The sequence below is a fragment of the Xyrauchen texanus genome, chromosome 23, assembly GCF_025860055.1.
Source record: "Xyrauchen texanus isolate HMW12.3.18 chromosome 23, RBS_HiC_50CHRs, whole genome shotgun sequence".
In the NCBI taxonomy this organism is placed as follows: Eukaryota; Metazoa; Chordata; class Actinopteri; order Cypriniformes; family Catostomidae; genus Xyrauchen; species Xyrauchen texanus.
In genome coordinates this window covers 5,929,210-6,209,268 of record NC_068298.1, presented here as the reverse complement: position 1 = coordinate 6,209,268, position 280,059 = coordinate 5,929,210, and the positions used below count along the sequence as shown (strand labels likewise).

The window sequence follows — 280,059 nt, the reverse complement described above, 5'->3', positions numbered from 1 at the left end:
TGACAACACACTATAGTGAAAACATAACCTGTATTTAATGTATCCTGGGTCGCATTTCCTTTTATCTTGCATAGTTTTGATCATGGTTTTCAAGTATAAGGACATTATTTTTGTTGTTGACGTAAACAACAAAAGCTACAGGAAGTTCTCTCCCCCTTTTTAAAAATTGAAGAGCATATTTATTTATAGGCTATGAGCCCATTAGTATCCCGTTTGTTTCCTAATTTCAAACAACATTCAAACAGAACATACATATTACACAGGAGGAAAGGCTCCTCATTACCAGGTTAGGTCAGTGTAGCTAGTCCTAAATAATAGTAATAATAATAAATTATAGTACTGATGAAAAACAATATATAAGCCGAAACACATTTTGAAACTTTAACTACAACTGCCACTGTTGATATAAAAATGAGGTCTAATAGATTCAACCTATAGATTATTTCACATGAAATTATAAAATGTTTTCAAAATAGAACAGTTAATATCACTTGGGCGGCAGTCGAAAAATCTTCAATGGGAGAACCATGGCCCTGCATGAACCAGTCCGAATAGACCTGCGACCCACTTTTGGGTCGCGACCCACCAGTTGAGAAACAATAGTCTAGAAGTTTGTATGGATAATGTGTGCATGCTTTTTTCCTTGGATTTGAGTTTTTGAGCCTACGCACCAATGCAATGTGGAAAGAAGCTATTCAGTGTTTGGCACGCATGTTCCTGCAGTTTTTTTGCATACTACTTTGTTCAGATTTTTGGCATGAAATGTGACCTAGACATGTTTTTATGAGATCAAATGTCAGGCCTAAAAACAGAAATGATTCACTTTGTTCATCAAAGCTGCAGTGATATTCCACCATGAATTCTTCTGTGACAAGCTTTAAACCAGCCTTAACGATTGCGAAATGCTAAATGTCAGCTGAAGTCTTGAGAGTAACATATACTGTAGCTCAACAGCATTCATTATGAGTGCATAATATCGTCATCCATAGATATTGAGCGTGACATGTTTATAGTCTGATTACACCTTATCTTCTCTCTTTAAACAAAAGTATGATGGTTTGAATGTGATTGTGCTTGTGTTGGAAACTAATGGGTAGATTGAAATATTTTTGGTAATGATTGTCATTTGGCAGTCTTCAGCTGTCAGTGAGGATGTTCTGATGTCAGATGTTTCCTTGGGTTAAGAGCAAGGCATCTCTCTTCACATCGGTAGAGTTCTCATTGGCCTCGCCTCTGGCTCTCCTCGCAGCGATGTTCTATATGTGCTGCCACAGCAGCGACGTGTCTGACACATTATGCCTGATGAGAGATTCCAAACCTTTTGCCTGATCCAGACCCTGCCAGTAATTCTGCAGCCACATCTGAAGCCAGCAGACAACAAACAAACACAAATATATCATGCTAGTGATTTGATCCTACTGATGCAAAGATATTACCAACTACACACACGATAATATATGAAAACTGCTGCGCTTACCTATCATTGGGTTCAATGCTTTCCATAGGTCCGTATCCAGGGCTGGGCAGCGGGCATCCCATGTGTGAGTTGTCGGCTATCTTTGGTTGGGGGAGCGGATTCTGTTTAGGGTTCCTCTTATATGATTTCACTGCTGCGAGACGCTCGTTCTCTTGATCGAAACACTCAAACCCATTCAGATAGTTGGGTTTACTCATATCATTAACACCCCACTCTCTACTCTCCAACCCCTACAAAAGACGCAGGTTGGTGATCTTGTTGGGTGTTTTGTACTCTAGATATTGCAAGTAATTTGTGTCGTCCTCATCAGAGTCTTTATGAACTTGACCAGCTCTCATGGGGAGGGGAAACTGTCTATGAGAATGGCAGAGTGGTTGTTTGGCAACCAGTCGGCCACTGAAGGCGAGCCCCTGTATATGGGCACACAGCCCTGGTGCATGGGCCTCCAGAGCTTCTCAGTCATGTAGTCCGGGCACAGGCTGTTCTCCAGGGCAAGATGGAACTTGTAGCTAGCGACAAAGCTCATGAAGTGTCTGTCCTCACCTGTGGCTGTGTTTGTGTCCTCCAGTTGCTCCGGCAGGGGTTTGTTGTTAAGACACTTCCCATACGAGTCAGTCTGAAGAGGGGGAAAAATAGGACTCAAAGTAAGATGCAAAGTAGACTGTGGTGCGAGTCAGTGCAATATTCGCCACCACAATGTTTGAATTGTTGCTAAGTCATTGCTACAGTGTTGAAGGTGTTTGCTAGGCAGTAGTTAAGGTGCTCTGGTGGAGGCTAGTCGGTAACTAGGAAGTTCTGGGTGGTTTCTAAATGGTAACAAGGGTGTTCTGGGAGGTTGCCAAATAGTTGTTTGGGTGAACTGAGTGGTTGCTAGGCAGTTGCTAGTGTGTTCTGGTGAGTGAGTTGTTGCTAGGTGTTTACTAGGGTGTTCTGGGTGGTTGCCAAATAGTTGTTTGGGTGAACTGAGTGGTTGCTAGGCAGTTGCTAGTGTGTTCTGGTGAGTGAGTTGTTGCTAGGTGTTTACTAGGGTGTTCTGGGTGGTTTTAGGCCATTGCTAGAGGGATTTGCGTGGTTGCTAGGGAGTTAAGATCGATGCTAGGCAGTTGCTATTCTGTTCAGGTGGTTGCTAAGCGCAGACTAGGGTGCTGTGGGTGGATGCTAGGCAGTTGTTAGGGTCAAGTCAAGTCAAAATGTATTTCTATAGCACATTTAAAAGTAACAGAGTTGAACCAAAGTACTGTACAATAAAACGTTGAACTGTTTTATAAAACATTATTTGTGCAACTTGCCTTGCCAATTCCAAAATCTCTAACAGTTTTACCTCTATATATTTCATCAGCTTTTGAACATAACGGTCCCGGTCTGATGGCACATCGCAGTGGGACTGCATGTAAAGCCAGACTGGCCCTTCTCCAACGATTTTTATCCTGCAGAGAGACTGGGGTCGGCTTTATAAGATAATACAGCGTGGGCAGCCGCTGACTATATAGTATGACGGATAGTCTGACTCTTTCCTGAATATTGCCATGTAGTTAAATAGCCTGATGCCAACACTATGAGAAAGGAGATAGTTATTCATGAGCGACACTTCGTGGAAAAGTGCCAAAGCTTGATGCAGCATACGTGGCAGGGGAGCTTCATATGCCCTGAAGTCCGTGCCTTAGAAGATGATGGAGGCCATTCTGCGATACAGCTGGACTTTACCGTTGCTAGTGACCATGCAGGAGGAGTGGGCACAGTCCACATGCTCTGTGTCTCCCGGGAAGTGTGGGAACAGATTGGCACCCCACCATAGAAGGATGGGCAGCTCTTTGTTGGGGCGAGGGTAATTCTTTCCAGGACCGTGGCAGGTGCTCACATTGGCAAACTGCATTTCAGTGAAGGCATTCTGAGGCTGGTAAACACCACCGTCCCTTGTGCCCACTGGCCCCTGGCACCGACAGGATGCTGTGACCACAACAACAAGCCACAGACAGAGCACCATAGTAGACCTGAGAACAATCTGAGTAAAAAAGGGCACTGAAATCAAATTACTTTAAATCTGCAAAATACTTTATTCTGTAAACTATTGTGATATAGCTGAAGAATATTGAAGTATTCATAGTGGGCCTTGACATTTAACAAGGCCAAGAACAAGAGTAGAAGGGTCAAATCTAAACTCTCTTTAGGACATTTTAGGTATTTGGTGCAATACAAAAAGACTTAACCTTAAAACTTAGCAAGTAGTCTTCCTATACAGTATTTTTGGCATCATAGACAAGGCATCAGAGTCTCAAACCCTAGTAAGTAGTCTACATACATTTTTGGGGATCACAGTCTCAAAACCTGGCTACCTACCTACCATGACAGCATTTTGGTAATCAAAGAGAGCATTAACAGCGTCATAGTCTGCAAACAAAGTGTGTTGCCTGCCTAGACTGCATTTTTGCAAAGTCTCAAAACCTACTTAGTACTGTAGTCTACATAGACCACATTTTTGGGGATCATAGTCTTGAAACCGGGCATGCTACCTAACTAGACAGCATTTTGGGCATCATAGACAGCATTTTTGGGAACCATTGTCTTATAATCTATTGAGCAGCCTACCTAGTGTCAGCATTTTTGGCATCATAGACAAGCATCAGAGACTCAACCCTAGTAAGTAGTCTACCTAGACAGTATGTTGGGAGGATAATATTTTCAAAACGTGGCTTGCTACCTACCTAGATAGCATTATGGGCATCAAAGCCACATTTTTTTGGACATTATTGTTCCCAAACATAGTGTGCTGAATTCCTAGACTGCATTTCTGCACATCATAGACTGAATTCTAGCAAGCTGCCTACATAGACAGTATTTTGGGGCATCATAGTCTCAAAACAAAGGGAGCTCGCTACATGAACAGTATATTTTGGGCATCATGGCTTTAGTGAAAGACACTATCAGCTGTTACATGAATCTCTGAATTTCGTTCCATTTCAATTCTACTTCACAGCACATTTGGAATACAATTCAAAATAATTTTTGCTACCTCAATTCGAATTCAGTTTAAATGCAGGACGACATTCAGTTCATTTCTGACGGCATCACAGTCGCGCATCACAGTTTTGAAACCTATGAATCTATAATATAATGACAAACTGCTTGTATAGGTAGGCTGCTCAATAGGGTTTTGAGATGGAGCAAAAGGAAAGTCTAGAAACACATAATTCCTGCAACATGATAAAAGACGTGATCAGCGTGATCTGACCGCATAATTTCTTCAACGCTTGTCAGAAAAGACGCATTTCGTTCGTTCGTTTTCCCTCAGGTTTTCCTCACTTTTAGAATTTTAGTGATTAAGTAGTAAGTCCATCTATCCTCTAAAATTACTGTACTTATATAATTTATCATATTGTAATAATATCACCTGTTGTCTGTCTGTCCTCTGGGAAGAACATCCTGAATGTGAAAATGTATTATTATTATTTTTAATTATTTTTTTTATGTATAACTTGTACGTGAATTGAATGAATGAGTGGACATCTCCTATGTTTTAGCGTAGTGAGTGGAGTTTTCAGACAGTCCCTTACACCTGCGAAACAGAATGTCCAACGTCAAACTTTCCCGCGCTAAATCAGCAAGGCCAACGACATACAGCTGGGTAGTGACAGAGCCATATAGAGAGGCTCTATATGGCTCTGGGTAGTGAGTATTTGGCGATAAGAGCAGGAGAGACGGAAGATGAAACAGGCAGCAGCGTCATTGTCGCAGAATATTGAACATATGTTCATAAAGACTGCCAAACAGGGTACGGTTGTTATACTTGGTAAGCAATTTGACAACATTGTAGTAAATATTTTCAGTGCATCAAAAAGCATTCTCATTAAGATACCAGCTGACAAACTAATCCAGCACAAATTAGTGCATAAAAAGTCAGCAAAATGAAGTATTTGAACCTCACACCTAAATACAAATTGAGGGGGAAATCTGCAAAAGGGTCCACTTTTTGAAAAAATAAGAACCCCCCTTCCACTAGGCTGGCTACGGGCCTGAATAACGAAATGACTTTACTGAGGGCTATTTCGTGGACAATATTAAATGTTTCCTACCTTAAATGTATTCTACACAAAGGTATTATTTACATTAAAAGTTGAAGTTAAAAAAAGTCTCTCCTCTCTCTCTCTCTCATGGGCTTTTTTGGCATGAAAGTTTCAAAAACAATGTTGCAAAAGTATCATGTAAAATAAAAGCAAAATACATTTTGTCCAATAACTTGGACAGTATCTAATATATTATTAGTAATATATAAATAACAATAATATATAAATGACTATTATTTTTTTATTTTACCATATCACGTCACATTGTGTGTGTGTGTGTGTCTCCAGATCTTTCACTGTCCTTCAGGTTGTGGCATGCTGATACATATTGGGCAGCAAGATGTGCTCTGTCTCCTTCTAGGAGTATTTGTAATTTTGAGAGGTCATTTAGGTCTTTAACGTCTGAGGTTTCAGAGTTAAACTTGTTTAGGTAAACATTCCTTATTTCACTGAATGTTTCACATTTTAGGAGGAAGTGCATTTCTGTTTCGACCTCACCTGTCGAACAGTGACCACATATTCTGTTTTCTTTTGGTTGCCATGATTTTTTGTGTCTTCCTTTTTCAATTGCCAATGTGTGGTCACTGAGCCTGTACTTGGTTAGGGTCTGTCTCTGTTTCCTATCGCTGACAGTAAAGAGATATTTAGCCAACTCATACTCTCTGTTTAGGGCCAGATAACATTCTAATCTATTTTGGATTTTAGTTTCTTCTTTCCAATGTCCCTAATAGGATTCTTTGCATTGCATTATAATTGTGTTTACTCTGATTGGGGTTTGGAGAACAGTGTTGATGGTAGACTGGTCAAAGTGTGTTTGAGGGGGGACGATTAGTCTCAGCAGCAACTGATGTAGGGGACTCTTTTCTGGGCTCAACTCTTGGATTTTGAAGGGTGTCTCGGGGGCTGGATATAAGGTGAATAAAAAATGTAAGTGCTCTCTTTTGAATGCTAATTATCAGAGGGTATCTATAATTCTGCTCTACATGCATTTGTTGGTGTATTTCTGTGTCTGCAGAATTCTGCATGTAAAGATTCTGTTGGGTGTTTGTCCCAACATGTATAGCTATGATGACTGAGTGGACACCACACTTAACTACCATCCGGCGCAATAGGCTGGATGACACTATCAAATATTTTCAGCCAGATTTTAATTGTAATTTGGAGATAATAAAACTTTCTCTTAATTGTGTTTAGAGCTCTTTGAGCTTTTTCTTTTAGTGCATTCACTGCCATGTTTAAACTCCCTGATGCTGTTATTGTTATACCAAGGTAGGTATAACTCATGCTGTGTTTAATTATATGATTATTTATAGTAAACTGGTATTTGTTTTCATGACACTTGGGCAGTTTTTGAAAAATCATGACATTTGTTTTCTTCATGTTTACTGCTAGGGCCCAGATTTTACAGAATTTTTGTACTATGTCCAGCTGCAGCTTTAGTCCTTGTTCAGTAGGAGAAAGTAGAAAAAGGTCATCAGCATAAAGCAGATACTTCACCTCTCTCTATCTCTCTCTCTTTCTCAGATTCAATGAGCTTTATTGATACAGTATAAAAATGCATAATTAAAAATGACTAGGTGTGTATAGAATAAAATTGAAAATGTTCATGTTAATTATTGACATTGTTGTACAATAGAATGTTGTTTTCAGGAGGTTGGTATTCCTTAAATGTTTATTTTTTTTTATTTAAGTGATCGAACAAAATTATCTTTATTAAAAACATGTCAATCTACAGCAATATAATCACGAGGCACACAGCAACATATATTATTTGACATCTTTGTTTTGACACATTTGATACAAAATCATGCATGAAAATCAAAAATCATATCCAAAAATTCCAAATATTTATGTGTTAACAAAAATATTATTCAACAATTTCTGGATCAGTAATAAATAAATACAAATAGTCAAAAACACAATTATCAAGACAAAGCAACACATCAATAACTAACAAATTCTGCTCAAGGAAGAAAAATAATAATAATAATAATAATAATAATAATAATATAAATATATATATATGTATACCGGATATATTCCTGTGCCACCGGATGCCCTGTCGTCATCTCTCCTTCGGGCATTGAAGCGCGCACAAGGACGCACGCGCGTGAAATCTCAGCAGTAGCAGAACTGCGCGCGGCACAGTATGAGGTAATTCACAGACAATTTTTGCACGATTGATTTCATTTCAGACCAAAGTTATTTTAAAGCATTTAGCAGTATCTCATGTCAACGTTGTCTAGTTGCAACCATGTATACCAGTGCTGTAGATTATTTAATAAAACCTACGCTAGTCTTGGAGCTAACGCAGATTTGGAATATTTCAATTAATTATGATGCCAAATGTATATTTAAAATGACAGTAATATGTATTCCTCCTAGTATGAGCTATGTTTAAGCATTGACTATTGAATAATAAAGATAGACGTTAGCTTGAGCACTAGTACGCAAAAAAAAAACCATAGTTGTCATGCACGTGTGCGCATGCGCAGAGCGCAATCATCTGTTTCCTGTTCGCTGTAATATTGATTAAACATTACAGTAAAACTATTCTGATGCATGATGTATTTACTGTTTCTTATCGTATGCTACGCTGTAAAGCTATGCACCTTTAAAAATGAGCAATTTTTAATATTAACATGGCTTATAAAAGCTACTCGTGAGAATCTGTTCAGTATTTTACTATAGTTCTAGTACAATATTCCAGTCTGTACAGTAAAATAGTTACTGTAGTTGTTTGTCATATTGTCATCAAATAGAGATATATTTTGTAAGCTCACTACACTATTCGACGGAAGTCCCATATTATATTATATTATGATTTCACATATATGGTATAGTTTTACAGTAGCTATAATTATTTTACCATTTTAATTTATATATAATGTAATTTACATAAGGGTTTTGTTAAATTATCATTGGGTTTTGGGAGAAGTAGAGTAACAGACAAGCACATTTGCTTACATGGTCAAATTAATGAGGAAATCAGATGACAATTCTGTGTTTAACCAGTCCATGTGCTCTCTGAGAGGGTGTTGTCCTGGCCAAAGTCTACAGGTCAGACACTAGAGCAGCTGACCCAAACCAGATAAACCACTATCTGCTTCACACTGTTTTTTTGAAAGGTTTAGACTCAAGTATTTCTGCATAGATCATCAATTATATCACACATTACCTGCAGTTGTTTTATGTGTTTATCTAACTTGACAAATCATTCTTGTATTCTTTATTCTGTGTGCACTTCTCATTCAAATAGAGTGCATACTTGTATCTGTGTGTGTTTTGTCAGGTTACACTGAGGACTAGTGATATCGGAGGCCGTTATGAGTGGGAAGAGCCTCTTACTAAAGGTCATTCTCTTGGGAGACGGCGGCGTGGGGAAAAGCTCCCTCATGAACCGCTACGTGACCGACCGCTTCGACTTGCAGTCATTCCACACCATCGGCGTGGAATTCCTCAACCGCGACCTCGAAATTGACGGTCGACTTGTCACCCTCCAGATCTGGGACACTGCAGGCCAGGAACGCTTCAAGAGCCTGCGTACACCCTTCTACCGTGGCGCAGACTGCTGCCTGCTCACGTTTGCCGTGGATGACCTGCAGAGCTTCCAAAACCTAGGCTGCTGGAAGAAGGAGTTCATGTATTACTCAGACATACGAGACCCGGAGCGTTTTCCCTTCGTGGTGCTCGGAAACAAGGTGGACAAGGAAGATCGCGAAGTTGGCGAGGACGAAGCCAGGGCTTGGTGTGAGGAAAACGGCTGCTGCCCGTACTTTGAGACCAGCGCAAAGGACGACACCAATGTGGGGGCCGCTTTTGAGGCGGCAGTTCAGGAAGTTCTAGCCGGGGAGGACCCAATTGATCACACCCTGCTGAGTAGCACCATTGATCTCCATGGAAACCGCAAAGTGGCTCGATCTTCTTGCTGTTGAGGTGCCTCCAAATTGGTCCTGGCCTTGTGGCGTCATAGCTAAGTACTTGCGCTCTCTTGCTGGTATGCTTGAGGGCTTTCTGTGTGGTACAGGCACAATTGTAATCAGATGTGTCTCTTTGACAAACTGGCTACATGTGTAACAGAATAATGGTCTTATGTAACAGTAAAGATATTTTATAAATATTTATCTCTCCACAGTCTGGCACAAACAGCATATTCCATGCTGATTTCCCTGCCAAAGTCTGCTTGTGTAGTGGTGCTTTTATAATATTATTTAATGATGGCTTCATGTCCTGGAGATCTCCACCGGCTCTGATCTCCAAGAGCGCACACAGCGCTGATCTAGCCTCTCTCGCAGCATTTTACTTTTTTAAATAATTTGATGTTATCGTGGTACACCTTTTTGTCTGATATTCCAATATACTGTACATAACCCAAGATTGGCATATTACAGAGCCCCTTACAGGACAGGAAGGATATTTATGTTCTGAAATTGTTTTGCGTTACTTTGCAGTTATTTTGGGTTCCCTTGCAATAGTTTTATCAATCCTTTGCAAAAATGTACTATAGTTTACTACATTAACCATTTTGTACCATTTATATTTCTAGTAAAACCATAGAAAACAAAAACTATGGTAATTAACGTCGTAATCATTCTGCCAAAAAACATGGTTACTATGGTATGGTATGTGTACCACTGATTAACCTTGGTGTTACTATAGTAAAACTGTAGTACAAATTCTTTATTTATTTTGGCAGAATGATTATAATTTCAATTTGTATTATTACTATGGTTTTACAGCAAATATCTTGGTTAAAATGTGGTTACTGAAGTAAAACCATGGTAAATTTGGTAAGGTATTAAATACCTTTATAAGGTTGAAAGCTATTGGGAGGAAACCCAAACTATTAAAAGGGAACGTTAAACTATTTCACAAAATAAATTCCTTCCCTGTCCTCTAAGGGGCTTCAAAGAGCAAACTCAAAATTATTTCAAGATTTAAGCATTTTAAAGGTGCACTCAGTCATTTTTTTACTAATTTTAAAAGGTTTACTTCTAAAGAAATTAATAGTATTTTTTATACAATTGTACAAAATCATGACCACTCATGTGAGATGAAGAGTTATAGTCATATCAGTAACCTTATTAAAGCTCTGTTATTCTACATGGGGCAAGGGTGCCCTCATGGTGGCTGCCATGTTAGCGTCACATGACCAGCTGACTACTACTGGCTTTATCTCAGTAACTGCCCTGTTATTGGACACCTTCATTCATGGATTAAATAAATCCTGGTTTACTGTGCATAGTCAATTTCTACAATGGTATTGGTAACTAAAAACTACTGTGTTGGAATGACGCAGCATTCAGGCCACTAGGTGTCAGTGTAAGACATACTTCGACAGTTCAAAAAATGAGAGTGCACCTTTAAATTTTTTTAACAAAAGTCCATCAAGTTGAATTGAGTAATCTTTAATAAAACAAATTAAAAAAAAATATTTATATTTTGTTTTATGAATAATTTTTTAAAAATATTAAACAATTTAATTTGATGGAATTCTATGAAATTGAAATGCATAAATCGTAAAAATAAGCTAAAATATTTTTGAGTGCAAATTGTTAGTCAGTGCTATATTATACAATTGTTGTTTGAAAGGTTATTTCTTCTATTGTGGTACTGAAATAATTTGAAAGATGCATTAAAAAAAAGTATTCTTTGGACGAATCTCACGAAACCTGTCAAGCAAATATCCAGGTCAAATATCACTCCAAAATCACAAGAAATAAAAAATGATTATTTTGCATAAAGAAAAATAATTCATTTTAGGATCTTTTAGGACACATGACAAATAAACACAATTCCTTCCAAATTTGCATTTCTGTAACTTGAAACAAAATAGTATTTTATTGTTTAAACTGTGAAGTATTTATACATCATTGTAGTATTCTTTGTACTGAATTTAAATTATTATGATTTTATTTTATTTATTTTTTCCGTTAAAATAACACACAATTAAAAAAATTATTTATGGTCCTAAAAATAGGCTTCATTCTCTTCATGCAAAATATAATTTCTTATTTTCTCCTTTTAATTTTTTTGGGGTGAAATATAAACTGGTCATCTCTTCATGAGATTCACCCTGTTACGGTACACCTTTTTGTCTGTTATTTTAAAATACATCCAACTACATTAGCATATTGCTAACAAATAATTTGATGTACATCAGTAGAGCATTATTTTTACAGAAAAAGGAACATTTTCCTGTTGTGGTATCGAAAAATAATTGTTTGTTATTTTAAAGTTATTCTTATTTTGTGACACAAGAAAGGAGAGTTTGTTAGATCTCATTGATGTAGTTTTTGTTTCAGATATATTTGTTTCAGTTTTCGGGTATGTTATGTCTTTATTTCAGCAGTTTTACATGCATCAAAATGCTTGTTGAATTTTGGTGGCCGTGCTCTGTGTCAAATGATGTGAGTGTGTGTGTGTGTGTGTGTGTGTGTGTGTTTGTGTTTGTGATTGTGAGTGGGCTAGTTACATTCTCTAGCACATCTTTCTCACTGAATGCTCTCAAAAACATGACTTGCACAAATGCACAGTTCCTCTCCTGAAAGCATGCAAGACCATTTAAATGTTCATTACTGAGTTTGGAAATGTCTATATTTAATGTTGGAGCCTTTTGGAAGTCTTCAAAATACATAATGAGATTTGTGTCTGCCAACAACTTGTCTGTTTGAGCATTCTAGCCTAAAATGTATGCTAATTTACATTCATTCTTCTTTTTATATTTGGCCCATTGTATGATACCAAAGCACATGGTACTACTGAGGACCTTGAACTGACCTTTAACCTTTCTTAGAGTAAAAGGTATTAGTGAATAGCTTTTTCTTGAGTGCCTAAGTCAAGGTTGTGTTTAAAGGTACTCGACTTACTTGTCACTTATTGTTCTTAAAGGAATAGTTCACTCAAAAATGACAACACTGTCATCATTTACTCACCCTCCTCAATAATGTTCCAAACCAACATATCTTTCTTCTGTGGAACGAGCTGTCTAAGCTGCTCTTTTCCATGCAATGAAATGGACACCTTTGAGCAAAAGTTTGGCAAATCTTAATATGTGTTCTGCAGAAGCAAGAAAGCCATACACATCTAGGATGAACTGAGTCATGAGTAAATGATGAGAGAATTAACATTTTAGGGTGAACAGTATGTCATTGCTCAGCTGTTTTGAACTGCTTTTTGGCTCTCAGCGAAGAACGAAGAAGCACTTCGTTGTGAGTGTGCTACATTATAGCACTTACTAGCGCTGCCTGCATTTAAATGTAACGTGTATCTGATGTTTCATTCAAGTTGGATTTCTTACTACCTGCCTTCTTAAAATTATTTGTTTTCATGCTGTATGTACACATGTAAAACATAGCTTGGTTGTTACTTTGTGTTTGTTGATTGATATGCTTGCATACTGTACTTGCTGCATACACGTAAGGTGTCACATGTTTATTGGTACACTGTGAAATGGCTACAGATGAAACACTGTGTGTCTTGTTCTCAAATTGTAGAACCATACAGGTAAATATTCATTCCTAATATTGGAAAATCAAGTGAATTAAATTAAGAGAAATGTTACATGATCAGATTTTTGTTACATTGTTGAAAAGATTCTCTTTATCAAATCAGACATTCATGCAGCAGTTATGATGTGTGACAGTGTTACAGAAGTCTTTTGAGAAGTCTGATTAGCAACAAGTTGATACATTTAAAAAAACATTTATACATCATGATATTGTTTCTTGTAATTACTTTAATTCAAGCTAATTTTTATTTAAAAAGCACATTGCTAATAATCATAATTGCAAAAATGCTCAAAAGATACAATAATGAGAATTTGAGTGCGATGTCATGAAAATGTTACAATGGTCTTTATTTATTTATTTATTTATATATATATATATATATATATATATATATATATATATATATATATATATATATATATATTAGTACTGTGCAATAGTTTTAGGTACTTGTGAAAAATGTTGCATAATGAGGCTGTCTTCAAAAATAATGCCATAAACGGTTTTCATTTACCACTTAATGCCACACAAAGTCCAGTACACATAAAAAAATCTAAATCAATATTTGGTGTGATAATATTTGTCTTCAAAACGGCACCAATTCTCCTAGGTACACCTGGACACAGGTGTTCTTGGTTGTTGGCAGATAGGATGTTCCAAGCTTCTTGGAGAATTTGCCACAGTTCTTCTCTCTATTTAGGGGAGGTCTTTATTGCTTCATGTAATCCCAGACTGACTCGATGTCGAGATACGGGCTCTGTGTGGGCCATAACATCTGGTGTAGGGCTCCGTGTTCTTCTATTTGCAAAGGGAATGTTGAAATCTAAAATTGACATTTCCTACTCGTACACTAAAAGCAGAATATATCAAATTACTGTTTGAAGACAAATGTTTGTGAAAACTATAAAGCGCCTAAGACTTTTGCACAGTACATATATATATATATATATATATATATATATATATATATATATATATATATAGATTTATTTCTCTATTTATTTTGGGGTGAAAGATAACTCACACGTTCTTGACAGTGTTTGTGAGATTCATCCATTTGAGCTGGTGTTGTAGCATTCCTGTCACAGTGTTTCTAATGTTACTTGCACATGATTATTGCTTTCCATCCATTATACCATATTTTTTATGTTATGTTTGTCAGTGTAACTAGTCCCGACCACAGTAATAATGCTGGGGATTAATTTTTAAGGGCATTGCTGCAATGAATGTACTGACTATGTTCTTGTTTTAACCTTTTGATTTGTACAAGGTTTGTCACGCCAGTGTTACATGCTGTATGCGGCACATTTCTTTTTAAATACTGTATTAACTGACATGAAAATGACCATGTACATTCACAAATTGTTTTCTTTGGTGTGTTGTGAAAGCAGAGGTTGTGTTATGATCTGAAAACGGCTGGGCAGCTCCACAAACGTATACTCTACTGTCTCATGTCATCTCCAATGCAATAAGGAGGTCAAGACTGCTTTTGGTTACAATTTAATTTAGTTTGCATTAATCAGATATGATGAATTAAAAAAACTGCAACCATATAACGTGTGGTTTATGCTTGGAAAACTTTTGTTTTGACTAGTCTTTCTGATCGGTTTAAGCTTAAACCGTTTATGACATTACCCTGATGAAGGAAAGATGTTCAAGGTGTAATCGGTGTGAGATCGTGCATGTAAACATGGTCAATCTTAGGTTCTGGACAGCTCTGCAGACTGCCTCAAATGGTCTAATATGCTACATGTAAACATGGTCAATCTTAGGTTCTGGACAGCTCTGCAGACAGCCTCAAATGGTCTCATATGCTACATGTAAACAAAAACATCTAATAGTGGCCACAAAAATAAGAGTCCTAAATAAAAAAAAATTATTTAAATGCAGCCATGGCCTAAAGATTCAGGAAAAAAGAGACAGAATGTTTATTGGTGTCTTTAAATTAAAGAATCGTTACAGCCTTAAAAGTCATGTCTGAATGGCCATTTATTTATATACATTTTACTTTAAAGGAATTTTCCGGGTTCAGTACAAGTTAAGCTCAATCGTCAGCATTTTTAGCATAATGTTGATTACCACAAAAAATTGCTTGCCTCTCTTTTTCTTTAAAAAAGCTCAAATCTGGGTTACAGCGAGGCACTTACAATGGAAGTCAATGGACTCCCAGTCTCTAAACGCACCGTTTCAAAAGTATAACCACAACATGCAATCAATATGCACATAAAATCACTTCCAAGCCTTTTCTGTATAAAAGTTAAATTCAATTTGACCTTTTTTTTTTGCCATGAAATCACACAAAAACTTTACATTTCAAATAATACACAACTTTCAACAAAAGAATCAGTGCAAGCGCTTTTATAAATTTCTAAGCATCACATTTATGCTTTTAAACCCTCCAAAAATTGGCCACATTCACTTCCATTGTAAGTGCCTCACTGTGACCTGTAAAAAGAAAATCATGGAAGTTGAATTTGTATTTATTTTTTCCTGTGGTAATCAACATCATGCCACAAATGCTGTGGATTGAGCTTAACTTGTATTTAACCCAAAATATTCATTTAACTCGTACATGTCATTTTTCGTTAAACAAAAATCCCCCTTTAACAGAATGACAATCTTTGTAACAGAAACATGGTGTTTCGTCTATAATGCCACATCAGTGTTTTCATTTGACTGTTTATGTTTAGGGGCAATAAAATAATCGGAATAATTAGGCCACATCCACACTAATCCGTTTCTATTTGAAAACTTCAGTTTACTTTCCCAACATCACGGTTTAAGGAAAAAGTCATTCTAGTGTGGAGAGGCATAAACATAGCAAAATAAATGCGTTTTCAAATGAGACGTAGAAGAAACCCTGGGTGTCAAGTCACACATCAGCCGTGTGAAGCGCATAGGGAGAACACAGACTTCCTCTGTCCTCATTTAACACTCGCCCAGAGAGTGTGTGCCGTCTCATCTCGTCCTTCTCCCTGCGGTGTTGTTCTTTTAAAACAAGCTGCAATGCTGTGAGGTGCAGTAGACAGTGAATCTACAAATAACAAAGCAAGCTGCAGTACATCCAGTGTGGTGCTATAAAAAGATAGATATTAAAGTCTCTATACAACATCAAAATCAAACTGAACCATTGGTGAAAGTAATTGACTTTTTATTTACCCCTGATCCCCCCACCTGTCAGTTTTTACAGTACCAATTACACCAACAAACACTGCAGCCAAACTTAAAATAAGACCCAAGCACTGACTGTACATACGATAGCTGAGACATAGTGTTAGTGCTATTTAGGAAATTTGATTAAACAAAATAAAACTTGATTAGTAGAAAATGTTGCGAAAAACAAAGCGTTATACAATAACTACAATACTCTCCTGATAATTAGAGTTATAAAACAACAGAGTCTGGTTTTTAAAGGTAAAGTTCACCCAAAAATTTAAATTCTGTAATTTACTCACCCTTAAGTCATTCCTAACCTATATGATTTTCTTTAATGTAAAACAAAAGGGATGTTTTGAAAAATGTTTTTTAGGCTCTTTTCCATGCAATTAAATAAATGGGGAGAAATGCGGTCAACCTCAAAAAAGTACAAATAGCACCTGTGAGGCTGCACGGCCGGCACTGAATCAGCTGATCAGTGGGAGAGCGAGATAAAGGGGAGCCGGAGACGCCAGTTAGAGAGAGAGAGACTCACACGACTGTATTGCATGTGTGTCTGTGTTTGTTTGTTTTAAGTATTACATTAAAACTTTGTTTACTTTTCAGCTGGTTCCCGCCTCCTCCTTGTCCATCCTTGAACTGTTACAGCACCATACAAGTAGCTTAAATGTAGTCCTAAATCAACTTGTGCGGTATATTCCAAGTCTTCTGAAGACATATGAAAGCTTTATGTGAGGAACAGGCTGAACTTGAAGTCTTTATAATTTACAAAAAAAATCTTCCCCTACGCCAGAGCTCTCAAATCCCATTTGCATTTGCATACGTTCAAATGGTGACAGAATTTTAATTTTTGCGTGACCTATTTCTTCAACTCTATGCTAAACACTTGCTTTCACCAAACACTAGGGGGCGAACAAATATCCATTGTATGGGGCTCCAAGTCTGTCATTATCAAAATCACAACAGCATGCCTTACTGAACACACCTGCTCAACCCTTGAAAATGGTACGAAGGATTTATTTCTACAGCAAACAAGTAACAAAATTAGGCTGTTGTCTGTTAATAGTATTTTACTTTTTGCCTTCTACGTCTACTGGGGTGTCTTTTAGTCTCTTGTTTGAGTGCTGAGAAAATATTCCAGCCACAAAAACTGATATTAGCAACAACATTGATGCAAAACATGCACAAATATTATTAACCACATCTGTACACCAGTCACAGAAGGGCTTTTATATAAGCAGCTGAGAAGTCTTAGAACCCTCTCTGTCGGTAGGCGATATCTTCTGATGTGTAAACTGACCCCTAGCATGTGTTTGTGGTGGGGCTTTCCTCGAATTGGCTCCTGAACAAAGCCGGCTGCTCCATTGTTTATTCCCTTTTTAGACCTTATAAGAGGCTGTGGGAAAAGAAGTGCTGAGGTCACAACTTAAAACACACATTGCTGTGTCTGACTCCATGGCAACCAGATGTGAGGGATGATCACCATGGAAACCAGTCATCGCCAATGTTAGAGTTTTCTTTTTTGTGCATCTCACTTAAATCTTAGTAGAGGCCTATGATAATCGCAAAGCCACCAAATACTTTTTTCTTTTTTTTTAACTTTTCTTTTTAAATGACATATTTTGTTCTATCCAGTGATTTAGGTTCTGAATAGCTCTGAAATGAACACATTTGATAGTAGGCACATACAAAGGTAAAAATCTAAATCACAATTTAAAAAAGTAATAATGCAGCAATGGCTTGAAAAGGGGAGAGAGCGAGAACTCCAACATTTATCGTCCCCTATAATAAAAGATTCATTGCTGCTTTCAAGTCATGTCGGAATTACTGTTTGTTTAAGAGGATTGCACATAAATGCCACCCAGTGTTGTAAATGGTTTGTACAGTTTGTCAAGACAAACATTAATGTTGGCTTGACAAAGCCAAAATAGTTTGAAAAAGTTAGAATTTTAAAGGTTATACAGGTCTAACAGTCCGAGACAAAGACAGAAAGTCAGACAGACAGTACAATAAATAAATGGTTGCTAAGGTGTTCTGGGTGGTTGCTAGGCATTGCTAGGCTGTTCTAGCTGATTGCTAGTGGATTCTGGCCAGGTGTTTGGCATTGCTATAATGTTCTAGCTAGTTGTTAGAATGTAGCTAGATAGATAAATAGATAGATAGATAAATAGCTACGTGAATAGATTGCTAGCAAGAAGTTGCATCCCAAACCGTATACTTCTGCACTATTTTACGTCATTTTGAAAAGAAGTGCGAGTCGTATGTTTACACCGAAAATGCAACAAAAAGAAGTGTGCTACGAGTATCTGGATGATGCACTTTTTCAACCATCAAAACAGTGTGTGAAATGTTGGACACTTCGTGCGCACGCAGCTTGACATACATAGTTGATGGGGATCTGGCAAAACAATAGTTAATAACGGAGAATATGACAACTAGCGAAACTTCTGTGAAGACAGCACCTTACAAAGGTGAGTTACCATCATACCATATGGTGTGAATATGTATATTGAGATATAAGTGTTGAACTAATGAGGGTGGATAGCATGATAAAACTAGCGGTAACACAATGCTTGGATTTGAAACGTCACTTCCATCAGCTGTTAAATGACGTCCTCCATTTAGGACGATACTGCACTTAATTAACAAATGAATACACTACATGGCTGAGTGCATAGTATATTTTAAAAGTGCATAGTGTGTTGTTTGGGACACAGCTAGATTGTTAGCTAGCTAGCTAGATAGACACACAGAAGCTGTCCCAAATGACTATGCACTTACTGTATAAACCATGCAATCAGCCATGCTGTGTATGAATTTAAAAAATGTATTATCGTTTCAAATGGAACACTAAATTTCACAGAAGCATTTGCAGTTTAACAGTTGATGAAGTTAAGTTTTAAAGACTAGCATGTTGTTAGCATATTAGCCATCCTCAGTTCAACTTGTGTCTCAAACAATGTATATGTCCACACAGCGTGGTGTGATGGAAAAACATTTACATACATTAGTTGCTGTCTTCACTGCAGTTTTGCTAGTTACTATATTCATTATTATTTACAATTGTTTTGTCAGACCAGCAACGTAGCCAGGTTACTCTACCCCTTCTGCTAGGCATGGTAAACTGCTACTGCTGAGTGCACGAAGTGTAGAACATTCCACATTCCATTTTGATGGTTGATACCAAATGATGTAGGCTAGTGCAGAAGTGTGTGGTTTGGGATGCACCTAGAGTCTTGGGCCATTTGAACATTCAATCAGTGGGAGTTTTTAGGATTATTTGGTTGTCCATTAATGGAAAACCGTACGTTCGATAAACAAGACATAACAATCCACGTCAGAACAGTCTGAAGGTCTGTTATGTGTTTGGTGGATGTAGAAAGCTCTTGGATGAGTTACAATTTATAATTTCAGTCTTGGTTTAGGGATTTTGGAAAAACCCTAAATCAAGTGTGCAGAATAATAGTATGTTGGCTTATTCAAACCAACATAATTACATATGGGAATCTCAGGATTTCTTCAGAGTTTTGAATGCTGACTGTACATTTAGTTTGAATGCATTGTGTTATGTTGATGAAAAATAGTGATAAAGCTTGCCAGAATACTACCTATTATTACCCAATATTACCAACAATATTACTGGTTTAACAAGCTAACATTACTGCATTTCCCATTATTTTCTGTAACAGCATGAGAACGATAAACATTCTCATGCTATGACAGAACATTTGCACAGATCAATTATTAAGTACACACAATACATGCATCTTTTTGCGCTTCATTTTTCTTTCTTTTTTCCCGCATTAGAGCTGGAAAACTGTTTGTTGGCAAGTAAAAAAAGACTGAAATAAATATGAATTTTTTTCTTGATTAAAATAACTTAAACACACTTTAATTCAATCATGACTACCAAATGTGAAACTTTATATGAAGCCATATAAACCCTTCCCAGGGTTGACTGGAAGGCAGCATATTTCTCTAAAAATGGGTATGATGCCGCAGGAGTAAAACAAATAGGCAAAAACAATTGTTATTTTGGAGCTTTGAAACAAAAGAAATCTAAAAGAGAGTCAAGAAAATGCGTTGTGTGGAAAAGGTGTAGATAAGGAACTCTAAAGTGCTCCAATATGGTGCTGTTATAGGCAGTAGAGGACGTGTGGTGGACACCAGGACAGAGCAGATGCTAACAACGTGGACTGATGCCTTTCCTCCCCAGATACCGTAGAACAGCAAAGTTATAGGTGGTGGACACTGTGTATGTGAGCTGAAGAAAGAGAGTGAAAGAGAGATATGACCCAGTGATAAAAAAAACAAACATATAACTAGAAGAAAAAAAATGAGGGAGGTGATTGCCCACGCCAAACTTTGCCACCGCTATACAAAGGGTTTGCTAAGTCTATGATATTCTGCCATAACTCGGGTCCATCCATTAATGTACGTCTATGGGAAATTTTTTAACCTGTTTTATCAAGCACAAGGTTTAATCCCAAGTCCGATTGCTTAGAAAAGTAAAAGCACACCTCTTCTCAAAAAGCTACATTAGAAGTATAATTTACGTTGTGTTATGTGCCAAAGTTTAATACTTGGAGTTTAAGGTGTGTTCAAATCCCTAGCCAAAAGTGTAAGCAATAGTAATGCATGACTTAATAGTAAAGCAAACACCACAAATAGACCTGAAAAGGAGCTAAAAATGTTTTCTGTCACAATGTATTAGTGCTTATTTTAATAAAAATCATCATGCCCTTTGAGAAAGTATCACAGTATTGGTCTGGGCACCAGTTCTCAAAATCTGACTGGTCATGACATTCTCACAGTGCTTAAAACTCCCTCCAAAGCAAGAAAATTAACTGTAAACAGGCTTCACAATTACTCCTAACCATGACTGAAACAATACATTACAGCAAACCCCTTAATAAATGCAGGATCAGAATTCTTTGACACCTACACTAATGGCGTCATGTGAACAAACTGTGATTGTGTTCTGTTCCGGTCACTCACCAGAGCCAAGACTGTCATCCCCGCTCCAGCGAAGGCAGCAATGTAGAGATCATAGGTCAGGAAAAACTGAAAAACAAGTGACGAATGCAATGAAGTCAAACTGTGATATCCTCGTTGTTGATTTCCAGCAGCATGAGCAACAGTGACCGCCATGTCCAGCGAATTGACAAAGTTGAGAAAAGCTTAACTTTGATAAAAATGGGAGGGAAAATGTTGAAGCTCATGTGGTCCATTTACTGTAAGCAAGTGTCAGCAAGACAGAAGAGAATTTCGTTACTTTGATTTGACTGTTCTATATTATGTACTAGGTGGTTTAATAAAAGTATAAAAAACTATATAATAAAGCAATGATGCATTGTTAACCATGCCAGAATTAGTTGGCATTCAAAGTGTGTTTGATTCATGTATTAATTGTTTAACTTTGTTCATCACGATAAGATGCATTATTCACTGTGTTGATTTAGATTTTTAAAAACTATGGCCAGTTGCACTGTCCACTAATAATGTTACAGCAATCAGCATCCAACAGTACATCGATATGGGACCCGATCTGTGAAAACCTTCTTAAAAGGAATATTCTGGGTTCAATTAACCTGAATTGACAGCATTAGTGCCATAATTACAAATAAATGTATGAAAAAAATAATCGAGGTTACAGTGAGGCATTTACAATGGAAGTGAATGGGGTCCATTTTTGGAGGGTTAAAAAGACAGAATTGTGAAGCTTAAAATTTTATAAATGCCCTAACATGAATTCTTTGGTTTACATTTTTGGATTCGTTTTTGGAAAGTTGTTTAAATCCTTGGTTTTATGGCCGTTTTAGTATTTTAGTGTTTACAGTGTTATATCATCATGGCAACGAAGTTGTAAAATTGGATACAACTTTACACAGATAAGGTTAGTAAGAGATTTTATCACACTATAACGTCTAAGTCGTGTGCTTATACCTTCGAAACAGTGATTATTTTATTTACAGATTGGCCACACTGACTTCCATTGGAAGTACCTCACTGTAACCCAGATTTTTGCATATTTAAGAAAAGGAGGTACGAGTCGAAATACATTTACGCCACAAATGCTGTCGATTGAGATTAACTTTAAACTCTGAATATTCCTATAAAAAAAAAATAATAAAAGATAGTTCTTAGGATAAATTATAGGAAGTATCTAGCTATTAACAATGAAGGTTTCATGAAAAAAATAAAATAATTCAGGAATACAGAATTTTCCCAACTTTTCTCTTAAGAAAGTAAGAAAAAAACTATTGTAGTAATGAATAATTTTATCCTTACGAATGTTTTGATAATTGGCCCTGGCAACTTCCAGCGATATTGCTGCCAATGTGAATGGAGGCTTAATTCTGTGCGCGCTGTGTGAACGTTTAAACTTAATTTGGCTAGCCTTTTTTCCTGAGGAATTACACTGAATCACCCAGAGGCATGTCTTACCTCTCTTGTTTTGCATACATTAGAGAGGGCCATTCCACAAGCCTTCCCTGGCACTGCATTCCATGGAAGTAAACCTTAAAGAGACAGTGACATAAAAACAACATGTTTAAGACCAAGACACAGTGATGTTTTACTGTGATGTGTCTGTAATAACACTACGTAGTTTAACAGGTATGAAAATTCCTTGTTTAGTTATTATTACCCTCATGTTGTGCCAAACCTATATAACATGTTTTCCAAAGGGTTTTTAGAACAACATTAGGATGAGTATTTGATGACAGCATTTTCATTTGATGGGTTAACTATCCCTTTAACATTCTAAGAGTGATTTCTGGAGAACATCTGAACACCAAGAATCTTATTGATCTGTAATACACTCATCTCATATTGTTCTAACAAAAGCCAGGAGCATCAAAATTACTTAAATCATTTTTACTATCAGCTAAATCAAACTCCCAAGTTGTCGCGAGACAGAATAGATGTGATAAATGCATCATGAGGTCATTACCATACTGTCTGGCATCGATGCACAGCTGGTTGATGCTAGAGGCCGTCTCAGACAGGAAGTTAATGGTCTGACAGGTGTTTGCCATGTTGTAGAAAAAGTAGACCGGAAGTGAAGACAGGGAGAACACCAATAACCAGACCACAACCAGGAAGTATGTAATCACAATGAACTGTGGGAGAAATATGTATATATGTCAGCTTGATGCATTCTGTTTAAAGGCTAAATAAGTGGAAAATGAACATTAGGTCATCATTTATTTACCCGTATATTGTTCCAAACCTGCATAACTCTTTGGTATAACATAACGGTGTCAAGCTACAAATGATCAATGACCATAAATAATGACAGAATCTTCCATTTTTGGATGAGCTATTCCTTTAAAAGAATAGAAGCCTTTATTTTGGTCACACATTATACAATTGTTTTTTGCATATATACAGTGAAATTCTTTTTTTCACATATCCAGGCTTAGCTGGGGTCAGAGTGCAGGGTCAGCCATGATACGGTGCCCCTGGAGCAGATACGGTCAAGGACCTTGTTCAAGGGCCCAACAGTGGCATCTTGGCAGTGCTGGGGCTTGAACCCCCGACCTTCTTGCCAGAGCCTTAACCACTGACCCACCACAGCCCCCTTTAAAGGGATAGTTCACCCAAAAATTAACATTCTCTCATCATTTACCCACCCTCATGCCATCCCAAATGTGTATGACTTTCTTCTGCAGAAATCAAATTACGATTTTTTTTAAGAAGAATATCGAAGCACTATTGGTCCTCACAATGCAAATGTGTGGTGGACAGAACTTTGAAGGTCCAAAAAGCACATTAAGTCAGCATAAAAGTAATCCATATGACTCCAGTGGTTAAATCCATGTATTCTGAAGCGATCTTCTGAAGCGATTATTTTACTGTAAATCTGCACTTTCACTTTCACATTCAGCCACTTACTGGTCGGGGCATACATATTGATTTGTTTCTCACTCACACCTACAATAGTAGTTTCTGAAGACATAGATTTAACCACTGGAGTGGTGAATTCCTTTTATGCTGCCTTTATGTCCTTTTTGGAACTTCTGAGTTCTGGTCATCATTCACTTGCATTGTATGGACCTACAGATTGGCGATATTCTTCCAAATATCTTCATTTGTGTTCAGCAGAAGAAAGAAAGTCATACACATCTGCGATTGCATGAGGGTGAGAAAATGATAATGCAATTTTCCTTTTTGGGTGAACTATCCCTTTAAGTATTTAATGTGTCCTTTACCAAAACTAAATGAACCCTACATCAACTAGAAATCACACATACTCGTTACATATATCACTCACCGTTGTGCTGAGACAGCGGCCACAAACGGTACTACGGAATTCTCCAAACGTTTGCCGCACTACACTGGTGGTGTAAAAACCTTCAGCCAACAGGACTATACAGTACAGAACAAAGAAGGAGGCCAGTCCATAGATGATGTACTGGAAATACTCAATACTACAGGAAAGAGAGAAACAATTAGAAAAACTGTTTGCACAAGAGTTTTGAATCAATGCATTTTTCCAACCAGTCGATTAAAACCTAATTGGCTACTTCCTCTGATCCATTCTAGTTTAGGGCTGCAATTAACAATTAAGGCACTCAGACAATTAAGTCTGTGCCTTGAGTTAGGAGGTCCAATGATATATATAAAAAAATAAATAATAATAATTTAAAGATTTATGCATTTCAGTTGAATTGCACACAAAATGCTCTTTTGGAACATTCTCAAATCATGCTGTATAACATGGATCATCAGGTTTTGCACAAACTTGAGTCCATGTCAGCTGGAGTGCATGCTGTCATTAAAGCAAAATGACAGCATTGAGTTTCAGTTAAACTTTTCTCTCAAATTGTTATGCTGATAAATACAATGCTGTAATAAATCTAAAGCATTTTCACTAGTGCTTTCAGACTTTTGGACCCCACAGTTGCTCAGTGAACTGCTAATGGCACACACAGGTACGCTAGGGTGATGTAGTCCTGATGGTCTCGGGTGAAGTAGGTTTCGATGAGTCTCTCGCTCTCTGTAAGGGCCTGATGTCCACAGCCGCAGAACAGAGCGATGCCAGAGAAACAAAGTAGAGTGGCCACCAGAGAGACGTATGGCACCCCTCCCAGACAGCGCATACAGCATTCATAACAACCTGCAATTCATCACACAGGCATACGGGGACTCATCAGTTATGATAGATTTACCATATCAGACATTTCATATAAAAGTTGGATTAAATTGGTACCAGCCAGATGATATGGGCTCCCCAGTGCGGTCAGGTGGCTACCTGTAATAAGTAGTGTTTGCATTGCTCAAATTTATGGTTGGGGATATGTACAGACCCCAACCCTGGGAATTAAACTGAGCTGTGTAACTTTTCCAGAACTGAGCTAGTATTTTCTAAATGATCAGATTTGCATTGTTTGCCTTGTTTTGACTTGGACCAGTACATGATCATCTAGCAACCACCCAGATCAACCTAGCTATGACCTAGCAACCATCCAGAACACCCTAGCAACCACAGAGCAACCCTAGTAAAAACTCAGAAGGGTTCCCAGACTTTTTGACAATGAATGACTATATATAATATAGTATTTTAATAGTTTGTGATTACTGGAAAAGGATTTCCAAAGATAATTGAAATTCAAACGATATGGCTAAACAACTAGCTTTACACAAGAACAATATTTAGTCAATTAAATAATTTAGAGCAGAAAATAAGTAGAAACATTTATATTAATTCTAAAAATGCAACCAGACCTTTAAGACACAATAATAATTCCTTGATATTTCCTGGATTTCCATGACCAGGTAGCCCGAAACTAAAGAACCGCATGGCAACGCCCTGGCAACCACCCTAGCATCATAATGGCAAGTTTTGCACAGGCAATATATCAAAATACCACTCATTTTTTCCATCAGAAAATGTAAATCTGTAGTTCATTTAATTTTAGCTTCCTTGTTTGTGCCACTGTTTAGATGCTAACACCCTAACTCTTTTTTCCCCCCTCCTCAGTATACATTTACAAAATGCTCATTCTCATCTAAAACAATATAACAACCTCATACTGTAATGGACCCTTATTCCAAATCCATTCACACATGCCAAAACTAAAGTGCATTCCAGATCATGCAAAGAACAGCGCACAAAGACGCAGCTGCAGCTTTAAATCGGGAGTCTGGGAGGATTGGTGTAAGCGGCCATTCTTCCTCCCTCCGTACCATGTGCTGGTGTGGGGGCGGGTGACGGAGCTGGTCTGTACCACGGTATAAAAAGTGTGAGAAAATAAGGAGGACCAAGAGCGAGAGTGTCTCTTTTTGTGGTTGCACTGACAATAGCCTTTGTCCTGAAGCAACACAAGGGCCTGCGATGACAAGCGCACAATGAGCCAGTGCCAACTCAGCCCCCTACAGACTGACTGAAAATGAGTCTAGGGGAGTGAATAAAGAGGGGGGGAGGATTTGGGTTGGAGTTGGGAGTAATGGTACACACAAGCATCAACAGGATGCTTATAACTGTACTTGGAATCAAACAGTTTGGTTCAAACATTTTTTGTAGTACAGTACTATTAAATGGGTCACTGACAAATAAGGTGATCAAATTTTGTAGTCTTTAAGAAAAATCAGTTCAAAATATCACAGATATGCAATCTTTGTGTCAATGATGGTGTCACCATTTTTTTTAAATAGCATATTCTAAAAAAACATAATTAAATGACTTTAAAATGTCATGTGGTGTAACTATCTAACTATCTAGTAAAAGGTATTAAAATTATATCGTTGCACCTTGAATACACACAGCATTAGTTAAAAAAGTAAAAAACAAAAGAAAACATATTTTGAATCCATTAAAAGCATTCATTCATTTAAGGTAGAAAAATATGTTTCAGTCAAGACTATCATGACGTTTTCAAAGGGTTACACCATATGACCTGCCTATAAATGTGCCTTTTTATAAAAATGACCAAATATGTTTTTTTTCTTGGGTAGTCCACATCTGGTTGACAAAAGTTTTTCAAATATTAAAAATATTTTAAAATAAAATAGTTTTACTGCATATTTTGTTTAAGACATTTTTATCAAATATGATTTGCACTACTTGCGCCAACATTTATTTTATTTTATTTTTTAAATGTCTGCTTTTAATGAGAATCAATGACATTTTATCTATTTATTTATTTTCTGTCTCTGGAGGGTTTCACCACATAACATTTGTCACTTAAAGCCTCTGAAAAAAAATATCAAATAAAATGACTATTGAGCTGAGAATTAAAAACAATTACTTGTATAACTTGTATTGAAGTTGTTTTGTGTGAATTGATTATTTACGTGTATTTTTGAATCACGTCATTGAAGATAATTTGTTTGTTATTAAACATATTACAATGTATGGGTCAGAGGTACCCTATGCCAAATAGTGAAAGATTTTTAATAATTATAATAAGAAACACCTGCACATCAAAACATCAGAATTAAATAACCCTGAATGAACCTTTGTGACATCACACTAAAAGGTTTACGTCAATATGTGTAAATCTAAATCGAGTCTCAAAACTTGGTTAAACCTAAAATGTTTAAGTCTAACATCTAAATGAACTAATAAGAGTAATAAGAAACTGCTCTTGACAGTCAAATATATATAAATATCAACTCATATATATAGAAATACAGCACAAAAACACTTCTTACGCAAAACATTTTACAAAAAGTAGTTTGTTTGGTTTTAAATGATAAAACAATAGAAATTTTACTCAAAATGTCAATGCAAAAGTCAAGTTAGTTCTGAGAAAAACTCTAACATCAAAAGTATCTTGTTGTCTCTACATAAGCTTTATTCAGCTTTGCACTAGTTTCTAAATCTAGTCAATCATATCTTGATGAAAGAGTAAAAATGGTGTACTTACCCATGTCTGTTGGCAGCAGTGCAGTGCTATACTGTGGGGTTGGTTGGTGTTGCTCCTTTAGTATAATCTCACAGACCGCTCCTCTCAGTCTCCCACACAATGAACACAACTGAAGACAGCCTCAAACACCAACCTTAAGAAACAAAGTGTCTTTTCAATGGCCTGCATGAACTGCCCAGGGTTGAAGGTAAATAATGACAGGGGTCATGCTGCAAAAAATGCTCTAAAATCCTTAAAAACATTTATTTTGATTTGTGTTGTATCAGCATGTACCTTTAATATATGCTAAGAAGAGTTGAAGAGTTACATGTGGGTGGCATTTAGCTCATTTCTGAGAGTAGATTGTGAATTTAGATCATTCTATGATCAAGTCTAGATGTGATATAGTGTTGAAAACTGCTGTCTGATCACTTTGAGGGCTGTCGAATCAAAGAGATTGACTATTAAAGGTGTGCTCAGTCATTTTGTAGTCTTGGACATACACTGACACCTAGGGGCAGGGATGTAGCATCATTCAAACAGTTTTCAGTTGATTATGCCAATGTAGAAATTCACTATTCACAGTCAGTCATGATTAATTAATTTCCAAGAATGAAAGGGTCTAATAACTGAGTGTACTGAGTTTAAGCAAGTAGTATTTGGCTGGTCATGTGATCCTAAAACATGGCAGCCCCCATGAGGGGGACCTTCTCCATAACAGCTTTAATTTAGATAGGTAACTGATATAAATGAAGTCTTCATATTATTTTAGTGGTCATGATTTTATATATAGATTTTAAAATTACTATTCATTACTTTAGAAAAATGAATGAGTGTGCCTTTAAGGAACGTTTTAATGCTTCAAACTAGGCCTCCTTGAAACCAACTAATCAAACAATGTTTAAGGGTTGTGAATTCACTGGTTCAATTTGAGCTCATTTGTAATTCATTTTAGTTAAACATAATTGGATTGTACAATATAACACTGTTGTCGTGCGCTGCAAAATAGCGTCTTGCCATATTTACTTATTTTCCCCCAGTGACATTAGACTTACTGGGGACCTCTAGTGTTCACACATCAAATTGCATTTGTGCTCCTGCCACTAGCTTGTACATTCGCTTTGGACAAGGTAAACATGAACTAAACCATCCACCTAGCAATATTTAAGCAATATGACACGAGCAAGAGTGCGATACGGCCCTACATCAGCACTGCTGTGATTACATACGGCACTCGGCCTGCGGCCGAATAACAGCAGTGCTGATTTAGGGCCATATCGCATGATTGCGAGTGTGATATTGCTTATATACAACAGTTCAATGAACAAGTACATTTTAAAAAATTGGGGAAATTTTTGTATGTCATAAAAACGTATTTGTGTATGGAACTATTTTCTTACGCGGCAGATTCTGAAACCCAAATGATGCGTCCAAGCCTTCGTTAATGTCAAATTCAAAATGTCAATTAAAAAATGCCACTTCAGAAATAGTATCACGGCTTGTACTTTTTAGAATCAATTTATTTGATAAACAAGATGGATGTGTGTGAGTGTGTGTGTGTGTGAGAGAGATAGAGAGAGAGAGAGAGAGAGAGAGAGAGAGACTGAGCATGTGCAATCACCTGTTGCCACACCCAAGCAGAGATGCTGTCAGCTTACTGAAGGTCAGCTTTCTCAGTGGAAAAATAGCAGTCCAAGTGGGGTATTTCTCTCTGTTTCGCGGTAGCCGGTGCGCATGAAATCATCACTGTACCATGGTACCGCTGCAGTACCATTAATGTATTTTTTGTGCATTAAAATATATAAGGTGACCAGATTTCTGAAATAAAAACAGGGACTCTTCCCCTTCAGGTCATTGAAATTTCATGTTACTTATTAAAAAGGGGAGAAATCGGATTTTATGTATTTCGACCATAGTGAATGTGGTAATGTGCTGAACTTGCACTGTAAGAAATTATTTTGGTTCAACTGCAAAAAGTTAGTAACCTGGTTGCCTTTTGAGTTTTGAGTAAAATGTGATAATAAAATAAAATATAAAAAAATAATGCTTGAATAAAAAGGTCTAGTAAACTAACAATTGGCGGAATTGTCTTTTTTCCTCCATTATAATAATTCCTTACATTTATATAGCACCTTTCTAGGCACTCAAAGAATCTCCTCAACCACCACCAGTGTGCAGCATCCACCTGGATGATCCACCAGAACACCCACCACACACCAGCTATTGGTGGAGAGGAGATAATAGAGTGATGTAGCCAATTCAGGGATGGAGATTAATACAAGGCCATGATAGATAGGGGCCAATTTGGACAGGACACCTGGGTTACACCCCTACTCTTTATAAGATGTGTGCTGGCATTTTTAAGGACCTCAGTTTAACGTCTCATCCAAAAGACTTTACAGTATAGTGTCCCTGTCACTATACTGGGGCCTTAGGACCTGCACAGACCATAGGGTGAGCACCCCCTGCTGGCCTCCCTAATACCACTTCCAGCAGCAACCTTGGTTTTCCCAAGGAGGTCCCCCATCTAGGTACTGGCTAGGCTCAACCCTGCTTAGTTTTAGTGGGCAACCAGACAAAAGCTGCAGGGTGATATGGCTGCTGATTATATCAGAGCATTGCCATTGTGCCTTTAGTTTACTAAATTAAAACACAGATTATTATGATATCTGAACAAATGAGTAAATCTAAGTTGATCTGGCTAAAATATAAAGTTAACAAATAATGGAAATATTTTTTTACATTGTTGTATATCATGTTCTGTTGAATAGCCTATCTCTCAATGAAATTCAAAGTTTATAATTTTTAGTGCTCTTCTGTTTCATCTTTAATGAGTTAATTCTTTTCTATGCTGTACAGATGTCACTGTGGCATAAAAGTGAACTAAACAAACATGCATAAAATGAGGTACTATTACAGCTGACTCTACAGCGCAGGGCATCTTCATCATTTCATGTAACACAGTGAAGAATGTAAACATTTAGCATCTAAAACCTATTTCATCATAAGACACAAAGATATTCAATATTGTATAATAATGATTATAATTATCAAAATACTATATTACTTAGCTGTTTGCGTATCCCATATAGACCTGTTTTTTTAACACCTTTTATTTTGATCAAGTCTTATGTATAATGGTGCTCTTTTTCACTCACATGTTTCCCTGCAAGGTGCATATTTATGCTGTAATGTACGGACTTACTGTACATTTCTTTGCAGGTATTTTATTATACATTTGTATTTTTCCATGTTATTAATGTCATATTCTTATTTTACATTTATTTCAGGTATATGTTAATACAACAAATGAGCAAGTATGTGAGAAGGTGCTTTCTTTAGTGTGTGAATATTACTAGTGCAGTAAGGAGGGGGAGGGGATGGTGGGCCAACAGCGCTGATATACACAACACACACTGATTCAAAATAAAATTGTTGACTTTATTTTTTTCATCTGTGGGGATTAATTTGACTACTTTTCTCTAGCATGTTTTATTAGGGTATTTCTGCATTATGAAGGCCAAACTTTCAGGAATGTTTTCCAATGTGCAATACAATCGTGCCAAGTTTTAAAATACATATCAATATAACTTTATAACATAAATAGCTAGTATGTGCCTTACTTTGAACCTTATAACAATGCTGATAATTCTCTACAATTGCCTAGTCCAGTTCTTAATGTCAAAACATGGCCAACCAAGTAATCATTGAAGGAAGACGAAGGAATTGAAGCTGCTATGGCGAGCAGCCCCCTCTGTTGGTCAAAATAAATAGCACACGGTAGGCTTAGCAGTTCAGGCTTTCTTGCCATGTAATATTTCACTATGAATGCTGTCTTGAACACTCTGGAAAAACGGGGACATTTCCGGGGACAGCTCCAGTCAGGGACATTCCACCAAAAACCGGGACTGTCCCCTGAAAACAGGGACGTCTGGTCACCCTACAATCAAGAAATAGTATGAGAGTTTTGATAGACAACAGCTGGTATTTAATTTATTCATAAAAATGCAGAGCAAAGTAAACTAACTTCCGTAACACTAAAATATTTAGGATAAAACGTGTATCATCATCCTGGGGGCGTCATCTTTTCTTACCTGTATATGGACACTTGCCAGGTAACTTCACAACCAGTGTTTAAGGTGAGCAGACCTGCCTAAACATGCACTTTATTTTGTCATTTACAGAACTGAAAAAAAAAGAAAAGAGAAATCCCATCTTGTCGGATGCCAGGATGATGCACTTCTTGTGAAGATCGAGACAATCACAGTCGGATTACAGTCACATCTGTCAGCCACAATACAAAGATAAAACTCTGAGTTGTGGATGGATGGATGGATGGATAGCTCCTCAAAACTATCAACCTTCACATCAACAGCTAAGCTGTGTGTCCATTTATTTGAATGAGTGTTTTGGCTCTGTCTGAGATCTGTCGACTGAAGGAGAATGTGATATGGGCATTTTGGCCCAGGTCATTGTCTGTGGCTTTAAGTTGTGCCACCGCACTGCCTTTGGTTCCTAAACCTTGTACATTAGCAGTGTGAGGACTATCAGAGTCAAACTCTGGGCAGTTGTCGTTAACATCAGTTACACTGAGATTAGCTGAAGTGCTATGTGGCAACAAATCTCCATCTACCGCAACAAGAACCAAAAAGTAGTTTTCAACAGTTTCCCGGTCTAGTTTCTTTTGTACAACCAACTCAAGTCCATCCCCAACTTGTCTAATGGCTAAAAGGTCATCGGAACCTTCTAAATTATCATTATTGCCAATGTCCTGATCTTGAGTTTGGTAGTCCAATGGGAAACCTGTACCAATTGGTGCATCTTCAGGTATGCTTACTGGAATCTCACTCCTTTCAAAATAAGGATTATTGTCATTAATATCCTCCACAATTACACTTATCTGCACCAGTTCAGAATTAGGACCCACAAGTACATTGTCTGAAATAGTACATTCCCCATCCTGCTGTGATGAACACAAGGTCTCTCTGTCGATGCGCTCTGTTGTATACAAATCTCCTGTGTTCCAATCCACCCTGATGTACTTCTCGACAAGGAGCTGGTATGGAGGTGAGTAGAGCGTTCTTAGAGTTCCAATTTTAACACCTTTTCTTTGCTCCTCTTGGACGGTGAAATGCAGCTCTTGGCTTTGCCCAGCAGATGCCAACAGAAGCACTCACTACAAAACAAGAGAAGAGAATTAGTCCTTGGAAGAAAGCAACACCCTTCTTTCCACATGAATGTTTAACCACTGCGACACTGCAGAGTTAATCCCTAACCACTTGTTGTAACACAGTCTGTTGACTGAAGACTTTCATTTTACTGTAGATACAAAGATTGAGATTTAACATTAGAATACTGTAACAAAGTTTTTAGTTTTCATGGACAAGAGGAAGATGGCGAGATCCAACTTAAAGGGGGCTTTATTTTCCAGACTTTTCAGGGTCACACAAACTCAGATAATGCTTTTCAGCACAACATAATAATTGCACGTGAATACTCTGCTCTGTGCAGCTTTCTCTCTCCCTCCACTGGTATCTGGCTCGCTCTTTAAACCATCTCCATTCTCACTGCAATGACAAACAGCTGTTAGAGACAATCAATGACCCGTAATGATCTTTCTATCAGGAAGACTAGGAGACTTGAGTGAAATTTAGGATTACATTTATTTGATGACTATAAAACAGAAAAGTAATGTCTCTCTTTGAAGTAGGCCGCGTCTGGCGGTCCAAAGAAGTTGTACTCGGAACCGTCATATCCTGGCCGGAGATAGGAGGCAGGGGTGAGGAGCCTACCCCCGTGCAGGATGGGACTCAACTGGTGGTGGTGGGGTGGTTTTTGGGTGCTGTGTTAGCACACTGAAACAGCAATGTGATAGATTGTGAGCAGACTTATAAAGCAATGGCTTACATGTGATTGGCTGGGAATTACCCCGCTAATGGTGGGATGATGTACAGCTGCTAGTCTTCCCGCTAGAACTACGCTGCACTTACATTTACCGTTTCCATCTACTGATAATGCTCTCCATTCACACATCAGAGTTCAACTTCGCCTCCATAACCACAAATACATGATGTTAATTTTTTTTGCTTTTAGTTATTGTTATTAATTAAGGTACTTACTAGGCAGCACTTTCTGCAAACAGGTTTCAAAATAGGGGTTGAAACTCTCAAAATAAAGTAACATTTTAGTTATTTTTGGTAGACAGCAAATGCTGGTTTGTGCATTTTTAAGCATGTTTCCCTATAAACAGAGGAAATATATTTATTTGGTAACAGGGTTGAATGTTTGAGCTTGATAAATGCATTTAATGTTTTTGAAACTAGCAACTTTGCATGCCATGTTCAACACTTTACAATAAGTTTGCATTTAGTTAAATAGTTAATATGAGCTAACAATGAACAATACTTGATTGTCGGTTAATGTTAATTTAAAACTGCTAATAATTTTTTAGATACAAAGTTGTGAATGTTAACATTAGTTAATGCAATTTTTTATAAATTAGCATTAACCAAGAATAAAATAAATGCTGTTATAAAATGTTGATAATTTTTTGGTTCATAATACATTTGTGCCTTTATTTGTTGGTGAAAAAAGGAGTATGAAACATTTTTGTACTCTATTTGTGAAAAAGGGAATTAGACTTCAAACTTTAAATATTATATATATATATATACGTAATATAGGCTATTCTTAATAGAAATCTGTTTATAACCACCTAATGTTAAAGGTGTAAAAACAAATGAATACTGGATAACTGATAGACTGTAGACTTTCATGTGATGCATTTAATACAAATACGTACGTTTAAAATGTAATAATTCTATTCTCGTATTAATTCGAGACTAATAAATAAAACACTGAACTGTGGTGTAACGGTCAAGTTCACCGTCGTCATATAGATCGGTCTTGGAGAACATGTTGCTCTCTGTGAGCACGACGGAAGAGCTCAAATGGTTGTTTCGGAGGCGGATCTCGCGCCTAAATGTTCTACAGGTGAAAGGCTCGAGATTAACAGAGGATTATTTAACCACTGGCTAAAAGCATACAATTCTGGTCTAACGGGATGTTTTTATCTGGGAAAAGAGCTCTTATGGATGGATGGATCGCGCTAAGCAATTTGTTTCAGACGACACAATTTTGCTACTGGCCTGGGTATTCCACATGGCTTTTATTTTCTTCTTCAACAATATATTCTCTATAGGCTAATAATAATAATAATAATAGGCTAATAATAATAATTATTATTATTATTATAGAGGTTATTGTTGTTATATCTTTTGTTTTCAGTTGTTGTAGTAGTTACATATTGTAAAACATAATGATTTGGATCTATGAAGTGATTTAAATATAAAAATGACAGTTCTTGTTTTATATTGATCTACTGTTGACAGTCGTTTGGCTCATGTCTCAGTGTCTCCATCTTGAGGGGGGCCTGTGGTACTACACCACACTTTCCTGAACGTGTCGCTTAGTCAAAGCCATACTGTTTTACTCCGTCATCATTCTGTAAGTAGACAGTCAATTGTTTTTATTTATTTTTTATTTAACACATACAGTAAAAAAACACTTTGACACCACACTTAAAAATGTTTTTGTAACCATATATATATATATTGGACTATTTGTTCCATCAAATTAAATTATGTATTGTTTAATAAAATGTAATTAATAAAACTTTAACTATTTAATGTTTTAGATTTACTTAATTAAAGATAAGTCTGATGGAGTTTTGTTATGAAATTGAAATGCGTAAATTTGATATTTTTCTAGACTCAGTCTATACACATAACATATTTTTATATACCTTTGAGTACCATGTATACATACAGTACTTCAAAATATAAATAGCCTATAGTAATTAATCTATATCACAATAAATACAAACTATACCTACTTTAAAAACTAATACAATAAACATCCTACTGACAATAAATGCAGATAAATACAGGTATGTGTTATACTGTAGATAGGTTAAAAGCATAAAAAACTGAAAGACATACACTCAAAAAACAAACAAAAAAAAAAGTTTAATCCTGTTTTGTAAGATTTATGCATTTAAATGTATAACTTATTAATTTTTTTTATTTGATTTGAGATTAGTCAATTTAATTTGATGGAATTATGATTAAAATATTTTTTTTGTGTGTACAAATATAAAGTTTTTAGTAGTGTAATGAATAGTGTTTCCCTTACAAAACAATTACCATGGTAACCACAATTTGGGCCAAAACACTGCAGTTTAACTACAACGGTGCAACTTGCCATTAGCCACAAATGCAATTAAAACAGAAATTAAACAAAATGACGGAAATATTCTAAAAGCTTGTTTGTTTAAATGAGATCCCATATTAATACATTATGGTTTTACAGTATAAACAATAACTGCAGTAACTTAGCCTATATAATATTTTGTCCGAAACATGGTTTCCATGGTAATTTTTGTAAGTCAAGCCTATTAAATGATATTGGGATGTAATTATTCAACCGTTATGTTCAGTAAGTTATTGCCGTGCTTTGACTTTGGCTGTGTCTCGTTTGGAAGGATGCGTCCTCCGGAGGTCGCATTTGTCGGCCGTATATCATCGAGGATGTCTCGTTTCGTTTTTTTTTTTTTTTTTGTCTTTCGTTTTCTTATTTTTATAATCTTTTGTAAAAGCCTTTTACGTATATGTACTTACATTTATACAATTGTTAACCTTTTTTGCATTCCCAATAAAAAAATAAAAAATAAATGACACGAGACAGCCTCGATGACGCATCCTTCCAAACGAGACCAGGCGTTTACCTAAATCACTAAGAATGATCTGGTTCAATACCTAAAAAAAAAGCTGGGATTTTGATAGATACAACTGAAGAATATAATTTGTTATAAAATATGTATTTATTTTTTTAAGTACCCTGGTGACTTCATATAAGGTTGTAATTTTATTTATTGTATTATTATTATTTATATATTTTTTTATTTTTGTCTTATATTATATTATAGCCTACTATACCTTTTGTGTGTCAGCCCATGTTAAAATTAAGTTGATTGTAATTTGTTGCCATTTTTGATGCTCGCTTAATACATTTTTTATTTATTTATTTTTTAAATAAACGAGACTGCAGTGTTCGGAAAATATCTTGCCGTTGTTTCGCATGTGACGTCATGTGTGCAGGCGTCAGGGGAAGTTGCTTCTGGCCCACTCCAGACTTTACTGTAATCAAGGGCAACAGACTGTGTCCCGATTGGCCGACGCACGATGTTGTGGGTGGAGTCAACATAAATATGCACGAGAACACATCACGTTCATTTCACTATTTTCAGAGAACCTCTCAAGATGTCCACACCAAATTGTCCAGGTAGTTTTCTTTTTAAAATCTCACGTCATTTGCTTGATAAAAGAAGATGATTTAGGTTTAAAAATTGGGATTAGTTAAAAACAATATGTCTTGGGCTGTGTAATTCTAATGGAAGATATGAATTGTATTAGAGTTGGATTTAGAGCTGGGAGACTTACTTCAGGAGTTTGATGATGTTGTGAAGGAGTTGAGCACACCTCACCCCTATGAACATGTGCTGAGAGATGTGAAGAGACGCACGGGACAGAGTGATGGAGACGACTCCGATTACTGTAAGTACACATCCACAACAATCCAACTATCCCATGATAACCACTAGGTGAATTAAATTGTTATGAAATAGTGCCTCAATGCTAAAATATTATGAATACTCATTATTAAAAGCCCTATTAATTTCAGGTCTTGCTCTTCATGTGGGGACATTTGTGACCATCTGCAAATCATTTTGAGTCACTTCTTGACCTAGAAATGCATTTTGAGTTGTTAAAGCAATTTAAATCGAGAAACAATCATTGCATTTAAATGATTATATCAGCCAGCATTTCAATAATTATCTCATTTTGCTGTGGAATCATTAATTATATCAATAGTAGGCTGACACTTTCTTTTCAAATTTAGTGCATAAAACTCAAAATGTGCATCTGGGTCAATGTGACTCAAAATAATGAGGTCACATTGCTCCCCACAAAGACCACATAGAAGGACAACCCTGCCTCCCTGCCATTGTGCGATTGACATCTCTCTCGTTTTTAATCTGCCAAATCTTAAATAGATTATGTGAAAGAATAAAGGCATTAGGTAGACTTTGAATTTGGTGTCCTTAATAAAGCTTTGATGTTAATACCCTTGTGCATTCACATGTATGAGACACACTAATGCTTTGTATCTTTTACAGGCAGTGAGGCGTCACTGGTAAACAGTTTAAATGCCAGTGAAGAGGAGCTCAACTTCGCAGGCATGACCACGGCACCAAAAGGTACTAGCACAACGGCTCCCACCAGATAGCCATCACATTTACAGGACTAAACAGGTGTAAATAGGTTGCATTCGCTCCAGATCGGTCTAACCCTGTGTGCAATCTCTATCCATCTTTTTGAAGTCTTTGTTTGTTGACTGCACTGCTGTGATGCTGTTTATTTGGCTATAGCATGCATGATAAGCATGGACATTGGCAGGTGAAATTGAATGTGATTTTATATCAGTGTTATCAGTAAAATACTGTTTCTGTACAGCTGACAAGGAATGGAATAACCAATGCATTTCAGGCAAACTGAGATGACCTGCTGGTTTTACTGTCATGGGAAAATATGCTTGTGATATATGCCTTTTAGGGATTTGTGTGAAGGGACTTCGATTTCCCCCTCAATTGTTTTGCCTTACGTAAACCTGATCAGAGTGTCACATTTCTTTCAGTTAGAAATGTTCCATAGGAAATGCCATTGAACTTAACTGCATTTCCACTGAGTCTGAAGCACTCCAGTGTGCTCACGTCATCTTCTCTCTCTCTCTCTCTGCTCCTTTTAGCTAAGCCCGGGGACAACAGTGACCTACAGAGCTTCATTGAAAACCTGGATCGAGAGCTTGCAGGTATGAAAACAGTTTGATGGTTGGTCATATTTAAAGCATTTAACTGCAAAGTAGCTGTTGTTTCAAGGTGCAAACTGCACAACATGGTCGCATAAAATCATGTTACTAAACCTACTTTTTTGCGAACTGATTTTTACGTAGCGTGTTGTACGTAAACTGGTGAAATAAACACTCGAGGCATTATGACAACAGTGACTTTTATTCACTTTCACACAAATCACGAGTAAATGGCTGATTAAAAGTCTATAAATACTTACTTTTCGCCTTGTTCCTTATACAAAGCTATCCTATGACATCTAAACACTTTTACTATAGTACATAACCTGAAAGGCGATGTTTTCATTTTTGCCTCACATAACTATATTGACGATCTTGTTCGAGTGTGAACAAATTGAGCAGTAACTCAACTGACAGAACGTTATACTTGCGATGCAAAGGACCAGGGTACGAGTCTCGAAGAGCATGCAAGTCGACATGTGAGATGAATGTGTCATAGACGCACCACACATTGACGTGGTTGCTTCAGCAATTGCATTTTTGATGTCACATTTGCTTTTTATGACACTATCGATTAGGATTAGGTTTAAGGTTTAGGGTAGGGTGGTAGGTTTTCTTGCTTTAAAACTCGATAAAGCATTAACCTTAGAAGCCTCATGTGTTTGAGAGAACATTTAAGTCGCTTTTAAAGCCACACAATGGACAGTTCACCTCTGAACTGCCGCAAAACGTGTAATGAATCACGTAGTATAATTTTGAAAAATTGTCTACACAGTCACGTCATTTTCTTGAGACCAGGCTGTTTTGATAGCGTATTGTAGCATAGGATAATTGGTTCATCTGGATCTAAATATTCAATTGTGTACAGTAGGGCCAGAATCATTCTCTAAGCGAGTATGCAAATGCAGACGCAAACACTTGGCTAATGCATTGCAAGCATGCATTGTACATATTTAAAGGTTAGGTGTGTAATTTCTTCGACATTATCATGTCCAAACACAAACACAATTGCAAATATAATAACTGTTTTCTAACAGGTTTAAAACGGATAGTCCCGCCCCAAACTCACACCACTGGTTGAGCGAATGTTTCTATATTGGGCTAGTCAGGATGCTCAAACAAACATCAGTGTTTTCATAGTGGCACGATATTTACTTTTTGGGGGGAAATCAACCTACGAATGGCTACGAGTTGTCTCTCCATATTAAGTTGAGATAGGAGAAAGTAATTTAACTTAAAAAAAAAAATACATTACCTTTAACATGTGTTTTTGCATTTGTTGTAGCAGTAACAAACCGTAGTACTCAAGGGGGGATATAATTACTGAGCCATTTAAGCTGGATGTGTTATTGTTCATATAGCTACAGTAGATTTAAACATGTCAATTGTTTATCATGCTTTAAATAACCTGCGCAGCAAGATCTCTTCAAACGGTTGTCTCCCCATGACAGTTGTTGTCCTAAAAGAGAAAACTAACCATAGAAGAAGACAGTTTATGCTAATGTCCGCTATAACGTCCCTTGTGGCATTGCAATGAAAATGAAACACCTACTTTCCATTATGAATTGCATTCAGACACATTGTTTCTGGCCTTAAAAGCAAAGCTGTTTTGCTGTCTCATTATAGTAGCGGATGTAATATTTGTTGTGGAGCTTGCTCAATATACAAATGGCAAAACAATTGAAATAAGTAACTCTAACAAGTCAAACCTGTCCATCACCAGTGCAAACTAAAAACCATTTATCAAAATGAAGACATGTTGTTTTAGACACAACATCGTGCTCAAAGATAGAAAAACAAAACCATGTACTTTAAACTTTGTGAATTACAATCTATTGTGAAATCATTATAGACCTCATGAAATATATATATCATTGTGATAATGTGAATATCCCTGATGCTAAAGTACCAGCAAGAGGCAAGTGGTTTTACACCGCTCACGCCCAGCTTTCACTGCTCTCAGTGGAGTGACACTCATGAATTATAACTCCCCAGAGAGCAGCTCACGCTTTAAGCATGTATATTTATGATATCTCACTCCTCTGACCTGAGCTGTCACAATCTTATCTGCCTGACAGAGATGTGACATGACATGATGTGATCGGAGAGGAGAAAGTACGTGCAGCTGAACACCTGGTGAGATGGGATTTAACAAATCATAATCTTGGCTTCCACTGAACGACAAAATGGATCACAAAAGGACATTAGGCTGAAGAAAAACAGCTTGAGACTTCAATAAGAAAATGTACAAATAAATTCCACCTAATGACAGGTCCAAGTTTACAGTGTCTTTGTAATATGTTAGTTAATATGGAGAGCACATTCTAAGTTTTTATGAAGAATTATTGTAAAAATGGCTATTTTCCACTCTGTTATATAGAAATTGTAAAAACATATATGGTTTTATGTCTGGCATATTTTGTAATATCAATTGTACCTTCTGAAGGATTTTTCTTGTTCCTTTATTATTTTTATTAAAAGATTATTTTAATAAAATATTTTACATTAAATGTCTTTCAATTGTTGTCTTATATTAAGAATAAGCAAGTGGCCTGTGTAGCTCAGTGAGTAAAGAGTCCTGTGTTCAAATCCAGAGCATGAAGAGTGACTCCAGCCAGGTCTCATAAGCAACCAAATTGGCCCGGTTGCTAGGGAGGGTATAGTCACATGGGGTAACCTCCTTGTGGTCACTATAATGTGGTTCTCTCTCTCGGAGGGGCGCGGGGTGAATTGTGGGTGGATGCCGCGGAGAACAGCGTGATAACTCCACACACGCTACGTCTCCGCGGTAACGTGCTCAACAAGCCACGTGATAAGATTCTCAGATTGATGGTCTCAGACGTGGAGGCATCTGAGATTCGTCCTCCGACACCTGGATTGAGGCGAGTCACTACGCCACCATTGGACATAGGTCATTCCAAATTGGGAAGAAAAAGGGGATACCATGTGTAATTATTTAGGTTAATTGGTTGACTCATGATAATGTGCATATTGTCATGAAAGTAGTCACAATACGAAAAAAAAATATCTGTTAACACTTAATAATATTATTGTATTTGGTAACATTAGTTAAAATAAAGATTTACAGCACTTTTGGTGCATTTTTATGTTGTTGAGCATTATTTTAACATACTGACACATTCTTAAAATTAAATTAATAATGTAATAATTACATGTAATAATTGGTTAATATAATCTAAATTAATATTAAAATGAAAAGATATACATTATCAACATTAGTTACAATGTAAGTAAATACAATGCAAACTAACATGAACAAACAATGAACAATTGTATTTTCATAAAGTATCATTAATCAAGATTAAAAAATGCTGTAAATAAATATATTGTTCATAGTCAGTTCATGATACCTAATGCATTAACAAATACAACCTTATTGTAAAGTGTTACTCAAATTTGCTGTTGTTTCTTTTAGCAAAATGTAATTTCTTGTTTCATTCTTTTGAGTTGGGGTCAAATATGACCCAGGAATGTTCTTGATGGGTTTTGTGAGATTTAAATTCTAGCCTGAGTTTGTGCCATCTTAAATGCATTAACTAATATATCTCAACTACTGCAGCTCACTTGTATGAGGATCAAGCACCATAGTTCATGATTTCAGATCCCTGGTAAAACCGTTCAAAAAGGAAATGAACAGACATGCACCTAGACGCTCTGCAGCAGATGAAAGAGGAAGCTGGGTGATGCATTGCAAGCGAAACCAGCGTGTTTTTCTTTTTTTTTTTTTTGTCTGTTTGTGGTATTGAAACTCCCCCAGCTCCAACTCCACTTTTTTGATTTTGCATTATATGCTGTAAAAACTGTACTATGTACAGTGGCCCCACAAATATTTATGGGTAAACTTAATGTATGAATATTGATATTTGATAACAAAATGTCAATGCCAATTTTTTCTAGCATTGTTTGTGTGCAGATGCCACATGATTTGATGTTTTGTTTTTCTAGTGCAAAGAAATTGAAAATACAAAATATGAAGTTTGTAATTTCAGTGCCTCTAGTGACACAAAACGCTAGTGATACATTGAACAGTTTCCCTCTGCCTTCCATTGGTCATACAAACAGTCCTGCTGCAAACTCAATAAAATAAGATGCAATTAAAGGTGTGTATTGTATATGTCATTGAATTGGGTAACATATCAAACCAGATAGTTCTGAGAAAAGTACCATAAAGTAAACAAAACGTTTAGTAGATTTTATAAAAACATTTGTTGCAGAATATATCCTTGCCTCACGCATTACATAACGGAGCAGCTGTTTGACATATTTCTTCAGTGAAAGCATTATTTCATTTGGTCACAGTGGAAACTGGGCAGCAGTATTCATGGAAAGAGGAAGTCTGGAGTCTCTGGTTCTCTGACCCAAAAGCCCCTCATGGTTTGGGGGAAGAATACTGACATCATCACTGCTCAAGAAAACGAGAAACACTCTTGAGCATGTGATTATAAAGTCACCAGTGCTCATGAATATATTTAAATGTATTTAAAACTTTAGTTACTGCAGTAGGTATTGAACTATCAATGAACAGAGATATTTCACAGCATTTATTTATCTTGCTTAATAATATTTATATATTTTTCATGTTCAGTCATATTGCATGAACTGTGGTCAGCATATAGAACTTGTTTTAATGCAAAAATAAATAATTAGAAATTAACTTTAAAGGAATAGTTCACCAAAAAAATTAAACTGTATATATATATATATATATATATATATATATATATATATATATATATATATATATATATATATATATATATATATTCAATCATCATTTTCTTTTTAGAAGATTTAGACCATATTTTTAGAAGAATATCTCAGCTCTGCAAGTGAATTGTGGCCAGAAATTTGAAGCTCAAATATGGACATATAGGCAGCATAAAAGTAATCCATAAGACTCCAGTGATTTATCCTTGTCTTCTGAAGCGATATGATAGGTGTGTGAGAAACAGATCAATATTTCAGTCCTTTTTAAAATAGTAATTCTCCTCCTCCCTGTAGGTGTTGATATGCAAATGGATGTGAATCGCCAAAAACAAAAGAAAAAGAATGTAAAAGTGAAAGTGGAGATTTACATTACAAAAGGGACTTAAATATTGATCGGTTTCTCACCCACACTTATATCACTTCTGACATCTTATGGATGTTATGACTTGTGTGGGACAGGAGGAGGCAGACGAGTGGTTAGGATCCAAGTGCGGTTTTATTGGATAAGAACAAAAAATAAACAAACTCAGGAACAAAGTAAAAGGTCCACGATGGGAAAAGGAAACTAAAGTACAGGCTGGAACACAGGAGGGGTGCAGAAGTGACTGGGCAACGCACATCCGCGGAGGGTAGGGTAAACCTGAAACGACAGAAGGGTAACCTCGGACGAACAGACAAACTGGCAGGGAACACAAACAGAGAGAGAGTCATAAACGACATAAGCGAAAACATGAAACGTCAACGCACGACAAAGGGAAGGGAAAACAGCGGGGTTTAAATAAAGAGACACGGTAATGACAAAATGACAGACAGGTGCGGACAATAACACGCAGACAGGGCCGGAAACGACGGGAAGAAGGGAAGTGTAGTTTTCACAGAGACAGTGAAACACGGGCGGAACAACAAGGAAGACATGACAGGGAGCGTGAACGGTAAAACAGAAAACACGGGGCGGACGACAAGGGAGCGTGACATGGAAAGTGACTAGTGACGGGTGAAACAGAAAACACAGGGCAGACGACACGAAACACGGTGCAGGTGAGCGAGACCGTGACAATGGATTACATTTATGCTCTCTTTATGTGCTTTTTGGACTTGAAAGTTCTGGCCACCATTCACTTGCATTGTATGGACTTATAGAGCTGAGATATTCTTCTGAAAATCTTAATTTGTGTTCAGCTGGAGAAAGAAAGTCATACACATCTGGGATGGCATAAGGGTGAGTAAATGATGAGAGAATTTTCATTTTTGTGTGAACTATCCCTTTAAGAAATATGAATAATTACTGTAAAATGATTGTTCACTGATAATATTAGTTAACTACATCAGTTAACATGAATTAATGAATACTATCTTATTATAAAGCTTTACCATGTTTTGCATAAAGACAATTTCATTTTAGTAACCAGTGCTCATAAATGTAATTAAAGAGGAAGCAATATATGTTCTTATATTGCTTATTTATAACTTTGTATTCATAGAGAATCAGGAAGTGCACATTTTATGCTGTTTTAGGTTCATAGTCTTGACACATTTATGGTCACAGTACAATATGAAATTCCAGATGTTTCCAAGTGTCATGGAATGCATTGTTTTCCGAGGGAAGACGGTATTCGTAGCAGCTAAATCTTTGTGTTCAGTTTGTTTCCTCCTTGAGGCACCCACAATGCTCGTCAATTGACTCTGAACTGAACTTTTTTGTCGAAAAGCAGTGTTGGTGAATGAATAAGGGCTGTGAAACAACACAACAGTTTTGACATCTCTGTTTCTTGCTGACAGCGTTTATGGCCTCTGCCCTCTTGAGCAGGATATGTGATCACAGCACGATTAAAGGCTCTTTGTCCAGCGAAAAAGAAACATGACACATGAGTTTGAAACAACACAGACAAGAAAACTCAGAATTAATGAAATAATGTGAAGTGACATTTGTGTTAGATTTGTACCATTGTAAAGGGTATTACAGTCTTGTTATTAACAGTGGCAAACAAACAAGCAAGATTATTGTGATTTATAAAGAATATTTAAGTGGTTCTTGCCTTTGCAAAACTTACTGCTGCAATGCTAGGGTGTGGTAAGTCCCTACAACAGTGTTAATATGCATTTGCTAATGTGTTCTTAGTAGTTATAGGCCTTTAACACAGTCCACGTGTCGTCACATCTGGCTGTGAATGTAGTGTAACCAAACATACGCCCATCGATCCATATATGGACGATCGCAGTTTTAAAAAAATATATTTTAGCCAACTTGGATGCGCGAGTGGACGCTTCCCAAATCCACACTGTAAAAAATAAAATAAAAATAAAACTGGCAGCTGTTGTTGCAAGAATAATTATGTGAAAAATACAGTAAAAATGTAAACAACTTAACAGAACATCCTGGATATTTTACGGTTGTAATATACATGACCACGAATGCACTAATAAAATATTCTGCTAAATTTACAGTAAAAAACAAACCATCATAAACTTGATATTAACCTTCTGAAACTGTAAAATTCTGCTTTTTACATCATAAGGTATATATTAATCACTGTATAAATACAGAAGAGCACATGATGATATGAAGTTCACCAATTGTGGCTCTTTCAGGAGCAATGACTAATAAACATTTAGAGACAGTGCTCAGTGTCACTCACACAAACACTAAACACCATCGGGGTAACACATGTGAAATTAAATTAATGCAGTAAACATTAAATAAACTACATTAAATGTAAAACAGAACACCCCAATGAACGTAACTGATATTAAAAATAAGAAGAAACATAAGTATTCCCATAAAATATAATTAAATATGATAGGTCATGCAGGGAATTGTGGGAACGATTGTTGTTTTTTACTGTAATTTTAACAATAATTTACTGTAAAAAGTACATGTACTCTCTTGTTAAACATAACGTACATTTTTACCATTAGTTATACAGGAAAATAACTTTTTACCTTAAAAAATATATAAAAAAATTGTTTTGTTGCAAAAACTACTGTACTGGACTTTTTACTGTATATATTACAGTTAATATACCTAAATTAATTAACATTTTATTTCCAGAGCATTTTTACAGTCTTTTATTATAAAAAATTACAGACGTTTTTTACAGTGCACTTTTATAACGATTAAACCAGTTAAATGGTAAAAGGTCTGCACTTATATAGCGCCTTTTTAACCTTAGCAGTATTCAAAGTGCTTTACACTGTGACTCATTCACCCATTCACACACACATTCATACACCAATGGTGGCAGAGCTGCTATGCAAGGTGCTACCCTGCCATTGGGAGCAACTTGGGGTTCAGTGTCTTGCCCAAGGACTCTTTGGCATGTTGAGTCGTATGGGCCAGGAATTGAACCACCAACCCTGTGAATAGTGGCCGACCCGCTCTACCACCTGAGCCACAGCCGTTACTTTCTGTAATCGGACTCTGGGATTGAAAGGTTTCTTTATTTGAACATTTTTAAATGGATCATCTTATGTAATACATGGAGATTATTTAAGCACATGAAAGCAATGTGATCGTTATCAATACTCTGTATAATCTTTACTAAGAATATATGTTTTTAGTGTGTGACTTATCGTGTACCTCTGTCTTGTTCTAATGCTCTTTCATGTGTTAAGGTACACTTGTTTGTACATATTCTTGCATTCTTATAATAAAAAACGTACTTATACTCTGTGAAGTGGTCCCTGCACACATACGTCCTGTTTAAAATAATAAAACAGCTTGACACATTTTTGTTTACTTCATCACCCCTTAGTATTTATTGTAAGGAGAGGTAGATCTGTTTAGATTAAGTATTTGAGATTAGTTGTACATAAAATAGTCTATAATAATTGTCCTGTCATTGAAACAGACTGCAGTGGAAGTTGTTTTACGCTACCAAGCGAAGCTTCCGCTCTGCGAATGCGAAAGTGTGATAAAAGTCTACTGCATTGCTAGTGGTTGCTGGGGCAGTAGCTGTTTCAGGTGGTTGCTATGTGTGTACTAGTTCAAGTTAACAGATCTCACCCCAAAGTCTGGTTAATTGTCACATACTGTACATTTAGCACACTGAGGTACTATAATAAATAGGCTACACCATAATAAGGTCACTACAACAAAACACAAATGAGAAAAACATTCCAATAATTATAATCCAATTCTAGTTAAAGGGATAGTTCACCCTAAATTGAAAATTCTCTCATCATTTACTAACACTCATGTCATCCCAGGTGTGCATGACTTTCTTTCACCTGTTGAACACAAACAAAGATTTTAGAAGAATAGTTCAGCTCTGTAGGTCCATACAATGCATGTGAATGGCTGCCAAAATTCTGAAGCTCCAAAATCCACATAAGGGCAACATAATAGTCTTCAGACAACTCTGGTGGTTGGTGATGTTCTGAAGTGATGTGATATGTGTGGGTGAGAAACAGATAGTCATTTTTCATTCACTTTCTCCATTTCTGTTTTCAGTGATTCACATTCTTTGTGCATATCACCCCCTACAGGGCAGGGAGAATGAACAAATGAAACAAAATGACTTAAATATCAATCTGTTTCTCAACCACACCTATCATAACATGTCTGAACACATGGATTTAACCACTGGAGTCATATGGATTACTTTTATGATGCTTTTATTTGTAGTTTGAAGCTTCAAAATGTTGGCACCCATTCACTTGCATTGTGTGGACCCACAGAGTTGAAATATTCTTCTAAAAATCTTTGTTTGTGTTCTGCAGAATAATGACAGTCATATATATCTGGGATGCCTGGAGGGTGGGTAAATGATTAGAGAATTTCTATTTTTGGGTGAATTAACCCTTTAAAAAAAGTCAACAGATGACAGTCACAGATGAGCCATTGGGTCTCTGCGACATCCAATATAGGAATATAAACAGAGATTTGGCTGAAATGGACAGTTGACAATTTCAACATGAATAGGCCCTCAACTGTTATTACAATGTACATCTGATATGAAATCAGACAAATTGCTCTTGTCCTCCTTTGCATTTCAAATAGACACTGAGTGGAAACGTTATGCAGAACAAAAGAAACTAAGTGCTTTAAACATAGACTATTTAGCCTAAAACAGAGCACTTGTATTAAAATGAATGGGAGAAATTAGAATGCCCAAGTCCTGCCTGCTTGTTTTGTGTTTGATACAATGTTTTGCTGAAGTCTACCCAAGAGAGTTGCTCTGTGCACAGAGCAATGATTGCACTAAGACTAGGCAACAGTATACTAAACATGCAAGGTTATATAACAAAAATAAACTCAAGTACCCCAAGTGACAAGTCTCCACACAGTTTTTAATCAAACCCATCTAACCATGTGACTATCACATTTTGATCTGTTTATCACCCACACCTATTATATTGCTTCTGAAGACATGGTTTTAACCACTAGAGTCTTATGGATTACTTCATGTAAGGGGGTTAAGATGGGCAAGGAGGAGGCGAGAACCGGCTTGTCAATATAAATAATATTTAATTAAACTCAAAACCAAAACACACAAACATAAACACACATGTGACGGACATGCCCGTAATTCTCTCTCTCTCGAACCATCGTCACCGGCCGCCTTTATCCCTCACGCGCCTCATCAGGCAGATTGGAGACCGGACGCGCGATATTCCGACCCGGCCCTGCCCCCTCCGCTCCACACTCCTCCCGGCGTTATCTCAGGCCGAGGTGCCACCGGCATGACGTACATCCCCCCCTATCCCTGGGGCGGGGTGTATCTTGCGTACCGTGTGGTCATCCCCGCCTTCCTCGCCCTGGGAGGAGACAGGAGGGGAAGACAACAACATCAACATAATTTCCAAGGTACAAATGATTAGGCCAAAAACCTCTAAAAATAAGCAGCTAAAATATAATTTGACTCTCGATGGATGTACTGTTGCGACATCTTCTACAGCAAAGAACTTAGGTGTTATATTTGATACCAATCTGTCCTTTGAAAATAAAATGTCCAATGTTTGTAGAACAGCATTCTTCCACCTCAGAAATACTGATAAATTACAACACATGCTCTCTATTGCTGAAGCAGAAAAACTAAGTCAAGCGTTCATGACCTCAAGACTAGATTATAGTAATGCATTACTTGGAGGATGTCCAGCAAGTTCAATAAATCTTGTTGCACTTAAATCTGTTTTGTATACTATTCAGATGATAGTGAAACTTTGTAGTATGGCACTTTTTGTACCACTGTCTCCTTAAGATGATTTGCTTGATGTTTTCCTCTTTTGTAAGTCGCTTTGGATAAAAGTGTCTGCCAAATGAATAAATGTAAATGTAAATAAATAAACTTAAATTGGTTAAAAATGCAGCTGCCAGAATGCTGACTAGAACCAGGGAATATTATCATATTAGCCCAATTTTATCGTTGTTACATTGGCTACCTGTTAAATTTAGTATTAATAATTAGCAATTCTGTTAACTACATAAAAAGCTTTGAATGGTCTAGCTCCACAGTACTTAAGGTACATTATGACATGCTATATTCCGTCATGTTCATTAAGATCACACAATTCTGTCTTGTTAATAATTCCAAGAATATCAAAATCCACAAAAGGATGTAGATCCTTTTCATACTTGGCTTCTTAACTATGGAATAGTCTCCCTAACACTGTTCGGGACACACTCACTCTAGTCTAGACTAAAGACACATCTATTTATCCTGCCATACACCTAATTTATCTTAACTCACAAGTAGGCTGCTTTATTTAGGTCTGCCGGAGCAAGAAACATCCATCATGATCTATAAATCTGCATAAAATGTAATGACATCTGTGCTAATATTATTCTATTTGTTTCCATGTCTCAACCTCAGGATTCATATTCAGAGGGTACCTGAGCCGGCCAGATCAAGCTCTGTTCCTGCTTGGTGTCAGAATCCACTGCTACATATAGCTGAGAGATCACTTCAGCTGGGAGCTATAATGCATATAATAGGGGAACAATGTGTAGTACTTTCTTTCCACACTGGATAGAAAATTTAGTTGAGAATGCTCAACAAAAATATTTTTATATGTTATTCACGTGATACATGTGGGAGGGGGGTGGTCCAAACATCGTGTGTAGATCCAACAGCTGTCTGACAAGAGCGACAGCCATCAAAAAATTTTGCAGAGATAGCAGGGCTATCCCTTCTCTCGCAAGAATGGCTACGTGATCCACAAAATGGGTGAAAGAAAGAAAACGAGTTAAAATACTTCACATCTCCTGGTAGAATCCTGAGAGAAAAATGGCACCGACGAAGAACTCTGCACGTTGGTTCGCCATCACTCAGATGGGGAATATTTTCTTCCAGCCCCATTGTTCTGTGGCCAGGCTCACCTGCCCATGCATGATCCACGAGCAGTGCTTCGAACGGGGAAGGGAGGGAGAGAGAGAGAGAGAAAAGAGAGGCTGAGGCCACTCCTCCATTGCCTTATTCATGTGCATGCTCGCAGAATGACACAGAAAAAGACAATAGGGAAAAAGGGGCCCATTTTGTTTCCTTATCTTTCAATCACGAATTCTCTCATACAGAGTTTTTTAATGCCAATGGCTCATAACACGCATGGTCTTTCGCATTCGTTGTTCATCAGAAAATAGCTAGGCCTCAGAGCATGTCAGATGAGACTCACGCTTTCGCTCAAAGGGGAGGGCAACAAACACGACGATTCTGGTGTCCGTTTGCATTCCTATCTTCTCAGTCACTAGAAACAAACACAGGCTCAGACAGTGCGTGCACTGATGTACAGAAAATGTCGCAAAGGCAAGCGCCTTTAAGGGAGCCTATGATGTAGCTCCCTAGTGGGCATCGCTTAAGTGCCATCAGCCAATAAATTGGCGTGATTTTATAAGGGCTTCAAACCACGTGACACTCGGACAGTGTCCCATAGCAATCATACACAGCTCGAGTTCTCCTAAAGGGAGCAAAGTTGTTATACTGGATATCATTTTACACAGATAAGATTAGTAAGTGATTTTATCACAATAAAATCATCTTAACATGAACAATGTTTACTTCTTATGGCTATAATTTTAAACCGTGTATATTAAAATATTTATGGACTGGCCCCATTCACTTCAGTTCTAAGTGCCTTACTGTTAACACAGTTTTTGCTTTGGCTTTATAAATGAGTGAGGTATTTTGAAAAAGGTTTAGGTAACAGAAACATTATACCACAAATTCTCTTGATTGAACTTAACTTGTATTGAACCTGGAAAATTCCTATACCTTGTGTTTAAAACATTTCATACATATGCACAATTTATTTTTGTCTACAAAACTAAATTCAGACTTTTAAGCGTAAGCCTTAAGATAAATAAAATAATGAAAAACATACATTTAGTCAAGTAGTCAAACCTTTGACTGGCAGTGTAAATGTTAAAGCTTATTCATGTTTTTATAGGGATAAAGGACACATTTTCCTTCAAGAATATAATAAATAGGCTATTTGGAAAAGAAAATAAGAGCAAATTTTCTAGGTCTTTAATTTCTTTACTTTTCTTTCAAAAATTGAGCTAGTTTGTTCTTTGATGTTCTTAAAACATTTGTGGGCTGCCATCTGATGGTGGAGTCTTGCTTATGCAGTTCTTCAAAACTGAATATCTCTATTAAACCAGTTCAATTAACATATTTTTTGCATTTAACTTGAATGATTGCCAACAGTAACACATTACCACATCCGGACCCCGGTGGGCCTCGCTAGCCCACCGGGGTCCGGAGATAGGCCACGAAAACCACCCACACGCAACCAAAATAATAGGGCACAAAACTCCTTATATTAGCAGTTCTTTAAAATCCCCTGGGATTCAGTCTGTTTTTGGGTTTCAGATTTAATCTACATCACTCATCAGCACTCAACAACACTCAACATTAGCTCTATATGACTACATCCTCATCTTGACTTCATGTGTAATACTCAAACATGCACTTATTTCCCTTTCTTTGCATGCAATTATCTGCAAGAATATTGTATTGTTTGTGTGCGGTCTCTGCAATTTGGTTGTTACAGTACATAGGGTTAACAGGATTCAAATTAGTTGTTAGCTTGTCATGGTTGAGATCACTTTATAATACCTTACTGCATGTGCTATTAGTTCTAGTTAATGTGAATTACCTTGTGTGTGCAATTAAGTTATATGTCCTGCTCTTCCTTAATAGTCTTTTTGATGGATGCAGAAGGCCTCAATGCAATAATGCATCTAATCATCTTTAAAACCATCTTATGCGGAACAATTTTATGAGAAAAAGGGAGAGAAAAAGGGGGATGAATGCATTTGCTGAAACGTTCTCACTTCTCTGGCAATTCATTACCCTAGCAACCACGTATCAAGGCACTAGCTACCAACAGAACAACCTAGCAACCGCCTAGCCACATTCAAGCAACCATTAGATCATTCAAACAACTGCCTGTCAAATCCTTAACAACCACCTAGCAACATCCTATCAACCACCTAGCAATCCCTCAGCAACATCCTAGAAAATCAAGAAAACCAACGAATAGCAACACCCTAGCAATGCCTTTGAAACACCCAGAACACCTTATCAGCTGCCTATCCATGCCCTAGCAACCACCCAGAGCTCCACAGCAACTGCCTAGCAACATCATAACAACTATTAAGCACATCCTAGGCTCTGTCAGGCGACATCCTAGCAACGCCTAGCAACCAACCAGCACACCTTAACAACCACCTAACAACATCCTATTAACCACTCAGCACATCCTAACAACATCCTATCAACCACTCAGCACACCCTAGCAACTTCTTAGCAACCACCAACCCTTAGAATCACCCTAGCAATGTCCTTGCAGCCAAACAGAACACCTTATCAACTGCATATTAACGCCATAGCAACCACTCAGCAAACCCTAGCAACTGTCTCTTTAAAATTCTATTTTTGCACACACATTGGTTTTTATTTATTTATTTTTTAAAAAAAGTAATTTAATGCCAACACTAATTGATGGACTACCTAGGGGACATGGAACCTTGTTGAAGACCCATGCAGTAAAACATGTAAATGTTTAAAACATATTGATTCATATGATCTGAAACAGTCCATCTACAGTAATTAATGGAAAATTCAAGCTTATATTTAATGTACATTAGACCCTTTCAGAGCTTTGCAAGACCAGAGACAGTAAGATTAAGGTTGAGAGACAGAGCAGGCAAGGATAGTGAGAAAAATCTTTTGATTTATGACTGTAAGAACAGCACTTAAAACACAGCGGAGAAGATGTGATGCACCACGGCTTCCAGCCTAGCAGCTAAAGTAATTTCCTCACTGGCAGGTACGCACAGAAGCAAACAAAGCTACAATAAAATTGCTTCACTGCACAGCCTAAAAACTTGTTTAATGGCATACTTATGGTTATTTTACGGGTTTAGTGTGACATCCGACTACTTTAGTCAAAAGATATTGAAGCGGGTGTCTGTCACATGGCCTCCAGAGTCTTCTGTGTTGTCCTAAATATTACCCCTATGTGTTCCACGTTCATCCGATAAAACCCTGCTGCCATAGACCTCTCAAGACTTCTCAAGTCAATTAGGAATCAAAAGCTGAAAACAACGAGTGATGAGTCAGCTGTCATCAAAACATCCCGAGACACCCACATGAGCAATAAATACTCTCATCTGTTGTTGATTCTGGGAGTTCTGTAGGAGTCTAAAAGCTTTTCGGTCACATTCCCAGTTCTTTCACTGTATTTACTCTTCATTAAAGATGCTTGATCGATGCATTGCAAGAGATACATACTTAACATACATTCATGTGTTATTGATGCAGTCGCAAAACTTAGTTCACATATGTCTGTGTAACTTTTGGATGAAAACTCTGTCAACTCATCATTTTCTAAATTATACAGTAGAGAGCATTTTCGAGAGCCCCAAACCTGGACCACAATTATACAATTTCTGGTTAAAACCCGAAGTAGTACTACAGAGCAGGGACTAAAAACAGAAGGTTTTTAATTTCGATTCGTTCTGAGCAAAAACAATATTTGTTCATTCTGGTTCAGAAGTTCTGCAGCCTCATTTCCAAAAGGTTACTGGTTAGAAATAAATAAAATAATGGTTAATAACTTTCTTTTTAAAATGACAGATCTCTGGGCTAATGGGTGGATGAAATACCAACTGCAGAGTTGCCTGATCTCGCAAGAGAAACAAACATGTGGTCTGGAAAAACAAGCCCAAATAATAGTCACTTGCCTCACCAGCATACAGTTAATTAACAGCATGAATTAAGATATCATTTTACAGATCTGCTTCTCAGTCAAAACCCCAAAAGCATAAAATCTGTATTATTGCATCATATCAATCAACAATTTAGTGAAGACTTGGAAACAACTGAGAAATGAACTTTTTACCTCTTATAAAGTTTTACTTTTATTTGGATTAGACGTGCATGTATATGTAGTATTTATAGATAGTTATTAAGGTCTTCATTCAGAGAATGCTTTGATCCTGATTTCCTTCAGTGTCAAAGCACATGTTTTATTTTTTTAATTCATCAAGTGGTGTAGTTTAAAAAATGTACTGTGATAAAACCTTTATTCTTTAGTGTCATGAAAACATTTATCATTTACATTTATGCATTTGGCAGACGCTTTTATCCAAAGCGACTTACAGTGCAATTATTACAGGGACAATCCCTCCCTGGAGCAACCTGGATTAAGTGTCTTGCTCAAGGACACAATGGTGGTGACTGTGGGGAACGAACCAGCAACCTTCTGATTACCAGTTATGTGCTTTAGTCCACTATGCCACCACCACTCCATTTATCAGAACGTAATTTACTGGTTATACCCAGTTACCAGCGTTTAAACATAACGTTTTCATTCTGAAATGATCGAAAATCACTTTGTTCCGGTTTTCGGTTACGTTCTGCTAAACATTTGGTTCGTTATCGGTTTTCGTTTCTTGAACCGTTTTTAGTCCCTCCTGGAGAGCACTTTCGAGCGTCTCAAGCATCGTCCATACTCATACATTTTCGGCAAAAAACAATTCTGTTTCCTAACGTCATAGTTTTCCAAAATATGTGCTACTAGAGCATTTACGAAAGTCTTACACATCTATACTAATACGTTTTCGGTTGAAAAAAACTTTGCCGTGTCCTAAGGTCATTGCTTTCCGATGTATGAGGTACTAGAGAGTGTTTTCAGAAGTCTCAGGCCCGGTTCACACTAATATGTTTCGTTTGAAAACTAATTGATTTTACTAAGTTTATCATTCAAACTGGAAGGGTGTCTTCCTCCACCAAAAAAGTATAGATGTGGCTTTAGTCATGCATAGCTAGACTTATGACTATTGGTATAAAGTCTAGCACACTTTGCATCTTATTCTGGGGAAAAAAATGTGACCTGAAAGAAAACAGAGCATTGATAAAGACAGTTTACATTAATGCCCACTCATAGCACCCTTTGCGGCAATTCTGAGAATACAATGCATACTTGCCTTGTGTTATAAATTGTGCTCTGACACATTTCTGAATGCAACGATGCATGAAATCGAGCTTGTGTTGCTATAAGTGTAAGCATTTACATCTTATGTACAGCATACTGTATTTTGAGCTTTATACAAGTGTTGAATAACAGTGGACTGGTTTCACCTCCAGATGTCTATGAAGAAGCTGCCAAGCGAGGTTGACACATTGATTTGAGAAGACTCTCGAGGATTTCAACAGCTCCACGTCATTCGATATTTGAGGCCAAAACCGTAAAAGTCCAGGTGCTTGAGATGGAGGAGGTTTGAATTATTGTAGGAAGAGCAGGAGGAGGTTGATTAGGGTCAAACAGGACAAGAGTCTGGCTGACATCAGTGGCCACTTTCTCTCAGAACCAAGCCTGTTGTTGGAGGTGAAAGTGTTGTATCCCTGCTGAAAATAACAACTTAAACCAGCATATGGTGCTTTGCTGGTCTTTTGTTGGTCTAGTTTAAGCTGATTTAGCTGGTCTCCCAGCCTGACTAGCTGATAAGTGCCCCAAACCCCTATAACAACCATCAAAATAGACCACCCTAATAAGATTAACCAGGCTTGGAGACCAGCTACGTTTGCAAAAAAACACAAGCACACCAAAACAATGTTTGTAAGGTGCCAAGTCTCAAATAAAGCCTCAAATATAAGAAAAAAGGCTTGCACACATTGTTTCTGCTTCACAAAATGTATATATATTTTTTAGAACAGAAAGTATATCTGTGAGATTTGTTATTATATTGGAGACCAGCTAACCTCTTTAGGCTGGTTTGAACTTTTTCATTAGGGACACTCTAGTCTTGCTTTACCCAATCAATGACTAAAGATGCATACAAGGTAAGTTTAATAAGTGCAAACTCCCTCAGAAACCCATCTTTAAAGACCGATTGAAGCATCCATTCCCCTGAAGCAGAAGATGCCCTATAAGTAAAAACATGCAAATGTTATCGTTTACTTCACAGGTTTTTGATTGTCAACAAAGAAATATCCTAGCAACCAAATTGTGGAGGATAATTGACATAAATTGAGGATAAATGCTAGCACTTGTTTAATAGGTGCACTGTGGTCAGCAGATCATTTACTGTGTTTTGCACCCCTTTCTCTGCAAAAGTTTGATAAAAACAAACTTTGATTAATTGATACATTTTCTATTTCACTTTTCCAAGTAGGATGTTGGAAATTCCGACTTTCCAAGTTGAATCAAACGTAGCTTAAGACTATGTCTGTTAGCTTTGAAGCCATCCATATCGTCGCTATCTGATGAAAAACACACATCTCCAAAAAAATTTTTAAGAGCAAGAATGAACTCTTTTCTCATAAACAATCTTACAAAATGACAATCGAAAATAACATAATTAGTCACCTTTAGCACCAGAAATAGATTTCTGTCATTGCACATCTGTTAGTGAACTGTTCAATATTTTAACTGGACTTAAATGGACTTACATTAGGACTTACATGGACTTTTGTTAGCGAATGTGGAAATACACGATTTTCTTAACATGGGTTCCAATGGCGCATGCACGGTTACAGACATGAGTCTAATCGTTTGTGTTCCTAGAATCTAGTTAGTAGGTTATCGATTGCTAGATAATTTATTTTTGGATATAATCTGAGCTTTCACTTACTATTTTAGATTGAAATCAGTTTTATGTCTAGGGTTTCTTGTCCAGTTGTTGAGTGAACAGTTCAGTTTCGAGATGGGTTTTCTGGGTCCAACGCATAAATTGTTATGCTTTCAATTGCAGTTTCGAGTAGATGGAAATCTGGCAACCATATATGGCTGGTATAGTCTACTTTTTAAAGACACATGGCATTGTGCATAATTGAATGGCATTGGTTGTCAGGGAAATCACAGAGCTAGTACGCTGTAGGCAATCTCGTCATTACACTTCAGCTGGACAGCTGACACTCTGCAAAACATAAGGGAGGTACATATGCGGTTTTGATTAACACTTCTCAAGGCCAATGGAGCTACTTGTTAAACAGATGGCCTGGTTAAACATCTTTTCATTGGACATGTCGATGCACAGGTCAAACTGTATGAAGAGGTCATAAGGCGCATTCCGTCTATGGTTAAAAATGCAAAATTGCCAAAAGTGTTGGCAAATGTTTTTTAACAGACAATGATGACATGCTAGTGTACTCCTAAAAGTTGACAAAATCAACAATTAGCAGACAGACATGTTGAAAATATACTGTACAGTCTTTCTGTATTACGAAAATGGATCAGGGGGGGGGGGGGGTGGGGTGGCAGAATAAATCTTAACACTTTCATTTAAAACAACATGTCAGGTAGGAAATATTACACAAAAATAAAAGTATAACAATAAAAATTACAGTTTTATGGTTTTCTTCTCCAGTTTTATGGTTTAATTTAGCACATGGCACAATCAGCATGTATACATCTGGTATACATAAATAAATATTAAATATATTTATACATAAATATACATATAGAGCTGTTAAAAAGACACTTGCTGTGGCCTCTGATTGGAGTGCTTAGGGTAAAACTACTACAGGCAGTAACTTACTCTGCCTTCTGGGTATTGGTGTTTATAGCCAAATAACTGAAATCGATCTTCTAATAGTAATTTACATTTTCAGGTCAATGGGAGCAAATTCTTCATAAAAGCCCTATACATATATGTATGTATGCCCATATTTATATATATATTTAAAAAAAAAACACAGGTCTGCACTGAAGTCGGGGTTTTCAGTGTAAAGAGGCCACTGTCCAATCAGAGAGGATCTCTTACAAAGTCAATGGAATCATGTCAGTTAGTTCAGTTCAGTCTTAAGCTATTGTTTTTTCTTGCGTGTAAAATAAGAGATTTATTTTGTAATTCTTAAGCAAAATTAGACATATGTAACTTCTTTTTAAAATAACAAAAATGTATATTTTGCAAAGACAGTAGACAACCATAGACGCAGCTGAAACACTACTCGTGGTGAACAAAATCAAGGCGATGGTAAAGAAGCCCCCAACCCCCCCACCCACATCACAAATATACAACAAAAAAACATGACAAATGCAATCAAACACACACACACAATTATTCTCACACACACTCACCTCAAACACTCCCATTCATACTCAAAATCACACTCACACACAGCAGTCAAACAGTGCTCTGAGCGTTGCATGTAAGTGTGCATTTCATGGAGATCCGACACTAATAGATAATTTTGTTGTAAAAGATGCACTTTTCTTTAAACAAAAACAAGTACAGTAACTTTAAAAGTCTCCAGTCTTCTTCCATGGCAAAGTTTCAAACAAATGATTTTCTGTGGAACCAAGAAAAACGTTAAAACACCACGCGTGAGGTTATGCAACTGGAAAATGCGTTGCTGTTAGCCGTTTAATCAACCGTGTTTCGAGTTTGTCGAATATTTCCTGCACTTCCAACCACTCAAGTCAGATCGCAATGTTCCACACAAACTCATCTCAGGGAAAGTTTGTCAAATTAAGAGAGAAAAAGAAACAAGCTCTTTATAAGGCATTGAAAATAAAATAAAAAAAGCAAAGCCAATAATATTACGCAGAAATCACCTTAGAGGCCACTGTTTTGAAACGTGTTTCCCACAAAAGACTGTGATGGGAAATAAAATGTACTTTCCTTTGAACCACGTTGTTTATTCAAGAAAAAAGTGATCGCCCCATGTGCACGATTTAAAATTTGCTTAAAAAGGTGTGTTTCTCTTTTAAAATGATGATTAGAAAAAAATACTGCTTGAAACACTTGTCCCTTTTCAAAGGAAATAGAGCAGTTCTGTTTTGGCAGGTTCACACAATTTGACATCTGGAAAGAACTCCATGTTGCAAAAGTCTATTCAAATTATTTTGTTTCCGTTATCATTCCGATTCCCCTCTTCTCGCTGTGACATTTCCATAAAACCGAAACCTCTCCCTCCCATTTTCCAGATCTTCGTAAAGCTATACACGTGTAGTGGAGTGCGAATGTGGCAGGTCGGTGGAGTTGAAGCCGGCTGTGAAGGTGTTGTACGGATGTAGATTGGGCATGCCCACCAGCGAATTGGGGATCATGGTTATGGTATTTGGCGTCATGAGTGGGATATCGTCGGGTGAGCGGCGTAGCGTCAATGTGTAGTCAGGAAGTGAAGCAAGCCGTAAGGGGTCACCAGGCGGCCCTGCGTCGCACTCGTGGTGCATCTGGTTGACCTGCAAGGACATGATCTCCTCCTCCTGTGCATGGCGGTTCACGTTATTGGTCGTGGTGGCTCGCAGCGGACTAGGTTGCGGGTGCTGCTCCTGGCGACGTTTATCCTTGCGGTAATACAAAGCGGCAAATGCCAGAACGTTGAGGAAGAGTAGTGAAGCCCCGACCGCGATAGTCACGCTTAGCTCTGTAGAGTAATCCCGTGGGTTCTCCACCACTAGAGGGCCTGGTTCCTCTTCTCCATTCCATTGTTCCTTGCCACTCTCACTGTTGTAGGCCGGAGACATTGGGGGCCGCTTGGTGTTGAATGGCCAGGCTTTGCCATTGGGCCGTTTGGTGGAAAGGGAATTTTGAGTCGTCTCAGGTGGTGGCACTTTGGTGGTGGTGGACGTGTAGTGGAACATATCATGTAGGTTGTACAGATGAGGAACCAAGTGCTTCCAGAACGCCACTTTAGTGGCGCGGTAGTGATCACGGACGCGTGGCTTTAGGCCGATATGCAGGTACAGCTGGTCTGTTGGATTGTATTTGGACCAGGCCACCTCTTCGAAACGATTGGCCTTAGTGTGGATGAACTTGGTATCCTGAGGCACTGGCTTGTTGGGATCTCTGCAAAACAAAAAGAAGATATATTAATACATGATATTACAAAATGTAAGTTCGTGGTGTGGTTGCTAGAGAACAACCCTTATGTGGTTCCAAACCTGTATGACTTTCTTTTTTTCTGGGGAGAAGGAGATGTTTAGAAGAATGTTCACGCTGCCTTTTTCTATACGATGAAAGCATATAGGGAGCAGGGGTGGTCAATCTTCAAAAAGGACAAAAAAGCACTATAAAAGTAGTACATACATGTGTTTTGAAGTTATCTTAAATCTCATTTTTGTTCACATACATTGAAATATGGCATGTAAAGATGTGTCACAGATTTGACTTTTGGGTCACATAAAATAAGGTTGTCCAAATTAGAAATCTTTTCAAAATCTCGTTTGAAACATGTGTGTCAAGTTTATAGAAATGTAATATTTGTATGCATGTTGGTTTCACACATTTTTGAAACAAAAAAAATAATAAATCCATAGCATTTTCTACAAAATAAATAATTCATAAAAAAGATTTAATGACTTTAAAAACTTCAATTGGTATTAACATACTTTCCTTGACTTGTGAGTATGCACTTATTCTTTTAACTTAATTAATTAAAAAAATTCTTACACATTTTAAAGGGTATTTTTATTAATTACTTTGATATACTGCATATATAAATATATTTTAGGTAAAAATATTTTTTAAGATCATTTTTTTAACATGAAGATCCAAAGGTGTCATGAAGGTCCAAAGGGGTTCTCTCTGTTTTATTTTGTATTATATATATATATATATATAGGTTTCAGGTAAATCACATGCTGTTTCTGTTTTCAGTAAAACACAACCTTCATTCTTAATCGAACCTTAGACACAAAGAGCTTGCACCTTTCCCCTGGAATTTGTGCCATTTAACCCATCATGTCCACAGACATTGTTCATCATCACTATACACCCATGTTCATGTATATAAAACTAGGTGAGTTTTATATACTCACCTAGTTTTATATATTTTCCTTAAAAATCCTAATTTTCCATTTCTTTCCTGTCTGACATTACGTTACACAGCTCATATCTCTAAGCACCTCAGCCTGCTGGGCTTTACGCATCCCTGGCTTGTTCTGTGTAAAAAAAAAAGAGATGGACCAGAGGCTTTTCAAGTGTAATACAAATAAATAAATCAACAGCTTAGATGTGCTTCAGGATGCAACTTGTTTTTGATAAAACAACAGTAGTGCATCCATTCCGTTAATTGCTTTGGAAAAGCGGTGCAGATTGCATGAACAGCGAGTGTGCTGATAGAAAGTGGACCATATTAATCTAAATGCTAAGGGGGTGGGGGGGTCTCCCTTTTTTGTGTTGTAATACCCTTTTGCCTCCAGGGGTCACTGTTTCTCCAGTCCTCCAAGCATTGCGAGACAGCACAGGAGAGAAACAAGGAGGCCTCCAGTCCCCATTTAATTGGACTATTGATTTATCGTCTGTATTAACATATGGCACATGAATAATTATACATCTACTTTTTGTCTTGTATTGGGTCAGTCAGCAGAGATTCAGATGAGAACTTGAACAGAATCTATGAGCAAGGCTTGATAATCATCCAATCAGTGTGAGGGATGGATCATCAGATCTGAAATACAACATGATGCCATGACATGGATAGCTTTGTTTGGAATATGCCATACTACTTTCTCTGTGTGTAGTATGAATACTTTGCATGGTGTGTGAATTTTCTGTATGTATACAAATGAAGTGCACTAAGTGGCATGATCTACTACATTTGCCTAAATCTGCAATATACGTGGAGTATACAACACAGCATACTGCATAGGATACTGTGCCCCACAATTCAATGTGCTTGACTTGACCTACTATTTCCAGTGTTCCCAACAATTAAGACACTTTACCAAAAAATTGCATAAAAATGCAAAATGACCATTTTTATTTCTGAGATGATAATTAGACGCCACTTGCTGCATTTAAGTAGGCAGTTATACGATTTTTATTTTTTCTGTTGCATACTGCTACATTTATTACTTCGTATAAAGTAATAATAGGCAGTGTACAGTATGTACTGCACAGTGACAACAATGAAGCATACAAAATGTTGAAACTTGTATTATTGCATACCGCATGCTATATCATATACTACTTCAAAAGTAGTAGCAATACACGTTTTAAACTGCACAATTGCAATAATATAAAATACTACTGTTTACATATTTATTGTTGCATACTGTTTCACATACTACTTTTATAATAATATAATAAAATAATATGTCATTTACAGTATACACTACACATTGACAACAATATAGCATACTACTGTAAGAAACATTTATTGTTTCATACTGCATACTGTTTCACATACTACTTTTTTTTTTAAATAGTAGGCAATATACAGTATACCATTGGGCCAGATGTAGGCATGGGCAGGGCTGGGCTGAGCCAAACGTGAGTCTTGCCCACCCAATCAGACATTTTGGAAACATGGTTTTAAAGTTTTCAATTTGTGCATTGGCTAAAAGCAATACGGGAGCGGGCTGTGTGTTGCACACATTAAGGGTGGGCTGTAGACTGCCCAAGCAATCACAAAACAGCACAGGGATTATGTAGTGTTTTTCTTTTTTTTTTGTCAATGGCTGAAAGCAACGACACACTCAAGAAGCGGCTGCTGCAAACCAGAGAGTCTGAGAACAGTAATAAGAGGTATTTTTGTGCAATGCATATTTTAATGCCCATATAGAAGCCTGGTGCTGTCTCAGTGTGCAGTGACCATGTGGTTGCTGTTACCACAGGCTCCCTCTTATCAAATATCTACCTGACTCCCTCTTCCTCCACATCAGCTCCCCAAAATTGCACTGCGGGTGTTCGTGAAATACTGGACCTGAATTATAAAGTAGAGATCTGCGCGGGATGGATTTTCAGACATGCTCTCGTGAGATTTTGTTATATTTATGTAATATTTTGTCCCGCACCCACCTGCAAGCCCGCAGGTAGTGGTCTGCACACATTTTTCAGTCCCGGGTCCCCTAAGATTCTGTTTTTTTTTTTTACAATTCCCACTCAAAAAAAAAAAACTGTAGAGAGAGAGAGAGAGAGAGAGAGAGAGAGAGAGAGAGAGAGAGAGAGAGAGAACATGTATTGTTATCATTCTAATATTGCCAAATATGTGGTTGATCTTTGGTAGGTTTCAACGTTTTTTTGTAGCACTTTCCACCACATGGAGCACAAGGAATTATAAGTATGAATTAACCCTGTGCCAGTAAATAGTTAATTTTTTGTTGGTTTCGCTCAATAGACAAATAACATAAATAACACTCTGTACCTTAAATACGTTAAATCAATTTGAGGAACATCTATTTTGTTATTTAGATTCCCGCAAGTCATTTCTTTGTCCCGCTCCCGTGCACACATCATCCTGCATTGCACTTTGTTGCACCGGGTCCCATTGATTCTGCTGCCAATATTAGCGGATAGTACTGTACATGATCATGATTCATAGCTGGAAACAGTGTTTTACAGGACGTGTGCTTCTGTTTCCCCTGTTTCGATGAGAGATGCTGTCTGTCTGCTCGTGTCTTACATCTCTTTTATATAGAAATTGTGCTGTGATAGTTTGTTGTTTATTGTTTGTCATTGTGCTTTAAACTACTCTGTTTGCCATGAAAATAACTTTTAATGCTTATTTGACATTAGTTTCCATCCATCCATCCACCCACCCATCCATCCATCCATCCATCCATCCATCCATCCATCCAACCACCCATCCATCCATCCACATTCCTGTATTCCCTAAATTACTTTACACATATAGTTTCACTGGTAAAAATATCAATACCCTTTACTACCCAACAAAGGTCATACTCACTCACTAACATTGGAGCTGAAAATATTGGCTTGAATTATTTTGATGTGGATTTTGTTGTTACTGCATTTTCACACAATGGTTATTCTGAATTTAAGCAAACGAGATCATAAGAGACCTGTTTCATTCATAACTCTATTTTTCGTTTGCCTTTGTGGGGCAGGATCATTACTGTCAAACAGAAAAGTCATTCATCATTTAATATTATATAATTACTTCTTTTAGAAGTTCCCATCTGTGTCAAATTTTAGGTTCTTAATCTTGATCTCGTCATTTAATATATTTCCTTTCACTCCATCCTTATTTCCTCCTTGACATTATTTCTCATCACTCCATCCTTGCATTCTCGGGGACTCTGATTTGTCTTTGTAATTCGAATTACTCTGAAAGTGTAAAGTTGTCAGGGCCCACTACAATCTTATGATTATATACAATGTTTATCCAGTTAATTTATTTCAATATATTTTTTCATATGGGGAATATGTGTAAAATATTTTTATATTGGGCCTTATGATCTTGACAATTATGCAATGTCATGGCAATTAAAGACAATAAATTAGCAGTCTGAGTAATGCCCCGAAACCTTGCATCATGCAACTGGGCTGTTGTGCGAGCGGCTGCACAGAGTTTATTGAGCGCTCACAGAGATGCACGATCCAGAACGTCCTCTGTAGCACTGGGAAGTATAATTAATTTGTTCGTTCTGATATTTAGTTGAAACAAGAAAAATTATTCACGGGCATCCCAGTGGCATTTGAGTGAGGACACACTGTAAGGGAACACTTAAAACACTTGCACATCTGTGCCTGATGCACGCGCTCAGCTTGCACATGCACGTCTACAAAATAAAATAAAGGGCAATCATTTAGGTATAATTGTATAGCTATAAAGAGTAATTCCTTGCATCACTTCATAAAGTGATCAAATGTAATCTGATTCTGATTATTGTGATGGGTCACACACAACACTAATTCGCAGATCTATATGTTCTTTGCAGCGCCACTGAATGGACTAAATTATGAAATCTAAAAGATACAAATGTGAATAAGGGAGTATAATATTTTGTATAAAACACATCATTAACTATTCCATTATGAGAGTTCTTTGTGAGTGAAATACCTATCATTTAGTAACATGTAGGGCCTACACAAGCATCCCATAGAGCACAAATTATGATTAAAACTCGCATAACATTAAGTGTACAATATAAAGATTATGTGTCATAGTGGCAATCTAGTAGCTTCTAGCCTTTTTAAACTATTACAGCGAGGCCGCCCCCGGCAACTTATTGGTTTCTGCATTTGGCCCCCTGACTGAAAAAGTTTGGACACCCCTGCACTATACAGTATACACAGTGCACAGTGACATACATGTAGCATACCGCTATTTGAAACATTTATCATTGCATACTGCATACTATTACTCATTTAATAAAAAAGTATGCAGTAAGCATTATACACTGCACAGGGACAACAATGTAGCATGACACATTTTGAAACATTTATTGTTGCAAACTGCTTCACATAATTCTTTAAAAAACAATAATAGGCGTTATCCAGTATACACGGTGCAGTATTTATTAAGCAGTACACTAGCATTCCATTCCAAACGTAGCTTATGATATCTGGGATGGTAACAGAGATGTTGCAGGTTTGAAATACTAAACGACTACTGACTACTAAATGACTACTAGTCAAGTCAAGAGCGATCCCGTCTTACAGGAAACAGATTCTGTGCTAGGCCACCTGAGCAAACTGGCAGCCACATCTTAGAAAGCAGAAAAAACAAGACAAGAAAATGGCATGCTTTCATGTTTTTCTTGGGGTTTATTTATTTATTTATATAGCAAGTCTTTGCTTCTGCAAGTAGAAAGGCCAAATTGAGATAGGATGAATGTCAGCTCTGTAGCCGATAAATAAACATTTTTATTAGGCTGGTAATGATCCCGATGAATATTGGCAGCCGGACCATGATGACTTTGTAGCTGAATATCAGTAATTAAGTTTCAAAGCAGCAGACGGCAGAGGTAAGGTCATATTGATCTGCCACGCTGCAACATGCCAGTGAACAGGACATCAATGAGCCTGCAGTGGCGCAGCGTATATGAATTCTTGCTGCGTGGCGTGCGAGTCACAGTCAGTGTACCTGGGGCATTCTCGGTTAATAAGAAAGGCTGGAATTTCAATATTGCCACACATTCTCATAACGGTCAATCAAGCGGCTCGCAAAACACAGCATGTTGGTGCTTTGCAAAATGTGGTGAGTGGGTTTGCAATGCCACTGACTGCCGATTTGAGGTCAGTTCTGTGATGTTTTATAAGCGTTTACAGATAAGACTGCTGATCTGTTACAAGGACATATTTTGTGTAGGTGTTTCACATGAGAGGGTTTAGCTCGAGATGTTGCTTTCGTGTCGCTGTGAGTGAAGATGAATAATTTAGAATGACCTCCTTGAATTAAAATAGCTCATTTGGTTTATTTAATTTGCAATATTACACATAGGAAAGAAAAATCACAAATATGTTGTCTTTAATTTCTAAACTGTTTCTCCTAGACATCACAGCTTAATGTGAAAAGTCAATCAGATTTGCCAGTTTACCAAAGTATGCAATCAAAATACAATTTCAAATCTAAAGAGCTCAAGCATCTCTCATCAAATTCTTCCAAGCTATGCTATCCACTTTTATTAAACAATTGTCAAATTTTTATCTCTTTTTATTTGTCCTGTTTAGGAGAAACCTTTGAGAAAAAGTTGATACTGAGATGAACCACAACTGAAAACTGTTTAACATCTCCTGAGATTTGAAAACAATATAATTTTCCAGAAACAAACTTAAATTAATTACATGCTAGGTAAACATTGCAATGCCAATAATCAATATAAAATACTTTCTCCTTCGCCAACGACTGAACTGGTGTCCCATTCATACAACTTATCCACATTTTGGCAGTAGGTGAGTGTGAGCAAATGGAGTCAGTGAATTAGCTGATAGCATTCTGATAGCATTCCGGCTTCTCCACTTAAGCTGGCCACTAAACCGATTGGATGTTTTTCGACAGTTCAGGCCACTTGGGTTTGTCCAGTGAAGCGGTACTTCAGCCCCTATCAGTCCTGCTCATTCAGATATTGGGTCCTGAGAGGAAACTATTCTACAGCCTACGAGTTTCTGAAATTAGAGTGGACTTAACACCTTCCAAACACCAAGGGGAAATTTTCATCAGAGAATCCAACTTCAGCTGTGAAAAAGACAATGTGTCTTGGTTGCAAATTAAGACTGGATACAAATTACCTCCATGGACCTTTATCCAAAGGGGTCTGTTCCAAACCCCTAACTCTAAAGCCCAAAATAGTTTTCGGTCAGACGTGAACACTGAGCGTTCATGTACAGGATGCCTAACACAAATCTCGTCATCAGTAAAGTGCTCAAGGACTGAATGCATGCAGCCCGATTTTTCTAACAGCATGTCTTTGAATGCGCAGAATGTGCATATGCCTGGAATTATTTGCACTAATTAATGGGTCCACAAGGTGGCAACACTCACATCTGATCTGTTGCTGTCATGAAGAAACTCTAGAAGAAGATATAATCACCGCTAAACAACAACAGTGGATGTGCAAGTCAAAAGTGCGTGTGTGTCGAGTCTGAAGGAATCTAAAGACATCTTTATGTGTTTAAACTGCTGAAGAGAAAAGGTCCAGTGTCTCATGGCAGTCGTAGAGCGCATGCGCCAACCCCGTGTGTATGCGCGCGCAGTTATATAGAGCATACTTTAACAGGATCATGTTCGGCTTTACGCAGACTCTGAGCATTTGCGTGAAAATGGAAGTATACCTAGGGCTTAAGTATCGACTATACTACAAATATTAATAATATCTCAAATTGTGTGGTTTGTTGAGGTGTGCTAGTATTTTGCCTTGACTCGAGCCATATCTGTAGACCAGAATCTCATAAAGACTTGTGGGTGGGTTCTTTTGAATTGCTGTACTAAGCAAGCAACCACATAGAAACCACCTAGAATACCCTAGCAACCATGTAGCAACACACATACAACTCCATAGCAACATGGTAAAATAAAACCCCAAAACCTCAGCAACCACATAGCAACTTCCAGGCACCCACCCAAAGCCCATAGCCTCAAGGTGGTAAATTCTGCGAGATTTGTGAAAAAAAAATTCTTTTTTTACATGCAGAGTACTTTCTTATCCAACATGATGAGGAAATTGAACATGTTGCTTCTGAAATTCACATACCCTGAAATCAACCCCATACTGCTGAATTACTGATGAACGCTTTCCCCCATCAGACGTTTTTGAGTCATTTCAATTGTGGTCACCATTTCCCCTGGTGCAACTTATTTTGTCTCGGAGGTTACACAGGTTCTAGTCCCATGGGAATCAGAAAGTAATCATTTACAAAAATTAGCAAAATTCTGTGGTGGCATTCTCACTCTAAAATTACATATTTACTCCACTGGTGGTTAGGTTTAGGGTTGGGGTTTGGTTTAGGGCGTATGGTTAATACAATATGTAATCCTGTTGATTGTATTGCATCATTTACATAACATTGAAAAATATCTTTCCAAGAACATTCAGTAGACTAAATACTTTAGACAACACGAGTTGTGGAAAATCAGATAGGATCAGGTAGCTTCATACAGCTTTATATCATGTGTGTCATTGAAGAGATGGTAAGTTTATCCCTCACAGCCTCATAGATGGCGCTACTGTAAATAGGGTTTATACATCATTGAAAATACTGGTTGTATCCAGGAATCTACCCTGACATACTGTACTTCTGAACAGTTTTGGGTAAGTTACTCTAAAAAGTAATTAATTACTAACAAATGACATCTTCTACAGTGTAATTGGATTACTGTACTAATTACACTGTCTGAAAAGAAACTGCATTACATATTATTAATTACTATAAATTACTATATAGACTCTATAAATAGTTTATAAAATGAGTCAATTAAATGACTTTTTTATTGGGAAAAAAGTAAAGCATGGGATTACTCTAAAATAATCCCTTACTTTACTTTTTTTACCAATAAAAAAGTCATTTAATTACAGTAATTAATTACCTAGTAATGCATTACACCCAACACTGTTTGGAGTGGTGGTGGCGTAGTGGGCTAAAGCACATATCTGTTAATCAGAAGGTTGCTGGTTCGATCCCCACAGCCACCATCATTGTGTCCTTGAGCAAGGCACTTAAGTCCAGTTTGCTCTGGGGGGATTGTCCCTGAAATAAGTGCACTGTAAGTCGCTTTGGATAAAGCATCTGCCAAATACGTAAATGTAAATGTAAATGAATGCCATTTTACAGAACGGAGAGGTTTAGTTCTCAGACTAAAACACTACTAAACTTATTTCACACACATTCAAAAAAGTATTTTAAAAGTATTTCAAATAGCAGTTACAGAGCACTGACTACAGAATACATCTAATGAATATGACAAGGTGCAAAAGAGTCAAGAGTTATTTGATAGAGCAGCATTGCTAATTCATTACTCTAATATGAAGCTCTTGGATGATCATGGACACCGAGACACATAATCCGATGGGGCATCATAAAAGCCTCTGTTTCCACTTCAATATGGCCGAGTGCTTGGCCAGGGTCACTTATTTAACTGAAAACTCCATCTTCAACTGAAAGTCACTGATTCAATCTCAAGGTAGTGCATGCACTTTTAATTTTAAAGTTTTATACCTGGTATTATTTATAAATATAGTAGATAGTTTGCACAGCACGCTTCAAGGTCCACATTGGCTTTGGTTTGGAAGATGCAGTGTTACACTTTGACTGTTTCTTATCTTTCTATGCTGTTCTCGAGATCAGCAGATGAAATGTATAACATGAAACATTGTGACACTGAGAGCATTCTATCAAAGATCTTTTCTGTGTATGATTGAAAATATTGAACTGCGGACTAAAAGTCTTTTGAAGTTAAAGTGATTTTGAAGTGCAGCTATGATTAATCCCACAGTGATTTCTCATAACAAAATATGTCTATTGGAGAAGACAGAACCGTTCTTTATACAGTAATTAGTGGTGTTTACTCAGAAAATGTGTAGGTCTTTTAGATCTGTGTATAGTCTCATGTAGTTCAGTGTTTGTTTTATGTTGTATATGTTGTTTTTATGTAGACACTTGACTTGGAAAGGATCACTACTTCTATTCATTCTTGGAGTAAGGGATTTAAAGAAATCATTCAAAAAAGTCCTAAGTACTAAAGCTTGGCATGCAACATAATTTGGGCTACAGATATGAATGCTATCTCAAATCGTGAAGTTTGTTGAGGAGAGATGTGCTGGTACTTTTTAAGCATTCAGAATTAGGATTTAACCAGGCAGACATTAAAAAGACTGGAATCCCCTAGAATTACACTGAAAGAGGGACCCAGAGTCATATCTAAAGACCAGACTTATAGGTGGACTCTTTTGATCTGGACCAGTAAGCAAACACCCAAAACATCTTAGCAACAACCTAGCAATGCCACCAAAGGTGACCACCAAGAACACCTTAGCAATCACATAGCAACTCCCTCGAATTTCATTCCCCTAACACCAGTCAAACAGAAAATGTAAAACTAGTTCTTTTTTACATTAGAGAAACTAGGCTCAAATGCTCAGCATTAAAACATATAGTATAATCTTGAAATTAATTAGAACATCTCAGTATCACGGTCAGTGACATTTATCTGCACCAAGCCAAAAACTGGCAATGATTTTAAAGTGATAGAGGCAGTTGGAGCACACTGACACCTCTGCTCTCTTCATTATGAGTTATATTGATCTGTTGGGTTAGGTGACTAAGGGTCAACATGTGTCCTGACTCCTGCCCAAATCAAAATCAAATCCCTTTATTGTCACTCAACCATATACACAAGTACAACAGTGGCTGAAAGTCTTGGATGCGGTTCTAAGCAACATAGCAGTATGACAATTACAATAAACACAGTTTACTCATCTTGTTACACAACACAATATACACCTAATAATATACAATATAAAGTGTACACAAAATGAGAAGACTGCATACCATAAAAATACACTGTAACCCCATCCCATGTAATCAGTGGGAATAAATAAGTAGTGTTGTGTTCACATTCAGCTGTATGTTGATAGACAGTTGCCAGCATGGTATTAAGTGAAGTAAAAAATGTGGGTCCAGTCTGAGGCTAATAAAATGCAGTGCTGATATACAGTATGTTGATTGTGCGAGATCAAGAGTTCAAAAGTCTGATTGCTTGGGGGAAGAAGCTGTCATGAAGTGGGCTGGTGCAGGTCCTGATGCTGCGATACCGCCTGCCTGGTGGTAGCAGTGAGAGCAGCCCATGGTTCGGGTGGCTGGAGTCTCTGATGATCCTCCAAGCTTTTTTCACACACTGCCTGGTATAGATGTCCTGGAGGGGGGAAGCTCACCTCCGATGTGTCTGGCAGTTCGCACCGCCCTTTGCGGTTGTCATACCAGGCAGTGATGCAGCCAGTCAGGATGCTCGTAAAGAGTGCTGGTGTAGAACCATGTGAGGATGTGGTGGTTCATTCCAAACTTCCTCAGCCGTCTCAGGAAGAAGAGGCGCATTGAGCCTTTTTCACAATGGTCTCAGTGTGGACGGACCATGCGAGTTCCTCAGTAATGTGGAAACCGAGGAACTTGAAGCTGCTGACTCTCTCTACTGGTGCTCCATTGATGGTGATGGGGCTGTGTTCTCCGTCTTTCTTCCTGAAGTCCACCACAAGCTCCTTGCTCTTACTGACATTGAGGGAGAGGTTGTGCTCCTGACACCAGCATGCCAGAGTGTGCACCTACTCTCTGTAGGCTTTTTCGTCATTGTCAATGATCAGACCTTCCATCGACGTATCAAACTTAATGATGGCATTGGAGCTGTGTGTTTCCACACAGTCATGTGTGTACAGGGAGTACAGGAGTGGCCTGAGAACACAGCCCCGTGGGGCTCCAGTATTGATGGTCAGTGTTGAGGAGATGTTGCTGCCCATTCTAACCACCTGGCATATGCCTGACTGGAAGTCCAGGATCCAGCTGCACAGCGAGCTGTTTAAGCCCAGAGCCCGTAGTTTCACATTAAGCTTAGAGGGTACTATGGCATTGAATGCTGAGCTGTAGTCTACAAACAGCATTCTCACATATGTGTTCCTTTTCTCCAGGTGGGAGAGCAGAGAGATGCAATGGCATCATCAGTGGAGCTGTTGTTGCAGTATGCAAACTGCAGTGAGTCCAGTGAGGCAGGCAGCACAGATCAGATGTAATCTCTGATGTGGTGGTGGTGGCGTAGTGGGCTAAAGCACTTAACTGTTGATCAGAAGTTTGCTGGTTTGATCCCCACAGCCACCACCATTGTGTCCTTGAGCAAGGTAATTAAATCCAGGTTGCTCCGGGGGGGATTGTCCCTGTAATAAGGGTTCTATAAGTCGCTTTGGATAAAAGCGTCTGCCAAATGCATAAAATGTAAATGTAAATGATTAGTCCCTCAAAGCATTTGCTGATGATGGAGGTCAGAGCTACAGGACGCAATTTAAGCAAGTTTTTTTGGATTGCTTTGGTACAGGCACAATGGTGGATGTTCTAAAGCATGTGGGGACCACAGACAAAGAGAGGGAAAGGTTGAATATGTCTTTATAAACACGAGTCAGCTAGTTCACGCACGCTTTGGTGACGCAGCCCGGAATGCCGCCTGGACCCGTGGCTTTACGGATACACACCCATCGGAAGGATCGTGTTACATCCGCTACAGAGACGGAGAGTGAACTAACCTCTGTAGTTCGGCCGCGAGAGCTCTCTCTGCTAGTGCGGTGTTATTTCCCTCGAAATGAGCATAAAAAGTATTAAGCTCATCCGGGAGAGAGGCAGCAGTGTTCAAGGCTGAGTTGTTATTCCCTTTGAAGTCTGTGATGATATTAATTCCTTGCCATATGCTTCTGGAGTCAGTGGTGTTGAACTGTCCTTCAATCTTGTCTCTGCACTGGCGTTTGGCTGCTCTGATAGTTTTGCTTGTTTATGCTCCTCCTCCTCACTTCCTCCCGGAAGTGCCGCATGAACATCGCTATTAAATCAATGATTTCTGGTTAAGATAGATCCGTATTGTTTTGGTCAGCACTACATCATCTATGCACGTTCTGATGAAACACATTACAGTATCAGTGTAGACCTCGATGTCGTCATCAGAGGCGGACCGGAACATCTCCCAGTCTGTGTGATCAAAACAGTCCTCTAGTATAGAATATAATTGGTCCAACCAGCACTGGATCGTTCTGAGGGTGGGTGCTTCTTTGCATCTTTTGGTTTTTCACTGATGGCACTTCAACTTCTACATTCTACATGCAGCGTGGGCTCTTCATCATGGGCATTCAGGGCCCCTCAATATGCTTGTAGCTTCCTTACTTCTCTAATGCACATCCGTATATTGGCAGCACGTTTCATATCAAGTGCTGGGCTTAATTGAGTGGGCCTTGAGACTGTTACACAAACCAAACACAATCCTTTTTAATTCCCAATTGAACTTGCAGTATTCTTAGGGAAGACAAAGCAAGCGGATACGAGAAGCAATTTAGCTCAAAGCTATAGAAAGAAAATCACGCAGCCTTGGGCAGCAGGTTCAACTGATGTTCAAAAGACTTGGGGAAAACTGCTCATTAAGATGCAGCGTTGAAATTATTGTTTTTGTTTTCACAATCACACAGCGGATATGATTGGAGACATGTTGGCTCCATTCCAAAACCTATTGAGCTGTTTCGCTGCCTACTGCCTACATAGGCAGCTGCCTACTGCCTACATAGGCAGCTGCCTACTAGGCCAGCATCCTAACTGAAATGGACTCTCATAAGTGATAGATACAGAACGCTTCCCAGCAGAAAAAACAGCTTAAACCAGCCTAAGCTGATTTGTTGGTCTCCCACAGTAGTCGTAGTGTGGTTTTTGTTGTCAGGTATTGAAGCCAGATGGCTCTGCATAAAAACAAAAAACATTTTCTAATTGAGTATTTTTGTCTTATTTTCCTGTAAAAATATCAAGACATTCTTGATACAAGATCCATTTACTTAACATCAGATTTTTTGGCTTTTTATCAATGAATTCTAAAATTTTTTTTTTAAATGTTGTCTATGCTTATAACAAGAAAAATAATATGCCAATGGGTAAGGAGAAAAAATTAATTTAAAAGTTAAAAACTTTTTTTGCAGTTCTGACCATTTAAATCAGCTGAAGACCAACTTGGCCAGGCTGGGAGATCAGCTAGACCACTTAAAACCAGATAAGACCAACAAACCAACTTAGTTTTTCAACATAGACAGCAACTTATAGTGCTCCTTGAGGATAGCGCACAAGATACCCTTACAAGTGATCCCAATAGAGTATCATGCTGCTAAGCTAATAATAGTAATAATAGGACTTTATTAAGCAAACATAGCACAATCACAAATATTAGGTACAAATGCAGCCTACAAAGGCAGCTCACTAGATTTTGTAACAGAGAATTGATTATTGATTAGTCATGTTTTATTCTCAGTGTGGAGGAGTTGCACAATCTCCCATGAAGTCATGAAAAATTGTTTCAAACAGAAATATCTGAATTCATCTCAGCAGGGCTCAGCATTCTGAGTGGCTTGTGTTCTTGTTACAAGAAAGTATGAGGTGAGACTAAGAGAAAATGGGCAGACAAAAGCAAAAGCACAACAGTATTGTGCTCAGCACTCCCTCTAGCTCAGCACAGCATGGTCTGTTTGACTGGAGGCTGAATGACACAGAAGAAGAATCGAAAGGAAACAGCCCCTTGCCCATCAATTGTTAACAGGACGGTCTCTATAGAAATGCAGACAGCGGTATTTGAGGCCCATTTGTAGCCTGAACAAAGGTGATATGCACCAACAATTCAGTTATCAAGTGTGTAAAAGGTTCTTGGATGCTTTTGTGTCACAGAAGACCACTAGCCATTGGGTCCCACTTGAGAAATTAATTTGGATGCTAAGGCATGCCACTGTGAAATAAATGGGTTTACTTTAATACAACATTTATTTTATTTAATTTATTGAATGTAGAACTGCTCAGACGTGGTTTTCAACACTAACTTAGAGTGACCCAAATAGGCTCCACATATTTACTCTCTATTTACTATATTTATCTATTGGCCTGTATCTGTGGGGTTCATTTTCAGGCCTGGCACTAAGGGAACATTTGTTACTTTGTCACTTCACTTACCCTAGTCTTTTGTCAAACATGGCTTTCCACCCAGATTTCACAGTAAATGGTTGTTTTCATGCTCTATTCCTACTGCAGGGACTTGTAAGCAGAAAAACACGACTGCTTGTAAGCACCATGAAGCGGAAAGAAGAATTTCATTGTGGGGAATGATACATGCTGTTGACATTAAGCGGCAAAAGCTCAACATAATGTATACGTATATCCAGCTCTAGGCTCCATATTTACATGTATCTGACTCTGGTACAAATGTAGAATTTAGAAAGATGCCAAGAAGTGCAATCTAGAACACGTTGTGAAGCTGAGTGCATATTTGTGGCTGTTCTTCAGAATGCACTAAGACAAAACCGGAGAGTTTGCTAGCTTAATGGATAGTTCTCCTACAAATGAAAGTTCTGTTCCAAACCCAGACACAAAAGGACAATTTTAAAGGATCGCTCATCTCTCTTTGCCATGCAATTGCAATGAATGGGAACTAGAGCTTTGAAGCTTCAAAAAGGATGCATTGCAATATTTCTATATTGCAATTCTTTTGAAGACATATGGTAGCTTTGTGTGAGGAATAGACCCTATAGCTATAGATAACACATTAGAGAAGTTGCAAATCATGAATAAATCATTATTTTGAGTCAGATAGGTTCACTGAATTATTTAAAACATAATAACACATTCATTTTTATAAAAAAACAAAATTAGTTTTGTTCACTAATAAGGCATTGCTACTTCTGTAATTAACTCATAAATGCACAAAGGAGAGTTAGAGTGGATTTTTCAAAATTGTAAGTGAACAACTTAAATTTGGCCTGTTCCTTATACAAATTAATCGTACTGTACAACTTGGCTTAGTAGAGGTTGACCGATAGTGGATTTTGCAGATACGATAACCGATTAATTGGCTGATTGGTTTTAAAATTGATTTATATGAATGTAACCAAATTCCCATTAAAACCCAGAAAAACTACGACTTTGTGCATAACGCTGGACATGATATATGTGCTGACAGGGCAGGTTTCCATATAGAGTCAATTTTCCTTGCATGTTTTTGCTTAAATTTAAGACGCTTGATTATCTAATCAAAATAACAAACTATGCATTGAAGTGAGGATAAAAATATGGATGAATATTTTCAATGATTTAAGTGATTATCAGTGTTTGTTTTATTTCACCTAAAGAAGACGCTGTTATACTGTAGAACCAAGCCATTCTAACTGTAGAATCTTCCAGAGCAGAAATAGGGTAATAATAATAATAACTAGATAGGTACATTTCCTGAAGAAAATGTGAGTGGTGCTTGCCGTGGCAAAACTCGTCAAACAGCATGTTATAACTTGAAAAGAGCAAAAATTATGGTCATAAATAAATCAACACAGAAGTCTGTACGATTTTCTGGTGCAGAAATATGTGATTTGTTACTTGGTTGCTAGGGTAAGCCCATGTGGTTGCTATGCAGTTACCAAGGTAATACAATACATGGCTCCTTTCCATCCTGAGTGAAATAAGTCAACCCGGAAGTCTGTAGTGTTTTCTGGTGCAGAGATATGTGATTTGTTGCTCGGTTGCTAGGGTAACCCCATCTGGTTGCTAGGCAGTTACCATAGTGATACTAATGAAGTCTCCTTGCCATCCTGGTTGAAATAAATCAACCCAGAAGTCTGTACGATTTTCTGGTTCAGAAATAAGTGATTTGTTACTCAGTTGCTAGGGCACTCTGTTTAGTTGCTAGGGAGTGGCTTGGCAGCTGCCAATCATGAAACTGCAAAGGCTGCTTGTCAGTATGAATGATATAAACCAACTCCCATGCCTCTGTGACATTCAGAATGGAAGATATCCCTCTATGGATTTTGGTTGCTAAGGTGCTCGACAATGGTTGCTAGGGAGGGGCTAGGAAGTGTTGAGGTGATTCGTGATTGGCTGTTTGCTGTCCCGAGTCGAACGAGACCACCCTTGTGTTTCTATGACACTTCTATCCGGAGATATCCCTTTGATCTGTTTCAATAGAAGTCTATGGGACTTGTTGCTAAGGTGCTCTAAATGGTTGCTAGGGCGTGGCTTGATAGCTTCACAATGATCCTGAGAGACTGATTGGTCATCTGAGTAAAATGAGCCCACCCCCTCGTCTCTATGACACTGTGATCCAGAGCTATGTTCAATACAAAATCCCTATGCCATTTCATTTCATGGGCCGTCCTACACCATTATAAGTCATTTGGGGCATTTTTGGGCAGCTCCTGCCCCCCAGGGGTGCAACTTTTACCCCATATTGAGGTATGCTCTTACAGAGCCTGCCAGCCTCTTCAAATGTGGCAAATCACACGTTTCTGTAAAATCCTCGATCGGAGCTGTGACGCGTCAAAGTTTGTCGCAATGTTAAGTCTATGGGATTTTTCGGCCGCTTTTTTGCCCCTGGGGCAAATACCATACCCCCGATCGCTTATAAAAGTCATAGCACACGTGTCATCAATAGGCCGTTCGATTTGACACCTCATTCGTGGGTCTACGCCAAACGGTGCGGGACGAGTTAGGTGCCGAAGTTTTGTACGGAGATATAAAAATAAAAATAATAAGTATGTGAGATTACAATAGTGATGCTTTGAAAGCACCACTAATAAGTATGGTGAATAACAATAGTGATGCCTTGCCTTTGGCAAGCACCACTAATAAGTATGGTGAATAACAATAGTGATGCCTTGCCTTTGGCAAGCACCACTAATAATAATAACAATTATCGGCAACTATTGGCATACATTTTTTGCAGATAACCGATAATTCCAAAAAGCAACTATCGTCACCGATTAATAAGTAAAACCGATATAACAATCTACCTACTCAGAAGACTTACTTGAATATACTGTATAGCATGAGTCATGTAGAACACCTTAATTCAACTTTTATGGAGCTTTTGCATCTTTTTTTAAAGCTTAAATAGCTCTAATTCCCATTCATTGTAAATGCATGGAAAAGAGTACCCAGTACGTTGCTTTAAAATGTATCCTTTCGTGATACTTGGAGAAAAAAAGTCATACAGGTGTGGAACGGCATGACAGAATTGACATTTTTCAGTGAGATACTCCTCTAAGATGCAAGTCATGATTTGTGCATTTGTGAGATTGTGAAGTTCATTTTCTTGACAGCTAATCCGTTGCACTTTACTAGCCGACTGCTAAGCAGTATCAAGTATAATCCACGTCTTACAATAGAGTCAAACAACTGAAGCAACTATACAGGCCTGTAATATCAAAAACTCACAATCACGTCACTACTGTCTCAATCTGATTCCATAATGTCAGTCAAATGGAAAAGCATTAGCGGAGTGACTGCAAGACTATATAGTATTTTTCATATGATAAATACTTTTACATAATAGTATTTCTGAGGGGAAGCTTTTCAAATGGCAGAGAGGATGCAGAGGTCACAACGTTCCTCTGTAGGAGATTATTTTATGGACAAATGACTAAGGCTATATCTTTGAATATTGGTTGCAAAGGAAGTTTATTCATTTGAGAGTGTCTTCATTGCTTACGTTTCGTACATGTTAAGCTGTCATGTGAGGTTTTGCCGGGATGTAAAATGTAAATTAAAAGACATTGGATTTTTTAAATATAATCCAACCCAGCTTTCTGTTTCAATAGGAAATACGTCAACACAGGAATAACTACATTCGTCAAACCACTTCATGGGGTCTTTTAGAGTTTAACTGAGAAAGTCTGTCTCGAGTTATTACCTTACCATAAGAGGCAAAATCAAAGTTCAATGCACAATATGCCCTCAAGATAATCTGATATTTTCTGGACAGATGTTGTTCTGAAGAATTCTGCAGAATGTTGACTTGAGCATTCAGTCTTAAAAAATAGCCTGCAGTACTCGTCCATTAGCATTTCCACTCTGTGCATCTCATTTTTGGCAACCCCTTGTGTGCACTTAACAGTTAAGGAATGATTTATAAATGTCAGGGGGTGTCATTTTTAATGTGACTGGTAAAAATGGAGAAGCAGCAGCAGTAGGGCCAATCAATTCTTCTCAGTAACAGCGCTTGTCAAATTAGATTTGTGTTGTTAGAGCTGATTACAAGCACTCCTCATACAGATCTATACTGCTTTGCGCTCTGGGCAGAATTGAGCAGGAAAGGGAGGTGGATGAAGGTCGGAGGTGTTGCTGGGGATGCGGTCACCTGCGGCGGCACTGATCAACTGAAGAGAGGGGTTTTGATTGATATTGCTTAGGGCTAGAAATACAATAAGTTCCACTGATAATCCTCTCTGAACACGCTCCCATTCATAAAGTAGGCACTAAACAATAGACAATACCGCAGGCAATCATAAATAGCCATGCTAAGTGGTATATGAGGTACTGTGTTATGCATGTTCAACAGGTGGTACACAGATATTTTCATATTCATTAAGCAGATGCTTTTATCCAAATCAATGTACGGTGCCTTAAGGTAGGCTATACATTTTAACAGCATACAAGTTCCCTGGGAATCGAATCCATGACATTGTGTCACGATTCACTGTTGTCTGGCCTGTGTTTGAGTGACCCAAAGAAAACGTTTTGGTATTTCTGACAAAAATCAAAAACAAAAATTTTTGTACATTCACATGTACTGAAGGTGCAAGGAAAACATTCTAATACATTTTAATTAATTGATGGTTACACCTCTGAACATTTTTAATGCTATTAAATATGTTTTTTTTTTTAGAAAACTTTAAACTATAAATGTTTTTCAGAAATTCATGAATGAACATGGACACAAAGATTTAATAACTGTTAGTATCCCAAGAATGGCCTTGTCAATGAATAATGTGGATATTCTATTTCTATTAATTTTGATAAAAACATTCTTATTATACTATATATTGGCCATAGTGAGCAGGGGGATACAAGTCATCCTGCAGCCAATTCATTGGTCATTGCTGACAACTATTTACCCCATTCAATGCTCCAACTGCACAGGCCCCATACATACTGTATTATTGGTAAAGGTAAGCACTTACCCAGTTTTGGCAAAGTTCGTCCAATATGTCATGACGACTGCACTGAGCATGACATCATTTTTGGAGAAGTTGCAGGGGAAGAGGTCAGTCGGGCCAACCATGGGGATACCAAAGACGTAGGGCACCTCGTCTCCGTGGGCTGCATCAGACCAGGCTGGCTTCATCAGGCTCTGGCAGTGGTGATAGAAGGCGTAGAAGTAAGTGGGGGAACCATACCGAGCGTGAAGATCTGCCGTTACCACAGAGGGCTCCACCCACTGATGATCGGTAAAGAGTGCCACCAGAGTCTTACGCCGTGTCTCTGGGTTATCTCTATCCGCCCAGTCCGTGTACATGAACTTAATGGTCTCACGGAGTGTATCCTTCCCCTCTGGGTACCCATATAAACTATCCACGAAGTCTGAGACTGAGAAGTCAAAATCATTGCCCGAGACCCCATCTTCAGAGTCCACAACGTTCTCCACGAAGCGCAGACCCTCGCCCTGGTTGACACCCAGCATAATGTCGTAGTTGAGAAACTCGCCCTGCTCCATGAGGATCTCAGGGTCATCAGGAATGACATCGCCATCAATGACTGGCCCAAAGGCAACGTGGTATCTCGCCGGCTGGATGTCTTGTTCCACTAATTCTCGTGCACTTTTCTTTCTCAGGCAATCCACCATGTCTAGCGTGTCCAGCACATTACAGCCAACTTTTTCTGCCAGCAGCCTTGTGTACTTCACCGGCTGGTAGTTGACGGCCCAGCTGGACAAAGCCGATCCACTCTGGATTATGGCACGATGAAACAGTCCTGCAGCAATAGGAAAAAAAAATAGTTTTAAGGCTCAACACCAAGATGCAATGATTACAGAAGTCACATTTAAAACATGGACAGGACTGTTTTTATTCAACACGCCATTTACATTTATGTGTTTGGCAAATAAGATACTTTAATGACCAGCATAATCCATTCAGGTCTAAATATTTTACAGAGAGTTTGTTTGCATTGATCTCGGATAATAATTTCTGCCAATGCAAATGTAGAATCCAGACTATGATTAAACCAATTCATTACACAAACATGGGCACAGATTGCCATGGGGCTGAAAAATGCACCATAATTTCATCCCCTTCACTGCTACGTTCATGTTCACGGCTATGATCTACACCCACATTTGTGTCAAGACCAGATGCATATCTGAATGTGCAGAGATGGAAGTTTTAATATTTGTATGTGAGCAGTCAAACCCTCTGACAGACATTCTGCTGTCTAAACCGCAGATCTCTGATAAGAAGTTGCAAAAGCAATCTAATTCTTGTACTACACTTACACGCCTACTCCATCTCCACCAAAAACCAAGGGTGCACGGCAATGAGAAGGAAGCATACGAACCACTCACTTCCTTGAAGCGAGAACCGTTTTGGCTGCACTCCTACACTAATGGCCGCTCAATATTACTATTACTATACCACCACTCTGTAGTGAAAGCAATCACAGCTAGTGGCTCTGTATGCAATATTTCACACAATACTGGAGGGACTCTAGAAATACCCAGGTGAGCCTAGATGTACATGCTCCTGTTAAATTATTATAAATGCATTGGAAATTATGTAAGAAACTAGGGTGCTGCACATCTGAGGGACCAGTATCACATATAGGAATGGGAATTAACAATTCTTTTAGTACTTTTGAGGAAGAATGTTTTTCACAATGTGTATTTTTAACTACACACTGTCATATCAACAACCATCAGGTACAGTAACTACTCAGATTTATGCTTCCCAAGCCTTAAGAACACAAAACCCAGTAACATTTCTTGATTCAGTTCTTGGGGTTCAAGTTTCTGATTCACTGAAAAGAACCAGCTCATGAGTGATGTTTGTTCCAGAGGTAACGATGCATATTTTGAAGTGTAGATAAAAACAAAAAGACGGATAAGAGCTATTAGTTCGGGAGGTGGTGCTAAATATTTGTGGTGTAGATTCAAAAGGTCCGACTCAAAAGGGTAATTCACTCGGGAATTGGGCTACACTGATTGCACCATATACATAAAAGTACTGACTCGTAAGATTAATTTGTTTGGAAACCGGGCTACTTTGCTTGCGCTATGTTTTGTGCTTCTGACTGAAATAGTAGTCTTGCGAGTGCTGCTAATCAGTAGGGCAGGAAACACAGTCACAGTATTTTAGTATGGTGTTACCTATGCTATAATTGATAAACAATTCACGTTAGAAAACCGAAAGTCATGAAAATCATTTGGTTTCATAATCATTAAAAAGAAAACAACTCAGAACAGGTTTCCAGTTTCCCAACCCTAATTGCCTAACCCAAAAAAGTTATTTTTTACTTTTGTGCTTGTACTAGAGCTGTGTTCTGCTTCCTGCCTCAACATCCTCCAGGCACTTTCTTACCTAACTACACAATTGATCCATAGCCCGCCTTTTCTTTGTAGGCTCAGTGCACACTCAGGAAATTTACCCACTACTTAGCTCTACTCATTTCCCCAAAGATAACTTTCCAGAGGCCAGGCGATGAAGAGAAATCGAGGCAGTTCAAATATCCAGAGCTCTCACCTTGCAGATGGGCAGAGTGTGATATTTCCAATCTAACTAACCTGCGTAACCTTTCATTTTCGCAATTGCTCCTCTGTTGAGAAGGTTCGGGAAAATGGCTGGTAGTGTGCTGTCAGACGCAGTGCTGGTATACAGTTAACACGTCTGACAAATGTGTATACTGTATATGTGTTTGTCACAGAGAAAGGGTAAAAATAGCACAACTCTTTTTGCTTTTTGGGACACTCCACCGCAAGAGCTTGGGACAGGCCTGTGGCCAGACTCCCAGGGAGAGAGAGAGCAGATGTCAAGGATATCGACTCTCTCTCCGAAGCATTCACAGGGTGTCTCAAGGATGAAAGATGCCCACCTGGGGATCGGAAGGCAAGACTCTATCTTATTCCTTCCTCTAGCTCTAATGGTCAAGCTTTCAGCTCTCAGTGCACTGCGGATAACACACAGTATTAGGCCAGAAAAATACTCTACCCAAGTACAAGAATGCTTGGCCAATACATTGCAAGTGCTAAAATTCTGGCAAACCTCTATTTTTGTGTTCCACAGAGGAAGAAATTTGTGCAGATTTGGAACAACCTTTAACACACATTTGCATGTTACTGTGGTGGTAACAAGCTTCAGTCCTCGAGGGGACAATAGAGTTACCTTCAAATATCTGTGACATTAAAGTGGAACTAACTTTAACCAAGAGCTCAACAAGATTCTTCAAACTGTTGCTCCACCATGGCAGTGGTTGACATAACTGACAGTAATACCCACTATAGCACCTCGCTAATGCAATGTGTACTTACTAGGGTTGTAGTGGTTCAAAGATCTATATCTGCTTGAATGGGGAAGAACAAAATCTCCAAAATGGTTGGTCAGGATTACAATCAATTTACATACTTAAAATTATGATATGACAATATGATAACTATGGTATAATAATTTTTGCTTTAGCTCAGATGAAGGAAAAACAAAATGCTATTTTTCCAGCTAATGCACTTGCATGTTCTTGAAGTAACTGACAACTGGCAATATTTGTATGATTGGCTCTTTTACTTGTAAGGCAGGACTCTGCATCGGCCAAATTGGGTGTTCTCCTGTTCATTTTAATACACATGTTCTGACAAAATAGTCCAAATAATCTCTGCTGATTCAGAGGATTAACGCAATTATGTTTTTCCAATATCCCTAACCCAAGATCAAAATGATCAACTGCTACCCCTCCTAGAGCTTTCAATCTAGATCCTCCAAACTTGGTACAGACTTTCAAACTGTTCTGACTTGGGATGCTATGACTTTCTAACTGATCTGCATTACAAATTTAATAAAGCGGACAATCAGAAATGAGAAAAATACCATAGACTTACATTGATCGAACATTCAATCGGGCCAAGACTTTTCAAAGTCTGTCTGTGTAGTAAATAATTACTCTTCAAAATAGACAGCTTACAAATTGTACACTTTTAAAGGGGTCATGACATGGGTTTTTTTATTGTATTATTATGTTCCCTTAGGTGCAATTATAGTATTAATATATTTTTTTTAAGAAAAACTTTTAAAATCTAGTGATTTATGACCTTTTCCCACCCTGTTTCTCATCCTCTGATTCAAACAGTCTGTTTTGGGGCGTTTTCCATTTAAGACTTCAGTGTTAACGCCCACTGTTATGATTGGCTAACGTCAGTGCCTATGTATCAATTATTGACGCCCCCAGCCAGAACAATATGCAAGTAAACTAAGTAAAAACACTGTGATTATTCATAATGAATGAAATTGCGCTTTAAAAAGTAGTTTAAAGTTTAAAATAGATTACTTACAGTTTGCGTCGTCGTTGTTCCCAGAATAGTCGGCACGGACTTATCTTTGAGCAACAGTTTTCTGGCAAAGCCAGCATCATATTGAGATTTGTTCTCAAAACAGTCATCCTTAAAATGTACAGAACAAAGCGCTTAAGTTAACACTGCCGTGACTGGGACGTCCGCAAAAAATAAACTGCATCCATTTTTCCCTGACGTCTGGATCTTTCGGCAGCTTATTCAGAGGTTTTGTTTGACCACAGCCAGGAACAGCACATCTGTGTGGCATCGTAATTTTCCTGTGCACAAGTAGTCTCTGTCAGAGCTCGCTGTCCATCGACTGAACACTTGTGAGGCGCACGGCGATACTGAAATGAGCGTAGTTGTCTTGCGCTTAAAGCGTAGTTATCTTGTGCTGGAGGCGGTCATATGCAAACGCTGGTACGTCACTTCTAACCGACACGTCACTTCTAACCATGAATCCAGAACGAGCTGTATTTTGAGATTGATTAAATAAATGATTCGTTTAGAATGGGGAGGACGTCTTAAAATATTAAACTTGCAGGATGTTTTAATGATACAAAGACCTCTTATATACCAAAAGATCAAGGCAAATTTGGTTTCTCATGTCATGACCCCTTTAATATTCATAGTTTCAGAGACTTCCTTAGACATGACAAGAACTACACAAACATTTACTGAACCATGGGTGGCAAACACTGAATATTCTTTTTACACAAACTGTTTCATCGCTAGTACTTCCATTGCATTATTGTGCTCTGATCTATTTCAGAAGGCAATGATGAATTAAATCACCTTGAATAACTACAAGTGTCTGCAACATACAAGTGTGAGTATTTTTTCTGGCCTTACCCTACCAGTCCTTACATAACAGCTTTGCAAACTAGTTCATTTGATGACTGCATTGCACAAATGTTGCAATTTTGTGCAATTGCTGAACTTGATATTGTCCAGGATTTTTGCCTATTGTTGCTTTTCACGAGCACAACACTTGACAGAAGTGTCCGGGGTAAAGATCAAGTAAGATCAATGAGAATCAGTTCAAACCTTCTGATATTTTTTCCATTTAAAGCTAGAGAACTTGATAAAAAATACAGCATAAAATATGATAAATGTGTGTTGTATAATATGATAAATTATTGGCTCCTGAGGGCATGATATCATTGAAAATTCAAGAATTGTCACTTTTCCTACTCTGTGTTCCCCTTCTGTCACTTACTCGATGTTTTGTGGATGAAGTGACACTAGGGGTCACTCTTGGGAGCCCCAAAACACAAATTGGCGAGTTGAATTTGCATGCCACTAACGTGGACATACGGGTATAAAAGGAGCTCGAATGCAACAACTCACTCTTCCTCTAAAAACTATATTTCCTTCTAAAAGTGTGGCACCTATGAAAGCATATTTTTCAAGTTGCCTTTTCGTTTGTGTATTATTCCTGGTTGCGGTCACGACCTCTCCACTTCTGATGGCCACGATCGCTGTCTCACATGTCTGGGCGCTACCAACGCGGGGACATCGTTCGTGGATGGTTCATTTTTTTTTATTTCATTTGCGGACCTCAATGTGAGCTTCTCCACCGAAAACCCCACAGACCTCCCATTCCCCCAGCACGCTCATATGCTCATCTCAGGGTGGGTTCGCGATCTCATTCGGGACTTGTGAGCAGTCAATAGCAGCATCGGAGAGTGGGCTCATCCTGTCTGATGCGGAGGACTTGGCTGGGATGGCTGCCAACCATGCTTGAGCGTCGGGCTGGAGTGGAATCCTCCGCCCCCCCCGACCCCTAGTGTCACTTCATCGACACAACATCCCGTTCCCTCCATCAGGGAATGGAGGTTACAACAGTAACCGAGACGTTTTGTCAATGTTAATAATTTTGCATTTGTTTGGGTTTATGCATTATATGGTAATATTAACAATTTTCAAAATGTAATTTTAAGTACATTTTTGTTGATGTTGGTACTGTGTTAGGTTACCATTTGATGTCAAATGTAAAATCTGGATCATGAAGCAAAACTGCCATTTAACTCCAGAAAGTAGAAAGTTTGTTGTAGATCTACTGCTAAACACATTTGCAAACAGATTTCAATGCATCTAATTAGATTTCCCTGGTGTTTTCAATGACCAAGCACAGGGGTCTGCAAACTACAGCACTCGTGCCAGCATTGGCATGCAGAGGGGAAATCACTAGTATGCCAGCAAGGGCAAGAGACGAGTAGACAATTTTATTTATATAAATTTTGCACCAGAACTCCAATCTACATCTTGATGTAATCATTCCTCATGATCATACAGCATATTTTCATGAACTGAATGGGAGGATAAACAAAAAGTTATCACCAGCCTCAGTGCTTCACTTTCAGATAATCGCGTGAGTAAACGTGCCCGCTTTGCTTCGGTAAGGCTCCACGGATGACAGACTATATTTCGTGTTTCATTTGTTTATTGCTTTCAGAAAATGTCATGCAATAAGGAAAACACCACTACTAATCCTAGAGATTTCCAACTCAGCATACAGGTACACCCTCCATAAACCATGGTCACTCTCAAAATTACATTAAACGATTAAAAGAGAAAATATAAACCCATTTAGTGGGGTTCAAAAATATGCATCTATTCAAAATATAAATTTAACCTGGTAATAAATTTTTAGGATTTATCAGATGCGATTCACCAAAAAGGGCTAAATAGTTGATCGGCTTGTGATGTGATTGGCTTGTTGATCGGCTTGTGATTGTCTTGTCACACTCCCATTCAGCTGATGAAAACAGGCTGCGTGATCAAGAGGAAAGATTACACAATGATGTAGATTGGAATGCAGGTCAGATGAGAAAAACCTCATATAAATAAATAAAATGGCCTGCTCCTCTCTTGCTGTTGCTTGCGTGCTAGTGATTACCCCTCTGCGTGATTTTTGAAAAATGGATGACATAATACTCCATGTGAAAAAGGTAGCCAACCCCTGATCTAGCATGTTAGCATTATCTGTCAAATGTGTGAGCTCTGTACAGGCGGCTGATAAAGGCAGTTCTTTCTAACTACGCTTAACATCAGTGCAGACCACCTGAACTACAATCAGTCAGCGAGAGGCATCGGTGGCATATTGAGGTCATGGTGAATTATGACAGGAGTTGGGCAGTAATCACTCATTTGGCCTCGCTAAAACACAGCTGATTTGCTGTTCTTTTCGACCTCAGCTGCCACCGCTCTCAAGATGCTGGTGAAATAGCTGCACTGAACATGATTATGTTGGTACGAACTGGGGATAATTTACTCCAGGTACAATCCAGTGGCCAGTGACCTTGTGATGTGACAAATGCCTGGTCAATTCGAAGCTATTTTAGAGGCTATGATAACAACCAACCCTTTAAAAATCATGACTGTACTTATGAGACAGGTCATTCAGAATTCAATATCTTTTGAGCATGAACAAAATGAAGGTGAGGGAATTATAAAGGTATTCTCTAAGCTAAAAGTTTCATAGTATGCATGTCATAATGATTTTTTGTTAAATACGGATATGAATAAACCCCTAAGTTTTAAACTTGGGCACATAATTTATCCTGCATTTTTTTGTGCTGAATACATTAATGACACCTCAATTTTAGTGACTTGTTCAGGAGACGTGTGCTATTTATTTTCTAAGGGATCAGAAGATTTTCGCCTGGCCTGACAATAAAATGGGCAAAAAAATCCTATAGATATACACCCTAAATCACCCTAGCAACCACATAACATTGCACTCAGAAACCTTTAACAAACACTGAGCAATGCCCTGGCAACCCCTCACACTTTCCTCAAAATGATGTAAATTTGTTTTTGAAGCTTAACATTTCTGCATATGTACAGATTTTGCGAGGCAGACTTTTGCTTGTAAAAATATTGGTGTCAATGTTAAATATGTGCCAAAATACATATTTGCGATATCATTTTAAGGTACTATTACATCAAACATCTGTTTGTACACACAACTTAGTTTATAGTGAATGTATATTGTGAATCTTTATATCCATTCATATAACCATCCATTTATATCTATCCAAATATCATCCATACATCTGTATATCCATTTATCATCAATCAATCTTACTTTCAATCCATCCATATATCATTTATGAATCCATCAATCCATATATATATTCATCCATCATCCATCCATATACCCATTGATCGATCATCCATGTACCTACCATCCATCCATCCATCCATCCATCCATCCATCCATCCATCCATCCATCCATCTATCTATCTATCTATCTATCTATCTATCTATCTATCTATCTATCTATCTATCTATCTATCTATCTATCTATCTATCCATCCATATACCCATTGATCGATCATCCATTCATCCATCCATCCATATACCATCCATTCATCCATGCACCATCCATGTACAATCCATGTACCATCCATATACCATCTATCTATCTATCTATCTATCTATCTATCTATCTATCTATCTATCTATCTATCTATCTATCTATCTATCTATCTATCTATCTATCTATCTATCTATCTATCTATCCATATACCCATTGATCGATCATCCATGTACCATCCATCCATCCATCCATCCATCCATCCATCCATCCATCCATCCATCCATCCATCCATCCATCTATCTATCTATCTATCTATCTATCTATCTATCTATCTATCTATCTATCTATCTATCTATCTATCTATCTATCTTCCATCCATCCTAATACCCATTGATCGATCATCCATCCATCCATCCATCCATCCATCCATCCATCCATCCATCCATCCAAAAGTGGGCTGGACTATTGCTCTATCAAAACTGCAGGGGCTCTCGCCATTAGCCCAAGTCTTATCTCCAGTGGTCGTCATACACACACACTGATTAAGTCTTTTAGTCCTTTGTTGCTCTGTGCTCATTCTCTTGTGCACATCTCTCTGGAGCTGCCATAAAACGGGGGATCCCTCCCCGGGACAGTCTTTGGTTCTGCCCATCATGTCATTAGCACCCCCTTCACTTTTTTCGTTGTCCCACTCCAACTCTTCAACGGAATTTACATAACATCAGCCTACATAACAGAGCCATACTCATCAACACTACAGTCTATTGTCACCACCGCACACCAGAAAGACGTGGGCAATCCTACAAGTGCTAATTCCTCTTTAAATCGCACTCATTTCTATGACTCAGATATGTCTGTCTCCATAGCTAAACCACAGGCTAACAACGCGAGCAAGGTAGCAGCTGACGTTCTGCAGAGTTCATTTTCTGAGCCAGTCAACTGATGCCTAAAATGCAACAAATTGCCTCCAGGGTTCAGGCGATTTCTGAAATACCATAATGTCCTTGTTTTCCTCATGATAGCAAGACACTATAGATTAGGCTGGCTGGCTGCAAATCAATTCCATTGCAATCATAAGGGCCAAATAGCATTTTACTCTTTTTTCAGCATTGGCAGTGCTATTGAATATTACAATCTCATTGGGGATCTGGGCGACAGGGAGCATGTGAAATGAGTTGGGAGATTATGCAGCTTCTGATGCAACGTGTTTTCAGCAGACTGCATCATAAACAATTGAAGAGGACATCAGATGCTTCAAACGGGTCACTAAACACTTGCTACTGCCATATCAACTACACGAATGTGCCAGTGATATCTGCTCAGAGTGCACTACCTGTTACACGTCTCACATCAGAGAGAGAAAACAATACAAACACAGATTGGCCCATGTGTTTTCCACCAAATGTAATTAGAGACAACATCCAGAGGAACCCAAAGGAGGTTGCTCTTACATATCTTCAGATACTTAATAGAGTTCTCAGTTACGCATCAACTTTGTCTCTGCTTTTTCTCCTAAAATAGAATAAAAATAGGCACAAATGAGACAATTGTTGACATACAGTAAGTTTATGTGGATAGCATAGCTAATTTAGTCTTGGAAAAATATCATTATAAACGTTTAAGTTCATAATATTGAAATATCTGACTATTGATTGTAGAAATTTGGTGTTTTGGCAAATATAAGCACAGACTGAGATGTTGAGATCTCTTCTGAAAAGTTAGATTACACATACAAGACTACTGGAGTCTTTTTCTCAGGAGAATAATCTTAATTGTGGTGAGTTGTGTGTGGATGCTGCAGAGAAGAGTGTGATGCCTCCACATCTCTGCGGTAATGTGCTCAACAAGCCACGGGATAAGATGCGTGGATTGACGGTCTCAGACGCGGAGGCAGCTGAGATTAGTCCTCCCCCCACCCGGATTGAGGCGAGTCACTACGCCACCACGAGGGCTTAGAGCACATTGGCAATTGGGCATTCCAAATTGGGGAGAAAATAAAATAAATAAATAAAAAATTATATTATGGAAACAGGTCAAATAAATAACTACAAAATCCGAAACTGGCATTTTTGTGTGTGGTCAGCGCCTCTTCTTTGAGTTGAGCGAATGTCCCGATCTAAGGGGGAGAGATTGAAACTGCACCCGCCTGATGCACACTCTGTCACGGGGATGCTTGTCCCTTGAGTGCGCACGCTTAATGCAGCTATATTACAATGTTATGGCTCGCAATTTATTGAATTAGAATTAGGGCTGTCGATTTAACGCGTTCATTCGGTGCGATTAATTTTACAAAAAATTATGCGTAAAAAAATGTATGCAATTAATCGCAATGCACCCCGGACCAAAATAAGGAAGATTCCTGAGAAATGCAAACTTGTAGTACCACCTGTTTACTCCAGAGGGCAGTATGTGAGACTTCAGCTGTGTGGCAACGCACAGTTTATACAGTGAACAAAACACTTCAGTAGACAGAACAACACAAACATGCGTTACGTTCTTGCATTCAAAACACCTGAAGGAGCGCAAATGCGAACTAAGGGATCTCAAGATGTGTTTAAAGATTGAGTATTAAACTATATTTAACTTAACACGGTGACCTAAATTTATGTTTATGACGCAACGCACCCGAGATGCTACACAAGCATCCGTCTGACGCAGGGTGTGGCTGGATTGAGATGGTGCAAAATTTGGAAATTACCCCATAAATATTTAATCACTGAATAAAATCAAAGAAATTTCCTTCAAACTTATTTATAAGTACTACCCCACTAATTACTTTCTTGTAGATAGATTTAATTGTGATGTTGATATATTCTGTACATTTTGTGGTCTGCAGGCGGAAACATTTTTTCATTTATTTTGGAGTTGTCCCTACTCGACTTGTTTTTGGTCTGATTTCTGCAAGATTGTTAGAGATCATATTATTCCCAGCTTTCAACTTTGTTTTGAAAATGTTTTATTCAGTTTTTTAGCTATGACATGTCTCTTCATAAGGAATATTATTTGATTAATGTTCTGCTTTTGTTGGCAAAGTTTAGTATTCATAAATGTAAGTATGGTGGTTATAAACCATTCGTTTTCATTCAGAGGTTCAGCAATACCTAAGAACAATTTCCAATTTGAGTAACAAGAAAGCTGTAAAGTGTATTGAAATATGTAAACTATTTGATATGTTTATTTAAACTGTTTATTTATTTATTTTCCTTTTTGTTGTTGTTTGTTTTAATATAACTCTTGGCTCTAGATGTAAAAGTTTTGTAAGTATTAATAAAAAAAATAATGTCTGACACAGGTGTACATTGACAAGTCCTGAAACAAGCCCTCATAATAAATCTCAACTGATTGACAAATTCACTTGTGTAATGTATTGCTGTGAACTGTGTGTCAATGACTGACTTATGATCAATAATATGGTAGTAATCAATACATTATATTCTAAAGCCGCTTTCTGTATTGTCTTATCAATGATGAACTCTTCTGCAACAAGCTGCTACAAGAATGTAATGCATTTTAATTATCTGAATATTTTTTTATTATATACTTTTTTAAATATTTAAAGATAACTATGTATAATTATATATTGATATAAATATGTATAATTATTATATACTGAATTATTGTTATATATGGGGCTTTCTCAGCAAATATTTGTATATGCGATTAAATGCGATTAATCACGATTAATTAATCGGAACACTGTGTAATTAATTAGATTAAAAAATGTAAGCGATTGACAGCCCTAATTATAATATATGTGTCACTGGGCATTTTTTTATCATGATAAATATTGTCAATATGCAGCTCTATTAATTGGAGAGAGTTTTTAGTGAGTTAAAGATGGATTGAAGTGAAGAGAAAGGTGAGAGTGTTGACGTCTTCACCCCATTATACACGGCAACAAAATACGTTTTTGATTTGTTTTTGTTTGGGCTTGTTTTCCAATATACATTTTCTTTAGCAACTTTACAGCAGTAGAAAAAAATGGTTTTCTGAGAATGTTGAATATAATATTAAAAATGCAAATATTTTTAAATATCTAAAAATCCTTTAAAAAAGATGCATTCACCTGAGAAGCAGCATAAGATATTTAGACTTGCTTTTAGAGAACATATCTTGAATATAAGTCTTTAGTCTTTACTGCACAAAAATACACTTATATACAAAATACACTTATATTTAAGATCCATTCTCTTAAAGCAAGACTAAATATCTTATACATTGATTCTCAAGTAAATGTATCTTGTTTTAAGGATTTTTAGACAATTTTATATGGAAAACAAGACAAAAACACTTGATAACAATAGGATTTTTTGCACTAAATTAAACATAATTTTTTTTTCCACCTTTAATTCAGTGAATGACATTTAGAGGTATTTTTATAAGATGATTTTGATTTTAAAAGATGATTTTTGTCCTGAAAGCACTTTTAATACAACCTTTAAGTTGGGGCACAAGCTGAATAATCGGATAAGAGCTAATGATTAATCGTTGCAATAACCGCAGAATAGTCGAACAATTGTTCTAATAATCATTAGATTAATTGATTATCAAAATAACCATTAGTTGCAGCCATGCTAAGAATTATTCTATATCCTAAGAAAAACTTTCTATATCCATTGATTTGGGTGGCTGTGGCTCAGGTGGTAGAGCGGGTTGGCCACTAATCGCAGGGTTGGTGGTTCAATTCCCAGCCCACATGAATCCACATGCCGAAGTATCCTTGGGCAAGACACTGAACCCTAAGTTGCTCCCAATGGCAGCTCTGCCGCCATTGGTGTATGAATGTGTGCGAGAATGGGTGAATGAGTCACAGTGTAAAGCGCTTTGAATCCCGCTAAGGTTAAAAAGGAGCTATATAAGTGCAGACCATTGATTAATCATTTACAGTGAGACTAGAAACATATATTGAAAAGTTAAACAGTCCATTTTGATTTAATGTTGACTTTAAGCAAAAGTCTCCATTTGCTCTCAATTTAATCCTATTGTTGCCTTTGAGAAATAATTAAGACATACTGTAAAAAATATCTTATTTGTGATTTTTTTTTTCTTTTGAGATAGCATGTATGAATATTAGTCAATACAAATCTTGAAACTGCTATGTTTCCACCTTTATAACATCATTACGGCATAGGTTTTAATGCTACATGGTCTATGTTGTCACTGATTTGGCCACAGGCTTTGCGTACAAAAATTACACAGCATAAAGGGCATAAGCAAAGATGTTTTCTTCAAATTCTTGCAAATGAGCAAAGAAATGCCTCAAATGCCTTGTGTAAAAACCACAAAAATGCACGTCTTTGTTAATTCGTTAGTCACGTCGCATATTCCTTAACACCGTAAACTGTAAATTTTTTCTTTTAAAATTCAAATAAGATTTGCAGATTATGAGTGCAGCGCACTACCCACAATTCCTCTGTGGTTCATCTTAAAATAGACCTTGATTTTAATTGCTTTCAGGGTAGTGCATGCAGAGGCCATTTGAAGTAACGGCACGTTTGTTAGTGCTTTCCCGCCGCAGCTGTGAGGGTCGTTGAGAGCTCTTCTGTATGCACAGAGAGAGACAGAGATAGAAAAAAGTGGAGCAACCACCCTGGGGCTGAGGAAAGAGAGAGACAGAAAGAGAGTGCGGTGTCCAGATAAGAAGTGATTCATGAAAGTGCGCGAGGTCTGGCTAAGAATAACCTGATCTACAGGGTTCAGCTTGTGGAATCGATAAGTATTGCCAATCGTGTGTGATACCTGCCGCTAATCACACCATGACATCGGCGGTCAATAGCGTGGCCTCCTCGGCCACCTGGTGAGACCCCTTCACATTCATATGCAGCAGTGTTTTAATCACCTGTCCATTTAATCTTATTTCTTCCCCCTCACTTATTCTCCATCTGTTGTTCTCGAACGGGTCGGTCTGCTTCCTCTCTATCTCTTGTTTTCACACCCTTATCTGAAGCATTTCCCTTTCAAATCACCTGTTTTCAGCCACTTTAAAACTTCCAGCCAGGTATCATATATTACTATACCTACATTTGTACAAAATAATTTTTATGTGGCTCATTGCACCCATCACAACAGTTTCCTAGTGAAAGGAACACTAGAGGCACTACAACAACAATGACGAGTGTAATGGCAGATTATCAGTTAAGAAATACTTTTCACTCTGTTTGCTGACACAATGCTATCTTATGGTGTCTAAACACATTTACTATGGTTATAGCTACTAAAAAAATTTTTACTCTGACTTATAAAGTGCAAAAAGAGCATTTGTTGAAACCAAGTTGCCAAAACAACTCATTCTCTACTTCCTCCACATTGTGACATCACACTGTGGTAGACATTTGCATCTGACCGCTTCCACAACAACGCCAACTTTACCTTATCACTTCTGTAGCCCCGCCCAGTAGCGGTGAGCATTGAGATGGCAAGGAGAGGGAGCAGGTCAGTCAAGAGCAGAGAGCCAATCAGAACAGTGAACATTTACTGTCAAGTCTTAAAGGAGAAGCAGCACCAAAACCAGAGTTTCTGACAGAGGGTCAATTTGAGGGTGGGAAATTATCATGTTTTACAAATATATGACTGTTTATTGTGCAAAAAACTGTACTAATGTTACAATTGAAACTCAAGGAACATATTAGAATAATAAAAAAAAGTTGTGATGTCGTGTTGTCATGACCCCTTTAATGCTAGAGATTTCAAGCATCACTAGCATCACCAGATGGAACTGTAAAAATAATGATCAAATAATAAATATTAAATCAAATAAAGAATTATCAAATTAAAAATCAATTAACAGATTTTCCAAACATTCCCCCAGTCTAGCAAATAGTTCTGTCGCAAACAAACAAAACTTATAGTTACTTACAGTATAGATGTCTCAAAATAGACTATGCACTTAGCCATGTAGTGTAAGCATTTTCAAAGTGTAGGCTAGTATCTCCCCAAATAGAACTCCACGGTTACTACACGGAAGTGTTTGCCATTTAATAGCTGATGAAAGATTGACGTTTCAAGCACATGTGATGTGTTGCCGCTAGCTTTAGCGTGTTAGCAACCTCAGTTCAGCACTTATATCTTAAACAACGTACATATTCACACAGATTTGGGTGAAAGCATTCAACTCACATTTGCGAGGTGCTGTATCAACTGAAGTTTTAATAGCTGCTACATTCTTTATTATTTGTCGGACCAGCAGTGCAGGCAGGTAACTCCGCCCCTTCCGCTAAGTACGGCAAGCCATGTGCTCTGTATTGACGGTTGAAAAAGTCCATCATCTGTGTACTTAAAGTACACTTTTTTTGTTGCATTTCCATTGTTAACATACTACACGCACTACGTACACTACAAAATGGTGTAGAATAGTGCAGAAGTGTGTGGTTTGGGAGGCACCTTTACTCTAAATTGACTAAATAGAACTAGTAACATTTTCAATTAAGTTTTTCAATTAAGCTGTTCAGGGACTTAATGACATTTATTGGATAAGAAACATTACAATATGATTTTCTGGTAATGCTATACAAATAAACATGACTAAAAACCAGTAAACACTGAATGAAATCTTAAAGCGCTTTTCCATCATTAGGCCGAACGGTTCTGAGCCCGGTGACTTAAAATTTTAGTGTGGCATTTCCACTTGAAAACAGTTCGGCTATTCCGCTACTTGTTGGAGAAATATTTGTTACTGAAAAAGCTATTTTATTTTGAAAAACGCTACTGTCACACGTAAATGTAGGTAAGTTAGTACACTACTAACGTCTCTACTTATAGTTAGTTACTGTCCAACACTGTAACTCATGTGGTGTCTCTGCGTATCTCACTCTGGTTTGACAGGCTTACATAAGGCAATAATAGACAGACTCCAGTGTGTGATACTGCTCAGTGTTTCAGTCCAGTCCAGACCACAGCGTCTGTGCTGCAATAATAACAGCAGAACTGCACTGCCACCAGACGCTACACTATTGACACGCTCACACGGGTTCTGGAAAGATGGTGGTAATTAATTTTCATTGGGTTATCACTGCTTATCTCAGAGTTATATCTGTGTAAGCCTCTCCTCTAATCTCATTGCATCACTTCTTAGGGTTGTATGTAGTTGGTGTGTTTTTAAATGCCTCCACTTTTGAGGAGTGTTAAATTCATTCCATTATTAAAGAGATAGTTCACCCAAAAAGGAATATTCTCACATTATTTGTTCACCCTCATGCCATCCCAGATATGTATGACTTACTTTCTTCTGCAAAGTACAAAGATTTTTAGAAGAATATTTCATCTCTGTAGGCCGATTCAATGCAAGTGAATGGTGGCGAGAACTTTGAAGCTCCAAAAAGGACACAAAGGCAGCATAAATGTAATCCACTCCAGTGGTAAAATCCACGTCTTCTGAAGAAATATTTACATTTACACTTATGCATTTGGCAGAGGCTTTTATCCAAAGCGACTTATAGTGCATTTATTACAGGGACAATCGCCCTGGAGCAACCTGGAGTTAAGTGCCTTGCTCAAGGACACAATGGTGGTGGCTGTGGGGATCAAACCAGCGACCTTCTGATTAACAGTTATGTGCTTTAGCCCACTACGCCACCACCATATATGATAGGTATGGGAGTAAAAAAGATCAATATTCAAGTCCTTTTTTTTATATATATATATATATTTATAAATTCTCCTCTCTGCATCGTGTGTGTCGATATGAAGAATGTGAATCGGCAAAAAGAAAAAAAGCCTCTACGTCCTTTTTTGGACCTTCAAAGATCTGGTCACCATTCACTTGCATTGTATGGACCTATAGAGCTGTGATATTCTTCTTAAAACCTTTGTTTGTGTTCTGCAGAAGAAAGAAAGTCATACACATCTGGGATGGCAGGAGGGTGAGAAAAATGAAGAGAACATTTTTGGATCAACTAAACATTTAAGAAGAAATATTTTTTGTTTACTTTTGCTGATGGAGGGAATTATTTTAATGTTATAAATTTGTATTCAGTTTATTTTCTTTTTATGCATTTACAAGTTGTTACATTTACTTAAATAAGGAATATTACATTATTTAAATTATTTATTAAAATGTATTACAATTTGAAATACAAATATTTTCGAGTATGCATACTAACTTCTAAATATGAGCTGAATTAATTGCATTAAATTGTGGATCAGAAGAATAAAACTTGAAAGATTGAGAAATATCAATATAACTGACACAACTAGACTCTACACAACAAAACCAATGAGGACTCCTTTCTATTTTTGGCCAACATCTCAAAATAGATGAACAAGTCTTGCAGATGAGGCTGTGAGAGGAGGAACACATCAGTGGAAATGTAGTACACAAAGCATGAATCATATTTTTCATGTAATAGTGGAAGAGGGAGTTTACATTTGCAAACAAACACAGGCATTCAGCGATGAAGCAGTAAAGGATAGAATAGCTCAAGATTGGACAGAAGCCTGAGTCTGACAGACGGATGATTGACAGACTCACAGTTTAAACTATGGACAGCTTGACGGATGGAGTAGTTCAGTCTGTGACAGACAAATGATTGGAGATAAACAAACACATTGCTTTTGAAATAAGAGTTTGATATAAATGAACTCTTCGCCCATTGTACAAAGGGGCCTCAGTTTGTTCCTGGAAGGCAGCAGATGCCCTAACACCACCCCCATCCTAATCCTAACCAAATGGAGCCTGTAAAGCTGAGTACCCTCCCATGAACAAACTGAGGCACTTTTCTCCCATCACGACTCAGAAATCTTCATTTTGTCTTTATCAACACTCCAGTATCATGATTTAAGGCATTATTTTTTTTTATATAAAGTATTACCTTATAATACTATAAGTATTATAGGCTTTCAAATGTGTCCCACACAATGCAGGCATCTGAAAAATAGCTCAAATTCAAGCTCACACACACACTCACATCATATGTCAAACACTTCTTCAGGCTGATCTGTGCCCACTTATGCGCTGTGCAAATGCAGTGAAATACCTTTGGGCAATTACTGTGATATGTGCCCCCTTTCTCTCCTCCTCTTCCTCTCTCTACTCTCCCTCCCTCTCTCTCTCTCTCTCTCTCTCTCTCTTCACACCAATCCCCCTCTTTCCCTGACTGTTCTTCCTCATTAGGCACCTCATGCAGAGTATTCAGCATTCACAACAATCTCCACCATCACAACACAAAATAGCAACATGTTTCTTTCTAGAAAGAGAGATACAGAAGATAGCAAATAACAAACATTCAAACAGCTCCCTGAACATCATGCAAAACAGCTGTCAAACACCCATTTTCTTGAACACACTAAAAATAGAAAAAATATGCACTTACTGTAAATAATCTGTCAATGTGAAGTCTATTCTGACTTTGCAGTATGCCTGAGCGACATATTGAACATTTGCTAAATATTTGCGATGATTTAAAAGCTGTTATTTCATTATGTCATTAGACTAGTTTTGCAATACTTCCTTGTTTTGTAATTCATTAGTATGAGTGTTAAATTGTGTTTTAATAGCAACTCCAATTGACACAGTGTAATCAATAAAACACGGTGTTAGAGTTGGTAAGTTCATTCATTTGAGTGAATCAGTTCACACTGGGAAGAAACTCTGATTTAATTATTGTTTGTTTAATCAAACAAAAATATTGGTGGAAGTCTCAGTGTGGCATTTTCATAGGCTTTATTAAAGTGTTTTGGTAAAAATACATGATGGTACTTTGAAAATGTTGCTGTTTATTTTATTGCATTTTTAAATTGATAAAAACGAATGATTACATATTCTTCCTTGTGTTCATTTAGTGAAAAACAGTGTGGATTTTAATTTAAAAGTGTTTTAGTTCTTGCATAAAACTTTTTGCATCTCTGATTGAAAAACTAAATCACCATTGCAAATACTAAAATTCCTTTTATCTTCAAAAGGATGAACCATATTGATATTTTAAATTTGCTGACAATTTAAAATGATTGTTTCCTACATACAAATCTGGCCTTGTTTTGCAACTTGTTAATATGAGAGTATTAAATCATGTTTCAATAGCGTCTCTTATTGCAGCAACAGTAAGTAGGAAAAATGCTGTTAGAGTTTGTAAGTTTGATTCATTTCAGTGAATCAGTTCATATTGTCTGTTTAAATGAATTGATTCAACGATCTGTTTGCGTCATCGTGTGTTTTAGTAAAAAATATACGTAGGTACTTTGCAAATATTGCTGTTTATCTCAATGTATTTTATGTTGATGCATATAAATTAAAATATTAAATAATACCATTCTTGTGTTAATTTTGTGAACAGGATTTTTCCTGTATTTTTAGTTGTTACATTAAACAACTATATTAAACATTTTGAATCGCTGATTGAACAACAACATCACCCTTTCAAGCCATTTCAGACCAAATATATATATATATTCTTTTTTTAAATTTTTTAATTTTTATTAATTTGGTATGCCCAATTCCCAATGTGCTCCAAGTCCTCGTGGTGGCATAGTGTCTCGCCTCAATCTGGGTGGTGGAGAACGAATCTCAGTTGCCTCCGCGTCTGAGACCGTCAGTCCACGTATCTTATCACGTGTCTCGTTGAGCGCGTTACCGCGGAGACATAGCCCGTGTGGAGGCTTCACACTTTTCTCTGCGGCATCCACGCACAACTCACCACATGCCCCACCGAGAGCGAGAACCACATTATAGCGACCACAAGGAGGGTACCCCTTGTGACTCTACCCTCCTTAGCAACCGGGCCAATTTGGTTGCTTAGAAGACCTGGCTCGAGTCACTCAGCACGTCCTGGATTCAGACTCGTGACTCCTGGGGTGGTAGTCAGCATCAATGCTCGCTGAGCTACCCAGGCCACCCTCAGACCAAATATTTAAATATTGTTTTACATATCGAATATCGTCAAAAGGATGAGAAGTATTTATATGAATTTTAGGTGTTTTAAAACGAATTAGAGACCAATCTTGCCTTGTTTCACTCGTGAATATGAGAGAATTAAATCATATTTTAAAAGTCTTGTATTTCAATATTAGTAATCAGCAAAACTTTGTTAGAGTTGGAATTTTTTTTTTAGTTCTTATATTATGAATTTTGAATCTCCGATTGAAAAACAAAATACCCCTTTCAACCCATTTCAGAGCAAATATTAAAATATTGTTTTATATATTGAAACATCTTCAAAATGGATGAAAAATAGCAATATATACATATATTTTTTGGCTATATCAACTTTACGGTGATGTCTGGTCAGATTGTGCCAGGTAAATGTTTGACTTGAGGGCACAAACATCATTCGCCTTATGAGACACGGTTACCATGGTGTCCATCTGGAGCACAAACGGATCCATCCCAGCCCACTTACCGAACCCCGGCTATTGATAACAAGCCCTGCAGGCAGCGAGCACACATGCTCGGTCTAATGTGAGCAGACACTCGTGGTAAACACGGAACTAAAATAGCCCCCCTGTCTTCACTCATTCATACACATTAAAGATTGAAAGTGAACTGCAGAGATGAGACTGCAGTAGCTCCATCTCTTTGAGAGATTACCTGCTGTAAAAAGAGCTGAGGTGTGTGTGTGTGTGTGTGTGTGTGTGTGTGTGTGTGTGTGTGTGTGTGTGTGTGCATCTGTCAGATGTCTCATGTCAGCAGTCATGCTCTCTCATGTATAGGGGAGACCAGGGCTATTTGTCACACTTTTTACTCCTGGATAATATTTCTCAGGTTAAGTTTATTTTTGAAAGTCAGTTTCTCTGTAGAAATGCCCCATGAAATCAAAATCAAATTTTTGTGGCTTTTAGTCCATGTCTATTAGCTTTGAAGCCATCTATATGCTAGTACACTACTAAACATTGATACAATTTACTTACAGCAGATCAGTAGTGTAGTCTAGGGCATTCACAGGCATACAGTGTATGCCCACCTTTCTTTCCTAGGATTTTGCATATGCCCATCTGCAATAACTGATAATGCGTATGCCCGCCAGAACAATGAGTAGTCTTTTGACAAGGAACTTTTTTAATGAATATATCATGATGCCGCAGCACCGTTGAGTAAATTGTGTTTTTTATTTTATTTAGAAAAGTGTACAGAGATTCTCTCTAAACACGCACAGAGCTGCAGGAGCGCAACTGATAGCACAGGCAAGACAGACAGTTGGACTAAGCTGATCCACCAATCAGAACATTCATTTCAGACGTGATTGGATATTTGCTAACCAATCATATTTCCCATTTCAGAAAGGGGCAGGACATCCCTGTAGTAACCACAATTTGCACGGCTAAATTTATGTATGTATGTATATATATATATATATATATATATATATATATATATATATATATATATATATATATATATATATATATATATATATATACACACATTTGTAATTTATGCAATAACATTTTGTGAAAATACTGCATGTTATTACACCCCTGCTAGTTTTTGATGCTCTTTTACTGCTGTCGGTTGTGCCTTTTTCTTGTGACATAAAATCATTTCAGTTTATATTTCTAAATAGGAAAACAATTTTGCTATACACAGGAAAGCACATAATAGTACACAAATAGTAAGTAAGCTGTATATGGTCAGGGTTGGGAGGGTTACTTTTGAAATTTATTCCACTACAGATTACAGAATACATGCTGTAAAATGTAATTTTTTACGTATTCCATTAGATTACTCAAGTTCAGTAAAGTAATCTAAATACTTTGGATTACTTCTTCAGCACTGGTAGATTTTTCACTTGTTTTGACTATAAAAACTCTGCCAGTTCAGTAAGACAAAATACATATGTTTAAAATTCTTATGCAGTGTTGTTTATGCTTATGCAAATTGCTTATGCAAATTGATTTGTTTTAAAGATTTTTTGATATTTTTAGAGGAAAACAATAAATGGTAAATAGTCTGCACTTATATAGAACCTTTTTATCCTTAACGGTATTCAAAGCGCTTTACACTGTGACTCATTCACCCATTCATACACCAATGGCGGCAGAGTTGCCATGCAAGGCCATTGGGAGGCTAGTGCCGGGATTCGAACCACCAAACCTGCGATTAATAGACAACCTGCTCTACCACCTGAGCCACAGCCAGTGCATAAATACAAAAAATACTATCAGGAATATGATTTTTCGCATTTAATCACATATACAAATATTTTGTTTGTTTGTACGTACCTCTATTTTAACTAGTTTTTCTTTGCTTTATAAAGACGTTTTATTTGGTTTTCACAGTTTTGGTAACTTAAGTTAATATTTTCGGATTAATTTGTTTATTTTTCTTGCCAAGTTTTTTATACATAAGTGTAAATTGATGTTTATAAAGCCCCTATTTGCACTTTTTTGTAAAGACTATAGAAATATTATTTAAATACTCTTTGTATCTCCAACAACTCCAAAGCATTGAAAACCATTGCACTATGTAATGAATATAATGTCTTGGCATTATTGTAAAATATATCTTTAGTATTGTGCACTATGTATACCCCTGGCTTGTTTCTAAAAAATAAATAAAAAAAATGTCTGACGCTGGTGTAAATTGACGGATCCTTAAACAAGCCCTCATAATAAATCTCCAACTGATTGACAAATTCACTTGTGAAATGGATTGCTGTGAACTGTGTGCCAATGATTGACTTATGATCAATAATATGGTAGTAAACAATACATTGTATTCTAAAACCGCTTTTTGTATTGTCTTATCAATGATTAAATCTTCTGCCACAAGATTGTAATGCGTTATACAGCTATCAGAAATGTCTGAATACTTGTACCTTTCAAAAACAGGACACAACTGCAACATTTTAGCTAACCAATTGTTGCCATTTAATGCATTACAACGAACAAACACCATCTTATATTCTTTTACATTCTTTTCATACCAGTGGTCTGGCTTTGTTCTCCTACTCTTCCTTTTTTACACTCCCGTCTTGTGCGCTTCATGATGACATAAAACCCTTTGAGTGTACATCTAGCTACAACTCTCTCCTTGCATTTACATTCTCCCTTCCCTCTCTGGCCACAAGGGGGTCCCATAAAACTGTCAAATTGAGCCATAACAGCTGCCCGAGTCTTACTCGCAGCTTTTAGTATTTTTAAAGGAGTCATGAAATGCAATTTTAAGAAAATTTTAATAACGTTTTCTGCACCAAAACTGTCAACATTTCCCCCTGTCTCTAGCCCTCTGTATGAAACGTTCGGTTTTGGCCTCAGTGTCTCATTTAAACTTCAATGTAATCACCCTCTGTTCTGATTGGCTAAAAAAATCAATCGGAAGACAATAAAAAAGCTCTCTACAACATTATAAAACTACATTTCAGGGTTTATACAATACACATCCAACACATTGCATCCAAATATATTAAACTGTTCACTCAAGCACATCAGCACCATAACTATCAAACAGTCAAGACATATGAAATATTAATGGATTAAACGGTTTTCTCATGGTTTTGCTGTCAAGTCCAAGTGTTTTTAACTGCCCCTTTCTTCAATAACAGTTCCTTTGCAAAGCTTGAATCATATCATGACTGGTTCACAAGCAGTCCATGCTGACATTAGCCACACATTAGCGCACTGAGGCGCAGATTGCCAGAAACACATCCAAATGGTCAAAGATGTCCAGCTAGTGCTTGTTTACATACACCAAGAATTAAAAATAGCTTAGATGGGCACATCAACAGCAAGGCACAGAGCAGATGAATGAAGCTGAACGTAGTATCCTTTTCCGACTTGTAATTGACGCTGTGTCTTTTAAAAGTTGTGCGATAAACATGAAAACGGTCAAAGACGTCCGTGTAATGCATGTTATATGCACAAAAAACGTAGAACTAGTCCAGATGGTTCCCCTTTTGGTGTTCAAAAATAGTTGGTCACATTACGCCTGTCTCTCTCCCTCTCTGTTAACGATTCAAACTGTGCGCCAGTGGGCGGGGCCAAGGGTGAGATGACACATGTTGTGGGGCGTGTAAATAAAACTGAGCAATGTCTTGTGATGTCACGAACACAGTTTTCAAAATGAGACATTTAAAAAAGGTGGGAACTAGAAATGCTCTTTTTAGACTGGGGAGAAAGTGTTGAGTTCTAAAATGTACAATGTATTTTAGTATAGTTCCCTCTTATATGTCTAAATATCAAGTCACATTTGATTTTCCATTTCATGACCCCTTTAAAAAAAAAAAAGATTTTTATATATATATATATATATATATATATATATATATATATATATATATATATATATACACTCACCTAAAGGATTATTAGGAACACCATACTAATACTGTGTTTGACCCCTTTTGCCTTCAGAACTGCCTTAATTCTACGTGGCATTGATTCAACAAGGTGCTGAAAGCATTCTTTAGAAATGTTGGCCCATATTGATAGGATAGCATCTTGCAGTTGATGGAGATTTGTGGGATGCACATCCAGGGCACGAAGCTCCTGTTCCACCACATCCCAAAGATGCTCTATTGGGTTGAGATCTGATGACTGTGGGGGCCATTTTAGTACAGTGAACTCATTGTCATGTTCAAGAAACCAATTTGAAATGATTCGAGCTTTGTGACATGGTGCATTATCCTGCTGGAAGTAGCCATCAGAGGATGGGTACATGGTGGCCATAAAGGGATGGACATGGTCAGAAACAATGCTCAGGTAGGCCGTGGCATTTAAACGATGCCCAATTGGCACTAAGGGGCCTGAAGTGTGCCAAGAAAACATCCCCACACCATTACACCACCACCACCAGCCTGCACAGTGGTAACAAGGCATGATGGATCCATGTTCTCATTCTGTTTATGCCAAATTCTGACTCTACCATCTGAATGTCTCAACAGAAATCGAGACTCATCAGACCAGGCAACATTTTTCCAGTCTTCAACTGTCCAATTTTGGTGAGCTCTTGCAAATTGTAGCCTCTTTTTCCTATTTGTAGTGGAGATGAGTGGTACCCGGTGGGGTCTTCTGCTGTTGTAGCCCATCCGCCTCAAGGTTGTGCGTGTTGTGGCTTCACAAATGCTTTGCTGCATACCTCGGTTGTAACAAGTGGTTATTTCAGTCAAAGTTGCTCTTCTATCAGCTTGAATCAGTCGGCCCATTCTCCTCTGACCTCTAGCATCAACAAGGCATTTTCGCCCACAGGACTGCCGCATACTGGATGTTTTTCCCTTTTCACACCATTCTTTGTAAACCCTAGAAATGGTTGTGCGTGAAAATCCTAGTAACTGAGCAGATTGTGAAATACTCAGACCGGCCCGTCTGGCACCAACAACCATGCCACGCTCAAAATTGCTTAAATCACCTTTCTTTCCCATTCTGACATTCAGTTTGGAGTTCAGGAGATTGTCTTGACCAGGACCACACCCCTAAATGCATTGAATCAACTGCCATGTGATTGGTTGATTAGATAATTGCATTAATGAGAAATTGAACAGTTGTTCCTAATAATCCTTTAGGTGAGTGTATATAGCAGCCCTAAGTGGATGCTTATACAACTTATAGCCCTACTTATGAGTGCCTTTGCATATGAGCTTTAGTAATAGTGATGCTTGCCTAATAAAACACCACAGATTATATTTCTCTTGCAGATAAATGAGGGAAAAACTATTAGTATTCCATACAGAAAGTTGTGGTTCAGACCACATGAATATAGTTCTGTATCCACCCATTTTACTCTTCTAGCACGCAGTGTGTTCGAAATATAAAATGGAGCGCAATACAATTAGTTTTCTTTGTCGGCGACTGTGGCAGTTCAGTGAAGGAAAAACTATTTGAATTATTTCCGTCGAGTCTCTGTTCTGTGAGCTGGCTCTTGACAGGCCAAGGCTGCTTGTGGGCTTGAAAAAAATGCCCCAAATGCCAAAATTGATTTTGCATTCCTTTCAGCATACACTCACACGGGTATCTGAATGAGTCATGGTATTTCATTACAGGAAACTCTAAGCCATAACCAAGTTGGTTTGCACTCATTACAGTTTGTGCTCCAGCTCGTCTGCCTTTGATCAAATGCATCATTGGCATCGCTCTTGAAAAATGGCACAGATATTGTGTGTGGCTGCAGTCAAACAATTGGACTGGATTAGCAACTGCTGCCACCATTTTACTAATTATTATCAATATTACCCATTATCTCTTGTGTAAAGAGTGAGCAGGGTATTTTAGAGTGCCCGCCGCTTTAGGCCCCAGACAAACAGAGCCATATGTAGTTTTTCCACAGGGCATATGGCAGAGACACTCGAATCTGAAGGGCCTCAGAGGAACTCTGACCCTGACTTGTAGCATGCGGGTAGGGCAGCGAGTGGAAACTTGGCCCCGTCGCCTAGGAGCCAAACCCCCATGCATCACAAAGACAACACAATCTGGTCACAATCAGAGTCAAAAGAGGGGGTAAATCTGGGGAGGAAAAAACAAATGTGTGTACAAAGTGTGATTCTATCATAACTGCTGGCCTTTGAACAGATAGATAATACTCTAAAATCCAGTTTCAGTAGCCTGAAGTGTTCATATGTCAAGCTCTTACATTTTGCAGCAGTTTTAGCAGTCGAGCTGGCACCAGAAATAGCTTCTCCAGATCTCAGAGCTACAGAGAGGGCAGTATAATGCCTGGACTTCTGCGTGCAATACATTGACTGCCAGAATAAATAAAGCAATAAATCAAACATGTAACAGGGACCAAATGGCCTCGGGAAGAAATGCTTTTACACAAAATGTACATGAAGTTCATGGGCTAATAAAGCATGGAAAGGTCTCTTAGACCATTAGCGCTTCTGATTTCCACACTCAGTGTGATACAGAGAATTCCTTCTGGCTAAATGGTTCAGCCCGAAATAGCAAAATCAGTTTTTTCCAAATTAAAAGCTTAATGTTTTTAATGTTTTTTTTTTCTCCCCAATTTGGCATGCCCAGTTCCCAATGCGCTCTTGGTCTTCGTGGTGGCATAGTGACTCGCCCCAGTCCGGGTGGCGGAGGACAAATCTCAGTTGCAATCCGCGCATCTTATCACGTGGCTTGTACCATGGAGATGTTGCGCGTGGAGGCTCAGGCTATTCTCCGCGGCATCCAAGCACAACTCACCACGCACCCCACTGAGAGCAAAAACCACATTACAGCAACCATGAGGAGGTTAACCCAACGTGACTCTACCCACTCTAGCAACCGGGCTAATTGGTTGCATAGGAGACCTGACTAGACTCACTCAGCACGCCCTGGATTCGAACTTGCGATCCCAGGTGTGGTAGTCAGCGTCTTTACTTGCTAAGCTACCCTAGCCCCATGAATTAATGTTCTAAACTAACAGTCGAGCTATATTGTAAACTAGGGGTGGGGGGAATTAATTCACTGGTCCATCGCGATTCTGGATTGATCCCATAAAATTTCATAATCAGAATTTGAAATTGATTACTAATAATTGTGTTTATTTTATTTTAAAGCAGAGGTTTTTAACCTGGGGACGCAAAAAGAAGTTGAAAGGGAACATGAAATTATTTATTATCATGGATTGACATTTATTGTCCTGGAATTGGAATATATTATCACAGGTGACTCTAAAAATACATTATAGACAGTATAGTAGCAATTGGGTTAAAATGACAGATGTCATACTTACAGAATGACTGACTGACTATAATTCTAGTAGAATCAGAGGACCTGAGAGTGCAGAGTACCAGTTGCTTCAGTCGAATTTATATGATTTTATTTATTTATTTATTTTTGCGTCAAGAAGCAAATGCTCTGTGACAGCTTTGATACCTCTGGATATTGTGTCACATTTGATGCATTATGTAGTAATGTGTGTTACTGATGGTTGTTGACTTTAGGAGAGCACAAGGTGAACACACTCCACTGAACATCGATGGATCCTCTGTGGAGATCGTCAAAAGCACCAAATTCCTTGGTGTTCACTTGGCGGAGAACCTCACCTGGTCCCTCAACACCAGCTCTATCACCAAGAAAGCCCAGCAGCGTCTCTACTTTCTTCGAAGGCTGAGGAAAGCACATCTCCCACCCCCCATCCTCACTACATTCTATAGTGGGACTATTCAGAGCATCCTGAGCAGCTGCATCACTGCCTGGTTTGGGACTTGCACCGTTTCGGACCGCAAAGCCCTGCAGAAGATAGTGAGGACAGCTGAGAAGATCATTGGGGTCTCTCTTCCCTCCATCAAAGACATTTACAAAAAACACTGTATCCGCAAAGCAACCAGCATTGTGGACGACCCCACACACCCCTCACACAAACTCTTTACCCTCCTCCCGTCTGGCAAGAGGTACCGAAGCATTCGGGCCCTCACGGCCAGACTGTGTAACAGCTTCTTCCCCCAAGCCATCAGACTCCTCAATACTCAGAGACTGGACTGACACACACACGTGTCCTGAGTTGCACTTTAATTACTGTCACTTTATAACTGTCTGCTACCTCAATAACTGCTATGTGCATAGAACATTATCTCATAGTATGTTATGTTTACATTTTTAGAAACTGTCATCTTTTTGCACTACTGAGTACTGGTCGGCGCTGCACTGTCTATTGTCCTGTTCATTGTCAGTAATTTGTTGTACTGTCCTGTACTTTTTGCACATGTTTGCACGTGCACTTTATATAGGTATATATAGGTAGTTTATATAGGTATTTTATTTTGTTGTGTTGTCTCATGTGGTCCTGTGTTGGTCCTTTGTTGTTTTTATGTAGCACCATGGTCCTGGAGGAACGTTGTCTCATTTTGCTGTGTACTGTACTAACTGTATATGGTTGAAACGACAATAAAAACCACTTGACTTGACTTGACTTGACTTGTTAGGGCTGCAGCTGTGGCAACTGGCCAAAAAAAAAAAAAAGATTCTGAATGTTACTCTCTGGTTCTGAGAATTCAAATGTTTTGCTTCTGTGCGTCAGATCTCTGAAGGGAAATCGCAATGAAACTTAAAGTAGTCAGGATGACTTCAGGATCATATTGTCAGACTGATGCAAACAATAGCAGCGTTATCAAAGCAGCCACAGAGGGAAAGAGAGTGATAATACATGATTTGAATATGCTTGAAGAGCACAGTTTGTATCCATATTAAAGTATGGCAGAACATAACTTAATTTGCATTCCAGTAGGAATACCAGTGTATGCAAGGCAGCAAAATAATAGCCTTAAAGTTTTTGGTAAGCTTTAGTTCTGTGTAAATTAAATGCAGCATCACAGCAGTCTCAAACTTCACCACTGTCATGACACTGAACATGTGTTGTTTTTCTTTCGGCTGTGCATGTGTAGTGTAAGGGGCCATTCATGCAGGATGTGCTAGAGCATTAAAAAAAAAATACGGAGTGCAACGCACTTGAACAGAAGGCCAGTTAATAGGTGCATCAACTCTCATACACTTTTACTAATATAAACACTCAACACACTTATCCAAATGCAAATGTATTTATCTTGCTCCAAAATTCAACTGATTTGTCCATTGATTAAAAAAACACAAAAAATACAAAAAAACATTGATATGTGGCGTAATGGCAATTCTATCTATCCATCCATCCATCCATCCATCCATCCATCCATCTATCTATCTATCCATCTATCCATCTATCTATCGTTCCTTCATTCTACCTATCCATCTGTCTTACCTTTGATAGGTTGTTTTACCCATCCATCCATCCATCCATCCATCATACGTACGTTCCGTCGGTCATTTTACCTATCCGTCTGTCCATCCATCCATCCATCCATCCATCCATCCATCCATCCATCCATCCATCCATCATTCTACCTATTTGTTCCACCTATCTGTCCATCCATCCATCCATCATACGTTTGTTCGGTCGGTCATTTTACCTATTCTGTCCATCTGTCCGTCAGTCCATCCACCCATCCATCCATCCATCCATCCATCCAATAATCCATCCATCCATCGTTCATTCTACCTATTTGTTCCACCTATCTGTCCATCCATCCATCCATCCATCCATCGTTCATTCTACCTATTTGTTCCACCTATCTGTCCATCCATCCATCCTTCATTCTACCTATTTGTTCCACCTATCTGTCCATCCATCCATCCTTCATTCTACCTATTTGTTCCACCTATCTGTCCATCCGTCCATCCATCCATTGTTCATTCTACCTATTTGTTCCACCTATCTGTCCATCCATCTGTCCATCCATCCATCCGTCCGTCCATCCATCTATCTATCTAACCATCCATCCATAATTCATTCTACCTATTTGTTCCACCAATATGTCCATCAGTCCATCCATCAGTCCATCCATCCATCCATCCATCCATCCATCCATCCATCCCTCCATCATTTGTTCTTCTACCTATCTGCTCCACCTATCTGTCTGTCTGTTAAATTTTTAATATTAATTTCAGTTTCTGAATTATTTTGCATTCTCTCCTTCAGCTTTAATGAAAGGATGCACTCAAGCTAAAATGACATGACAAGTTTGATCCATGCTATCAGAGCAAGATTTGTTAATGTTCCACACAGCATATTGTGTGATTCAAAAGAAGCAAGGAAATCGGATCTTTTGTACATAAGCAGTTGCGTAACGTGATTATGACAAATTGCTTATTTGATTGTAATGGCCTAGCAATTGTGTGGAATGCTAAATATTTCTTATAATTTTTTGTAATAATGTTTAATTGTTTAAAAGTATCAAAATCCTAAAACTTCATTTACAGGTGAGAACAGAATTTGGAAAACAGGACTTTGCTTTGCTCCCTCATCTTGGAATACACTTAAGCAAACTTTGAGAAAGCAGTGTTTGGTGCCTTTTAGTGATTTTAGGGGACACGTTGAAGATTTTTTATTCCAGAACTTTGGTCACTGTCAGTGTGTTAATGCATAGTTAGACTTACTACATCTGTGCCAGTATTGATTGCCCTTTGTTTTAAGTTGTATGTGTATTGTTGAATTGTTTTATGCAGCCATTTTGGCCAGCTATCTCTTGGAAAAGAGATTTATAATCTCAAGGGATTAACCTGGAAAACAAAAGGTTATAATAATAATGAATAATTTAGGTTTTGAATCAAACTCAGTCCTTTGAATCCCACATGTGTGTTTGTGTATTTGCTCTTTTCCCTTACTCATGAAGTTTTGAAAATAATCGTCACTGTGGATAAGCAGCGTGTGTGCTGGGTTGAAAATCTCAAACATCGAAAGTTGCATCTTCCTATTTAAATCAAGTGTTGTTCTAAAAGCATAATGCAACATAAAAAATAAAAAAATGCATGTCTCATTGGAAGCGAAGTCTTACCTGTATTGATGCGGCATTATATCAGCGGTCATAATGCGCTAATGGTTTTCACGCCCTGCACTAGTTGGTTGACTAGTATTAAGCTTGCCATTCAGCTCATAACTAAATAAAACACGCTGCTTGATCATGAGGATGGATAACATCAAGAAATAGGTTGCATGCAGGTGTGAGGGACTTCATATCTGTATAAATAATACATACTCCTCTCTATTGCTGTTCCTTGTTTGCCAGTGATTAACCCTCTGCATGACATTCGTGACACGTGTGCCATAGGTTTCCGACCCCTGATCTACACAGAAGAGATCTCTGGCTGAGCTACATGAAGGTGTGTGCAGGTGTTCTTTATCTGAAAATGCAAACATCTATAGTTCCCCTGACGCTGATGGATAAAAGAGCCCCGCCACAATCATTCTCTTGCAGGTCCAACCTAACCATGCACAGAGAAGCATTAAAACAGTTAAGAGTTACTGTTGATCAGCTTCATTATGTATGAAGCCTAATTGCCTTTCAGGGGTCTGTTTGACTTCTCGACATTTCTGTCCAAACCGTTATTTCCACAGTCACCAACTAAACAGCTTCATATGCTGCTGATAAAGCACTACGACGATCGTGCATTCTGCACGGGGCCCTTTGCACGCCATCTTTGCTCGGTTTACATCAAGACTTTATCAGTTTTGTCACCAAGAAATGGACTTTCAGCAGTGTGTTCTTAACGCTCCGGCGAATCCGCACTGCGAACTGAAGGGAAAAGCTTTGACCTTCTCACCGAGCCCGAGCAAGTGTTGTTGCTGTTCAGAGCCTATTATCTTTTGGTCTGAGCAAGTGTGTGACCTAATACATAAAAGGAGGGAATCAATACTAGGGCATGAAGGGCAGGATGACAAAATACTCAGACGTGGGGTCAATACGATGCACCCTCTGCATTCCAACAAGGTCATGGTGACATTATATTTGTGATCTTGGGAGAGGATTGTGAGTTTACAAGCCTGTTTAATAAACACCAATGGGAGAGATCAGAATTAGTGCATAGCTGCGATGGTTCCCCATCAAGAACTCGCCGACTAATGAGGATTCTATTGGCAGACGAGGAAGGATGTTGGCAGTACGGCAAACAAACACAACTGGGTAACAATGCCGCCAGTTAATAAACAGATGTTCTATCTGCACCAGAGCTGGCTGCAGCTAATGAAGCCTTCACCCATTTGTGAGGGTCCTGGGACAAGAGAAGAACAATGTCTGTCTGGCTGTGACGACGGCATCATGTGCAAGCATCCATCTGATAAAGTTGCATCACCTCTTTCTGAAAATAAAGTGGCAGCCTCCGATGGCATTCCCACGATGTAACATTTTTTCAATTCTGTCAACATTTAGCCACCCTCATGTAGTTCAAAACCAATATGACACCATTAACTTTCACTGTATGGAAAAAAGATGCTATAAAGTGAAGAGCGACCGAGACTATCAATTTCTCAAATTATGCCTAGAATCTCCTTTTTTGTTCCACTGAAGCAAGAAAGCATTTTGAACAACATAAGAGTAAGTAAATAATGACAGAGTACATTTTTTTATGTAAACAATCCCTTTAAATGGCATTCCCATTCCTTTTAACCAATGCATTTCCATGACTTTTCCAGTCATTTGTGACTACAACACAGTCTCAAGAAAATTCATAAATATTTTGAAAGTTGGCAATTTCGTATGATTTTGTACGAGTTCATTCATATAAATTTGTACGTTTTCATCACGCGCAAATGCCAGGATGTTTAAACCAGAAGCAAAATTTTCGCCCACGAGGTGTTAAGGACATGCTTATTAAAATTGTGCCATTACCCAAACCCCTTATCTAAACTTAACCGATCAGTAGAGCGTGTAAACATGATAGGAAGCTGTTGTGTGTGACAAAAGCAAATAATTGTCACGTATTAGATGGAAACAATGTCAAGCAACATCATCAGCTGTAGTGAAAGAGTGCAGTCGTACGATATCATACAAATGTTTTTTCGTTTTCAGGCCCTAAAGTTGTTGAGCCGAAGGGGTTACGCTTTCATTGTTGATGGGTTTGAGCGGGGGGATCGCCAAACTAAATCGCACAACCTTAAAGCCCAGGGCCCCCCCGTGCAGTCAAGGGCCCCTGGGTACTGTCTCCATTAAACCAAACTGAACCATTTCTGTGGCTGTACTGAATTATGATACACATGAAAATTAATTTGTAGTCCCAATGTCATTGCATGTTATTTCCAAATGCATCCTGATACAGTCTGAGATCCTGCACAGCTTCTCATAGACAACTGTATTCTTACAAACAGCTCCAAGAAGACTGACAGAGAGAACGCACAATTTGCTCGTGTTCCGCGAGACAAGATTGAGCTGTGCGCGGTGGCACCAAAGCACAAATGCAGGCATGTCTTTCATCAGTTCTTCAAAATATAATCAGGTGTGTTTCCTCAAACACGCGTCTTTGAGCCTAGAGGATTTCTTGTCACAGTGGCGGGTAAATGTGCGAAATTACCCACTACTGCGCACAAACATCCTGGCTGTTAAGATTATAAATACAGTGGGGGCGGGAAAACATGTAATATACAACATCCAACAGTGTGATAAGAATGACTTCTGACAACTACTCTCCACAACACCTCTCAAATTAACTTTATGATTATGCATAATAACAGGAATATTGATCACAGCAGAGGATGTTTACGTCTGACAGTGAACAAGTGGCGCTTGATGGCTGTATAACAGCGGTGCATTAAAGGACTAAATGTAAAGAATTAAAGAGACATAAGTTCTCAGAAAACCTGTTAATGTGGAATATAGCTTTTCTATATTTATCTATTATTCATTGTAGCATTAAAATAAAGATATATATATATATATATATAATAACTAGGTCTGTCGATTTAACGTGTTAATTAAGTGCGATTAATTTTATTAAAAATAAACGCAATGCCCCCGGACCGTAATAAGGAAGATTCCTGAGAAATGCAAGCTTGTAGTACCACCTGTTTACTCCAGAGGGCAGTAAGCGAAACTTCAGCTGTGTGGCAACGCGCAGTTTATACAGTGAAGAAAACAACCCCTCAGCTGACAACACAAACATGCTTTACGTCCTTGCGTTCAAAAACACTTGATGGAGCGCAAGTTCGAACTAAGAGATCTCAAGATGTGTTCTAAGTATTAAACTATATTTAACTTGACACAGTGTCCTAAAAATGTTATATTTATGATGCAATGCACCCGAGACGCTACACAAGCACGTCTGACGCAGGTGTACATTGACGGGTCCTTAAACAAGCCCTCATAATAAATCTCCAACTGATTGACAAATTCACTTGTGAAATGGATTGCTGTGTCTGAATATAAATATATATCACATTTTTTAATATTTATAGATAACTATGTATAATTATTTCATCATTATATACTTAATTATTGTTATATGAGGGGCTTTCTCAGCAAATATTTGCATATGCGATAAAATGCGATTAATCATGAATAATTAATCGGTACACCATGTAATAAATTCGATAAAAAATTTAAATCGATTGACAGCTCTAATAATCACATTTTTTAAACCGTAACAGAATCTATTTTTTCCCCAGCCCTAGTATAAATTAAGCTATGAAATGCCAAGAAATAACTGCATTGTGTCTTAAGAAAATCAAAACCATTTACATTATATTTTGTAGGATTCATCTAGTAAAATAGTGTTCCCTTATTTTGTAGGGGGGTCCAGGGGAGCTCCCCTGGGAGATATATTTAAAAATATTTTATATTTTTAAATGTAGCCTGAATATAAATATGGGATACAATGCATCTTCTCAAACATGAGAGAAATTATTTTGACAAGTTAAACAAAGACTATTTTATAACATGTTAACCCTCATGTTTACAAGGTACCAGGCAGCTACAATAAGCACTTTTATGGAAGAATTCATTTCTGGTTTGCCACGTCAGTGACATTAAATCTTTGAAAGGAACTTAATAGCTTTGTTTGAAGCACTTAGTTAGTGCAAAGTAATCTTGACCTCTGTATGCAGAACTGTGTTCTACTCTGTTTTCTGAGAATTGTCTGTAAAAGAGTCAGTACTTTAGACAGATAAAAGTTCTGATGACAACGTCTACACATTTCCACTAATTTCTTTGTTGTATTCTGTAAAAGTAATCACCGAGATTGTCACACCATTGTTTGAACAAGATTCTTCTAAGCCAATCTTTTATTGTGTAAATCATCTATTCTATAATCACCCATCCATAAACACCCAGGGTTGGGCTGTTACAGAATGCATGTAACGGAATTACGTATTCAACATCATTAGCCTAATATATTATATTGTTGTCACATGACCAGTTCTATCCCGTTCTCATCTTGAAAATATATATGGTTTATTTGCATTTGCACTCTTAACTAATTTTATGTCAAAATATATTATTATTTGTCAGTCTAATCAAAGAATGATTTAAGAAGAAGATTTTACATTTCACTCTGTGTAAAGGCCAAAGTGTACTTCGGGTGTCCGTGTAGCGAATCGCTCTGTGTACAATACGCATGACACATATTTCATCATCAGCACAGTCCGCGCGGTCCTGCCATGGACTGTACTAAGTACTTATTTTTATTTAATGTTGGAACTGTACTTGTGAAGAGTATCACAAGACAGCTGTAGTGCGCATGCTTCGAATGCGTTCATATTCGCTTTTGAATAGTATACTTTGAAAAGCAATGCGCTAGACTGAACGCGAGCCGATTCGGAATGCACAAAACCAAAATATTCCCGGGCCTTAAGTAGGCGGTTCTTGGGCTGAAAGTGGACCAGACTTTATGACCATAGTTGAAAACCTGACACTACCAAACAAGCAGGGGAAGAGTACAGTCTAGGGAAGATTGCACATTTATCGCAGAAGGTTTTGACAAACTGTGATGAGCAATAACGCCCCCCTGCATTTGACATTAAGTTTGTCACACACACAAACACACACACACACACACACACAAACACAAATGAATGGAAAGGAAAGAACAAATCTACTTTCCTCAACTGTCATCCACTTTTGTTCCAGTCACATTAAGTAGTCTGAAAGGTTTGACTAAGCCTACCGCACTAAAACAATCCATATATTTAAATGAAATTGTTTGTGTTCTCTGAAGCCCCCAAAATCCACCGCAACACTGCAGGCAGGAGTGAAGGCTAAAGATTTCCGTTTCTGTCAGTTCCGTTTTTGTGTGTGTGTTTTTTTTAGATCTTATTTAGCATGAATTTAGGATATAAAGGTATAGTTTACCCAAAAAGAACAATTCTGTCATCATTTACACCCTCATGTTGTTCCAAACCCCTTAAACCATGTATTGCACACAGTACATCCTGTACCAATAAGGCACTTGAGTCGGAATGAGTGTTGCGGAATGAGTGTTGCTCACATGCTATGAAAGCAACTGCCTGTCGCTGTGCGCTCTAGTGGCAATGTTCCACGGCGCCTAATGCACCAGATGGTCTATGCTCCTCATGTCACCACATATCAGAGCTTCTCTTCACACCACAATTTAGTGTACCATGTGCACCACACACACCCACAGCTCAATAAATTGGATTGGTTTTGATTTGGCTAGAGTGGAAGGGAAAACTCTCTTCTGTCCCTCATTTTTCTGTTTTCCTTCCTAATTATTTCTGTCCAAGATGTTCAAAGGAAACAAGCGAATATTTGAAAATCAAAGGCAATGGCAGTAACAGCAGAGAATGGTCTTTTCTTGTGTAGGTGAGAAGCACGAAGAGCTCTCGAGTGATATCCGGATGACAGAAACATGGATGGGTAATTTTAAAAGCACTGGTTGGAGAGCTGGACAAACAACAGAGTGTCCGAATATTTATTTAATTTGTAGACCTCAATATGACTGAAGCTACTTTGAAGTCTGCACTGGTGGTACATAAGATATTGGCAATGTTCTGAATGGAATAATAGCATCCTGAGGATATTGAAAAATAGTATGTAAAGGAATAGTAATAGCTAAACATTTCAAACAGCTGCATTGTTGTCACATTACTTTAATGCGATTAATGACATGACATATAAAGCGTAAAAAGACATTACAAAAAGAATAATTCCTCCAGACTTGTACAAGATTCTGTAATAGAAAGATATGCACAATAATGTCATACTCCCTCTGAAATAAGTGTCGAGGGATATCTCACCACCAGTCTCTATAACAGCTCTAGACTCAAAAGCAAACAAAAATGTGTCCGTGGGCTACGGTCTCTGATTTTGCATGTTCTCATTGTGTCGTAGTTGCAACGAATTATTGAGGCTTAATGCAATTTTCATGCTATGTTTTTCATAACTGTTGCCAGTTGGGGGTGCTATTTTGCTACTGTTGTATTCAATAACCACGGAATTATGCGTTTTTGCTCGTTGTTGGTGACAACGTTGTCTTTGATGTGAGGGGTTTTGGAAAGAGGGGGCGTGGCTAATTTAAAGGCCCAGCTCGTGAAAATTCTAGAATGGCAAAAAACGCTCCCAGAGCCTTTAAATGGTGTGCATGTAATGGATTGATGTGCGGAACCATTTTTCTTTTTTGTTGGGCAATTTTTTGTGTCAGTGAGTATTTTCATGGACTATCTGCTTGTATGTGTGTCTGTTATTATTCAGTGTCTGGATGTGTGTTGGATGGGGTGGGGGGGCATATTTTGATGAAAGTTGACTCTGTGTTTTCATGTGCTGATTGTGTTGATTTGAGTTTGTAATCAATAAAAATGGTTAACGACAAAAAAAAAAGAAAGAAATCTTTCTGCTCTCAGCAGCCATCTTGCAAGTTTGGAATTTCATCTGATTTTTATTGTTTAAAAAGGGACAGCAGAGTTTGATTCTTGAGACTTTACACTTTCAAACGATATAAAATGTATGAGGATTGGTTCAGTATTTGAGAAAATATTTATAAGAAAGTAGAAAAAGTAACAAAAGTTGTCATAAAGGACAATTCATTTGTAAATTAAAAAAAATAATGAGGTCTAAATTCCCCAAAACCCACCCAAAATGTACAACTTTAGTGCTTTTACTTGATTTAATTTAGAGTTGTTACATTTCTTTCATAACAATTTAAAAAAATACACGTTTGTTGTTTCTGGTCACTTTTGACCAGGAACAACTAAAACATGATTTAATGAAAAAAAAAAAAAATACAAAAAAATAATCGCTGTTATTGTAAAGCACTTACAATGGAAGTCAGTGCGGCCAATCTATAAAAATCTAAAATACAAATGAATAGCCACAAGACGTAAACATTATACATGTGAACATGGTTTTAGCATGATACAATTTCTTGATAACCTTATCTGTGAAAAGTTATATTGTATATAACAACTTTGTTGTCATGGCGACAAAACAACGTAATTGCTGTATTGCTTTTAAGATATAAGATTAGATAAGATTCAACTTTATTGTCATTGTGCAGAGTACAGGTACAGAGCCAATGAAATGCATTTGTTTTTGCATATCCCAACTAAGCTGGGGTCAGAGTGCAGGGTCAGCCATGAAACAGCACCCCTGGAGCAGATAGGGTCAAGGGTCTTCCTCAAGGGCCCAACAGTGGTATCTTGTCAGTGCTGGGGCTGGAACCCAGAGCCTTAACCACTGATCCACCACTGGCCTTTTAACAAGTAATTGGAGGGGAGGATTTTCAATAAACAATGACTTAAATTACAGTCTGTTTATTACACAAAGCTATCGAATGTCTTCATAAGACTTGGAACATTGCGCATGAGTCGTATAGACTACTGTTATTGAGATTTTTTTATGTTTTGTCACTTTTGGAGCTATGAACTCTCATAGCATGGAAAAGACCTGTGATTCCTGAACATATGTACATTTGTATTCCACAGAAGAAAGAAATTCATTTTTTTGGACCCACATTAGAGTAAATAACGACTGAGTTGTAACCGAAATGTGACTTCTTTAAGAAACTACAGTATTCTGTATTTATTTTAACACATCGACTGAAAGATTGTGAGAGAAGTGTCTATTTCAGCTCAGGAAGTTTAAAATCCCTACCCAAATCAAAAACAGCCCAGTGCGGAAACAGTAGAGTGTGAAGTATTCTCAGTTGTTGCAATAGATCAGACCCCTAACCATTGACCGAATGCTGAATAACTCAAAATGATCGATAGGTCTTGACGCGGCTGCCTATGGCCACATGTAGATGCTACTTACATCCACCACAGAGAAAGCCAGACAGAAAGTGGTAATGGATGGATGGGTGGAGTAGAAAGAATAAAAAATAGCCATTTTTCCCAGAGGGAGAGCATATCCACCTCTGCATCAAGAGAAATGGAGAAGTGACAAATTGCCGCCTATAGGAGTGCAGTTCATTTTGGGTCTGAAAGAATCAGTCGCTACCTGAAGCAGTCGGACAGGTCTATAAAGCATAATATCTGGTGATTTGAGCACTGAAAGAGGCTGAGATCAAGAAAGAAAAAATTAAAAACACAAAGAAGTGTGAAAGAGAAAATTAAAAAGTGAATAATGCATAATGCATAGCCACCAGACTATAAAATTCTCGCTCCTTCTGTCATTTCTCAGAATTGTGTAAATGGGTATTTCTTCAAGTATGGGTACTTTTGACACTGTGGATTTTTTTTAGAAATTAAACTCGCTTAGAATACATTTTTTACAGTTGCAATTGTTTATTTAATTTGTCTACTAACAATGTCCAACAGTTGATATACTGTACATGCATCAAAGGAGAAATGTGGCTTTTTTTTCATTACCAACAAATGTAATTTCCACCTCATCACAAATCGCAATTCATTCAGGTGGAAATTATTATTATTATTTTTTTAAATAAAATTCATAGACACTTTTTGCCTTGCCAAAGCTAATTTCATAGCTAGCATTAGGGGTGTGTGATATGACCAAAATGTTAAATCAAGATCTGACTAATTTTATATCACGATAACAATTATATCACAATATAGTAAAAAAATAAAAAAATAAAAGGTATTGTAAAATCAATACAAATTGTATTTATTTATTAAATAACCATATTGTAATGCCCATTTTTAAAAATAGTTTTCTCTTTATTTGGAACTTGACAAAAATAGTCAATGTAAAAATATTTTACTTTAAATTTTAGATTTAACATTACGCCACATTTGAGTTGGATACATTGTTGAACATTTGTATTATTATTAAAAACTTTCGTCAAGAAAATAAATCACAAGTAAAATAAATACAGTATCTAACGAGAACTTGGCTCTTGATGTCATCCTCAAACGATCATTCGAACTGATTTTTAGTAATTATGATCATGTCTTGTTTAAGATGTTTGACTTCCTCAATAGCACTTTTAGGTAAAAAAGAATAATAATTATAATTTAAATGGGTCACATTAATTTTGTGGTCTGCGGCGCGATATCGAGAGAAGCCAGATTGAGCCCTCTCTGTTCTCTCCTGTCTCCGGAAAACAAATATCAGGAAACATGCCTGTGTGAATCATTTTCACACAATAAACATTGAAATGGTTTGTGCTTAATTCATTCATTGTTTATAAATAGATCATATTTTTATCACTTTATCACTTATTATTGAACAAGTGTAAAACAACTTAAAAAGCAGACATACAAATTTATATAAAAAGTAGCAAATGTTTTCATGTGATGTTTTTATAAATCATAAATCTATCAAATCAGTGCCTAGTTGAAAGAAAAAACACCCCTATGTAGATGAAACCGAATTATTTTGGTAATTAATTATTTTTTTTAATTGAGCGTATGTAACTCAAACTAAATGTCACGTTCAGTTTACAGGTTTCAGGTGCATTAAAGCTACGTCTACAATCCAGATACATTCGAAAACGGCGTTTTTGTTTCAAAACGCTCTCCGTCCATTTCCAAAACTTGCTCGTCCACACTGAAACGTATGAAAAGGCTTAAATCATGTCACTGCGCATGCGGAAAATCTCCGTTGCATGTACGGCCTGAAACGCAATTGTCCTCGTGTTCCGTCGCCGGGCACTAATTCCGAGTAATCTTCCCTTCGTATTTGAAGGAACGCAATGTGATGGTTCTACAAAGTAACATACATTTTTTAACAACGCTACCAAAGTGAGTATCAAGTACAACATCGCCGCTATTACACAGGCCGCCATCTTGATTGTTTTGGTTGGATAGATCACATGACTTAAAGATGCGTATTCAAACTAAAACGAATTAGTGTGGACAAGGCCTTAGTCAGTATACATTTTTCCCAAGGTGCAGAATTGTTTTCAGTGACTTTACGCATGAAGCGGCTATAAAAAGAGTACTTGTTAAAGAGATACTTCACCCAAAAATAAAAACGAATTTACTCACACTCATGTTGTTCCAAATTAATGTCTTTCTTTCTTCCGTGAGATGCAAAAGGAGGTGTTCAGAAGATTTTTTTAGCCTCAGTTTTTTACTGTATGAAAAAAAAGATGCAATGAAAGTGAATGGTGACTGAGTCCAACATTCTGCCAAACATCTCCTTTTGTGTTCCATGGAAGAAAGAAAGACATGCCTTTTAGCATGCTGACAAATCTAGCCTCAAATACAATAGGAAGAAAATCCTGCCACGGTAATGTCAAAAATGACATTGTAGTATACTACAATGTCATTTTTGCTGGACAATTATTTATAGTCCATTGCAGGAGAAAGTCAAGTCAAGGCTTGTCAATTTAGAAGAATTATTAGGGGTTATTTCTTTACTAAATGGTTATTCTATGACCATTCCTGGATGTTTTGAAGGACAGTCTAATCATAAATATTATATTACAACTACATGCAGTTGAAAATGCAAAAGCATTCGAAGCAGCTGGCGGTCAATTAAGATTTGACTAATGAACTTGCACCTCTGCCAGACTTGTTTATTAAAATGACATTGCGTCAATTGTAATTAAGACTTTCTGTTGTTATCTAAGTCACACACTTTGATATTTACAGTTTTTAGCATCCGTCGCTATGGATGTATGCATTATTTACAGTTATTATGAGAATAAAAACATTTTATTCACTTATACAGACACTATTCGAGTTGCTCATGCACAGTAAGCTATTATATGAACAGGACAATTCAAGAGTATCACTGATTGTAAAAACATTGTCAATCGCAAACCCTGAATGTGTCAATGCAGCTGTAGTAGTTTCTCCCCATTTACTCATACTGCAAGTCCACTGTTCTCACAGCTCAAAATCTGCTCTGTGCTTGGAGTCGATACCTTTCCTTTCCTCCCTCATTTCACAGCCTCCTCCCTCGCACTCGGCACTCCTGCACTCTTTTTCTCGGTCCTCTGAGAGCGCACATCTCTCTGGCCTGTGAAAAGCAGCCATTATAGTTGGATGCCTGGCCGTCTGAGTTGGCACTCCTTTGCGCCCACCTGCACAGGAAGCCTAACACAAAGAGCGTGACAGCTGAGCGCTTGATCCCCCCCCACCAGCCTCCTCTGCATCAGCCCTCCGTGTCAACCAGCTCTTTGTCTCCACATCTGATAACTTCAAACATGATCGAAATAAAACTCCTGCATCCACATTTCAGTTCGAAATGACCCGCCTCTCTTTTACGCATCTTTTGCACCTTGTAAAAGCTGCTCATATAATGCTCTGCTTAGTTAAGACTTCATTAACAGCAGGTACATGCAGTGAGCAATGTCAACTCTCGGCAGATTTGGCCAGTTATTCAAATCACACCACTCAATGTCTGTGCTTCTCTTCTCTGGTTGGAGGATTTTTTTCAAGCCCTGTTTGTTTCATGGTTGCCTCTCTTATACTGAAGCTTCACTAGTATGTTCAGAATTGTGGTCTTTGCTGTATGTATCATGTATGTAAAGTATGTAAAATGTATACATGGATAATCCACAATGGAGAGCACTGCGTGAAATACAGTTTTCCAGTATGCAATGCACTCAATTGTTGTCAAATTGACATAATATTTGGTCAGATTGCCAAATTGTCCTGTATTTATTTCTAAATGGACTTCAAATAGCTTCCATGCCTAAGCATTGTGATGCAGTCATGTGAGAGCAGTATAGAATATTATGGTTTGAAAAGTTTATCATTGGTAGAATGCATATTGTTTCACATACAATGATGAAATAATAGTAGGCAGTTTACATTCAGTACGTTTAAAAAACTTTTCTCCCCAATTTTGGCATTTCCCATTACTTACTATGTCCTCATGGTGGCGTGGTTTCTCACGTCAATCCAGGTGGTGGAGGACAAGTCTCAGTTTACTCCACTTCTGAGATTCAATCCGCGTATCTTATCACGTGGCTCGCTATGCATAACACCGCGGATACTCACAAGAAATGGAGGCTCATGCTACTCTCCGCGATCCATCCACAACTTACCACGTGCCCCATTGAGAGCGAGAACCACTAATCGCGACCACGAGGAGGTTACACCATGTGACTCTACCCTCCCTAGCAACCGGGCCAATTTGGTTGCTTAGGAGACCTGGCTGGAGTCACTCAGCACACCCTGGATTCAAACTCATGACTCCAGGGGTGGAAGTCAGCGTCAGTACTCGCTGAGATACCCAGGCCCCTACAGTCAATATGTTTACATGTGCAGTTATAATCATGCAGGTTTTTGGATAGTCGAGCTAGAGTCTTCACCTCTCTGTCCGTGTATACATGACACAAAGCATAAATCGAATATTTAAAGGAAAGGTGTCAGCTGAGCAAAGGTTAAATACTAGGGCTGTTTTTTATCAAATTAATTATATGACGATTCATTAATCAAATCAAAAGAAATCAATATATGCTGAGAAAGCCCACTAAATAAAGATAATTCTATATAAATAATACATAATAATTCAAATAATTATAAATCACTGATTTTTGAGATAAGGGATAAAACATGTCTGACATCATTACATGTTACAAATCAAGAAACTCATAATAATGCAAATACTGGAAAAAAAATAAATCTAAAGGAAATATGTGTATACTCAGGGCATTTAATAAAAAATGTCATTAGATTAAAAAAAAAAAGCATGATATATAATAACTGTCCTCAGCAAGAGGTCACAATGTTGAACTGCCAAACAAAGTGTTTAAAAATGCCACAAATTCATAAATATACATTTGAAATGAAAGTTTACATAAAGTAAACTTTAAATAATATTTTCCATAAAAAAAAACTGTCTATCAAAGTTGTGTCCTCACTTTGCGTCAACTTATTTATAATCCTGAATAAATTAGAGAATGTCATATTATATAAATATAACAATATAGATTTAAATATTGCATGATTGTGGCATGCGTAAAGCACTGATTAGACAATATAAAATGTGGCTTCAAAATATTGTTTGTCAATCTGCCCTATAGTCATAGAACATGTTTGAACTGTCCCCCTCCACTGTTCCTCCCTGTCAACCCTCTAAGAAGGCCAAATAAGTGCCCCACTTCTTGTCAAAGGCACCCAAGCTGCCCAGCCGTCTATGCGTAATTTTTTCAAAGGCTGCAACTCTTCCTAATTCGGTGCACCACTCATGAAATGAGGGCGCACCAGCCGACTTCCATCCCCCAAGGATCACTTTCCTGCCGATCATCACACTGGAAAGGACACAGTTTTTAATGTGTTTATTCCCTACATTAACACCTGCCCCATCACCCAAAATACAAAGTCTTGGGCAGAGTGAAATCTTAGTGCTCAGGATCTCAAAGACATAACTCCTCGAATAAAACTCTTGAATCTTAATATAATACCAAAAAACGTGGGCTATGTCCCCATCCTCTGATCGGCATCGCCAGCAGGTGGGTGTGTCTTTAAGACCAAGCCTTTGCAATCTAGAGGTTGTCCAATAAAAACGATGCAGAATCTTAAACTGAATGAGGCGCACCCTTGCATCCCTAGACGTAGACTTGACATTTTTAAATCCTACCCCATTCTTCATCCTCCAGTACTAAATTCAAGTCTCTCTCCCATAACTTTTTAAGAGATGTCAAAACCCCGTCCCCTAGACTCTGAATTAGCCAGAAATAGTACGCTTTCCACAGATCCTTTCCAAAAGCCTCTAGTACCGTCTCAAGAGTGTCTGCAGCTTTAGGGGGCTGCATACTACTCCCAAAGGTGGCACAAAGTAGATGGCGCAACGGTAAGTACCTGAAGAATTGAGATCTGGGAATCCCAAACTGCTGTATTATATTTTCAAAGGATAACAATGCTCCATTTACATACATGTCACCCAGTGTAGCAACTCCCTTCTCAATCCATTCTGTCCAGCAAAAGGGGGATGTGTTAATACACAATTTAGGGTTTAACCAAACACTCGCGGCAACATTCAGGTGAATGTCCGAACTGAGCATGCAGGAAACTTTTGTCCACACTAAAAATAACGGTGTGAAATAACGGGATGTGTCTTTACTTCTCCAGGCAGCTTGGTAGAAATACATTGCAATGGCAAGATAGGGGCAGGACCTCCTGTTCAATAAAGAGCCACGGAGGAGCTCTTTCAAGCGGAAGTGACCAATGTGCCAAATGTCTGAGACCAAAAGCATAATAGTAAAACAAAATCTTGGGGAAACCCAACTCACCGTTGTCAATTGGCCTGTGTAACTTGATAAAATGCATTCGAGGAAGTTTACCATTCCAGATAAAGGATTTAGCTATACTATCAAATTGTTTAAAATAAAAGAGGGGAACTTCAATTGGGAGAGACTATAATAGGTAGTTACATTTTGGAATATAATTAATTTTTATAACATTAACCTTCCCAATCATAGATAAATGTAATGAGGCCCACATGCCCACATCACTTGAAAACATTAAAGGGTCAAAATGAACTCACATAAAAACTAAACTATGAAAATAAAATCACATAACTGGGAATAAAATATGCAAACACTTAATGCCCTGTTTGAGCCATTAAAAGGCGACCGGCTGAAAAGCTGTTACTGGGCCGTATGTTGTCAGAGACAAAGCTTCAGATTTAGACCAATTTATTAAATTTTGAAAAGGAATTGATAATTCTGTGGAGGCAAGGCATAGATCTAGTAGGTTCGGAGATGAATAATAAAATATTATCTGCGTAAAGCAAAAGCTTATGTGCCATACCTCCCCACACCACCCCTGGAAAATCATCTTCCTTTCTTATCGTGGCTGCTAATGGTTCCAGGGCGAAACAGAACAATAATGGGAAAAGAGGGCAACTATCCAGAGTAAAATAATCTGAAATTAATCCATTTGTTTGTACCGCCGCTATTGTGTGTATATAAAGTAGCTTAATCCATCCAATAAAGGTATTTCCGAACCCATATATTTCCAAAATTTTAAAAAAGATAATCCCATTCCACCATAACAAATGCCTTTTTGGCGTCAAGTGAGATGATAGCGACCGGAGGCTGATCATTCGCCAATTACCACATGATATTGCTGAGAAGCCTAATGTTATCAGAAGAGCTGCTGCCCCGAATAAACATCACCTGATCTATATGTATAAGAGGTGTCATAACTTTACTTAATCGGTTAGCCAGAATTTTTGACAACATTTTTACATCAAACTGGATCAGGGAAATTGGATGGTAACTTTTACACTCACTAACTTTTACACTCACTTGGATCTTTGTCCTTTTTGAGAATCAGACTGATCCGGGCTTGTGTCATGGTTGGGGGAAGCTTTCCATTATTTAATGATTTCGTATAGACTTCTAATATAAGTGGAGCCAGTTCTGTAGCATAAGATCTAAAAAATCTAAATCATCTTGTCCCGGAGCCTTGCCTGTAGTTAAGGCCTTAATTACCTCTTCAAGCTCCTCCAAGTTTATCTCAGAATCAAGAATATGTTTTGCTCAGTCGTCAATTTAGTGAGATCTAATCGTTCCACAATTTTTTTAATATCTTCATCAATAGACAAAGACGTGGAACTATAGAGATCAAGATAGAACTCTTTAAAGGCATTATTAATATCAGTGGCCAAGGTAAATATTTCACCACCAGCAGATTTCACTGAGGGAATGGAAGAAAAAGACTCTCTCTGTTTTATATATCTAGCCAAAGGTTTTCCTGCTTTGTCCCCCGACTCAAAGTATGACTGTCTTGCCCTGAATAACCAAAACTCAACCTTCTGTGACAAAATATTATTATATCTGTATTTCAATCAGGCCAATTCTCTGAGGCCATTGGACAACATTGGGTGCTTCAGCTCTGCCTCGGCACTTTTAATATATCCTTCCAACTCCACAAGTTCTTGTGCTTTGGATTTTTTTATGAATGAGGTATACTGTATGATCCGGCCCCTAAGAACTGCCTTAAGTGCCTCCCAAGCCACACCTACAGAGGATACTGAGGACCAGTTGGTCTCCATATAAACAGCCTTTAACATTTGTTGAAAATCAGGATTTTGCAAAAGGGATACGTTAAAGCATCAACTATATGATTTATTTTTCTCCATATTTGGCAACAACTCGCCAGGGCGTGATCTGAGACTAAAATGTTTCCAATTGAGCAATCAACATCAGATGAAATGAGAGATTTAGATATAAAAAAAAATCTATTCTAGAATAAATCTTATGGACTGATGAAAAAAATTTATAGTCCCTCCCAGATGGGTTCAAAAGTCTCCAAATATCTGTAAAACCAAGATTTTGAAGTGTCAATTATGCTCTAAGGGGTTTACACACTTTTGCTTCACTATGATCAAGGACTGAATCCATAAAAATTTTAAAGTCTCCTCCCAATATTATATCATGAGAATTGTCTTTTCTATAAAAGAAAAAGCTTGTTTTAGGCATGATGATATTTTCTGGTCATCCTTATCACTGGGATGGTTGCATACTTCATTTCTTGAAGGAGAAGTTTTATTCCACAAAACAAACTCCAGCCGCTAGGCGGAATCAACTCAGCTTTCCCAGACAGCCAGAGTAAGACAGCGAGTCAATACATTAATTTGAGAAACAACAAATGGCTTACTCACTCCAATGATTTTATGAAGGACAGTGCTTGCTTGGGGCATACAAATAATTTGCGGTCAATCTTAGACTCTATGCTCATTTTGGCCAGAAACATCAGTGCAAAAGTGATCTTCCGTTGATGTAAAAGTTTCTTGCATTCCTTGAATCGATCACGTTTCTCTCTTGTTGAACTCGCAAAGTCTGGGAACAAGAAAGCTTTCCTTTGCTCCTCGCCTTGCGTAACACAAGATCTTTATCGGAGGATCTCACGACATTTTAATATTGATGAAGAATGGATGAAGAAAACATGGTGGTTTGTTTATAAATTTAAATAGAATTATTTAAAAAATGGTTGGCTAAAATTGGTATAATGATTGTAACAATAATCACTGTGGAAGGAATTATATTCTGTTGTGTGTTGCCATTGGCAAAATCATTCTTGATCTTCAACAGTGAAGCAGATTACATTGATCAATGTGAATGGTTCAATGTAATGACAACTACCCAGGATGGACAGAAAGACCAAATTGGGAGGAAATTGATTACTCCAATGTATATGTGATGAAATGAATGATGAGCCATGCCCCGGGATGAAAGTGCTAGCCTAACCTCTCCCCGGAGGTGACCCTCTATGATGCGCAAAGTATCTGGGCTGAAGATATCTACACTACATAAAATAACTCTTAATATTATGATAAATATTTTGTTTATATTTGATATACTCTACATTACTGTGACAACCACAGGCAAGGCTGAACCAATTGCATTCTCATGCTTCTATTATTCATTTATTGAATTTATAAGGAGACATAATCTTTTTACTCCGTTCTTAATCAAACTTGAATGGAGACGTTTGGTTCTGCAATCTCCACCGGAGTGCAGTTGCATAATCTGGTTATTGGTAATGAAGCTGTGTGACTTAATTTAGTCACTAGAGAGCATAACTGAGGAGACTGAATAATGAAACTGCACTCTGAATAAGGACAGTGAAGGTGGGACTTATGTAAGTCCCAGAGGAGGGATAATGTAGAATATTTTTATAAGGTTGAGTAAAAATGTATCAAGTATAATCAATGTTAATATAGCCATGTTATTCTAAAATTGTTTCTGGTGGTCAAGCATGTGTCTTGCTGTGTCTGTGGAATGTGGGGCCCCTCATATATATGGTAAACTGAGTCTCCTGTGTTGACACTAAAGAAAATATGGTGAGGCCTCTTCACAGAGATGTCCAGTGACACATATAAAAATGTATTAACTATGCCTTGGTAGATCATATAAAAAGGGGTACAAACCCATTTGCTGGAGCTTTTTTTTTTTATCTCTGATAATAAAGTCTATCTTCTGGAATCAAAACCCCAAGACTTTGAGAGTGATGTTTCACAGAGGTGGCAGAAGCCACAACAATCTCTGCCCTCCTCATGCTCAGGAATTCCAACAATTCAGATGTTATTCCTGCGGCTCCTATTCTCAAGATCTTCAAGCTTTTCAAGAACATATTCCAAATCCACTTTGGTCACTGGCAGATTATAAGATAACACCCTCTCCGATGACTCCAGATAATCAATCCGCTTCTAAACAACTGCCACTCTTGTAACCAACTCAGAGAATGTTGTTTCCATCGCCGCAATCAATCAACGTATTACAACGAGTCAGTAACAACTTTCGTCAGTATTACAAACATGTTGGACAGTTGATGCTGAATTTCCCCGACCGCACCATTCAAATCGAGTCCCTGGACTACAGGCCCTTCAGAGGTTTCAGCTTGAGCATGTAAGTGTCTTTTAATATCTCCAGAGCCCGCGTAATTTGAATTTTTTGACATATTGTCTTCAAAGAGCAAATACGTAGCAGGGTCTATCAAATCTCACTGGGTTATAACAAAAAATAATTAAAAACCAGCAAAGTGCGCAGAGCTCGTTGCTCACACGTCCGATCCTTGCATGGCATCACGTTGATGATTAAGAGAAGATGATTTCTAGATTTTGTCACAAGTTCTGCATTTAGATATATATTTATACATTATCAAAGACTACTTTTGTCAAAGTTTAACATTTAGTTTGTGGAGTTTTTTAGATTTTACATAATAAAAAATCTCTGATTTCGGTCAAAAATGACCGAAAAGTGCATGAGAGTTAAATAAACAAAGGATACGTTAAAATATTTTTTTGTGGTAATCGACTTTATGGGCCAAATGCTGTCAATTGTTGCACTATCCCTTTAAAAAGCAAGTCTTGCTCTCTTTTTTCGAGGTTAATTCGTAGAATATCCCCCTGTTTTAGTAACTGTTGTCTATTGGAGCAGGAAGATGCAACACCTGACAGAGCGGTGAGTTATGAGTCTCTTGCGCCTGTGATCAGAATCAAAATGATGAACTGCTTAGAATGAAGACAGGAGAAAAAAAAAAACCATGGCTGAATACTTTGAAAAGAGACAAAAAGATCCCAGCTATAAAGCCTGATAGCTTATGAAAGAGCACTATTCAGCCATCAGAGCATCTTTGAATACTACGTCCACAATAGCCGGTGGCTCTTTCCTTACAAAAATCAATGTCTGCGTGAAAGAGTCACATTTTCCATTCTCTCGTCTCAGATCTGACATTTACCTGCAGGTGCACCGCGGCAACACTGGGCAGCGATTGGAGGCTGTTATGATGTTGCACATTCAACTGTATCACAAATATTTGCCATCTGTAAAATTGGCCCGGCTGCTGCTCTGTAGGCTTGAGTTGAGAAGGATAGAGCGCAACAGAATGGATACTGCCATATTTTCGCAATTTCTAAAGGTCAAATGTGATGGGTGAATTTACAGAGAGGGTCTTGATGTACATGTTTTTGCCTGTTTTTCTGACATTTGCAGAATGTTGTGCTCACCAGCTACTTGTAATGCGGTCACACAAACAGCATGTGTCTTTGCACATGGGGAAAGGGAAACAGTGCCTTTGTCAAAGATAGACTGATCACTGTGTAAGGAATATCACTCCAATGTGTAGGGTTGGTAAGACCAAAACTTATATCACAATATAAGTATATAAGTATATACATAAATCACTCGAATACAGTATGCAACCAAATTTTGCTCTGTATAACTAAAAATGTCTGTGATTAGCCACTGGCTGGAAAAGTTCAGGTTTCACTCACCAGTAATTGAATAGTTTAGTGGTGAAGAAGTTCAGCACCAAGATACTTTCGCTGTGTGTTTAGAGTAAAAGTTTGCCCACGCAATCCATTTGTCATTGAATAATGTCTCTTTAATACCTTATCTGTTATTTACATTGAATTGCTGATAGAAAAACAAAAAAAATAAAAAGATTTAACTCTAATCATACCTAGAATGGATCCGAAAATGAAGCAGTGCAACTCCACATTAATTTGCGCTCAAACAAAACACTTCAGTGAGCTGCTATTCTTAAAGAGACTTGTTCTAAACATGAATTTGAATAATTGCAAATAGTAAAGATTATGCATGTAAATAATAAACTTGATTATTATTATTGAGTAATTTTAGGACATCATATTTATTAATGGAATACATGGTATTTGTAAAGACATTTTTTTAAAATTGGACCAAAATAATGAAAAACAATTGAATGATACATTTGTAACATTTATATTTTGGCAATGTACCAAGTTAAAAAGTCCTCTGTGTAATTAAAAGCATTGGTTTAAGTAAATGTAGATACTAATTGCACCCTGGTGCAAATAGTGTCAGATTCTATTTGCATCCATATTTAACTACTAACATACAGTTTGGGCATCACTGCAGTATATTTATTGTGTTCACACAGACACACTACATTAACCCCTACCCCTAAACCTAACCTTAACATTAGCTTGGTTGAAGCGATGCTGAGCTGTGGGAGTAAAAGGAAGGGAACGAATGTGATCGACAGAGTATTGCTGACATATGCACACCTCTGACTGCACATCAGATATTTCTTATTCAAACTCCCATTATATTCTATGAGACTGTCTATTTTGCAAGCACTCGTCTGCGACACAGTATAGTGTTGTCGTTTTTGCTTTAATCGTGCCATGGATATATGGTGGTACAAATGGTATAGCAGAATCTATCTAGTTTCTACCACAGCACAGTATTTACTGTCATACCACCGAGCCTTAACAGTGTGCATGTGTGTTGATATTTGTTCAAATTAATTTTAAGCCTTAAGACATGACTCACTTTCAACAGCCAAAGCCTAATGCGCTAGTGCACACTGGTCGTGATCCACACGAGCGCTTTTCATCTGAGTGAAGAATTACACAATGCATTTGGGATTATATTTGTCTAAATACAGTAACATTCATTCATTCAGTTCGTTCACCACTCAATGTGAATCAAATGCACAAGGTATAAACAGCCGAATGTCAACATAAAGCTAAGCTAGCGCATGATTGTTTGCTTCAGTACATCTTTTCGTAATCTTCTCCCGAACGCACTTTAGTACAATTAAAGGCAAACTCTGATGCATCTAAATGCCTTGAGCATCAGTTATGAGATTATGAAATATTAATGATCAAAACCAAAGGAACTAATGTAATTATTTATTACTTATTTTGTTTAAAATGGGTCATATTTCCATGAAAGAATCCTTAAGCTTTCTCAATGCTAACCTAAAACAATGAACATCAATTAGTAAAATCAACACATCTGTCTGAAAGATAAGCATAATTATTTAAGAAGCTGGTAAAGCTTAGGCGTGAAAAACTGTTGCAATAAAAAGAGCATTGTGTAAAAACATCAGTTGTGTCGTGTGATTGAGGACAACCAGAGAATGATGCTCAGTTAAACTAAGTGCTTTCAGTACACTAAAAGCAAATGGACGTGCTTAACTTCAATGCATATGATATTAAAGTCATAAAGTAGATTGATTCTTTTTCAGAGCCCCATTCACTATAAGATACACTGTCACTTTATGAGTAGCCACATTATGGATTCAATTAAAACCAGACCATCTTCAGTCATAAAGAAAAGCTACATCTCGACACGCCGACTGGCTAGCCATTTCCACTATTTAATTTTAATGTCATAGTGGATATCTCTTTGGCTTGGTTTGAACTACAAATACATCCAAATGTCAAATCCAATCTTTAGTCCTAACTGTCTGTACTGTAAGTGATGATTCAGCTGAATACGCTTACGTTAAGACGTAGTCAATTTATATTCTGTATATCTTCTTACTTGAGTTGCTATAGTAATATTTTAAAGGGTTTTGAACGATACGAGAAGGCATAAATGACAACAGAATTCTCATTTTATAGGGAGCTATCTATTTAAGCATCAGCATACTGCCAAGAGACATACAAGAGTAGCTGCCATTGTGGAAAAAAGGGGTGGATATTGTGCCTCTGCTCAAGTCTATCGACATTTCACCCTAATGCTGAACTAACATATGTCCCAGAGGCATTACAGTACTATTTACATTAATGGATATGCTGTCTGAATGTATGTATATGTGTCTGAATCCGCTCACTCGTTCAATACATAGTGAATGCCACATGCTAGCGTAAATGAGTGAATTCAAACATAGCTGCAGATACAACAACTGTGTGTTTTGTGCAATGTTACAGTCACGTAGCATCCCAAAAGATGAAAAAAAAGATTGAAATCCATTCTGAATCCAACCTGGTCTGACAGAATCATGTTACTATACCACCATTTTTGAAAGGATACGTGACTTACAGTACGCAAGTCGACATGTGAGCTACCCAAAAGTGTCATGGAAGCACAACAAAATGAAGTGGTTGCCCAAGCAATTTGTTCTTCATCTCACATTTGCTTTTATAGCAGTATTGGTAAGGTTTAGGTTTAGGGTAGGAAGGTAGGATTTGTTGATTTAACACTTGATTGAACATTAACCTTAAAAATCCCATCTACCTGGGAGAAAATGTAACTCCCTTTTAGCTCCACACATTATACATTTCACCTCAAAACTGGCACGATACGTGTCATGAACCACGTAGTATCATTTAGCAACTTGTTGCTGCAGTTCTGTTGTTTTCTTGAGATCAGGCTGTTTTTTTATAAATATTTTTGCTATTGAAAGCTCACTGGTTTTGATTAAAATACACCAAAACATCAGTTTTTTCCAATTTCTCTGAACAAAGCCTTTGTATCTTAGCGATGTTGTATTGCTAATAATGTGGTAAATCTGTTCTTTGCAGCCGTTGTTTAAACCATTTCATTTAGCTCATCAGCTTCGAGTGCCTCTCATTCAGCACAGATTGGTTAAGCTGCTTTGAAACGGTGTGTTGTGAAAGGAGCTATACAAATAAAAATGACTTGAATTAAGTGCGTTAACGCTTTAGAGTTCATAACGCATCATGCCGCGAGGCTACCAAAGCACATAGCAACACACTAATAAAACCAGTACAATTTAAGCACACATATTTATGGTCCTCAACATTCCAAAAATTCTTAATAAAAAATGAGAGCTGACAACGGTGGAGGAATCCTCGACATAGCCTCATGCAAGCCCCCTTTAATGTATGAGACATTCCATTAAAAAGGGAGTGTTCTCGCGAGCGGGGCTTTTAGTTTGATTAGTTACAGGAATAGAAGAAAAGATGCCCGATGACCTTCAGAACACTGCTGGTAGCCCTCCAACATCCCCCCAATACACGCACACACACACACACACACACACACACACACACACACACACACACACACACACACACACACACACACACACATAGCTGAAGTTTCAGTTGCTTAATATTCCAGCAGCAGCCTGTTAGCCAACTCTCATTTTACATCATAATTATTATTAGGACAGAGAAAGAAAAAGGCAAATCTCCATTTTCAATTAGAGCCAGCACTGATGCCAAATAGATAATAACACATGCTATTGGGTAATGTCTTTGATTTAGAAGTCCTTATTCTCTACATCACACTCTCTCCCTCACTCCTGGAGCAATGATTCTGGAAAGACAGGCGATGAGGAGGCTGCTGAACCGCATTTGAAGAAGATGCAGTGACAGTCCTTCAGCCAGGACTTAAGAAAAAGCTGCTAGACTAGTCACTGGATGGTTCCCCAGGGTGAGGACACAGGTGGCCTGTTTTTTATAACTCTATGTATGGGGTCTGAGTTGGAGGGGCTTGGATATGATTACATGACCTTCCATCCTTGTCTCTGCAAGCATCTTCTTAATGTGGTTTGCCCAAATAGGATGTGTTCCTGGATGAACATTGTTTGTTTGTGCTGGTACAACATTTCAATCAACTTAGTCCTGATGTAGCCCCAAACCTCACCCAACCCCATGAAATAATACTCCTGAAGTAACAGGAAAGACTGGACGATAAGAGGGTTGTTGCAGAACCCAACCATAACCCGAAAATCAAAAGGCAATGCTCATTGTTGGGTTACACAAAAAAGTAATCCACAAAAGATTACTAATTACTTCACTAAAATAGTTAACTTACATTTACATTATGAGAAACATGACAATCTATTTTGTCATTCAAAAGTGAAGTTGCATTCCCAAGTTTTCTTTACTGTTTACTTCATGGAAAAAGTAATCACATTACTAATTCGTCAGGTATATTTTCTAAATGTGTATGTAAATGTGCCATTTTCGGAAGAAAATGTAGGTGGTATTTGCTGTGGTAAAACTCGTCACCACAATGTCCCACCAAGGGCTTCAGTACACTGCCTCAAGTCAAAAGAGCCAAACCCAACGTCTCTACTATGTTCTGGTGCTGAGATATGCATGTTGCTATACAGATGTTCCATCTGGTTGCTAGGCAGGTGCCATGGTGATACTGATGCTGCGTTCCATTCCATTGCATTCCAAAGTCAGATGTGGGAAATTTCGTCTTGATATCTCCGATCTGCGACAATAAATGTATCCCATTGCCAAATGCTAGGAAGATGACGTGTAAGCAAACAAAACTGATCTCGTTAGCTTAGCAGGTGTTTGAGTGTCATATGGCCTCTCCTAGCAATTAAATTGATAAATGATGCAACAATACTAGCATTTGTTGTACAGATTTACACTAATGAAAAGAACTTTGACTCAATGAAGTGTATTATTTAATAAAAAACGTGAATGTTTATCTTTAACTTGTTGGCAAAATCTCCCTGTGTGCCATGTGCATCTAAGCAAAATTGGAGTTGAAGATTTCTCTTCAAGTTGCAAGTATGACTTCAAGGGTCATACCCATATACTATTCTTCATAGGAAGTTGGAAATTCTGACTTTCTGAGTTTAGCCTTAGGGCGTGTTCACACTTGTTGTTCAGATCTCTTGGTTCACTTGGTCTGGACCAAAAAAGAAAATGATAAACTTAGACCTGGTTTGCTTAGCAATAAAACTGGCATTTTTAACACAGACCCTAAGGATACAAAACAGAAGGCATAAGGATAAGGTCACAACCTGATTGGACAGCTTTTATGATGTATATTATTTGCGATGGAACTTGTTAAACATCCAGAACAATGCTGACTTCTGGGCTAAATGTGCTCGTTGGATTTATGTATATATGGTGGTATTTTGTACCAGCTGAGAACAAACGAAGAGCTAATAAAATGTGTAAAGGAGTCAAAACTGTGCCAGGAATTCCTCCGTTGCACACACAAACGAAGATTTGCTGTAAGGAGACGGCAGTTCTGACGCCTGTACTGAACTGTAATGGGCAACATATCTCCTATGATGAGAAGAACCAGGTATGCTTGAGCATTCTGTCCTATGAAATCAAAGAATCAAGTACAGTAGGGTCACATCTTGTGACATCACATCCTATTATTGGTTCGTTTAGACGTCTTTGGTCCATGCTGCATTCATATATCAGTCAAACCACACCAGAGTTCATTTGGAAGCGGACCAAGACCCACTATTCAGGGGGTCTTGGTCCGCTTGTTTGGTGCGGACCAAGGTTCGGATGGCAGCGTTCACACTTGTTCAAAATGAACTGCACTAAATGAGCAATCGCACCAGAATTCATTTTAATCGAACCAAACCCTAAAACACATACCTTGGGTCCTTACTGACCCGGGACCTCATTCCACCCCCATCTGGATTTGTGCCCACAGTTCTTTAGTATTCCTCAAGTTTTCTCTTATGAATAGTATAACACAAACACCAAAAACAATTGGTGAAATTTGTGTCTCTACGATGTTCTGCTGCCAAGATGTTAGGGTGTGTCTAGGTAGTTGCCAGGGTGATTCTTAATGGCTGTTTGCTAGCCCAAGCGAAAAAATCAAACCGCCATGTTTCTATGAAGCCATTTTCAACAGAAGCCTATGGGGTTCATTGCTTGGGTGCTCTAGATGGTTGCTAGGGAGTCACTAGGCAGTTTCCAGAGAGATATTTAAAGGCTGCTTGCTATCCCGAGTCAACAGAGCCCTTCCACAAGTCTCCATGACATTCTGATCTGGAGATGTGATCCCTCTGATCCCTTGCCAACGTTAAGGTTATCTTAGGAATGTTTCGGCAGAAGAAGGGAGGTGCACAGACCTGGCCATGTTGCAGACACAAGGCAGCTAGATCATGTGATCATGTCCAAGCCCCTCTCAAACAAACCCCATATGTACAGATGAGAACCGGGACAACTGTGTCCTCTACCTGTACATAAGGTCTCCATTTCCATCAAGAAGCAAGAGAGGTAAGCATCCTGAAACATGATGATAGAGTAGGACAGTCAGATACACCTGCAATCCATCCCGCAGCAGGGGCCTGGCAGGCAGGATGACTCCTGTGGTGGAGCGGGCTGATAGATTAAGCCCTCTTTCTTGGCTGCCATGTGCCCAGACAGGGCGAGCTCCATGTGGGAGCAGCATGACCCATAAGATGACGAGCCAGACTTTGAGGAGGAGACAGGTCACTGTGGCCTCATTAACAGCACCACAAATACACACAATTGCTGAACAAGCATCACACTCAATCTCACACACTGCACTGTGCTGCAAAAATGGAGCTGAAGTGTTTTTGATCCAGGCCTTTGGTATTTCAGATGATGGGATTCAGGTAATTGTGTTTTCCTGGGGATCAGGGTCAGGGTAAATGTGAATGTCTCCTGCACCATGGGTGGGACTCACCCACGATGGGATTTCATTCTCAGATTTGTGATGTCCAATAGTTGGACAGTGTATGAAATATGTTTGATTAGAATCTAATCTGAGCTTTGCCCTACTTAAAGAGCAATTGTACCTTTTGTAGATCAATAATTTCCCTTTAGATGTCTATTTATAGGGACAGTTCACCTAAAAGTTCTGTCATAATTTATTCACCCTCATGTTGTTCCAAACATATATGGCTTTGGATTAATAATGTAATGATTTTATTTTTTTGTCACAATATATTAGTTTATTCAAAAATACATCAGAAATGCAGTTCACACAAGAGATCGGGACACGAGTTAGATTTGAATAGACTTCAGACTCGACTCCAGACTCAACCAAAAATTACTTCAGACTTGACTTCGACACAGAGCACTCGTAAAAATTTCCAAAATAACTCCAGTCTTTTAACCTTAACTATTGATATCTTAAAGGAAGAATTTGTGTTTTATTTGTATGGTTTTATTACTGCGTCACATTTCCCCATGTGTCATTATCCCTATCAAAGAATTTGATAATGTATTTCCATGTTGACCCCGAAATGTCCAATGTCCGCCGTGCCATTTGTGCACACATTTGGTGGTGCCCTCAGAAGCAGAAACTTCAGGAAGAACCTAAACTTAAGGTTAGTCACATTAATTAACACACAATGCCAGCTAATATTGTACTGTCACAAAATGTTATTAATGTTTTCGAAGTATATATGCACCCCCATTATGGGATAGAACATATAATTAGCCTGCTATAAATTCAATGGTCTAAGAGATGTCCTGAAACAAACATTGTGTGTGTGTGTGTGTGTGTGTGTGTGTGTGTGTGTGTGAGAGAGAGAGAGAGAGAGAGAGAGAGAGAGAGAGAGAGAGAGAGAGAGAGAGAGATTTGTCCCATATTTTAGCATCTTGCAATCAGCACATGTACAGTTTTTGTGGACTTAAAACAGCTGGCAAGGTTTTGTCTAAATTATACCAAATGATAGGTCTGGGCGATAAAACGATATCAGAAAAAAATGTATATCGATGTTCTTTTGAGTCATTTTCTATATTTAGTCTATGATATACATCTAAAGTAGACAAGAAAACAGAATGCTAACACTCTGCCTAACATCTCCTTTTATGTTAAATGGGTTTGAAACAACATGAGGGTGTAATGACAGCATTTTCATTTTTATGTAAACTATCCCTTTAATCTGAAAATGTTGGAATATTGCCAAACGTTAACTTCATATATTCTTTGGTACTGCATTCCTCTAAGCTTGCCATGACCATTCGGCAGTGCTTTTCTCATCTTGTCCTGATGGCTAAAATCACAGCTTAGAGAACTATTGCAGAGCTTGACTGATATTGGTAGCACTTGCAACAAGTACCCCTTTTCACAATAGCAGGCTTCCTGTTTCAATTTTCAAGGATCCTGATAGTTTATAGAGCCTGCCAGAACTCCTCAGTTCCCTCCTAGCTTTTTTTTTTATCTCATCAAACCATGTAAGGCATACACTTCTATTCAGAGGAAATAACAGCATCAGTAATATCCAATTTACAGAGAAAGGAACGAGATGGTTGATGTGACCTTATAATAACACGGTGCTGAAACGTCAATTATCACTTTCTAGAGAAACCTAGCCACAACCTTTCTAACAAAGATTTCAAACAGAACTGTTTATCTTTTTAAACTATTTGTCTTGCAAGAATTCATCGTTAAAGTTAACATTTGTCGTTAACTTTTATGTTTCAAAATATTCAAGTTCAACACAGTCAATTGGGTGTCATAGAAACCCACAAGGCTAACTGACTTTCTCATAATTGTGTCCTACATCTCCGAAAAACCCCCTTGAGAACGTGATCTAGATTTACGTCTCTGGTTAGCTCCGTTGATGTGCTACAGCTGCTGAGATGATAAATGTTACGCAAGTAGGTCCAGTGAAAAATGGCCGCCTCATTACAGCTGCATAAATACATAACTATGCGTGTTAATTTGTTTGCACTTTGTTTGCAATTCACTGTAAGAGAACGTCCATCTTCACTGGCATCAATTAAAAGCACTTTGACATTTTATGCAAACCCTCAAACAGGCTGTCAACTGCAAAACGGCACATCTGAACAACATACATATCATTTATATTGTCCGTTATGAATATAGCATACATATAGTCAATAACAGCTTAGTCAATAACAAATGAAGTCAAATGTAATGTCCATAATTTGCTGTGTATAACCATTGATTAGTGTCAATTAAAGTAGTTCCCTTTAGCTTTGAATAGACATTTAAGGAATATTATGGGTTAAATTCAATTTAGGTTTAGCATCTGTGGCATTCTGTTGATTAACACAGAAATTTAGACTCGTCCCGCAGTTTGTAAAAAATAAAACGAAATACTTTTACAGTAATGGACTTACGTTAAAAGCGTATGGGGTGCAAAAGCAAGTGTTTTTGAGCATGTAAAAGCAGATATTTGAAGCTTGTATTTTTGTTAAAGCACTAATGTACATTAATTTGTCTGTGAAAGAAAAAGTTTATTATTTGAGCTGTAAAGTCCTTTGCACACCAAAGGCGAATTTTTACGTTTTGATTCAAAACAATGGATTTCTATGAAGCCATTCATACCTAGAGTGAACATTTGCACGGCGATAATGCTTTTTTTTTCTACGTTGGGCAAGGAAAAGCCCTGATCAATAAAATATCAGCTTTAGGTCACGTATCAGAAGCTGTTGCAGTTAAAGCACAGACAGCTGTTTTGACCACCAACGTTAAACGCTGAAGTAACTTGAGGAAGAATTCCTGAACCAGCAGTAAGGATGTGCATGGATGTGTAACTGCATTACCACCTTACATCCCCTTTAAAAACAACTCTCTGATCTTACGTGGATTGACATCATAATGCATTCCATATTATTGCATTTAGGCGCATTCTCTTATATCTTTACTATAATATACTGTATAATGTGGCATCGTTGGCTTTGTATCTCCTTTTTAAATAAACATCTTTGACCTTAAGTGTTTTTCTACGCCAAATATCAAAGTGCCTTTCTATACCGAAAACGTTGTGGTGTCTCCACAAAATTATGTAATCGGTATTCCTGTGCTATCATTTAACAGCTGTGCTGTCATTAAGTTTTAAAGTATCTAATAATGGGTCAGACTGAAGACAGGTTTTTTTGGTTGGGAATTTTGCTTTGTGTGCATTATTTAGACTATTGGAGTGTTTCCATTTTTATATATTTATGAATTGGTATAGGGACAGTACAAAAACATGACTTCAGCACAAAAACTAAAAAAGATGCATTGTATAGTACCGGTACATAGAGATTATAGGGTTGGGGAGTAACGGAAAGGATTATATTATTTAAAGTACAAAATATAAGTAACTTTATTCCACTACAGTTACAATTTAAATAATTGGTAATTAGAATACAGTTACATTCAAAAAGTATTTTGATTACTGAAGAGATTACTTTGCATTTTATTGTCATTTGTTTCATTTAATATTTAGTTTCAGATGGAAAACATTTATACACATAAATGATGCGATCCAAAGTGCATTTGAACAGCGGTGAAACACTTTCTTATGCATGTGTTACATTCATACGAGCAGACAGATAAGTATGTTTGAATTAAGTTTGGAGCAGAAGAAATAGAAATAAACCTTGTGTAAACTGTCAGCTTTATGCTAAGCTAAAATGCTATTTCTAGCCATTTTACATGCACATGTTACCAGTCACCATTATATTTTTTTCACGTTAAAAATTCACGTTATATCATAATTTCTTTTTTTCTAGTAAGACCTTTAATATTAGGGCAAAAATCATATACCTGATAAAAATATAAAAAAATCCTTAAAACAAGATCAGTTTGATTTATCTTGCTTTAGAAACAACACTGCGTAAGATATGTATTTATAGTCAAAACAAGTAAAAAAATCTACCAGTGCTGAAGAAGTAATCCAAAGTATTTATAATACGTTACTGACCTTGAGTAATCTAACAGAATACATTACAAATTACATTTTACAGCATGTATTCTGTAATCTGTAGTGGAATACATTTCAAAAGTAACCCTCCTAACCCTAATTATAGCACATGCTAATTAGCATCTCAGGTCCCAAGATAGGCTTTTCCCTTAAAAACAAACAAAAGGAAATAAACTAAACAAAAGCAAACTAAACTCACTGTTGTTCCAAATCATAACAAGATTTAACTGTTAATAGTTTTTACACTCAAGTCTTTCTAGTCATTCCTCAGACTGTGTTTACATGATAAAACTACCAGCATCCCTTACGAAAATCGCGAGTTTGTGACAAATTTGATGCAAATTTGCCACTGATAATTTTCCCATGCAAATGAGTTTTGCAGCAAACTTTTGGCAAATTGTCCATTGGTTGCCAAAGGTTTGCCAGAGGTTAACCAGTATCGATGAAGAGCATCAAACATCTGGCAAAAATCTGCGGCGAATCAAAAGCTCATTCACATGTGAAAATAAGAAATGGCAAATTTGCGTCAAGTTTGTGGATAGATACGATTTTTGGTAAGGGATTACTTGTCCAGCAGGTGAAATTAAATAGTTTGTAAAAGTGTTTCAAATGTTTTCTCTCTCTTTGAGCAAATCCAAAACAAGTCATCAAGCTGCTGCAGCTGGTTGATAAATCAATTTCCAATCTGCTTGTAAACTTAATGTTCTTCTCATCAGTGATGGCCGAAGGGCAGACCAGCTAAACAGGTGCATTTCACCATTTGCGCCACCTATTGCAAAGCTGTGAATGTGTTAACTGTGATCATTTGCATCGCTTTTTTATGTGAAAGGGCCATTCATTGGAGATTCACCTCTCATAATCACATCACATTTGTTGTGCAAAGGCCTAAATATCTCTTAACTTACTTTTTTAAGGTGGAGGTACATCTGGGGCTTGATTCAACAAAAATTCTTAAGAATAAAATAATTTTTATTTTCTAAAATCTTATATTTTTACTACTTATTTCTTACGTATTACAATGTATCCTATTAACTTTCTTAATTTTTTCTTAAGAACATTTTCATGAATCCGGCACCAGGTCCTTCCATGTCCCTTTGTGGTTTGACCAAATATACTGCGCATGCTGGTTTTAGCTGGCCATGACATGAGTTGAAAGATTGGATATAACTTTGCACGAATAGGGTTGGTATGTGATTCTATCACAATGATCTCAAGCTAACTCACGTTAGCATATTTAACAATGTTAGCATATTTAACAAGTGTATACTTTCAAAACAGTGTGAAGGTTCCATTGTAAACACATTACGATAAACACATTATTCATTCATTTTAGAGTTGGCATTAGTTGACTGGGATGAGCAGACGTTTATTTCTGTACCACAGATGCTTTTGACAGAACCCAAAATACCCAAAAAATTCAATTTCGATCTTACGGTTTGATATTTTATCGTATAAAGTAGAGATCGTAAGGAAAGTTGACTAATAAGAGGTCTTTTAATTTGCTGAGTACTGTGGCTAATCTTCTAAGGACTTAAATGTTCTTACCTTCAGAATGGTGTGACAGGGTCAGCAGACTCACACAAGATGCGCCAATGCCTGATCCGAAAACAGTGATGCGATTGGAATCGCCGCCGAAATAACCAATGTTCTCGCTAATCCAACGCAGAGCCTGAATCTGATCCAGAATCCCATAATTCCCTTTAGCAGCCTGGTCTCCTGTGCTGAGGAACCCTAAAACAGAGAATGGTTACATGGTATTAAAATAACTTGTAGAGAACTGAGGGACTTTTTTAATGTTCTTGACAAGCAAATGCATGGATTTGAGTCCATGTGGTATTTCTTGTTGCTACCTGCAAACAAAATATTTCGAGACTCACAAAACTCTTTATGAACAGTAAATGCCAAATGCCAAATACGTTAAATACTAAATGTTCCTGTTATATTTATAGATGTAGGAAATCCATGGTACATTTCTCCAAACAAAATCGCTTTATTTGATTTCACTTCATGATTTCACCAAAATTGAGATGGTTTAGAACTTCTGAGACCGATGCACTTCACAAATTTACACATCAGCTCTATGAAGACACAGATTTACTATCTGGGAATGCAACGACATGACTGAAACAATGTTAATCAACACATAACATCCCAAAAGAGTTATTATTAGCGCTAGTGACTAGGAAATTTATAGTGTGATACGCAAAGGCTAAATGTTTTATCTGGATTGCCTCCAGTCTTCACTTTGACACTAAATGTTTAGCTCTGACAACCTGATGTCTCCAGAGGGGACGCCTCAAATTGCAGGGCTGGTGTTAACATGAATGCCACTGTGTGTTTGTGCGTATGCCAGAAAAAATGAGAGAGAGAAATAGAGAAGGGGAGAGATGGGCTTTTTTGAAAAACATAATACCATACTACTCTGCTGTATACAGTGTAGTGTGCACAGTATGCAAATTTAATGCATGGAATACTCTAATGACATACTGTCCTTAAATTGCTAAAAATGTGCAGTATCCAACTAGCACACACTGTGCAAAATACTGTATCCCACAATGCAATGCACTGGACAATATCAGTGTGAGGAATGAACTGATGAAAAAAAATATTACTCATTATATATACTGTATATTGTGTAGCATACTAGTTTTCCATTATGAACATAGAAGTATTCAGTGTATACTAGGGGTGTAACAATCCATCGATCTGGATCGATGCATCAATCACTTAACCAACAATGTGATGTCATCGATACGACACGTAAAAAACAATGTAAAGATTTTTTTAAGATGCATGCTCTAAAGCAGCCATGACCACACGTATTTCCATCATGTGATGCAGCTTTATAAGCACTAAATATGCTTCTCATGTGGGCAGGGACTCATGAGGGATTGGGGGGGGGGGGTGACGACTAATAATCAAAACAAGCAAGTACAACCCCCTCAATATTTATACTATGATGAATTGAAACATGTAAATTCAACACGCTGCAATAAATCTACGCCCTTGCATGTGGGACATGTGTGCAGAGTTATTGAAGTTGCGCTGTGCTCTATCTGTGTGCGCATGACTCAACAAGGCTGCCATATTACATACTGTACAGTATGCATATATGCGCTATATATGCTATTCCAAGCCAGTGTTGTCTCCACAATCAAGGGGCCATGAATAATGGTAAATATTCATGTCACGGATCAGTTGCATATTACGCCAACTCGATGTCTAGCATGTTGACGTTAGCATGTTAGCTTGTAAACAGTACTGTAACTCCTGTTGATTATGTAATAGGATTGGGACATTCTAAAGTAAGGGTAAGTGCTGTTTATCCACTGTCGGAGAGGAAAGCTAACCATCTTGTTCTCCTGATCCATTTTTATTGTGCTTTCATCAGGAACAAATCAATTAAACAGCATGCAATATATTAGCATTTCAAATAAAGCATGTTTTTTAAATGTTTCTTCCTGCACTGAGGAGCGTGTAAAGATAAGGAAAATAGGGTTTAAACAGAACAGCCATCATGCAAATCTCGAGGGCATTGTCAGACATTTTGCACTTCATTATGTCACTTTAAACTGATGTGGAGTCGCATGATGAATCATATGCAGACTTAAATCAATTACATTTGTGCAAAAACATTGACGCATTTTTCTTCTCAAATACTTGTTAATATGCACAACCAAAGATATGCTTGACATGAGATTACTCACTGGGAGCCAGAGATCACCCAATTACTGTATGTTGCAGAATTGTATATATGTGTTGAAATTAGAAATGTGCAATAGATTGGTATCCATATCAGAATTGAACGATATTACATTGCTTATTTTTCTATACCATCTATACATCCATTAATCCATACATTTCTATCTATCTATCTATCTATCTATCTATCTATCTATCTATCTATCTATCTATCTATCTATCTATCTATCTATCCGTCCGTCCGTCCAGTCCAGTCCAGCCAGCCAGCCAGCCAGCCAGCCAGCCATTTATCGATAGGACAAAAACACACAGCAGATGTTGTTGTATACAGACAGCAATTCTTTACAGAGGCTTTTATGTACAGAAACACGTTTCCTTTCAAATTGAGGATATTCATGATAATTAAAAAAAATAGACCCTGAATTATTACAGAAGACAAAACAAGCCACAGGCTACATTTAAAAATATACAGTATTCTTCATGGTATGATGATGTATTTTAATTGGAAATGTAGCAGCAAATGTTTTCTTTGCAAAGCAATTAAGATTTTTTAAAAGTTGTTTTTACGCATCATGGTTTAATGCAAGGATGTTGTAGAAGGCTTGTGTGTGTGTATATGTGTGATTGTGTGTGTCAAACAAAACATTTAATTCATGCTTCAAAACCTAGTTATTGTGTCAGTAAATTGGCCAATGCCACCAAAATGAAACGTTTATTTTGTCATCGTGTGAGCCGTTTTGGCCAAAGTGTTGAGACGTCTTTTCACCATGGCAGTCAATGTTTGTTATATACAAATTACATGTTTGTTCTATATTTTTGATGACACTGACTGCTTACTGTACTATACGGGAACGTCAGTTTTGTCTAGATGAATGCTATTGTCTATCACACTGAGCTTTTAAGATACTGATTTCAATAGTAAGTCAAAGTTTACTGGGAAAAGTTAGTAATGTACAATACTGTAGTACATAGAAAAAGGATACGCACATTTGTATGTATACAGTAAATGTATTTGTAGCAAGGTGTTGCATGTAAACAGAAAATTTGCATGTCCATTTTTACACATTTCTTACATTTAAAGTCATATATAGTCAACAGAAAATGACAGCCATGCAAAAAATTAAAAAATTATGCAACAATGATAAAACCTGCAGTAGTAAAAATCTATAAATTGTACCTCCTCACAGTAAGCACGTAACACTACAAGTTACCATCTTCTTGGTGCACATCCTGTTGCTCTTGTTGCTCTGGCCAGAGATTTAGCAGACATCACAAACATTCCATGTCATAGATATTTATGGAGATACATGTATGTCTGACAGATTTTGGTAACTGAATGGATCATTTCGCATGTAATGGCTCACACGATGAAAGAATGCTTTGAAGTTGTGAAGCGTATGACAATTTCACTGAGAATCAACTTATCGGTTTTAATCAGCAAGCCACATGCATTTAGTTATTATGCAAATTGTAGACAATTGTACTTACTCTTTTGCACATGTGCAAATTGCTTAAATAAATATGAAATACAAATCTGGTGCGAACAAGAACTTAGTTATGAAGATATGATATCAACTTAATGTTTTGAAAAAATCAATCTCATTTGAGAATTGAGCCAAAGTGATTGAGGTCAAAGAAGCATGTCACACGGTTTCAATTTAATCATAACCTGGTTGGTTGAATTGTGAATTTTTCATCGAACAGGACTCAGTGTAAACGTTGATGGTGTACAATAATCTAAGTTATATTCTTCCATAGGCTCCCCTCAGGGGTGTATTCTCTCTCCTTTACTTTTTATTTTATACACTAATGACTGTAGACGCGGGTAAGATAATAGACATACAGTCTCCTGAAGTCTGATGATACAGTCATTGTGAGTCTTTTGGAGGATGACGAGATGCCCCAAGGATAAGGTTGCCAGGCGTCCCATTTTTCCAAGGATGGTTCCATATTTAAGCAATTTTTCTAGTGTCTTGACTTATTCTGAAAATAATGGTGTTTTGTCCCATATTTCCCCTCTCCTAAAATTTCACTATCGCCTATGCAGCTTTCTTAGTCACGAGTAATCAAAGGTAGCCAAGGATGCGGCTTGTTAAACCAATAAAATCACACCGTGCTATTTGAAATACATGATTAGATTAAACTATCCAATCACAATCCACTTATTGAAGAACACAATTGAAGGCCGTACTGAGAGACATCCCAGAGTGGAAAGACATTCAGAGCAGCCTCGAACACTTCTACTCCAGAATCCCCGCTCTCAGTTTGATTGATGAAACCATGCTCTTTGATGAGTGAATGAAGTGCATTAAGTGAAAAACATTGTCACTCGTCGCATCACTGAGTGGAACAAGTTGGCCACGTCTGAGAGATGGACAGGTGTTTTTAGTGAGCTGGAGAGCAAGACCATCGACTTTGGAGTCTTGGCCAAGGTCGTGGAGTTTGTTTTATGCCTGCCTGGGACATCTGCATCTATGGAGCGTGCAAACAGGAATCTGGTTACCCTACTCATGGACCAGTGGTGGAGGACTTTGCTTCTAGATGCAGTTGGCAGATTATATTCTTTCTAGTTTTTGACTTAATTATTCTAAATATGTTTTAATCTTGAGAGATGTTTGTACCTTTTTAAGTATATTTTGATGGATCCCCATTGCTCCTGACCTGAATACTGATTCCTCTCATTTTAGTATTGACTAGTGTGTTCTGATGTTTCACTGTGACACTAATAATGTGAAAAATTTCCCATGGGGATAAATAATAAAACTGAACTGAATTTACAAACCACTGGGGTCATACCGAGGTTGCACTGACATTTTTGTTTTCTTTTCTGACTGTTATTGCTCATGTTGATGTTTTGGTAATGTTTTTGGAATGTAGGACATTTACAGTCCTGTACAAGATTTCATACTCATGTAGAGAAAATTCATTAGCGACTATAGAAAATGGATGGATGGATGCTGCATGAGAACACTGTATATGTCTATTCTCTGTAATCTCCAGTCTATGCATTTTCAGCATCGTATAGGCACTTGTGATGATGGTACTTCTCAGTTCGATGATAATGCAATATACAATTATTCTTGAGTGGAATAGAACATGTTAAATTAGAAAAAAGCTTGAGAGGTGACTTCCAATATCATTAGCACTTGACATCAGGCGTTGAAACTCAGATTTAGCTGTAAGAGCTTTTGGAATTATTCATATAGTGATAAAAATCCCTCTTGTTCAGAAAGCAGACTGAAAGAAAGCAAATTCTGAAGTTTTTCAGTAAAATTATCCATACATCCTAAAAAATATTAATTCACTTGAGATACATAACTGCAAATATGTTACAGTAAGACGTGTTTTCAGACATTATATCTTAAATTGAGTCTTGCACCATTTGAAAATTACCAAGATTTTTTTTTCATTATATAAGCATATAATCAAGGTCTTCAGAAGCGATCATCAGTCAATTTCCAATGTAAACATTCACTTCCCCATTCTTCAACTTCTGTTTTGGTGATTCACATTCTTCATGCATATGCCCCCTACTGGGCAGGGAGGAAACTGTATGGTAAAAACGGACTTAAATATTGATCTGTTTCTCACTCACAACTATCATATAACTTCTGAAGATATTGATTAAAACACTTGAGTTGTATGGATTACTTTACTGCTGCCTTTATGTGCTTTTTAGAGAGCCAACATTTTTGCACTCATTCACTTGCATTGTATGGACCAACAGAGCTGAGATATTCTTTTAAAAATCTTCATTTGAGTTCAGCAGATGAAAGAAAGTCATACAAATCTGGGATGGCATGAGGGTGAGTAAATGATGAGAGAATTGTAATTGTAGTGAACTATCTCTTTAAAGTTGTATCTGCATTTCAAGCTGGGAATAGCAAGTATTTTTAACATAACAAATGAAACACTATATTACTGGACAACAAGACTAAGTAATGACTAAGATTATATATTTCAGACTAATCCTGCATGTTCAGATTCCACCACTGTCAAGCACTTTTTGGCCAGATCACACACACGCACAGATATCGATTGATACAGCAACAATGACATGACATTGAGGTGCCGGGAGCTGAAGCTGGAGTATGACCACATTAAATATAGAGCAACCCCTACCAGAGATTTCCTCACCTTCTTTCATCATTAAAGCCATCGGGCGGTTTGTGCACTGCTGTCCGTCCTTTGCTTTGCCCTCAGTTCATCTACTCTGTCACCTGGACAGCTCGTCAGACAGCCTCGTTCTCTGCATGCTTTGAATATGCAAATTTTCCACTCATTTGCACATTTCGTGCATTCCCAAGTGTCTAAAACATGCTTACAGTTTTACGACTACTTTCGGCTCAGGTATCGTCATGTGGATTCGTACCCTGGTTCTTTGCATCGCAAAGGCAAAATTCTGAAGCCAACTATTGCATAGCTTCAGAAGGTTTGCAGTATAGCATTTAAGTTGTCATACTAGTTTGGATTAAGTGAGTAAACAACAATTTTCATTTGTAAGTGAACTTTTCCTTTAAAAACAGCGGAAAGCAGGAATCAGACTGAATTGGGAGTTTCTGCACTGTTTCTTCAAACTTCTGAGCAAAAGACTTTCCCCCCAAAGCCTCTAATTATTAAGAGGTGAACTTGAAGCTACCACCTTCGATCAGGGTTGAGCAGCACTTTGAAGATGCTCTAAAATATGACCATGTACGCATGCTCCCTTAAACTGATTTGCTTTGATACAAACCCCCCACACCCCCCGTCTGATGTATGCAACAGTATCATACTATTATAGCTCTCTTGCACAAGCTTACACTTAGCGTAAAAGCCTTTTGTTGTATTTTGAGACGTCTTAAGAGAGTGACCCCCACCCCGACGGGCACACCTTCATTCAGTGCCAATGAAATTGGATGTGATTGATTGGGAAATACACCACTAAAGTGGGGCCATTCAATGCACACCACTCGTTTGTCATTCACAGGGTTCCCGGCTGCCCGGAGAGAGCATGTCATGCAATTAGATTAAGAGAAGCACTGTCACAGGACAGAATGGCAAACAGCTGGCCCATAAGCACCCTGATTACTTTGTGCCACTTGCTGCATACTGCTGAAGGGTTGGGACTTTAGTGGAAGCAATCTGTTTTATCAGTCCCAAATATCCTGGGTTGTTTATCCTCGCATATCAACGTTTTGGGTTTTGCATCGCCACGATCCACCACGGCACATACATATGACAGGTTTTTATGTCTTTAGGGTGAATAAACTTAATGCGTTATAAATTGCATGTCCATTGCAATCTCATCAACGGCTCATATTGGCTGAATTGAAAATCAAAATTGCAAGAATATATTTTGTGGTGCGCACACACTGCGCTTTGTGTGATTTAATAATAAAGAGTTTGGACTGAGAAGCCATGCGTCAAGAGCTCTTACAGTTATTAAGATGAAAAGGCACTCATCTAATCTCAATTCAAGTATGACATACATCTAATACTGTTCTATCATATATCTGCAATCATAAACACCATGCCAATGACTCAATCACTAGTGTACTTCTATAATTGTAAACAAATCATACAAATCACAAAATGTGGAGGTAAAGAATGCCCCTTGTAATGAATTCTTCTGTTTTGTTTTGTAACATCTGATATAGTTCTTAAAATTCAATTGTAGTACTCGCTAACATACTCCTATTATATTATTATATTATAATATATATAACATATTATGGCATAAAATTAGTAGTCGACCGATATATCGCAGAGGCCGATAAAACTTCCCGTTTGGCCAATTTAGAGTCATGTAAATGACCAGTCACGGTTCATTTTGTTGTTATGTGCATTAGTGTTACTACAATATAATAGACCAGTGTGCAACACAGAGTCATTTAAACAGTCCGCACATCAGAGCCGCAGCAGACGCGTTTGAGCACATAATGTTAAAGTGCTCGTCTGTTTCATTCTCCACTCTCAACAGTTCCCTGTAACTTTTAATTGTATTGTCTAATGATAAAAAGGCAAATATTAATAAAACTAATATCATATATACCGTCTGCAAATATGTAGTTATCTCATTTAAACAGATGTAATAAACCAACCTCACACAAATTGAGCAGACGGTATATCATTTATCTTCCTCTGAAGCACGTATTCTAACAGTCTCTCCTCAGCAGTTCCCTGTTACTTTTAACTTTCTTTTCTAATGATAAAAGGCAAATATCAATCAATCTTGTATTATATACCATTTGCGAATATGCAGATATCTAATTTAAATAGATGTAATTCACGAACCTCACGAAAATCCAGCGTTTTCTTCCCGTCGAGCGCTCATCTAATATTATCCTCTGAAGCGTGTATTCAATCAGCAGAATCAAAAACTTCAGGATCAGGATAAAAAGTTCCTCTGATTCACAAATCATGACGGTCAGTCCGTGTCAATCCAAGTAGGCGATCCAGGCCATTTAAACTGTCAGGAGAGTGTTGCTCAAGCTGGATGTGCACGAGCACGAGTGTGCAACTTCAAGGCTGCGTCCAAAACCAAGAAAATGCTGCCTCCAGAGGCTGTATATTGTATACGGAGGTAGGATGAAAATAAGGTGCTTTTCAAACTGTTCAGTGACCAGTTTCCTTAAGAGTTTCATTCATTCAAAACCTTTTTCGGATGCAGCCCAAGGTAAAAGCGCTTCATGTTTGCTACAAGTAAACGTCTTATTCACTATGCACTGTATATACAATTGGTTTGATTTGGTAGTTTTTGAGTAAATACGACTGTTAATGCGCACATGCCATCCATGGTTGCTGGACTACTGAGTGTACTGTTATTTCCTTCTTCCTAATATATGAACAATTTCTTCATGTGCAAATAAATTACAAAAATGTGATGACTAAACAGAAATCTCAAGGGGGCATTCACAGTAAAGGTATAATTGTGTTAGTCTGCATTGGTTTTAATTGTTTTTGCTATGCAAACATGTCCTAGACAGACGTCTTTCACCATTGTGCCACATCTCGCTGGCAACAAAAGCGGCATGTTTTTAAGATGCATTCAAAAATCTTCAACTTTTAAAAATGCAACACTTACATTCATATTGATTTGTTGTTCTGCATCTTGCTTTTTTATTGCAAGAATGCATCAGTCTGAATGGTCCCTTGTATACTAAGCCCCCAAAATCAGATTTACTTAGCGCTATATGCGCTGAAATAGCCCTGCGCTGTGTTCAAATCAAGGCATTCTTTTCACCGCATTAATTTTTTCAGGTCAATCTTTTCAGCACATTCTTTTCTTCAGGTCATACTTTTCTTTTCGCCTTTCTGCAAAAATTAGGCTTAGTATAAATTGCACTGTATTCACAAAACTTGGAAAGCAGATGGCAAAAATCATCGCAGTGGTAATTAATCAAACAATTGATCAAATGCTAGAGAAGAGCATTAAACTGGGCATTTATCCAGATGCGGATGTCCGATGACCCGCAAAATGGGGGATTGTGCAATGCAAATTCAGTTCAGCACAATATTTCTGGCCTTGTTTGTGCTGTTACCTTCTATGCATAATTAAATTAGTGAATCAGGTGCTAAAATAAAGCAGACAGTGTGTGCATATTAACCACACAATTAGTGGCACCAATTCATTTGTAGTGAACTCCCCCCAACAGCTTGAGAGATTTATGGAGTTTCTTACAGTAATGAAAGTCTGACCAACCAGTCTACAATGATGTGTATGCAGACCATCCCAGCAATTTGTGGGAAAAATACCCAGGCCTCATCCCATATTTTCTCACATGCCATTCACTGCATGCTGGACACACATCTATCTCACTTGCCACCCCTCCATCAGAGAGCAAGCAGCAATGAGATGTGAATGGGCCTCAGTGTTCAGAGAGTCTTAAAAACAGCGCTCTTGTTCTAGCCTCCCCCCCGTCTTCCCAGACACTTCATTGAGGCGGCCAGCGACTGTCTTTGAAGAGAGGACTGTACAGTGATACAAATGGCAGAGCCGCTCTTTCAGGAATTCACTCTCCACACCTGCCCAGCCCCTTTTCCTTTCAAATGCCATATTTTTCTGAATTCAATGGCCTGATGGGAACCGGGATGTGTGGGAGGATAAGGCCAGGAAAGAGCAACTTGCTTCCCTAGAGCAAGGGGGTGTGAAGTTAGGGAATTAAGATCAGTGATATTATTGTGAAGGAAATCTAAATGAAGACATTTTCATTAATTGAAATAAAAGTGAAAATGAACATGACTGGAAAAACTAAAATACAGTACTGTGCAAAAGTTTTAGGCAGCTGTGAATAATGTTTTCAAAATAATGTTTTCAAAAAGAAAGAAATTAGTAAATCAATAAGTTCACGCAAAATTTGAATTACAGGGTTTATACAAGTGTGCCGCACAAGCCCTCAAAAGTGAAGCCAAAACGTTTCTGTCATTTACTGTAGTTTCTATCACGTTGATGTAATTTCAAGTGTTTGTTTTCAAAATAAGTTTGTTTTTAGTTATTTGATGCTATAAAAACAGTGCTGTGACATCATGATTGACAGCTGTGATTGACAGGTTCTCTGAGCGAAGTAGTCACTGAAGCACCAACTTACTTTTGGTGACAAGGACTGAGGAGATTGGAGCTTTAAATGTAATATCTAAATTTCTATAATTAATTATTTCACACCGTCATAAGTCAAAAGTCAAAAGTGCAGGGGCGTGTGCTTGCGATTGATTCAGCGAGAGTGAGGGCGGGGCCTTGATTTCGCGGCTTTACTTCCTGCTCACTACTGCGCAGGTCTGGTCCCGAAATCACAATTGCGCAGACTGAAGTCCCAAGATGTCAGCGCCATATCGGGACACTGGCGGCTTCAGTTCTCACCAATGGAAAAGAGCGAAGGGGCGTCGTCCATCTTTTTTTTACAGTCTATGGGTTTATAGTATATTTTAAAATTGCTAACACTTTACAATAAGGTTATACGAGTTAAAATGAGTTAACTTGAAATAACAAAGAACATTACTTTTTCAGCATTTATAAATCTTGGCTGATATTAATTTCTACATACTAATATTTTTGACATTAAAAGTTGTACAGAGTATGTTAAAATTAATGCATTATTAACTAGCATAAACAAACAATGAATAATAGCATGATACATTTTGATAAATTAACATAACCAAGGTTAATAAATACTGTAAAAAGTCATTGTTCAAAATGAGCCATTGTTATTGTATAGCATGGCAGCACCCATCCTTATTCTCTTTCAATACATGGAACAGAGAGGAAAAGAATTCCCCTTTTGTGTTCAGGAGAAATAAGTCATACGGTTTGGAATAACATGAGGATGAATAAATAACAGAATTATATTTTTCGATTGAAGTATTCTTTTAAGATAAAGTCTCCTTTTAATCTCATTGCTATCTATGAGAAACAATCGAAATATTAACGAGATCTCATTTGTGATTCTTTTTTCCTACGAGTGAGCTTAACATCATTAGTAACGGAGGAAGACAATAAGGCAGGTAGGAAACCACAGATGATGATGATGCAATGCAGTAGTAGCATTTGACATCAGCCAGTCTGTCTTCCTCTATTTCCTTCCCTGTGGATGCCAGCTAACAAGGCATCCACAGTCTCTGCCAGTCTCCCAACCCAACCTCTGCTACACAATCACTGGCCTTTACAGTCCCATAACCCACCATCCACCTCTTGATTCTCTCCTCAGAGCTGAACAGAGGGGCTCTGGCATGTGGATGCCAAGGTAATGATAAGACAACTCTCATAAAACATAAAGAGTCAATGTGTTCCTGCCTGTCTTATGGATTCTCAATCAGGGATGCGTTTCACAAATGCATCGTTAGCCAACTATGGTTGCAAGCTCAATCGTTATTAACATAGTTCAAAGATTTGGTGTTTCCAAAAACCGTAGTTCTAATGAACATTCGCAAGCAACATCTCACAGCAGTGTGGTTAGAACTACAGCTCTTTATCTGTGGTTAGAAGCATAGTTTCTTGTTAGTTATCTGTGTGGACACCATTTGACATCGCTGAGGCTTCTATATCTTTCATTCTGTCAAGACTTTGACCACGTTTGCATGCATTTAAGAAACTGATTTATTCTAGGGTTTTGTAGAAAGTGGCATTCTGAAACATCAAGTAATCAACGCAAAAGTGGCTTTTTCTTTGCAATTTTTCCCATAAGGCCTGCACCCCTGAGTCTTCTCTTTACTGTTGTACATGAAACTGGTGTTGAGCGGGTAGAATTCAATGAAGCTGTCAGCGGAGGACATGTGAGGCGTCTATTTCTCAAACTAGAGACTCTGATGTATCCTCTTGTTTAGTTGTACATCTGGTCTTCCACATCTCTTCTGTCCTTGTTAGAGCCAGTTGTCCTTTGTCTTTGAAGACTGTAGTGTACACCTTTGTATGAAATCTTCCGTCTTTGGCAAACATTATATAGCCTTCATTCCTCAAAACAATGACTGACTGACGAGTTTCTGGAGAAAGCTGCCATTTTTGACCTAATATTGACCTTAAGACAAGCCAGTCCATTGCATACAGTAGCAACTCAAAAACAAAGACAAAGACAATGTTAAGCTTCATTTAACAATCCAAGTAGCTTTCAACTGTGTTTGCGATAATGGCAAGTGATTTTATAGAACCAAATTAGCAATTTAGCATGATTACTCAAGGATAAGGCGTTGGAGTGATGGCTGCTGGAAATAGGTCCTGTCTACATGTGATCAAAATGACTTTCTTCAAATAGTGATAGTTCTGTTTTTTACATCAGTAATGTCCTGACTATATTTTTTGATCAGTTGAATGCCACTTTGGTGAATTAAAGTATCAATTTCCTTCTGAAACAGCAAAATCTGTACATTATTCCAAACTATTGGCTGCCAGTATATAAGTGCCGTTAATATGTTTTTGAAGAGTGCACATGTGCATATATGCTCAAGTGCGTCGGGGGAACAGCGAAGTCCAGTGTAGAGGAAAACCCATCTATTGCAGATTAATGCATCCGTCACATTCCAAAGTGCATGCCGCTTTTGTGTCTTCAGCAGCTTTCTTCCATTAAACAGCTTTCTGGTGTACATGTATAAACTTTATATTTACGGAAGTTATTACTCCAACCCTGAGTAATGTCTTTAATGACAACTCAACCAACATGGTCCGTATGATTAGTAGGATTAGGGAACAGTTGTGACTAGCTAGTTAATTTCTACAACAATGCATCATACTATGGCGGTTACGCAGTGAGTTTTGTCATTGTATGTGAAATGCACCCCAAATAAATTTTATTTTCAATTTGTCCATTTCAGTTTTGTTTTATTTTTGTGGGTTTTAACTCTATGATTGCTAGTTTAAATGTCGTATTATCAGTGTTGTCTTGTTTCAGTTTATTTTGTTTTTATTTTAGTTTTAGTATTTTTGTTCTGCCAAAGTTAATGTATTAACTAATCTAATTTTAATATATTTATTGTTGTTATATTTCTCGCAGTTGTCTAGTTTCAATGATATCACACAAATTGCTTGTCATTGGAATCTTATCGCATCACGATTTATTAGGGAATGGTTTAAGGTGGCAGGAAGCTAACCATTTTCTATTTGCAATATGACTTCTAAGATGTAAAATGGAATTAACTACAATCAATAACAGCTTTGTAGAAAAAGTTCAGCTATTACCGCTGAACAGAAACATGACTGATTGGGGATGCTAGATGATCAAGCGTAGCAACCTACTTAAATAGAATGTGTTGCCACTTAATAGCAGATGTTTATGCCTGTGGATTTGACTGTGCGCTGAAATTGCCATGATCCAGATGTAAACAGAAACATGAAATCCATTACAAATCTTGCTCTTTGATTAAGCATATCAATGCATTTAATTGCCATGGACTTGAGAGTTTATTTAATCTGGTTTTAACTTAATGTCTTCTTCTAGTCTGGTTTGAGATGGTCTAGCTGGTCTCTCAGCCTGGCTATACTATTAAGTGCCCCAAATCACTCTAAAAGCAGCGAAACAGCTAAGCAAAGAAGCTAGTTTACTGGTCATATCTGGTTTAAGATGGTCTAGCTGGTCTCCAAGCCTAGCCAAGTTGATCTTCATCTGGTCTTGCTGACAACCCAGGGTGGCCCAGCAAACAAGTGCCCCAAAACCCCTCTAAAACCGGTGAAACATAAAACTAAGCTGGTTTACTGGTCTTGGCAGTTTTCCCAGCCTGGCCAAACAGACAATTGCCCCAAACCCCTCTAAATCCAGAAAATCAGACCAGCCTGATCATACTGCAAGACCAGCTAAACCAGCAAACCAGTCTGAACAAACAAACATTTAGGCTGGTTTAGTGTCCTCAGTTGGTTTTAGCTGGTCTAGCTGGTCTCACAGGCTTGGCCAAGATGATCTTCATCTGGTCTGGTTGGCATCCCAGTGTGGCCAAGGAGTGCCTAAAATCCCTCTAAAATCAGTGAAAACATGAAAACTTTCAAACCAGCCTAAGCTGGTTACTGGTTTTAGCTGTTTTCCCAGCCTGGCCAAGCAGATAAGTGCCCAAAAAACATCTAAAACAAGCTAATCAGACCAGCCTGATCATGCAGCAAGAGCAACTTATACCAGCAAACCAGTTTGAAAATAAAACTTTTTAAGCCACTCTAAATTAGTTTGCTGGTTTAAGCTGGTCTAGCTTGTATCCTAGCCTGGCCAAGCAAACATGTGCCCAAACTCCCTACAAAACCAGCAAACTAGACAAGCCCGACCAAGCTGTGAGACCAGCTAAGACCACCAAACCACCTTAGTCTGGTTTAAACTGTATTTGTCAGAAGGAATACTTTCATTGTATGAAAAAAATTGATCTCTAAGACACTGAAAAACATATTTTTTGGTCCACAGAAGAGAGTCATACGGGTTAGAAACAACATGAGGGTAAGCAAATGACGACAGGATGTTTATTCCTATGTGTTTTTACATAAACAAAGAATGTAGTTGTGGATGGAACTCATGTCAAGTGGTTGCTGCGGGCATGGCTTGTGGTTGTCCTCATTCTGCATCTTGTGTTTTGCTAACAATTTTTTCATGATTTGAAGGTGAAAACATCTTCCAACTCTAAGGGGGCTTGCTGAGAGAAGCTGTAAAGGAGTTCTGGCTGCTATACTTCCATGTCAACTACTTTTCTAACATCAGTGGTGTACATGTACGGAAAAGGAGACTACTCCAAAGCTGTCCGGCTCTAGAGAAAATTACGGGGAAGCTGCCCGCTGCCTCCCAGTGTGCTTGTGCGTTTGAATGGGCTGGAAGTGACGGTGTGCGGCGGGGAGGTATGGATATTAATCACGGCGAGCTGTGCAAGCCTGAGTCTGCTCGAGAAGATGGATGCGGTGTGAGTCCAGTGATGTCACCCTGACGAATGGCTCACCGATGTTGAAGGAGACTTGCACATCGCCTCTCATTTCAATTAGTTCCCAAGCAGTGTTACCTGCTCCGTCCTCTCGCACAGGTTACACACACACACACACACACACACACACACACACACACACACACACACACACACACACACACCGTAGACCAAACTCAACTTTGTCAAGCTGAAGTGACAGTAATTTTTTTCTAAACAGGCTGCACTGATAAGGAATCATTGCTCGGGAAATAGACAGTCCACATTAATGTCCCAGTAATTTGCAGTCTCTGTAGTTGCATTCATTACAACATGCACAAGCATGGCCACTTATTTTCAACACTCAGTTCAAACCCCAATAGAGCTTGACAACAGGGATTCAGAAGTAAAAATGCCATGTGAATATCCTTAGTGAAATTGACAATAATACATAAACCTTTCAAGACAGGCCTAACCTGAGTGAATAGGTAGTTAATGGTACTGTATATGCCTCTGTAGCCATAAATCAATCTTATTTCAATTTAATGATTACCAAAAAAGATGCTACTTGCAGAAATCCCAGTGCAGTACTGCAAAAAAAAGGACCTTAAATTAGTTTTGGTCTCCAAGTTTGACTAATGAGTCAAGAGAGGTTTTGGGTACACCTAAAAACCATCTTGGCCAGGTTAAGAGACCAGCTAAACCAGCTTAAACCAGCTAAGACGAGCAAAAAAACACTTTTTCGACAGGTGTACTTCACTACCGACAATCCTATAGCGAGATCCATCAAACCATGGAAATGAAAACAGGATTGTGGTGAGTTTTTGCAGGTTAGCGAAGGCTAGCTAGCTAGCAACATAATGATGGTTCATAATGGATGTTGTAGCGTCTGACATAAAGATAGTTGGTTTGATGTATAACGCTTATATCAAATAGCTGCAATAAAGAGGAAGATGATGAAAAATGGGCCAAAATTGTTCACGGCAAGCTTAGCTAATTAGCTATAGCTAAGTTTTACCATAAAATAATACCAATATACATTTCATAGTCTTGACTGCGTATTTAGGTGTTCAAGATCTGCTATAGGTTGTAGCATTAACACATAAAAATTCATTTTCTGATATGAATATTTCATTCGTTCACTCCAGGGCTGTTTAACACCATTTTGGCTCCCTAGGCGAGATCCCTATTGGCACTCCCGTTGAGGAGTGGGGGATGAGGGGATGTTTGGGTGACTGCCTAGTTCACCTGTGCCTAGAAATGGCCCTGATTCCCTCATAAGTAAACAGTCTCGTGCCACTTTCAAATCAAATGGTATAACAGTGTGATCAGAGAAGGGGATATTTCAGTTCATCCAAGTGACTTTTGAATCTAGTCACCAAAAAGATTAACTCACTGATTTGTTCATTCACCATTTCTGCAGATCTTCTTTCATCTTTGCGCAATTCGGCAGTGACAAATGGGTGTTTTTCAAGGGTTACGAGTGAGTCACTGAATCATTTAAATAACCTCCAGAACAAAGGCTGCTGAAAAAGTGGGTGGTCACCATTGAGCTTGATTTCGATGTTTGTAGTACAAACAAGCTGCGTCAGACTGATTCTCTACAGAATAAGCATGAGTTGATAAGCCCCTGCATTTGTGATGTAAGTTGCAGCTCTGAGCCACTGATAGTAGGACAAGAAATAGGAAGCACGTTTTAAACCACAGGTCTCGGCGGACTGATGTCGTACCTTTAGAGTTGATCTATCCTGTGTGTAAACGTTCTTCACAACTTGACGTAGAAATGGCCTCTCTTTAAACCCAGACTTGGAGTTCAAGAGGCTCTGCTTGTGCAAAGCAAGCACTGGGCAGGGGATTTGATAAGTGTCCCTGGGGCTCTGAACTCCGGCTTAACACATAACTTGAGCTCTGAACCTTGGAAGCTTTTAATCCGGCTAAATAATGTGAGCACATTTAATGCCCTGTATATGGGATGAGACCCTGTATATCCTGATGTTGCAATAATGAGCTGGGCATTTGCACTGGCTGAACCCCACAGATAACCTTCTAAGTCTATTAGCCAAAAAAGCCAGTATGCAAAATGGCATGTGATTGTTTTTTTGATAATTAAATGCCATATATTGACTATACCATATGTTGAACATTCAGACAAAAACATACATTTGAATTGTGAAAATAGCAGATAAAATAGAGAGAATAGAGTGAAAATAGCATGTAGTAGACCAAATCTTTTCCATTATCTTTTGTATTATGGTGTCTAAATAAGAGCTCCCCAATAAATATTTGAGACCAAACCTGAATGAAATCACTTGAACATGACATACTCGTAATTACGACTTTAGAAGAGGGAATTAAGACCGAATAAACTATAACATATACAGCAGGTAATCAGAATGATTGCGAGTATAATTTGCTTAACAGTTCTAAAAACAAGAAGTTAAAGGGATAGTACACCCAAAAATGAAAATTCTCTAATTATGTATTCACCCTCATGTTATCCCTGGTGTAGTTGGTGACTTTTTTTCTTCACCAGAACACATTTGAAGAAAAAAAGAAAAACATCTAGGTCTTTGAATGGAGATTTCTCCCCAAAATCACAGACAGTCAGCATAAACTTCATCCATATGACACCAGCTGTCAAATGAATGTCTTCCAAAGCAACGCAATGACTTTTGGTGCGAAAAAGATAAGTATGTAAGTACATTTTTTAACGCAAAATCATGCTTCTGATCAGTGGGATACGTGTGACGTAATCGCATTGGCATTTGAAACATGCGAGAACTGAGGCACGTGAGTCACAGCCGGAAGGGCAGCGCTGTTTACAAGTGAGAAAGAGGAACACTGTACAGAATCTTGGTTGGTTTTGGTTTAGATCTGTATTTATCGGTTTCTTTACTAACAATGGTGCATTTGCATGCTTATCCTGGATATGTCAGCCGAGTGGAGAACGTGTGATTACGTCGGTATCATGGCAAAGCGAATACGTCACAGGAGTAAAACATTTTAATAATGAAAACAATTATTGAGTGTACCTATAATACAGAGCAATTTCCATTTTAGACATAATATGGCCTGTTATGTTTTTTTTTTCTTTTGGTTGCAAATTAAACTAGCTCTAGATGGATGGTCTGGCAGCCTTTCTCGAAAGGCACAAACTCAGACAAGGGAAGTGGCACAAACAGTCAGTCGTCCAAGAGCTGTCTTGAGGAATATCAGCACATTTATTGGAATACCGCTCATCTAATTACATTAGTGGACTGTAACAAATAGTTCGACAATAAAACCATGAATGTTCTTGTTTTATTATCACAAAATCTTCTCTCTCGAAACACCAAATGCTGCTGATTATAAGCGCTTAATCACTGCTCAAATGCAATATTTTCTCCTTCAGTAGGCAATCATTGCAAATAAGCAGCGCAGGGATTTCGCTCTTTTTAATCGGTCTCACTCTGCTGTTCCCTTTTAATCTTGCAGCACCAAAGAAACTCAAAGGTTAAAAAAGGTTAGATCTCTCTTTGTGTTTCATCTGTGCCTTCTGCCATCCCAAGAGAGCCCTATCTGTGCTCCTATGCTGGTGCCAGGGCCACAGTTTGTTTGGCTTTTGTTTTATCCCCTCCACATCTCACAGAAATCTACCTGACAGTTCAGCGCCACAGTTTTCCCCCTCAGGACTCTCCATCAGATAAAATGTCATCATGGCTTTGTTTCCCTGTTGCCCATTGGTTGGCAGATCGTACTGCCCACCTGAAACGCAACAGCACAGTGGCTGAGAGCTTTACATGTTAACCGCTCTCACCAGATTCCTTCAGATCATATTCAAGGAGGAATTTAAGGCATTTGTATGATTCTTGAAAGAGTTTTAGCCTTCAGTGTAACCAATTAAACATTAAAGCATGAATAAACCAGCTTGAACCAGCATGGAAAGTCATACTGGCCTTATCTTTTCAGAAGTCTAAGCAGAGAACTAGGATCGAAATATCTGAAATATCCTTGTGACAACTATAATTGTCTTCGGGTTCTGCATAATGAGCCTAGAAGAATTGAATGGCTGGTTCATCTACTAAGAGACACCAAAGCGTTTACTCTTGTCATACCAAGTTAATGCTGCTTCGTCGTATCCGTGTTTCAGACAGACTAAACCCACTCTGTGGCCGCGGAACCTCAAATCACATCCTATTCTCTCTCTCCTCCAGGAATAAGTTAATAAAAGGGCTGCCGGCTCAGCTGGTAATACAATTAAATTTGACAACTGTGCTTTAAGGGTGAGCTGACAGTGCAGAAATAGATGAACCATTGTCTGGGAGAGACCCATGTCACAGCACGACACACTCCACATTTCCTGTTGAGCTGATTGATAAAAACTACCTGCCAAAGGCATTCCTGTTTTATCCAAACAAAACTCATCAATACGGTAACATGTAAAACAGACATATGTAGTGTTCACTGACTTTCTCGTTTTTATCCATATCTCAAATTCTGTATTGTGTTAAATAGAATTCTGTGATGGAAATTACAATTTTTAACACTTTTGAAATTGTCTTGCTAAAGCTAGTTTCACAGTTTTTTTGTTATTTCATAGGGATTGCATGTATCATTTATACACACAATTAAATAATATTTTTACACTTTTGTTTTTGCATAATTTGGCTTCTGTTGACTTGGTTAACAAGTACAATAACGTTTAAAAAAAACTTTATCATGGACAAAATTATGAAGCCACAACTGTGGCACAGTCGTGGTAAAAAAAATACATAAAAAAAAGATATTTATTTTCAAATTTTTATATCACAAAATAAATATTTAATTGGTTTGTTTCTCTTTGCTCTTTATATTAAACATCAGAATTTTAAAGGAATAGTTCACCCAGAGGCTCACCCTCATGCCATCCGAGATGTGTGTGACTTTTTTCTTCTGCAGGACACAAACAAAGATTTTCAGAATAATATCTCAGCTTTGTAGGTCCAAACAATGCAAGTGAATGGGTGCCAACATTTTGAAGCTCCAAAATGCACACAAACACAGCATGAAAGTAATCCATACAACTCCAGTGGTTAAATGAACATCTTCTGAAGCAATATGATTGGTGTGGGTGAGAAACAGTTCAATATTTTCATTCTCCACTTTCACTTTTACATTTCTTCTTTCGTTTTTGGTGATTCTTATTCTTTGTGCATATCGCAACCTACTAGAAAGGGAGGAGAATTTATGGTAAAAACTGACTTAATCATTGTTCAGTTTCTCACCCATACCTATCATATTGCTTCTGAAGATATGGATTGAATCACTGGAGTAGTTTGGATTACTTTTATGCTGCCTTATGCTTTTATGTGCTTCAAATGTTTGGCACCCATTCACTTGCATTGTATGGACCTACAGATCTGTAATATTCTTATAAAAATCTTCATCTGTGTTCTGTTGAAGAAAGAAAGCCAAACACATCTGGGATGGTATGAGGGTGAGTAAATGATTTTACTGAGAGAATAGTCATTTCTGGGTAAAAAGCAGAGGCTATAGACCTTATTCACGGCAGCATGGTGTCATTTAATTGCATTGACAACAAAGCTGTGAGGATAGACTTACAGTCTTTTCAATGGCAACAGTATAAAGCTGTATAAACCTCCTTGATCACATCTGATTTCCACAATTCATGTTGTCTGGCATTTTTTTGTCTACTGAATGCTCTTAGAAAGATATTTTTTCAATGTTTTGTCCACAGAACGGTCCAAAAACACTTTAAATTGCAGTATAGTCCATTGAAGAGACTGTACTTCTATCCCTCATATCCTTGTTGTTATTCCTATAAACAAAGATGGCGATGCTTTGAATCTTTGAATAAGGTGTATTTGTACTAGTGTAAAAAGCAACAAAAATCATCTTCTTTACAACCTGGTGCAAATAGTGGCAGATAATATTTGCACCCCTAATTAAATACTAACATACAGTATAGGGGCATCAGTATGTTTATTGTGTTTATTTAGTCACACAGGCATCCTACGCCAACCCCTAACCCTAAACCTAACCCTAACCCTAATAGTATCACCATGATATTTGTAGTAAAATCATAGTAACCACAAAACTAAACATGGTTACTGTAGTAACAGCATGGTTAATTGCATTAAACTATGCTTCTGCCGAAAAACATGGTTACTACAATTTTACTATAGTAAAACCATGGTTAATTTTACCCGGATCAAACCTTTCTCTCAACTCCCTAACCGGCATCTTGACCAAATCAATGAGAGGAAATCTGTTAAATGCATTTTTAATTATTACTGTATTATAAGTAGTATTAAAGACAATATTATGAGTGGAGACAGGAAACAGGATGGGGAAAGTGTGACAAAAGTGGGAAATTGAACCCAGGTCGTCCACATGAAAAAAGTAAACCATCATCATCTTAACAACCATCCAGAACGAACTTGCAATCACTTATCAATGCCCTGGCTACCTACCACCTGTACACCTGGTTGAGTTTTGCATGGGCAAGCCCCACTCATATTTTCTTCAGAAAATGTAAGAACCTTCTCCATATCTCTTTTCTCTTTGGAGATGGTCAGACATCATTTAGAGACCCCAGTCAATTTGCATGTCAATGACTTTGCATGTTTTTAGTCCTCAACATCTCCTAGTACCTGTCAATTCGCAACGTTTTTCTCATCATCTGAAGAGGGCCTGTCTTGTCTTTGTCTGCTGTGGGCATGCGGGTATAGTGATCAAAAGAGGCCCTTCCTCCTCTTGTGATCTCTCATATGCCTCTCTCTTTCTCCATCTTCATGTAGATGTCACCTCATTTATTCCTGCGCTCTTGTGTTCTGAAGGTTGGCTGGTATGACAACGCTGTGTTCTCTCTGTCAGAGTGCATATAAGGTGGCGCTCAAAGAGACAGAGGAAGTAGGTCTCATTATTCAAAGTGCTCTGTGTCGGCCCACTCAAGGCCTTTGATGATATTGTGATGTGACCTTGTGGTTGTTTGGTTTGTGCATACATTATGTCTCACTGCAGTTGACACTGCTGCAGCTCGCCGGACGATCCAGAGATAGATAACTCTCCTTTCACTTTATTATATTTTGCAGATGGGTGGACATACATTGTCCACTAAAGTGTTGGGAAATATCAATTAAAGTAGTAGTGAGACTAACTTAATATCTTTGTTTAGTTGTATTACAGTAGCTCAAATGTTTGGAAAAAACTGCGGCTTTTCTTGTAATAAGCTACTCAGAATATGATATATATATTGGCTTTGTTAGCTGTTATTCTATAGACATTTTTAAGGGTTTTCTAAAATCATATATACACTGTATATACACTGTACGGAGTTGGTAGTTATTAGCATACTGGTGTGCATGTAAATGCACTCACTGTCATGTCTATTTTAATTGAGATCCACAATTTGGCTAATATCAGGCTCTGGGATGTGGATTGAATTCCCATTTGGAGTGTTATCTTGGACATGGAGTATCTGTGGTGGACATGGAGCAGAACTGGAGTGCAGCGCTTGTGTGGCAGTCGTCTACACTAATTAAACCGTGAGTTCAATTAGTCTTGCTTGTGAGCAGTCTCATAATTATCACAGCTTCATTAATTATTTAAGTTAATGATGCAATTCCTTCTGGGATAGATGTGAGTGTGGAGACTTTAGTGGCTTCAGAGCTAATTTGCTGGGTTGTTATTAAAATCTCTGGATTTGCTTGAGCACCTCCAGCCATGAATCAACAAAAATGAAGAAGGAAAATCGACATCACGTGACTGGTCATGGACACATGCAACATGACTTGAATTCAGATCTAGTTCATCCATTCGTGAATTTCAGTTTTCTACTTGAAGTAATAGATTAACCAAAAATAATAATTCTCTCATCATTTACTCACCCTTATGCTGTCTCTGATGTTTGATTGTTATACAATGCAAGTCAATGGGGTACAATTATTATCTCTATTATTATCTCAAATCAAACATTTTACTATTATAAATGTACATACAAATTCTGTACAAATGACTAAATGATACATTCAATTGACCAGTATGGTCATGACAGGCCTATTAACTCAAGATTCTGCAAGTTATCATGGATATAAGCCATAATTACGCATTGTAATATACAAATATATATATATATACAACAATTATTCAACAATCAAGCCGTTTTCTGCCCATGCATTTGTTGACCGTAATTAATTTATAAAGGTAAAGTTAAACTATGGGTCAAGTTGTCTGATTCAATTTTTTTAATTATGGTACACGCCAACAAGAAATTGCGCTATTGCAGTGTAGGCGAAAATCAAAAGTGAATCATTATTCCCGTACATTTTTTTTTAAATCGCATGAACACCGAATGCTAATTACGATAAAATAAAGCTCCACTCTGTTGGTCCATACAATGCAAGTGAATGGTGACCAACATTTTTAAGTTCCAAAATGCACATAAAGGCAACATTAAAGCAATGCATATGACTCCAGTGGTTTAATCCATGTCTTCGGAAGCGATGCAATCAGTTTTGAGTGAGAACAGACCAACATGTTCTTCCTTTTTCACTGTGCATCTTCCCATTGCAGTCTCTATACATGATCATTATTTCAAGCTTGATTACATTTCCTAGTGCTTGACGCACACGCAGAGCACTGGATGGCGCTATAGGAAGTGTAATCAAGCTTGAAATCGTGATCACCAAGAAGTCAAGATTTACGGTGTAGTCAAAAATGAATCATATTTTTGTCTGTTCCCACCCAAAATGTATAGGATAGCTTCTGAAGACATGGATTAAAAAACTGGAGTCATATGGATTACTTTAGTGCTTCCTTTTTGTGCTTTTTTGAGCTTCAAATTTGGGTTACCATTCATATGCATTGTACGGACCTACAGAGCTGAAATATTCTTCTAAAAATCTTTGTGTTCTGCAGATGAAAGAAAGTCACACATCTGGGATGGCATGAGGGTGAGTAAATAATGAGAGATTGTTGGGTGAACTATCCCTTTAAGGGTGAATCTGTTAACCAGAATATCCGCAATGGCGTTTGTTGAAAAAATACCACTTGTTTTAGACAAGTTGTCATTCTCGTGATACTTGGCCCGTGGTGAGCTAAAATGGCTAATCCTTTATTTTTCAGAAATTTCATCCACAATAAAGCAACGTATCAGTTTTCATCTAGATATGTCAGAGGCTAATTGTTAAAAATTGAGTTATTGAGCCAAGTTTGCCCTTGCTGGTGCCCTGAAGGACTCGCAGCAAATACAAATAGCCTCCCTGTAATATTGGCATTCTACTGAGGATCTTGACTTACCCGTGCCATAATATTGTTGTAATAATTGGAGCTCAGGGGCCATCAAATATCATACCAGTTTGTTCAATTGATTCAGACAGGCCAAGAAAAATGAACCATCCAAAAGTCGGCCAAGAATTATCCAACCAGACAAACTCCTTGGGGCAAGACAGCGAAGAATATATGTTCTCAAACTATACCGGCCCCTATGGCAATTTGAGTTGCTGAGCTGTATTGATTTATAATTCTTCAGGTCTGCATGTAATCAAATTTGACTAAACTGGTCTACAATATACTAATACATTTGTGAAAACTAGAGCTTTTGGTGTGGACCTGAGTCTGTTTGATATAAGAACTTGGCTTGTTTGCTTGTTTTGATACGACTGCTTTCAAGAAGACGAAAAATGACCGAGGGGGAACCCATTCACTTTTTATTATATGGAAAAGACCAGCGTGAACATTCTGCCTCACTTGTCTTTTAATGTTCCATGGAAGAAAGATGGTCATATAGGTTCGGAATGACATGAGGGTGAGTAAATGACCAACTTTCATTCCTAGTTTAAGCAACACTGTTATCTTCCTAACACAGCTGTCGCTCTGTCTAAATTCAGCAGCTTTCAGAGCATTTAAACTGTAATGTTGATTTAATTGCTTTGCCTATGTGCCCATTATAATTTGCCCAGTCCAACATCGAGAGACATGTGTATAGTCACGAAACCAGAGAGAATCTCAAACCAAAATCCAACATTTAACATTTTATTAACATCTTTTAAAGGTTAAGCGGTGATGGAGAGTGGTGTATTGTGACACAACCTTTTGACAGCATACCGATGACAGCGCTGAATAATCTTCTTCAAAACACAGACACACTGAGGGGTTAATGGAGAAGGTCATGGCACCAGCATGCTGCCACGCAGAAGTAAGCATGTGGTCTTGGAACGGATGGCACAAAGCAAATACAAGAGCACCGACCCATCATACATTACCGGGTAGCATTTGCATTTTTCATAAAGCAACACGATCAAGGCAATTTGTTTTTTTTTAGACATCCAGTACTGACCACAGAGCCGAGATCTGCCCAAACAAAATTCCAGGTCTTATTTCCCCTCAAAATCAAATATAAAAAAAAATATATATAAAAAAACAAATGATAAAATAAATAAATATTTAATTATTTAATTAAATAAAATTATTATTATTGCATTTCAGTAATGTGATTTTTTTTCTCCCCACAGCAGGCAAATGAAAAGTGGGGATGGGAGCTAAATTTGCATAATAATCATCACATAATGCAATAATAATAATACGAAAAGGCTTAAAAGTATGCTTCATTTTCCTTATGATGATTATAGATCATATTTACAATAAGGACACATTTGATTCAGTACAACAAACTACTATGAACTTAGAATTGTATTTTACAGTGTATATAAGATATTATTATTATTATTACGATCCTTATTATTATTATTATTCATATTATAGTAGGCTACTGAGATGTGGGGGAGGGGGGAAATTTGCTTAATTATGTTGCAATGCAAAGAAATATTAATTGTTTTAAAAATATGCACATACAATATATGCATACACACTGTGTGTGTGTGTGTGTGTGTGTGTTTATATATATAGATATATATACACACACTCACCTAAAGGATTATTAGGAACACCTGTTCAATTTCTCATTAATGCAATTATCTAATCAACCAATCACATGACAGTTGCTTCAATGCATTTAGGGGTGTGGTCCTGGTCAAGACAATCTCCTAAACTCCAAACTGAATGTCAGAATGGGAAAGAAAGGTGATTTAATCAATTTTGAGCGTGGCATGGTTGTTGGTGCCAGACGGGCCGGTCTGAGTATTTCACAATCTGCTCAGTTACTGGGATTTTCACGCACAACCATTTCTAGGGTATACAAAGAATGGTGTGAAAAGGGAAAAACATCCAGTATGCGGCAGTCCTGTGGGCCAAAATGCCTTGTTGATGCTAGAGGTCAGAGGAGAATGGGCCGACTGATTCAAGCTGATAGAAGAGCAACTTTGCCTGAAATAACCACTCGTTACAACCGAGGTATGCAGCAAAGCATTTGTGAAGCCACAACACGCACAACCTTGAGGCAGATGGGCTACAACAGCAGAAGACCTCACCGGGTACCACTCATCTCCACTACAAATAGGATAAAGAGGCTACAATTTGCAAGAGCTCACCAAAATTGGACAGTTGAAGACTGGAAAAATGTTGCCTGGTCTGATGAGTCTCGATTTCTGTTGAGACATTCAGATGGTAGAGTCAGAATTTGGCGTAAACAGAATGAGAACATGGATCCATCATGCCTTGTTACCACTGTGCAGGCTGGTGGTGGTGGTGTAATGGTGTGGGGGATGTTTTCTTGGCACACTTTAGGCCCCTTAGTGCCAATTGGGCATCGTTTAAATACCACGGCCTACCTGAGCATTGTTTCTGACCATGTCCATCCCTTTATGGCCACCATGTACCCATCCTCTGATGGCTACTTCCAGCAGGATAATGCACCATGTCACAAAGCTCGAATCATTTCAAATTGGTTTCTTGAACATGACAATGAGTTCACTGTACTAAAATGGCCCCCACAGTCACCAGATCTCAACCCAATAGAGCATCTTTGGGATGTGGTGGAACGGGAGCTTCGTGCCCTGGATGTGCATCCCACATATCTCCATCAACTGCAAGATGCTATCCTATCAATATGGGCCAACATTTCTAAAGAATGCTTTCAGCACCTTGTTGAATCAATGCCACGTAGAATTAAGGCAGTTCTGAAGGCAAAAGGGGGTCAAACACAGTATTAGTATGGTGTTCCTAATAATCTTTTAGGTGAGTGTATATTGGGAACTTTTTCTCCTTTAATTGTGGGGTGAAATAGGATCTAAACATTTCTTAAGCCTGGTGCACGCTGTACGATTTTGGCCACAATTCTGCCGTCTGAGGCAAATTTCGAAAATTTGGAAAAAAAGAAAAGGATTTCTGTCGTCGCAGGGCAAAATCGACATGTGACATGTTCACCGACGGCTGATTAATAGCCTTTGCGATGATCTTTAGCCTCCGACGAAGTTCTGGCAGGATCAGAAATTTTGCATCGCAGCTATTACGACGGCCAGAAGAGATATTCCACTCCTCTCTCGCACCCCAATTCACTTGAAAAGAAACCTGCTCCAAGTTTGCACCACCATAGCAACATTTGTGCCCAGATATCACTTTACTCAAGCTCTTTCAATGTTTTTTCTTCTTTTCATTTTATATAAAAAGTTTTAATAAATAAATAAGCAGAAAATACTTGGAGAAAATTGTAAAACCAACAATATGAAAGCATTATTCCCTGAATGAAATAAATACACAGCTTACAAAACGAAAATAAATAAATGATCTCATTTTCTTAGCACGTGTTTGTCTTTACATTTATCATGCATTTTCTTTACAACTTTATTTTAATTACTATTTTACTTTTAATAAATGTACTTTAAACATCTGTAAACTTCTTAGTTAAGATACACACTTGCGAAAAGGAACACCTAATAAAGTAATGTGGTTGATCGTTGCATACCCAGTGATTACCTGAACAAGCAGATATCATCAGAGGTAGCCAAGCTATTCATGCAGTGGTGGTGTACTAATCAAACTGTGACGTGCCAGGGGGACAAACACTTGACAGGCGCTTTCTCAGCGAGAATGTCAGAGAACACCTGAAGCTACTGTAGTCAAACACTGAAAGCTAATTCATTAGCACACAATGTCTATATTTTCCTGAGGGAGTCGAGTCGATGTATTGGAAAAACCCCAGTGTGTGATGATATTTACACTGTGCAATAGGATTTTCAACTATGGTGTGTGTTTTCAGAAGACAGAGGTAAATAAATATATAGAGAGAAACCACACAGTAGCTATGCTGCCAAACTAGGGAGCTGCTTTCCTGCTTACAACCTACATACTTCATCGTCATGGAACCTCAAAAGCGATTGATTTGAACTCTAAAAACGGTCCACTCTAAAATTGGCATGGTTAAAAATAACCCATTTGGCAACCCAGCGCTGGGTAAATACTGGACAGAACACACTTTGCATTAAATTAACCCGGCACAGTTTGGTTAAAAACTCATTCATTGTGAAAATAACCCAACAGAATGACCCGGTAGACTCAAGCCAGCATTTTGGGTTAAGAATTAACCCAGAAAAATTAAGACTGTGTGCATCATGCAACGTATACAAAAGACTATGCTGTACAGTTGATTCTTTCTCTAAGCATCTATCTTTACATATTCACTTCAAGTTTTTCCAAATAAATTTATATGAATTAACATTTCCAACATCATCAATATATATGCATAAAACATTTAGTATCTGACATAATATAAATTCACAGATCACTATCCAATGAAGAAAAAATAGACAATTATTCTCAAAATTGTACAGATAGAATATACCTCTCAAATCCTGATTGTTAAAATGATATGTCCAAAATGAAAACTGCATGGCCATTTAATAAATGCATTGAGATGAGATGTGCTGGGACCATTTTCCCCTCCTGTTATGTACTTTGGTGTTGATTGTTAATTTGATGAAACTTTGAAAATACATCTTTAAAAAAAATGTCTTAGTACAGGCATCATAATTGTGGCTAGCCTCCTCTCTAACACTTTATTTAAGATAAGGAATGCCAGTGAAAACAATTGACTGGTCATTCCATACTTTTTTATTTAATACAAATGACTGATGTATGTCAATAACCTTTAATACACTAACCTCAAATGTTTTCTTTCTTCTATGGTACACAAGTTATTTTCCTAATAAAATCATGGTTTAGGTTTAGGGTTTAGGAAAGGGGTTAGACTTCATTGTTAGGTTCAGGTCTAGGTTAGGGGTTTAAAGTAGGAAAAATTATAATAACAACATTCGTTGGTTCGTTTATTTTCTCTATGAGAGTAAAAGTTGCACATATTTGTACCAGCCAACTCGTACTATTTCGACATCTCATGTTTCATACCTGTGTGTATATATACAGTGCCTTGCAACTTAAATATCTTGCTTGCATAAGTATTCAACCCCATGTGAGGTGGAAGCTGCCAGGTTACACCGATGAAAGAAATTGCCCTAAAGAGTACACAATTACTTTACCATTGGCATCCACCTGTGAATCATTAAAGTTGCAATCACATTTTTTGGATAAAAAAACCCATTGTTGAAGGATCATTGGTCAGGCTGTGAATCTGAAGGAAAATGAAGACCAAAGAGTATTCCACAGAAGTTAGAGATAAAGTAATAAAAATGCATATATTAGGAAAAGGGTACAAAATAACATCCCAATGTTTGGATATCCCAGTGAGCACATTTGGATCAATAATCAGGAAGTAGAAGCTGCAGAAGAACTCAGCACTCCAACAAAAAGGAGACTTGCGAGAGAAGCCACAGAGAGGCCAACAATCACTTTGAAGGAGCTACAGAGTTCAGAGCTACAGAGTATCAAGAGCACTACATAACGCTGGCCTGTATGGGAGAGTGGCAAGAAAGAAGCCGTTACTCAAAAAGTACCATCTGAAAAGCACATCTGGAGATTGCCAGAAAGCATGTGAGTGTCCCAGCTACGATGTGGGAAAAGGTTTTGTGGTCAGATGAGACCAAGCTAGAGCTTTTTGGCCAAAACTCAAAGCGCTACGTATGGTGCAAACCTAACACTTCCTATGCCTCAAGTGAAGTATGGTGGTGGCAGCATCATGCTGTGGGGATGCTTCTCATCAGCAGGGACTGGGCATCTTGTTAGAACTGAAGGAAGAATGGACATATGGACAAATACTGCAATAGAACCTGCTTGGGAAGAAATTCACCTTCCAGCAGGAAATGATCCCAAGCACAAGGCCAAAGCGACATTGGAATGGCTCAAGAACAAAAAGATAAATGTCCTACAGTGGCCCAGTCAAAGTCCTGATCTCAATCCTATTGAAAATCTGTAGCACTCTTTGAAAATTGCAGTCCACAAGGATCACCCAACCAACCTGAACAATCTGGAGAAAATCTGCAGAGAAGAATGGGCCAAAATCACTTTGTCACTGTGTGCAAAGTTGGTTTGTATGTACCCCAAATACTAATGCAAGCAAGATATGTAAAGTTTTTTTATTTTTCATAAAAAATTTTCCCAACAAAAAAACAATGCTGCCTTACAATAATTGATTTTGAGTTTCAGTGTTTTAAAAAAAAAATCTATCAATCAGAATTAAATTTCAGTATACCATTTGTAATTTGGTAATATGAGAGAATTGGTCAGGGGTCTGAATACTTTTGCATGGCACTGTGTGTATATATATATATATATATATATATATATATATATATATATATATATATATATTATTTCCATATATAATCTACACAAAACCATTTCCTTGTTCTAATCCTGCATGAACGATATAGGATTTCACACCAAGTTAGGTCTTCCCATGTTAATTAATTCATCCTTTCCTATATCCCTCCCACTCTCAATGTGAGTGGCGCTGGTTTCTCTGAATTAGGTTTGCCTCTAACGCAACACCTTGGAAATTCAAACATACTCTGACTGAATCTGACAGGCTTTTCATTCACAAGAGGCATAAACGCAGGTCGAGTAAATAATTACACCTACTCAGCAAAGCCTTTGCGTTCTATTGTATCCATGCTCTAGGGTTCTCTTTTGTCAAGTCACAACAAGTAAGTGGATTGGATGCCCACCTCCATTCTCATGGCTCCCTCCTTCACACCTCTCTGCTGGTTCTCCAACTCCCACCTTCCTCATTCCAGCCGGCACAATGTGTGAGAATATCGCCTCCCACGTGCGTTAAGACCGCTGGCCTTGGTTCCTTCACTGGCCAAAGCATGATTAATCACTTGACAAGTAGAGTAGCAAGAGTTGGACGGTGAGCCAATATAACTCTCTCAAGACAGATCATTTCAGACCCAAACACACCTGATGATGGACAAATCCTCACATCTCCTCATAGAAGAAGACAAATGAGCCGAGCCGAGTGGAATAGAGGAAGGAAAAGTTATGCTACAATGAGAGCTTTGAATCAAAAGACTTATGGATCACAAGAAATATCGCCATCAGAATGTAAACATGAAGTCTGGTACACGGTGAACTGAAAGCCAATTTTAAAAAGACATTTATACAGATATTTGCCTCTAGCTGACCAAATCTGATTCAGAGGGGGGCAAAACAAAAATCAATACATCTCTGGGTTTTTCCAACTCAGGAATACAGAACCATCTGGATGCATGACTTCATACCAAACTCAACAATGTTTACAAAGGTTGATAGCACACATTCCAAAGCCGGTAGGGCTCTAGAGTCACTAGAGGAGGAAATCCTTTACCAAGTATTCATTTATACCTTAAGACAGGACCCTAACTCTACAAAAGTAACAACACAAGATTTAGAACTCTGCAAAATGTCACAAACTAACAGATGGATGCAAAGTCTAGCCAAGAGGCACAAATTCTGGCCCCAAACCATCAATATGAATCTTTGAGGAATATTCCAGTTCAATACACATCATAAGCTCAATCGACACAGTATTCATAATGTTGATGACCACAAAAATTATTTTGACTCGTTGCTCCTTTTCTTTAAAAAAAAAAAAAAGAAGCAAAAATCAAGGTTAGAGTGAGGCACTCACAATGGAAGTTAATGGGGCCTTTTTTGAGGTTTAAAGACAGAAATGTGAAGCTAATAATTTTTAACAGCACTGACATTAGTCCTTCTGTTAAAACCTGTGCACTCTTTGAGCTGTAAAATAGTTTAAATGCGTTCTTGCGGTCGTTTTAGGGGTTACGTGTTACCTCATCATGGCAACAAATTTGTAAAATTGGATATAACTTCACACAGAAATGGTTAGAAGTTAATAACTTTAGGATCATGAATAGTGTACGTTTTTACCACGAAATCAACTGCTAAACATATTTTTTTATTTAGATGAAATAACACAGAATGATGGCTTCAACAGGAGCACATACCACTAAACTAGCCGCAAACTTGTTGTAAATTTGCAGCTCGTTATTCTCACATGCTAATGAGCTTGTGATTCGCAGCAAATGTTTGCCAGAAGTTTTCAGCTCTTCACCGGTAGTGGTGAACCTCCGGCAAACCATTGGCAACAATGGCAAATTTGCCACAAAGCTAATTTGCATATGAAAATTATCTGTAATTTGCAGTGAACTTTCTTTTTTGTAAGGGTGGAGCTCACAGTTGTTTTATAAAGGTTTACAAGTTATTGTTAAAACTCTATTCCCCTATGGAAAAAATTATTGGGATTTTTTACTTCCATATCCAGACTGTAGAAATCTACTGGAATCATCAGTGCATTGAGCATTTGAAATCAGTCACTTTTGACGTAGAAGGTAGCTGCCTATGTCTGCCAAAACATCTTTAGTGACAAGCCAGCTCTAAACTGTTAAAATAGGAATATTGATGGCTTGTGAGATCAAAAGCAAGTTTATTGTGACATGGTCTGTCTCACTTGTACTGTTGACAAATCTCTCAATTGAAGAAAACTAGGCCAGGAAGTACCCAAATGTCACAGCACCCAAACAACGCTTTGACAGAAATCATCATACTAAAGATGAATCCCTCAAGCCCAGAGGTCAGGCTCAGATAAAGAGACTGTGAATATTTGGGGTTTCGCTGTAATTTATCTCCCCCGCAAAAGGCCAAGAGGCATGAGCGCTCGAACCGGCAACCCCTAGAGGTAAATCAAAACTGCCTGAGGAAAACTACAGACTCCTGGGAATGATTGGAGCACAAAGTTTCTAACAACCTTGATGATTCTGAGGCGGCTCGCTACGCAAACTTATGCAAAGTCATTTCATGCAATTTGGAGAAGTTTGCAAGAGAACTTGAAGATGTCAGAATTTTGCTTCTGGGCAGCTAATATTTATAACCAAGCCAAGCATTTGAAGAATGTCTCAATTTATTTCAGCCTTTGGGCATTTAATTCGTATTATTTGACCTATAAATTGATTTCAGAGCATTTTTTCCCTATTCATTCTCATTTCATTAGAAAAACTGTAATTTATTTTTATGTTTTTCCTAATTGAATCAGTTATCTCCTTCTCCTCATGGCCTTTACAATAAGACAAAACAGCTTTTCAATTGCTCCCATCATCTCTATCGTTTTTCAGCATGCACGGCTAAACCAAGATAACTGATAAACATTTTAATCTTATCACTTTTGCCTGAACACACAATGGCAGCAAGGTGATTTATAGGAAACGGTGCCATTTGTGTAACTATCATAGGCGGAAATCGCGGGGGGGTCAGGACCCCCCCTATCTGAGGGTTGTACCCCCCTAAAATATAATTAAAATATGTGTATTGTAAATAATATAATGATATATTCTTAAAATAATTGTTTAAGAAATAAAATAATACAAATGCAAGCGGGGCAACAACAAAAAAAACCCTTGGTGTCCCCTTCAAAAATTGCTCTTGAGAATTGTTATGTTTATTGTCCCCCCCAACATTTTGATGAAATTTTCGCCCCTGGTATGACTTACTAATGAAATAAACTAACAGGATGCAGAATTTAGTAACATTATATGATACATTTAACTTTGTTTAGTGTGTAATGCAACAGACAGTTTTAATGTTTACTAGAACCACACATTACGAAAGAATAAATACAAATTCTCATGAGATAGTTTTCGCATTCAACTATGTAACAATCAACCCTTAAACAATTTGAATGCAACAGGATTGGCATAAAACATGTTATGAAAGAGAAATGCCATGGGATATTAGTATAAATTTGAATTATAATGTGATTTATTAAAAGCTAACTCAAACTGATTGATATTACTAGAATTTACTTAAATAATAATAAAAAGTAAATGAACACCAAACTGTGACAGGGCTGAACTAGAATTCTCTCCAAAATGTCTATGGTGGTTATATTCATAATAGTTTAGGCCTGAAGTAGGGTAGTATGATTTCTTGAAAGTTCAGCCATAGACTTTTTAAACAAAATTATTAAAAAAAAATCAGAAATGTTCAGCCACATATGGCACAGAGAATGACCTAGACAGTTTTGCTATAGGATTTTCACCTACACATGAAATGCATCTTAAGCTCTTGACTCATTCACATGACATGCTGAACATGCAATATTTTTATTTGAATGCTAAGAATGTTTCACAGTGACTAATCGGAAACCATTTGCTGTAATACACAGTTGTAATTGTGGCATGGACAAATCTATGCTCCAATAACCAAAAGACTAAATGGTACATTTCTGAACGTGATTGTGTGACAGTGGCAGCCGGTCACAGAAGATCCATGCATGGAAATCATTTCTCCCATGCCTTAGGCAACCTTGACAAGCATGTACATGTGCTCTTCTGGAGAAACACTAAATTAGACAAAAACACATAGGCTACTGTACATTGCAGACGGATGTTTTTGCAACATGTCAATCCATACACATGAGGTTCACAGCCATGTAAGCTGTCTAATGCAACAGCTCACATTGATTATCAACTGGCAACCCAATGCAGTACTAAAATAGTTTAGTGTAAAGAAGTAAACAACAATGTCCTGAAAATTCAACATTGAAATGTATTAACATTGCCATAAACTGCATAAGCCCAACAATAAGCAAAAATATTAAAGGAATGTTCTGGGCTCAATAAAAGTTAAGGTCAACCGACAGCATTTGTGGCATAACATTGAGTGCCACAAAAACATTTGCAACTCATCTCTAATTTATTTAAAAGAAAAACAATTCATGGTTACAGTGAGGCACTAACAAAGTAAATAGTACAATGTCCATAAACATTAAAGACCAATTCACACTGCCCCAACAAACACCAACATTCTAAACCAATTCACACTGCCCCAACAAACTCCAACATTCTAAGGCCAATTCACACTGCCCCAACAAACTCCAACATTCTAAGGCCAATTCACACTGCCCCAACAAACTCTAACAAACACCAACATTCTAAGGCCAGTTCACACTGCCCCAACCAACACCAACATTCTAAGGCCAATTCACACTGCCCCAACAAACTCCAACAAACACCAACATTCTAAGGCCAATTCACACTGCCCCAACAAACACCAACATTCTAAGGCCAATTCACACTGCCCCAACAAACTCTAACAAACACCAACATTCTAAGGCCAGTTCACACTGCCCCAACAAACACCAACATTCTAAGGACAGTTCACACTGCCCCAACAAACACCAACATTCTAAGGACAGTTCACACTGCCCCAACAAACACCAACATTCCAAGGCCAATTCACACTGCCCAAACAAAACCAACATCCTAAGGCCAGTTCACACTGCCCCAACAAACTCTAACAAACACCAACATTCTAAGGCCATTTCACACTGCCCCAACAAACACCAACATTCCAAGGCCAATTCACACTGCCCAAACAAACTCCAACATTCCAAGGCCAATTCACACTGCCCAAACAAAACCAACATCCTAAGGCCAGTTCACACTGCCCCAACAAACTCTAACAAACACCAACATTCTAAGGCCATTTCACACTGCCCCAACAAACACCAACATTCCAAGGCCATTTCACACTGCCCCAACAAACACCAACATTCTAAGGCCAGTTGACACTGCTCAAACAAACACCAACATTCCAAGGCCAATTCACACTGCCCCAACAAACTCCAACAAACACCAACATTCCAAGACCAATTCACACTGCCCCAACAAACTCCAGCAAACACCAACATTCTAAAGCCAGTTCACACTGCCCCAACAAACTCTAACAAACACCAACATTCTAAACCAATTCACACTGCCACAACAAACTCCAACATTCTAAAGCCAGTTCACACTGCCCCAACAAACTCTAACAAACACCAACATTCTAAACCAATTCACACTGCCACAACAAACTCCAACATTCTAAAGCCAGTTCACACTGCCCCAATAAACACCAACATTCTAAGGCCAGTTCACACTGCCCCAACAAACTCCAACAAACACCAACATTCTAAGGCCAGTTCACACTGCCCCAACAAACTCTAACAAACACCAACATTCTAAACCAATTCACACTGCCCCAACAAACTCCAACATTCTAAGGCCAGTTCACACTGCCCCAATAAACACCAACATTCTAAGGCCATTTCACACTGCCCCAACAAACTCCAACAAACACCAACATTCTAAGGCCAGTTCACACTGCCCCAACAAACTCTAATAAACACCAACATTCTAAACCAATTCACATTGCCCCAACAAACTCTAACAAACACCAACATTCTAAACCAATTCACACTGCCACAACAAACACCAACATTCTAAGGCCAGTTCACACTGCCCCAACAAACTCCAACAAACACCAACATTCTAAGGCCAGTTCACACTGCCCCAACAAACTCTAACAAACACCAACATTCTAAACCAATTCACACTGCCACAACAAACTCCAACATTCTAAGGCCAGTTCACACTGCCCCAACAAACTCCCACAAACACCAACATTCTAAACCAATTCACACTGCCACAACAAACTCCAACATTCTAAGGCCAGTTCACACTGCACCGACAGACACTGACCAACGCCGACAATCACCAATATTCTAAAGTCGGCCGTTGGATTTAGAACGTTGGAAACATAGCGGTTATGTTCACACTGCCCCAACAGACACCAACAGACTTTGTTACAGAGAGTCAGAGTTAAAAAAAAATGTATGATACTTTTAGCACAATCACCTGAAAAGACGACGAATGAAATGAAAGAGGTTGTGGGTGAAGCCTTGGTTTTTGCGACGCGGGAGACGGGGCGCTTACTTAAGTTTATGCAGAGAACTGCAAATAGACCATGTCCAGAGCTTTCAAAATTTTTCTTGGTTTCCCCCAATCAGTTTCAAGAACTACTTCAGATGGTGCAACCAATAATTCAGAGGCAAACTAAAAATTTTAGAGATGCCACTTCACCCGGTGAACACCTCATGATTACACTTTGTTTCCTGGCAACAGGTAATAATCTCATATTTTAACCCTTGAAATGTCAATTTAACCAACTAACAGTATTTGTTACGTAATTAAACAAGATAAATTTATCTATTTAAGTGGAAATTATAAATATTGATATTTCTAACAGCTATGTTGTTACTATTGAATTGTTTTAGGCGAATCTTTTCGTAACTTGCACTACTTGTTTCGTATTGAATGCTCAACTATAACTGAACTTATTCCCGAAACATGTAGAGCCATCTACTATGTTCTCTGAGAAAGACACCTTAAGGTATGTTATGTGATAAGATCCTTGATAGGTCATACTTTGTAAACAAGAGATTTACTCAAATGTATGTTTTAAACATTGAACATTTGCATTCTTACTTCTTACTTCATATAACAGAATAGCCTACTAAAAATGTCATACGGTTAAGTGGATGATCCCGATTGATACCAAAACACAAGGGTAGATGATCTTCACCAGGGGCCAAAATAAACAAATGTATTTAAATTACACATAGATACATAATTTCTCAAATAATATTTTGGTGTCCGCTCATGTGCTTTAATTTAAATATGCACATCATTACGGAGCTGTCAGGTCCAGCGGTGCTGAAGAAGGTCAAAGCTTTCAGCACTATCTAGTTTAATAATAGTGTTAGTGCTATTCTATGCACAGAGATTAATGATGCACGCTATATAAACGCATGTTGTGTGATTACACGCAATGTCGTCATAAGGACCTTCATAAGAAAGAAATTCAGCTGTACACTTGGCAAGAAAGGGCACCATAGTTCCAAATGCTGTAACCAAATACTTCATTCCTTAGTACTATTAACACAATTTTACAGTTCGGGAACAAAACAAAGTAATTTCACGTCCACAACTCTGGCATTTTTATATTTTCAACAGCGATTTAGCATGCCTGCTGCTAGCACCTAGCTCACGCGCTTTCGTTTCCATGGAGTTTTCAGGGACGCTTCCCTCATCGTCATGGCAACGGTTTGTGGTCATGTCAGATTACGTCAGAGTTTGTTGGAAAATCATACCAACAGATGCCGACAGGGTTAACACACTGATCCGACAAATGCCGACAGACATGTCTGTTGGCAATGGTCGTGTCTGTCGGTGCAGTGTGAACTGGCCTTAAGGTTGGCTGTTGGATTTAGAATGTTGAGAATCATAACTGTCATTGTCAAACTGCTCACACAACCACCAATAGGGTGAACACACTGAGTTTGTTGGGGCAGTGCGAATTGGCCTTAAAATACATTTTGTTTCAAAACTATAGCTCAAGATGTAAACATTATACATGTTACCTTATCAGCGTACCAACTTCGCTGCTATGACAATGCAAGGTGAATCCTACAAGCAATTGTATCACCCTATATTCATGTTCACATATTTAATGTTTTTGTCATGTGGTTATACTTTTGAAAAAGTGTGTATTTCAACCTTTAAGGACTGGCCACATTCACTTCCATTATAAGTGCATTACTGTAACCACGATTTTAAGATAAACAAAGGATGAGTCACAAATAATGCGGTAAGCGCAAAACACTTATTCTTGCTACCTTAATTTAACATATTCCGGGTCATATTTTCTTGTACCTTGAATAGTTTTGTTCAAGTCTTTTGAGGAGTAGTACGTGTCACGCAACCTGCCCATTTTGGCATCTGCCTAATCTGCCTAAAGTGCCAGATGAATTTGAGATTGATTAGATGCACAGACGTCAAGGCGTCACAGACGATGGGACATGTTCTCTCCTCCCTTTTAAAAGTTAATAAGCCTATTTATTTTTCCATCCTTACTATGCACAATTATATGGTTAGCTGCATTATATTATTTGATTTTGCCTGCTGTCCCATTTGACCCATTTTTGAGAACCGCTGATAAAATGTATTCTAGATTCAGGGAGAATTGCAAGTGTAATGCAACTAAATTGCGTTTTCCAGTTTGCCTTGAGTTCTGGGAGGAGACATACATTTCTAAAACAACTATAACCTACTTCATTCAAAATATAACCACTACAGGCCACTAAAAGAAAATTCCAAACCCATTTTACTTCTGTAATGTAACGTATTTCTGAGTAGGCCAGGATTTGCCTTTATACATAGCTATACATTTCTTTGGGGTAATGTGCACTGACCTTTCAGTCTAAAATGGTAATAATACACATAAACGGAGAGCGCTGGGACTGACTTACAGTTACCTTCTTTACATTTTTCGTATTATTCGAAGCACCAATTTTTCCTCAAAGAAAATGTGACTTTAAATCTCTTCTAAATCATACTGGGGCAACAGCTGCACTGGCTTAACATGCGAAAGGGCAAAGGTCCATGGATTTTAAAAAGCGAGGTGGCTATTGTTAATATTTAATGCATGTGGAAACAGTACTTAAGTCTTCCCCATAGGAAATGGAATTTGACATGCTTGAGAGAGCCAGTGAGTAATTATATTTGTAAAGAGCAGAGATACAAGTTACTCCCCCACCGACTGTGAGTCATTACGCACCATTAAAGGGTCCCGCCTTGCCTGACCTATTCCAAACACACACACACACACTCACACTCACACACATACACACTCCAATCAATGCTCAAACAAGACAGGATTGCTATAAACAAATTGTCCCTGGCCAAACTCTAGTGCTGATCAAATCTGAGTGTCACTGTATTCATGTATCCCATCATTCTCAAGCAGCCAGGTGCCCAACAACAGCAGGAAAGACTCACAGACAATCCGGCATTTGTAATTATAAATTAAGCCTATAATGAGTTCTCAGTCATCTACATGGTGTGGAACTCACATGCGAAAATAGGGACGCCGGAGAGACACTTCCACAGGGCAGGTGGTAACGATGCTGTGCGATGATGATAAAAACCAAGTGAGGCATATTAAACAGCATTGTGTAAGATAGGCCGTATAGTTCTAGGGCTGGTAATGGTTACAGATTTCCCGATTCAATTCAGATTCATAAGCTCTCAATTTGATTCTGATTAATTTGGGTATATTTCAGTTATAATGTTCCTTTTGCAAACAAAGCAACTTAACGATTCTCAATGAACAAGAAAAAACAACAGAACAAGGAGTGTATTAAGCAAACAGTGCTCTACGTTTTTTAAAAGCAGCTTTAAGTATTCAAATAGCTTAACATTCAGAAATTGAAATAATAATAATAATAATAATGTATCGGAACATACAGTGAAACTACTTAAATTACTGGCCTTAACTGTATGATTATAATACATAAATATTTTTTAAAGCTACTAAAGTTATCCAGCCAAGAGCAGTGAGTGCTTTTCATATTTTCTCACTATTGTTGTTATTGTATAGGCTATTAGACTGCATTTACACTTTGATACAAAGTCATTTATATGTTCACTTTAGAAATAAATGACTGTGTTTACATTGATACTTTACCAAGAAAGCATTTTTAGGGAATTTTAAAATGTGATTTATTGTTTCATACATGAGCCACCTGCCAGTCAGTCAAACTGAGGAAATAAAAAGCGATCTTTAAGATTTTAGTTCTTAATATATCTTTTCTCTTTACTCTCTTTGGACTGACACAATTTAGACATGTGAATAAAGAGTTACATTTACATTTACATTTATGCATTTGGCAGACGCTTTTATCCAAAGTGACTCACAGAGCCCTTATTACAGGGACAATCCCCCCGGAGCAACCTGGAGTTAAGTGCCTTGCTCAAGGACACAATGGTGTTGACCATGGGGTTAGAACCAGCAACCTTCTGATTACCAGCCCTGTGCTTTAGCCACTACGCCACCACCATTGCCACAGATATTCTTTTTTTTATATGCAGTAACCCTAACCCTAACCCAAAAATCAAAGGGGGATCGTGCTACCTCTGCACTTATATAGCGCCTTTTATTAACCTTAGAGGTTACCAAAGCGCTTTACACTGTGTCCCATTCACCCATTCGCACTCACACTCATACACCAATGGCAGCAAAAATGCCATGCAAGGCGCTAGCCTGCCATTGGGAGCAACTTGGGGTTCAGTGTCTTGCCCAAGGACACTTCGGCATGTGGAGTCATGTTGGCTGGGAATCGAACCACCAACCCTGCAATTAGTGGCCGACCCGCTCTACCACCTGAGCCACAGTCTGAATGGGTATGACGCCTCTACATCAAACTCTACATTATGCATTGTATATGGAAAATACAGTCAAAGAAAAGATTCCCTCTAAAAGGTATAATTCTCTCAATAATTCTCTTCACATACCTCTAAGCTGCATAATTAAACGCAGAGTAATTTTTTATATACTATTATTTAAATATTTTTCTTGACTTGGAATTGAGCTGACTGCTCTGAATTTCAATCACGTCTGCAGAAGCGTTCACTATGCAAATGAGGAGAGCCCTGTGTTTTAAAAAGATGAATCAGTTCAATTTGATGGAATTTTGTTGAAATACTTGAAATGCATAAATCTTTTTGAGTGTATACAGATCAAACGACTAGTAATTTATTCAGTGGTGTCCAAAAGTTTGAGACCACTAGTGAAAATATTTATATTTTGCATTTGTCTAATTTAAAACGAATTATCTCATTACCAATGATATTATCCGCATAAGAATTTGAGTGCAAAGTTGAATTGAAAAATGAACTTTGTACTTCTCCAAAACACTACTCCAAATCACTTTGGATAAAACATCAGCATTTGTTTTCTTTTTCTTTTCAATCTATGCATTTCATTTGGATTCAGCATTACACACTGACTTTGAAATTGTACTTATTGTTCTTATCGGTCAAATTAAAACTAAAAGCATAATAACTGGATGACTGGACATTTTTCCAAACAGTTTTTAACAAGTAATCAACGAAACACTGTTCAAGCCAAAAACAAAAGCCAAACTAATTGACATTGGCAAGAGTATGCACTGTGTGAGCAATATTCTTTGATTAACGGTTCATAACAATAGCTTTCTTAAATGTGTCTCCACATCTCTACATCAAATCCAGCTTGCACTAGTTCAGCAAACAGCATTCAACCTAATCTTTAAAGCGAATATATAAATAGAATAACGCACACAACACAAAATAAAGTTGCAGTACCCAGCCTGATGAGTTAGTGCTAGAATGGCTTGTTATCTTGGGCTCTAAGAAAATCCAAGTAATACCAGCTTCAGATGCTAGCAGGTTAACATGATATTATTGCTTGTGCAATATGGTCATTAACTTGTCAAGATGGTTGATCAACTGGACTACCAGGTGATAGACCTGGTTTCAACCTGGTAAACCATCTTGGTCCAGCTGGTTAGAGCTGGTAAACCACCTTGGTTGAGCAACAAACCAGTTACGATATTCCAAAAACCAGCTTAACCTCCTCAAAGGTGAAGTGTGTAATTTTCAGCCAAATACCCTCTCATATCCCAGCTTTATATGCAGTCAACTACAAGTAAATAATTTGTAGGTTGATTTCCCCAAAAAGTGCAAAAACTTTGACTTTTTCAATACATTGAGCTGTTTGAGCATCCCAACCAGTCCGACTGGCTAAACCAATGCTGGTATGGGATGGGACCATCTGTTTGTTTGACCAATGGAAAACATGAAAACATGAATTGTTTTTATGATTCCATTTAGCGACGGTAGTGTCGCAGAACTTACAAACTTCACCTTTAATTTTATTTGGGCTGTTTTACCCTAATGGGCCGCACCAACAAAATACTATACAAATCAACAAAATGACTTACCTAAGACGCCGACTCGAAAGTTGAGGGTAATAACAATGACGTTTCCGTAACTGGCCAGCACGCTTCCGTCGATCATGTTCCCAGTGCCCTCCATGTAGGATCCTCCGTGTATGTACACCATCACAGGTTTGGCTCCAGTGTCTCGTATGTCTGCAAGAGTGGCCACCGTTAAACTCTTGCTCCCCCACTGGCCCGTCAAAACAAGATTCTTGTCCTCCCAGATACCAGCTAAATTACTGTTTGAAATGAATCTCATATCAGTCTGGTCATTTGTCTCTTATAATGAACTGTATGCGCAAAACATATGAACAGATGAAGCCATATGGAAGATCAGAACCTAACCGGCTATTGCAGGCTGCTCTAATACACTTTAGTGGTCTAAATGATGAGATCATCTAAAATGTAATGGCTGTGTTAGACTTCACTGCCCAAGCATACAGCCATGGGAGGTTTAATCATAAGCAGCAATTGAGGGGCCAACATTTCTGTATCTTAGAATCCAATTAACAATTATGAAGGTAGCTTAAAGGAACAGTTCCACTAAAACTGAAAATGTTCTCATTATTTATCCACCCCGTATTATTGGTTTTCTGCTATGAACAACAAAAAGAGATGCAAAGAAAAATGTCCATGTTGCTTTTTACATACAACAAAAGTGGATGGTGATTTATACTTGCAAGCTCCTACAAGGACAAAACGCATCATAAAAGTTTTAAAAAAAGTAGTCAATACCATAAAAGTAGCTAATATGCTAAATTGCAAGTTTTCTGATGCTATACAATAGTTTGTAGAAGCTGAGAACATTCTCTTCCACAATATGTTTTGTGTTTCCTCGCAAAACGGACCATTTGTTTTTAATACAGTATCCATAGTTGAACTACTGTTTGGCATTTGTAGTAAAAAAATTGTCCATGTTTTTCTACAGTAACCAAATATTAACCATGAAATTCATAGTAAGACCATAGTAATAATACAGGAAAACCAAACTATAGTTATACAATTAATTTACTATAGTAAGACCACAGTTCATTTCTGGTACAAGTATGGTTTTTACCATTGTTCCACAATAAAATAAAATATGTAAAACAAATAAACGAACCATGGCACATGTATCTCAAATTAACCACAGTGTTACTATGGAAAAATCAACCATGTTTTTTGCAGAACGATTACGATTTTTATTGCCATAGTTTTGGTTTTCCTGTATTTTTACTACAAATATCATAGTTGATCTATAGTCACTGTAGCAAAACTATCATTCATAGGTTCAAAATGGATGGATGAAGCTGCAAGGGGACCCAAAATAATTGTGAGGGAATGCAAAACATATTTGAATGGAAAGCGAACATATTGCGAGGGAACGCAAAACTATTTTAGAAAATATTTTCCCTGCCTGTCCTCTAAAGGACTCTGCCTCAATCGTATTACCGTTTGTGTTTGATTAAAGAATGGGCACGTCATGTGTACATTCACGAAGATTATCAGTGAATAACTACTTTAATTTCAATCCATTCCTCACACAAAGCTAATCGCACAACTTCAAAAGATTTTGGATATTGCGCAAAAATTGTATGCATTACCGTTATTGTGCTTTTTGGCGCTTGGCAGTATAATTCACCAAGCACTTTCCTTTTACATGAAACAGAAGCTCGGACATTATGCCCAACATCTTATTTTGTTCCACTGAAGAAAGAAATAATATGAGTTTGGGGTGATAAATGATGACAAAATCTTTTAGGTAATTTACAACTGCACAGAATTCGTATCGTTATAGTAGTTTTTATAGACATTAATCAGTCATTATCTCAATTGACTAGATAATAACTTCATCTAACAGAGAAAAAAGAGACACGGTGAGAAAATTATTTCTCTGTTGAGATGAAAAGAGACTCACTCTCTCAGCCTTGAGAAATGAGAGAGCACTGTTGGAGTAAGACTCAGAATGCTGTATTGTATTGAGGGTTGCCATGGCTACAGCGGATCAAAATTCGGAATCTTTGAGAAACGGCTGATCGCAAACACCACTCCAGTGCATTTACCTCCTGTCTGTATTCAAGCCCTCATATTAAAGATTCGTTCTTTTGCATTTATATGGCAACAGCACATTAGGTTTTGTGTGCTGAGCAAATGCTATTTGCTTCACAGTGCTTCTGTTTCTTTGCTTAATGCCCGTGTTACGTGTTACGCTTCTGATCTGATAGAACCTGTGAGAACTGATTTGTGTAGAATTTCTCCATTTCAAATCTGCACGCATAAACATTGATGTTTCATATCTGGTATCTGAGAGAACTATGATAAGGCACGATTGAAATAGGCAATTCTCTTTTGACACTTAGCGTACGAAAGAAAGACAATGTATGGAGTAGAAAAAGAGGATGGGAAAGATAGAAAACAAGTTTTCTATATACAATACAGAATGAAAATAGCAATTAGAAAAATAATAAAAATATTAATCATGTCATGTTATCAGTAACCTCTTTTGTTGATTCATATCACATTATAATGTGATATAAAAGCATATCATACACAGCAGACTGTGTTTAATACTCTGCTAACTGATCTGTCCACTAATATCCTTTTATAAAGACAATATCATTCGTTTCTTGAATTGAGCTTCCTTGTGGTTTCTAGAACTTCCTGTAAAAAAAAGAGTTAATATGGATTCAAACATATCCTGAGGAAGAAAAACAGAGACATTGATTAAAATACATTGCAAGAACATTTGAATTTCACAAATACATCATTTGAATAAACAGGACATTTAACACAAATGACCTGGAAGGGGAGAGGGTGAAAGTACAGATCAAAAACCAAAATGTGTGCAATAATGATTGATATGCTCAGTGAAATGAAGAAATGACTCATTCTCTCTGAAACACACTGGAACAAATTCACTAAACAGTTGTGCCACATTTGTTTGCAGTAATTCAGAGCAAATTCTGCATCTTCTTCACTAATCAACCACAATCCAGTTTTACAACGTGCTAAAATCTCACTTTTTTCAGAGCACAAAAGCCTCCTCACTATGTAAATTACGCCGAGTATAAATGGTGTAGTGGTCTAAGCACATAACTGGTAATCTGGTAATCAGAAGGTTGCTGGTTCGAACCCCACAGCCAACACCATTGTGTCCTTGAGCAAGGCACTTAACTCCAGGTTGCTCCGGGGGGATTGTCCCTTTAATAAGGGCTCTGTAAGTCACTTTGGATAAAAGTATCTGCCAAATGCATAAATGTAAATGTATGTGTGCTACGTATGTGTGTGGTGATAGGTGGTAGGTTTGTAGTTTAAAGCTGAAAGCTTGTTGCCACAACACATGAGCAACAGATATCTGATTTTCATCCTTATTTTAACTATTTTTTCTTTAGAGGGGAGGGGGCGAGTTTTGTTGTTGTTAGTGACGTTTGCTCTGATAAGTTGATCATCTGTAACCATGGTTACACCAGTACGCCTCAAACCATCAGACCCATCCGCGCAGGAGAGCAGAGCCAAAGCCCGACTGATGCATTACCAAAACAATATTCCTCCGCAAGTAACTTGCAGTTCTGTTCAAACCGCAAGAGGGCCAAAAGTTACATAGTGTAGCTTAAATTAAAAAGACGTTTGTGTGAATTTTCAAGCAATCATCTCACACAATGAACCACTCAGAACCAGCTTGCATGAAGGGGAAAAGATTTTTTGCGGTGTTTACCCAAACTGATTACATAACTTCTTTAGAGAATCAGCGCAAATAAATAACGCTATGAAAGGATGCAATGAATTTATAGTGCATAATCAACAGATTTTTGGACTTATTTGTGCTGATTTTGGGGCGGATTTGCATTGCTCCTTTTGAAAATTGGTGCTAAAACAAAGAGAATTATTTTTTTTTTGCCGTATTTGCAATGTTATCGGATTCGCCCACTTATTTTAGACAATTGGTTTGCTAAAAAAACAAAGACATGCAGAAAGCACATGTAGATAAACAACAGCATTTTGTTGTTGGCATATTTACGCTGTTACTTGATTTGCACAATTCTTGTGGCGAATCAGTGCCAAAACAATGCAGATAGCTATACAAATAAAAAACATGATCAATGTCCACAATGCATTTATGCATTTATTTTTTTTGCCATATCTGAAATGTCACCTGATTTGCATAATTGCTTTAACAAATGGGGTGATATAGCAACTCAGCGTGTGCACATAATCAATGCTATCAATGGCTGCAATGCATTTATGTTGAATTCTCACCAGATTTCTGGGGCATTTTTGTGCTGTTGCCTGATTTGCATAATTACTTTTGCAAACTGGGTGCTAAAACAACGTAGGCATTGCATAATAACAAACATCACTATCAATGGCCACAATGTATTTATAGTGAATTCTCACCAGATTATTTGGCCATTTTAGTGCCATCATCTGATGTGAACAATTCTTAGCGAATCTGGTCCTAAAACAACACTTACCTCAATATCAACGTCCGCAATGCATTTACAGACAGATGTATTTAGGGGCGGAGGGGTATATTTGTGTTGTTACCAGAGTTGCATAGCTTCCTTTAATGAATAACTGCTAAAACATAGCATACACCATATACAAGTAAAGAATGCAATCAACGGCCACAATGCATTTATAATGACTGCCTGACCTTTTACCATTCTTATAGTGAATCGGGTGCAAAACAATGCAGATAGCGTGTGCAAATAAACATTATCAGTGGGCGCAATGCATTGTTAGTGAATTCCCACCACTCAACTCACAAACAAATGCACGTTTCATTTTCAAAACCAGTGGGAAGCATGCATCTACTTCCTTACATAACCACCATCAATTACCGTGTGAACTGAAAGAAGGCAAAGACTCCTGCTATCTCATAAATGTTGTGTCATAAACACTTAGCACCTCCGAGTTCAGCGGCCATCTCCATAAAGTCTTCTGCATCTCCATCATAGTTGTGATTAGGGTGTTAAAGTGCTGTGGATGTCAGACCCGGGCGGCAGCACTCGCCGTTGTCTACAAAGCTCAGGGGGACTACACGTCCAGCTATCTGAACCTCACCACGATTCTAAATGGGCCACCTCTCAACAGCCTGTCACTTTTGTAGAACCGGACAACAGGATCACAGATAAGAGCAACTACACCAGCAATAACACTGTAGAACATAAAAATTGTCAAACACTTTTATGGTAAGTGCTGTGCGGGTTCCCAAGCACGTGGGTTGTGGCTTTAGAACTAACCACTGAACTCAATATAGAGAACATAGATGTTCTCATCATATCCAGGTCAGACTAGATATTTCTTGAGCTTCGATTAGAAATAGTAAATTTGATCATGGCTTGGGTGCTTAAAATTAAAAATGACTCTAATGTACAACTATTGTAAAGGTCATTCGGGCGGATGCTGTCACTTCCAGATGGCTTTGTACAGCAATGTACGCATTTCCTGTTAAACACTTCTTGCAACTTTGAATACTCTAGTATAAATTAATGCATTATTAATTTTACAATGTTTTAATTTCATGTTCACATCTTGAAGCACGAAACTGTGGCTGCAAATGTTGCTTAGCTTGAGGCAAAATGTTGCATCTTTTCCAAATTGAAAAAGATATTGAATAATTTACATAAAAACAATCTTCACTAATTAAAATCAGTGGTGTTCAAATGTATAGTTCACCCAAAAATGTAATTTCTGTCATCATTTCCTCATGACTTAACCCTCATGTTGATCCAAACCAATATGACTTTCTTTTGAGGAACACATAAGAAAATGTTAAGGAATGTTAGACTCATTTCTATGGAATCTATTCTCCATAAAATGAAAGTGAATGGTGACTGAGGTTAGCATTCAGCCTAAGTAAATGACGAAATGATTGGTGAACTTTGCCCTTAAGGTTATGGATTTCTTAAAATCCCTAACCGTAAATATGAACAATCATAATAGTTATGTAAACACCAATAGCTAATTTACAAAATTTGGCTTTGAGTGCTCAGATCAGAAATTGGGTGCAGTATTGGGCCTAATTTTAACAATTGATATAAAATAAGTACTAATATACTATATTAAGTGAAAAGTAGAAGATGCAAGTGATAATTAGTGAACTTCAAATTGTGATTTCAATGGCTCAGCCCTAATCCAGATGGGGATGAGCAGGCCCAGATGGAATCTGCGCGCTCAGAACTCCACAGAAAGCAGATTTAAGTAAAAAAAGTATTTTGGCTAATTTCATGATGTTTTTAGCTACAAATAAAAGCGTAGTACTCTCAGGTACATATAATTGATTTGGCTATTTTAAAATCCTGTCCACAGAATGCCTCCCTAAACATCAGCGCACAAAATGCAAAAAAAGTCAACAGATACCATCTGGGCCTGGGGATGAGTGACCTTTGTAGAAGGCGAGTTCTTGAGGCTGGGCCATCATTGTGCATTAAATATAACGTTTCTAAGCACAGAGACAGGAGGTTTGATGTGCTCTTTGAAGCCCAGCCACAAGCAGTGAACAAGGAGGAGTGGGAATTGGGGGAGTTGGGGGAGTTGGATGGTTTGGTGGGGTTGTACAGCTTTCCATTGAGGTGGAAAATATGAATTTTCTACTACCTGAGATTGATGTTAGGGAAGACAATATTTTATATTATTAAATGTTCTAAATGTAACAGGAGCCAGTTGGTACGCGATAGCTGTGCAGTGTGTGTAAACCTGTGATGGTTGTTGACTTTAGGAGAGCACAAGGTGAACACACTCCGCTGAACATCGACGGCTCCTCTGTGGAGATCGTCAAGAGCACCAAATTCCTTGGTGTTCACCTGGCGGAGAACCTCACCTGGTCCCTCAACACCAGCTCTATCACCAAGAAAGCCCAGCAGCGTCTCTACTTTCTTCGAAGGCTGAGGAAAGCACATCTCCCAACCCCCATCCTCACTACATTCTATAGAGGGACTATTGAGAGCATCCTGAGCAGCTGCATCACTGCCTGGTTTGGGACTTGCACCGTTTCGGACCGCAAAGCCCTGCAGAGGATAGTGAGGACAGCTGAGAAGATCATTGGGGTCTCTCTTCCCTCCATCAAAGACATTTACAAAAAACACTGTATCCACAAAGCAACCAGCATTGTGGACGACCCCACACACCCCTCACACAAACTCTTTACCCTCCTCCCGTCTGGCAAGAGGTACCGAAGCATTCGGGCCCTCACGGCCAGACTGTGTAACAGCTTCTTCCCCAAGCCATCAGACTCCTCAATACTCAGAGACTGGTTTGACACACACGTGTCCTGAGTTGCACTTTAATTACTGTCACTTTATAACTGTCTGCTACCTCAATAACTGCTATGTGCATAGAACATTATCTCATAGTATGTTATGTTTACATTTTTAGAAACTGTCATCTTTTTGCACTACTGAGTACTGGTCGGCGCTGCACTGTCTATTGTCCTGTTCATTGTCAGTAATTTGTTGTACTGTCCTGTACTTTTTGCACATGTTTGCACGTGCACTTTATATAGGTATATATAGGTATTTTATATAGGTATTTTATTTCATTGTGTTGTCTCATGTGGTCCTGTGTTGGTCCTTTGTTGTTTTTATGTAGCACCATGGTCCTGGAGGAACGTTGTCTCGTTTTGCTGCGTACTGTACTAACTGTATATGGTTGAAACGACAATAAAAACCACTTGATTTGACTTGACTTGACCTCACTCCCCTGGTCTCAAGAGCTGGGGGTTGTAGCCTTTAGACTCCTTGTTAGCACGCTCGCCTTCCATGCCAGCTGACGCCGGTTCGGTTCCAGCTCAGAGAGGGTTGAGCAGGACCATATATATAAAGAAAATGTTTGTGATACTTGCACATGCAAAATTTGTTTTAGGTGGCTGCCAGGACGTCACTATGCGGCACAACTCTTCTAAGTGTGCTTTAGTATGTTGCAATGCAGTTTGCACTGTGTTCTAGATGAATACTAGGACATTTCTTGGTAGTTGCTAGGGTGTTTTGTGTGATTTTCAGAGCATGACTATGCAATTGCAAAGGCAATTGTGTTTTTTTAGCATGTTGCTATGCAGCTTCAAGTTAGGGCATTGCTAGGTAATTGCTAGGGTGTACAGGGTGGTTGTTAGGGCATTGCTAGGTGGTTTCTCCAGTGTTCTAGGTGGTTGCTAGGGCATGGATAGGTGACTGCAAGGGTGTTCTGGGTGGTTGCTAGAGCATTGCTAGGTGGTTGCTAGGGTATTGTTGGGTGGTTGCTTGGGCATTCTGTGTTGTTGCCAGGGTATTTTTTTATGGTTGCTAGGGTATTTCTAGGCTGTTGCTAGGGTGTTCTGTGTGGATACTTACTGGCTTAAGTCAAATGAGCCCACCCCAAAATCTCTGATATCTTAGTCTCAAGGAACACAAAGGCAGAATTTTATCAGAGTCTATTTAGCAGAGATGGGACACTTCTACTAAATTGGCCCATCAAAAAGTAGAAGTCCAAGGTAAATGAGCCAATTATCTTTTAGATACAGACATTGCCTGTCAATCAACTTGAGTATGCACTATGCAGATGTGTTTTAGCTGGTTTCCATAGAAATATCTGCCCAGCCTGCCCAGGAGCGTTCCAAAGATGGCCGCAGAGTGAACTTTTTTGCCTTGAAATGGATTTTGATGTGACCCTCAGACACCATTCGCTTTCATTGTGGAAATAATGATAGGGGGGGGATGAATGGTGACTAAGGCTAAAATTCTGTTTAACATCTCCTTTTGTGTTCTATGGAAGAAAGTCAAATTGGTTTGTAACAACATTAGGGTGAATTAATAATGACATCATTTTCATTTTTGATTGAACTATCCCTTTAAGTCATAAACAGCAGAACTGACTGCATCTTCCCACTAATATAGAGACAGCTTTACACAAACAGGCACACATCCAATTTGGCCCAGTCTATCTAAACCAGCATCCTGCGCAACAGTGGGTATTGAACTCTGTTCTAGTCTGGGATGCAGAATGACATCCATCCTAACACCCCAGCAGGTGGAGCTGGCCTGGATGCTGACATCATGGGAAGAGAGCCGAAGTCTGGAGGGGGTAGGGGGTCTTTAGCCCAATTAGGACACATGGATCAGCGAGCCAAGCCACGGCTATGTGCATCTATTTGTCAGCGGTGAAAGAGGCTATGGCAGCAGGCACATGAAAGAAGGTACGACTTCTCTTGAGCACAGCACAATCTGCCACTAGTGCCATACTCTACATTAAAGGGACAGCTCCCCCAAATATAACAATTCTGTCACTATTTACTCCAAACCCATTATGACTCTCTTATGTAGAACAGAAATATGGGCTTTGTGAAAATCCTTGATCACTTTCGTTATAAAAAGAGTGGACATGTTATACTTCAAAAATAAGAAAGATAAGAAAGAATAGGAAAAAAGTCATATGGGTTTAGAACAACAAACAAGTGTGGAAAATTATATAATGGTGAACTATTCCTTTAAGAATTAGCTCCCTGTACCTAAATACACAGCAAATGTAGTGTGTCTAAGCACAAACCAAATTGGCAGGAGGTGTAATAACAATGCTTAGTTGCACCTGAGGTTGACTTAATTGCCAATGATGCTCTACGGATGTCTGAATAAGAAGCATTGCAATCTGTTTGTGCCAAGCCTGGTGACTGATATAAGGACCACCGGCTAATAAAGGATGCCAACAGCTTGCTAGTTACATTATGAGATGAACATATGAGCACAGTCTACTCTAAAACATAGGATGGATGTCTGGGCTGAATCCCAAGTAGCATTGTACTGCAAGAGAGATAAGGATCAGTGCATTCAACTACAATGTATGCCAAAAGTTAATTGATGCCATAGAATTTCTTGTGGATTTAAAAAGTATGCATCCATGCATGCGTTTGGATTTTCATAGACTACATCCCTTGCATTACAATGGGGATGTATTGTATCAAGTTGCAATTTTATGACGCAAAAGCACATTAAATGACCAAAAGTATGTGGACACCCCCTTCTAAAAAAAAGTTAATACAGTATGCTATTCATGCTTGGAAGTGTGCGAATTGGGATTCAGCCCTAGTGAGCAGAAAGGCTAGAAATGTATCCACACCTTTGCCTTGATTTGTGCCTAAAGGCTTTTAGGTGACCCGGTGAGGGGTCAAGTGTGTGGAGATGTTGTGCAATGGAAGAATGGCCTAGTTTCACAACGATACTATGCACCCAGAGAAGAGGAGAGGTTGTAAGGTGAACAACATGTCAAGCTCACTATTGCTATATCTTCTCAAACATACAATGACAGCTCAATTGCAGATTCTGTTGCTTTGACTCTCAAGCCTTGTTAGACAAACAGGGCATACTGATATATAGCGGGCTCAAGTGGAATATAATTTCAGTGCTGTTCAAGTGTCAAAACTCATTGTAGCACTCTTACATTTCAGGACTTCAGATGAGATAACCGAAATGCAACTGGGGCTCAACTGTTAGTCGGATAATCTCACAGACCACAATCGCCCAATCTAGGGCAAGTCTTCCAACTCACTTCCCTGCTTTGTATTCTGGTTTTATTGGAAAGTTCCAGCTTGCTTTGCAAACCACGTTACCTATTGCAGTCACTGTTGACGTCGTACCCCTGGGCCATTTCGAGACAAAGAAAAATCAGAAGGCCATTGATGCAGGGCAGTTGGCACCTCATGCAAAAACATGCCTTGGGCTAGAACACGGACACCTTGTTGGACTCCATCTCAATCCAGAGCTGAAATCACGTCCCATTGGGACTGCTTCCAGACCAAGCTGAAATGCCTCTGGAAGGACATACTGCTCGGCTGCTGGAGCCTGCTGGATTTTTCTTGGAGAGCCTCCACATTTGCACAAGTCTGAAAGTGGATTGTCTGAACCAGCCAATTGCAAAGGTAATGCAACCACTTTGGATTGCGAGGGAAGTTTGCCTCCCTTAGTGTGGTCGGCTTAGACATGAGCATTACAAGGCCTTTGCCTCCACCGGTATTGAAGAAAACAGCTCTTTCCGTATTGATCAACACTGCCGTTAATACCGCTGACTGAGCCGCTTCAAAGCGAGATGCTTCAGTTTCCATTTCAGCGTAATATACCAAGTCTCCATTGAAGCCAAAGGACCTTGAACATTGTACAGCACAACAGAACCATGACAAATGCAAAGCTGTTGCACTGGCTTTGTCATAGCACCTAAACTGGGCAAATACTGGCTAGCCAAAATGGAAATGAAGTTTCGTTCCAATTAACAGGGTCTCCATGAAGTGTACAATTCTCCTTACATAGTCTGAAGGAATATCTGTAGAAGTTCATGTCAATTGATGAAATTCGTTAATTAGGAATGCCTTTTAAGGCCTTGAAATGTATTCAACACTTAAGTCATACAGATAAGGGGTTTTGAGTATGATGACAAAAAACTACATTTATTATAAATTACCAGTATTTTTAATACATTTTCATAAATATAAATGCACATAGTATATAATACATGCAAGTGTATTTATCTAAAATATATTATTATATATTTAAATCAATATAAATGGTATAAATCGTCTAACCTGAACCCCCTAAGCTTAGCGATAAATGACTATTGCAATGTTTAGTGTAAAAATAAATGTGATTTGGTTCATTTACAATATGTAAATGTCTTAAAGGAATGTTTCGGGTTCAATACAAGTTAATCTCAGCATGTGTGGCATACTGTTGATACCGCAAACAATTATTTCCACCCATCCCTGGTTCATTTAAAGGAAAAGCAGTAAGGCACTTACAATGGAAGTGAATGGGGCCAGTCCATGAATATTAAAATACAAATTGTTTCAAAAGTATAGCCAAAAATGATACATCTTAATATGATTTTAGTGGGATAAAATTGCTAACTTACCACATCTGTGTAAAGTTATATCCAAAATTAAAATGTTGTTGTCCTGATGATGTTGTCTTACCTGTAATCTGGTAAATCCCTTATTTTTTTCACACTAAAATTATGTTAACACAGATAGTGTTACCATCTTTTGGCTATACATTTGTGGGTAAAAATCGCATTTTAATATTTATGAACTGGCTCCATCTGCCTCACTGTAACCAAGATTATTTTCTTTCTTTTTAGTCGAATACATTTTTTGTTGTAATCAAAACTATGGCACAAATGCTCTTGACTGAGCTTAACTTGTAATACATGATCATTATAATGACATTGTAATAGACACATAGGCCTCCAGTATCTGGTGTGTTTTATACTCATACACTTTCCAGAGGAAAATTAAGCTGAATAAAATTTGCACCTAAATCTTAAAATGCCAGAATATCCGGGGAAGTCCACTTCATAGGGCACTACTGAGTAACTGAGACATACTTTGAGAGTTAGCACATGTAATTAACCAGCTAAAGCACAGCAGGGGAGTACAAACACACCACATCTGCAGAACAACCCCAAAACTGAACACGTCCCTTACCTATCAAATCTACTGTCTGTTTAGGAGCATAAAGGAACAACAATAACAGGACTTGATTTAGGTTCTGGGTTTAGTCTTCTATTCAGGAACTGGGAAGAGATACTTTCCCTATTCTAATCTCACCAGATATACTCTCTGAGCCCAGAATATCCCAAGATAAATCAGAAATTGACAATGCTCTTGCTGATTGGCAACAGATTCTCTCTCTCCCGCGTTCTTTCCTCCTCCGTTGCTAATCCTCTTACCACAACTCCATTGGCCTTTTTATAATAAAACTGTGCTGTTATACTCCATGCTTGCCTGTCTCATGTGCTACTATGTAGCTCAGTACTTACAGTGCTAGTTTAGCATGCTAGCATAACATACTGGAGCTTAACATTGAAAATGCCACATCATAAAGCAATATTGCAACTGGGTCCTTACAATGTCAATCTCATTTATGGCCTTAATTTATTGGATAAAATATTTAACTAGCATTTAAAAAAAAAAAAATTATGAATAGAAACCATAATAGTGAGTTGTTGTTTTTGTCATAATATCAGAACAAAGTGAACATAATTGTGAATTATAAATAATTTCATATTTCCAACTTTGGTTTTAGCAGAAGCTGCAATTGTTTACAACAGTTGTTCTTCTAAAATTATAATCTGCAGATTTATATATATGTTTATATATATATATATATGTTTGAGGTGATTATTCATTTGTTTCTGATCAAAATTTTAAACAAAAAAATACAGAAATAACTATTATTATTAATTAGTAATCAATTTGAGGTTTTTCCCTATATAGTATATATCCTCAATATCACTTTCCATCCTGATAATCTTATTTAGATCATTATCATAAATATTATAAGGCAGTTCCTTAATGACATTCTCCTCCAGGAAGTTACATCATTTTTGGTGGGAAAAATGCAATAATATGTTCAATGCATTTGATGAATTCTACAATGTTTTATGCTATTAGTTAGTTTGTCTCTTTAAAATAACTCCATCCTCTTTAAAAAAAAAAAAAAAAGAAAGGAATCAGAAATCATTATGACATAATGAAAACTTCAAAAGATGTTTAAAACTATCCGGATTCATTTAGCAGATAGCCAGCTAACTCAATCCCTCACTGAGCATTGGCTAGCTCTTTATTTCCATCCTGCTTATTTTCTTGCTACTATGTAAATAATCAAGTGAGCTTGACCAGCGAGTCAGGTATACACTTCATTTAATAACAACACAAGCATATTACGAATTCAAAGGTGACTGCATAATAAGAATGACCATTTTGGTTTAAGATTCAAGTCTATTGCCATTTCATGACTAAATGCATTGGCAGCAGCTTTTATAAAACTTTGAATTATAGGTGTCACAAATTACCAATAAGCAGAGCATTCAGCTCTATACATCTTCATTTATGTGTCATTCCTATTTATGAACAGAAGCCATCTTCAACAAATTCATAAGAAGCAATGTTGTGAGTAAAATCCAATGTCAGTTATGTTTTGAGTAGTTTAATAACTCTCGGACTAATCTAATCTATTCAAAACCGCTATGCATCTGTAGCCTCGTATAACATACACAACGGATAAAAAAAAAGGAGAATAAAATAAAAAGCTGCACTGCTTGCAGTTCTACCTACGCAAATCACACTCACTCTCAAACTATCTTTGTGACATGCTAAGTATTCAACACAATCATTCTCCACAGACACACAAAGGACTTGATGTGTCTTTGGAGCATTAGAATAAAATGATGCACAGGGGGCTGCATTCAAAATAAATAAAGTATAGAAAAACAGACACTGGAGACAGAAAAAATCCAAGACATGCAACTGTCTTTCATCACCAAAGAAAATACCTTCATCTTCATCACCGTCGTTATCTGATAAATCCTCGCCCTGTTTTTTGGAATGGGTTCCTGTTAGTAAAGCAAGGGAAAATACAGAGAAGCACAGGAAAATTCAAAATAGTTTGATCACCAAGACAAGAGATGAAAAAATTAATCCATTTCAAAGACAACTGATTATCATTAAACAGATGTAAAGAAATTGCTCACCCACGAATGACAATTCTGTCATCGTTCACTCACACACATATTGTTCACAATCCACACGACTTGTTAAACAGGATGTGCACTCACATTCACTTTGACCATTTATATAACCAGTCACTTTCATTGTATAACCACAATTCTGAAAAAGTTGGGACAGTATGAAAATTGCTAATAAAAACAAAAAGGAGTGAAAAAGCTGAAAATTCCAGGACATCCCTGAAAAAGACGGTGCTGGATGGCAGTATATGTTGCTCTAAAAATTTTGCATATCTGTCTGCATTAATGGTGCCCTCACAGATGTACGAGTTACCCATGCCATGGGCACTGACACACCCCTGGCCCATACAGACACTGGCTTTTGGACCTGACACCGATTACAGCTTGGATGATCCTTTTCCTCTTTGGCTCAGAGAACACAACAGTTGTGTTTTTCAAAAACTATTTGAAATGTGGACTCTTCAGACCAAAAAACACGATTCCACTTTTCTACTTTCTATCTAATATGAGACCGAGCCCAGAGAAGTTGGCAGCACCTCTGGACAGTGTTGATGTATGGCTTCTGCTTTGCATAATAAAGTCCTAACTAGGATCTGTGGATGCAGCGGCGAATGGTGTTGACTGATAAAGGTTTACTGAAGTAATCCCAAACCCATGTTCAAGAGCACTTTAGAGGATGAAATGCCCAACATACTTCCAATTTGTCTTTGGGGAACATTGTTCTCAAAGTGCTGGATTATTAGCTGAAGCATCTGTTGGCAAATTTACAAGTCTCGAATGATCTTTGCTCTTGAAGGACTTGGCTATTTTTGGAGGCTCCTTATAAACTATGACACAATTGCCTCACCTGTTTAACATCTCCTGTTTCACATCGCCTTAATAAGCATGTGCAATCATCTGATTTTAAATTACTGTACATAAAAACACAATGAAATTCACAAGGTAAAACATCATATAATGTCTATTTGTAGTGCTTTCAATATAGCAAAGTGTGAATATAATATACAAATCACTCCTTTTTGTTTTTATTAGCATTTTTCATACTGTCACCACTTTGGGGTTGGATGAAGAAAAAAAGGATGCTATGAAACTAAATGGTGACTGAGTCTGCCAGTCCAAAACATCTGGCCTAACATCTCCTTTTGTGTTCAAAATAGTGGTTTGGACCAACATGAGGTCAAGTAAACGATGACAGAATATTCGTTTAAGGGTGATCTATCCCTTTAATTAACTTACATGTAACTGGCCAATAACATAAACCACTTTAATGTAAAAACTGATTGTTCATTGATACAGAATCAAGTACATAATGCGCTTCAAACAGAACAAAACCTAATAAGAGGTTAACATTTTGGTTGATATTTGGTTAAATGGGTGATTTTGAGTACATTATTGAACAGTAGTGAAATTAATTACAAATTGTCTTCCGCCCTCTCATTAAGTCTGTTCATAATATTACAAATCATAATTACAGTCTTTATTTTATATAACAAATCAATATACAGTACATTGAGCGCAGTTCATTTATTTCAAATAAATCACAAACTGTTTAAAGTGTCAAGAGTACACCCCAATATAAATAAATAAAATGCATTAACATGACAAGCAACAATTTGCAGTGAGAATACTTCATCATCAGGCTTTCTTGTTAAGCATTTTTTAAGAATATAGATTTGCCTCTGCATTTCAAAGTGCATTAATTTCAACTTTAGCGTTTATTTCAATTGAATCCATTAGTTATTGCCAGCACTTTATCCAACCACATCACCAATGTCATCAGCTGTGTTTGTACAGAAAGAGTTGGGTCAGCAGTTACAGAATAATAATAATAATAATAATAATAATAATAATAATAATAATAATAATAATAAACTGCTTATGGTGTTCATGACTTTGCCAACATCTTTTGTTGGTCATATAAGACAACATTTATGTCAAAAATGATTTTAGGACTTTTAAGTACACTGGAAGATGTTTTATATTGTAGTCTACTATGTGTCTAATGTTAAAGCATTAGAGGTGGCAGCTGTTATACCTGGGGCGAGAAATCTCTGTCACTTCAAATGCCCTTTAAAGTGTATCTGGATTGAGTGCTGTCATGTTACGGTTGCCATGCACATTATTATCTTTAAATTAGGTTATTCACAGTTCAAACTTTTCAAATGCCAACGAATATAACATTTAGAAATACCCTGGACTTACAGTATCATCAACCAATGATAAAATCAACCAATGGATGATGGCAGTATTTGATGTCATTTCTTATACAAAGGGTTTGCATATTTTACAAAGTCAAATGATACATTTACTTAATTTCCTGTTATTCAGAATCAGCACAAGGAATGGGAATCGTGAAAGATTTAATAATGATTCTGCTTCAGGTTCTGATTCCGGCTGATTAACGATTCCATTAGCAAGCCTTTTAATCGTTTTGAGGAAGCTAACATTCATTTACGACACTCCTTAGAAAAGTAAAGGCTTGCGGTTCGGTGAGTAGGTCAAGAACAACTCTGACCGATTCAGTGGGTGAATGATTCGTTAGAGCGATTCAAACGGTTAACATGAATTTAAGAGTCTTTATAATGATTCAATACATTTTTTTGGCTTTTATCGTTTTTGAATTTGCATTGCGTTTAGCTTAGCTGAAACGTAGTTTATATTGCTGTGTGTTGTGCTGCGATGCTGTTAAATAGTAGTGAAGGAAACACTGCCAGAGTATTATAGTACAGTGATTCATTTGAATTGAATACTGATGATCAAGAACTATCAACAAAACCAACTTTGGCCAAATCCACACTTTCCTGACGTCATAGTTTTCTGAAGTATGCTGTAATGGAGAACATTTTCGAAATGTTTTCGCCCCATTTTCGTTTGAGGAATGAGAGGAGTAAACATAGCGAAAATAATGCCTTTTTAAAAGGAAATTTAATGTGGACGTGGCCTACATGAAGATAATTTTGGTTCAGTATTTGCTTTCAAAATGGATCTGGTTCTTAAATGAATATTCCGGGTTCAATCCAAGTTAAGCCAAAGTGTTTTTAGCAAGTCACTTCACTCGGCGGCCATCTTTGGGGCGCTCAGGAGGAGCTATTTTTTTCTATTTAAACAAGAAGCTTGCCAGAGCAGCTCCTGTCTACTTCAAAGGAGAAATACATCTTGGAAATCACTACTTTTGGAGATTCACATTCTTTGTGCATTTCGCCACCTACTGGTCGGATCTGGTCAAAGGTGTAGATTTGTAGCAAAAAATTACTTAAAAATGTATCTGTTTCTCACCCAGCCCTATCATATCACTTCTGAATACATGGATTTAACCACTGGGGTCATATGGATTACTTTCATGCTGGCTTTATGTGATTTTTGGAGATTCAAAGTTCTGTTAACAATTCACTTGCATTATATGGACCTACAGTGCTGAAATATTCTTCTAAAAATCTTAATTTGTATTTTGCAGAAGAACGAAAGTCATACACATCTCGGATAGCATGATAAGAGAATTTTCATTTTTGGGTGAACTATTCCTTTAACATGATTGTAGTGTGATAAAACCTTTTCGGTGTAAAGTTATATATCCAATTTTACAACTTTGTTACCATGACAACATAATGCTGTAAACCCTAAACACTAAAACGACCATAAAAACAACAGTTTAAACAACTTGACAACTCAGGAAAAAGTGCCTCATTCTAACCTCGATTTCTCCTTTTTTCAAGAAAAGGAGGGACACATCAAAATTTATTTTTGTGGTAATCACCATTATGCCACAAATGCTGCCGATTGAGCTTAACTTGTTTCGAACCTGGCATATATTTCTTTGTTAGTGACCAATTCTGGATTCCCAACAATTCATCACTATAGCACTTTATATTATCTTGATATTAAGATCAGAGAGTTGCAGCCCATCTGGTACACTGTCTCCATGCACTCTTGTTTTTACAGAGAGCTTAATGCATCCGGTGTGACCTATGTGTCAGTGTAAAGAGCTCACTGAATGTAAAGTGCACCCCTTTTTAATGAGCAGGAGAAGAGGGTCAAAGTGACAATGGATTGAGCCCTGATTTACATATCGGAAAGGTCACGATGTGGTGAGGGACTTATTGACAATGACTTATCCTAACAATCCAAGATGGTATTCACTTTACTGTCGGTCTCAAATCTGCCAGTGGCATTCCTTGCCTTCTCTGCTTCACATTCTCATTCATTCTTTTAAAAGTACTATTTTATATTTTAGCTGCTTCTAGAAACAAATTTAAATGTGATGTACTGACTCATAGGATGGCAAAGTAAGGTTAGTCATTTGCAACCCATTTTACTTCCATAATGTATTTCTGAGTGTACCAGGATATATATATATAATATCACTTTGTGCTATTATTGCTGTAACCTTTATTATATTAACAGCATTAAATTGCTGCGTTAACTTTTGGCATTACTTAAAAAAAAGGCTGTATTACAATAGTAGCCAAATTTTATAATAAATAAATAAATAAATAGCTATTTGGCTATTGGTTAACATCATTCTCCCAATATGTGCAACATAGGGGATGTCAGCTGGAAAGAAATAACCATTTATTGGCAGAGCAAGCTATTTTTTTTTTATTAGGGATGCACCGATACCACTTTTTCTCTTCTGATTCCGATATCGGAAATCTCAGTATGGGCCGATCCGATACCAGTGTTGTTTTTTGCATAATCAGTTTAGAATATCTTTACATTATTGTGTGGATATAATTGGGGGTACTCTTTAATATGTAAAGAAACAAAAACCACTAACTACACATTATTTCAATATAAATGTATAGTTTATTAAGAAACACTTTATTATCTCAATCTATCTCAATCATGCACCTTTAACTTTTAAACCCTCACGCTTTTATTTTGACATTCTGAACTCTACAGGAAGTCCTGTATGTGTCCGTTTGTAGGCAAGTTCACAGTAGTTTAATTTGCTTCTTATTTAAATTCTAGTAAAATGCTCCTCCAGTGCCGTTCTAGATGCATATTATAAGTGAACCGAACTATTGAGCATCTACATTTGAGATGTTGTTCGTGAGTAGCGCTCAAATATTGAAGCGTGAAGGCTAAAAATAGCCGCGAGTGTGTGTAAACAGAGCAGCGGCATTCAATGATGCCCTGGAGCTGCTCGTGCATTTTATATATTTACTTATTAAACACAGCCTTTTGTGATTTACAGAGCTATTGCACATCTTTAAGTGGCTTTAAATAAAATGCACAAGTCATACAAACTACTTTAATTATGTTTTTTTATGTCATTTTTTGAGCTTGACAGTAATGAACATGACTAACACACAGTATCGGATTTGGATTGGGCTTGTCTTACCGATACCCGATCCGTATAAAAGCTTCAGTATCGGAGCCGATACCGATCCAGGTATCGGATCGGCACATCCCTAATTTTGATTTAAAAGATTATGTCGACAATTTTTTTTTTGCTTTGGAATAACATACACTGACGAATCATGCACAATGAGACCAAGAACCTGTATACAAAAGGTAAATCAGGTAAATTTTGACTTCATGTGGAGACTATAATTGTAGAAAGAAGGACAGCCAAAAATTGACATCAGGCCTTTGTAGCCTAGAAGACTTTTATATCTCCGGCCTTTTGTTTTTATTTAGTTTTAAGTGCTGGATAAATAAAGGACTGCATTATGAGGTGTCTTTGCCATTAAGTGCTACAGCAATAACCGAGAGTGACTGCGTAGAGCCCTTATGAAAAAAAGAACTGTGGTCCTGTGGTCTGACAACCATGATTACAATAAAATCACTGAATTATTTCAATCGTCAGCAGTTTCTGAAGAACGTTATTGAAGAAATGCCTTCAGTTTATTTGAAGTGACTCTTAAAGGAACAATTTACCCCAAAGTGAGAATTCTGTCATTATTTACTAACCCACTTGTCTTTCTAAATTCATATGCAGTTATTTTAGTTAAAATTGTAATTATCTCCATACAATAGAAGTCATTATAGGGACCACATCTGTCAAGCTCCAACAAGGGCATAAAAGCAACACAAAAGTCATCCATGCAACTTTTACGCTATATTTAATGTCTTCTGAAGTCATACAAAAGATTAGTATGAGGAACACACTGAAATACATCATTCACTGATGTGTGTCCCATCTGTCGAAACTTGCATCAACCTTGCGTTCGCATCGGGAATTTAAATTTGATATGTCTCATTATACACACTCACCGTCAGTTACATCGACACACTGCTTTTGAATCTTGATGCACACCTGGAATATATTACAGGAGTCGTATGGACTACTTTTATGTTTTTTTATGGCTGCGCATTGATAAAAATGACCTGATTTGACTTGATAACGATTCAAAACTCTCGATTACGATTTCAATACGTTTTGATTTGATTGTGATCCATTATGGTATATTTTAACTATAATGTTCATTTTGCTTACATATGAAAGAAAATCTCTCTCAGCTAATGCTGTAAATTATACAGGAAACCTTCTAACTTGGTTGTGACAGGGCAGAGGGCGGGGCCGGGTCGTGATTCTACACACCCGGTCCCTTATCAGGCTAATCAAGGGATAAAGGCCGACTGCGGACAGTGGTGCAAAAGAGAGAGGGCGTTTACGGGCAGCTGTCCGTCATATGTGTGTGAGTTTATGTCTTTTGGGTTAAGTTTGTCATTAAATATTATTTATACTGTCAAGCTGGTTCGCACCTCCTCATTTCCCTTGTTCCCTTTACATTGGGAATATACAAAAATATAAATTAAAAACAATGGTTACTGTTCAATTTATATTTTTAACAGATATAATAATAAACACAACCATCAATGTTGGAATTTTAAGAATCGATATCAGGTTCACTCAAAAGAAGATCTCAGTTAATGGGAAAATCTAAATTTTGACTCAGCCCTTGTGTTTTTGTGGTGTCTTTGGTCTATGGTTGCTCCAATACTAAAATGTTATGTCCAAGACCAGCCCTGGTACCTCGTTATCGATACTAACCTCAGATGTTTTATGAAATTATACATAAAATTATTGAAAAGAACTGCATAAAGTCTTATAGATAAATATTACGCAGTTTTGTTTTAATTGGTTATGGATTCCATGGTAAATGTTTTAAGTAAATGTTATGATAAAATTGTGTTTAATGAAATACATACTGTATGTTAGGAATTCCTTGTCTTGTTTCACTGTTGCCCTTTGTCTGCCACCTTTGCATTCCTTAGTTTTCACTTTTGTCTTTTGGTTAGCCTTCGTGTTCACTTGTCCTTGTTTAGAACTACACTTCCCAGAATCCACCTGCCATCTTCACTGCCATTTTGTTCATTGTTTTCACCTGTATCTCATTCAGTCATCACTCACTGTGTATTTAAGCCCTGCTTTTTGTTCACCCCTTGTCGTTCGTTGAATGTTGTTGTTAGCCAGGTATGTGTTCCCTGCCCGTGTTTTCTAGTTTTATGTTTTATTTCCCCATTGAGGGTTTTTCCTTTGTTCCCGTGTTTTGTGTACCCGCCTTGTTTATTTTTCTAATAAAGTTTAAACTGCTTTTGGATCCGCATCTCCTCGTCTGCTTCGCTGCCCCCATTCATAACAGAACGAACGACCAAACATGGATCCAGCAGTTCGAAAAGCGAGCTGTCAGCTGCTCAGCCTTAGTCAGGGAAATCGTCCGGTGGAGGACCACATCCGTGATTTCCTCGCGATTGCGAGTGCCACCGAATTCCCTGACTCCGACCTGGTGGGGTTTTTCCGGGCGAGCCTGAACAGTGCGCTCAAGGAGCGGTTGCCACAGGCAACGCGCGGCTGGACGCTCCACGCGTTCGTGGAGGAGACTCTGCTGGCCTGCGGTTCACCGTTTACTGTGGGCGTCATCGAGGAGAACCCTGCCACTCCTCCCACAGTGGTAACTCTCCCTTCGCCCGTGGTTCGTCCCTTCACGCCTACCACGGCCAACGAGCCAGCGTTGCCAGCTTCGTCCGCCCGGCGGAGGAGGAGAAGAGGAAAGGCTTCTGCTCCCCAGTCTCCGCCTGCCCCGGTCTGCGAGCCAGAGCCCTCGTCAGCTACGGTCAGCGAGCCAGAGCCCTCGCCTGCCCCGGTCTGCGAGCCAGAGCCCTCGTCAGCTACGGTCAGCGAGCCAGAACCCTCGCCTGCCCCGGTCTGCGAGCCAGAGCCCTCGTCAGCCACGGTCAGCGAACCCAAGCCAGCGCATACCACAGTCACCCAGCCAGAGCCTGTCGCCTCAGAGGTCAGTGAGCCAGTACCTGTCGCCTCAGAGGTCAGTGAGCCAGTACCTGTCGCCTTGGTTGTCCTTGAGCCAGCGGCTGTAGCCTCGACCGTCCCTGAGCCAGCGGCTGTAGCCTCGACCGTCCCTGAGCCAGCGGCTGTAGCCTCGACCGTCCCTGAGCCAGCAGCTGTAGCCTCGACCGTCCCTGAGCCAGCGCCTGTAGCCTCGACCGTTCCCGGGCTAATGCCAATAGCCTGGACTGACCAAAAGCCAGCGCCAATGGTCATGCCCGTCCTAGATCCTGCGCCCCTCGAGCCTCCCGAGCTTTTCAGAGCTCCGCCTCCCGAGCTTTCCAGAGCTCCGCCTTCCGAGCCTCCCGAGCTTTCCAGAGCTCCGCCTCCCGAGCTTTCCATAGCTCCACCTCCCGAGCTTTCCAGAGCTCCGCCTTCTGAGCTTCCTGAGCTTTCCAGAGCTCCGCCTTCTGAGCCTCCTGAGCTTTCCAGAGCTCCGCCTCCCGAGCTTTCCAGAGCTCCGCCTCCCGAGCTTTCCAGAGCTCCGCCTCCCGAGCTTTCCAGAGCTCCGCCTTCCGAGCCTCCCGAGCTTCCCAGAGCTCCGCCTCCCGAGCTTCCCAGAGCTCCGCCTCCCGAGCCTCCCAGGGCTCCGCCTCTCAAGCCTCTCGAGCCTCCCAGGGCTCCGCCTCTCAAGCCTCTCGAGCCTCCCAGGGCTCCGCCTCTCAAGTCTCCCGAGCCTCCCAGGGCTCCTCTCGAACCTCCCAGTGCTCCGCCTCTCAAGCCTCTCGAGCCTCCCAGGGCTCCGCCTCTCAAGCCTCTCGAGCCTTCCAGGGCTCCGCCTCTCAAGTCTCCCGAGCCACCCAGGGGTCCTCCACCCAAGCCTACTAGGGCTCCGCCTCCCAGGGCTCCATCTCTCAAGTCTCTCGAGTCTGCCAGGGCTCCTCCTCCCGAGATTCCCAGGGCTCCGCCTCTCGAGCCTCCCTCTGCTCTGCCTCCTGAGCCTCCCACGGCTCTGCCCCCTGAGCCTCCCGAGCTTTCCATGGTTCCTCCTCCCTCGGCTCTGCCTCCTGAGCCTCCCACGGCTCCGCCCCCTGAGGCCTCTGAGCCTCCCTCAGCTCCGCCTCCAGAGCCTCCCTCAGCTGAGCCTCCCGAGCCTCCTACGGCTCCGCCTCCCGAGCCTCCTACGGCTCCGCCTCCCGAGCCTCCTGCGGCTCCGCTCCCTGAGCCTCCCAAGCTTTCCATGGTTCCTCCTCCCTCGGCTCTGCCTCCTGAGCCTCCCACGGCTCCGCCCCCTGAGGCCTCTGAGCCTCCAGAGCCTCCCTCAGCTCCGCCTCCAGAGCCTCCCTCAGCTGAGCCTCCCTCGGCTCCGCCTCCCGAGCCTCCTACGCTCCGCCTCCCGAGCCTCCTACGGCTTCACCGCCAGAGCCTTCCAGGTCACCGCCTTTGTGGCCTCCTCCCGACCCTGTTCCCGTCCTGTGGCCTTCCCCCAGGCCTCCTGACCCGGTCCCTGTCCTGTGGCCTCCTCCCAGGCCTCCTGACCCAGTGCCTGTCCTGTGGCCTCCTCCCAGGCCTCCTGACCCTGTTCCCGTCCTGTGGCCTCCTCCCAGGCCTCCTGACCCAGTCCCTGTCCTGTGGCCTCCTCCCAGGCCTCCTGACCCAGTCCCTGTCCTGTGGCCTCCTCCCAGGCCTCCTGACCCTGTTCCCGTCCTGTGGCCTCTTCCCAGGCCCCCTGACCCAGTCCCTGTCCTGTGGCCTCCTCCCAGGCCTCCTGACCCTGTTCCTGTCCTGTGGCCTCCTCCCAGGCCCCCAGACCCAGTCCCTGTCCTGTGGCCTCCTCCCAGGCCTCCTGACCCAGTCCCTGTCCAGTGGCCTCCTCCCAGGTTCCCCAAACCTGTCCTTGCCCAGTGGCCAGCTCCCAGACCACCTGAACCTGTCCTTGCCCTTTGTGCCCCCTTAAACTTCCTGCCTGCCATCTGTGCCCCCTTGGACTTCCTGCCTGCCCTTTGTGCCCCCTTGGACTTCCTGCCTGCCCTTTGTGCCCCCTTGGACTTCATGTCTACCCGTCGTTGCCCCCTGGACTGCCTGTCTGCCCGTCGTTGCCCCCTTGGTCTGTCTGCCCACCACAAGCCCCCCAGTCAATGGACATTTTTTGTTTTATGTTGATCGTCTGGAATCCGATCCTTGAGGGGGGGGGGGCTATGTTAGGAATTCCTTGTCTTGTTTCACTGTTGCCCTTTGTCTGCCACCTTTGCATTCCTTAGTTTTCACTTTTGTCTTTTGGTTAGCCTTCGTGTTCACTTGTCCTTGTTTAGAACTACACTTCCCAGAATCCACCTGCCATCTTCACTGCCATTTTGTTCATTGTTTTCACCTGTATCTCATTCAGTCATCACTCACTGTGTATTTAAGCCCTGCTTTTTGTTCACCCCTTGTCGTTCGTTGAATGTTGTTGTTAGCCAGGTATGTGTTCCCTGCCCGTGTTTTCAAGTTTTATGTTTTATTTCCCCATTGAGGGTTTTTCCTTTGTTCCCGTGTTTTGTGTACCCACCTTGTTTATTTTTCTAATAAAGTTTAAACTGCTTTTGGATCCGCATCTCCTCGTCTGCTTCGCTGCCTCCATTCATAACACTGTACAGCTTTGATCAAATGAAAATATAATAATTTATAAATAATAACTTATGCTAAAATATGTAAAAATATGCTAAAATTGTTATGAGTATTATTGCTACTACTTTGAATATTACACTTTTATACAGTAGTAATATTCTTCTGTTGCTTCAATTTCACGCATCCAGTTAAATAAAGCTTTCATTTCAGCGTGACTTTTATTTTGAAAGCCATTTGAAGTTCTTCCTGTTTTTGAAGGGTTTGTTATATTAAACTTCCCGCAACTCGTGGCTGAAATCTCTGGTGAAAAAGGTCATTTAAGAGTTCACAGCTATTTATATACTAAATACACTGCTCTGCGGCATCTCTGATCTGCAGATGGATACTATTGGACACACTGCATGAAAATCAAGCAGTAGTAGTGGTGTGCGTTGCATGTGTGTATGTGTGTGTGTGTGCGCCGCACACGCATGCCTGTTTGTGTGAAGGAGATGACAGAGCAGAGAGGCGCCTCTTTCATTCTGTGGTGTGCAGTGCATGTGACTGTATATAATTTAATTAAATTACATCCTTCTGCTGTTTAATGATAACACTTGGCCATATCGAGACTTTTTTTTATTATTATTTTCAAATAGTCCTTGAATTTATCTCAAAACTCTCACATTACATTACATTTTGCTAAAGGCAGCATACTTTAATATGGTACCGAAATTAACAACAAGATGATATCGCACCGGTTCAATTGTTTTGGTATCGCGATATTTCATCAGTAACCGCGCAACCCTACTTTGATCACAACAAACTGTTGTTTAATGGAAAGAGCTGCGTGAATATTCTTTAAAACAAAACTGGCATTCCATGGAAAAAAATAGCATTGCTCTTACTTAATTGAATTTGAGAACGTTTTTACAAGCAATTTAAAAGTATTTTATTCAGATTTAGCCAGTTTCATTGAGCCAATATAAATGTGTTGGATTAGGGCAAATTAATGTACTATATTAGTTTTAACTCAACTTCATTAGGTTAGTCAAACTCAATTTACTAAGGTTTTGTTCAATTAATTTCCTTATTTTGATCTAACTTAATTAATTTTAGTAATCATTAGTATATGCCAGGAGAGCATGTGTAAGGATAGTGAAACTGTTGCACTTTAAATTTAATTGCAATTGCTTATAGAGCTAAGCAGCACTCAAATCAAGTTTCACTTGTAATTGAAAGTCCATCCTTAACCTAAACACATGTGCCGTTCTTCATCATAATGGTAACCCCCAGAACTCCAGCATAACAGACTGTCTTTTAAAATACCAATATAACAGAACATTAAACATTAACCAATCTCCTCATATTCTCATCTTGCTCAAAAAATGCATAAAATAACACTTAATTTAAATTTTTGTTCTCCCTATCCAGTCAATGGGAAATGAAAACCCCTGCCCAGTTTATTAATGGTACAACATAATAATAATAATAATAATAATAATAATAATTATGTAGTCCCAATTCAAATGCATTAAGTAAACTTCAATTTTAAAAATGTATATAATAAAATTAAATTGTGACAAAATGTTCTGGAATTGTGTTGCTGTAATTTTAATTCATTTTAATTAAGTAAACTGAACAAGCAGAAAAAAAACAAACAAAACAGTTTTTCAGTGCATTTTTAGAACAAGATTGTACATAATAACACAATAATAATGTTTGGGTAACCGTTCCTTGAAGCAATAATATGACCTGGCCTGACCTTGGAAGAATAACCATCCTTTTATATAAGCATTTGAAAGACTATGCGTGATGAACAGGCAGATATATACTGGGCCAGTGGGCAGTGTGGGACCCGAATGAAAACTTCCTGGATAAGCTGTGCCTTGCATTTCAAGTCGCTATGAATGAAGGAAGCGCCACTGGCAAAGACTCCACTCACGCCAGGTCAATGCTCTACCACACAGTTAAAAAAGAGGGGACATCCGCTTCTCTTGTGTCTTTTCTTCCTTAACTTCCTCCCACCCTTTCTCCAATTACGTCATTGCAGTTTGCCAATCAAACTTCTCTTGCCCGAGGCTCCAATTGCACACACTTCAAACCTCCGAAAAGTTGAACTATCCAAACCGATTTCCATACTATTTTATTGTCTGTCTTCGCTCAGTCGAAGCAGATTCCAACATTTAGCAGTTAGCATCATGTTGGCAGATTGATGGAGTATGATGTCTTGTCCAATTTGTCTTTCTTGTGGAAAAATAAAATGTAAATAATATATATATATATATATATATATATATATATATATATATATATATATATATATATATATATATATATATTTATATTATGTTATTTCACACTCTACACTCTGAATGCTTTGTCCATAAAATCTCTTTTTTTGATCCCACAATTCCCTTCTTTCAAACAATTAAAGGGCAATAAAGCCTAAATTATAGCATGAATTTGTGCTTGCCAGCGGCCATTTAAAACATGACATGAATGGCTCCCTGAGAGATTTCCATACTGTGCATGTTTCATACTAAATGCGCAGCTAACATCTATTACTGTAAAAGAAGCAAATAAACACTTTGACCCTGTATTTGTGAGATAGTTTTAATGCAATCTTAAAAACACCCTTGAGGCATTAAACGTTCTATTAACGGCATGATCTATCTAAGTGTGAACTTCAACTGAATACATAAACAGATTCATCGCTGATGTCGTGTTTAGTCTACAGAATTCATTAGCCTCCTGCGAGGCTCAAAGACATGGGTTATAAAATCAGCCTTCAGATATAGAAAATATCTTTAAGGCCATGTTTAATCTGATCCTTAAAATCAATGTAATATCAAAACCCTATTTACTTTATTAAAGGGATAGTTTACTCAAAAATGAAAATTCTGTCATTATTTACTTACCATCATGAAGTTCTCTTGTTTTTAATTCCCTCCCACAACCATGTCATACAGAGACTACTTTTCATGATCCAATCGATTTCCAATAGACAAAATCCTGCCGCAATTAGTTTTTTAAAGATTACATGTTTTAAGTAAATCATATTGTAAGTATAATGTGCAGAAGAAAACAACAACAGACTGATCTCACAGTGAAATCGGAAACAGTAGGTTGACTATTCATTAGCTAAAATCGGTCTTTGCTTACAGAAATTCTCAACACTGCCCACAGTGGCCAAAGCAGTAAGTTCTGTTGAGCATTTGGGCACGTGTGAGTTCCATTTTTTGGGTGAAATGTCCATGGGGGGGCGCCAAAAGCGAGTTGTAAAGAGAGATATTTTAAAACGCAACCTCAGAATAAACGCTCATCTATGCGTCCTGGCTTTAACGCAGGATCCAAATTGGTGTATCCTATGCTGCTGATGCAACACGCTTCCAGTCAAACCACAAGGGAAGGTAAACATGCTTGACCCGATGCAAAAATGTCTGATAGGCGATGGCGCTTGTCAGTGAGTCGGCATAATGTACAGATACGAGGGTACTGGAAGTCTCTGAAAAAACATGCCGACTTCTAGTGTAGAAAAGGAACTGGACAGGACAAGCTCTCAAGATCAAATTAGGCCGCAAAATACCCTTTGAACTTGACATGGGAAAGCAAAACAACTGCAGTGAAAAAGCAGTTTCATGATTCATTTTGTGAAATTCTGAATCAAGATATCAAAGAGAAAGGAGAATTATAATTTGGTTATTTACTGTTGTGCTTTTGCATCCTCCAACAATTGCTGTGCCAAAACAGCCTCCAGGTAACGTTGTGAATCGCTCTTTTACACGCTGGTGTCCTTCAGGGGCACGATCACATGAACTTTAATGCTTTCACTCAACATAACATCTATCATCACTGGTCCGTGTGCCTTTCCAGACTGAGTGTACCTCTATTCTTTATGAATCCGTCACATTTGCAGGCTTTTCCTCATAACATAATGTCTTGATCAAATTTTCTTTTGTAAATCTCTGGGGCAAATTGGATTGAAACAGCTCCAGTGAGTGTGGAGAGACCATCAACAGGCATTCAGAGCACAAGCGTACAGTTGCCTGGCAACCCTTACTGATGATTTGATGTTATGCGAATTTGATGGAATTAACATAATAGTTCATGTTATACTTTTATACAATAGTGATATTTTTAATAATGCCGTAATGTCTTCAATTTCACGCATCCAGTTAAATAAGCTCTTAATTTTGTGTGACTTTTATTTTGAAAGTTCTTCCTGTTTTTGAAGGGTTTGAAAGCTTGCCAAGTTTACTCACCCTCATGGCATTACAAAACTAATTGCTGTTATTTATTTCTGGGGAACACAATAGCTTGACTGTCAAGCTCCGAAAATATCTCATATGCTATATTCCATGCCTTAAAATACTATAAAATTGCTTTGTGTAGTAAAACAAACCAAAATTTGAATTAGCTATTTGCTGATATTCTTTATTGCACTGAAGTTTAGCCTGTAACCTACATCCAGATTCCAAAATGTCACGTTGATATGATTGACGTCAAAATGACATTGGGTGTTGTAATCAATCCTAAACATGAAAATGGGCTAGATGCTAAATTCAGGGAACGGAAAGATTATCAGTGAATAACAACTTATATTTCAGGTGATTCCTCTTACAAAACTACCGTATGGCTTCAGAAGTATATAAGTAAATATAGCTTTAATTTATTGTATTTTTTCTCTTTTTGGATCTTGACAGAGATGGTGAATTAAAATTGTCATTGTGCTACAGAACTTATGGAAATGTGTTATGGTAGCTCTACTTGTCTTGTGTTCTCGTTTGGATTATTTGCTACTCATTTGTAACTTTGTTTAAAATATCTGCTAAATCAATAACATCAAATGGGTTTGAAACAACATGAGTAAATTATGACAGAATTACTTTGGTGTGAACTATTCCTTTAAAATAAAAATTCTAGACTTTTAAGCTATGTAAGCAGCCATAAAAATGTACAATCAGCAAATGTAACTACATTAGACTACTAGAAAACAAAATAAATGAGGGAAACTAGATTATTTTGTTCCTGACCCATATACAGCTCATATACAGTCAGCTCCTCTAGGGAGGTTTGTTCCCCTAAGAATCACACACACTACATAGATCGTTTAACCGACAGCACAAACTCGCTGCGAATTTATTCCAAACTACTTTAATTTCCCTGATTGCTGTTGTAAACATTTCAGAAGAAGCTGCTGCTGTGTAAAGTGATTGGTTTTGATGCTTAGCTGTTATTTACATCTCTCATAAGTTCACAGGAGAATGTTGTTTCATGCTGCATCTGTATTCCCAGTGTATCAATGATTCTAGATGCTTTCCAGGGAACATACTGATGTAATCTAATGTTGGCAACAATGTCATTATTGTTGAGATTGCGAGTTAAATTTAGTTGGCTTTTTTCAATGTTAAAAAACCTGCTCATATCCTAGCTTTATACGCAGATGACTTTACTGTAAGTGAGCCATTTGTAGGTTGATTTCACCTAAAAGTTTTATACTAAGATATGAAATTTAGTTCAACAATCTGGTTCCGGAAGAAAAAAATGCCATTCAACTTTGAATCAATAGTTTTATACTTTTCCATTGTTTTTAATGTGACTGCGTCATTCGCGGTTCTTTAGGGGATTGTAGTTCATTCGCTCAGCAAAGCAGTTGAGTACACAGTCTTGTACTTTTTTCTTTTTGTCTGATTTCCGAATACTCTTTGGCTTCAAATCAAAGTTTGTAATGTACTGATTAAATAGAACCCTTGAGGCGCTGTGGAGCATGGATAGTGATTGGCTACATTCCTCACCAGATCCTACATTTATTTCATAAATACAACACAAAACTACTTTTTCATAGTTAACATTCTTCGAAAGTAGTTTATAAGGCATGTCAAGGCACACGAACCGGCGCACTCATGCACAGGATTTAGCAGAAATAGACTCAAGGACCGCGACGACCTCGCTAAATGTTGTTGACTTAATTGAAAAGTTCAAAGAAGAAATGCAGGCTTCAATTGATGACTTAAAGACAACCGTAGAAACATTTAAATTACTTATATACAAACAGTTGAAGCTTCGCTATAAGATGTAGACAGCAGAGTCCAAACCTTGGAATGTATGTGCTCTCGGCTAGAGGAGGACCTCGAAGGATGTAGTCGCCAACAGAATTTGAGAGTGATTCGCTGGATCAGGTCACAAAACTCATGGAGGACATCTTTCATGAGGAAACTGGAATTACGCTGTCTGAGAATTCTCCGTTGCTGGATAAGACACATCGCACCCTTGTGCCGAAGCCATCCGCCAATGCTCGGCCCAGACCGAGGGTGGTTCGGGTACATCACTTTCAAATTAAGCAATGGACTCTTAAGCTTGCGAAAGAGAAACCCACTGTCTTTGGGGCAATACAATTAATATTTTCCCAGACTTTCAGGAGGTTGTAAAATGGAGGATAGTTTTCGCTTAAGCAAAGAGAATGCTTCTCAACGCAGACCTCAAATATGGATTACAATTTCCAGCGTGACTTCAAGTGACATTCCAGGGATGGCGCTCCAATTTCAATTCCCCATAAGAGGTGATGAAGTTTTCAATGAGAAGATAGAACCGACGCTGACCCAGAGGCATTCTGAAACAGATAAAGGTGACGCCGCTCAGAGCGGCTTGACGCCCCATTACACTTGCTAATGAATCTTAAGTGCCCGCATTCATTCATAAATTATTTGCTGAGTACATTACTAAAATAATCATCCAGAGATGTGCTATATAGTAGACACAGTACACTTGCTAAAATGTGATCATTAAAATGGCCTTTCTCAGATGATCTTTTTTTCTGTGCTGATTGTTTCCTTTGTATTCGAGATTTTGAATTATTGAAGTTTACATTCTTCATTTCTAACTTTGGAGCTTGGTGTTCTAACTATGCGAATAGCATGTGTAGGGACAGCGGACATGTTGGGGATGATGTCCAGGGTGGGGGGATTGGGGGTATGTTGGGGATGATGTCCAGGGTGGGGGGATTGGTGGGATTGGTGGGATGTTCGGTTTGTTCTATGTTCAATCACTGATGCAAGGGTTTTCTTACATTTACCATGTTTGTATCGGTGCTGACTGTTACGGCTGTGGTAATCATTTATGTTGCTTATTTATTTAACATTTTTTCCCCCCTTTTTCACCCAATTTGGAATGCCCAATTCCCAATGCGCTTTGAAGTCGTCTTTGTTTGCGTAGTGACTCGCCTCAATCCAGGTGGCAGAGGACGAATCCCAGCTGCCTCCGCATCTGAGACCGTCAATCCACACATTTTATCACGTGGCTTGTTGAGCGCATTGCTACGGAGACATAGGATGTGTGGAGGCTTCAAGCCATCCACCGTGGCATCCACGCTCAACTCACCAAGCACCCCACTGAGAATGAACCACATTATAGCGACCACTAGGAGGTTACCTTATGTGACTCTACTCTCCATAGCAACAGGGCCAATTTGGTTGCTTGGGAGACCTGGCTAGAGTCACTCAGCACGCCCTGCGATTCGAACTAGCGAACACCAGGGGTGGTAGCCAACGTCTTTACCACTGAGCTACCCATGCCCCCCATTTAATGACAAGTAAATATAAAACTGTGTTCATAGAATGTGCATGTGATCCACAGTCCAATAATTTGAAAACAAATTTTATATTTTCTAAGGAAAGAGTTCAATAAGTGTTCCTGCAGGAGACTTACCTGAACGATTTGGAGCATTTTAAGCTAAAACAAGATTGGGTAGGCCAAGTTTTCCATGGGTCTTTCAACAGTAGGAGTAGAGGTGTGGCAATTTTGGTCCACAAGCAAATGCCACTGACACAAGTTGAGATTCAATAAGATAACGCAGGGAGTTAAGTCATGATTAAAGGGACTCTGTAGGGCAAAAAGGTAATGTTGTGATTCAACATTCAATGTTCAACTCTTTTATGAAGGACTTCATGAATTCCCTATGACAACAATGAATGGGGAAAATACTTCCGGAACCAAGATGGCGGGCACTTTTCCTACCAAGGTATCGGGTCCGATAACGCGCTTATGTACTGGTACTTATACCAATAAAAATGCTCCGGTACTAAAAAACGATATCATCATTACGTAAACATTCAGCGCACCAATTAAAATCACGTTATATCCCAGTGAGATTAACTGCAAAAGCTGCGATTTAATGAGACAAATATATAGTTTGCACGTAATTCAAATGTGAGTGCTTGTGAATGTGTGGAGGCAGTGTCGAGCTGACGCCAGCTGCTCATACCCGTTAAAGCTCCTCCAAGGCTCATACAAGCAAAACACCGTCATGAGCATTGCATGCCGTTTGTAGCAGATGACAGTAAACAGAGCACAAATTCACGTTGTAGCATGAGGCACATACAGAGTACATACTTAACTATTAAATAGCAGCCTTTAGCTGCGTACACACTGCCGGCAACATCGCGCGGCACAGCGACACCTTCCCATTAATTTTCAATGAGAGCACAGTGACTTCCGGCGACACGAGCTGTCGCGACCAGATGTGGGCGTGTCCAGCGACGTTTAACTTTATTCAAATGAAGAACGACTTACCATGCGTTCAGACCAGAGGCGGCGAGAGCGTAAAAATTCGCTCTGGCTGCCCTGCCAACAACGCTATCGAAAATTCGTGAACGCTCTGACGTATTTGAAATAGGCAGCAACATTCGTTGGGAATGCTTGGTTTTGTGAACTATATTTAAAGGGGCCACAAAACATCCAGACATGTCGACCGGTATCTTTTTGACGACATATCACAAGTAGCGTATATCTTCATGAAATATTTTTATATATTATTATATAATATTATATAAACCATAATCTCACCATAATCTTCATCATCTCACCTGGCACACTAACAATTTCAGACACCTTTGTCCAATCATCGTTTTTTTATTTTTTATTTATATCCCTGTAAGCAAACGGGGAAAGATCAAATATTATGAGAAAACCCGCCATGGCAATAATCAGTTTCTTCGGAACTCCTGTTTGGTGGGAACCAAAGTTTACACAGTTGTGTTCTCTATACTTCGCTAAAGCGGAGCACTTCTATATTCCAATACAGATAGACCGGCGTTTGCATTTTCGCCCCAGATAAACAGCCGCTATGGCAAGGAAGCACACCTTGTTTCTCGTTCATCTTTGATATAAAGCATTTTATGCACTGATTCCCTTTATATTTAGTCTTTTCCCTCCAAAATATTTGTTTTTAGCGGCAAGAAAACTGATTTGCTCTCACCAGCAATGGAATGGCATCCGTGAATGTCATTTATAAATGTTACTAGGCAACCAGTAGTGGTAACGCCTAGTAGAAACCGAACCGCCCAACTACTGGCGACCGTGGCAGTGTGAACGCAGCTTTATGCTGTTTAATAATCAACGAGTCACATAGCGACCAGCTTTTCCACAGTGGGAATCTGCCATCATCAGAAAGAGCTCATTGTTCAAAACAATGCAGAAACACTTCAAAATAAAAGCTCAGTCAAAATGAAAGGTACATTTATATATTACTACTGTGAAGTTGTGTAATATTCACTATAATACTACTACAAGTACTACTACTACTAATAATAAATCGGTAGTAATTATACTTAAGCAGTAACATCTGTTATGCTCTGTTATGCAACACTTTATTTGATATAATATAACTCCAATGTTGTATTTTGGATTGTGATTTGAGATTCTATATATAAGCACTTCATTTAATAAAACATAATACAATATTATGTTGAAAATGAATTATATTTTCATTTTATTAAAGTTTGAATGAATTCATTTGTTTAAACACCATTTTGATGATAAAATTGAAATAAAATGTTTATATGGAATTTAGGAAAAAAACACACACAAAAAAAAAATCAGGTATCCGACTCGGTATCGCAAGTATCGGTACTCGTTCTAAAAAAAAAAAAAAATGGTATCGGGACATTCCTATTTTCATTTCACAGTGTAAGCAGTCTAAAATTCTAATAATGGAGCAAACATATTTATAGTAATTTAAAAACTACTTTTACTAAAATAAACTGTTGCTTCATGCACATAACTAAAACAGTGTGCTGTGAGCAAGCACTAAAGCATACTGTACATTACTGCAGGAAAACAATCTCACCATGTCAAGAAGAAGCGTTTGTTTATTCTTCAACTACTTGTCATTCAGCAGTTTTAGATTTGAGCTTAATTGTTTTATAAGGAACATTTCAGTTTAATTATTCAAGATATAATAACCCGCATAGACAATACAAACCTCCATTTGTCTTCTTTAAAAATGTAGATTGAATGGTTGGAGAAGGTCGAGATGTTCCACTTAATGTGTATTTTAATAAATAATAGTGCAATGTGAATCTCCAATGGCCAATATTACTCGGGAAGCAGTGTTTACTCAGCTACTTAATTCCTAATGTCTGACGTTGATATTTTCATGGTTATAATTATTATTGCATAGTTATTTAATATCTTGCTCATTTGAGCCGTGTTGACCAAACAGCTTTCTGGAGCCTATAATTAAAACAAATGACATAGAAGTTGCCTGGTGCACAATATTCTGCCATTTCAGATTTATAATAATGCAGATGTTGTAAAAATATTTCTACAAAAGAAAAGAAAAATTATCATTATGGGATCCAACGGAATTCTTTAAATGTAAAACTTTATGGCCATATTAAAATAATTCTACAGAGCTCCTTGACCAAGCAGTCGAAATTATGTTCCTAAACATATTGTGACAAGCATTTATGGCTGCAGCTTTTTTAATCAGAGCATATGAGTGTCTTGACATTGGTGGAGAGGTTTCTGTAATAAGACAATTCATATTGTGACTGCATGAAGACTCATAATCACTCATGTCACATTATATCACTTGTCCTGACACATGTCCAACTGTATGATATCAGTGACTCATATCCTCCTGTATGATGCTTTTGTGTAATGGCCAACAAATTAGATGTACCATGTATAAAACCAGGGGTTTAGAAAAATATATGGGTCATTCTCAGGAAACTGTGCCATCTATGCACTGTACTGATTTCCTACTTATATATTTAACAAGTTACTTTACTTGACATGTTTAACTCTAATACATTTATTTGATAAAAATAAATCAATATAAAATAAAAAACAATTCCACATTAATTTAGCTTTACATTTACGCATTTTGGCAGACTCTTTTATCCAAAGCGACTTACAGTGCACTTATTACGGGGACAATCCCCCCGGAGCAACCTGGAGTTAAGTCCCTTACTCAAGCACACAATGGTGGTGGCTGTGGGGATAGAACCAGCGACCTTCTGATTAACAGTTATGTGCTTTAGCCCACTACGCCAACACCACACCGCTTTCTATGCATATGTATTTTATTTTTTAAATGTTTCTTTTGAATCAAAATAACAACCAGTTTACCTGTCCACAAGGGGCACAAAAAAGTGGGGAAGTTTATTATAAAAACTATATATATATATATATATATATATATATAGGTAAAATCAGGCACACATGACACCATTTAATGAGAATGACCCATATGTATACACACCTTATAGTCTACTTTGAAGTGGCATATATTCACAAACAAACAAAAAACTCTTTTCATACCTATATTGAATGATTTAATCACATCACAAACATACAGACATCATTTTAACGCTGCTCATTCCAATTAGCGCTCAAGACTCTGTAGTTGATGGAGAAATCCCACAGGTACGAGAGAGGACGTACCAGTCGCTCTCTTCTGTGTATTTCGCTCCCATGTTGGCTTGCTTACATACCTCCTTTCCTACAAATTTTCTTGTTGGGTTTTCTGGCACATTCCTTGGATATTCTTTTGACTGTAAAATGAATAAAAGACTACAAAATAACAGAAGGCTCTGGAAGAGATATTTGAGGAGAACATGCAACAACATCACTCCCCCTCCCCACAAGAACAACAAAGAGAACCTGTCCCGAACGTTAGCTGGGGTGCTTTGTCTTTTGGCCAGAAAATATTCCAAAAAAGATGGAATTGATTTGCTGCACACTGGAACACAGGAAGCCTAGTTTCACATGCACTGCTATATAAGACCCTCTACAAGCACAAAAGAAAACTGATTGAACTCTTCCTCGTTCCTCGTCGCAATCTCTGCACCGCTGCATCACAGCCGGTTATGCATGAGAAATAAGCGGTTCTGTTTTTCAATGCACCAAAATGTGCTTTATCTAAGAATATGGCCAAAGGGAAGCAGAGAATTGCAGTGCACATGTAAATGGCAAGATTTTTAAGTTTTCTAGGTGCTCCATTCCAATTAGGTCAATTTCGTTTTAATAAGGTTGTTTTAGCCATAAAAGGCTTATTAAAGTACAAGTAGCTTTATAGACAATAGCTGTGTTCCAAAACCTTGTGAGCAGATTGGACAGCATTTTAGGTCATCCAAAATAGTGGTCGATAAATCAGCTGCAAACATGTGGACATCTCGTTTAAACAGATGTAATTTACGAACCTCACAAATCCAGCGCTAATCTAATATCTGTAACTGAGCTAAGATTTACATTGACATTTATGCATTTGGCAGATGCTTTTATCCAAAGCGACTTACAGTGTATTTATTAAAGGGACAATCCCCCCGGAGCAACCTGAAGTTAAGTGCCTTGCTCAAGGACACAATGGTGGTGGCTGTGGGGATCGAACCAGCAACCTTCTGATGACCAGTTATGTGCTTTAGCCCACTACGCCACCACCACATATTTTTCTATTTTTCTTCAAATGTGTTCTGGTGAAGAAAGAAAGTCATACACACCTGGGATATCACGACGGTGCATAAATAATGAGAGAATTTTCATTTTTGGGTGAACTATCCCTTTAACAGCGGAGTTTGTGGTAGATAACATTGCGCGCGATACATTCTCAAATAACTTATATAGCAGTATTTTGCGATCCTGACAGTATATTGTTTCAAAATGTATTATTAACATCCTAAAATCAGGCTAATTTATTTCCATTGTTTTTCATTTGTTTACGTCATTTGCAATGCTTCATGGGATTGTACGTTTGAACGTTTGTAACATTGGGATTCACCTCGAAACTGGTTGGTTTGGTTCATGGCTTAGACTTAGAACGATTTCATAAAATCCCTCAAATAAATAAAAATGAGTGGGGAAAAAAACTTCAGGAACCAAGATGGCTAAAACAGTGGGAGGGCGCTGTTGCGCTCTATTTGGAATCACTCTAATGTTATTTGTGGCCTAAATGCAGCTTTTGAAAATCTTATCACAATTTAGATTCAATGGTAAAAAAACAATTTTTTTTTAATTCTAGCTTGGCATGGGATCCCTTTTTTGTTACTAAAATGAGCATTTTGGAGGAAAAAGCAGTAGACAATGAGGCCGCTCACTAGGTTTTGAAACAGAGCTAAATGTTTAGGAAATAAGAAATGCTCTTTGTGCTGGGGTGATATTTGCAACAGTGATACTGGTGAAAGCAAATGTTAAACTTTTTGAGAGTTTAAGATTTATGCTCCTTTCAACAAAAACAGAAGGAACAGGACAGTAAAGGGTCTTACATGGTTAGGACTAATTCCACAGGCCTTTTGTGCTCCAGTTTACCAACTCTGCAAAATGCCTATTCTCGCATCAAGCAGGCTAATCTCGGATCGCTAATCCCCCAGAACAGTCAAGACAGTGAGGAGAGGAGGTGCAACAAAATCATTACATCCAATCTTCATGTCAGATTAGAATCTGAGCTCTTACATTAAAAAATGACTTTCTCATTGATTGCTTTCTTCTAGCTTGCTTGCTTTCTTTCTTTAAGGTATGCTCTCTTGAACAACACAAAAGAGGAACCCATAACAGTGGCATGGAAGGGAAGAATTGATGGCAGATCAAGTCAAGATGAGAAACAGAAATGGTGTACACGGACATGGCATGCGCCAGACAAATCATGCTTCAAACACAATACAGGAAGTGACAAAATGTAATTTTTTCTCTCTTTATACCCGACACACTCACCATCCTCTGTTGGAACATAGATGTTTAGATACAAACAATCCTCGTTTTGATCCTGTATGTAAGTGGCAACTATATCCAAGTTAAACGTGAACCAGATCGGCATCATGATTTCCGGAACAGCATTGTGAATGTTTTGTGGGCACACCGGAGCGAAGTGAGTGCCGTTCTTGATCCCTGACCAAGAGGATGGTGGCTCGGGTGGTAGGAAACGTTTCTCCCCTATGGGCGGGGCAGCGTATGGCACGCCCAGATATTGGTCCACTGGTCCCAGGATCTCGCTGGGCAACGGAACCCGCACGCCCCGTAATTTCCCGTACTGTGTATTCACGGTGGGGTAGTAGCCTTGTCCTCGAATGAGCATCATAGACCAACAAAAGATCCAGATCCACAGAGAGATGTTGCTACTGGCACAAGCCTTGCCACCACAGCAGTCCTCATGGTGCAAAAGGAGACGGTTTTTGTGCACTGTAGACCACATGGTCCAATAAAATGGTCACCGCCGCTGCTGCTAGATGCCAACGTACACTACAATCTTCTCCAGGACGTTCCCCCTGCCTTCAGACCCTCAAAGACAGCCTGATTACTCCTGTCATTGAAGAAAAAACACATATACACGCTCCGTTCCCTCCAGGTGATCCTCATGCACTGACCAGTATTCTTGTCAGATCTTCTCTCCTGTAGACGAAAAAAAAGGACATGAAAGTTAAAAATGGGACCAGTTTTGCTTAATTTTATACCCTTTTTCTATACATGCATAAAACAGCACGCATTATACATTTTTCTGCCAGCACAATATAGCACAAACTATATGTAAATGAAAGCTCTAATGCATGTTCATGTAAACACACCTTATACCAATTATGTAATGGTAAGATTGTACAAAGTAACATTTATAGTATCTTTAACAAAGCTATAAAAGTGGATGGCAGGTACAACAATGCCGCTACAACACAGGCTACCATCTTGATTGTTTTGGGGTTGAATTGATCACATGATTGTGTCACTTGACTACAAATTTGTGATTGTTTTTGAGTATCTCCGCTTTCTCAGTCCACACTACAACGCGAATGCCACGCATTCAAATTGATCCTGTTGGGAGGGCATTTTCAAAAAGCTAAATTTTCGCTAGAAAAAAGTCTCAGTTCAGACATGAGGCCAAAACGTAGAGAAAAAGGTGCATTTTCAGATTTATCTGGATTTCTGTGGACTTCGTCACAGTTTTCGGTAAAAGGGTTGACAGTGTTTTAAATCAGTGGTTCTCAACTGGTGAGGACCCTAAAAATGGGTTGCAGATCTGATCAATGCGATCTCATGACAACTACAAGATTGCAAAATTGTAAGATATTGTACAGCTTGGCTGGTACAAAAGGTACACCCAACCATTCAACAAACAGATTGACAAATCGATACAATATAGGCATCGGAACCCTATATACAAGCTTGAGTATGTCAACAAAGCATATGCAAGCATTCCATCAAGCCAAAAAAGTGACGTCTCTGTCTTACTCCAATGAAAATGTATATTAAAAAAGACTTTCAGTCACAGCTCCCCTGTCACCATCACTGGAAAGCCAGTATTTGTAAATGCCTCATGGACACCTGTGCAAACACACTAAATGCTAATCATGAAGAGGGTTGTCCCCACTGGAGAGGAACTCTTCCCAGCTCAGCAACTGATCAATTTTCAATTTTTAAAGCTTAAGACCCTCAGACCTGCATCCCTCCGAGGGTTTGGAAAAATAACAGGGAGACAGGCCAGAGTTCAGTAGCGGATATTGCATTCCAAAATGACTTTATAAATGATTTATAATGTATTTAGTGGAGCAGTAACCACCAGACAGAGGCAATATCAATTTTCCTGGAGGAGTACTTATAACGCCACAACTCCAAACTCAAGACTGATTTGCACAAAGCCTGCCAGGAAGTTCTTCGTCCTAATCCACATCATCATCGGCACACACTTGCTCTCTGTAAACATCTGGAACCCGTGGACAGTACAACTGATCTCCAGACGCCCAATCAAGCGGAGCAAATGTCAAGTGTTATCTTGGCAAAAATAGGTACCATCAACAAATCGTTTTCTGCAAGTCATGAGTTGTCCCATTCAATTGAGAATTGATTTTAACAAATGATTTGAGAATTAAACAGAATTGATATTACTTATCTCATGTCTCAGTCCTATTTGAGTTTGATTTCAAATTTACCCAATGAGCCAGTGTGCACCGGATGACCAAAGAAGCTATTCTGCACAAATATTAAGTTAATACGACATTTTTGCTAAATGATACTACAAGGCTCTTTAACATCAAACACGTGAGGTTTTTAATTGTTAAATGTCTATCGACTTATAAATCAGCTAAATCTACCTCCCTACCCTAAACCTTAATCTTAACCGATAGTGTTATTGACACATGTGAGACGAAAAATGCAATTGCTGAAGCAACCACGTCATTTCGAAACTTTAAGCTCCTGTTTTGAATTGCGTGATCTTCAGGACTTGTACCCCACAGCCTGATCTCATGAAATGTACGTGAACATGACAACATTTTAGCAATTCAAAATGTATGTGCTGTATAACACGTTTGGCTCATAGACTGTAAAAAAAGATGGACGACGCCGCTTCGCTCTTTTCCATTGGCGAGAACTGAAGCCACCAGTGTTCCGATATGGCGCTGACATCTTGGGACTTGAGTCTGCGCTGTTGCGATTTCGGGACCAGACCTGCGCAGCAGTGAGCAGGAAGTAAAGCCACAAAATCAAGGCCCCGCCCTCACTCTCACTGACTCAATCGCAAGCACACGCCCCTTTTGACTAATGACGGTGTGAAAAAACTGATTATAGAAATTTAGATATTAAATATAAAGCTCCAATCTCCTCAGCCTCCGAAGATCCCGAAAAAAAGTCAGTTGGTGCTTCAGTGACTACTTCGCTCAGAGAACCTGTCAATCACAGCTGTCAATCATGATGACCGTTTTTATAGCATCAAATAACTAACTAAAAACAAACTTATTTTGAAAACAAACACTTGAAATGACATCAACGTGATAGAAACTACAGTAAATGACAGAAACTATCTTTGGAAAAAAGATATTTGAAGTGTAATTTAATTGTTTAGTTGGTCTCACATCCAGTTGAATAACATGGGGAGGCGGGGTTTATGACCTATACTAGGACCAGTCACCGGGGGGCGATCAAGACATTTTGGCTTCACTTTTGAGGGCTTGTGCGGCACACTTGGTTTGGCTGCAGTTTTCCAGTGAAATGTCCAGCAGAGGGCACCACAAGCAAGTAAAATAGTGTCGTATTCAGACAATGTTTTAAGGTGAATTTTAAATAGATGTTTTTTTTTTTTTTAAATACCTCCCTAACCTAAAACTTTTGTCTGAACCTAACCAATAGTGTTTTTAAATATAAATGAGATGTTTAAAAAGACATCCTTTCCTAATCAACACCTTAACCAAACCATTAGCGTTTTAAAATACAGAAGCTATATGAAAATGTAAATTTTCTGAACCACATCATTCCGTGCCGCTTCTATGAACCACGAAGTCCAATGTTCTATGAGGTGAGCTACTGCGCAAGTTTATTATCTTAAAATAATTGTATGTATGTAGCTGCATTATAATATATAGCTTTTCAAAAGAAGCTTTGAGTAAAAGTGTGTTGATATCATAAAATAGCAGGGTCTAAGTAATAGAGAGAAAAAACACACAGCTGTTGTAGTGCCTCTAGGAAACTGCAGGGAATTGTAACTGGAGACACGTATAACATCCATCCATCCATCCATCCATCCATCGTCAACCGCTTATCCTGTGTACAGGGTCGCAGGGGGCTGGAGCCTATCCCAGCTAACAGTGGGCGAAAAGCGGGGGACACCCTGGACAGGTCGCCAGTCACACGTATAACAAGTTTAGCAAAAATGTATATAGAGTCACGTTTTCACAATGGGACCAGGTTGGCATCACAAGTGCAACAATCAATCAGTTTTGTATGCAAATTATAAAATGCACAGCCGAACAAGTCATGCACCTTAAGAAAAGTGTTTTGATGTCATACGATAGCATTGTGAGATTAACTGAATATCTGCCATTTTACTTGTGATTTGTGAAAAAAAAATTAAAAAAGGAAATTCATCGCTGTTTTAGCGCCTCTAGTGTTCCTTTGCCAGAAGACTGCTACGATACGTGCCACGTGCAACGAGCCACGTAAAAATTATTTAGCAAAACTGTAGGTATGTAGGTGTGGTTTCAACAAATGCTCTTTTTTTACAGTGAGGAGGACGTTTTTATTTCTGAAACAGTATGTTTTTATAGTAGAATGATCTCTTATTTGTTTAAAGATTAAGGACAATTGGATTCCTCATGTCTTGACCTGTTTAAGGTGCATTACACCCTGTTAACTTTTCATCTTAATTTGGTTTTATTCATTATTACATCTGTTTAAAGTAGTCTGCAAAGCACAAACAAAGATTTTTTAAATAATATTTCAGCTCTGTTAGTCCTCACAATTGAAGTGAATGGTGACCAGGACTCAGAACGTCCAAAAGAGACATAAAGATAGCATAATGGTAATCCATCTGACTACAGTGGTTTAATCCATGTCTTCAGAAGTTATATGATAGGTGTGCATGTGAAACAGATCAATATTAAGTCCTTTTTTCTGTAAATTAGGAGGCATAAATACAATTCATTATAATATAATATAAATTAAAGTCAGTATTTTGAAGTTGTTTGTATATTCCACATTTTAACTTTATTATTTATTGCAGATAATCATTTTACATGTATTTTGGACATCAGACCCACAACCTTATTGACATATTATTAATTATAAGAACATGTCACAGTTGGTTACTGTATTCAAACAGAAGATAAAATTAATTAGGAAATACTCTCAGGGGTATATTTACATTTACTAAGTAATTATAGTTTGTCAAACTTTGGATTAACATTGCTTTGACCACTGCAGAAATACACATTAATCATAAGTAATGCTAGTTTAAAGGTGCAAAGCAAATTTTAATTTTGGGCCCAATTTTTATTTTATTTTAAAGAAATCTTTTTTTTTTATATTGTTTCAAACTAAAATTCAGGATGTCAAAAATATCACAAAACTTGCACTCAAAATACCACAGCGTTCAAAGATGCAAGGCTTCATGAATAACACTCTTCTATATTTCATCAAAGAGGCTGCAATATTCCTTAAAATGGAAAAAAGTCAGTCCCCATCCAGAATCATTGTGTCTGGGGAAGTAGCCTTTACATGCATTATTGGAGCTGAGCGACGGGCTCTGGCATTATATCAAGGAAAAAGAACAGAAGAGACATACCCTAAAGCTGTGCCTGTCACAGATACTCACTTTAAAAAAAAATAGGTGTCTGGAGATAAATAATGTGCACTGGCCTCCTTCACTTACAAAATAAATAAATAAATTTAATAACTGTGGTGGTGCTAGTATGAGATGAAAATACCATGATTCTTTGATAAATGCCATGAATTATTACCACATTCATATACCATGGTATTTGCATACTGTACGAAAACTACATACATTTTTATTGATATTTTCCACATTATTGGGGCCCAAATAATTAATTCGCATGTTTGTTTTTTTCATAAAAATACAGCTTTTATTTTCCATTTTACAGCTTGTAGAAATCATAAAAATAAGAACATTTGCCTCTAGGTCAGCTGCCTTCCCAATGTTACCTTTAGATAAAGATTGAAAGATAACGCCATAATTTACATATATACATATATACATGACCTCAGAATTTGAAAGGACCCTCTTTTCAATATTTTTCACAAAATATTTGACAGACTAACTCATTGCTCCTCTCCCCTGTCTCTCAAATGTTTGTATGCTCAAGGATACAAAAACCTTTTTAGGGATAAAAAATTACCACTACACTACAATGACAAAAACTTATAATAAAAAACAAAACACATAGTAGTGTCAAGGTAGTATCTTTAGATCTGCAGTATCCTACGTTTAAAAAATTAAATGTTGCAGTCCTAACAATACTGTTACTATCTATGTACATTGCATAAAATACATATACTCTACATGTGTCAATTCTAGCAAGACAGAATTTGAACTTTTATTCTATACTGCACACAAATATTCACTACAAATTCTGGGCATTTGTGTAGAGTATGTATTATGGTTTCTCTGTGTGAAGCCTGTGGGTAAATCATGTGACATGTCACAACCGACATATCAGCATTGCAAGACTTTCATGCTGCAATGCTGCTTGTCTTATTGTGTGTGAAACACAGTAAGACATACTGTAATGCAGATCGAATGCTTGTTTGGAGCCAATTTAACATAAACACTTCGCTTGTAATGAATATCTCCAGGATAATATATATTTAGATGTGTTTACACATCCCACAAATACACGCTCTGTTTGTCATGTAATTGAACGCATGCAAATGTGGAAGTTGAATTGTGGAAACTACAAGTTATAGTACGAGAATAAAGATTCTTAGTCAACTTGGTCAGAGCAAATGAACAACATAGTCTCGGGTAGAGCTGCAACAACTGATCGCTAAAATCAATAATTATCGATAACGGAAATTATCGACAACGAATTTCATTCTCGATTAGTTGGATATACTGTATGCCACGAGAGTAATTAAGAATAGTTTCTCTTCAGCTCATGACTTACATTGTACTGCTATTTTCTATGTTTTATAAGTTATACATGTTGTCAATTCCAAATTTCTGTGTATTTCGCCAGGGACGGATTATGACTTGCAAAGGCAAGTTGGGGTTTCGAGTGGAGGGGGGATCGGCAAACTGGATCGCGCAACCTTAAAGCCCAGGGTACTGATAATACCAAATGTAATGTCTGATTTCACCAGTAAATGACAATTTAAAATACTGGAAAAAAAATTGTGGATTTTATCCGATTAATCAAAGAAATAATCGAAAGTTAATCGATAATCAAAATAATCGTTAGTTGCAGCCCTAGTCTCATGCAGGTGCTAAAAACGAAATGTTACCATTTCGGTTGATTCCGAACAGAAACGGTATGTTTTCGTTCCGGCATTCCGCAGCATCCATTCTAAACCAGTTAGAACAAACGTCTTTTTAAAATGAAAGTACTCTTTGCAAAGTGTGGGTGACAACCAATTGCAGTGTTTCTAGATCTCACAAGAGATACAAGGCACATTTTGGAAAAACATGCTACAAATAAAGAACTTGCCCCACCCAAAATAAGATAAAAAGCAAATAAATGTTTTCCCATTTGGGGGAATTTTCAGGATGGATATCATAACAACCATATATAGAAAACAGTAGCCTATATAAAGTAAATGGAAGCGCAGCATAGTTCTAGCAGGAAGACTAGCAGCTGTACATCACATCATTAGCTGGGTAATTCCTAGCCAATCGCATGTAAGCCATTGCTTTATAAGTCTGCTCACAATCTATCACATTGCTGTTTCAGTGTGCTAACACGGCAACCTCCACCACCCCACCACCACCAGTTGAGCCCTGTCCCGCATGGGGGTAGGCTCCTTGCCCCTGCCTCCTATCTCCAGCAGGACATGACGGTTCCGGGTACAACTCCCTCGGACCGCCGGACGGGGCCTACACCAAAGAGAGAGACGTTACTTTCTGTTTTACATTTATCAAATAAATGGCATCTTACACTTCACTCAAGCCTGCGTGTCTTCCCGATAGAACATGTATTCTTAATTTTAAATGCATCCCCAAAAATATTTCAAATACTCGTTTGGCCACCTGAAATCAATTAAAAGCCTAATTATCCCTCTTCTGCACGCACACACACAATAACTGGCTATTAACCGGTTACCAGCATTTCACTCCGGAACAATTGAATGGCTCCAACTGAAACTTTCAACAATTGACATTTCTATTTCAGTTTTCGTATTCGTTCCATAAACCGTTTTTAGTACCTGGTCTCATGACAACTCATAATAACTCATACGAAATGGGGATATTAGATATTAGATACATAAAATATATACAAGAACTTGGCTCAAACAAAAATTTACAACTTTTAGACCAACCAATCAACAAACAGAATTTCCAAAAGACGCTCAACTGCATCAAATCTTAGCTAACCTCATCTCAACTACATTTTACATATTTCTTAAGAACATGTAAGTGGTGCTTGCCTGTGCAAAACTTGCAGCCATTATGCTAGTGTTGTGGATGGTTGCTAGGGTGTTGCTATGCGGTTGCTAAGGTGTGCCAAGTTGATTCAAAAGAGCCCAAAAATGCCTATGATATTCTTCAATTTCTATGGGATTTTATTTATCGTTTTGAATGTCTTCGATTTGAGGTGACATTCATGTGCATAGTATAAATGGTGTGGGTGTTATACTTGCTCTTTTCCCAAATACATTTATGCATTTGGCAGAGCTCTGGAACAATAAAAGTGATGCTTGCCTTTGCAAACACCACTAAAAATGTAAGAACATAACGTGTTTGAAGACCAAATGGAAACTTTTGTTTGACTCTGACAGTAGAAACTCCTTTAATTTTCTCTCTTGCTAACGTCTCAAAGCCGCAGATTTTGCTGACAGAGCTCTTTTATTCAGCGAGAGGTGTTCCTGCAGCGTATTGTGTCTTATCGCGGCTGCCATAAACCCCCATCTCTGCAGTCTGAGAGGAAACCTACTTCCTGTGAAGTGTAGGCACTCTATCTTCTAGACAAGAGAATACAGACACACAACTCTGGATTAAACTCCACATACAGACCTTTTCTCCAGCCTTGGGCTCTCCACAGTTATCAGAACCTCCCCAAACACATTGCTTTAATTCTTATGCAACAATATCAATATTTCTCAGAGATACGTTACTGCAAAGCCGCTGTGCTGGTCATCCTCCTCAAACACGGGATTGACCGGGTTAACATTAGTTAAATAAAAATTACCCTCTGAGCCCATCATCTTAACGATCTGCTGCGGACCTAATACCTCACGACAGTCCCTCTGCAGGGTATTTAAAGAAGCTAATCGCTCAACATTTCTCCAAGGACCCTTTCAGAAACCACAGGGGCCATTCCGTCGGCCCACCATAATCCTTCACTATGCAAATATATTCAAGCATTTGGAATGGCAAGACTCCTGCCGCACTGAGAGCAAATCTGCCCTGAGCAATCAACAGAGGCTTATGAGTGTTTCTGTGATTAGTTTTTTTTTCTTTACTGTACATACTGCCCTTTAAACAGAAATATAGAAACCCAATTGGAAGATCAATATGCAATATTTGGGCCTGTCCAATAGTGCTGCACGATTAAGAAGAAAATAATGATTGTCAGTTATTTATCTTGATACGGTCATTGCGATTATTCAATTAATAGAACTTACATTTAAAAAATATTTTGTGTGAGGTTACTTAGTAGACTGAAATGAAATGCTGGAATAGACAATTTAACCATTTTTTAATTGCAACGGCTGAAATTGTAACCTCGATTATTTCTTCGATAGATTGTGCATCCTAAAGGTGCAGCTTCATCGACTGTATTAAGAAAGGTAAAATCATAAAACATTATTTCAATTTGATGAAATCTGTTTAATGGGACTGCAATTAATTGTAGACAAACAGATATATTTATAATAATTTTACATTTTTATGTTTAATATATTTCAAAACATTTAACATATCATTTAAAGATTTCCCAAATTATAGTATAATGGTTGCAAAAATCTCAAACTTTATATAAAAGACATTGAAAATTCTATCAAAATATATATTTTTAAGATTTTTAAGATTCATGCATTTCAATTTCATAACTAAATTCCATTAAATAAAATTTTATAATATTTAAAAAATATTATTATTATTTTTTTTTTATTATATTAAAGAAGCCAAGCTAAAGCAAATACACAATGAATGACGAAAACATTTTTTATTTATTTTTTTTTTTTTCAGTGGACGAGCATATTCGAATAAACCCGCAGCACCTTTCACTGACCTTCTGTGGAAAAACAATGAGTTCCAAGCTCTGTTTTGTAATAGTTTTGTGAAAGTGACATTTACTTGAAATTATGTTATTTATTTGTTTATATTCGACAGGGACAACACGGAATAACATTGCTAAATACGTTTACGCAGCAGGTGCTCTGTACATAAGCTTCTAGCAAATAGCTAATTTGCAGCACCTGTCCTTGGTTAGGCTTTTAGTTAATTAATTAAATCAATAAAATTAATTAAAATAAGTAAATAAAAAAAACAATCCTGAAAATAGAGAAAGCACAAATCTATTTCTCATTCTACTCCTATTTGCACAGTCCATCTACTATCTAGACTCACACACTTAATTAATAAAAAAGTCATCGTTACACAACTTCTATGAAACACTCTACTCACCCCCATGCAAACATGCAGAAAAGAGCATTCATTAGATGTCAGAGCACAGTATTTCTCACTGGCAATTAAGCATGTTTAAAAGAATATTAAAAGACTTTTGAGGCAGAACAACAAGGCCAAAATTCACAATAAAGGCTTAACACACCAACAGTACTGCAACACCTCCCAGCATAAACAATGTAGCAGTGTTAATTAAGGGTGTCCTCATTATGTACATTGACAGGAATGTACTGTACCAGATATTTTCTTTCTTCATTTCCCAAGAGAAAGTGGTTTACAATCACTTTAAGAAATGTTGCTTCTGTGTACAATAATTCCAATTCTATTATTTCCCAGTTCAATTTTAGGTCAGATGTAAATATCGCCATGCTCTCTGAAGTTGGCAAAAGATAAACGATTTGTTTCGCTGCGTATCATGCACAAGGCCCTTTGAAGATGAAGCGTTTAGTCTGTGTGCTGAATTAAATGTACAAACTGGTTCATCAGGGCCAATTAACGACAACTATGCCACGATTTTACAACCTACAAATCTACACGGTTAAGTCTATACTTATACACCCGGCTAATTTTTGCGTCCATTGTGTATTAAATTGTTTGTTTGCTGTGTGTATTTCCATCACAGTATGGAGCCTCTGATTAGATTGGCACTGTTATTATTCTGACACACAAGCCTTGTTTTCGCTGGCGGCAAGAATCAACGCTAATTCAGAGTCTATCTGTTCACATTGGCATAGTGCAAACTGCCTGGATTTTGATGGGTGCACGTTGAATTAACAGCTCTTGAAAACAAAAACACATGACCCAGATGTTGTGTACAAAAAAAGCAAACTCTATTAATAGCAGGATGTGCCTTGACATTTGAGGATGACCTACCATGATGACATTAACATGTAGAGAGATAAATATGCTGTGATGAGACTGAAGCATATTGTTAAAGGGATAGTTTTTCACCCAAAAATGAAAATTCTGTCAATATACTGAATAGTCACATTCATGGTGTTCCAAAACAGTATGACTTACTAACTAAGCATTCCAATTAAAGGAATATTCCGGGTTCAATACAAGTTAAGCTCAATTGAAAGCATTTGTAGAGTGATGTCGATTACCAAAAAAGAATATTTCGGTTTGTCCCTCCTTTTCTTAAAAAAACAAAGCAAAATTCTAGATTACAGTGATGCACTTACGATGGAGGCCAATCTGTACACGTTAAAGTACTATTTCAAAAGTATAGTATAGCCACAGCGCTATACACCCCCCCCCCTCCACCCCACCCCACCCCATAACGCAGTCAACCATGTCCAAATTTTACAGCTCAAATAATACATTCATTTTAACAGAATAATTTTTTCAGGTGCTTTAAAAAAATTATAAACTTCATATTTCTGCCTTTAAACCCTCCAAAAATGACCCCCATTAACTTCCATTGTGCCTCACTGTAACCTCAGTTTTTGCATTTTTTTAAAGAAAAGGAGGGATGAATCAAAAATGGTTTAGGAATTCCTTTAGGAATGCTTACCGATGATAGAGGACGATAAAATCAATGCTTAATGTGTTAATTCAGCAGTGGAAAATGTGATGTCCTCTCATTTGTGTTTATGTGGGCAGAGCTTTGATCAGATGGTATATTTATGGTGGCAAAAATACATTAAACCGTTGGTGTCTAATGAGTAAAATGATTTCTGTCACGAGTTAAAACACAATACAGCAAATCAGACTCTTTACAGCTAAACTGTTCAATGTGTAATTGAAAAGGTTTGGAGAGACAAGTCACTACCATGACAACAGACACAGATGGATGTGGAGGGGCTGTTATGAGTTGATGTAAATGTAATTAACGTTATGGCAAATGAGCTAACAACAGACTTGAGTACACTAAAGGACGGGGCGATATATTATGTCATTTTTAATGCTGAGGCAGATCCAGTAATTACACCAGGATACTCATGGCATTTGACTGTGTAAAAACCAGACAGAGAGAATATCAGAAAAATATACAGCTTGTTTGGCTGGTATGCTGCCAAATGAATCACTATTTGGCTCCTTGTTTCTGCAAGCAGAGATGGGATGTGCAAATTACTACAGTAATTACTTACTGGAAATGTAATCGTAACCCAAAAACCACAATATGAGAGAAACGTTATTTGATTACGTAAAATAATTTAGGATTACCTCAAGGCCACATACGCAAATAATGACAGAAGAGAAAATAAATATTAAAGGTGACGCGTAATTGCTGTAGCACAGAGCAATTGTGTTTCTTATTTCATCAACCTGGTCTCATATCAAGTCGAAATATTAGTACATGATGGTGAAATCGTAAGAAATCGCATGAGTTGACTTGAACAGAAAAGTACGACTTTTAATAGCATTGAGAAAATGGAAAGAACAAACAAAGAATGTTTTTACGATTTTGCAAAGTTTAAAGGAATATTCTGGGTTTAATACAAGTTAAGCTCAGTCGACAGTATTTCTAGCATAATGTTGATTACCACAAAATGTATTTAGACTTGTTCCTCCTTTTCTTTAGAAAAAGCAAAAACTGGGTTACAGTGAGACAGTGAATGCGGCCAATCTCTAAACATTAAAATACTCACTGTTTCAAAAGTTTAGACACAAGATGTAAACAATATGCGTGTTAACATGTTTTAAGTGTGATAAACTCGCATACTAACCTTTTCTGCGTAAAGTCATATCGGATTTAACAATTTCGTTGCCATGATGCATAAATGAAACAACCATAAGAACAATGATTTAAACCATTTTACAGCTCAAATACACAAGTTTTAGCAGAAGAATTAATGTAAGTACTTTTATAAAATTATAAGATTCTCATTTCTGCCTTTAAATCCTCCAAATATTTGCCACATTCACTTCCACTGTAAGTGCATTGCTGTAATCACGAATTTAGCATTTTTTAAAGAAAAGGAGGGACAAGTTGAATTTTTCTTTTGGTGATAATCAACATTATGACAAATGCTGTCCATTGACGCACTTTGGGGCCAATCGGGGCGGACTGGCCATCGGGAGAACCGAGCAGGGCGATGGGTCGGCCGTGAAACGGGCCGAATGGGCCACAATAAGCTAAAACGAGCCACTGCGTTATGTCGAATGGACCACAAAACAGCGTCGCAATATGCAGAAAAGGACAGCAAACACCCGTTTGGGCCAGTTGCTATGTAAAATCCCGGGACGATTTCTCTACCCAGGCCAGCCCTGTCTATAACTATGAGTTTTTCCCACAGTGTTCATCTGAAACTAACATGAATCTTGCAGTAAACAGCAAACATTCATATCCAAGATTTGCATCTTGTTGGTGGACAAGGTTTGGCAATCAATCTTTACATAACAACAAATACCTTGACACCCATATATTTACACAAAACTGAGCTAGCAATTTCTGAAGAAAAATAGCTGAATAACACAAAGTGAATTGCATAATCTAGCATAAAATGTTCATTTAAATGCTGCTGCATTGAGATAAAACCTCCATCAGAGCTGCTAGACAGAAGTGCTATAATTCATTCCACCTTACCAAACAACTTATTTAGAGATATCAGATATATTGGCTGCTCAATGCATTTGGCCACTGATTCTGCTGTTGGATTTTCAGTCATCCCAAATGTTCTCAAAAAGGTTCATCTGAAATATCCCATGCAATGTGAGTGAATGTAAACGGCTAGTTGGAAACACGCTGGGCTGAGCTGGTAAATGTAGAGAAGGGTGCCAGCAGGGGGGTAGGAGAGAATTCAGTCAAACTGCATCCTGTGCTCAGCTGTCGTGGAACATCGGCGGATGTTGCCTTCATATACAGAAGCAGTCAAGCAGCCAACCACAACTCTAAAGTGACAATTTTATTGCTCAGAGGTTGCACTTTCATAACTCAGGAGACTTAACAGAGCAAGAGACTTAAGCGAAAGTCTCAATTTATCCTTCATTCAATCTTGTTGTTGTCTAGGTGAAACAATTGAGATATTAAAGAGATCTCACTTGGGATTTTTTTCAAGAGCTAATAAAGAAAACCATGAACAATCTCCTTTTGATTCCTATGCAGTAAACTCATCTTATAACACATAACAGACTCAAATGGAATAGGGTCTCGGAGAAGGGCAAATGTCATTGGTTTTACATGAAAAGGGCCACTGGGCAGCTCAGCCTCCTCTGTACACACGGGCAGATGTGTCGTCCCTCTAATTCTCTTTGAAAGCCATTAGTGAAAGGTTGGCTTTAGCCAAAATTGTACAGGGGACTTAGTAACTGATTCAAGCACTTTTTCCCAAACACACTGCCAAATATATTAGATAATGCATCACCTGTCATTGCACTATTTTCCTGGTATATTACTCTGTTTCTTTGAAAGAAAAGTGATGACGCATGGCATAGGGTATGTGGTCTTCATAATAAAAGGAGTTTTTAGCTGGCTACTGGGTGACTCATGAAATTTGAGTCATATCTCATTCTCATTACAGTAATGTTAAAAATGTATTTATACACCGATCAGTCTCAACATTAAAACAACCTGCCTAAAATTGTGTAGGTCCCCTCAAGCCGCCAAAACAGCGCCAACCACTATTCTTCTCACCACAATTGTAGAGAGGTTATTGGAGTTACTTTAGACTTTGTCAGTTTGAACAAGTCTGGCCATTCTCTGATGAACTCTCTCATCAACAAGACATTTCCATCCACAGAACTGCCCCTCACTGGAAGTATTTTTATTTTTGGCACCATTCGGAGAAAATTCTAGAGACTGTTGTGTGTGAAAATCCCAAGAGATCAGCATGGGTTCGGGCATCTGGCAGGGATACCCCTTGGGCACCTCCCGTTGGAGGTGTTCCAGACACGGCCAACTGGGATGTGACCCTTAGGTCAGTCAGCCCAGGACCCGCTGGAGAGATTATATCTCCCAGTTGGCCTGGGAAATATGTGACATGTTTTTGTAAGATTCACTCAACTATCACAAACTACACTGATAAAACAAAAACAACTAAAAATAAACCTAGCTTTTGTCCTTTACGTAATGACAAATAAGAACATTCTGCAAATTCTTCATCATGGCAGTATTTGTTTAAGTTTCTTCATGCAAAATATAATATAAAAGAAAATTAAAAAGGCCTTGTGGCAGACAAACCTCTTGTTCATCAGAAAGGAGGAAGCAGGAACCGGGTTATCAACCAAAAATACTTTTAATAAACAAAACACAACATAAAACTGCTTTTCAGCATAACCAAAACATGCATCGACACGCACACACATCTCTGTCTCTCTCTCTCTCAAAATGGCATCTCCGGCTCCTCCTTATCTCTCTCCCGCTGATTGGGGCAACTCAGCAGCAGACATCCATTGTCACGGTCCGGCCACGCCCTCTTCCTCGTCACATAACCCCAAGGCCCTAATCAGGCCGGGATCAACAGGCCTGACCTAATCCCGAAGGGGTGAAGTTGCCTCTTCGGCTGCTCCACCGCTGGCTGGTCTTCCCCGCCTCCTGGGAACCTGAGTAGGATGAGAGAAAGAGACCAGGAGAGCCCGAGAGAGAGAGAGAAAAGTTGGTTCCCGAACATGCCACCATTCGATCCTCCGCGACGCCGGGCGATAGCACTGGACTTCGTCTCCTGGCGGACGGCAGCGGGCTCCTCCGCCTCCTGGCGAACAGCTCCAGTACCACAGGGTCATGTATCCTCTGTGTCATGATCCTTCGTCTGTGGCAAGGGCTCTCTTGGCACCACTGTGGCAGACAAGTCTCATGTACATCGGAAAGGAGGAAGCGGGAACAGGGTTACAAAACACAACATAAAACTGCTTTTCTACACAACCAAAGCACGCGTCAACACACACACAGCTCCAGTCTCTCCCTCCATCTCTCGAACTGCAATCTCCGGCACCTCCTTATCTCTTTCCCACTGATTGGGGCAACTCAGCGCCGGCCACGCCCTCCTCCTCGTCACAAATTTTTGGTTTATTTTGGGATTAAAAGTGATATGTTTTCTTGAGATTCACTATACTATCACCACTTATGAAACTGGAAAAATAAAGCTTTTGTCCTTCTGTAGTCTAGGGTGCTTTGACAAAATATGACACCAAAATGAACACAGTCAGACTGCTAGCGGGCATATCCTACAGGCTGTATGCCACAGAACTGAGCTTAATATAAGTTATGACTGTTGTGCTGTTTCTTTACTAAAAGCACTTTAGGAGCATTTCTATGAGCGAGAGACTGCACCATCATTACCGCTGACTCCAGAGCACTCACCACTATCTTCTCCTGGTCATTACCACAAACACACACACACACACACACACACACACAGCTCTGTAATGATCATGAACAGAGTCCCACAATTCTACAGCAAATAGCATATACACATGTAACTAGCTCAATCAAACACAAACTACACAAGAGATGCTGAATTCACAGAGTAAACACTGCTCTCTCGTAAACAACCAACTACACTCAATCAAGCTCATATTATGCACAAAAGCACATCACACACATTACTCAACTCACTGTAATGTAAAGGGCACCCAGAGGTAGACATAACATACTGAAAGTGCAAGGTTAACAAGTTACCCCTTTATAACTGATAACTACTTAAATCTAATGCATGATAATAGGGTGCTCTGGGTAGTTTTAATATAATGCTATGCCATTGCTAGGGTATTGGGGTGGTTGTCAAGGCATTGCTATGTGAATATTTGGGTGTTCTGAGAGGTTGTTAATATGTTGCAATGTGGTTGCCAATGCATAGCTTTGTAGATACTGAGGTGTTCTGAGTGGTTATTATTATGTTGCTATGTGGTTGGAAGGGTGTTAGGGGTAGTTGCTAGGGCATTGCTAGGTGGTTGCTCACTGGCCCAAATCAAAATGGCCCACCCCCAAATCTCAACAATATGCTAGTTCCTAGATATGGCTCATTTTCCTCCTTCAATGCAATTCTACAGAGATTGTTTCACCCCGTTTTATCGTGTATTTCAAAACTGATTCCTCTGATGGGTGACAGGTTCACAGATGGGGCTCTGTGCTATATTTAATACACCCAAGAGTACGGGAGCACTGCAAATAAAAGAGCTGACAGTCACTGCAATGATATATGATTACATTCTTGATAGGCCAGCAATGAGACAGGTATCTAGAGACTAATCCTGGCTGCTATATTATTAATAAATCATGTGGCAGTGAATGATGCCCAATATGCACTATCATGACCCAAAGCATTCGGGCCTCTCTGCTTAATTGCTTTGGAATTGTTTCTTTATCAGCGGCTTGAGCTATCGCTCCAAATATGACTTGAGCATACTAATTTTAAACATATCTGAGACCACACACACTTCACAAGAAGCAAAATGATTTTGTAAAATGGTAATTTAAGAGTCTTTAGACTTTTTAATTATGGCTTTGCTGAAGGTATACTTCTACTTTATTGAAAAGCTCCAGCTTGCATGTAGAAAACAGATTAAGACGTAACCAAGGTTGCTAAAGAAGGAAATTCAGAGGATTTTTTTCCACGCAGTGGATAAGTCTCTATACATCTAGATAACGGTTTAGAAAGGGTTCGAGTAGATCACCCCTGCATGATGACAAATCTAATCTTCAAAATCCACCCATTTTGACAATATAGGGGAAAAGCATATTAAAGAGAGACAGACCCAAAAGACAGATAAAAAGGTTGCATTGCCCTTTGAAATACTAAAAGGAAATCTCACTCTAGTATAGGTTACATGAATGATGAACCATGCATTGGAGCTGCATTAAAGCAGTGCAAACACATACATTGCAATGCATATTAGACTTCAGAAATGCTCTTGGTTTCTGAAATGCTGCCCTGAGTCCATATTTCATCACATTGCATTGTAAATACAAATGCAAATATAAAAGCAAGATGGCACCGCGGATGGAAGCCTCAGTGTGGAGCTCTCTCATTCTGATTCCTTCAAAATCTGATTCTGTAATCCCAGATAGGTGATATGTTTATGTAATTGATGCACATTTGCCTCTCATCCCACTAACTATATAACCAATATATCTGGCAACCTTGCTCTGAAGATTTGGTGCCACTGGGCACCAGAGACTGTAAATCTGAAGAGTGAGGTTGTGTGGGCTTGCCAGATATAACGGATGGCCTCGGTTTTATTGTTGCACTGTTTGTCTTACCGTTCAGCATCAGGGCAGGATTTGGGAAATTTGTCACTGATCTTTGGCGGCTTTCTTTCATATTTGCTGAGTTAAGGGTGAAATGGAATGAGCCATTGCAGCATTACAGAATCTCCTTTGCGCAGTCTAAGATAAGCCCAACACAATAAGTTTAGATTGAGTTGTGGGCCAAAGAAATGGACGGTTGGGTGATTCTTTGTATATGATGCCTTTTCAACCTCAAGACATGATATTAAAAAGTTATGATTTGATTGTAGATGCACTGGGAAGCTTTCATCTTCAGTCATTCACTAGTCGCCAGCTCACAGTACTTCATTTCCCCATTATAAAACACTGGGCACCATAGGGAAGAAAGTGGGCCACAAACACAAAAACGCCAGTCCCCTGGGAGCCATGTTACATGTTCTACATCTTTTGTGATAGCACATGCAATCTGTGCCTTTCCTCCAAGAGACTGTCAGCAACAAAAGCTCCGATTGCCCTTTTAGAATGGGTTGAATCACATATTGCGCTCAAAGAGTGAATTTGCTTTGATTTATTTCACAGGCAAATTTAAGTACTTAAGGAACATGAACACTCGTCACTGCAGGGCAGAATGTCCATATGACGAAACCAGTGCAGATTTGAGCAACTGACCCATCATGCAAATCCATCATCCGCTCTTGCCGTTAGAGGAAATAAAGCTGAATATATGCATGATTCCATCAATGCAGACTATTGATATTCAAAGTGAAAGCATCTCCACTAAATGAAAAGCATTAGTCTGACCAGATGTGGTTTAGATAGTAGGTCACGCAAGGGTCAAATTAAGGATGATGTCAGATATGTCTGGCAATATTAAAGTCTATCAGATTATCAGAGTATTCTATTAGAGAAAATGGAGATGTATTCGAAGCAAGCAACTTTGTAATGACATTTTTTGTGATCTGCATCAACAATCTAACATGTTTTTTTATTTAACAACTTAGGCAACATTTGTATGCATCATAGGTATGCATAGGTTTTATAGTTATCTGATTTTAGAATTGACAAATGAACAGAAATGGAACATGCTCTTTGTATTTTTTATTCTGTTAACATATTTAAAAAAACATAAATGTATAATGTATGTCTGGCTCTCTGTTTTGGATCTTCTATCTTTTTCAATAGTCTACAGCATCTACAAACAGCAAACTTGAGTGTGACTAGTTAAAGGCATGTTTAATAAAAAAAGCACAAGAAAAAAAATTTAGGTTGTCAGTACCTCTGTAAATCAAGAGCGTCTGTTGACTGTACAGAGCGCAGCTTGTCAAGGAAAAGTTGGGATAAGAGTCGTTGACTAAAGGGAATTGAATATAAGGACTCCGGAATATTCAGAAGTCCATAAGACTCACAAGAATGGGACTGTGAGTAAACTGGAATAAAATGAGAAACTTTCTCATTTTATTCCAGTTTACTCACAGTCCGAACAATTACTTCCATTACACAGAGATAAGATATGATGAACAAATAAAGCATTGTTAGGACAGGAAACGTGATCTTTTAAAAGGAATATTGGGCGTTCAAAACAGGTGTAGCTCAATCTACAGAATCTGTGGCATAATTTTGACTTACCACAAAGATTAATATAGACTCGTCCCTTCTTTTCTTTAAAAAAGCAAAAATCGAGGGTACAGTGATGCACTTACAATGGAAGTGAATGGGGCCAATTTTTGTAGGGTTTAAAATCACAAATGTGAAGATTTCTTTTCCCTAAAAGCACTTACTGTCAGGAATGCAGAAAATGACAGAGGCTCAGGACCCAAGCACAAACTACCCCGTAGGAGAAAAAAGTTAATCCAGGGCTGGGGCAGAAGGAAGCGGGGAAAAGGACCGGCCTGACTGGGTAGGGATGAACAGGACAGGAAACTAGACAGACTGACAAACTGACTGGAATAAACAAACAAACACACAGGACCGACTGGATGACATGACTGGAAACAAGATGAACTGGCACTGGACAGCAAACATGAGGAGACTAAAATAGGGAGAGAAATCAGGTATAAACTAATAATGGGCAAACAAGGAGCCGGGGTTTGATGTAAGACAGAGAGACACATGGCGATACAGACCAAAGTGACCGAATCTCAGGACAACGTGAAGACAGCTACTTGTGTAATGTGAGCATAATGAGAGGCGCACCTGTTTTCACATGAAACAGACATGACAGACAAACTATTGAGTGGATGCTGCAAAGATGACATAAGCGCGATGCACCCACATCAAAAACGGACATGGAGCATGAGATCCCAACATAGACCGAACCTGAACCAGACAGGAAGTCAGGATCCAGAAACCATACTCCAGGATTTCTGCTCTCTTGGGAGCCCCAAACACATCTGATCTTTGAGAAAAGGCCAATGGGAATTTGCATGCCACTCCCCCGAACATACGGGTATAAAAGGAGCTGGCTCGCAACCACTCATTCAGGTTTTGTGCTGAGGAGCAGAGACAGGGTCCCGGACATTTCAGCGGGTAGTACAGCATTGTGGCAAGAGGGACACAACATCTCATTCCCTCCATCAGGGAACGGAGGTTACAACAGTAACCAAGACGTACCCTATTCTGTCACTCACTCGACAAGGTGTCGACGTTCTATTTTCTCTCTTTTTATCTCCACACAAAGTGCATTTTTTTTCAGCTGGGGCCAAATGTATTCGCGTCGGGGAAGGTATTCTTTCCCGGGAGGAAAAGACACCGCAGAGACCACATCCTGCCCGAAGGTGAGGTTAACATGTGGCAAATATGTCACATGGGCTTACCAGCCGCATGTGGAAGAGGCGCCGTGGTAGGTCCTACCCGGAGGGAGGAGCTCTACAAACATGGCGACCAGAGGTAAAGGGAGCTCTGCCCAAGGGAGACGTGGATCTACTGACAGGGAAACCGTACTGTGGAAAATACATCACATGGGGTTACCACAGATACCAGCCGCATCCAGGAAAGGCATCTTTAAGAGACTGCCCATCAGTGCGTGCTCTTTTAGAGGAAATATACTCTTTTATCTGCAAGAATATATACTCTTCTAACTGTTGAAGCCCCCAGGGGTGTACTCTGCATCAATCGCGCAGAGGGGGAGAAAGCCGCTGAAATGCAGCTTATATCCAAAAGCATACACTTCTCATTGTGAGGTGAATGAAACGGCAGTGGAACTCCCTGCTCAACACCGCTCGGCTCTGAAGAAAAAATCTGAATGAGTGGTTGCGAGCCAGCTCCTTTTATACACATATGTCCAGGGGAGTGGCATGCAAATTCCACTTGCCAATTCCCACTGGCCTTTTCTCAAAGATCAGAGGTGTTTGGGGCTCCCAAGAGCAAACCCTAGTGTCACTACATCAAAACAACGTCGAGAGAGTGACAGATATTGAACAGCTAGTCAAAATGTAATATTGTAACAGTTTCAATGGTTCATAGTAATTCAATGGATTTGTGGACACAAATATCAGCTATTTTATTTTAACAAAAATCTGATTTTAGAGCTGGAACTCTGCATTTATAACAATAATAATAATAAAAGCAAATATAAACATTTTGTAATGTATTCTAAGACCACATCCAAACTAATCCGTTTTCAGTTTCCTAAGTTTCTGTCATAGTTTTCCAAAGTATGCAGTAATGAAGAGTATATTTGAAACGCTTTGTTTTCAGTGGAGGAAAATTATGTTCTGGTGAGGATGAGAGGCTTAAGCATAACAAAATAGACGCGTTTTCAAACTTAACGTACGTAGCCAAAGATTTAGACTATAAAGCTTTTAAAATATACCAATACGAGCCATTTCTGCCATTTTATCATCTGCCTTTGTCTTCCAAGTCTCCCTATTCATACTCCCCAAGGGCACATATGCAAGGTACTGCTTCAGAATTACATTCACACTTTGAAAAATTACATATTTTTTAGATCACTAGGGTGGATTGCCAGTGGTCTTTAGGCTACAATGCAAATAACATGTTTCAAAGCAACCGCTGATAGACTGATCAGATTTGCTTGATTTTGCCAATGCAATGCAGCTCATTGGATGATGACTCAAACGTAAAGTTCTGCAGACACGGAGGACAGTCTCTTTGCCAGCAGACAGAGGGAATATCTCATAATGAATTTATTTCCTTTTCTCCTTCACTCAGACCACTGTGATAGTGACCCACAACAACAAATTTATCACTGTAGACTTCTTAGGGACCATTGCCAGCCGTCTATTTTTAAAATGACCTCAATTCTGAGGAAAGACCATATAAGTTTCAATATTTTAGATGCATGATATGGAAACACACATTTAAACAATTATATATAAAAAATATAGAGCATTGTAATGGAGCCAAGACTTTAAAATAATAGCACCTGTGTGTTTTGTGCTTTTCTTTGCAGTTGAAATTCTCACGTTTTTAAATTTTTTTTATTTCAACAATAAACCGCATTTGGAATTTTATACATTTTGGACTCTTGTAGCTTCTGTGTCTGTGCCCATCATTGTAAGTATTTATTTTATCTTTTTTACATTGTAATCGGCCGATAAATCGGTTATCGGCATTTTCTAACTCCTTAGTTATCGGTATTGGGAAAATCCACTATTGGTCAATTTCTAAATGTGAACTGCAATAAAAATTACTCATACATTCACTAAAAATGACCTTAATAGCCTTTCCAAAAATTTGTCAGAAAAGTGAAGTTAGAGAAAAGCGAAGTTAGAGAAGCGTTAGCATCATGTTTGCAGATGCTACTTGGTTCAATCTCTAATGCATTGACATTCAGACATATGTAATGTCACTTATGTGCACAACTACATTTTGGGGCCACTATATGTGAATAATTGATTATTATGCCCTCTATTTCCATGCTTTAACACTAAAACACTTAACACTTTTATTAAAGACAGAGTTGGGGTGTAAGTTTAGGGCAAAATTGTCATTTTGATCAATCTGTCTCAAAAGATTACTCAAAACCCCAGCGAAACAGATAAGAATAGAACATATTTCACACATGCATTTACATTCCACTACATGCGACAGATTAATCTCACTAATTAATATTCTAAAATGTGTGCTTTTTATGCTGATATGGTGGAGTTGTCACAGGGGGATAATTTAATAAGCGAGGAGGTTTTGGGAAGCATCTGTGCACAGATGGGCTGTAAGCTCCATAAAGGACAAGGACTGTCTTCAAAAAGGCCTTGCCAACCTGGCCTTGGTTAAAAATAGACTTCAGTAGAAGATATGTAAATGCTACCAGCCACATGAAATTATCAAGAAGTACTACCACCTCAATTTTAGAATTTATTTTTTCTTTTTTTTAGAAAGTTTTTTAACTTGCCTAGGAAAATGATATAATAATTTACAGTATGCATGTAGTCAAAAACTAATGACATTCTGGTATACAGTCAAATGAGCGTCAGTGATTATGTAATGATATCAAAAATCTGTATATTAATTTTCAAGCATCTCAAATGACAATCAAAGATTTCATACTAACTGTGATCAGAGGCTTTTACAGTATATATTTACAGTACACTGATTATGAAAATGTAATTCATCTGAATTGTCTGGTAATCATTAGCTGATGTGGCAACAGATGCAACGTTGAAATTATGTTAAATTTGAGCGGAGCATCAACAGACCCTCCACGGGAGAACAAGCAGCATAACAGGCTTGTAAGAATTGACATGCTAATGTGGTAAGAACTTCCTGTGGCAGGGCGGAGGGTGGGGCTGGGTCATGATTCCGCACTCCCGCCCCCTAATAAGGCTGATTAAGCCTGACATGGATAAGGCTGACCCGAGATGGCAGTGCGTCAAACAGAGTGTTACGGGCAGCTGCCCGACACCTTTGTGTGTGTGTGTGTGTGTGTTTTTTGGTTGAGTTTGTTCTCGCCGGTTCTCGCCGCCTCCTTTCCATTGAACTGTGTTACACTTCCCATCAGCATTCGTTTTATAAGAGGTCCTTTCTCTGGCATGGATTCACTGTTGTGTGTTTGTTTTTAGTGTGTATATGAATGTAATGTCCCCGCTGGACACATCACAAGTAGGGATGTCCCGATACCACTTTTTCCACTTCCGATCCGATTCCGATAACGGAAATCTCAGTATTGGCCGATACCGATCCCGATCCGATATCAGTGTTGTTTTATTGCATAATCAGTTTATAATATCTTTACATTATTATGTGGAAATAATTGGGTGTACTCTTTAATATGTAAAGAAACACAAACCTTTAACTACACATTATTTCAATATAAATGTATAGCTTATTAAGAAACACTTTATTATTAACTAGCATACTGGATACTGGCACTCCCTGAGTTCTGATTACACGCACCTGCATATCATTAGTGGCTAATCAATGACTGCATAAATACCCCGCTTTCTCACGCGCTCTCTCTCTCTCTCTCTCTCACTTTCACACTCACTTTCACACTCACTTTCACACTCACTTTCACACTCACTTTCACACTCTGTGCCTGTTCTCATCGGTAGTAGAAAGTTCTGGAGTCTCAGAAATACTATGTCAAACATGTGTCTTCATTATTGCCTGCAAGTATCATAAAATTGTTGTAAGTTATCTCTTTCATCGTGTCTATACACTGTCTGGATATTACTTACCTGCTGTTTGCCACTCTGCTTAACTGGATTTACTCACAATGTTTACATCACTGTTTCAATCCTCTGCTCAATAAACCCTGCAGAGTTCATATCTCTGCTGTGAGTCTCTCCATGACAGCTTTAACTTTTAAACCCTCACCCTTTTTATTCACAGTTTAATTAGCTTCTTATTTATATTCTGGTTAAATGCACCTCCAGTGCCGTTCTAAGTCCATATTATAAGTGAACCGAACTGCTGAGCATCTACATCTGAGATGTTCGTTTGTAGTGCTCAAATATTGTGCACGTGTGAAGGCTATAAATAGCCACGCGTGTGTGTGTAAACCGAAGCACCACTCACTAACGGGCTGAAGCTGCGCGTGCATTTATATGTTTACTTATTAAACACAGCCTATTGCAATTCACAGAGCTATCGCGTGTCTTCAAGTGGCTTTGAATAAAATGCACGAGTCACATGAACCGCTTTAATGGTGTTTTAACAGTTCTTTATGTCATTTTTTAAGCTTGACAGTAACGAACATGACTAACACAGAGTTTCGGATTTGGGTCGGGCTCGTCAGACCGATACCCGATCCGTCTAAAAACGTCAATATCGAAGCCGATACCGATCTAGGTATCGGATCGGGACATCCCTAATCGTAAGGGTTCCACCCTCCAACGAGTGTTCAGAACTCACACTGAATAAAATATCAGAATCTAATGTCAAATCGGTACATGCCTTAATCACGATTAAAGTGTTATGCATTTTAAATTAGAAGCATGCGTTAATGCTGACAGCACTACAATTCACAACTCACAAAACAATTACTTGAATACGCCTCAATACGTCAAGTTTGTAGAAAACTGTTCAAAACTTAAATGCTTTTCAAATTTGAAATCAACATAAACTTAAAGATAACATTTTTACAAACTTGACGCCTACGTTTTAAGATAGATTAGATCTTTTTTTATCACCTCGGAAAACCTTATTAGCCATTTTCACACATATCTGTAGGCTACAGCCTTTTCCAGAAAATAAAGTCTCAAGTCTCATTTATTTTTAAAGCACTTTCAAACTACACTGTAGCACCAAAGTGCTGTACATTGAAAATAAGATTATAAACACATCACACAATAACCAAAACAGGAGGAAATAAAAACTAGCATAAAAAAGACAAAACAAAAAAGTTTTTAATCGCGATTTAAAATAGAAGTGGAAGATCTAATCTCAAGAGGTGGACCATTCCACAGCCTCGGACCAGCAACTGAAAAATCTTTAAGAGAGATCTGGGAACAATCAGTAGTGAATGATTGGCCTATCTTAATGATCTACATGAATAACGCAAATGTATAAGCTCAATGAGGCAACCAGGGGCCATACCATGAATAACAGGACCTTGTATTGAATTCTATACTGTACCAATCTAGTGAAGCCAATACCGGTGAAATGTGGTCCCTCCTCTTAGTATTTGTGAGCAGTCTAGCAACTGCATTTTGGACTAGCTGCAACTGTGACATAGATGAATGACTGGGCCCCAAGTAAAGGGCATTGCAGTAGTTGAGGCGGGAAGAAATAAAACCATGTATAACTTTCTCCAGATCACTAATTGATAAAATCGAGATGCGGTTCTTAGTTGATAAAAACAACTTTTCACAACAGCCTTCATCCGTTTGTCAAATTTTAGTGCTGAATCAAAATCAACACCCAGATTTTTTTTCTTGGCTTTGCAGATTAGCAGCCCATGGCCCTAAGCCATTGGTAATATCTACACCACACACATCAGATCCAAAGATAATGATCTCAGTTTTTCTTCTCATTTAACTGGAGAAGTTTTTGACCCAGCCAACCTTTAACATCTTCTAAACATAACAACAACATATTAAAAGATCTATTCACTTCAGGCTGCAGGGGAGATAGATATGAGTGTCATCTGCATAGAAGTGGTAAGCTATAACATATTTCTTAAATATCACGCCAAGGGGTAGCATATCAAAGAAAACAAAAACGGGCCTAAGATAGATCCCTGAGGAACACCATAGGTAATGTGTGCTGAGAAACCTTACCAAAAAGGATCTACCTTCAAGGTAAGATATAAACCATCTCAAAACTGCACCTTGTAACCTCACAGCACGCCTTAAACGACTAATAAGTATTGAATGATCAATAGTATCAAATGCCGCACTGAGGTCCAAAAAAATGAAAGCTCCATGATTAACTGAGTCACCAACTAGTAACAAATCATTTGCTACCCTTAACATAGCTGACTCAGTGCTCTGACCAGCCCAAAATCCAGATTGAATCTAGTCTAAGACACTGTTCTGTGTAAAAAAAAAAAAAAAAGGACTTCAGCTGAGATAAAACTACTTTCTCCAAAATCTTGGAAAGACTTGTCAGCTTAGAGATCAGCTGATAATTCTTCATATCCAAAGGATCTAAACTTGGCTTCTTCAAAAGAGGCTGAACAATTGATTGCTTATAGCAAAGTGGAACCACTCCATCAACAAGACTGCTATTGATGATAGACATGATGATAGGGTCAATGATATCTACCATCTCCTTGAGTAGGCACAAAGGGACAACATCACAGGGGCAAGTAGAAGGCTTCAGATGAGAAATAACATCTTTAACTTCTGAGAGAGACACAAGGTGAAACTGATCAAAAATCTCACCACTAACAGTCACTATCACCGGATCAGTGTCATAAACTGGAGGAGGACAACTCTATTTTCCTTTATTTTATCAACAAATAATTTCAAAAACAGTTCACAAATATCCACAGAGGGGTATAAATCAACTCTCTATGGATTCAGTAATCTATTAATGGTGTTGAGCAACACTCTGGGAGAGTTAGAGTGTAAAGAAATAATATTAGAAAAAATGATTTGCTCTTGCATCCTTCACAACCTTTTTATTGCATCCTTCACAACCCATTTCAACAAACTCCCTCATAATTTGATGTGAAACATGTAATTTATCTTTTTTCCACCTCCGTTCAGCCTTTCTACACTCCTGTCTGAAAGCAAGAGTCGCGTTATCTAACCATGGTTGACCTCTAACTTTGCTCTTGATGTTTTTATATGGAGCAAAACATCCAAAATATTTGAACACATAGAGTTAAACACAGTAACCAGCCCATCAGGACCTGCCTTAAAAGAGGGAGACTCAATAAATGACGTAAAGTAGGAGGTTAAAAAAAGCATTTGTAAAAGCCATAGATGAAGTGATCAATCTAGACCAATAAGCAGAAGGCTGAGAGCTAGATGATCCACAATTCAAAGTGACATTAAAAATCACAGGCATATGATCTGACAAACATTAATTACCAAGTTCAACATTACAAATTTGAGGACCTAAAGATAAAACCAGATCCAATGTGTGACCCTGATCATGAGTAGGGTCACATGAGAGTGAAATTAAGAGAATCTACTAAATCTAAAAACTGATACCAAAAATGTTTTTGGACCACAAACATGAATGTTAAAATCTCCCACAATTCAAATATTATCTGAGATTGAAATAATACATGACAAAAACTTTGCTGTACTTGGGAGGTCTTTACGCAATCACACACACATCACAGGGTTCTGTAAGTTAAGCATCACTAATTGGGCCCCCTACCACCCCTACCAACAGGTCTGGAGGTGCTAAAAAAGGTCACAGGGAGCTGGGAAAAGTTCAACAAATTCACCATCATTAAGCCACGTTTCTGAAATAAATAAAAAGTCTAATTTGTGAAATAAAAAAAGTCATTAAGGATAAAAGTTTTATTTGAAATGGATCTTGCAATAATCAATCCCATCTTTACTGAGCTTGCAACTCGAGAATTACCCGATGAGTAGCCCGAAGCTCCTGCCAACCTGAGGTAGCGTAGATTGTTTGGTTGAGTTCACGCCTTTGGAGCAATCCTGCGGATTTCTAATGATAATCTCCAGAGTCGGAGACCACAAGGCCGGGAAAACAGGCAGAAGACACAAGGGTCTCTGGAAACGAGTCCTCTTCTTGACATTCACAGTCGAGGTTCTGAAGACAGATGGCGAACTATCCCAAACTATATATCCCCTTAGTTCTCGTGGGAACACCAGCTCATCTTTCACATTTCCTCCTGTGTTTTTATACTCTCGCTGGAACCGGCAGTGTAAATGTTGGGTGAAAGAAGCATTTTCCACTAGTGGACAAGTCCACATCAACAGAACGAATATGCAGCAAAGTCATAAACCCAATGGGAATGACTGGTGTGTGTGTGTGAAAACACATAACAACAAAGGATGATATCGACGGCCAGCCAACACACAGAACATACAGAAATATTTGATATTTTAGATTCGACTGTAGAGAAAATGTCATAACGTATGATGCACCATGACTCAAATATGTCATATGGTGAGCGGCCAATGGAAATCGAGCGCATGCAGCCTCAACCCTGGACTACGAAGAAATGGAGATGGCAAACAAGCGTTCAAAGTTGAGAAAACCTTTTACTCCACCCTCCTCCAACTTGCATCGCAGTCTCTGTCTTTCCGCCCAAGACGCGCAACCAAATCCTCTCAACCCGTTTCTTTTGCGACTCAGAACAGAGAAGCAGTAACATCAATGGCAGCGCTCCTGTACATCCATGTTTGTTTACATGTGTCATGCGTCTCGTAGAGCAGGGGCGTTTGTGATCGGATCGAGTGATCCTCAGTCGTTTAGTGTGTGATGCCTTGTTTTTGTCTGTAGCTATTTATAAATTGGTTAGCGCGTGATACCTAAAGTAGTATTTACAGATTCTGTTCATATTTTAGAAGTGGTGTAGTGTAATCCAGCCTAAAACCGCAAAGCAATTTGTCAACTGATAAAATAACCAACTAGAGTACATCTCAGAGTTTATTGGTATTTTGGTGCTGATGTGTGAATGGTAGCAAAACGGTAAAAAGACGGATGCCAGTACATGTGTGAATAGCAGATGTTTTACATTTACTAGTGAAGGCAATCCAACAATTGTACTGCAATTTACCTGGTTTCATGTGTGAAAGTGTTTTATGACCTAGTAGCCTAGCTAACTGTGATGCTTGCCTTTTGCAAACACAACTAATGTTGTATTAAAAACATGCATTTAAAGGGATAATTCACGCAAAAATGAAAATTCTCCCATCCTTTACTTACCCTCATGCCATCCCAGATGTGTATGACTTACTTTCTTGTGCAGAACACAAATTAAGATTTTTAAAAGAATATCTCAGCTCTGTTGGTCCTCACAATGCAAGTGAATGGTGATCCATACAGCTTCTGAAGCAATATGATTGGTGAGGAGGAGAAACAGATTCATATTTAAGTCCTTTTTACTACAAATCGCCACCTTTGACCAGCCCCAATGAGTAGGTTGCTAAATATGAAAGTCACTTCCACATCATAATGTAAAAGTGAAAGTGATAGTGTAGATTTACAGTAAGAAACTACATAATATTGATCTGTTTCTCACCCCCACCTATCTTATCGCTTCAGAAGATGTGGATTTAATCACTGTCAAAGTCAAATTGATTACTTTTATGCTGTTTGTGTGTCCTTTTTGGACCTTCTGAGTTCTGGCCACCATTCACTTGCACTGTGAGAACCAACAGAGCTGAGATATTCTTCTAAAGAAAATGTGTTTGTGTTCTGCACAAGAAAGAAAGTCGTACACATCTGGGATGGCATGTGGGTGAGTAAACGATGAGAGAATTTTCATTTTTGAGTGAACTATTCCTTTCATACAAGAACAAAAGCCAAACCTTTAAACGCAAATATGTTACATCACACAAATCCTTTGAATACAGAATCTTGAGTTATTTTAACACATATTTACTTCAAAGGTCTCATCCTCCTACTTGTTATCACAGCTGAGCAAGTGTTCGGTAACAGTCTCTGTATGTGATGTAGTTCTGGCTTGATATGTTTGGTAATCCTGCTGTCTAGTGCAAACCAAGCAGCACGTGTCTATCTGCACTCTCTAACACCACAGCACGTACTCTGTCTGACCAAAACTGGAGAGACTTCACTAATCCACAGATTACTGCAGCCACTCACTCTCCATTTCAAAACATCTCAATCTGTTAACATACGCTTCATCCGTACACATAACAGTCTCATTTATCACCCTGTTTTCCACTTCACAAGCCCGGCGTGTTTCATGCCCTGACCTTAAACTTTCAGGTCTTATTTGACAAGGCCCGGTGGCTTTTGTATGTTAATTTCTCAACAATGGGTTGTATGTACGTCTTGACCTTGGTTTAAAACTCTGAGAAGAAAAAAGGGACGGGGGCGATGCAAACAAGCTCGTTTCTGAGTCAGTGATCTGAAACACTAGGAGCTTCAAAACCCTTTGCTTAAAGGTCAAATCCATTATTGAAATGTACATCACATGCACAATCAGATAACATTTTCTTTAGCATCCCATGTGTACCATACATTCATTACTGCTAAAAATTTCCTTGGGGATTGCATGTAAAACCAAAAAATATTGGATAGGATTTAATTATTATAATTGCCCGTTATTATATTCATAAAGTCAAATGGAATGGAAATATGCCAAATTTTGAACTTGTTAAAATATATTTAGAAACAATATCTAAAAGTAAAAACCTAAAAGCAAGGAAAACTTTACAGCTATTTAATAGCTATAAGTTTTTTCTGTAAAATACATTTATTTTATTTTTTTACCCTTGACATGTATGGTACATATGTACTCTTGTATGTAAATTATTTTTGTTCTTGTTATATTGCAATCAAAAAAAAAATAAACATTCATTACTGCTATTTCTTTCTTTCTACTGCTATTGTGAAATTCTATAATGTAACTTGCTCCACTACAAGCTACTCAAAACTGAAAAGTACAAGCTTATCTACTGTTAAAGTATATTTTAAAAAGTAGTTAGCAATACAAGCTCATTTTATTAGCTCAAAAATAGTCAATTTATATAATTCCATATTTGTAAATAAATATACAGTGAGGAAACTAAGTATTTGAACACCCTGCTATTTTGCAAGTTCTCCCACTTAGAAATCATGGAGGGGTCTGAAACTGTCATCGTAGGTGCATGTCCACTGTGAGAGACATAATCTAAAAAAAAAAATCCAGAAATCACAATGTATGATTTTTTAACTATTTATTTGTATGATACAGCTGCAAATAAGTATTTGAACACCTGAGAAAATCAATGTTAATATTTGGTACAGTAGCCTTTGTTTGCAATTACAGAGGTCAAATGTTTCCTGTAGTTTTTCACCAGGTTTGCACACACTGCAGGAGGGATTTTGGCCCACTCCTCCACACAGATCTTCTCTAGATCAGTCAGGTTTCTGGGCTGTCGCTGAGAAACACGGAGTTTGAGCTCCCTCCAAAGATTCTCTATTGGGTTTAGGTCTGGAGACTGGCTAGGCCACGCCAGAACCTTGATATGCTTCTTACAGAGCCACTTCTTGGTTATCCTGGCTGTGTGCTTCGGGTCATTGTCATGTTGGAAGACCCAGCCTCGACCCATCTTCAATGCTCTAACTGATGGAAGGAGGTTGTTCCCCAAAATCTCGCAATACATGACCCCGGTCATCCTCTCCTTAATACAGTGCAGTCGCCCTGTCTCATGTGCAGAAAAACACCCCCAAAGCATGATGCTACCACCCCCTGCTTCACAGTAGGGATGGTGTTCTTGGGATGGTACTCATCATTCTTCTTCCTCCAAACACGGTTAGTGGAATTATGACCAAAAAGTTCTATTTTGGTCTCATCTGACCACATGACTTTCTCCCATGACTCCTCTGGATCATCCAAATGGTCATTGGCAAACTTAAGACGGGCCTTGACATGTGCTGGTTTAAGCAGGGGAACCTTCCGTGCCATGCATGATTTCAAACCGTGACGTCTTAGTGTATTACCAACAGTAACCTTGGAAACGGTGGTCCCAGCTCTTTTCAGGTCATTGACCAGCTCCTCCCGTGTAGTTCTGGGCTGATTTCTCACCTTTCTTAGGATCATTGAGACCCCACGAGGTGAGATCTTGCATGGAGCCCCAGTCCGAGGGAGATTGACAGTCATGTTTAGCTTCTTCCATTTTCTAATGATTGCTCCAACAGTGGACCTTTTTTCACCAAGCTGCTTGGCAATTTCCCCGTAGCCCTTTCCAGCCTTGTGGAGGTGTACAATTTTGTCTCTAGTGTCTATGGACAGCTCTTTGGTCTTGGCCATGTTAGTAGTTGGATTCTTACTGATTGTATGGGGTGGACAGGAGTCTTTATGCAGCTAACGACCTCAAACAGGTGCATCTAATTTAGGATAATAAATGGAGTGGAGGTGGACATTTTAAAGGCAGACTAACAGGTCTTTGAGGGTCAGAATTCTAGCTGATAGACAGGTGTTCAAATACTTATTTGCAGCTGTATCATACAAATAAATAGTTAAAAAATCATACATTGTGATTTCTGGATTTTTGTTTTTAGATTATGTCTCTCACAGTGGACATGCACCTACGATGACAATTTCAGACCCCTCCATGATTTCCAAGTGGGAGAACTTGCAAAATAGCAGGGTGTTCAAATACTTATTTTCCTCACTGTAAATACAGTATATCCCCATATACATATCACCTGACAGTTTAAAATGTAATTTGAACATATAAAGAAGACTAAAATATCAACTTGAAAACACCCTATTTTATACTCACTGAATAAAAATAGCAGTAATTAGGCGAACTACATATTTCGCTTCAAAAAAGTCAAAATACAAAGCAAGTATATTCAAGTAGTTTAAGTAGGTTGGTATATTAACATTATAGCAGTTAATGATATATACAGTGATGCAACTGTAAAATAAATGCCATTACAGCTTTTTACTGTGAATTTAACAGGATTTTTGTTACAGTTTGCTACCCATTACAGCCATCTAAATTAACGAATGGATGTTAAAAAGAACTGCTATTAAATCCCTAATGGTCATGACCCACATATAGGTTGATGGAGGCGTTCAAATATGGCCCATTTGCTGTATCCTACGTGGTCTTCGCGCTAGCAGCTTTTACTAAGCTCTTTAAAAGGCTGCCCTGAGGAATCAATGATAGCCGCTGGGAGCAGACTCTCAGAACCTTATCTCTGTTTATTTATCCAAAGAACGAACTCCACAGCACAATGTCCTTTTAACATCAGAAATAAATCAATAAAAAACAAACTCAGCCTCTTCACCTCATTGGGCTATCACAAGATATTGAGAGGCCTTATATAGTATATTTCGATTAAGGTAATGTTGAATGCTGTGATGTGGAACTCCGCTTTTGTAGAGTAACTCCCGTTTTCTCTGCGTCTGTTAGTCTCTATTTCTCTCAAGATAGATGGAGCATGAAGCATCTTTTAGAGTCATCTAGTCTAAGAAACAACTAATGTGAGCCTCTCACTGCCTCGATTTAAAGTCCACTCCAGCACTACAGTTTGAGTTTAATATGAAATAATGACTGTACTAATTGAAATAAATAACAATGCAATCACTATTCTCTGTCCACAACATGTTGTTTTATATTCTATGAATGTTCTTAAAAAAATTATGAATAATAAATATTCTGTGAGTATTTCTTGGTAAAATTATGAAATATTATGTTTATAGTCTATATAAATATAATGAATATTAAACATTTTGTGAGTTTTTGTTATTAAAATGATGAATGATAAATATTCTGTAAGTATTCTACACTCTTAGAATAAAGAAATAAGTCACTTGAGGTCCATTAATTAATTTATTTATTTTGACTGTACATTATCCCTTACATAGCCTAATGGTTTGTTTCGACTTGCCGCATTAAAATAGGGTCACGTGTATATTGGCCAATTTCCAAGAACTTTAAATGCAGCTCATCAGTCACATATTAGTACCAGCACTATCTGTTTGAAATCTGCGTCACAATAGACCATTTATATGGACATATTTAACAATAAATGTCGGGGCGGCTGTGGCTCAGTTGGTAGAGCGGGTCGGCCATTAATTGCAGGGTTGGTGGTTTAAATAGCGGCCCACATGACTCCACATACCGAAGTGTCCTTGGGCAAGACACTGAACCCCAAGTTGCTCCCAATGGCAGGCTAGTGCCTTGCATGGCAGCTCTGCCGCCATTGGTGTATGAATGTGTGAATGAATGGGTGAATGTGTCACAGTGTAAAGAGCACTTTGAATACTTTTAAGGTTAAAAAGGCGCTATAGAAGTGCAGACAATTTAACAAAAATTCATATTCATATTCTTATATCTTAACAAAAGACATCATGGTTATAGGCCAACTCGCTATTGAAATGTGTCCCTTCTTAATTCTACTTAAATTGTCCTTAAAGGTTTTAACTTTTTTAGCCATGACAGCTCAGACAGGGCAAAACCAACTGCTCAAGACAATGAGATCATTAACATTTTAAGTGGCAACAACTTACATTTAATTCCCTCCAATAACTCTAACCCAGTCTGTGCATTTGCATATGATTATTTTAAGAACCGCCTTCAATTTCTTCTCCTGCACTTGAATTCAGTGTTTGCTTTCTTCTCCTCTAACCTCAAGCTATTTGATGCACCTGACAACCTGCAGTCATTTGTGTGGTATAGTAAAAATGAAAGTAGAAGCATTGTATAACATTACAAAATAGCTGATGCAAGGACATTTGTCCAACCTTTTGGTCAATAGTAGAGGAATATGTGCCCTGGAATAAAGGCATCCTAGTCATTTAGGGAAGTACAATATTTCAGGGTGCTTTATGCGAGTATAAGCTTTTTAGTTGCATCCAGCTTGCCAAGACACTGCTATGAAACGTATATATGGGCTTACCTTTTCAACTTGATTTTCCCAAGTCCTTAAACAAAAATATTTCCACATGCTCCAAGTTACTCATTTTAACTTAAAGTTGTTTTGTTACCTTATTAAACGCCTAAAGCCCCTCTAAAACCCATGTAGCTTTTCAAGCACATTCACATTTATTCCAGTTAAGTCAGGTGTAAGCCTGGATTGTCCTTTGTGACTGATAGAAAACATGATAGAGTTGATCCAAGATGGCGGCGCGGTAGCACGCAGCGGCCACTCCGGATCCACAATGGTGCTATTTTTGTTGAAAAAGCCCGACTTTTGCAACACATGGACATCGGAGCAACCGGTGTTCGTGTCTACCATCGCCAGACACTACTGAAATATAAGACTCATGCAAAAACCAAGCTGCATGATGACCTGCAGGAGGCGCTACACGTACTCGGCTTGCTGCGGAGACCAGGCCTCCAGCCCTCGGCGTCGCCTGATGCCGGTGGCCGGGGGAGAGGACGTCGTAAGCGGTGAGCGAGAAAGCGAAGCGCGGAAAGAGGGCGGGGTCCATGCTAGGCTAAAACAAACCCTAGCCGGCCGGCTCTCCCGCCTATCCTGCTCTCAAATGTTTGCTCCCTGGACAATAAACTGGACTATATCCGACTCCAGCAGGCTACGCAGCGTGAGTTTAGAGACTGCTGCGTCTTTGTTTTCACGGAGACGTGGCTCAGCGACAGAGTTCCGGATGCCGCCATTCAGCTAGACGGGCTCGCCTCGCTTCGTACCGACAGAAATACAGCTCTCTGCGGTAAGACTCGCGGTGGTGGCTTGTGTGTTTACATCAACACGGAATGGTGCAAGAACTCTATGCTAGTCTCTAGTTACTGTTCATCGCTGTTGGAGCTTGTGACTGTTAGATGCAGACCTTTTTATCTACCATGGGAATTCACCACTGTTTGCATAACCGAGTTTACATTCCCCCAGCGCTAATGCTAAGGAAGCGCTCTGTGAACTGTATGGGGCTATGAGCTGAACTGCAGAACGCTCACCCCGACGGACTGTTTATTGTCGCCGGAGATTTCAACCATGCAAATCTCAAGACAGTGCTCCCTAAATTCCATCAGTATGTGGACTTTGCAACGAGAGGGGCTGAACGCGCTTGATCTTGTTTACACAAACATCCCAGGCGTGTACCGGCGGAGCCCCGCCCCCACCTCGGCTACTCAGACCACATCTCTGTTATGTTAATTCCAGCATACAGACCGGCTAGTCAGACGCACAAAACCGCTTCAGAAGCAGGTGAAAACCTGGCCAGCAGGAGCCATCTCTGCTCTTCAGGACTGTTTTGAGTGTACTGACTGGCACATGTTCAGGGAGGCTGCAACATATGGCGATTCTACCAACTTGGAGGAATACACAGCATCAGTGACCAGCTACATCAGCAAGTGCATTGATGATGTCACTTTCTCCAAGACCATCACCACACGCTCCAACCAGAAGCCGTGGATGACTGCGGAGGTGCGCACGCTGCTGAGGTCCCGAGACTCCGCCTTCAGAGCAGGCGATAAGGCAGCCCTAAGAACAGCTAGGGCCAAACTGTCACGGGCAATCAGAGAGGCAAAGCGCGCACACGCCCAGAGAATCCACAGTCACTTCCAGGACAGCGGTGACATGCGGCGCATGTGGCAGGGCATCCAGGCCATCACCAACTACAGGACAACATCAGTTGCCTGTGACAAAGATGCCTCCCTTCCAGATGCGCTGAACGACTTCTACGTTCGGTTTGAAGTGCAGAACGACGTGATGGCGAGGAAGTCCACCCCTCCTCCCAACGACCAGGTGCTCTGTCTTACCACGGCAAATGTGAGGAAAACTCTACGTAGAGTCAACCCACGGAAGGCTGCTGGACCAGACAACATTCCTGGCAGAGTGCTCAGAGGATGTGCAGACCAGCTAGCAGATGTTCTTACCGACATCTTCAACATCTCTCTGAGCAGCGCCGTCGTTCCAACGTGCTTCAAGGCCACCACCAATCATCCCCATGCCAAAGAAGTCTTCAGTGTCCTGCCTCAACGACTACCGTCCCGTCGCACTTACACCCATCATCATGAAGTGCTTCGAGAGGCTCGTCATGAGGCAGATTAAGACCCAGCTGCCCCCTCACTAGACCCACTGCAGTTTGCGTATCGCTCAAACCGCTCAACGGACGATGCCATCACCACAACCCTCCATCTGGCCCTCACCCACCTAGACAATAAGGACTCATACGTTCGAATGCTGTTCATAGATTTCAGCTCAGCATTCAACACAATCATTCCCCAGCACCTGATTGGAAAGCTGAACCTGCTGGGCCTGGACACCTCCCTCTGCAACTGGATCCTGGACTTCCTGACTGGGAGACCTCAGTCAGTCCGGATCGGGAACAGCATCTCCACCACCACCACACTGAGCACTGGGGCCCCCAGGGCTGTGTGCTCAGTCCACTGCTGTTCACTCTGCTGACTCACGACTGTGCAGCAATGCACAGCTCGAATCACATCATCAAGTTCGCCGATGACACGACCGTGGTGGGTCTCATCAGCAAGAACGACGAGTCAGCATACAGAGAGGAGGTGCAGCGGCTGACGAACTGGTGTAGAGCCAACAACCTGTCCCTGAATGTCGACAAAACAAAAGAGATGGTTGTTGACTTTAGGAGAGCACAAGGTGAACACACTCCGCTGAACATCGACGGCTCCTCTGTGGAGATCGTCAAAAGCACCAAATTGCTTGGTGTGCACTTGGCGGAGAACCTCACCTGGTCCCTCAACACCAGCTCTATCACCAAGAAAGCCCAGCAGCGTCTCTACTTTCTTCGAAGGCTGAGGAAAGCACATCTCCCAACCCCCATCCTCACTACATTCTATAGAGGGACTATTGAGAGCATCCTGAGCAGCTGCATCACTGCCTGGTTTGGGACTTGCACCGTTTTGGACCGCAAAGCCATTGCGGATCCAAAGATCATTGGGGTCTCTCTTCCCTCCATCAAAGACATTTCCAAAAAACACTGTATCCGCAAAGCAACCAGCATTGTGGACGACCCCACACACCCCTCACACAAACTCTTTACCCTCTTCCCGTCTGGCAAGAGGTACCGAAGCATTCGGGCCCTCACGGCCAGACTGTGTAACAGCTTCTTCCCCCAAGCCATCAGACTCCTCAATACTCAGAGACTGGTTTGACACACACGTGTCCTGAGTTGCACTTTAATTACTGTCACTTTATAACTGTCTGCTACCTCAATAACTGCTATGTGCATAGAACATTATCTCATAGTATGTTATGTTTACATTTTTAGAAACTGTCATCTTTTTGCACTACTGAGTACTGGTCGGCGCTGCACTGTGTCTATTGTCCTGTTCATTGTCAGAAATTTGTTGTACTGTCCTGTACTTTTTGCACATGTTTGCACGTGCACTTTATATAGGTATATGTAGGTTTTTTTATATAGGTATTTTATTTCGTTGTGTTGTCTCATGTGGTCCTGTGTTGGTCCTTTGTTGTTTTTATGTAGCACCATGGTCCTGGAGGAACGTTGTCTCGTTTTCCTGTGTACTGTACTAACTGTATATGGTTGAAACGACAATAAAAACCACTTGACTTGACTTGACAGTGTACTAGTAAAGGACACAAGGAGACACGCTTGTATGAAAGAGCTCTGTAGTACATCTTTGAAATGGCTATTACGACTGTATGCACGTGTGGGTATGTGCTTGTGTTTGTTACAAAATCATTCACATGTGAGTTAAACTACAAAGACAACCATTGTATTCTACCAGAATAGCAGAAGCTCTTTCAAAGGGCCGGTAAACATGCAATACTTGCAGAATGCAAGTAAAGAGCTCTGAATACAAGCAAAAGAAATATGGAGGTTGCAATGGTGTTTAAAATGAAACCTTTTATCTATTTGCTATTTATGCTTTTGTGTATACATCACTATGGTGCTGGTGTGGAAAAAGAGGAACTAATCTATTTTGCAATCATTTAAAATGGTACAGACGCTGTTGTATCAAAAGAAATGGATAGAATATTGCATAACACTATTGTCCATTTTGAGAATTGGAGCACACAGTTAGTGTAGAAGATCTTTGTAGTGAAGATCTTTGAAGGACGCAAGAAGGTCAAGAGGTCAATGTTTTTTTGTTTGTTTGTTTTTAATGGCAGGTTCATAATTTAGACACATGCAAACAAAACAAAGGCACAGATATAGAAACAGAAAACGTATATAATACAATTATCAAGTATACACAAACATAATTCCATGTCTTTTTCTCAAAATATCTTTATTGTGCTTAAATGTTAACATCCCATCTGCATCCCAAACAGAAATCTACACCAACAAAAATCAAATAAAATACATAGTCACTCTGTAAAATTAAACGGAGTGACTATTTGCACCCCGGTGTAAATAGCATCTGCCACATAGTGCAGCTATTTGCAGCCCAAAAGTCTTGTGGAACCATAGAAATATTTGACAAACTAAACAGTAGGTGTCACTGCAGTTGCGTGGGGTTTTAAGCAGTGTGTGAATGTTTACTGTTGTCCTCGTGACCGCGTTTGAATCCACTTTTTGTCCCACTCTTTTCCCATCATTTAATACTACTTAAAATAATAGATAAAAATGAATATACTGTAAATGTTGATTGCATCACGGTAAATTGGTAACGCACCAGGGTGCAATTAGTATCTACCATTATTTGCACCAGGTTGAGGTGAAAATAATATCTTCCACTATTTGCACTGGGGTGTAAATAGAATTTACCATTATTTGCACCAGTGTGCAAATAGAATCTGACTTGATTGTATGGTGAAATATGGCCATGACAGGTTTTTCAAGATTCATCCATAAAGCCATCAAATGTAAGCCCTCCACTTCTACCTAAAAAACACCATAAGTGTTTTTCAAATACCTACATTCTGTTAGACAGTTAGAAGTAAACAATTTTCTGATACCCTCTGTACGGATTGAGCATGCAAGCAGAAAACCACATCAGTCACTGTTTGTTTTCAGTTGTTTACCTGGTTCTGCAGTTTATTTTGTGATCATTTCATGCTGAACCACGGAGGCAGATGAATTACTGTCTACTGAGTGACCTTCAAGTGAGCGATGGCAATAGTCCAGTGTTTTTCATCCATGGAGGTCAATAAAGGTGACTGGAAGTACATCACCTGATTTGATCAGTGAAAGAGTGTGGATGCAGAATTAACTCTATTGTGGTTTCTTGTGTAAGAGCTTCCAAATCTGATATCAAGTACATGACATCAAAACGTCCTCATCACACTGAGCATGGAACACTGTAGTAACAAAGTAAAAGAAAGTAGCAAGCAATGATTTTTTGATGGATAACATACTCAACAATGAAATATGACTATGACACTAAATCCATTTGAAGAATAAATCAAATTGTGTAAGGTCAGTGTTATGATTTTAAACTAAGACTTATGAATGGAACGACTTATGAATGGAACGTCGGGCAGTGGTGGCTCAGTGGTTGAGGCTCAGGGTTACTGACCAGAAGGTCGGGGGTTCAAGCCCCAGCACCACCAAGATGCCACTGTTGGGCCCTTGAGCAAGGCCCTTAACTCTGGGTTGCTCTGGGGGGATTGTCCCTGTAATACGTGCACTGTAAGTCGCTTAAAAGCGTCTGCCAAATGCATAAATGTAAATGAATGACATATTTCCAGAAAGCATGACATTAGTTTTGATGAATTGTCACTATTTTTGACATAAAATGTTATTTAAAGGAATATTTTGGGTTTAATACAAGTTCAGCTCAATCAACAGCATTTGTGGCCAGGGCTGGACTGGTAATCTGGCATACCTGGCATTTTCCTGGTGGGCCGACGTACATTGGTGCCGATCAGGGGTGGACTGGCCATCGGGAGAACCGAGCGGTCGTCCGTGAAATGTGTCGAATGGGCTGTGATAAGCTAAAATGAACCACCGCGTTATGCATAACGGACCACAAAACGGCGCCGCGATATGCAGAAAAGGATACTAATCTTGTGTAAAGTTATAACCAACTGTGTTGCCATGACGACAACGCTGTAAACCCTAAAACGACCGTAAAAATTTCTATTTAAACAACTTTACATCTCAAATAACACACACATTTTAACAGAAAATTGATGCAAGTGCTTTTATTAAATTGTAAGCTTCACATTTCTGTGTTTAAACCCTCCAAAACTTGGCCACATTCACTTCCGTTGTAAGTGCCTTATGAAGAACATTATGGCACAACTACTGCTGACTGAGCGTAACTTGTATTGAACCCGGAAGGGGGTGGGAATCACAAGGTTAACTATCGGTTAACTGGCGATATGATATTATATCGATATTTAGGTCACGATGCAATATTATAGCGATTCTTTATTTTTGGTGTATTGCGATTTCAAAACTACGATATTTCACCCAATGTTTCTCATTCGTCTTCATTGGATTTCAGAGAACTGTGACCAAATCATCAAATGCATTGTTAAATGAATATAAAAGTGCCAGTTTACAAAACAAGGCCAGTTTATTTCCAAATACCCATGTACAGTACAATGCAAAGCTATATGCATATACAGTAAGACCATGTAATGGGTCCTTATTTCTGTGGTTAGGTCAATGTAGCTAGTCTTTCTCAAAATGTATTATAGTATTTATGAATACAATAGTAGCCTAAACACTTAAAATAATTATTTATTACAAAACATTTTCAATACAAAAAGTATAATAGTTTTCAACTAAAATGTTAGGAATATGATACTAACTTTTCAGTCAAAATACCTCAGTTAATGTTATTACTGTAAAATTGTAATACATTTTAGTAACGGTGGGTGATTATGTGTAAAGCATGACAACTGCACCTTCTTAGGGAATGTTGTTGATTTCCTCAATTAATTTGACAAAGATAAAATAAATTACATTAAAATATCAATACTTGGCCTGTTTTCAATGTTTTTTTCCCACCTCAGGAATATTCCTTTAATTTCATCATTTGATTTGGATGATAAATGGATGCGTTGGAGCTGATAGTGTAGGGAAAGCAGCCAACAAGAGTGTTCAGTGACTTCATACTTAATTCCCATACTTCCATTTGTGTTTGAAGACATCACTATCATTCTTAAATAGAAGTAGATATGCAAACTTCTGACTGATAGAGAGTTTAAAGTTTTGTTTCTACAACTTTTTATGTATCTTAACTGACAGAAAAAGACCAGCCTGTTTCTAACTACAGTACATGTTTCTCTCAAACTAAAAGTAAAAATGACAAGGCAGCACAGAGCTCAGAACTTTGGATGTAACCATCAGAATGGATTTAAATCAGCGGGAACATTAAAAATACCGGCCTACGAGGCCAACATACCAATAAAGGCATTAGAAGAGAGGAAATTCACAAGCAGGGCCATACATAATCTTTCAAAACACCAATGACCACACAACAAATGTTTTTCCTCAGCAAAACCCAATATAAGCTAGCGTGAATGGCAGAGCTACGGAATTAGGCGGATCAGCTTGTTTCTTTGGAGATACCATCCAAACTTCTCCAAGCTCACTTCAACCAATCGAAATGTATTTTTCAGTGTATTTTTTCCCAACTAAATAATCCGAACCTCTAACCCTAACCCTAACCCTTCTCTAATGAGAGTTGAAATATGCTCTTCAGTGACAGGGAATTGCAACAGAAATCCCTTTTAATGCATGGCCTTTATGGACAACAATTGCTTATTCACCAAATCACCATGACAACTCCAAGGCACATTTCTCTCTCTCTCTCTCTACTTTGCAATTCAGTACTTTCTCACAAGTTTTTCAACAACAGAGTAACTCTCCACAACTTTGTCCTTGAAAAAGTAGAACTGTAAGGCCAATCCAACAGTCATAAATGACATTTTGAGTGGCACCAACACCAGTGAATCACTGTTTAATAATTTGACAGTGTTTAATATTGTTAATCAACCAAAGATTAAAGATTTGTGGAATATGTGTACTATAATAAATAGGATAAAACACAATTGAAAGCCCATGATTTCAACATTAAAGTGATTGCATTGATCCCTTTACAACCATACTGAAATGCCTACACTATGTATTCATTAATTAATTTATGCATGCATAATTTCCAAATAATGCTGTAACTGTGCATGCTAAATATTATCAATGATTGGACAATATTGCAAAGCAGATCTCAAAGTATTAAGACATCTTTCCTTTACGAAGTGTGCATGCAATATGGCTGAACCATAAATCCAATCACCAACTCATAGAGGCATCCACGCGTTAAATTAACGCATCATGCATCTGCAAGTAGCCTTCCATCTGTTAGTGTCGCGTCACGAGAAAATCAGAACGCTCTCGTTAAAATCAACAGCTGTCCAGACAGCAAGTGCGCGACGCGTCTGGAAGCGTTGCGGCTGGAATCCTGTCGTCGCCACGAGACCAACCAAGACACGTTTGAAACATTTTGCGCACGCTTAAGGCACGACGCGTGTTCCAGCGTTAATAGAGGAATCCTGACGTTTGCTCCCATGACCGATCGAACACTTTTTAAACCGAGTGAGAGCTACATGACATTTAAAACCCTATCTAAGTTTCAAGAGATCTTTTGTTTGGGCTGCAAGTGCATGAGGGGTATTTCAACGTTGCGGATGGAATCCTGGCGTGCCGACCCAGTCTACTAATCAAAGACTGTTTTTAGGCGAGCGGCGAGACGCGACGCGATAGTGGCCGTTCACACTGAACGCGTTTTTGTGACTGTCCGCACTGTTTAGGAATTGTTTTTCTATGTGCACATGCACATTATGGTTTTTAGACGCCGTGTCAGATTAAAATTAACATAAACTTAAAAAAATAAATAATAAACGCATCTCGAGACACCTGCGTTCTGCTCTATTCGTTGCGCTCCGTCTAGGTTTTTTTTACGCGTTCGATCTGAACGGTCACTTAGATTACCTCGCGGATTATCTCATATATAGGTCTATATATATTACAAACAAATTGTGATCTAGTTTTGTCGCGTCACTAATGTAACTTGAAGATTGGGGTGTAACAAGTGCAGGGCTCACCATTCACACCCCTCGTTACTTTTACCGGCAGCGCATCGCAGCCTGACTATTTCACTTTAATAAGCCCACTTCAGCTATTCGTATTAGCCTATATTTAATTGCGCATTTCTTAACAACAAATCAAATAACTAAAGTATAGCTCTTGCATTTAACTGAATTCCTAATTGGCATCTTGTTCAAAGACATATATCTAGCTTATCAACTAAAACACATCAGCAGTGCGTAATGCCTAATATTCAGTAGGTTCATGATGGTGTCGGATCAATTTATCAAGATTTTAAAACCATTAATCTCACAAGTAACTCACCTGCTTTGGTGAAATATCGAATGCCCCATTCCTGGTATTCCCTTCCCCACAAAAAGAGCCTTGGTATAATCCTTGGCAGTTACGTTAAGATTTCCTCGCACTGTTCTTCATGCAATTCATGTGACCTTTTCCAGCAAACGCATCCTTCATCCTTTACACTCCAGTCACAGTCGCGTGTTTTTCCTGTGTGTATGATCCTGGTGCTCTGGTCCTGCGTGTGCGTGAGCTCCCCACACCAGCCTCACGAGTACGCGCTGCGCGGACACGCTTGAGTGTTCGGGAACGCCGGGACATGCGCGAGTTACTAGGAAACCAAATGCGCGCACACGGGCTGCATATAGGAAAGACGGGCGTATGAGTAACCCTGCTTTTCAGGACATATCCATACAGCTTTGTTGTGCTGGAACTCATATATATATATATATATATAAAATAGCAAAAAAACCAAAACTCCACACTTAGGCTAATGAAATCTCAGAGTGACTCATATGTGCTTTATACTCTATATCTTTATAGGGGGTGAATAGCTGCTGTACATTTGTCACATTTGGCAGATTTTGTCACACATTTCCGCAAGTGAATATTTTTCAAAGTATGCTTATTTTTGAAAGTCAAGTTGTTCTGAATAGACAGTAGACATAGGCTATCTTGAAGTCTTGATTTCAAAATAAATTGATAAAACAATTTTTACAGTGAACATTTCCACAGTTATGGCCGAGGATAAATAGATGGAGTGGTGGTGGCATAGTGGGCTAAAGCACATAACTGGTAATCAGAAGGTTGCCTGTTCGATCCCCACAGCCACCACCATTGTGTCCTTGAGTAAGACACTTAACTCCAGGTTGCTCCGGGGGGATTGTCCCTGTAATAAGTGCACTGTAAGTTGCTTTGGATAAAAGCGTCTGCCAAATGCATAAATGTAAATTACTAAAAAGTTCAAGAGTTAATTTAACACACGTTGAGCTTTTGTGAGCAAAGCATATCACACTGTGTGTATATATATATATATATATATATATATATATGAGATGTCACAATATAAATCTGTTATTTACTGAAACTGTTTTGAGAAGAAATTTATTTGAAATAAATTAAATTATATCTAAATAATAATAATAATAATAATAATAATAATAATAATAATAATAGGATGTAAAACATTTTGAATACAGCTTATTTAAAGGAATAATTCACCCCAAACATTTTTTAATTCTCTTATCATTTACTTACCCTCATACCATCCCAAATGAGAATGACTATCTTCTGCAGAACACAAAGATTTTTAGAAAAATATCTCAGCTCTGTAGGTCCTCACAATGCAAGTCAACAGGTTCCAAAACTTTTTCAAGCTCAATAAAGCACATAAAAGCAGTACAAAATTAATCCATTCAACTCCAGCTGTTTAATCCATGTTTTCAGAAGCAGTATGATAGGTGTGGGTGAGAAACAGGTTTTTTTTTTTTTAAATCAATCTCCACTATCAAACCGCCCTCCTAAGCGCTCTTCTCTCCTTAAGAGTTCTTCTTCTTTTGTTTTGGTGATTCACTTTATTTGTGCATATTGCCACCTACTGGCCAGGGGATTTTTTAAGTAAAAAATAACTTAAATATTGATTTGTTCCTACCCACACTTATCAAAACACTTATAAAAGGCATGAATTTAACCACTGAAGTCATATGGATAACTTGTTTATGCTGCTTTTATGTGCTTTAAGGACATTCAGAGTTCTGGCAATCAAGGGAGTAGCAGTCATTTTAAAAGTGGGGGGACAGCACTTACAGAGCAGTGTTAATATATTACAGTGTAGTACATAAGAATGAACCAAGCATTAGAATAATATATACACATGTTGTTTAATTTTAATATTTTAAAGATTCAAGTACTGCAAAATAATTGCAAAATTGAGCAAAAGTAGCTGCAAAAATAAAAGGGCATCCTGTGGAGCACTTGCTTCTGTTTCAACATTACAATAAAAGACTGAGCACAAGCTGGTCCTGAATAAATAATTTAATCAATTTACAATAATGACAATTGTGCATGTGCAATTAATTTTTTACTCTGTGCTTGAGTATTGTGGGATTTACATGTATCAAAGTTGCTGAAGTGTTTTGACCATGTTCACCAAAGTTTGTTCAGATCCATTTAATGATTCAGTGACCATTTCAGGTGATGTCAAAAGGTGGTGACAAATGAGTGTCTTGTGTGAAATGAGTTAGTCACTGAATCAACGATCAAAATAAAATTATAATCCTTTAAAATGTGAATGTCTACAGACCTACAAAGAGACTTTTGAAGAGTTTTTAAGCATTATAAGAACAAAGCAAATTATTTCCCTACAGTTTGTGATCTGCTGAGCATGACTTTTATCAAGAGACAACAATAATAGTCTTATAATGATTATGAGTTTCAATAATGTCTGAAAGTTTTCATGTATAAAAAAAGCATTTCTACATATCGATTCACTTCAGTAAAATTGTGGTATTAATTGTGCACACCAACATAGAAGCAGGAGCTGATATTAAAAATAGCTTTACATATTTAACACAGATCTGGTAATCTGCTTAAATTAGCAAAATCAACCGATCAAACTATGACCTCACAAACATAATGTAAAGAGCATAACTTAATGCAGACTCAGTCACTGATATAAACTCCACTTACAATGTGTGCTTAAAAGAAGGATTGTCCTGTTTGTTTTCTGCAGTGCATTTCCTTTAATGCTGCCAATCAAGAACGATATGCCGATAAATAACTCCCATCTTTAGATTATTCATTTAGATCAACATCAATGGCGACACAAAGCATAGATAAATGAGCATTGTTGAAAGCAACTTTGTAGAAAAGAATGGAGCCGTATTGATTAGACTGTCTGACTGACGGCCTGTTATGTAAGGGTTGTTTCGGCTCATGAAACTCACCTGTGATTGGCTGGATGTTCGCTCAATCAGCCCAAAGTAACAAAATGCAAATAATACTGTATGCTAATCCACCATTAGGACTCGGTATGGGTTTAGCTTGGAAAAGTGCGGGGGACAAAAATCTCTTTTTTTAAAGTGTCCCCCACATACCCCACGGCCGCTACGCCCTTGCTGGCAACCATTCACTTGCATTATTAGTACCAACAGAGTTGAGATATTCTTCTAAAATTCTTAATTTGTGTTCTGTAGAAGAAAGTCATACACATCTGGTATGGCATGAGGGTGAGCAAATGATGACAGAATGTGTATTTTTGGGTAAACTATTCCTTTGAAGGTGAAGGGGCAGGAGTACTCCTGTCTCTCTGGCCTACTGATGAGTTGAATACATTCACTAGTACTTGTTTTAATCAAAAGGCAATCAAAGTGTTTTTTTATCATGCACGTTTATTCAGTTTAAATAAGAGCCTTGTTGTGTTTACGATTTAGATAATTAATTACTGACACAAATACATTCTTAGCATTTTTCACCAAAAAGTATATTTCTACCTAACTTTGCCCTGTTGAATTAGTATTGTTCCAGCTGAATAAGGTCTGTGTCCCAGTGAGGTCTTCCTCAACCTTGAAAGAAAAGTTGTCTTCTGTCAAATTATGTCATTGCAGGGACTGTAGTTTTGAGAATCATGTGACCAGACACATGCACACACATCTACATATATATTGAATAAAAAAAAATATCTAAATATCAGGTCGCGAGATGAGACGTTGTCAAGTCCCTCCCTCTGCGTCTCCGCGCAGCAGTGCAGCACACATCGGCACATCAGACACACAGGCAGGCAGACAGCAGCCCCTCCCAGCTCCTATCCCAGTTGTGTTTTCCTTGGCTTGTGTGGAGGTGAGTGGTGATGAACAAAAGACTAAGCTACCAGTGCCTCGACTTTACAGCTAATTAGCCCAAAGACAAATATAGTTAACTTGTGTCTTGCTAACATGCTTGACTCATGAGCTAACGTAATAAGATCACTAAAGTTTAGCTAATGCAATATAACATGGCCATACCGGCAGCCATATCACCCTGCATCTCTTTCCTGGTTGCCCACTAAAGCTAAGCAGGGTTGAGCCTGGCCAGTACCTGGATGGAAGACCTCCTGGGGAAAAACCAAGGTTGCTGCTGGAAGTGGTATTAGGGAGGCCAGCAGGGGGTGCTCACCCTACGGTCTGTGTGGGTCCTAATGCCCCAGTATAGTGATGGGGACACTATACTGTAAAAAGGCACCATCCTTCGGATGAGATGTTAAACTGAGGTCTTGACTCTCTGTGGTCATTAAAAATCCCAGGACATTTCTTGTAAAGAGTAGGGGTGTAACCACGGTGTCCTGGCCAAATACCCCCCATCTACCATGGCATTGTATTAATCTCCATCCCTGAATTGGCTACATAACTCTACTCTCTCCTCTCCACCAATAGCTGGTGGGTGTTCTGGCGCACTATGGCTGCCGTTGCATCATCCAGGTGGATGCTGCACACTGGTGGTGGTTGAGGAGATTCCCCCTATACTATGTAAAGCGCTTTGAGTGCCTAGAAAAGCGCTATATAAATGCAAGGAATTATTATTATTAATGCACTGTACTTAATAGAGACAGTACAGGTGAATAGTCAAATTTGTGTCTAATAACACCATCACAATCGCCACACTGACATGCATACATTTGACAAGGCACTGCAGGTGAATAGGATAAACAAAACAACTAAAGCATATCACCCATAACGCATATGGTGTATTCCAATAACACCAAAATAATTAAAACAATGTATTGCCTTGTGCAAAATAAAAACATTATTAGTGACACCATGTCCCTCTCCTTGGTGCAGTCTATGAAACTAATAGCATAGAAAACATGCACATTGTGGCATAGTTTCCTTTGCTGTTGCTGCTCTTGTGATAAACCTTGTGAATCCTAAATAAGACCACGGTCTCTGTGTGAACTGATTAATTTGTAGAAATCTGTTGAGGATGAAACAATTGTGTGAGTGTGAGGGAATTAAATTGGTAAGGAAGTCAGAGTTGTGTTAATATATTGAACCTTTTGTTTACATTTTTTTTTTTTTAAATAAATAATTATGGAGAAGTGCCCTTTTTTTCCACTTGAGCCCCTGCCCCCAAAATGTCTGTGCACATCCCTGCATGTGACTAAGTCTAAGACGCCAGTGTATCTACAGAGAAGACTCATCTCTGACCCATTTCCCTTACCAAGTTGACTTAGTGTCTTAAAAATATAATCTTTTGAATCTATTGTATTGTTCACCCATCAGATCTCCATTGCATATGCTTCTAATTACTGTTGTGTCTGTAATCTAAGGTAGTTCGAGGTTAGATCCTTGAATCGTTTTCAATTTGTCTTTTGCCAATGGAAATGTGGAGAACTTTGTCTTAAGTAAACTCTCTCTCTATTAATTGAACCTTCAACTTTGACCATCATTTTAACACACTGGTCTCTCTCTCTCTCTCTCTCTCTCTCTCTCTCTCTCTCTCTCTCTCTCTCTCACACATATATAGGGTAAAACTGCATTTCCCTACAAAGGTTTTTATGCAACATTTACACAGTAAGACCATATAACACAACAACGAAACAAACATATCAAGAAACTGAATGAACTGGACATGTGACAACTTGTTCCATTGGAGGACAGAATTCACCAAACTTATTCCAATTCTGACTTTAAATACAACACAAAATCACTGGTATAGGGCTATTGACTCAAACCCTTACAGTTAGAGAGATGCACTTCCCCATGTGATAACTAGCCCCAGCCCCAAAAGAAGTAAAGTTGGGGAACATTCATGCTCTTCTTTGCACATTAGAAATGTGATCTACAAAAACACACAAGACTGCTGAAAAATATCTTTCACAAGATATATTTGTTTTTGATATGCATTCAAGAGAATGCAGTATCATCCTGATTGCATCAGTCCAAAACATTTTTGTTCAACAGTCAGAGTGCGCTGTGGTAAGTGCTTGCTTTTTCCATTTACATATTTATTGTTTTGAAATCTGGTGGGAATTTCCCAGACAGCCCTTTGCTCAGTTTGCTCACACATGAAGGCGAATTCTGCCCCGCAAGGCCCATCAAACACCCGATTGGTTGGAAGCAGCCAAGTGAACGGTGTTAGAATTCAGAGCAGCTGTTGTCGACTCTGTGACTGGGCAATCTGAGTACCAAGATTAAAGTCATTTGGATCAGAATGGCTGTTATAGTTTCCAGGATAAAACAGTAATTTAATAATTGAATGAGAATGCTCTCGCAGGCCATGTATGTAAACACAATTGCTCAAGGGAAAGAAGACTTCGAATTCTCAGTTTGCCAGCTTTAATCGTCAAAGTGGAGCTTTCAGGCCTTTATGTTTCCCTCAAAATGATTGAAGCCACCTGTTGTGCATTTGTTGCTTAACTGCAAGTCAATCATCGAAGCGCTATTATGTACATTTCTACATCTTTTGGTCTCTAGCTCCTATGTGTGCTCTACTTTTGTAGCTTGGGTTATTTTGAGCCTTCTGTTTTTATAAGACTCTAAGGGGGTTTTAAAAGAAGGCGTGTCAATGGTGAAACCAAGGGATTTTGCTCTTTTCAAAAGACACAAAGCGACAATAAAGCAATTAAATGAACCAGCATTTTACTCTGTTAGTGTCCCAGTGCATATCTTTGTGTATCAAGTGTGTGCAGCTTACACAAACGGATACTCAGCTCTCCCTTTTTTCTAAAAAGAGGAATTAGAGCATTGGATCCCTGGTGTTTTCCAGCATTCTCCCCCTCTCCAAGTATGTCTAATGACAGCTGGGAATTAGCTTCGACCCA

General features: G+C 38.4%; 4 protein-coding genes and 1 pseudogene across 5 annotated transcripts; 2 read left to right on the top strand and 3 right to left on the bottom strand.

The window, feature by feature from the left end:
• Window positions 1-1,163: 1,163 nt before the first annotated feature.
• Window positions 1,164-3,461, bottom strand: LOC127663261 (alpha-(1,3)-fucosyltransferase 11-like; annotated as a pseudogene).
• Window positions 3,462-7,655: 4,194 nt separating this feature from the next.
• On the top strand, window positions 7,656-13,389 carry LOC127617060 (ras-related protein Rab-9B-like). Its single transcript, XM_052088934.1, has 2 exons — window positions 7,656-7,692; window positions 8,831-13,389. Exon 2 carries the CDS (start codon window positions 8,865-8,867, stop codon window positions 9,471-9,473), a length of 609 nt encoding a protein of 202 aa, XP_051944894.1. The 5' UTR covers window positions 7,656-7,692; window positions 8,831-8,864; the 3' UTR covers window positions 9,474-13,389.
• Window positions 13,390-16,197: 2,808 nt separating this feature from the next.
• Window positions 16,198-28,162, bottom strand: LOC127617044 (myelin proteolipid protein-like). The gene is made up of 7 exons (XM_052088915.1): window positions 28,082-28,162; window positions 25,143-25,329; window positions 24,484-24,640; window positions 23,161-23,329; window positions 22,653-22,726; window positions 21,204-21,269; window positions 16,198-20,469 (listed from the first exon to the last, which is right to left on the bottom strand). The coding sequence occupies exons 1-7, from the start codon at window positions 28,083-28,085 to the stop codon at window positions 20,389-20,391; spliced, it is 738 nt and encodes a 245-aa protein (XP_051944875.1). The 5' UTR covers window positions 28,086-28,162; the 3' UTR covers window positions 16,198-20,388.
• A 9,179-nt stretch (window positions 28,163-37,341) lies between these two features.
• LOC127617216 (regulator of cell cycle RGCC-like) lies at window positions 37,342-41,505 on the top strand. Its single transcript, XM_052089149.1, has 5 exons — window positions 37,342-37,402; window positions 37,534-37,674; window positions 38,298-38,378; window positions 38,927-38,989; window positions 41,065-41,505. The coding sequence occupies exons 1-5, from the start codon at window positions 37,381-37,383 to the stop codon at window positions 41,070-41,072; spliced, it is 315 nt and encodes a 104-aa protein (XP_051945109.1). The 5' UTR covers window positions 37,342-37,380; the 3' UTR covers window positions 41,073-41,505.
• A 17,667-nt stretch (window positions 41,506-59,172) lies between these two features.
• Window positions 59,173-273,516, bottom strand: LOC127662999 (neuroligin-3-like). 2 transcript variants are annotated; one of them, XM_052154373.1, is made up of 8 exons: window positions 273,291-273,516; window positions 228,054-228,728; window positions 225,842-225,901; window positions 203,060-203,119; window positions 188,795-188,944; window positions 145,345-145,530; window positions 81,005-81,794; window positions 59,173-60,953 (listed from the first exon to the last, which is right to left on the bottom strand). In XM_052154373.1, the coding sequence occupies exons 2-8, from the start codon at window positions 228,529-228,531 to the stop codon at window positions 60,101-60,103; spliced, it is 2,577 nt and encodes an 858-aa protein (XP_052010333.1). In that variant the 5' UTR covers window positions 228,532-228,728; window positions 273,291-273,516; the 3' UTR covers window positions 59,173-60,100. The 2 variants fall into 2 exon arrangements, with proteins under 2 accessions (XP_052010333.1, XP_052010334.1); XM_052154374.1 differs by lacking the exons at window positions 203,060-203,119; window positions 225,842-225,901.
• Between the last annotated feature and the right edge of the window lie 6,543 nt (window positions 273,517-280,059).

Excerpts from the sequence above, each read along its gene's own strand:
- LOC127617044 (XM_052088915.1), bottom strand. Across the intron at positions 23,330-24,483 it reads GCCGCTGTCTCAGCACAACG|TTCATTGTGATTACATACTT; the intron begins GTGAGTGATATA and ends TTTCTCCCACAG. Across the intron at positions 20,470-21,203 it reads GGATGACAGTCTTGGCTCTG|CTCACATACACAGTGTCCAC; the intron begins GTGAGTGACCGG and ends CTCTTTCTTCAG.
- LOC127617060 (XM_052088934.1), top strand. The coding sequence starts at position 8,865 with ATGAGTGGGAAGAGCCTCTTACTAAAGGTCATTCTCTTGGGAGACGGC.
- LOC127662999 (XM_052154373.1), bottom strand. The coding sequence starts at position 228,531 with ATGTGGTCTACAGTGCACAAAAACCGTCTCCTTTTGCACCATGAGGAC. Across the intron at positions 188,945-203,059 it reads CGACGGTGATGAAGATGAAG|ACATACGAGACACTGGAGCC; the intron begins GTATTTTCTTTG and ends CCACTCTTGCAG. Across the intron at positions 60,954-81,004 it reads ACGAACTTTGCCAAAACTGG|AGATCCCAACAAGCCAGTGC; the intron begins GTAAGTGCTTAC and ends TTTGTTTTGCAG.
- LOC127617216 (XM_052089149.1), top strand. The coding sequence starts at position 37,381 with ATGTCCACACCAAATTGTCCAG. Across the intron at positions 37,403-37,533 it reads GTCCACACCAAATTGTCCAG|AGTTGGATTTAGAGCTGGGA; the intron begins GTAGTTTTCTTT and ends GAATTGTATTAG. Across the intron at positions 38,379-38,926 it reads CATGACCACGGCACCAAAAG|CTAAGCCCGGGGACAACAGT; the intron begins GTACTAGCACAA and ends TGCTCCTTTTAG.